General features: G+C 47.0%; 56 protein-coding genes across 56 annotated transcripts; 30 read left to right on the forward strand and 26 right to left on the reverse strand.

Moving 5' to 3' along the window:
* Window positions 1-3,641: 3,641 nt before the first annotated feature.
* Window positions 3,642-5,735, reverse strand: N7481_008479 (CTD-interacting domain-containing protein; the record flags this gene model as incomplete). The annotated part of the gene is made up of 4 exons (XM_057267698.1): window positions 3,642-4,981; window positions 5,052-5,151; window positions 5,266-5,511; window positions 5,616-5,735. 4 exons carry the CDS (start codon window positions 5,733-5,735, stop codon window positions 3,642-3,644), a joined length of 1,806 nt encoding a protein of 601 aa, XP_057118375.1.
* A 5,673-nt stretch (window positions 5,736-11,408) lies between these two features.
* N7481_008480 (uncharacterized protein) lies at window positions 11,409-14,118 on the forward strand (the record flags this gene model as incomplete). The annotated part of the gene is made up of 4 exons (XM_057267699.1): window positions 11,409-11,810; window positions 11,864-12,314; window positions 12,519-13,078; window positions 13,132-14,118. The coding sequence occupies 4 exons, from the start codon at window positions 11,409-11,411 to the stop codon at window positions 14,116-14,118; spliced, it is 2,400 nt and encodes a 799-aa protein (XP_057118376.1).
* A 9,376-nt stretch (window positions 14,119-23,494) lies between these two features.
* Window positions 23,495-24,346, reverse strand: N7481_008481 (uncharacterized protein; the record flags this gene model as incomplete). The annotated part of the gene is made up of 2 exons (XM_057267700.1): window positions 23,495-23,807; window positions 23,877-24,346. 2 exons carry the CDS (start codon window positions 24,344-24,346, stop codon window positions 23,495-23,497), a joined length of 783 nt encoding a protein of 260 aa, XP_057118377.1.
* Window positions 24,347-30,241: 5,895 nt separating this feature from the next.
* Window positions 30,242-31,224, forward strand: N7481_008482 (uncharacterized protein; the record flags this gene model as incomplete). The annotated part of the gene is made up of 3 exons (XM_057267701.1): window positions 30,242-30,641; window positions 30,697-31,001; window positions 31,069-31,224. 3 exons carry the CDS (start codon window positions 30,242-30,244, stop codon window positions 31,222-31,224), a joined length of 861 nt encoding a protein of 286 aa, XP_057118378.1.
* A 1,852-nt stretch (window positions 31,225-33,076) lies between these two features.
* Window positions 33,077-34,030, reverse strand: N7481_008483 (Dyp-type peroxidase; the record flags this gene model as incomplete). The annotated part of the gene is made up of 1 exon (XM_057267702.1): window positions 33,077-34,030. The coding sequence occupies one exon, from the start codon at window positions 34,028-34,030 to the stop codon at window positions 33,077-33,079; it is 954 nt and encodes a 317-aa protein (XP_057118379.1).
* Window positions 34,031-34,715: 685 nt separating this feature from the next.
* N7481_008484 (uncharacterized protein) lies at window positions 34,716-34,946 on the forward strand (the record flags this gene model as incomplete). The annotated part of the gene is made up of 1 exon (XM_057267703.1): window positions 34,716-34,946. One exon carries the CDS (start codon window positions 34,716-34,718, stop codon window positions 34,944-34,946), a length of 231 nt encoding a protein of 76 aa, XP_057118380.1.
* Window positions 34,947-35,971: 1,025 nt separating this feature from the next.
* Window positions 35,972-37,316, forward strand: N7481_008485 (uncharacterized protein; the record flags this gene model as incomplete). Its single annotated transcript, XM_057267704.1, has 2 exons — window positions 35,972-36,103; window positions 36,162-37,316. 2 exons carry the CDS (start codon window positions 35,972-35,974, stop codon window positions 37,314-37,316), a joined length of 1,287 nt encoding a protein of 428 aa, XP_057118381.1.
* A 1,089-nt stretch (window positions 37,317-38,405) lies between these two features.
* Window positions 38,406-39,867, forward strand: N7481_008486 (uncharacterized protein; the record flags this gene model as incomplete). Its single annotated transcript, XM_057267705.1, has 2 exons — window positions 38,406-38,690; window positions 38,713-39,867. The coding sequence occupies 2 exons, from the start codon at window positions 38,406-38,408 to the stop codon at window positions 39,865-39,867; spliced, it is 1,440 nt and encodes a 479-aa protein (XP_057118382.1).
* Window positions 39,868-40,952: 1,085 nt separating this feature from the next.
* N7481_008487 (catalase) lies at window positions 40,953-43,032 on the forward strand (the record flags this gene model as incomplete). Its single annotated transcript, XM_057267706.1, has 11 exons — window positions 40,953-40,986; window positions 41,036-41,165; window positions 41,237-41,260; window positions 41,309-41,519; window positions 41,583-41,675; window positions 41,736-41,743; window positions 41,793-41,916; window positions 41,969-42,256; window positions 42,307-42,391; window positions 42,449-42,877; window positions 42,956-43,032. The coding sequence occupies 11 exons, from the start codon at window positions 40,953-40,955 to the stop codon at window positions 43,030-43,032; spliced, it is 1,503 nt and encodes a 500-aa protein (XP_057118383.1).
* A 1,042-nt stretch (window positions 43,033-44,074) lies between these two features.
* Window positions 44,075-47,211, forward strand: N7481_008488 (uncharacterized protein; the record flags this gene model as incomplete). Its single annotated transcript, XM_057267707.1, has 3 exons — window positions 44,075-44,699; window positions 44,946-46,480; window positions 46,678-47,211. 3 exons carry the CDS (start codon window positions 44,075-44,077, stop codon window positions 47,209-47,211), a joined length of 2,694 nt encoding a protein of 897 aa, XP_057118384.1.
* A 2,232-nt stretch (window positions 47,212-49,443) lies between these two features.
* Window positions 49,444-51,238, forward strand: N7481_008489 (sulfite oxidase; the record flags this gene model as incomplete). The annotated part of the gene is made up of 2 exons (XM_057267708.1): window positions 49,444-49,694; window positions 49,765-51,238. The coding sequence occupies 2 exons, from the start codon at window positions 49,444-49,446 to the stop codon at window positions 51,236-51,238; spliced, it is 1,725 nt and encodes a 574-aa protein (XP_057118385.1).
* Window positions 51,239-54,460: 3,222 nt separating this feature from the next.
* N7481_008490 (uncharacterized protein) lies at window positions 54,461-54,782 on the reverse strand (the record flags this gene model as incomplete). Its single annotated transcript, XM_057267709.1, has 2 exons — window positions 54,461-54,720; window positions 54,773-54,782. The coding sequence occupies 2 exons, from the start codon at window positions 54,780-54,782 to the stop codon at window positions 54,461-54,463; spliced, it is 270 nt and encodes an 89-aa protein (XP_057118386.1).
* Window positions 54,783-56,542: 1,760 nt separating this feature from the next.
* Window positions 56,543-57,446, forward strand: N7481_008491 (uncharacterized protein; the record flags this gene model as incomplete). Its single annotated transcript, XM_057267710.1, has 3 exons — window positions 56,543-56,939; window positions 56,994-57,298; window positions 57,363-57,446. The coding sequence occupies 3 exons, from the start codon at window positions 56,543-56,545 to the stop codon at window positions 57,444-57,446; spliced, it is 786 nt and encodes a 261-aa protein (XP_057118387.1).
* A 3,821-nt stretch (window positions 57,447-61,267) lies between these two features.
* Window positions 61,268-63,355, reverse strand: N7481_008492 (catalase; the record flags this gene model as incomplete). Its single annotated transcript, XM_057267711.1, has 11 exons — window positions 61,268-61,344; window positions 61,424-61,852; window positions 61,914-61,998; window positions 62,048-62,335; window positions 62,386-62,509; window positions 62,558-62,565; window positions 62,623-62,715; window positions 62,786-62,996; window positions 63,047-63,070; window positions 63,141-63,270; window positions 63,322-63,355. 11 exons carry the CDS (start codon window positions 63,353-63,355, stop codon window positions 61,268-61,270), a joined length of 1,503 nt encoding a protein of 500 aa, XP_057118388.1.
* Window positions 63,356-66,803: 3,448 nt separating this feature from the next.
* Window positions 66,804-67,649, reverse strand: N7481_008493 (FAD synthase; the record flags this gene model as incomplete). Its single annotated transcript, XM_057267712.1, has 1 exon — window positions 66,804-67,649. The coding sequence occupies one exon, from the start codon at window positions 67,647-67,649 to the stop codon at window positions 66,804-66,806; it is 846 nt and encodes a 281-aa protein (XP_057118389.1).
* An 871-nt stretch (window positions 67,650-68,520) lies between these two features.
* N7481_008494 (3,4-dihydroxy-2-butanone-4-phosphate synthase) lies at window positions 68,521-69,712 on the forward strand (the record flags this gene model as incomplete). The annotated part of the gene is made up of 4 exons (XM_057267713.1): window positions 68,521-68,581; window positions 68,692-68,809; window positions 68,975-69,389; window positions 69,665-69,712. 4 exons carry the CDS (start codon window positions 68,521-68,523, stop codon window positions 69,710-69,712), a joined length of 642 nt encoding a protein of 213 aa, XP_057118390.1.
* Window positions 69,713-75,048: 5,336 nt separating this feature from the next.
* On the forward strand, window positions 75,049-75,799 carry N7481_008495 (MARVEL domain-containing protein; the record flags this gene model as incomplete). Its single annotated transcript, XM_057267714.1, is given in 4 exon segments — window positions 75,049-75,210; window positions 75,227-75,363; window positions 75,419-75,541; window positions 75,604-75,799. The coding sequence occupies 4 exon segments, from the start codon at window positions 75,049-75,051 to the stop codon at window positions 75,797-75,799; spliced, it is 618 nt and encodes a 205-aa protein (XP_057118391.1).
* A 2,508-nt stretch (window positions 75,800-78,307) lies between these two features.
* Window positions 78,308-78,523, forward strand: N7481_008496 (uncharacterized protein; the record flags this gene model as incomplete). Its single annotated transcript, XM_057267715.1, has 1 exon — window positions 78,308-78,523. The coding sequence occupies one exon, from the start codon at window positions 78,308-78,310 to the stop codon at window positions 78,521-78,523; it is 216 nt and encodes a 71-aa protein (XP_057118392.1).
* Window positions 78,524-81,566: 3,043 nt separating this feature from the next.
* N7481_008497 (Superoxide dismutase) lies at window positions 81,567-82,349 on the reverse strand (the record flags this gene model as incomplete). The annotated part of the gene is made up of 5 exons (XM_057267716.1): window positions 81,567-81,616; window positions 81,667-81,763; window positions 81,816-81,967; window positions 82,018-82,197; window positions 82,337-82,349. Coding segments are annotated over 5 exons (492 nt in total), but the record flags the coding sequence as incomplete, so codon positions are not given.
* A 16,372-nt stretch (window positions 82,350-98,721) lies between these two features.
* N7481_008498 (uncharacterized protein) lies at window positions 98,722-99,746 on the forward strand (the record flags this gene model as incomplete). Its single annotated transcript, XM_057267717.1, has 4 exons — window positions 98,722-98,855; window positions 98,909-99,190; window positions 99,240-99,612; window positions 99,669-99,746. 4 exons carry the CDS (start codon window positions 98,722-98,724, stop codon window positions 99,744-99,746), a joined length of 867 nt encoding a protein of 288 aa, XP_057118394.1.
* Window positions 99,747-101,676: 1,930 nt separating this feature from the next.
* Window positions 101,677-102,039, forward strand: N7481_008499 (uncharacterized protein; the record flags this gene model as incomplete). The annotated part of the gene is made up of 1 exon (XM_057267718.1): window positions 101,677-102,039. One exon carries the CDS (start codon window positions 101,677-101,679, stop codon window positions 102,037-102,039), a length of 363 nt encoding a protein of 120 aa, XP_057118395.1.
* A 4,845-nt stretch (window positions 102,040-106,884) lies between these two features.
* Window positions 106,885-109,223, reverse strand: N7481_008500 (uncharacterized protein; the record flags this gene model as incomplete). The annotated part of the gene is made up of 5 exons (XM_057267719.1): window positions 106,885-107,204; window positions 107,279-108,378; window positions 108,434-108,937; window positions 108,995-109,144; window positions 109,210-109,223. 5 exons carry the CDS (start codon window positions 109,221-109,223, stop codon window positions 106,885-106,887), a joined length of 2,088 nt encoding a protein of 695 aa, XP_057118396.1.
* A 13,091-nt stretch (window positions 109,224-122,314) lies between these two features.
* On the reverse strand, window positions 122,315-122,785 carry N7481_008501 (uncharacterized protein; the record flags this gene model as incomplete). The annotated part of the gene is made up of 1 exon (XM_057267720.1): window positions 122,315-122,785. The coding sequence occupies one exon, from the start codon at window positions 122,783-122,785 to the stop codon at window positions 122,315-122,317; it is 471 nt and encodes a 156-aa protein (XP_057118397.1).
* A 2,429-nt stretch (window positions 122,786-125,214) lies between these two features.
* N7481_008502 (amidohydrolase family protein) lies at window positions 125,215-126,369 on the reverse strand (the record flags this gene model as incomplete). The annotated part of the gene is made up of 1 exon (XM_057267721.1): window positions 125,215-126,369. The coding sequence occupies one exon, from the start codon at window positions 126,367-126,369 to the stop codon at window positions 125,215-125,217; it is 1,155 nt and encodes a 384-aa protein (XP_057118398.1).
* A 725-nt stretch (window positions 126,370-127,094) lies between these two features.
* N7481_008503 (uncharacterized protein) lies at window positions 127,095-127,799 on the reverse strand (the record flags this gene model as incomplete). Its single annotated transcript, XM_057267722.1, has 1 exon — window positions 127,095-127,799. One exon carries the CDS (start codon window positions 127,797-127,799, stop codon window positions 127,095-127,097), a length of 705 nt encoding a protein of 234 aa, XP_057118399.1.
* Window positions 127,800-127,939: 140 nt separating this feature from the next.
* Window positions 127,940-128,592, forward strand: N7481_008504 (uncharacterized protein; the record flags this gene model as incomplete). Its single annotated transcript, XM_057267723.1, has 2 exons — window positions 127,940-128,119; window positions 128,401-128,592. The coding sequence occupies 2 exons, from the start codon at window positions 127,940-127,942 to the stop codon at window positions 128,590-128,592; spliced, it is 372 nt and encodes a 123-aa protein (XP_057118400.1).
* Window positions 128,593-130,591: 1,999 nt separating this feature from the next.
* Window positions 130,592-131,008, forward strand: N7481_008505 (uncharacterized protein; the record flags this gene model as incomplete). Its single annotated transcript, XM_057267724.1, has 1 exon — window positions 130,592-131,008. One exon carries the CDS (start codon window positions 130,592-130,594, stop codon window positions 131,006-131,008), a length of 417 nt encoding a protein of 138 aa, XP_057118401.1.
* Window positions 131,009-135,170: 4,162 nt separating this feature from the next.
* On the reverse strand, window positions 135,171-138,199 carry N7481_008506 (DUF3723 domain-containing protein; the record flags this gene model as incomplete). The annotated part of the gene is made up of 4 exons (XM_057267725.1): window positions 135,171-136,999; window positions 137,034-137,370; window positions 137,431-137,729; window positions 137,782-138,199. The coding sequence occupies 4 exons, from the start codon at window positions 138,197-138,199 to the stop codon at window positions 135,171-135,173; spliced, it is 2,883 nt and encodes a 960-aa protein (XP_057118402.1).
* Window positions 138,200-138,668: 469 nt separating this feature from the next.
* Window positions 138,669-139,286, forward strand: N7481_008507 (uncharacterized protein; the record flags this gene model as incomplete). Its single annotated transcript, XM_057267726.1, has 2 exons — window positions 138,669-139,049; window positions 139,110-139,286. The coding sequence occupies 2 exons, from the start codon at window positions 138,669-138,671 to the stop codon at window positions 139,284-139,286; spliced, it is 558 nt and encodes a 185-aa protein (XP_057118403.1).
* A 1,520-nt stretch (window positions 139,287-140,806) lies between these two features.
* On the forward strand, window positions 140,807-142,669 carry N7481_008508 (uncharacterized protein; the record flags this gene model as incomplete). The annotated part of the gene is made up of 1 exon (XM_057267727.1): window positions 140,807-142,669. The coding sequence occupies one exon, from the start codon at window positions 140,807-140,809 to the stop codon at window positions 142,667-142,669; it is 1,863 nt and encodes a 620-aa protein (XP_057118404.1).
* Window positions 142,670-143,899: 1,230 nt separating this feature from the next.
* Window positions 143,900-144,586, forward strand: N7481_008509 (uncharacterized protein; the record flags this gene model as incomplete). The annotated part of the gene is made up of 1 exon (XM_057267728.1): window positions 143,900-144,586. The coding sequence occupies one exon, from the start codon at window positions 143,900-143,902 to the stop codon at window positions 144,584-144,586; it is 687 nt and encodes a 228-aa protein (XP_057118405.1).
* Window positions 144,587-144,802: 216 nt separating this feature from the next.
* N7481_008510 (fungal specific transcription factor domain-containing protein) lies at window positions 144,803-145,897 on the reverse strand (the record flags this gene model as incomplete). The annotated part of the gene is made up of 1 exon (XM_057267729.1): window positions 144,803-145,897. One exon carries the CDS (start codon window positions 145,895-145,897, stop codon window positions 144,803-144,805), a length of 1,095 nt encoding a protein of 364 aa, XP_057118406.1.
* Window positions 145,898-151,625: 5,728 nt separating this feature from the next.
* N7481_008511 (uncharacterized protein) lies at window positions 151,626-153,085 on the reverse strand (the record flags this gene model as incomplete). Its single annotated transcript, XM_057267730.1, has 4 exons — window positions 151,626-152,242; window positions 152,292-152,635; window positions 152,687-152,796; window positions 152,876-153,085. 4 exons carry the CDS (start codon window positions 153,083-153,085, stop codon window positions 151,626-151,628), a joined length of 1,281 nt encoding a protein of 426 aa, XP_057118407.1.
* A 1,411-nt stretch (window positions 153,086-154,496) lies between these two features.
* Window positions 154,497-155,547, reverse strand: N7481_008512 (amidohydrolase family protein; the record flags this gene model as incomplete). Its single annotated transcript, XM_057267731.1, has 2 exons — window positions 154,497-155,384; window positions 155,437-155,547. 2 exons carry the CDS (start codon window positions 155,545-155,547, stop codon window positions 154,497-154,499), a joined length of 999 nt encoding a protein of 332 aa, XP_057118408.1.
* A 616-nt stretch (window positions 155,548-156,163) lies between these two features.
* Window positions 156,164-156,544, forward strand: N7481_008513 (nuclear transport factor 2 family protein; the record flags this gene model as incomplete). The annotated part of the gene is made up of 1 exon (XM_057267732.1): window positions 156,164-156,544. The coding sequence occupies one exon, from the start codon at window positions 156,164-156,166 to the stop codon at window positions 156,542-156,544; it is 381 nt and encodes a 126-aa protein (XP_057118409.1).
* Window positions 156,545-158,098: 1,554 nt separating this feature from the next.
* On the reverse strand, window positions 158,099-159,900 carry N7481_008514 (major facilitator superfamily domain-containing protein; the record flags this gene model as incomplete). The annotated part of the gene is made up of 5 exons (XM_057267733.1): window positions 158,099-158,340; window positions 158,394-158,605; window positions 158,661-159,176; window positions 159,232-159,509; window positions 159,574-159,900. 5 exons carry the CDS (start codon window positions 159,898-159,900, stop codon window positions 158,099-158,101), a joined length of 1,575 nt encoding a protein of 524 aa, XP_057118410.1.
* A 788-nt stretch (window positions 159,901-160,688) lies between these two features.
* On the forward strand, window positions 160,689-161,816 carry N7481_008515 (uncharacterized protein; the record flags this gene model as incomplete). The annotated part of the gene is made up of 1 exon (XM_057267734.1): window positions 160,689-161,816. One exon carries the CDS (start codon window positions 160,689-160,691, stop codon window positions 161,814-161,816), a length of 1,128 nt encoding a protein of 375 aa, XP_057118411.1.
* Window positions 161,817-162,246: 430 nt separating this feature from the next.
* Window positions 162,247-163,700, reverse strand: N7481_008516 (amidohydrolase family protein; the record flags this gene model as incomplete). Its single annotated transcript, XM_057267735.1, has 4 exons — window positions 162,247-162,529; window positions 162,607-163,065; window positions 163,121-163,209; window positions 163,263-163,700. The coding sequence occupies 4 exons, from the start codon at window positions 163,698-163,700 to the stop codon at window positions 162,247-162,249; spliced, it is 1,269 nt and encodes a 422-aa protein (XP_057118412.1).
* Window positions 163,701-164,299: 599 nt separating this feature from the next.
* Window positions 164,300-165,693, forward strand: N7481_008517 (uncharacterized protein; the record flags this gene model as incomplete). Its single annotated transcript, XM_057267736.1, has 4 exons — window positions 164,300-164,716; window positions 164,778-165,197; window positions 165,249-165,344; window positions 165,433-165,693. 4 exons carry the CDS (start codon window positions 164,300-164,302, stop codon window positions 165,691-165,693), a joined length of 1,194 nt encoding a protein of 397 aa, XP_057118413.1.
* A 582-nt stretch (window positions 165,694-166,275) lies between these two features.
* N7481_008518 (uncharacterized protein) lies at window positions 166,276-167,296 on the forward strand (the record flags this gene model as incomplete). Its single annotated transcript, XM_057267737.1, has 2 exons — window positions 166,276-166,454; window positions 166,504-167,296. 2 exons carry the CDS (start codon window positions 166,276-166,278, stop codon window positions 167,294-167,296), a joined length of 972 nt encoding a protein of 323 aa, XP_057118414.1.
* N7481_008519 (transcription factor domain-containing protein) lies at window positions 167,297-168,931 on the forward strand (the record flags this gene model as incomplete). The annotated part of the gene is made up of 4 exons (XM_057267738.1): window positions 167,297-167,471; window positions 167,564-167,635; window positions 167,823-167,950; window positions 168,013-168,931. Exons 1-4 carry the CDS (start codon window positions 167,376-167,378, stop codon window positions 168,929-168,931), a joined length of 1,215 nt encoding a protein of 404 aa, XP_057118415.1. The 5' UTR covers window positions 167,297-167,375.
* A 375-nt stretch (window positions 168,932-169,306) lies between these two features.
* N7481_008520 (fumarylacetoacetate hydrolase family protein) lies at window positions 169,307-170,247 on the reverse strand (the record flags this gene model as incomplete). The annotated part of the gene is made up of 3 exons (XM_057267739.1): window positions 169,307-169,888; window positions 169,949-170,026; window positions 170,086-170,247. 3 exons carry the CDS (start codon window positions 170,245-170,247, stop codon window positions 169,307-169,309), a joined length of 822 nt encoding a protein of 273 aa, XP_057118416.1.
* Window positions 170,248-170,511: 264 nt separating this feature from the next.
* On the forward strand, window positions 170,512-171,691 carry N7481_008521 (2,4,5-trihydroxytoluene oxygenase; the record flags this gene model as incomplete). Its single annotated transcript, XM_057267740.1, has 3 exons — window positions 170,512-170,855; window positions 170,918-171,155; window positions 171,209-171,691. The coding sequence occupies 3 exons, from the start codon at window positions 170,512-170,514 to the stop codon at window positions 171,689-171,691; spliced, it is 1,065 nt and encodes a 354-aa protein (XP_057118417.1).
* Window positions 171,692-172,138: 447 nt separating this feature from the next.
* N7481_008522 (monooxygenase) lies at window positions 172,139-174,331 on the forward strand (the record flags this gene model as incomplete). The annotated part of the gene is made up of 6 exons (XM_057267741.1): window positions 172,139-172,358; window positions 172,418-172,497; window positions 172,558-172,844; window positions 172,916-173,233; window positions 173,269-173,437; window positions 173,483-174,331. 6 exons carry the CDS (start codon window positions 172,139-172,141, stop codon window positions 174,329-174,331), a joined length of 1,923 nt encoding a protein of 640 aa, XP_057118418.1.
* Window positions 174,332-174,525: 194 nt separating this feature from the next.
* On the reverse strand, window positions 174,526-176,500 carry N7481_008523 (Zn(II)2Cys6 transcription factor; the record flags this gene model as incomplete). The annotated part of the gene is made up of 2 exons (XM_057267742.1): window positions 174,526-175,716; window positions 175,898-176,500. The coding sequence occupies 2 exons, from the start codon at window positions 176,498-176,500 to the stop codon at window positions 174,526-174,528; spliced, it is 1,794 nt and encodes a 597-aa protein (XP_057118419.1).
* Window positions 176,501-178,261: 1,761 nt separating this feature from the next.
* N7481_008524 (uncharacterized protein) lies at window positions 178,262-179,245 on the forward strand (the record flags this gene model as incomplete). The annotated part of the gene is made up of 1 exon (XM_057267743.1): window positions 178,262-179,245. The coding sequence occupies one exon, from the start codon at window positions 178,262-178,264 to the stop codon at window positions 179,243-179,245; it is 984 nt and encodes a 327-aa protein (XP_057118420.1).
* Window positions 179,246-179,792: 547 nt separating this feature from the next.
* N7481_008525 (uncharacterized protein) lies at window positions 179,793-180,155 on the reverse strand (the record flags this gene model as incomplete). Its single annotated transcript, XM_057267744.1, has 1 exon — window positions 179,793-180,155. One exon carries the CDS (start codon window positions 180,153-180,155, stop codon window positions 179,793-179,795), a length of 363 nt encoding a protein of 120 aa, XP_057118421.1.
* Window positions 180,156-183,852: 3,697 nt separating this feature from the next.
* Window positions 183,853-185,273, forward strand: N7481_008526 (uncharacterized protein; the record flags this gene model as incomplete). Its single annotated transcript, XM_057267745.1, has 2 exons — window positions 183,853-184,308; window positions 184,365-185,273. The coding sequence occupies 2 exons, from the start codon at window positions 183,853-183,855 to the stop codon at window positions 185,271-185,273; spliced, it is 1,365 nt and encodes a 454-aa protein (XP_057118422.1).
* Window positions 185,274-186,914: 1,641 nt separating this feature from the next.
* N7481_008527 (uncharacterized protein) lies at window positions 186,915-187,163 on the forward strand (the record flags this gene model as incomplete). The annotated part of the gene is made up of 1 exon (XM_057267746.1): window positions 186,915-187,163. One exon carries the CDS (start codon window positions 186,915-186,917, stop codon window positions 187,161-187,163), a length of 249 nt encoding a protein of 82 aa, XP_057118423.1.
* A 262-nt stretch (window positions 187,164-187,425) lies between these two features.
* On the reverse strand, window positions 187,426-187,923 carry N7481_008528 (Zn(II)2Cys6 transcription factor domain-containing protein; the record flags this gene model as incomplete). The annotated part of the gene is made up of 1 exon (XM_057267747.1): window positions 187,426-187,923. The coding sequence occupies one exon, from the start codon at window positions 187,921-187,923 to the stop codon at window positions 187,426-187,428; it is 498 nt and encodes a 165-aa protein (XP_057118424.1).
* Window positions 187,924-189,405: 1,482 nt separating this feature from the next.
* N7481_008529 (NUDIX hydrolase) lies at window positions 189,406-189,921 on the reverse strand (the record flags this gene model as incomplete). The annotated part of the gene is made up of 1 exon (XM_057267748.1): window positions 189,406-189,921. The coding sequence occupies one exon, from the start codon at window positions 189,919-189,921 to the stop codon at window positions 189,406-189,408; it is 516 nt and encodes a 171-aa protein (XP_057118425.1).
* A 2,071-nt stretch (window positions 189,922-191,992) lies between these two features.
* On the reverse strand, window positions 191,993-192,700 carry N7481_008530 (uncharacterized protein; the record flags this gene model as incomplete). Its single annotated transcript, XM_057267749.1, has 1 exon — window positions 191,993-192,700. The coding sequence occupies one exon, from the start codon at window positions 192,698-192,700 to the stop codon at window positions 191,993-191,995; it is 708 nt and encodes a 235-aa protein (XP_057118426.1).
* Window positions 192,701-196,829: 4,129 nt separating this feature from the next.
* Window positions 196,830-197,260, reverse strand: N7481_008531 (uncharacterized protein; the record flags this gene model as incomplete). The annotated part of the gene is made up of 2 exons (XM_057267750.1): window positions 196,830-196,959; window positions 197,163-197,260. The coding sequence occupies 2 exons, from the start codon at window positions 197,258-197,260 to the stop codon at window positions 196,830-196,832; spliced, it is 228 nt and encodes a 75-aa protein (XP_057118427.1).
* Window positions 197,261-199,207: 1,947 nt separating this feature from the next.
* On the reverse strand, window positions 199,208-202,210 carry N7481_008532 (DUF3723 domain-containing protein; the record flags this gene model as incomplete). The annotated part of the gene is made up of 3 exons (XM_057267751.1): window positions 199,208-201,382; window positions 201,442-201,740; window positions 201,793-202,210. The coding sequence occupies 3 exons, from the start codon at window positions 202,208-202,210 to the stop codon at window positions 199,208-199,210; spliced, it is 2,892 nt and encodes a 963-aa protein (XP_057118428.1).
* Window positions 202,211-202,453: 243 nt separating this feature from the next.
* On the forward strand, window positions 202,454-203,646 carry N7481_008533 (uncharacterized protein; the record flags this gene model as incomplete). The annotated part of the gene is made up of 5 exons (XM_057267752.1): window positions 202,454-202,836; window positions 202,916-203,036; window positions 203,097-203,196; window positions 203,253-203,467; window positions 203,527-203,646. 5 exons carry the CDS (start codon window positions 202,454-202,456, stop codon window positions 203,644-203,646), a joined length of 939 nt encoding a protein of 312 aa, XP_057118429.1.
* Window positions 203,647-204,100: 454 nt separating this feature from the next.
* On the reverse strand, window positions 204,101-205,914 carry N7481_008534 (ferric reductase family protein; the record flags this gene model as incomplete). The annotated part of the gene is made up of 5 exons (XM_057267753.1): window positions 204,101-204,201; window positions 204,258-204,447; window positions 204,506-204,573; window positions 204,626-205,361; window positions 205,408-205,914. 5 exons carry the CDS (start codon window positions 205,912-205,914, stop codon window positions 204,101-204,103), a joined length of 1,602 nt encoding a protein of 533 aa, XP_057118430.1.
* Window positions 205,915-222,591: the final 16,677 nt, after the last annotated feature.

Raw genomic sequence — 222,591 nt, forward strand, 5'->3', positions numbered from 1 at the left:
GCGTTCGTTTCGGAGGGATCAATATTCGTTCTTGATGGTCCATGAATGCAGATGAGGAACGTTTTCCTGTCGTTGTCACCGGTTCAACAGACCCGGCAATATCACAGAAAATATCAACAACACGTCGCAACATTCATTGGCGTTGATCCTCACGTTTTTTCCACCGGCGACGGCAAAAATTGTCATTTCATTTGATATCACTCACCAATAAACATTTCCTTCGTTCACTCAATGGATTCTCATAAACGTCAAGCCTTGTTGCACCCTGGCTTCTTGTTGGCCCAGCCGGAAAATGATTCATGTCCATTGAGCAGTGATTCTACACATACCCAATCTTCCGCAACTTAATGAGTAGATACTGTATAGGCTACAGCGTGGCGTGATCATCAAATACGCAGCTGCCGCATCGTGAGTCCTCTTTGCTCCCGTCTATGTACTCTTACCGACTTTCTCAAATCTTCGAAATTTCTAGAGCAGGCCTGTACTGCTTATATGGGACTGCTGCTTGAGAAAGCTTGGAAATCTTCATAGTATGAGGTCATATAAACCCCCCCCCGTATCAAGATTTCAAGATCTCATAGAAATTGAAGTAAGTATGCTCATGTTGTAGGATCACAGCTCTCGAGTGATATTATTTGGATCAGCCCCTTGATATAAATAGCGTACATTCGTTTTCCAGTAGATACAACACCACACGCATGAGAAAGGTACAATCAAGCCTCACAGCGATTTTACCTTGCTCTACTTACAACCCCTCGTCACATGGCTACTGTAACCGATATTGATACAGCGATGAGATTTTGAGTTGGCTGATCTTTTCGAATTATAGCCCATTTGTGTTCAACAAATGTACCTCGAGCCCTTCATTGCATATCACGCAATGGACTGATTGGAAATTGCCGACATTGTGCAAATTATAAGCTGGATCTGACTTGTGTCAGCTCTCCCATCCCGTAGGCTCAAAATAGGAAGAAATACCTCAAGCGCAATCCCCCATATCCTCGAGATGGCACCAAAAATAGCGGCTCCTAGCAAGAGAAGACCCACATTTGATAGATGAGATAGGATAAAATGCAACTTTCTCCGGCCTTGCGTAGCTCCCTTTACTAACCACAGGTACCATGCCATTTCAGTGAGATGATCCAAGAAAAGTAGAAATGGAGTGATGAATTGAATCTCATCTAGCATGAATATTCCAATGAATGTAGTTATTATCTTTAACACCGTTGATGCCAGAGCATAGATTCTGAATACGACACGCGCCGATCGTTTTATGAATGGATTATTGAGCTGCTGAAAACCAACGCGGAGAAACTAGGCCAGTATTAGCATATAATTGGCTTTTCTCAAGCTATACTGAACAAACATTTTGCACAGAAGGAATCGTTGAAAGAATTCCAAGGAGAATTTGAATCCATATCAATGGCTTCTCGCTCCAGAACAGCCCTGCCAATACGGCGGACAGGAGAATGGATAAGGCGCATAGCGCCAAGTCCATCTTATGAAATGGCCAATCATCTTCGAACACCCACAAAAGAAGGGAGCTAGCAATCAAAGCGAATAGAAGCATAGTGATCAGCAGTGCTTGGAAGTAAATTTCGGAAGCCATGACAAACGAAATGGAGATATATTTGTCGCGGTGAGAAGAAAGCGCCGATGGCGAGATAAATACCATTAAATAAAGCGACGCTTAATTGAACGCCAGGAGAGCCTGAGGATATCCCAAGAGGAGGAGGGAGGAGGAGGAGGAGGAGGAGGAGGAGGAGGAGGAGGAGGAGGAGGAGGAGGAGGAGGAGGAGGAGGCGAATTGTCATTCTTGTCCCGTAGCACAAATGTCTTGCCATCAGCTTTTAGCCCGCACAAGGCAAAATTTACATCGAGCTCCTGGGAACTATTTTAAAATCTGTCAGGGACTGGCATGCAGTAAAGGCCATTTGTGCATGTTACCGTCCCATATGGCTCATCTGTGCTACTATGAACAAGAGGAAGCTTATTTTCTTCTGTTTTCTCGCGCCAAGTCTTGTGTCTAAGATGAGCTTATGTTTTCCCACTTTTGGTTGTTAAATCTCCGAAACACACAGTCCGCATCTCCAGATACATGAGCCTTTGAAAGCTTCATTCCCAGGAGCAGACAGCTTGCTCCGCGGAATCAATCTCTTTTGAGAACCACAGTGGTCCATAAAAATATGGCATGAGCTCTAAGTAGAATTGAAAATGGAATCAAACCAAATATGAGAGCTCATATGTGAAAATATGTGAATACAAATCAAACATTCTTGATATCAAAGCTGCTTGCAACAAAGACTTGCTACAAATACTACCTATATGTCTTTCTGCTGGATATAATTCATCGCAAAATACAGCAACGGGAGCTCCTTTCTTCAAATCCAGATCATCGAGTCAACAGAATAGCAAAATAATCTTATCATCATCGAAAATATGACTCACCTCCCATCTGTGATATGTAAGTCACCCCCACTTATTCAAGCATAAGGAAGACTCAGGGCAGCTACTAACCTGTCTGATGATGTTAGCCCTGCAAGGAGCTACGACTCTGGCTGGTCGGTTACCATACGACAATTCTCTAGATGTCGCTCACTTCGATCAATGGGCTCAAGCCGCCCTGTCCTTTGCTATCATGCAAGGAAAACTGTCAACCGTCCGAAAGCTACTGTGTCGACATGATATTGATATCAATGGTCGGAGTCAGAAAGCTCTACCTCCAATCCTGACAGCCCTCGAACATCAACAACACGAGATTTTGAGGACCCTTCTGAGAGACCCGCAACTCAATATCAACACTCGAGACGGCAGAGGATACACTGCACTCCATCTGGCTGTGATATATGACGATCCTGTTGCAATGAAAATCATCTTGGATCACAAACACATTGACGTCAACTATCTCGATTCCGCGGGAAGAAGCGCACTTCTTCTGGCTACCATGTCATATGATGGTTTGGACCCCACGAGGAATGAGATCATAGATCTTCTACTTCTAAATCGGAAGACTCTGGTGAATGAACGAGACCAGAGAGGCCGCTCGGTACTATGGCATGCAGCAAATACTGGCAACAAAAGACTGATCCTTCAACTGGCGAAGCTGTCGGATCTGGAGCCCGGGAATTCCGATGATAATGGTGTGTCTCCCCTGGGCCAAGCTAGGAAAAGAGGAAACATCAAGATATGTGCGCTTTTGCAGGGCCTTACTGCACGTGTTGGTTACTGAGGGGCGTCTGAGTACGATATGGACTATTCTAGCAATTCGAATGACATGAAATAAACATGGGCCATTAAAGGCAGCGTTGACACATTCTTGGCAATCTTAAGTTTGAAACCTGATTTGAGAGAGTTTGCAGTGATTTGGGAGAGTTTGCAGAGGACTGTCATAGTATGAAGCAGACACGAGTAGATAACTGTACCTTTGAAGATAAAGCGCCGACCGGGTATTGTCTAAGTGATACCCTGATGCTACGGTGAATGGAGCAAGCTCATAGTTTTGATGTTGGTTGATCTATATATTTGCAGCTGTGTTGTTCGATCGGACCGTGCGGTTCAGTAAAGTGAAAGCACATCTGTAGATACGCCATTCAAGTTCGGATTGGTGCTTTGGGTTGTCAGTTGTGCCAAAGAAGAAAGTCTTAGCGTCCATTGCCAAAGCCTTGACGTTTTAAGGAACTACCGCGGCCACGACCGCGGCCACCAAAGCCGCCTGAACTTCGGCCATGGTGCCCGCCAGTGCCATTTGCAACGCGTCGGCTGATGGCTTTAGATGAGACGCCAGCGCCGATTTCAATGTCTGGCTCCTCGACTACCATTCCCGATTTGATTGGGCAACCTCCGGTGCCACCATACTCCGCCGTGAGCAGCCATTTGCGATCCGCATTGGTGAATCGGTCGATTGGAATAACGCTGGTGCCAGTCTCATAATCGCTGCAGTCACGCGGGCCGAAGCCGACGCCCCATCGGGTGCGGAGTGGCCTCTCGCCCGAGCGGTAAGTTCCTGCTCCTTCACGAGCTCTCACCGCGTCCTGGCGACTAAGCATCTTAATGAAAGCACGACGCTTATCACTATCGATAATGCAGGTTTGAACGACGCCAAAAGTGCTGAAGTGCGAACTAAGATAAACCTCAGAGAAAACGCCGCTGACAGTAAGGGTGCGACTAAGAATTTTGATGTTCCCCGGGCCGATGGAGTAGTCCCACTCGACGAGCTTTGGACATGGCGGAAAGAGAGTATAGCCTTTTCGACGTGGGGACTCTGACTGGCGTCCCCTGTCCGGTGGACTACCCCTACGGTGTGCCTTGCCCCGATGACTTTGAAAATTGCCATGATATTCGTGGCAGAACGGCTGGCCGTGGCGGCGAGAGGGCAAGGCATTGAGATTTCGATGAAAATCCGGAGAGAGAGAGATTTGACGATACCCGTGGCCATCCACTTTCTCATATTCAAGATCGTCGCAGCTCTGCACGTCGGTTTGACCCCTTCCAAGGGCGCCCTGACCGGATATGGCGCCAAGGCCAGGCAGCTGAGCAGGGTTTGCAGCGCCCATGACATTATTCATGTTGGACAATTGCAGAGCTGCCGCCCACTGGTCCTGCGAGAACCCCGGCTGCAATCTCGCGTTTCCATACATAGCCGGAGCGGCTGCCAAAGGATTCGTAGACTGACTCTGACTCTGGGACTGTAACGTAACAGAGCACTGGCCAAGACCGCTCGAAGCGGTCAATGGGCCAGCCACGCCACCACCAGATCTAGCACTTGTATAGGGTATAGGCGTCGTGTGAGGTAATCGAAATGAATCAACAGTTGAAGTGGATTCCAGAGCAGAGACTGATGGGGTCAGGGCAGCAGACGCGTTAGCATGAGAAACAGAACTTGCCGCTTCGGGTGAGCTATTGACAGGCTGTAGTGGAGCTGGGACTTTTGAAGAGTTAAAGCACGCGGCTGACAAGCGTTGTGGCGTGTAAATTTGCACATCTGGGAAACCACAATACAGGTGACTGGATCAGAAGACGACGAAAGTTAAAGAATGGGATTGAAATCTTACCACGCGGCAGGAGGTTGAACTTGTCGCGCAATGAAGCAAGCATGGAGGATGGAATGGAGCCGCAGCACTCCCAGATGTCAACGAGCTTCTTGATCTTTTCCTAAAGTGACCAGAGACACATGCGTGAGCAACAAAATCTCCCGAGCTAGCAAAACTCACAAAGCAATGATTGAAAGTTGCCTGGCTGAAGATTTTGATTCAAGTGTATTTGTACCTCGTGATCCTTTGGCGCGCTGGAGATGATGTCGGTCATCAACACGGGCAACAACTTAGTAATTCGATCGACACCAGCAGCGAAAGTCCCATCCGGTGCGGCGTTCCGCGGAGGTCGGCCAGCTTTGCGAGTGGTTTCAATCCAGTGCCGGACTATAGAGTCTATCACATAGAGAACGCCCAACTTATGGGTGCCAGGGGCCTTCTTGAAGTGAGTGTAGATATTTTCAATGAGAACCGGTTCATCCTGTTTTGAAAAATTAGCCTCGTATCAAAATCATCGCAACGATCTCTTCATTGTCAGCCATCTCAACACGCGGCATGTCTTGAGACTAGGAGAATGTCTCGCACCTTAACATTGGCTGTGCACAGCTTAGTGATGCTGTAGACTTTGGAGCCAGAAGCCCCAGGCGGTTTCAAAGCCAACATTGACTGAAGGTAGTTTTCCAGCTCCGCTGCAGCCGAAGTCATGGCGGGCCGGCGCGAGTAGGAGCGACCACCGTGATCTTCCAGCAGCGTCTTCAACGAGGTTTCTGGATAGCTGTACTCTACGTATAGATGGTGCTGTAGAATTCGCTTGAATCAGGATGCAGTGACAAAAAAGAAATCCCGAGGAAGACGACGGTCAGCAGTTCGGGGGGGGGGGGGAGCACTGGCAATCAAACTGGATAAAAAAGGGTTCTTCAGAGAGAAGAAAATGTGAAAAGATCACAAGGGGCTTATTGCGATCATTTCCCTTCAGCATGTAGGTGTTTTACCGTGGGTCGTGGCTAACCCTTCTCACTACAGCGCAAGTGCATTCACTGTCGAGTCAGAGAACCTGCCGAGAACCTGCCGCTTTAGCTAGATGCAACGGGAGAAAAGGAGACTGCTGTGTCCGCTGGCCGCATTGGTCCGATGACAAGCGCTAGGAGCAAGGCGGTGAGACGAATCCGCACGATGCAGCGCGTCTTTCCCAGCTGGGTCGCGTCCGTCGGGCGCAGTATGCCAATCTGACCAGCAATCAGAAAAGAACATCAGTGATTCGTTCAGAGCGATTCGGAGAAAATCCTGAACGAAGCATGAATAAATATTATACGAGATCAATGATCATCGGGTGGGGTTAATTATGGACGACTTTTTTTCTTTTGCAAGGCCGAATCTGTGTTTGGCACTGACAAGGCATTAATAGCCAGATAATCGGCCAATGCATGGCCCCGGGCAAATCTTCAACCGTGCCAAGACAAAGTACCATCGGAGGAGATATTCATGGTATTCTGTCTAGGAACTGACCTTAAAACGACTGCTCTCGCGGCGAGTGATCTGAGGTAGATCTAGTGCTGCAGCCAGGCTTGTTGCTTGCTCAGCTACAACCAGGATTGACAGTGCTGGCCCTCAGCTCGTGGCCGGTAATTTGATGCATCATTGGCTGATTTTGCTTTTATAAAAAGTGTGGTCTCTCTTGGTGGTCGTCGATGCTGCGATGGCTCACACAGTCTAGTATGCGACCGGGCTATTGCTGCCGACGAGGCTTCGGACCAGACGAGAACAAGAGGTTCATAGCCGTCGGAGTACGGCAAGTTCCTAATGCAGTGACAGTCAACCTTCGATCGGACAGGCTAATGCTGGAGGGGTGAAAACACTTTGGAACGCTACCGTATGGCTAACCAGAGGGCCTCAAAGCCTTTTTGAATTGGGCCCGCTGAATATGTTAGGCGAAGTGGCCCTTTCAACCAAGTCTTTAGAAACAAAAAAGGCGCAAACGCACTGGAAGCCAGTGGTTTGGCTCATCAGCTTGGTGCACCTGGCTTGATTTCAAGGACGATGGGGAATATAGCTCGATCATGTCGAGTGCAATATCGACATTCGCCCTACGACCGCAAAGGGACATCAGCGATATTTTCTGAATAACGGAGAGCCTCAAACAGATAGACTCTTCAGTTCCGGGCGTTGGCAATGGGCAGTGGCAACGCACTGGGGTGACTTACAGGACATTGAGCGACTCGCGATAGAAAATTTGCCTTCCTATACAGTGAGTTTCCAGCACGGAAAATTACTCTCAAAACTGCCGCAATGATAAGAACTTGCGATGTCAGCTATTGCTGTCAATTGCATTCTAGCAAGGCCAAACGGCTGCATGAAGGGTGACTTCGATCTATCACTAATTATCAGTAGGCAGCTTTTGAAGGATCTTCATAACTCACTGTGCCCGCAGCTCCGATCGGTCTAAGGCCATCCAGGATCCGTCTAATGGCTTCTCAGAGGAGTGGCGGAGGTGGGGCTGATCCTACAGTAGGCCTTTTCCATGTGAGCATGATTTAAATGACGGAGCGGCTTCACTCACTTGCTGTTTGAAGGCTTCAGCATCGAACAATGACAGGCTAGTGTGCTGCAAAAGCTTAATTTAAGTATAAGTGCATGACTTCGAGGTCAGTCCATACCGAAGTGTGGCTGGCGAAGACGAAAATCGATCGATATTCTCTGCCCCAGAGTGGTAAAAGAATGTTTGCAAATGACTGTTCTCCTATCGAGGGACCGAGCATTTATAGAATTGTAGTCAGTCGTTCTGCTTACATTGACGCAATGATCATTATAAATTATGAGGGCATAAACACAGACGAGCCTTTAATTGCAGCTAGTTCAACGTTTCAACATTGATGTAACGCAGAACTCAGAGGGAATGCATTTCCTACTCGGAAAATCCAGTATATGAAGAATGGTTCTTCACAGTTGGCACCGTTTGAACATTCCTGGAGATGTGACAGAAAAGAATCGACGACGCGTTGCAACATTAATCAATGTGAGAACGTACGTTGTCGCGACAGGTGAGGCAGCAACTGGTCATCCCTAGACCTGTGCATGGGAGTACCATTCCCATAGGTCCCATGGGAGTCCTGCTTATGTAAGTGGGAGTAGTCCCACTTACGTAAGTCCCATGGTCCCATGGGAATGGGATAGGACTGAAGGCCATGCCCATGGGAGTCCCATGGGACTCCCGTAGAAAATACGCTAACTATATATGGCTAGGGTATATCTTTGATCTAACCTAAGAAAGTAATTTTTGATATTTCATGTAACCTTTGGCAAAATATATATCTGCGTAATAAGTTCGTACACCACCACTCTGATATATATTTTACTTAAATTTATATTGATCATTAATTAACTTATTCTCTTTTAATTAATACTAATTTTATTTAAAAACAATTATTCAAAGAGTCTTGGCAGGTCCCATGGGACCTGCCAAGACTCCCATGGGATGGGATAGGATTGATAATTAGTCCCATGGGATCTTGGCAAATGGGATAGGATTCGATTTTTACTCCCATGGGACTCCCATGCACAGGTCTAGTCATCCCATTCCATTCCTCCCGCCGATTATGAGCGCTTTCTTTCACTCAAAGTACGCCTTATCAATTATATACAGGTACCAAGCCGCGCACCTAGCTTCTTGGCAACTCAAGCGAGGAGTTTTCTTTCTTCATTTGAGGGAGACATGGTTTTTGTCTGAGTGACTAAGTATGAATTCTTTCTGTTTACAGTACATCCCGGTGAGGCCGATTACGAGCTCAAGTGACTGTTATCCAAGGCCTCGAGTCTCATCCCCTTATTTAATGCAACCTGTAGCCAGATACGACTCCCCTATGAGGACGTTCGACTACACTTTGCGCAGATATCGAATGATCCCGTCTTGGTGGGTATGGGACCCGAGATGGATGACGCAGCTGCAGTGGGAATAGAGCTGTGCCGCCGCACCAGCAGAACACCCTGTCAAGTTCGTCACCGAGGGAAGACTGGTAGAGCCATGGCCAGCAGCATCAAATTAAGCCTGCAGTATTCAACATTTTATCATTTAACGGTCATTCTCTTGGTTCTCCCCTCAATTATGGACAGTTATCGCAGCTGACAAGTGGTGATGAAAGTCTCAACTCTATAAATAAACCAAGCCTCCCCTCGCCGAAAGACCTGCTATCGTGACATCCTCAAATCAGACCTGGACTGAAAAAGCTCTGCCCCTCTTCTCTTCGCCGATCCTTTCTGCGAACACGACTGAGAGTACGATATCGTACACAGCCGCCAATTTAGACAACAACATCAATATTGGAATGGTATTGGAATATCTCGAACTAGCTCTTAGCCTCTATTCAAATATTTTCTGTCTGGAATTCAATAAAGCTGGAATCGTCTTTGCGGTTAGATTCACAACAACGCCCACAGCTCATCTTGGCTTGATTGTGAAGACTGCCCCTGATTAAAATGTGCACTGATGCTCAGCCATCTTACCATATGCTAACGAGAAGATGCCCCTGAATAGGAATTCCAGCTTACTATCCACCAAAAATTAGGCGAAGCGCCTATATCTTTGTGTAGTTCTTCCTGGGTTTGACTCTCATGACCCAATTTTTGAAAGAGCACAAAGGAAGCAGACGACTTGCCTTCATCGAAGACCTTATTGGTAAGTTATCTAGTAGCAAGGATACACGTGATGCTCATCTGATTTCGTTGTTAGATTTCTCAGAAGAGCTTCTTATTACCCTCTGGTCTCCTCTAGCAAAGAACAGCCCGGAAGCTTCAACGGAGCTCCGAGTTTATCCGAAAAAATATCCTTCGGAGATCTCATACAACACATCATACACTCATCGCGACGTTCTACTATCCTGCTCTCTTGCGGCTCACGATTGAGCAAAAGTTTTCCACTAAGCCGTTTCAAGTGCCGCAGGCGCTTCAACCTCTACAGTACCAGGGGCGAATTTTCATTAAAGCTCTTATGCTGGGCTGGAAGTTTACCAAGGATTATGGGCACTCGACGCAACGCCGGACATCCTTCTCGGGCCAAAAAGAAAAGGAGCTCAATAGAAACGAGTCATTGTTTCTTTCAGTAATAAATTGGCACCTATTTATATCGCACGGAGTATTCTCTTACTGCAAGTCGAAGGTACTATATCACGTTCGAAACCCAGTTGTTGCTCTGGCCGACCATATATTTGTTCTGTAATTTGATCATGACGAGGTTCCTCTCATACTATAATATACCGGAACATTTACCCCGGGCGCAATCATCATAGGCGAGTTGAATGCCCAACAATATGTCAAAAAATAACATTTCACCAATTAATTCGCTCTCTGCTTATGCCCTTTGATGGCAAAGGGCCAGTACATGTATTTGCGGGTCCGTCATGGTTTTGACGAAATGTTGCCGGATTGGACAGGAAAGCGCTTTTCCCCACGCACGCTTTCTGGTGTTGTTGCGTATTGGCAACATGACTTGGTCTCGTTCCCTCTTGCCCAACCTGTCATGAGTGAGCGTCGGAGGTAGAAGAAATTACGAAATGTGAGATCAGCTCACCGCCAGGTGGGGTCCGCGCAGTATTGTAATACGCGGCACTGCTATCATGTAACCTTTTCTTCCCACCAGTCATCGCGCCACCCTGTGGGGATCACCGGGCCGACTGTGGGGCTATAGCATTGCCGATTAATCCGAGATTATGATTTGGTTACATAGCGTCAATGATCCTGTAAAATGAAGTAAAGTCCATGGTCATATCATACTCACAAGTGAGCACCTTTTGAAGTAACTTTCCTTGTTCCGGTTTAATACATGCAGAAAAACAGAAGATATATTAAAATTCATTCTAAACTTGCCGAGGAACTCTTCTTTGATGTTCATTACCATTCTAACCGAGAACCCGAGGTTTTGCCGTGATTCGGACGCACTGGCTCCACGCCGCGGTCCACTTGATTGTACCATTTGTGCTGAACTTTCACTGCGAATCCTAAGTTCTCTTGGTGGAACAACTGCCTGTTTGCCTTCATTTCCTTCATCCCGTTTTTCGACTCCTACCACAGATATATCTGAGTCACAGCATTTGGCCATATCTCGAATATATATCCTTTTGACGCGATTTACATTTATCAAAACTTGGGGTAATCATCTAAGTGAGGCGAGCAAGCCCTGAAGCATTCACCCTATCAACCTAGAGTCATGATGTCAAGTCCCACGAAGGAGGAAAAATCATATCATTCCCAAGAATTGAAACAAGATCGATCACTGCTGGAAGGTCTGCCTCCCTCGGGGGGTGGTACCGACGTGACAAATCCTCTGTTGAATCACCCAATGACCTAAAATTTGACACGACATCGAGAGACGAAGCTTGCCCATCGCCGATGCGTACGCGCTCCATACACCGAGAACAGAATACTCGCCTGCAGGATGACTCGATGCTTCTCGAGGCGAAACGCGTGGTATCTCGCTCCACCCAAGGCGGAGATGGCGAGTACGGTGAGCGATATTCGATGAATCGAGCCCGATCGCATCATGGTGAACCTGCCGATGCGTTCGACGAGGCCATCAATCCTCTTCACGAAAAGACTGTTATATATCAACCTCCCGAGAGCCCGAGCACCAAGCTTGCCGCTTTAGTGAAGAATATCCACCAATCTAGCTTCGTTGTTCGCTATCTGACCTACATCGTGCCTATGGCCTTGATTCTCTTGATCCCCCTGCTTGTCGGTGGACTCGAATATCCCAATTCCAGCGTCGGTGGTGTTGAATTGATGTGGGAAAATGTCTGCCACCCGCTGCGGGTATTTTCGCTCGTATATTTAGCAACAATTCAAAGAAATGGCGCGATATGGCGAAACAATTGGAAGTTCATTTCGCCCTTTTCCTCTGGTGGCTCGCCGTGGAGATCTCGTTTCTACCCACCATGAAAAATCATCATGTGGACGGTGAAAAAACCACACGGAGTTGGGAGAATACACTTAACAAGATCATTATTGTCGTTTTGGTGTGGAAAATTCTCAACTTGATCGAGAAGTTCGTCATTCAAGCAATCGCTATCAGCTTCCACCAGCGCACCTACGCCGACCGAATCGAGACCAATAAGTTTCAGATCGGGAGCTTGACCAAGCTTCGTCGCTTATCGCAAACCCGGTTCGGGGATGAGGATGAGGCATTTAAGAATAATTCGAACACACAGACCTTTGATTACATCAAAAGCCCCTTAAAGTATGCCACTCAGGCCGGGGTCGCTGCTCAGCGCGCTGTAACAAAAGCTGGCAACAAATTCAGTGATATAGCAGGCGGTGTGGTTGCTGTTGTGATATGAGGCTGGCGCAGGCCAGGAACAAAGCCGCAACATCGGAAATAATCCCGGGTTGCCTATACGAAGAATCAAGTTGATTGCAAATCAACTTGGTCTTCTCGTTGTATATATAGCCTCATGTATCCCCTCAAGAATAATAACTTAAAATAATTCCTCTGAGTTACAACAGTTGCCGATTTCACCGGCAGGCAGCCAAAGAGTAGCAGTGACCCCTACCAAATTATCCTCATGCTTCTCCGCTCTACCTCTGGGTGTCAAGGTTTAGCTCGTCGTCTTTATCGCACCTTCGTGCGCGATGGCTTCGATAAGGTCTTCTCGAGTGATCTTAAGGAGGCTTTTGACAATCATGAGGAGGCCGAGGCCGCTTTCTCTATGTTCGATCGGGACCTGAACGGAGATATCTCTATGGATGAGCTGGAAGCTGCTTGTGTGGATATTGGCCGAGAGCGCAAGTCCATCACTGCGTCACTGAAAGGCCTCGATTCGGTCATTTCTAAGCTGGATCAAGTCGTCATGTTCTTCGTGTTTGTCATTGTGCTTCTTGTATTCCTCTCATTGATCTCAACTTCTGCTGCTGGTGTGCTCACCTCTGCTGGCTCCACTATTTTGGGTCTGTCTTGGTTGTTTTCCACCACTGCCACCGAGTTCCTGCAGTCAATTATTTTCGTCTTCGTGAAGCACCCATTCGATGTTGGCGACCGCGTGACCATTTACGGTAACTCTGGGGATGTTGGTTTAGGCGATGACTACTTCGTCAAAGAAATCACTCTCCTATACACCAGGTTCAAATAATGCAAGGCCATGTGCTCCAGGCGCCAAACAGTTACTTAAATGCGCTTTATATCCTGAATCAGCGACGTTCAGGTGCGCTAGCGGAGGCCGTTCCCATAGTCATCAAATACGGCACGAGTATCGAGCAAATTGAAGAACTTCGCCGGTGGTTACTTGAATTTGTCCGAAGTGAGAAGCGCGACTTCCAGAGTGATATCGCAACCGAGCTCCGTGAGGTGACGGAAAACTTTTCGGTCACCCTAAATATCGTCTTCTTCTACAAGTCGAACTGGCAGAATGAGGGCCTCCGCTTGCTGCGCCGTAAAAAAATTATCTGCATGCTCATGACTACACTCCAAGAGATCGGCATCGAGGGCCCTCGGATGAACCTCCAGGGCTACAAACTCGACACGCCATTCCACGTTCACTATTCTGACTGGCCGACGAGGGAACTAACCAAACTCCAGACGACTCAAGAAAGCGCGAAAATTCCGATCGGCGAATCATCAGAGAGCGCTGTTATCAGTACCGGTAGCGGTGCCCGCTCGGATTCCATCCTACGCCAGGGCATGGACACTGCCGCTGCTCGATCTCGCGGCCAACCGCATTCACGAAAACATGTCGATTTTTCTCTGGGCATGTCGGATTTCATTTCTAATGATATCATGGGCGACGTCTTCGACGACCGCATCAACCACATTGATGATGTTGTTCGTACCGCCAACCGCGAAAGTACCCAGCGCTGTACGCGAGACGTTGCTGAGGCCGAAGAAGAGTCTTGTGGTCGTGATCCCTCCCGAAGGAGTTGTTCCCTGGAAAGCAGCAGTCTCTCGCAAGATAGACGACCCTCAATAGAAATAGACGCCCTCAGCACATGTAGTGGTACCCTCTCTACTCAAAATAGTATCTTCCGGCCTCGCAACAGTGCCAGCCACCGTCGGGGGGACCTGGAATCTGGTCGCAGTGTGTCACCTATTCCAAATACCGGTGAAGACTAGTATAAGGTTAATTGCTCTTTTGCATTCCAGACCTGGCAGATGAAATTCGAGATCGGTTTAGGCATAGTCGACATATTCAAAGAGAGCTTGTGATCGTATATAATTGCGCTCTCAGCATCTTTAGACGGCCGGATTTTACCTAAAAAAAGCAAGATTTGTGGAAAATTGCTATTGAGACCACTAACTAGTATTCCAAATATATTTCACAGTGGAGGAAAAATACATACTTTTCATTTCACCTTCCAATTCTTCCAGCTCGATTGCCATTTGGCACATGATGCGTTAGAACAGATGCACGGTTCCCTTTGTCAGACGTTGTAGATTCAGGTATCTCACCAAAATACGTGGGCAGACAGCCCACGTATTTTGGTGAGACCTATAACCCTTTCGATACGAACGTTTCATACATCCTGTACTTCTCATCTACTGGGAAACCCAAAATTGGGATCTGAAGCTTTTTAATGAAAGCGCCTTTGATTGATTATAAGTTAATTTAGCCTCAAGAAGCAGCTATATCCTTATTCGATGGCGATACGTCTCCCTGTCTGAAACATCGTCGGACACGAACGGTAATGATTCCACGGCTGCTGTTAGACTGGATTGGGTGCGCACACCTCCGTCCGACCTTGTCCAGATGTTTTCTCCCAACATCTATAATTAAAGCTGTCCGATAATATTCCGAGAGATAGATTGGCCACATACACTAGATACAGTTTAGGGAGGGAAGCGGGAAGGGCTATTGGCTAACCGGGAGCTAGAATAGTTACCGTATTCAACGCATAGGCTTCATCCGACAGATCCGAGCGCCCCTCGCTCTCGACATGACTTAATTGCCCATCCTAGTTGTAGAGGTCTCCGTGATCACGCTTGATAGCATCAGCACCTTTCTCAGCCACCATGTAGACCGAATTCTGGATGCGGCAGTCGGGAATAACAGGGATGACAGAGGCGTCAATAACACGGAGCTTGTTAATTCCGTGCACCTTCAGATGAGCATCGACCACACCCTGTTTGATATCCTTGGACAGGCGAGCGGTACCGCAAGGATGGAAAGAGGTTTGAGAACGATCCAACACGGTTCGCTTCATTGCCTCATCGTCGTGCAGCGGCATTTCCCACGGGTATTCGTCCTCAACAATGTCCTTGAACCCTTCGCCATTCTTGAGAACATCATAGGCAAATCTAATACCTTCACGAACGGCAATAATGTCGAGGTCATTGTTGAAGTAGTTTAAGTTGATGTTGGCTTGCTGTAGGGGGTCCGCGCTGTTAAGCGTAACCTCACCGCCTTCGGAGACGGGACGAACAAGATCCACCATAACCGTCATGTAACTGCCCTTATTGGGGTGGGGGAAGTGCCACTGGAATGCACTCCCAAACAATGGGATGAAATCAAGCTCGAAATGAGGCTGGCCATACGGGCAAAAGGGATCTTGGCCACCATTAGAAGCCTTTGCCTCGCGGTACTCAGGCGATTTCTCCAAGTACTTATCAATACGAGGGAAACCGATCATCTCAAGGAAGGGCGATCCCATAGGACCAGCATGACCATTAGCGTAAGTTGATAAGACTTTGTCCTGGAGGGGACCCTTTCGCAAGACGTGGCTATCCATTGAGAATTCATCCTTCAGACGAAGGACGAAGGGGACGCCCGGGTGATCTAGAAGATGCTGGCCAACGTGGCGCGAATCGACGATCACGGGAATTCCATGCTTGTTGAGCTCAGGAGCTGGTCCAATGCCGCTGAGCATCAAGAGCTTCGGGGATTCAAAAACACCCTGAGAGACTATAACTTCACGGTCGGCATAGAAACTAAGCTCTTGGCCAGATTTTGTGATGACTGTCACACCCTTAGCTGTGCGATCGGCATCGTCGATAATAAGGCGCTTTGAGTGCACTGCAGGCAGAATAGTAATGTTTCGCTTGTCCGCCACCGCAAGGAAGCTGCCCGAGCGCCGACCCTTATAGATAGTGTTGATGCTGTGTACTAGACCACGCATCGTTCCATCAAAGATGTTCTCTGAGAGAGGCTCGCCAGTAGATTTCCAAGCCCGGGAGAGGAGCTCACGGAAACCCTTCATCTCTGGCATGAGTTCGGCATGAGAGATTGGGATAGGACCCCCCGCGCCGATTTTCTTGAGTTCTGGCGGATACAAGCCAGCGTCGTCGTGATAGGTCACACTCTTACGAAGATAAGGGACAAGAGGATCCCAGGTCCATTCTTTCCCGCCATATTCCTCCCACATATCGAAAGTGCCTTTCGAACCAGGCACCCAGGAAAAATAGTTCAGGGACGAACTACCGCCAAGGGCTTTTCCACGGGTGTTAGGCTTCTCAACACGCTCGTAATCGGGGCGCTTGACCATGGTGGTCTTGTAGGCCCAGTCGTACTGGCTACCCCGGATATCCATTGCCAACCCGGGTGTCCGGATCTCTTCATTATCCTTGGAGCTGCCAATGCCGGCCTCGAGGACCAGGATTTTGGCATTAGGGTTTTCGGCGAGGCGACAGGCAACAATGTTGCCTGCTGTGCCACCACCAACGACAATGAAGTCAAAGTGAGCACCGTCCTGGACAGCCATGTTGAAAGATTGATGGAGATGTAACTGAGTGCGATTAGAAGAAGATATGATGGGTGAGACCGGTGAACAATCTACCTTTTATAGTCGGAGGTATTTTGCTTCTCGAGAAGATCATGATTCATTATACTGATGCGCAGAGTTCTTGTGGGCCCCATGGTGGGGTTCATGGACCGGATCTTGCCATGTGATGCCCAACACCGTACCTCACGAAGCCGAATATGGAATTACTATTTGACCAATAAGGAATTGTTTTCTTGGGTGTGCTCAGGCGAGTGGTAATGCATATGGACTAATTAGGAAGTAGGATTTTATGAGAATGATCACACGTATTTCACTGGCTTCGGACACCGAGAATAACTTCTAGCCTAGTCTATTCACTTGGCCTAGATCTTTGCTCACCCCGCCCTCGGCCTGACCATTCCTTATAGGGAAGAATGAAGTACAAATGTGAGATATGGACGTCGATCAAGTTAAGTCAACTGAAGAGACAATAACAACGAGTAACCCTTGGGAGACGAGCTGTCACGACAAATTCAATTCCCAGCCAAAGATTATGTTCATATATCTAGTCTTGACGACATTACAGCTTACTGAGGAAATGTTCGAGGTAAGCTAACATTATTATGACACATTCCATGTTCATACACAAAGATTTTCTTCCAAACCATTTAGTTCCGTAACTAGCACTGTGTATATAAGACTTTCAATCGGTATTTCTCTTGTCCTTTGCTCATTGAATGCGCATAAAGCACATTAAATCTTTTATCGAAATGGAAAAATACTACACACTTACCGAAAATTTAAGCAATATTCGGGCCTATCATTTACACTAGTGCTTGCTAATACTAACTAGGTCATCCGTTTGCCAGGAATGTCGCAGCTGTCCTTTCGGGGAACAGATTGGGCATTGGGACTGTTCTGCTTTAAGGTACTCAGCTAATCGAAACATTGACTCATCTCACACAAGAAGAATGGCAAACAGTTTGTGTCATCTGAGGAGCACCCATGGTGGTTCTATGACATGCTGATCGAAAAATAGGGTTCTTCATGCCGGAGCACCACTACTGAAAGGGGGCTCCGTATCAGGAAAGTGGGGCCGCGAGTGCTGCACTGTGGAGAATATGATATAGAGCTCTGCGAATTTGGCCGGGGCTTTGTAGATCCAAAATATCCGACCTACGACAATCTCGAGCGTTGACACGACCTATCCTGTGGTAGTAGCCATTACATTAGAGTCGGCGTCTTTTTTGGATGGCATTAAAGTTTCGTTCAATCCCTTTTTACAGATGGGAACAGTGGAGCACGTCGCCCCAGCACAGGGCACAAACCCCAGCAATGGGTTCGTTCGGAAGTCTCGGTAGGACAGAAATTTGTTGTATATCATGCTTCAGCCTAGTCGGCATCAAATTATGACTGCGTCATGAGTGGAGCAGGATATCCTGGCATTGGCCCATGCCATTGACCAACACAGAGATTAGACCGCAAGCCATGGCTTCGGATGATGAGTGGTTCTAAAAGACCCAGCTGGAAGTATGAAGATTTAACTATTGGGTTTAAGCAGCGTGATACTTGTCGCGAATATGATGCGATTTACTGCCTTTGTACCCGCCTTCCTAGGTAGACACACCCTTTCCTTCCACCTCACATTTACCTACCTGCCTGTCTGTCTATCTACTAGAGACAATACCTCTCGACAGACAGGTACCTCGAGCAACGTCACCGCTCTCGCCGTCGCAAACCTTAAACGTATACCCCCTTCTCATAGGCGTAAAGCATCTCCCGATCAACGAAACAAGCTTGTGTGCTACGAAACAGTGGTAATACGGACGCTCAAATTGCTGCACAGGTTGGGATTTCTTATCTTCAGGTTCAAAATGCTTGTATGGATGAAAGAGCTACACTGCGTAAAGCTCAGGGTCTTCCTTCTAGATGAACGGAAAAGCAACTTGATATGATAATTGGTTGAATTTCGTTTGTCAACAGAACGTCAAAGAATGCCCTATGACTATATAGAAATTGTATCTCTCTATATCTAAAGCGACCTTACGAAAAACTTTGTTTTGACAAGGCTATCACCGCTATATGTGTATTCGCGAACCTCCTCTTTCTGAGCTTACACGGATCCTTCGTCTCAAATGGTTCTTATAGTATGTTAATTGGACATGCGAGGAACGCGAGAGAAAACTATAGACTGATGAAACTTCTGAACAATCTGGATGGATGTTCTGGGGCTTTTCTTATGTTATTGAGAGCCTCTTGTCTATCTATTGGAGAAACACTACAGCGCTATTGATACCGATCGGTATAATGAGCCTATTATGCCTATGATGTATCGGACTGTTGATATACTTCTATGAGAGGGAGTGTATATTGTTGTGATATGAGGCTGGTGCAGATCACGAACCAAGCCGAACCGTCGCCGAGATATCTATACGAAGCACCAAGTTTATTGGAAATCAACTTGTTCTTCTCGTTGTATATATATCCTAGTCAACAGTATCAAGAGTGTCAGGTACCCTGAATTGCGTAAGGCTGTCTATAGTAAGTTTCCCTAGTAGCCACAGCAGAGCATCTTCGACGACTTCGTCCACTAGCGAGAGACTAACGCCAAACCTAGGTCTGTTCAGCCGTGTCAACAAGAGCCTGGGCTGAAGCTGCAGCAGCATACAGAAGCAGCGATCAAGGCTGCGTAGAACCCCACAGGTATGATCTATTCTACGTAGCTAAGCAGGTATCTACAAATCACTACTGAGTGAACATCCGTACATAGTTCTCCTCTGGAAGGCAATTTGATTCAAAAGCCCGGCTTGATTTAATTTTTGTTCGGATTTTTAATGAGAAATGATAAGGCCATGACCATGCGTTAGATTAGATCGGTAAATGGCAAATAATGCTGACTAGTCATCTCTACCCATACGCAAGATATGCCCGTTGCCCTACTAACGGCCATTGGCCTAGCCCCCCTGACAGTTCCCATCTTTCATATTATTCTTGTGCTAGACTCACCTTTGCATTCCACACCAACTCTCGCGGTCATCTACTCCTGGTTCGCTGTAGACCAATCTCCGACCTTAGTATCCCGATCAGGTTATCACTTTATGTGCTGTATAAATGCCCATCACGAGGGTCTTCTCGCCCCCGATGAGAAAAGGAATACCAAAAATAACGGCCCTCAATCCATGGACAACATCGCGGAAGACGCCCGCAAAGTGCTAAGTCACATCGAAAACAGTGGCACAGAGGACCGACATGTCACCGGATATATCCTATTGCCTGCTTTGAGTAGATGGCCGGGCTCTCGATGGCGCACTTCAGGAGGCTACCATGGTGGCCCACTCTCCACGGGACTTGATTGCTGTATCTCCCCTGCCACTACTTTCCGTCCATTTTAAGGGTGCTTAACGTGCTTGTGGGGCTCAACAAAATTTCACATAGACTTCTGCCAGGACTCGGCAGTTTGTTTGCTCTAAATCCAGAAAGGCCATTTCATAGTATCGACGAGGGAACTTTGTGTCTTTTATAGATAATATTGCTTCATGAAGCTCCAGTCTTTGCTTCTTCGTAAAAGGGGTTTTCATGTGAAACAGTTCATCTTTCAAGGTGGCCGAGCTAGCATCCATATCCTGGCCGTGAAGTATGTTATTCATGGCATTCATTTGAGGTGGGCGCAATATATCCCTCGGCCTGTATGTCCTTTGGTAACCGGGAATTGTCAGAACCATAACTCATGAGGCGACCAGGAAATAGCTGGGTGGAGGGGAATTTCAGGGAAGGCTTTTGCTGTTCAACTTCAGTGGAATTTGCCACCGCCTTCTGGAGTTCCGCAGTAATTTGGGGGCTAGTCTCGCTATGGTGGATGATCAAAGGAACACTGTATGGTGAACTTTCCCGTACTGATCAATATAGACGAGGACAAAATACCGAGTAGGCGTGTACATGTAGAGGTATAATATAACTTACATGCTTTAGCCATCATGAGTTCAACAGAAACAAGTTCAAAGTTCACAGGTACATAACATGGAAAAGTAATATGATCCAACGATGTGTCCACTTCCTAAGGCTGGAGTATTATCGCTACGAAGTCACATTTGGGCTTTGTTTCTGCTTTCGAGTTTCGGGTGGTATGACTAATGACCATCGTTGGTGATGATCATTACTTGATGAAGCAGGAGCAATCGCCCAATAAGAAAGCTTTACTACCGTTATCTACCCAAGCAGCCAGTCAGAAGATTTGGGCGGCTTACTGGACGCAAGACACAAATTTTACATTCAGTACTTGTAATTGGTAAATAACCCAATAAATTACAACTGGGTTTGAATAGTGGAACTTCATAGTAGCCAGCTCAAAGCGTGGAGGCTGATTTCGATTTAAAATTAAACATCAAGCTGAACAAACGCCGGATTTGATGAACATTGGACCGCGAATTGTATAGGTCGGCACATAATGAAAAGAAGCCGGCAGAGTACGACAGGTAATTTGAATTTGGCATTCGCGTCTCCTGACCCTGCACTCCGTCAATCACGTATTCGATAAGAAAATTCACTGACCTCTGTAGAAAGTCCTCAAGGCACCCTTGTGAGACGGCGCCGTCGATGGCTACGTGTAGCCCGAGCAGGGGTGCTATACCTCAAATCCCATTTCGAATAGTTCGCTAATGACTTGTTTCTGAATTTTCGCTTTCTAATAATGACAGATTTGGCGGTGCAACTCTTGATTGGTTGTATAGTCTCACCGTTTTTGGAAAATACTCTTTGGTTTCTATGGAAAGTGGCCAAATTGAGCCAAAATGGAGGGTGCAGGGGTCTACGATGATCATAAACGAACTGTGGTCCCACCACGTTAAGACATTTCCATTATTTCTGTTCTGTCCGCTTTATTTTATCCATTGTGACAACGCTGAACTGCCGCCAAGAGATTGTTGAAAACCTATCCTCAGATCAAATGCTCAAACGTGAGTGAATATATCTTTATGTATCTGTCCATGTTTCGTCAGGCCTTAATGTTTGAGTTAGATACTGAACGAAAACCACATTTCATCGGCGGAAAGCATTCCCCGTCTCGTGTAATCCCGCTCGGCGACGGGCGAGAGTGTGTCGAGATGAGTGATGAACCAACAAAACGACCTTCATCAAGGACAAGAGACGGGCTGGCAGAATACAAGGAGAATTTGAGAATGCTGGAGAAAATTCACAAACTGGAACTCCAAAGATTAAACACCCTCTAGGTTTGATCAAAATTTGCAAAGAAGGACAAAATTGGAAGATCGCATTTAGTCCAAATATGCTCGGTTTTATTTGAGGAATTATTCTCAACCTGTGGACGTTTTAGTCACTTGTACATGTAAATATATTTTCGATATTATGAGGATGTAGGCCCTCAAAGCGTCTTCTAAAAGGAGTCCGAGGTTGAAAGCACCCCTCTGAACTGATGGGTTTCGTCAAATCCTATTTTACCTGTTTAGCCTTTTCACGCGAAACACGATTACTACCTACAACAAGCCTCTTATTTCTCATCTCGTTCGTGTTGTGAAGGATTATGATGGCCACCATACATTAGGGGTGTGTTGACTTCAGTCTAATCATGTTGACTCAATGTTGGGCAGGAAACTTTGCTCAAAATCAACGCCGTAGGCGCGACCGCGACTCCCCGCTTTCTCTCTCCCTCTCTCCCTCTCTCCCTCTCTTCAGACATTTTCCCATTGATACATATGGAGACTGATTTATGAGTAGGGTTTTGGGGTTTTGTCAGAAATGTGGAAGCTGAATAGGATGTGAACGATTTTCATTTGCGGAGCCTGCTGAGTTGTTGTCAAACGCAGAGAAGGGCTAGTTGGTTTTCCAACCACAGTTTGGCCCATCATCAATCCATTATTCCATTGCTGTCGTTTTTCTGAATGCATCACTTTGAAGCGACGTACTCTAATTCTCAGTGAATTCAATTATATATTTTCCGGACTCCAATAGCACAGAAGGCACTCTTCAATTCCCCAACGGGCTTTAGGACTGATATCCAAGAGAGGTCCAGCCACCATAGTAACAAAAAGAATTAGGTTCTTATATTCCTCTCTATGTGAGAAGCTCTCCCAAATAGTCGATAGAGCGTCATTCAAAGAACCGGCCCAGATGTGTGGCGACTCTCGAAGAAAGTTATCCAGAGAGGACAATATATTGCTTTCTTTCTGGCCCAGACTTTCATAAAAGCTTTTTTCACTTTCTTGCACGGAAGCCCATATGAAAAGTAATAACCTCAGACACTGGGAGACTGATTGATCACTTTGAGCATTCCCATTTGTGTTTTGTTCTGCTTTTCGTCGATTTTGTAACGTGTTGATCGCTTCTTTCAATGAGGCAGCCTGTTGCAAGTGATTGAAGTCCTGGAACCGCTTTGATGATTTGTAGGGCAAGTAGCATAGACCTAAGATCTCAAATATAAAGCTCTCATATTCCTGGAGCAAACGAACCACCAATGGTGGCTGCTCTGTTTCTTCTATCTCGACGATATTGAGCCTGGGAATTAAGTCAAATACAGATATCGAATTAGTTGAAATGATAAGGAAGACTTACAAGGCAACAGCAATTTGAAGCCTCCAATTTGTATGGAAATCTTGATATCCTCCCCTGGTATGTGCAATTTGCCGAAGTCCATGTTTGTGCATATAGAACCTGTCTCGTGTGCCCCAGCATCTCTGGGTATCCCATGAATATTAGACCTCGAAATTCCATTTTGCTGAATTTTGATCAAAACCGATCAAACTCTTCTTACCGCCGGGCAGACACTGCATGTATAGGAAGATTCAACGTACCTCAAAGGTAAGAAGCCGCACGACGCCGGCGAAGACCTCATCTTTAATTGCATTTGTCGAAGTGCTAAGCCATAGATTGATAGTACCTATGGCTTCGGTTTTAAATTTCAAGATTTCTGATTTGTCCTCATCTTCTCGCCGGCCATTGAGGTCAGCAGCTGCATGGGCTAAGATCCCGTTGAATGACGCGGAATTTGATAGGTCGAGTGGTATCCAAATATCTTTGAACGGGGAAAAGGTCTGCGGTTTGAGTCCTGAATGTATGAGTTCGGCATGCATACCGAGCCCTAGAACAGCAGGTGAGCTTGTCAGTGTTTAGAACATTCCGATGTGGTACAATTCGCTTCATCTGGGCTTACAATGATAAAAATACCGGTAATGATGTGCTGAAATCTGAAACCCGCCGAAATCAGCTCCCTGATCTAAACTTGAAGATAATGCAAAGGTGATCCCAGAAAATATCTGCTGGGGGATACCAGGTACTCTTGTCTCCTTAATCGAGATAGAAGAGTCATGGAGATACGAGTAAGCGTCTTCTGTTGGTTGAAATTGAGGCTGACTTGGATCATCGCGATCGTCTTCTGCTCGCACTTTGCGGGATAACAATGGTCGCAAAGCTGGTTTGGTATGTCCGGTGTCTTCTTGGCGTCGCTGTTCGCTCTTCTTATGCCTCCAGTAGGATTTCATTGCATGGCTTCGGTAAGTGGTATCCCCCATACCACTAACAAATGCAAATTCAGGCGGACCAGGCTCTGGTAATGTTTCGAAATAGTTGCGCGCTTTCTGACTATCGTTGTCTGGGGATTCGCTTCGATTTGTTTCATCTAAAATTCGGGAGCCCATCGTTGTTCAGTGCATAAAGTTTTTATTAGCGATCAGGTTGAAAAGGTTCTATTGTGCAGATATTCTTTCCTCTGAAACCGTATAGGTTTAAACCCTCCCAAAGCCCTTTTTGCCATTCTCAATGTAGACTGAAAACCTTAGCGACATAGCCCGGGTGTGTATATGTATTACTGATGACCTGTCTCGTATGTTCATGAAGGTGTCTCGTAAGAGCTATGGATGCATAAAGCTTACACTGGGCAAAACCGCCTAGCTCTGGATTGATTTCTTCTATGTAAGCACCCAGTAACCTTTCCGAAGGAAGTTCTCTTCTCAATATCATAACGCTGCTGGCAAATTGGTTTTACTCTTCATAAGGTGTATCGAGACAAATAAAAAAATTACTAGCAGTTCCAAAAGAGGAAGTACTACCTAAAAGAGATTTATTGAAATGTAAAAATTCAATTGGTCAATAGTGTTTCCCTATTCGTTAGTGGAGATCGACAATGCCATGAAATTTCGTAGTGCCCCACGTCTCAGGTGAAACCCAGTGCATTGATCTCGACAACATTGGAAATCACATCATAGCTTTGTTGATAAGTTAGGCGAAAATGAGATTTCCCCAAGCCTTTTCAAAGATTCCCGGGTACTGGAAACTGCACTATTCTCCGTATTCGAGGAAGTTGCCGTTGGAAATGATTGCGAGGAGATATGCCAGTCAGGTTCGACTATAACTTTCCAGCTCAGGTGCCTTTCTCTCCTCCCTTCCTTTGTGGACGGCTTCTCCGGGGAAGAAAGTGGATTCATGCCTGAATAGAGGTAGTTTATAGCATGATGCCCGCTCAGTAGATGAGCTGAAAGTGAAACCCCTGTATGTTTCCTGCTAGCCCCTATTACCGATCATCGCAGTTTTACAGCTCATTTCTGCCTCTCCTCTAGGAGGCCTTGAAATTTGTCGTCTTAGTGATAAGATAAATTCACCTTCACCTCCATACTAAGTAGAGAGCTCCAGTGCGGCATGGGGTATGCGCACCTCGGCGTTTACCAGGAATGAAATACCGAAAACAGTCTTATGGTATATCGCGACAAAAACCTCATTCTTGAGAACAGCCCATAAGATCCTGGGATCCCCACAGATACTTGAAGAGCATTGAAGACAGAAACGCATGACTGGGATAGATTGAGGTAAATTGAGACACATGAGGGCACAGCGCCCTCCCAGTGAGAGACGACCAAGCCTTTAGAGTATGAATCAGGGAAGGACATTGCTCAGAATAATTCAAGGCTGGCTGCTAGAATTTACGTTTACATGCTTTTGCGACTCAGTGCGGCTATCCCCATCTGCTACTGCTTACCTAGAGGGAGGATGAAGCATTATTTATGGACCATGCTGCAATGCCTCGTTTCACAGCCCTGATATTGGCACATATTCGCGTGTTCACAGCCGCTTTGAGGATCGACAGAATCAGATTTCAAATACAACTATGGTAACTAGTCACTAGACATCTAAACGTATGGAACACCAATCAAACCACGAATGACAGATCAGTCACTTCGACTGTCACGATAATGGCTCTCACATAAAAGTCGCTCGTTCAGACATTTTAGGAAGATTCGACCATTTGCAGTTCAGACGTGAAGGCAGAGATCTAATGAGGCGTTCGGTCGGCGTGTTAAAAGGATGACGTTCTTCTTACTCAAAGAGCCGACCGTGCAAGGGCTTCTGTGCTATCAGTTACAGAGGAGTGAGTAAAGACTCTTGACGAGAATACAGTATTTGCGCACTCGTTACTTTCCGTTAATACTCCTTCTATAATTGCAAGGCCCCTGGAAATCAATTTTTTTCAAGTGAAAGATGACGAGCGAAAGCAAATAATCAAAGTTGTCCTTTTGATCCATTAGCCAACTCAAAAAAGGAATAACATGCCGAGATTTGAATCATACTAGGCGAAATAGAAAATACCGATCTCGTATTCAGTTTCCAGGGTAATACTGTCTTGTTCTTCAGCAGCTCCCTGCCATTAGTAGGGAGTGGCCAGGATGAGGTAGAGCATCATGGACTGACCATTAAGAGCCCCTATCTGGGTGGAGAATGCAGCAGATATTACGAGTCCATGGCTGGAGGGAATGCGTAGCAGGGGGCTTCAGGGGCCACATCACAATATTATCGTTTCAAAGATGCACTCCAAAGATACGTTTTACCCAAGCCTCGGAGCCGCCAAATTCTCAATTCCAAACCTGCCTCTATGTGGGGTAGCGGTGAGAACATGCAACTGAAAATCAGGCAAGCCTGAACACGCCACACCTATCAGGCAATACAGTAGGTGATTTTATTGGTCAAATACTATTACCGAAGTTGGCCTTCATAGTGGGGCAGTGAGAGTGCCCCACTGGCCATAGATTTTTATCAAAAATGGCCAAATCTCAAAACACGTTATGATATCAGATTATACATACTATAACAAAAAAAAAAGAAACAAACTCAGTGCACTTCACTTTCCTTGGCGAAATCTAGAGAAGGTGAGTCGATGATATATTGCCCTCAAAATAAAGCCTCACCTAGTATCGTTTAAGCCCAACAAATTCCAACTCTTTCCAGAAATTATTGACGTATATCGGACAAGTCATTTGAGAATAGTTTCCGAATGCATGCGGAGCCTAAAATGGAAATCCTTTTCGACCAATCGCGCACATTGGAGCAAACCGCGATATCAGAACAGTATAACGAGCCATTTCATTTCAGACTTTGTATCATATTCAACTTGTGAATTTGCTAGACAGTTAGGGCCAGGGCGTTCCTTAACTGCTATACAATTGTGTAATTGATGACTCCAGACTTCCACATCATGAGCAAGCAGCATCACTATAAAAAGCTGAGTCGATCTTGAGCTGTCTGATTTATCTGTGTTCAGTTCTTATCTACAATCGCATCTCCTAAGGTTTCCGCAACTATGTCTGTCCAAGACGGTACCCGCTTCGACTTTATTGTGGTTGATGGTGGTACAGCAGGCAACATCATTGCTTGTCGCCTTACAGAAAGCCCCCATTCCAGAACTCTCATCGAAGCTGGCATCGGAAACTCCAAGGGCAGTGAGGAAATTCGGACCCCTGGTCTTGCTATGGACATTCGTGACAGCCAGTATGATTGGGCTTACAAAACTACCATGGTGAAGCGCGATGACTACGAGCGTATTGAGAAGCCCAACACCCGTGGAAAGGCTCTTGGTGGTAGCTCGTCCTTGAATTACTTTTCTTGGGTCCCTGGTTCTAAGGGCACCCGGGCACCTGTGATATGTGGGAACGATACGGTGGGAAGGAGTGGACTTGTGACCCTCTCGTACCGTATCTTCGGAAGAGTGTGACTTATTGCGATGACGCTGGCCTTTATCCTCTAGAGCTTAAGAAGATTGGTGCAGGCGGTTTAATTCCAATTTCTCATGCTGAGTTCATCCTGGAAATGAAGGGATTTCGTGACCGCCTCGCCAAAGCCTGGAAGTCTACTGGTCAACCTATCTCAGAAAACTTCTTTTATGGTGAGATGCATGGCCTAGTTCATAGTGTCAACACTATCTATAAAGCTCGGCGCTCAGGAAGCGTCCTGGAAGTTGTGGATAAGCCGAGTATCACTATACTCCCTGAGGCTCACTCGAAACGGCTCATCATTGATAATGCCGGCCGTACCGCTAAGGGTGTTACCGTGATTACCGGCTCTGGACAAGAGTTGAACCTCTATGCTACCCGCGAAGTTGTCGTCTCTCAGGGGGGTTTTTGAAACTAATAAGCTGCTGATACTGAGCGGTATCGGGCCGGCATCTGAGCTGGCTAAGCATAAAATTCCCGTGGTTGTTGATTCGCGCCATGTGGGCCAGCATCTCTTGGGTCACCCCGGCGTTCCCTTTGTTTTCCGTCTCAAGGATGACTTCTCAATGGATGACCATGTTCCGAGAAGGGCCGGCTGTTGAATGAAGTTCTGACCGCCTAATCCAACGGACACCATGGCCCTATGAGCTCGCCTTTCCTCGGATTGATTGGTTTCCCTCGCATCGACAAGTATCCCGAAAATTCACCCGAAGACTTTAAAGCAAAAGCAGCAAATTGTGGGCTCGATCCGTTCTTTCCATATGGCCAGCCACATTTTGAACTTGGTTTCATTCCTCTAATTGGCAGTGCCTTCCACCGGCATTTCCCGCATCCAAACATAGGAAGCTATATGACGGTTATGGTGGATCTTGTTCGTCCTGTCTCCAAGGGCGGCGAGGTCACCCTGAATAGCATGGATTCTTTGGAGAAACCTAACATCAACCTGAACTATTTAAACGATGGCCCTGATACTATTGCCATTCGCAAGGGTATCAGGTTTGCGTATGATGTGCTCAAGAATGGTGAAGGATTCAAGGACATTGTTGTGGATGAATATCCTTGGGATATGCCTCTCCATGACGGCCAAGCGATGAAGAGAACAGTTCTGTATTGCTCTCAAACCTCTTTTCATCATTGTGGTACTGCTCGGCTCTCGATGAGTATCCACTCAGGTGTAGTAGATGCGGGTCTGAAGGCACGGCATCAGTAACCTGCGGGTCATTGACGCTTCTGTTATTCCTGTTATTCCGGACTGTCGCATTCAGAACTCAAGTCTACATGGTGGCAGAGAAGGGTTCGGATGCTATCCAGGGTCATCAAAATGATCTCTACCACTAATCTTGCCTTTGTTTAGATCTCTGAATCAAAAGACTTCTTTCATAGATCACGAGAAATTAACATGTGGAAGAAAAGAGGAAGGCGTATCTATCCCACATTCTACAGTACACTTGCTCAGACGGGCGGGTATCAGACCAAGGTCCAGGCCAAATAAGCCAGCCTAGCCTGAGTATATGCAGTGATAAATTCTGGGCGAATTTGACAATACTGTATGCTATTGCCTTTTTATATCTAGTATTTTTGGAACTTTTGGTCAACGCGTGGTTGATTTTATACTCCAGGGCGCTATAACAGCCAAGACATCCGCATCTGTTACAGTGTATTACCCAATTACCTAATTGGCTGAATAACTCACTAAACTAATTTGATATCTCGTAGTATTATTAGACTCACGCCTCAGATTCCGCATTCACTCTCGTCGGGATGGCTTAAGTTCGCCTAGTTTTTGTCTCGGCACTACGTTCGACCCCACTAGTGCTACAGTATGAAATACATATGTATCTGTAACTTGGTCACCCAAGTAGTATTGGGCTCGAGTGCACTCTGCTGTCATTCATTTTTGATCAAATTCTTTCGGAATATCTGGTTTCCTGGATGTGAAGAGATTGGTAAACGACTCAATAGATAGATCTACTAAAGGCGCCAGTCGCGAGGTTCATTTTTTGAGAAAACGGCGGTGACTGATGAGGAGTAACTGGCAAAAAGTGAAAAGTAAACTGCTTAGCCGTTCAAATGTTAGCCGTTCAATGTTCACTGGTGAACGGTAAATGTCGAGTGCAGTGATGAGACGGATCAAATTTGAACCAAGGAGATATCGATACAGTAAATAAATAAGCTTTTAGAGTGGTTTCTTGCAGTTGAGTATACCAACGGTGATCACCGAACCAAGGGACCGTAATGAAGGCGGCAAGGGCATCGAAAGTGGTGAGTCAAAACCGTCAATTTGCCAACTCGCTCCTCAATTCTCAGAACCTGCCATCCTTAGTCTTCGCCAAATCCCACCCACCGCCCAAGCCCGCGGTAAGTTACCCGTGGGCGAGTAAAGAAATCGAAATCCCAATCCAAGCCGGCGCTTGGCGAGGTCTAACCATAGAACTAAAAGGTCAGGTGACCTAGAACGATTCGTTTTAGCCAGCGGGCCACAATTTGTCATCATCCACAATTTTTGCCGTAGAAAGCTCATTCACCTTGCCATCGGCCTTGGACCAAAAAGGTATCATGTCCTTTCTAGACCACTCTAGTTCGTTCAACGGTGCTTCCCAGTTCACTTTTGTGACGGAGAATAGTCAATCCGAAGCTCGAAGTCATGCTATGCGCGAGTACTGGAAACAGCGACATAGACGCCAGCAGCAGACAAAATCTGGTCATAGGCAAGTATCTCGGGCAATTCTTCCTCGCCATAGACCGAACGGACAAACAACCAATCACCAAGACAACTTGACAGATGATTTCTCTAAGTGGCGGCAGAATCATTCGAATGATGACAAGGGTAATGATTCCAATGTTGCAGAGCAGCTTTTGAGCAGTGTGAGCCGTGCCTTGTTTAATTCGAGACCTGATCCATTCCAAACGTGCCCCGTCTATCTCACGAGTCAACACCAGAAACTTTTACACCATTGTATGTGTCCGGAAGCAGACTAAAGAAGGATTTGAGCGAACTTACCGGATCTTAGGGATATGCACCCATGCAGCTATGATGTTCGAGGATCTAAGTGCGATGGGGTTCAATCCAATGAGAGACGTTTGGTTTCCTCTAGACTTATCTAATGCTTCATCTTTCAATTGCATCATGGCTCATTCTGCAGCCCACCTAGCTCACCTCTATGTTGGGTCGCCCCCACGGCGAGGTACAAAGTCATCCAATGCTTTGAAATATAAAGCGGAGGCAGTAAGAATACTGCGTTCTTGGATAGCTAATTCTGAAAAAGAGCTAGACGATGATGCTTTTGCTGCCGTCATTCGCCTTCTTACATTCGAGGTACCTATTCTATTCCACGCCACTCAATACTTTCTCTGCCTAAGATGTCTAATTTCGAATCCTTTAGAGATATTGGGGAACTGATAAAGAATGGAAGATCCACCGAGATGGCTTGCAAAGAATGATTGAGGCCCGAGGCGGCGTGGGGAAAATTTGTGACAATTGGCGGCTCCAACTTGTTGTCTATCTGTGGGTTGTGTTTGTTATCTCTGAGTTTTGCTAGAGTGTCTGATCTGATTTATTCTCAGGGTTTCTTTAATGTCACGGCCCTCGTGGCTCGAGTCAACAAACAACCTTGAGCAAATATCGCAATCCCCCGTCGTCCACCAAGCATTCTTGTTTGTCGATGTTCAAAAGGTGCGCTGCCTTTGGTTGATATCTTTCATTCAGGACATGAGAACATTTATGGGATATTCCAACGATGTTGGGTTATTTCATTTTCCCTCACTTCATCGCGCGATCAGCTTTTTACATGACAGTTATTGGCTTCATGTTGAAACTTCGCGCCCTAGCCCTGATAATCCTGGTGTGGAATACGAATTGCTAGCATGTCTCCTTTCCATCGGTATCATCTTGCAGGATTCCATGTCGCTTTCATACGCAGAAACACCTCACATGCCTCGCGCATTGAGGACGCTGCAGTTGATGGACAGGGCTTTAAAGGAGTCTGAAGAAGCATGGAGTTATTCTACTTCCAACCTGAAATCTATTTTATATCAAACCCTAATAGGACTATATGACAAAGGGAGACTCAGAGTTAATTATGTCGTGGAAATGGTGAACATTATAGGGATGCTAAGTTTGGAAGCGCGTCAAGGAGTGGAAAAATGCCTTTTGAACCTCTTCAAGTCTTCGGGAGAAACTGGGAAATTTTTGATTGACGATGAATGGACACCCGATTCGCTATTGTCTTCTTTGCGTGGGCATTAAAAAAAGCGGTCTCCCATACATATTCATGTAGATATGTAAATATATATACTTTGAACCTCATACTTTGTTCATTTGGTCTAGCAATTGACCAAAAACGGAGAGGCGTATCTTTTTGCAAGCGTCGTTCTTTTTATGTCTTGCGACCGGAAAAAGCACTTACATACATCGTATAATAACCATAACATTAGCATGCGCAAATAAAACCCTATAGAGCCGTATTTAAATATGGCTAAGTAGCTAGGGCGGTTTTTAGGTCACATCAAACGATCATCACTTTTCCCTTCATATTCTGGGGTCTCATCCTCATGGCCCTTTCGAGTTTTTCGTTGGCCATTCTCAGATCATTTTCTGAAGCCGTCGCCGAACTTTAGTGACTGGGAGTGCATCCCCTCCACTATAATATTGGGGAATTCCCTTCCCATTCTAAAGTTACCTGTGCTCTTGATGGTAGCCAATGACCGTTCTTGGAATTGCGCTTGTGCTGAGCTAACTTAGCGGTTGGGGGGTCTGGATTCACCAGTAATGTGGCATAAAAGTGTATGTAGCTGGGCAACGAACCCTAAGCATCTTTTGGGAATCATTTGGCTGTAACTTTGAGTCGAGAACTAAATGTTGTTGATACTAGGCGCCAATGCTCTTGCTTGCTTTTATCGTCTGAGTTGGTGTTTCCGTAACCAGTAGGTCGGCCTGATATTTGGGCACCGCTATACATTTATTGGAATGAAAAGACTAAAAATAAGCAGAAAGAAAGAAAGAAAGAAAGAAAGAAAAACGAAATCACCTACAGCGTAACTGCACTCACGAACTTACTTCACAACCAGATTAAAGCATACATAAACCATTAATTCAGGTCAAATCGGGTCAAGCGGAATCGGTTCAGCCCGATGTTCGATTGAAGAAAAGAAATCTGACGACATATAAGACTATAAACCCCAACCCTTAAGCCCGCGAGCCTGTGACGAGAGCGTCTAGTCCGTGGCAAGATCCATACGTGAGCAGGACAGATCAAAATGAGGCGGACAATTTAGGTTCCCAGGGGACATATGGAATCTGAATTTTCCTCTTATTAGTCGACCATTTCGTGAAGCGGTTCATGTAAATTAAAAAGATCCGAAAGTGGCATAAGGCGTCTTATATGATTTGTATCACCCTCCAAGGCCATCCAGAACATCCGCCGAAGGCGCAAAGAAAACACAGCCAGTCAACGGTCGCGAATAATCTAGTAAGCGATCATGTAGTCCAGAGGGATGCCCCACAAACATTCGCTCGATCATCTTCTCAATAACCCACAGCCTCCGCGTATACCCAATGAAGTAAGTACCATACTCACCAGATGCAGGCGATCCAAACGGCATGTTATCACGCAGAATATCGTGTTCATTGCCGTCCTCATCTTCAATCGTGCTGAGTGTCTTGTGGGACGCCTGCTTCCCGTCTTCGACGTCATCGAGCTCCATGTTATCGGGCTTTGTGCGCCCGATGATCTGCTCTTGTTGTTCGGACTCGAGGCTTTTCCACCCAGCCATATCATGAACGTATTTCTGAATAACTACATAGCTGCCCCCTTGCGCATGCGGATGGTCATCTTCAGCAGCAACGAGGACCGACAGTGGCACACTTGGCCCCACAGGGTTCGCAGTACCATCAACGAAACCGAGGAGATCGCGCGTATCAAAGTAGCGGAATCCAATGGTCTCATCTTCGAGATGCACCGCATCGCCGAGGCTATCCATGAGCTGCCGCTCGAACTCGAAGCATAGATCGCGACGTTCGGAGCGGATATGGAAGAGGAGGTCGCCTGGTGTTGAGATTGCCGAGTATTTGGCGCCCTTGACTTCGCGGAAGGGATGTAATTCTTTAGGACGCGGAAGGTTGCTGGTTAAAGCGTCCCAGATAGAGGCACCTATACCGACAGTACAGGTGAATTTGGCATCTGCATCGCGGAAGGAGACATTTTTGGAGATGCTGGGGACGCTGGCAAGCGTTGAGCGTATGGTTGGGATTGCGGAGGGAGATGTGACGGTCAAGACGAGAAAGGTTGCGTGTCGCGTGAGGGGGGCTGTCGCGGGCTGAGTGCATTCGGTCATTATGCTACTCATTGTTTGGTTATTTTGTGGGATAGCTTCAAGGACGAGTAGTACTGGCCGTTCTGAACCTCCAAATGCCGACGAGTCGCGACGGTTGTATACGCCGTACGAGGATGAGAAAACCGTTGACGGTGTTCTGAGTCCAATGAAGAGAGAATTACGAGCAATGATCAGCAATGGAGCTGTACACGAGACCTGGCGAACAGCAATGAGTGAGGTGAAAGGAGAAGCCTGATTATCCAATCATACATGATGTGTTTCGAAGTTTGCCAGTGTTGTAGGACCGAGCTCCGAGCCCGCGCCCTGACGAGCTTGGACACTCCTCAGTGGACCTAGAATCCCAGTGACACGGTTAATATTCTACATAAATGGCTCTTATTGGCTAATACTATTACCGGATCAGGAAAGCTGATCGTTGACTCCTTGCGTCATTGAATCATCCCCACAGTTTCATACGTGGTATATTGTAGGGTTTAGGGGTACAGTATATAGGATGGAGGATGAGCATCTATTCAGAATTATCTAGCAAACCTGTTTTACTCCAAGAATAACTATCTTTATTCCGAAGACAGCAATAGGCCACACCCTATAAAAATCTGTCCTCAGGCTTCATTCCATCAAAATGCCTCAAGGTACGAACTTCCACTGTTGCTTGCTTCCATTTTCTTCCAATTACATTGCTAACCAAAGAATTACAATGAGACTAGACACCCAGCAGCCCGCCGAGCATAAGGAGGGCCTTTTCAAGAAGATTTTCGACCACCATCATAAGCATGGACACGAGGAGCAGGATTCCAAGGATAAGCTGCAAGGCGGCGAAGGTGGCATACGTTCCGATTTGAAGAAGGACGAGGCCGGCTTCAAGCAATATCTTAAAGAGGATGAACAGCTCGAGCAAGAGGGCCAGACCTATGGAGGTTTGATGTGATTCTATTCTTCAGTAACTGAGGACGGTGTTTATTTTCATTTGCTACCTTGTTTTTGAACATGATATGCGCCTACGAGTTAACAGGTAAACAAGGGGATTACTCCGGGATTCTACTCTCGTAATGTCTCTCCGATACGCTCATTTATTTTCTACCTAAATAACGACTTAATAATAGATCTAAAGCCTCATAGTCAACTTAATATGGCTGCATGTGCCGCGCTAATGTTCGTGCATGGTCGACAAACGTGAATCTGGCGTCGATTCATCATCTATTGATACCTACTTCTCGTTGTTTGCGAGAATCTAAAGCAGATTGAGAAGACATGCTTCGACGTCTTTGCGTGCTTCCAAACTCAATGTGGAAGTAGGGTTCAGACCGCATTTAGTTGAGGTGATTCCGTGGGCCTCGGCATGATGATGAGGTATGAAATGACCTCACGACTTCGGCCGAACTGGGATAGAACTGTTATAGCGGAAAGCTTGATGATAAACGGCAATTGTCGGTACAAAGTGAACCTTATTCTCTCCGTTTGGTGCGAGATACATCAGGAGGTACCTCGGTTTTGGCTCGTATCTTTCATTCTCATGGTACCCAATCGATCAAGTTCATTTGATCAATGTCGAGAGTTAAGACTTCTTGTCCTATCCAGAGAGGGTTTCTTCCGTTGAAAGATTGATGGAGTCGAAGAGCAAGAGCAGAGTGATTGCATCATGCTACAGCCTTGAAAATTTGCGGTGTCCACGAAAGATGGGGCCGGGTGTGGGGGCCGACCGATCGGGGACTGACCCATCTCAATGGATTAGTCACTAATACTTTGGGATCGGTCCCGATAAGGCGGTGTGTTGTGGCCAATTATTCTGTAGGCTCCCCGGGAAACATGATTAGGAAAGTGGCGTCACCTAGAGGTCCGACCGGGGAAAGGTGTGTATGATGGGGTTGTGCTCAGACCTCGCCCAAGGCCACCTGAAGTGACTTCCGCTTCGACTAGCGAGTTCACTTCCCTAGAACATGATAGCAGTGTATCATGGCCCAGCAACAATTCAAAAAGTGGACAGCCTGTCTTCGCGTGCTCGCTCCGAACGTTCGCCTCCAACGCTTTTCCCGAGTCGTGGAGGGAGGGCGACGGTGTTTACAGACTTCAAGTGGGATGCCCTCAGTGCGTCCCGTTCGTATAGTTATGGCAGTCACATAATCTGACCAGGTCCTCTTGATAGACATCTCGGCCTCCGCGATCATTAAACGAACCGACGGCCAAGCCGTTCTCGGACTTTCTCACGGACCGATTTCATCGCCAGCATGATTACCTCCGGATCAGCGTCACGGAACGGTGCAACCTGCGATGTTTGTACTGCATGCCCGAGGAAGGCATCGAGCTGTCACCACCACCCCAGCTGTTGACCACGCCGGAAATACTTTACCTGTCATCACTCTTTGTCTCCCAGGGCGTCACAAAGATCCGTCTGACGGGTGGGGAGCCAACCGTCCGGAGGGACATTGTACCGTTGATGCAAGGAATTGGCCAGCTCCGGCAAAATGGGCTTCGCGAGCTCTGTTTGACCACAAACGGGGTCTCACTACACCGGAAGCTGGACCAGATGGTAGAAGCAGGCCTGACAGGTGTAAATCTGAGCCTGGATACTTTGGATCCATTCCAGTTCCAGATCATGACCCGCCGGAGCGGGTTCGAGGCGGTGATGAAGAGTATTGATCGCATATTGGAAATGAACCGGGCCGGCGCCGGCATCAAGCTGAAGATAAACTGCGTTGTAATGCGCGGATTGAATGATCGTGAGATCATCCCATTTGTCGAAATGACTCGTGAGATGCCCCTCGAGATCCGCTTTATTGAATATATGCCATTTGACGGGAATAAGTGGAACCAGGGAAAGATGTTCTCGTACCAGGAGATGCTCGCAGTTATTCGACAAGAATATCCGGCATTGGTGAAGATTGCCGATCATAAAAATGATACTAGCAAGACATATCATGTTCCTGGATTTGAGGGCCGCATTGGATTTATTACGAGCATGACACACAATTTCTGCGGCACCTGCAATCGACTCCGCATTACCAGTGACGGCAACTTAAAGGTGTGTCTCTTCGGCACCTCGGAGGTGTCGCTGCGGGATATCATCCGCAAGGAGAGTTACGGGCAGCCTATCGACGATGAGGCCTTGAAAAGCCTGGGCTTTCTAGAGAGTATGCAGACTGCGACGCGACTTGACGACAGTGGGGAACCGGTCAATGAACGCGAGCGCGAGATTCTGGATGTCATCGGTATGGCCGTGAAGCGCAAGAAGGCGAAACATGCCGGCATGGATGAACTGAAGAATATAAAGAACCGTCCCATGATTCTGATTGGTGGGTAAATGTGAATTTTTTGTTATGAATTGAATGATTTACGTCCTGTTTATCTTCCATGCATCTGGATGGACAATACGAATTTCAATTTGCGAGATTATGTCTTCTATAATTATCAAATCTTGTTTCGAGTGCATGGTACTGTTCTGCGATAACCCGTGCTGATTTCCGAGTACCATGCTAGTAAACATTTTCTATCAGAGCCATTTTCCCGGTCTTCGACCAGCCGATCCCATCGTAATGTGAATAAGTGATATGTTGTGGTCAGAAGTGAAACAATCCTTATTTCCGACCTTGCCCTTCATGTCAGTCTACCATACATTCTGCACCATAAATACCCTTTGGGTAAACCTAATGCTTGTAACTCGTCGTAACGAACACTTGTGCTGGAATTCTTTTGGCGGCTAGGGCGGAACTATTGAGTGAATCATATTCCGTGCAAGAAATAGTATGTCCTGACCGCGAGAGATCCAAGTTACGAGGTGCAGATGATGGTAACATCGGCAATGGAAACCCAATCACAATCCGAAGAATCCAGCTTACGCTGGTCCAGTATACTAGATACTACTACTACCTCTACTGCAGGTAAGTCTAGTTTGTTCTCTTTTGGTGGGCCCGAGCGAGAGCGGGGTCAATTTCTCCGATCCCTGCTGATTTTTGGAGCCTGAGTAGTTCAACTTTTACTGAGCGGGAAATAGGATCTAGGGAACTTCTATATCTGGACTCTGAACAGACTGAGACTACACCTGGATCTCGCTCGCTTCAGGAATCCATTTTTGTCTATAAACCTACCTGACACACATCCTACTTCTGGTCGGGGTGATGGTATCATTTTTATAGAAATCCCTATAAAAAACTGATAGGAGAGTCGCCTTGAATAGAAATGAGGGCCCTCGGCCAGACCCTTGACGTCCGAAGTGAAAGTCTCCGCCGCCATCCGACTAGCGGTGAAACTTACTTCTAGCTGCATCGAGCAGTGGGTTCAGCATTACCCCGCATGAGACCGGTGATTCATAAACTCGAGACGCCCGCTGCGATAGTATGCTGCGTGAAATACGCCTTCGATCAGTAACCAGCGAGAGTGAATGTTGTCAACCATGTCTTTCATCAGCACACTCACCGTTGTGGCATCCCTGCTACTTGCAGACCTTGTCAACGCGGAACGGGTCCTGGGGGTATATATTTTCCAGCGGCATGGGGATCGCACCGCTAAAGCCTGGCCACCAACCAAGTTGACCAGTCTCGGGTATAGTCAGGAGTATAGGACTGGGTCCTTTTTCCATGACCGCTATATCTCGGATAACTCTTCCTATCAGATCGATGGAATCAGTACCGACATCGTTAACTTGGCCCAGGTCACCGCGAGTGCGCCTCAAGATGATGTGATTGACAACTCCGGAGAAGGATTCCTGCAAGGCCTCTACCCCCCCTGTTGGCTCTATTGCCACGGATACTCTTCGCAATGGATCAACCATCCAGTCCCCCTTGAACGGCTACCAGCTGATTCCTATGTCAGATGTGCGATCTGGCAGTGGTAGTGAGGACAACACGTGGCTGCAGAGCACCTCTTCCTGTAGCAAGGCCAAATTCAGCAGTAATAACTACTTGAATTCGAAATCCTACCACGATCTACTGTCAACCACGCGCGGACTCTACCAGTCTCTTGAGCCGCTAGTGAATCAGACATTCAACCCTAGTGAGTTGAGTTACAAGAATGCATACACCATATGGGATTTGCTCTACGTGGCTTTGATCCATAACTCCACTGCGAGCTTCCCCTCATCCGCCGCTCTTACCGACACGGTCATGCAAGAGCTACTTGTTCTTGGGAATGAGCACGAGTTCAACCTGGCGTACAATATTTCAGACCCCATCCGTGCTGTTGCAGGTATGACTTTGGCAGGCGAAGTTCTGACAGCCTTGAACGAAACAATTACATCTGGCGGGGAATCCAAGCTGAACGTCCAGTTTGGTGCATACGCCTCTTTCCTGTCCTACTTTGGCCTTGCCGGGCTCTCATCCGCCAATGCGAACTTTACCGGAATCCCTAGCTATGCTTCATCCATGGCATGGGAGCTTGTGACAAACGACGAGGGAACTGGTATGCCCCCCACGTCGGACATTAGAGTTCGTTTCGTTTTCCACAACGGAAGTGATATAGGGGACTCAGCAAAGCTGCTAGCTTATCCACTTTTTGGACAATCTACGATCGAACTCCCTTGGTCGCAATTTGTGGACAAGACAAATGAGTTTGCCATTACATCGCAGCAGCAATGGTGTGATGCCTGTGGAAATAGCACTGGAATCTGCGCCTCAAGCTCTGGTGCTGGCGATGGTTCCTCGTCTGCTTCCTCGGTCGGTTCTTGTTCGGGCAGAGGGATGAGTTTAGGAGTGGCAGGCGTCATCGGTGCACTGGTGACTTTGGGCGTTCTTGTTGGGCTGTTAATCCTGAGTATGGTCATATTTGGCCTACGATTCGTACCCAAAAGTGCAGTCGCCGGTATCCATCGAGGATCGGACGCTTCGACGGCCCCAGCGATTAAGACGATTGCAGCGTGAAATGTCCCGAGAAAAATGGTTTATCAAATACATGAGTAACATCGACCTCGGCATTTTCTAATTACACACAACCTCAAATTGATTACTAGTTGATAGTTTACTTTCAAGATTAGCACTGAGAGAACGAATCGATCCAAATTAAGCATTTATCGAGTACAGTGATTTTCGCAATCGCCTTGACCACTACACACAGAGAAACTCTTTCCTGGCCCCACTGCCAAGACCCTAGGCCAAATAACGAATTGGACCGGCCACCCACTGCTGTAATATGAACCTTATCTAGTACAGTAATTATCGTCGTTTACCTCACATTCTAGGCGCTGTGCGCATCTTTATGAGGGGCAGGTACAATACCATACAGGCTGCATTGCACAACGGCCCTCAACTTAGTGTGAACCGCACAATTAATGATCCGCGCTAAAGCATTGGCTGTTGGACCGAGAAAAGAGAATCTCAGTCTCCTCTAGTCAAGGCGATTTCGAGAATGACTGCACTATAATAGTTGAAAAATTACATCCGAACGGTATTATTGGTATTTAACCACACTCTCAGTTCGACAAAATACTGTATCCGTACTTTGTAGTGATGGAGCATTTCAAGCTTTCGGCAGTGGGGTCCAGATTCCGGCGCAGCTGCACTGACCAGATTCTGGTAGTGGCATCGGTCTAATCACAGAGCTGCTTTTTGAGTGGGGACCGAGTTGATCTGGTTCGAACTCTCTTACATCGACGATGCTGTCATTTTCTCACAAAGCTCCGATTGACTTTGGTGAGCTTGGTTACCACGCGCACCACTGCGTCATCTCGTGCATAGGATCAATACATGACCATGGTGATGATGGTGTGACAATGGTGAGGAGTTTATACTCGGTAGACCTTTTGCGGTGGAGCACTGGGCCCGAATGAGTGTAATTGTAATACTAAGACCCAGTGCAAATGCCATCCAAAGGCGGGCACCACGACGTTGAGCTGTTTCCGGACTGGAGAATATATTAAGTTGCGTTCCTCGAGCGAGCTCTGACTTTGTCGCATACATTCACTTTTTCTGTATCTGACATATTTCCATCAAATCAATTATTATTCAATATGGGCGACGATAGATACTACACTCTTGCCGAAGGTACAGCACCTCTCCACTTTGGGTTTCTGCTTTCGACTGACTCTTGTAGGCTGTCCCTTCGCAAACAGCAAGACGGCTGTTCTGATGCGGGGCAGACAGGGCGGCGGCCTAGGATTGCTTCAGGATACCCAGCTCATTGAGACCCTTGCTCACTTCTCCCGCGAAAGAATCCCAGAGCGGTAAGTTAAATTTCTCAAGTGACCCCTCAGTTCCAAGATTCTACAGTACACTGACGCTATATCTTAAATAGAGTCGTTCACGCCAAAGCTGTCGGGTAAGCCATCAACACCTCCTGGAGGAATTATCTGGTTGACAGTTGTAGATCCTACGGAGAATTCGAAGCCACCCGCGACTGTTCCGACTTTACCAGCGCCAGCTTCCTCAACAAGGTCGGAAAGAAGACGCCCGTGCTTCAGCGCGTGTCAACGGTCGGGCCGGAGTCCGGATCTGCTGATACTTCCCGCGATGTGCACGGATGGGCCATGAAGTTCTATACCGACGAGGGAAACCAAGATTTCGTTTTTAACAACACGGTATGTGGTGCATTATTTGTACTTTTCTTTCTCTCCTTTTGTGTCTGATATTCGTCGATTTAGCCTGTCTTCTTCATTCGCGATCCAATCAAGTTCCCTTCTATGAACCGCTCTCACAAGCGACACCCTCAAACTCATCTCCCCGACGCTAATATGGTATGTCTCTAATTTCTTTTTACCGGTGATGTGGGATCAGAAAACTAATCAGTATAGCAGTTCTGGGAGTAGGTGAAATTCTCGAGCTCCAATGGCTGAATCAGACTAACCCTATAGTTTCCACGTGGGCAACCCTGAGGGTATCCATCAACTTCTGGTTCTGTTTAGTGACCGCGGGACTCCGAAGTCAGTCCGCTACATGAACTCATACAGTGGACATACATACAAGTTTACTAAACCCGTACGCAACGACTATTAACAGATACTACACATTTCACTAATGCCATACTTAGGACGGCTCGTTCAAATACGCTAAAATCCACATCAAAACGAAGCAAGGGATTGAGAACCTCTCTACCCAAGAAGCTACCAGGATCGCTGGAGAGGACCCTGACTTTATGATTCGCGATATGTTCGAGGCTATCGAAAGGAACGACTATCCTGTCTGGAACGTCTATGTCCAACTGATGAGCCCCGAAGAGGCTGAGAAGTATAAGTGGAATATCTTCGACATGACTAAGGTTTGGTCTCATAAGGACTTCCCTCTGCAGCAGATCGGTCGTCTTACCATGAACCGCAATGTAAGTCTTCTTTCGTTCTCCATGTATTGCAGTCACTGAGATGGAAACAGCCGCGAAACTACTTCGCCGATATCGAGCAAGCTGCGTTCTCGCCCTCGACAATGGTTCCCGGAATTGCTGCGTCCGCAGATCCAGGTAAGCTGGAAAGCCAGACACTTAGCCTTACGATAAGCCATGACTAACTGTCCCAAGTGCTGCAAGCACGACTTTTTGCGTACCAAGATGCAGCCCGCTACCGCCTCGGCGTCAACTACCAGCAACTCCCCACAAACGCCGCAAAGGTGCAAGTCTACTGCCCCTTCCAGCGTGACGGAGCCATGCGATTTGATGATAACTACGGCGGTGACCCCAACTACGTTGGCTCCTCAATCAAACCAACAAAGTTCTATCAAGACGAGAATGGAATTAGCGCTTCTGCACTGGCCCTACACACCGAACACGAAAAGTGGGCGGGAGAGGTCTCCGCCTATACCAGCGAGATCACTGACGATGATTTCATTCAACCCTCAGCGTTGTGGGAAGTTATTGGCCGCCAGCCTGGTCACCAGGATAGAGTCATTGAGAACCTCTCCGGCAATATAAAGGGTGTCAGGTACCCTGAATTGCGAAAGGCTGTCTACAGTAAGTTTCCCTAGTAGCCCTAGCCGAGTATCTTCGGCGATTCCGTCTGCTAGAAAAGGAGGCTGACACCGACACTAGGCCTCTTCGGACGTGTCAACAAGGACCTCGGGTCCAGATTGCAGCAGCACACAGAAGCCGCGATCAAGGCTGCGTAGAATTTGGCAGGGTTGAGCTAGTCTACGCGAATAAGCAAGTATGCACTGGCTATAGTCACGTAGACCATAAGTGGTCCTGTCTCTGGAAAGTAATCTGACTGGAGGGATCGGTTTGATTTGATCGTGATTGGGTTCTGAATAATGAGAAATAACAAATCGGATCTAGTAGACTGGGAAATGGTAACGCAATGGATATGACTAGTAACTCCTTTACTCTCACATAGGACGGAAGCGTAGCCCTACTAGTATTTCCCAATCATCAGTGTTGTTGAGGAAGCAGCGACGGACTTCTCTCTAGACATAGGACTAGTTCGTTTCTCTTGACCCTTCAGCACCATCACCGAAATCATCTTCTATCATTTTCTTGTTCCCTCTGGACACGCCTCAATGACTTCGACACCCTTATTACAGGTATATCTACGGAACCATCTGCATGATTGTCCACATCGTGCCACACCATGCACTGGCATTGAACGTGTGACGATTCAACACCACTTTGGTAGCCGAGTACGAGGATAATCCCATTGCAGCCTCGTATTGATTACATAGCCATATTTACCGATGGCCCAGATCATAGCGTTCCAGAGCTGTATAACATCTCTAGCTTTGATCAACTGCTCGATGTAGTAATACTATCTAGCCAATCACAGCCTGCGTGTGGCACAACTCTTCAGAAAGCATGTCGAGACATCCAGCAGGTAGAGTTCACGGTGCGTATTAACTCGTCAAATGGAAAGCTACTATATACGAGTCGATAAAGGGAGTAGTTTTATTGGGGTTGCCTCACGTGATATCTACACCGACATTACTGAGGGTTTTTCCCCCCCCTACAACTACCCTGCGAGGTGGTTGCTTGTCTCTGTAGCTATCTCGTCATCTCTCACCCCAGTCAAGTCTCGATTTGTTTTCCATCCGTTCTCTACGGCAATAGTACCGATAGGCCTTGACTACATCGCTCCTCACTATGACGTTCAGCCAGTCCAGCAGCGTAACGCCTGCCCCACTTGACTCAGCTTGGCCCCCGGCCCACATATGGGAAACTATGGGTGCAACAGACCGTGCCACCTGGCTAGGACAGATACAGAGAGACAGGGCCAGGCGCCTTGAAATGGACGAAGCGGAAACCGACCTTCGCCGCAGAAGGCCTCGTGTGGACCTGCAAGATGATGATAACCTTGAGGAAAACCGTGAGCCACCCCCTGAAGTCAAACCACTGATCGACATATTTCCGGGTGTCTCCGCCGCCCTTCTTACTCGCGTTTTCGAGAGGAAGTTGAAGGCAACTGAACTTATACGCTTCAAAGAGAAGTCAGTCACCGAGCTAGATCAGGAGGACAGAGTCTTCAAGATAACCGAGTCAGGAGGCACAGTTGGCTTCAAGAAGACAGCGACATCGCTTAAAGACTGGGGCCCTAACCCTCAAATATGGACGAGCTACTTCCTTACATACTCGGCTGTAATAGGATATCTCTTCAGTGAGAAACATCCAAAGGCAGTTCCCAACCTCCTTATGTTCATGAGGCAGATCCTGGACTTCGCTCAAACTTATCAGTGGTCAGAAGCTGTACTGCCGCTTGCCCTTAACTTCCATCAATATATCCTGGATAAAGGAGAGCTGTCAACCGAGAACAACCTTGTCACAGCCCCATTTCGTGAGAAATATCTCCGTCATAATCTTACTATACCTGCGAGGACCCCTGCAAACCCTTCAGCCAGACCTCGCCAAATAAGATCTACTAGGTCTTCAAATAATGAGATCGAGGTGTGCGATAAGTTCAATACTACAGGATGTCTCTGGGAAGGATGTAGGAGACGCCATGAGTGCACAACATGTGGTTTGAGCGAGCATGGTGCCTCCTCTTGCCGCAAGAAGACATAGCAAGTAGACCCTACTGCTAAGGAACACATTACAGAAGCCGATAGGAGCTGCAACACTGCACCACTCAGCCTGATACCCCAAGGCCAATCGCCTAGGCCAAATACTGCTACCCAATATCCCGTTTTCAACCCAGAGCTCCCAAAACTACAGCTCTCTCCGTCACCACTGTATACAAAAGGCTGGGGCAACCTCCTGCGCCACTATCCAGGCGATCTCGGGTATACTATCACCGGCATTCTGACCCATGGCGCCCAGATCGGCTACAGAGGTAGCAAACAATCTTGCCATTCGACAAACCATCAAATACATGAACCTAGCACGATCTCGGCTAAACTAGCAGAGGACCTCAATCTTGGTCGTGTAAGACTAGCGTCTAGCCCCTCCTTCGTCTCGCCGCTGGGATTAGTCCCTAAGCACGATGGGGGATATCGCCGCATCCATGATCTATCCTGGCCCCCTGGACAGGGTATTAACCAGGATATACCAGAATCCTGGTCAGCTATCAAATATATGACAATCGATGATATCTACAAACAGGTCACACAGGCTGGCCTAGGTTGTATAATCATTAAAAGGGATATCAAGGACGCCTTTCGAATAGTCCCTGTTGCTGAAGATAACCAGCATCTCCTTGCCTTCCAGTGGAACAATTCTACTTACGTCGAATGCTGTCTCCCCTTTGGCCTTGCTACAGCCCCATTCCTCTTCAACCTCTTTGCGGAGGCTCTCCATTGGATACTGCAATGCCTCCTTCCTACATTTTATATCAATCATTACCTAGACGACTTTATTGTAATTACTCAGTCTTCCTCAGTGTCCGACCCTACGGGTTCCTTTGATATGGTTTACAACAGAGTCACTGACTACCTATGTATCCCTCGCAATACAAACAAGGACCGACAAGGGACAGATGTTATAGTCCTAGGTATCCAGATCGACTCTATTTCAATGGAGGCTCGCCTGCCACCAGATAAGTTGTGCCGCGCCACATTGGACGCCGCAGCTGCCCTGAACGCAGCGAGTCTCTCCCTGAAGCAAACAGAGAGTCTTACAGGTTTATTAGCCTTCTGTTCAAGAGTTGTCCGGCTTGGGAGAACAAGGCTACAGTCTCTATACACGTTCCAAGCTGCCTTCCCACATGGGAGGAGCACGCGCCGCCGTATCTCCTACGAGGTACGTGACGATTTGGAATGGTGGAGGGACTCCTTATCTCTTTTCAACGGCGTACTCCTGATAGACCCCTGCCGCCGCCCTTTTACCCATCTCTATACAGATGCCTCCAACACAGGCCAGGGGCTCTTCTTCTTCTCATCTAAGTCTATATCAGACTGCTGGCTGGCCCATTGTCACCAGCTTCATCCAAGCAATGCTGCCTCACTGGCCCTTGCTCAAGCCGCACACGCGCACCAAGTCGCACACGCGCACATCAATACCACCGAAGTAGACGCTATCCTCCAAGGATTCCTACTCTTCAGCCACCATTGGCTTCATCATACTCTCGTTATCCACACGGATAGCTCCACAGCCCACACAGGACTAAGTAAAGGCTTTCTTCATGGTCCGCCTAACGTACCTTTGAAAAGCCTTCTCATCCTAGCGGCGGCGAGAGACATCCAAATCGTGCCACACTGGCTCCCTTCCAGGGATAACACACTAGCAGATGCCCTCTCCCGTAACAATTTTCAAGATGTTGCTAATATTTGTCCTCACTGGCAGGACCTCTCAGTGTTGAACCGCCCACGTGGTTCGCTTCACGAGCTCCTCAGCTCAATGCAGGCCACCTAAAACTTCTCTGGAGTGGTCTCAGCGCCAATACGCGTTCCGTCTACCTCTCTGTTCAACGCAGTTACGAAAAGCACTGCGCGCTCCAGAACTTGCCACCGTGGCCAGTCTCAACACAGTCGTTAACCTCCTGGCTAACTTCACGACTCCTTGGGAATTCAAACCAAAAGGCCGTCAAGCCTGATACCGCACTCACCGACCTAGCCGCCCTCCGAGCCTACCATATTGACAACTTACTTGACGATAAACTCTTCGATAATAAACACTTTCGACGTCTTATAGACGGCGCAAGAAGATTGAACCCTATCACAAAGGTCCGGGTTAGAAAACCAATTTCGCGTGATACTATTACGAAGCTTTCCGCAAGCCTTTGTACATTCCCGTCTCATCCTGTAGAGATGACTGCAAACCTCCTGGACGACCTCAACTTTGCAACAGCCTGTCGGGTAGCATTTGCTGGGTTCCTCCGCCTTGGAGAATTTACATATAAAACAGAAGACCTCGCCCTATCTTCTTAGCCACAAAGCTAACACGCTCCGATGTCCGATTCTCGTCCTCGTTAGACCATGCACAGCTTACACTCAAGCGGAGTAAGACGGATCGTCGCCACGAAGGAGCACAGATCATTCTTGCAAAAACAGGAGACGGAGCTTGCCCGGTAAACGCACTCCAGACGCTACTGCTTCTCGATCCTAAAGCGTCCGATGCCCCGTTATTCTCATTCCACAGAAAGCCATTCAGTCGCAACAACTTCCTATCTACCTTATCCACTAAGCTAAAGGCACTCGAGTTACACACGGACGGCTACTCAGGCCACAGCTTTCGGAAAGGTGCGGCTCAACATGCGCACGATAGCGGGATCCTTGATGATCAGATTCAGGTGCTTGGGAGATGGACCTCAGAGGCATTCAGAGTATATTTCACGACGAACGCCTCCATCTTATACAAGCTCAATCACCAGTTCCAGACAGGCTCGCCGGCTCCACTGTCTCTACTGCTTTCTCCACCGTCCCCTCCACCATCCTAGTTTGGCCCGGGTCATTTGGGCCTTATCTGACGCCACGGTCTAAGACCGCAGCGACAGGTGACCCGTTACGGCCAAACTAAACACGTTCCTGATCTCTCTTGACTGCGCGAGGTCACCAATAAACCCAATTTATATGATTGGATGATAATGTAGTGCTTGGTCGTACCAGTGGAACGATGTCAGATGCATGAGCCTTGGGGGATTTGTACATATTGCTACCGGGACTTTTACTCTACGAAAGATCTGTATCATATGCTAGATCCCCGGAAGCCTGGCTGAGTAGGGCCACGAACTTGCATGTTGGTGCCTTAAATGGTGACATGCGAGCGCTCAGACCGTACAAATTTGACTTCGACGCTCTGCCAACCCCCCCTACTGCGAGGTAAATACAGACCGCCGTGCCTACCTAACAGTAAATGCCCATAAGCCTCCCCTTTTAGTTAGACCAAAAGGTAACTAATTGGTTGTCTCGATTACGCTTAATTAGGACTAGTTGCATTGCTGAGCGTCGAACCACGAAAAGTGTTGCGAAGTGCCAAATCGGGACTGGAGAGAAGAGATTGCTGAACCATGACTGCAGAGGATTAGTTATGGATTGAGCGGTCATGGCCGTGTAGATGCAGATGATTCGGTAAGGGGTATGTGTGGGTGCTCCCACCCGATTTCGCCCCATCATTTCTACAAGCCATTCTGCTCTCGTGACAAAATGTCATCAATGTTGGTATTACAGCGACTCAATCCATGTCGAAGAATCTGTTCAATTGAAAAGGGTATCGGGGCGTGTTAAGAGAATAAAGTCACGCTCTATGACCATTCGGGTGAATGTTCAACCAGATGCTCACACCAGATGTACTAACTGCTTGCTATGCACGCCAAGCATTCATCGGGTAATTTTACGATTTTTTGAAAAAATCTAGACCGCTCAGTGTACCCTGTATAGATCAAAGCTTGATTGGAAAGAGAGAGATTATTATTTACTCGATGTCTCACATGAATGTGGTATTTTTGTCTTTCCCGGACTTCCGAAAGCCTTAGCGCATCGTAGTGTTGGTAATGACGTTACCGCCTTCCAGACAATTGGCTATCACCAATTGGCCAGTACTACCACGTATTTACGGCAGATTAGAAAAGGCGTATTATTGCACTAGTTATTAACAGAATTTGTGGTGTGGTAAGCCTGTCGAAATAAAGTTACCGGGTGCGCTTCAAAAGTCATGACATCAATCACTCGATTTGCGCTTTTTTATAATCCTTTCCAAGTTGCAACCTGGGTCGAGTGGGTATTAAAAGCACACAGTAATGTATCATTTTACAACAAGTCGTCATATACAAACAATTGACTTGTAAATGGACCTCGTATCCATCGTTTGAGATAACAACAGCGCTCCGTAACAAGCACGAACCCGTAAAGATCATGATTTTTTGGTTTACTTCAATACCTACTCAAATTCCTTTGCCGCTCTTATGCATTAGAAACGCATTATTCGCCACATGACGCCTTATACAAACCTTGATTTCGACACTCGAGGCAAGGGATCCAATGAGTGCCAACTATGGCAATAACCACAAATGGTTAGATTGGACAACCCAGGCATGAATTCAAAACAAGGGGCTAAATGTCGGTCTACGTGTCGGTCTGCCCCGTAATCTGTCAGATATAAAATCCGGCACAGACCACATGTCTTGAGATACCTTCTCTAAAGAAGTACCCATTCAATTCCACATGACTACCCCATTGCGTTCCACTATGGAAACTCGAACGAAGTATACAAAACCGATCAATAATCGCCCCGATGAGTGGAAGGTTGAGCAAGGTCTTGCTGCCTACAAACTTCCCATCATTGATCAAAGTGGTAAATCGGTTTTCTTCGTCGCTCCGCCTGCGGAAGCCCCAGTCACAAAAAATGAAAAGGCTATCCGCGCTGTTGGTGATCGAAGTAAACTCTTTGCCCGTGAAAAGCCGGGTTGGACAGGGTATGGTTTTCCGTGAGATGACAATGTATGGTTGCAAGCAACCCGACTAATAAATTTCTCGACTTTCCAGCTACGTTGAATGGGAGGATTATCCTGAAAAGAAAGCCAAAGCACACGAAATCTTGATATCGCAAACTTTTGCGCCCTGCCCTGACTTTCAATGGGGACCCATACCTCCAACCAACCCCGTGTTACCAGGCGATGACTTCAAGTCATGGCATACCGCACTAGGTGGGGAGCTAACTCGAGTTGCCGATGATTCTTGGAAGACAGTTCTGAAAGAGAAACATCCCGAAATGTTGCACCTGCTACAATTCCCCTACAACGGAGAACCACCGAAACGATTGGTTACAGATAAGTCTATTACTCCAAATTCACTTCACTTTGTGCGTAACCACGGTGGTATCCCCCTGATCGATGAGAGGAAATTCGAATTGAAACTCGATGGATTTGTCAAGTCGCCTAAAACATACACCATGAAAGATTTGATGGAAGAGTCAGTATTTCCACAGATGGAGAAGACAATTACGATGCAATGCTCGGGAACTCGTCGGATCGAGCAGATCTCTATGTACGCTGGCCAAGGCGATGAAGTTCCCCAGGCTCCGTGGGCCGAGGGTGCTATAGGCACTGCGAGATACAAAGGCATAAGCCTCAAAAGGTTAATCAAAGATTGTGGAGGGCTGATCAACAACGCCAAGCACCTTGAACTCTATGGGGTAGAAACATATGTGAAAGACCTTAATGTTGGAAACTACGTTGTTAGCGTGCCATGGTCTAAAGTCAAGAGCAATGAGGTTATACTTGCGTGGGAAATGAACGGTGAACCACTTCCTAAGATCCACGGATTCCCATTGCGAGTGATCGTGATGGGATATATTGGAGCCCGCAGTGTGAAATGGCTGTATCGCATCAAGGCCATTAAGAGTCCATCCATGGCACCTGTCCAAAGCAGGGAGTATCTGTACTTCAACCAACAGATGGGGAAGTATAACCAACGACCCATGGACGGAATCCAGATCCAGGAGATGCCTGTCAGCTCTGCTATCATGTCTCCATGGCAGAACCAAGTGATTATGCACAGTGGTAAGATCCGTTGCAAGGGCTGGGCTTACTCTGGCGGTGGTCGGTGGCCTGAACGTGTGGAGCTATCAGCCGATGGGGGCTTCAATTGGTACGCTGTTCCAGAAGAGAAACTATCGAAGAAGGGCAAGTGGACTTGGAGGACTTGGGATATCGACCTTCCTTGCGATGTAGAAGGTTGGATTGAGATTGTGTGCAGGTGTTGGGACAATTCTTTGAATACCCAACCACTTAATGTGCGAGCAGCCTGGAACTGGGGCCTGCATGTCACATCCTCAGCACACCGCATCAAGATCTACAGCGTCAACAAAACCCACAAGCTCACCCAGCAAAAGTTGGCGCAGTTCAAAGAGCATGGCATTCCACTGGCTCCCTTAACTAGATACGACCCTGTTCCAGGCGTGACCGACCAGGACATTGAAAAATACCAGGAAGCCCACCCGCGCGATGTTGATGAATGATTATTTTTATGATTAGTATTTTATTTTATTTTTATTTTATTCTTTTTTATTTTGTTTTGTTTTGTTTTGTTTGTTTTGAGCTCCAAAGCCCGCTCTTACAGTGTCCTATTCAACGGGCCCGGCCAAGTGAGGCTCACTGCAGGGTGGTATAAATCCTTACATCTGGGCAGTATTTAGACCTACTATCCTGACTGCAAGCAATTTCTGTCGTACGATTTGGCTAAAATGTTTACAAGTTCTAAAGTTAATTAATTCTCAAAGCCCTATTTATATCCTTAAGGATATAAGTTACCGATAGCTCTTGTATGATCAAACCCCATATAGCCAATGTATGAATTATTTTGGTTGGAGTGCGACCGGGAGGATCCATCGTACGAGAATTATTAGGCCAACTTGAATACTTTGTTCTTTGTTTAATAGGAAATCCTTTAAAAACATGATTTCATATCTCTCTTGCATTTTCCCGAATTCAAGCCACTCGCAAAGAAAATCTGATGAACAATTATTCGGTATGGCTTCCTTTTGGGTCTATTCGTACTTTCCTGGACGAATTCGCACCTTCAGGGTGATGGAGCATTAAATTGGAGCAGACTTTATCAATACATTTCGCGTCACGTATCAAGATCAGCAATACCGGTATCGAAAAAAGCTTCAAATCTCATTGTTTCAATAGGAGTGTTTTTGAACATAAGGTTCCTGGCTATCACTTCGATGAGGTACGTCATTATCGTTGCTCTACATGCCGGCTTCGGCCCGAGTAAATCAAAAACAGAATATCGATCTACTATATCAATTGAGGTTCACTTATTAGTTGATCGCTTCCCGTTTTTTTTTTTTTTTTTTTTGCAATAAGCTTTATATCTCCGACTTAATGATGTCACTCATCAGCTATTCCCATGGATAGAAGGCAATCTAATACCCATTTAAGGTTACAAAAGTCAATAAATCAGCTTTAAGTCGTGTACGGAAAGGTCGCCCCTATTGTGGCGATTGGATTGACACAAATATCCTTTTACATCAACCATCTAGGCCATACGCTTTACTGAAATAATTGAATGGAATCCGACTCTCTGACCCATCCCTTCGAACCATCTCACTCTGCTCAGTCCCTGACAATTAGTCATTCTTTTTTACCTGTAGAGGGCGTGGTTATTGATAATCAGCAGTTAATCATTCATTTCAGAAGAAAAATGTTAAGGCTACTGCCAGTTAAAAGAAGAGAAGATGGAAATCAGTATTCTGGACTCCCATTTTCCCTTTTCTTCCTTAGTATTGAAGATGTTGTTTTCATGATAGACGACGCGCAGATGCCTATTATTGTTTTACCAGGCCAGTTGGCTTGGAGGTTCATCAACCAGCCACCCCATGCCCTCTATATCTTTGAATCTCCAGGGTTTTTCGAAGAAACGCCCATCAAACAGTCAGTTTATAACACATACGTTGACACGATTGATTGCTGATTTATTTAGTGTAAGATGGGAATGCTCGCTAGCAGTCTGTCAAGCAGACGGGTCGATCACGAAGAGACAAAACCACCACACTCGCAGAGTGCAGGAACGAGATCGGCAAAGCGTGACGTTGTAGAGGATTGATAGAATGAACAAGAAAACCTTTCATGAGTAGTATACCGATACCACAACCTCATCAGCCTCAGGAGAAAATTTTCATAAGGGGGAACATAGTTTTTGTTATTGATACTGTCGAACGAACGCTACTCAATCTCACGAAACAAAACGGTAGCCTTGTTGCTAAGGCCTCAGTCACATGACTCTAGGATGCCGATGTTGAGAGCGGAAATCCCCATTACATTAGATAATTGTAAATCTTCGATAATAAACGTCACTCGGGATCTGATATAGTCTATAGATTCTGAGTACGTGCAAAATAATTTCAAAGTTTCCGCAATTCAGTCGCGTAATCACTAGATCCCATCCTTTCATCAATTTCGACTTGCAAGAATCAAAGCTCTATCACGGATGCTCCATACAAAATCCGGTTCTAAGGCCTCAAGCTCTCAAAAAGAGCTACTCCCAGGGATCCACGACATTCAGTTTGAATTACTAGTCAACAAGACACTCCCCGTAACAATTAATCACGAGGAACTTCGGGTCTCGTATCATATTACCGCGGAGTGTACCAATATTAACATTACCCGGGGCTCTATTTTCGCAAGCAAAGACATCAATATAATAAAGGTCCCATCTTTGACGTCCTTTCTTGTTCAACCACCGATATTAGTTGCTTATAAATGGACCGACGGAACGAAAATCGCAATTTCGGTTGAGCGTCAGTCAGTACCCCTGAATGGCACCCTGCCTATGGCTGAAGTGCAAGATCACAGAAGGCGATCCAAGCCTTCAATGTCAGCATATCCGTTGTTGAAGTTGTTTGCACACCCCTCAAGCCCCAAAGGACCTTTGAAAGCCCCGGCTTTGACAAAGATTTTCTCCCTTTTCCCCGGATTTTATCCAGACTACAGAGCAACAGCTGAGAAAACAGACTTGTCAACGAATTACATATTCGGGGCCCATCGAAGCTTCAAAAACGACTATTCTAACTCTGTGATTCGCTGTGAACCATTCTATCCAAACTTGTCTTTGGATAGCGACTCTGGGAGGGCAGAATTGGATTTGGCTGTTTTTTACCACATTATCCGACCCATGATGGACTCAGGTCAACAGACTGCATGAACTTTGATATTTACGAGGAGAAGTTACGATTCTCTCATTTACTCGAGGTACTGCCAAATGAATGACCTCGTCTACTGGAACATCTTCGCTCACTCGTAATAGATCATGGTTGAAATAAGTGTCTTAACAGAAAACCAAACCTTCGAACATGAAGGGTTTTCCCATGATAAACCTTTTCTAATTTTGCCACGTGAGTTGCAGGATTCCAGTCTCTTACTACCGCAGTATATGATGTAGAAAACCTTTGCTCTGTGAAGCTTCCATGTCAGTAAGGGCAGAAAGACTTTCGATACAAGACTATGACTGATTCACCATGTGAATGTGCATCTCTAGAACAATTACCTCTTTTTCCTTTAGGATCTGCTCATCTTTCATGAGTAATCTCTAACTGAAGTCAAACGATAATTCACATATGCATAGGGTTGAGGACTAAACCGTATCTCATTGACCACAAACAATACAGTGATAAATTCTCGAGTTAAGTCAGAAGTATTGCCAGGCGCCATCGCAACACGGTCCCCAATAGTCACATTTAGTTGTCAATTAATGCTCCATAGTTTCCAGATTCATCCTTGCGAGTTTCATCCTCCTTCGTTATTTTATCTTCTTCCTTTTTGTAGTATTCTTCCAAGTTTTCTTCGTCCTTTCTCAAGTAGTCTTCGTATGTCTTGGCCTCGGCATCGCTGCTATGCGGGTCCCCGTCTTTGAAGGAACGAGAAGAACGACTTCGAGAAAGGTGACCCAGAAGTTTTTTGAGTGCAGATTGTTTGTGGTTTGGTTTCTCACGGGTGTCTAAATTTTCATTAATGCCGAAAGGTTATGGAAATGGGAGGGTAAGGCAGACTTTCGGACATTACTAATGATCCGAATGTTGACTCCTTTCTTTGTTGTTCCTTTTATTATTAAAGAGAATGGTTTTATGAATCAGACATTGTAAAACATGTTGAAGCTGATAAAATACTAAATTGTTCGCCATCCACGAGTTGTTTATACGCAACCCATTATACTGCGAGCCTTGGGCGGATGCGGGTAATATGACGTCCTTGACATCTGAAATGAAGCCTCAAATTTGGCTCTCTTGATAGGAGAGTTCAGACTCACCCACAGAACCATATCGCCACAAACCATCACCTGCTTTTTGAACTGACGAAGACTTTTTTGAAGTTTGCAAAACCAGTATCCCTGCTTTGTACCTGGGATTCAATTTTTCTATATTTCGTTTCATTATTTCACTTGGTAAATTAGCAAAAAACTTTTTATAATCTCATTCAGGAAACATGGTTCTCGCGATGGCTTTCTGAGTTGTCATAAAACGTCTTGTGACATAGTCGGCCGGGGAATGGGGTGCGCATATTTACAAATAAAATCCAGTCTGAAGGACTTGAGCCTAAATTCTTTTTGTGCCCGACGAAATTCGTTCGCCCCCTTCCGTCTCCGCCCAGAGTACTCATAGGCCGTGGTGCCAAGCAGGAAACTGAAGCAAGTCAGAGACCGAATCTCACCTCTTTCATGCAAAGAACAAACTTTGCCGTATTCGGCGGATAAGAATTGCCTGCTAATGAAGTAGAAGGAGAAAGAGAGGCTGGAATGGGGCGAAATTACGGCGCATTTCCCAGCCGCAATGTTTCGTCGCTGCGGGTGTATTATAGAGGAATCGTTGTACTGGCTAGTGCTAAACATGTGTAATGGAATCAGATTATTGATTGTACATGTTGATATCGGTTGAGTGATCTTAAAGGTCTCTATCCTCGAACTACGGCGTTTTATGACACCATACTAGAAGGAACTGGTGGACGATGAATAAGCCTGTCCAGAAGGGTCCTAGTGGAATTTGACCACTTCTTCAGTTTGTCATATTATTCTACCAAATTCGCAGCAGGCTTCTAATTAGCTCTGGCTGCGAACCTAGAAGCGCAAAAGCAAATGACTATACAAATGATGACTCTTTTGAGAATGTTTTTTTAGAAAGCCCATCCATTGATATTACACCTATCCTGGTTGAGTCCACGATCGGATAGTTTCGACTTTGAGAGTGCGGAGATATGTTTTCTTACATTACACTGCACTCTGCTGTACTGCCAGATTGAAGCTGATGGAAATCATCGTTTCGCACTGTATATCAACTTCTGAATTCAGGAGGGAACTAAGATCCCCGCTATGGCGGCGATGGATGGTTACCGGTGCAGCCACTTCACCGCTCGGCAATCGCGCCGCACTGCACATCAGCATGTGGATTCACTGGTTTTGTCCCCATCAATCACCATAATCGCCATCATCACCAATTCTTACCCTCAACCCTCACTCACCTCCAGCCCTCACCATTAACACATCGGTTCATAAGTGATGCTTCGATGTTCATATTACTGTCGGGAATTGATTGTGTGTTATTTTAAGATACAAGGGGGCTGGTAGACAGATATATACGTATGCACGTGATCCCAGCCCCCATGATTGTTTCAGTAACCGGCGCGTTTGGTGAGGTCTACCGTCTACCCCAGCGGTAGGAAGAAGATCATGTGACATTTAGTGCTTCCTTCCGCCACGCCACACCGGCATCCAGAATTGCCACACGCAAACAACACTCGCCTCGCCATTTCGTAATTCAACGGGTATAATGTCCAATAAAGCCTTAGATCCCTCCACCGGAGCCCATCAATTCACTTTTGTTGGAGGTAATAGCCCTTCAAAAGCGCGAAGTCATGCTATGCGGGAGTATTGGAAACAACGACATCGACGCCAGCAAGAGTCGACGCCTGGTGTGGGGCGAATGGCTCGAGAGTTACTCCCACGTCATCAGCAGAACAAAGGAACCTCCCAAATTCAGGATGAAGTTGCAGATGTATCTTCTTGCAGGAGACATGATCATTGCGACGATTGTGAAGAGAATGATTCCAATATTGCAGTGCAGCTTTTGAAAGGTGTCAGCTGTGCTCTACTTGGTTCAAGACCCGATCCATTTCAAACGTGTCCCATCCACCTCACATCCCAGCACCAAAAGCTTTTGCATCACTGTTTGTATTAGAGGTTGTTGAGTTGAAGATAGAAACGAACTCACTGATTCTTAGGGATATGCACCCACGCCGCGATGATGTTTGACGACCTGGATGCCAGTTCATTCAATCCGATGAGGGAAGTTTGGTTTCCCCTGGACCTTTCAAATGCTTCATCTTTCAATTGCATCATGGCCCATTCTGCCGCCCACCTAGCTCACCTTTATGCTGGGTCTCCTCCCCATCGTGGTACAAATTCATCTGATGCTTTGAAGTACAAAGCAGAGGCAGTAAGAATTCTGAATTCTTGGATGGTTGATCCTAAGAAAGAGCTAAGCGATGACGCTTTTGCTGCCGTCGTTCGCCTTCTTACATTTGAGGTACACCTCTCAGTGAAGGTCACTCACTTATTCTGCCAGAGAGTTCTAACCAGACTACAATTAGAGATATTGGGGCAATGATATAGAATGGGAAATCCATCGCAAAGGCCTGCAAAAAATGATTATAGCCAAGGGGGGGGGTTCATGAACTACATGGAAATTGGCGGTTGGAGCTTGTCGTCTATCTGTGGGTGATATTCCTCTATTTCGCTTCACCTACCCAAATGAGAGATTTAACATTCCCCTAGGGTTTCTTTGATGTCAAGGCCTTCCTGGCTTGAGCCTACGAATCGACTCGAGGACATATCTAGTCCCTTTTCCAGATTCCACCTCGCCCAGGGGCCGCTACCGTCCCTCGATATTCAAAAAGTTCGTTGTCTTTGGCTGATATCTTTTATCCAGGACATGCGAACTTTCATGGGATATTATCATGGAGCCAGACTGACCCCCTTCCACTCGATTCACACTGCAATCAAATTTCTCCACGATACATATCAGCTTCTGGTTGAAAACTCGCATCTTGGTTCAAATATATCCGGTCTCGAGTACGAAATTCTGACATGTCTATTCACTCTCAGTATTATTCTTCAGGAGGCGATCTCTCTTTCATACAAGGACCCCGCCTACATAGGTGGCGTACCGAAAGTGCTAGCTGTGTTGGAGACTACGTTAAAGGAGTCTCAAAATGCGTGGTCTCATTCCCCTCACACACTGCAATCAATTTTATACCAGACTCTGACGGGAGTCTTTGGCAATGGAGATGCCAAGATCACTTACATCGTGGAAATGGTGAAAGTTTTGGAAACATTCAGTTTGGAGGCACGCCAGGGGGTGGAAAAGTGCCTTTTGAATTTGTTATACTCCTCAGGGAAGCAGGAGGGTAATATTCGGATTGATGATGGATGGACACCTGACTCACTGCTATCCTCTATGCATGGGCATTAGGGATAGCAATTTCTAGAACATATTCATGCAGTGCACAATTTCAAATCCGATCGATTCTTGACTCATTTCCCGTGTTTTAATTGGGAACAAATGAATTGACTCATTCTCTCTATCGTACCAGGGCGTGTCTTTGGCAGGGCTGACATTATCTTACGACTGGCTACAAGAACATACATTTACGTTTGTGTAATACTAGCCCTACTTTGACTCCCACAGGCTCAGAGTGATCGCTAAATCGATCCACCATGGATATTGCAAATGATAGCATTGCTTCAAACCGCCATTTATTCATACCTTCCGTCTTGGCCTCGGGAAACTTTGGATACTTCTACTTTGCTCGATCACTTTTGGCACCCCCCATCCTACTTTTGTGACGGTGCAGACATTCCGTCTTGCCGCTGTAAGGAGGTGCTTTCTTAATTACGCCCAATGTGACTCCGTAAGGATATATTCTTATCAATAGCCCTTTGCGCAGAGAAAGCCCTTCAAGGCCTGCAGTTTCACTGAAAATGTGAGAATCTAGTCTATAATTGGGCGCGATTCAAACTTCAGGGCATGACCTGATCTATAAGCACCCATTCCTTTTTCGAACTTGATATACAGGGCCTATGATTGGCATTGTTTCATCCTCTGGTTTAGGTGTAACAGCCGAGACACAGTATCTTATTGCTTTTTGGGCCGGTGGCACATTAAATCTTTCTCTGCCTTTTCAGGAATCGCTTTATTGAGGCTGCCCCACTCTAGCCTACATCGCCGCTATTGAAGGCTACTTTCGTCTAAAACTGCCTCACCGGGGGCAGCTGCTTGCCACTATAGATAAATTTTCTTTCCTCACGCAGTCAATCTTCACGCAGCCAAGCTTCGGATTTGTTTTTTACGTCCTTTATCTAAGGTAAAAGTAAAAATTAGCCTTGACTATATGGTGCTCTCCCTTTTCATTAGGCTCAATCAGTTCAGCAGTGCGACTCTGCCTGGCCCCAACCCACGTTAGTGAAGCCATGGTTCTGACAGACAGTGCCAGCTGGTCAGCACGGGTACAAAGGCCAAAAGCGAGGCGCCTCGCCTTTTAGTTGACGTAGTTGAGACCGCCCTCACCAACGGAGACCTAGTGCCGACCTTCAAGTAAAGATAATCTCGATCAAAACCGTGATCCACCCCTCTTTTTAGGTTAGCCCGTTCGCCGATATCGCTCTGGCTATCTTCGCTCTGCTTACGCTTGTTTTCGAGAGGACCCCTCTCTCCACATTGGCAGCCGCATTTCGAGCTCGACGTCGTTTGCATGTTTGATAGCGCCCATTTTTAGACGCCCAAGAAGGGTAACCAGCTTACTATGGTTATTGTTGGTATCACCAGCTAGGTCCTGTGTACACAGTTAAGTGAACAGTTTATGCTTCTAAAGCAAAGGTTGATTGATTCGTGTATATGATAGATGTGTCTCCCGTCAAGGCCAAATACCCCTGAATCCATGCGGTGGGAGCCGCAGCTTAGCAAGATTACGTACAACATGTCTTTGCTTATTCTGACGGGAGGATATATCCCGACATTTTTAATATACATTCGCATTATCTAATACTGACTACGTAGAGATATTCACTAATCTCTGAGTACAGAAAGGTCAAGAAACCTCATAATCGATCCTTTTCTCAAATTGATGTCTTGTTAAAATAACGGAAATTCATGAAAAGCTGTGACTAGGGTCACTAAGCTTCTCAGACCTCGGGCTATGTGTCATAAACAAAAGATACTCATTTCTTGCAGGCTGTAACCTAATATTCCATAGGTGTGCCAAATCATCTGAGATCCACTATTAGAAACGGCCGTGGAACAGCCCGTAGATAAACTGCATCAGGGAAATGGGCCAATAGCTATGTGAAGGGCTTATGTAGGATAGAGGCAAAAAAATAATGAGTCGATCTGTCAGTGGCGATGATTTGCTGATTAGTATAGCCGGATCGAGAGGACAATGTAAGTTTTTCTCGGCTATGGTAAGCGGACAAAAACTTTGTCTTTCCAAATATCTATATATTGATTTGGCTTAAAAGCTTCCATTGATAATATGTGACTGATTCTTAGCATCTAGAAGCAACACGAATTTTTATCGTCTCAAAAAAGTAGAAACATCATGATTATTGCTAATCTATTTGAAATGTGTTTGACGTGGTAGAAGGGCAAGACTGACTATTGCGACTTGACACTGGTAAGCCACTTAGTATATGATAGCACAAAAATTCTGTTAGTGCCCATCGCTACGTAAAGGAGATGATTGAGGACGTGGCAGCAAAAGCGGTATCTCATTTGTCTGATGACTGGAGTAATATATCTCGAGGTAGAGAAGATTGAATCCCCCCCCACCAGGAGTTTGCTACATCTCATGGCACGACGAATTTCCTATGAATCTTTCCCTTGAATCAATACATTGAAGTGGGGAGACCTGGAAAAAAAAAGCCGTAGTGTCGAAGGGGTTTATTATTTCCAAATCTTATTGTACGATTTTGGATCTCTGTGCCAATCTGCATAATTAGACATCCAATTCCAACCGTGAACTTCGCGATTTCGACTAATATGTCTTCGACATCCCTACTTGATTAATTACTCTCTAGCTGCTGATGGACCGACCGATGGGAGGGACATCCAAATCATTCCACTCAGTCGTCCCTGAGAGCCATGCTTTCGAATGCTACATGTGACTGGCGACGGTAGGGCAAAATCCGCCGTGTCTTCCTTAACGAAATCCAAGAGTTGGATGTAGGTTGAAGGACTGCATGCATTTTGCGTAGAATAGAAGATTAGAAACAATGACTATCCAAAACTAAACAATTATCAATTTCCCGTTACTGTAACCAGGTGGTCAGGTAATTGTTTTTGTTGCTTCTCATTGATCAGACAAACTCCGAACCCGATTTTCCATCCTTCAATCGTATTGATCCCAGAAACCGAATCATTTCAATTATTCCCTTTTCGGACTGACGCGTATATACTCATTTTGTGATGTAGAATGAATATGTGAATCAGCCCTACCGAGGTCTACGCAGCCTGGATCGCTGCTTCTGTGCGCTGCCGCAACTTAGAACCGAGATCCTTGTTGACACGTCCGAAGAGGCCTAGGCTCGGTGTTAGCCTCATTTTCTTAGTAGACAGATTCACCGAAAATGCTCGGTTCAGGCTACAGGGGAAACTTACTATAGACAGCCTTACGCAATTCAGGGTACTTAACACCCTTGATATTACCGACGAGGTTCTCGATGACTCTATCCTGGTGACCAGGCTGGCGGCCAATAACTTCCCACAACGCTGCGGGCTGAACGAAATCATCGTCAGTGATCTCGCTGGTATAGGCGGACACCTCTCCTGCCCACTTTTCGTGTTCGGTGTGTAGGGCCAGTGCAGAAGCGCGAATTCCCTTCTGGTCTTGGTAGAACTTGATGGGTTTGATCGAGGAGCCAACGTAGTTGGGATCGCCACCGTAGTTACCATCAAATCGCATGGCTCCGTCACGCTGGAAGGGACAGTAGACTTGCGCCTTCGCGGCGTTGGTGGGGAGTTGCTGGTAGTTGACACCGAGGCGGTAGCGGGCTGCATCGGGGTATGCGAAGAGTCTTGCTTGCAGCACTCGGGGAGAGTTAGTCATTGCAAATCATAAGGCCTATAATTTTCCAGCTTTCTGGCCTACCTGGATCAGCGGACGCAGCGATTCCGGGGACCATTGTCGAGGGCGAGAACGCAGCTTGCTCGATATCGGCGAAGTAGTTTTGTGGCTATTCCAATTCAGCGACTGTAATATAAAACTCAAAAACAAAGACTCACGTTGCGGTTCATAGTAAGTCGACCAATCTGCTGCAGAGGGAAATCCTTGTGCGACCAAACCTTAGTCATGTCAAAGATATTCCACTTGTACCTCTCGGCCTCTTCGGGACTCATCAGTTGGACGTAGACATTCCAGACAGGATAGTCGCCTCTGTCAATTGCTTCGAACATGTCACGGATCATAAAATCAGGATCCTCCCCGGCGATTTTGGTGGCCTCTTGAGAGGAGAGGTTCTCAACCCCTTGCTGCGTTTTGACGTGGACTTTGGCATATTTGAACGAGCCGTCCTATGCACACATTAGTAGAAGATCCCGATCCCACGCGCAGTGTTACCTACAGCCTGAGTAAATTTGTATGTATGTCCGCTGTAAGAGTTCATGTAGCGAACTGATTTAGGCGTGCCACGGTCGCTGAACAGAACCAGAAGTTGATGAATACCCTCAGGATTGCCGACGTGAAAACTAAATGATTAGCCTGATTCGATAACTAGAGCTTGGGAAATCACATACTCCCAGAACTGCGATACCAATTAGTTCTGCGACATACTATGGGCGGTTAAGATAATAAAACTTACCATGTTCGGGTCGGGGAGGTGGGTCTGAGGATGCCGCTTGTGAGAACGGTTCATAGACGGGAATTTGATCGGATCACGAATGAAGAAGACAGGCTAAATCGAGCGAAATCAGAAATAAATAACAAAAGAGACTAAAGTGTCTCAGAAGGAATGGATGTCACACCGTATTGTTAAAAACAAAATCTTGGTTTCCCTCCTCGGTATAAAACTTCATCGCCCATCCGTGCACATCGCGGGAGGTATCGGCAGATCCGGACTCGGGCCCAACGGTTGACACCCGCTGCAGCACGGGTGTCTTCTTTCCGACTGTGTTGAGGAATTGGGCGCTGGTGAAGTCAGAGCAATCGCGTGTGGCTTCGAATTCACCAAATGATCTACAACTGTCAATCCGAAATCCTTCGTATAGTGGGACATGACAACTCACCCGACAGCCTTGGCGTGAACGACACTACTCAAAATCTCTAGTCAGTGCACAGTAGATAATTGGAACCCAAGAGCCATCTGAGGAAAAAACTAACCGCTCGGGAATTCTCTCCCGAGAGAAATGAGCAAGGGTTTCGATGAGCTGGGTATCTTGCAGTAATCCGAGGCTGCCGCCCTGTCTACCTTGCATCAGGACAGCGGTGCTGCTATTCGCGAAGGGACAGCCTGCAAAAGTCAGTCTATAGTAAAATCACAAATAATAAAGAAAGGGCACACCCTCGGCCAGAGTATAGTATCTATCGTCGCCCATGTCGAATTATGAATTGATCAATGATGAAGGATTTGTGAAGGCAGAAAGTGGAGTGGGAAGAAGTTAGACTTTGTGTGAGGAATGAGACTCGTTATATTTTCCAGCTTGGAAACAGTGATGTGCTGCCTGCTCCTAGATGGAACTTGGGATTGAGCCATAGTAATACGATTACGATTATTGGAGCTCAGCGCTCCACCCTGAAAAGGCTATCAAGCGTAACTTTGAATCATAGTAACGAGCATTATGACGATGCACTGATACCATGTACGGGCTGTTGTAGGAGTGCGTGGCAAGCCAGGAAAGCCAAAATGAAGCTTTGCGAAATTGATGACAGCATCAAAGCTGCAACAAGACACAGTCCATCTTTGATTGGGCAAATACCACTACTAGATCCGGACTGTACGGCACAGAACGCTTGACCCACCCACCGCCGTTTAGCAAGGTTTGGAAGGCTTGGTCTGAAGCTGTATGCTCGATACTATGTAACTGCCAAAGAACTAGGAACTGATAGATCTTACAGTGAAAGACACTCGCAGCCTTCAATTCAACAATTACTTTGTTGATGACCAATCAATGTGGAATTTTCTCGCAGGGTGGATTTTCACCTCGCAGCAGCGAATGAGTGCATTAGCTTCAGTTGCATGATCGCTGGTTCCGTTTCGTAAGAGGGCCCATATCCTGGGGTACAGTTCTTTCAGTTCTTTCTTCATCCAATTTCAAACTTTTCCTCTGCAGAAGCAATAAGAGCCTAGGAACTGATGTTATTCTCCGCATGAGGGTGACGTAATGACTATGTGGCTGAACGAGCACAGAGCCCCCCGATCTACTTCCGTTGCTCCCTTATTCATTAATCTTGTGGATATTGACATTATTTTTACATTATCGAAAGCTTGTTACAAATGGACTCGCTTCAAACTGAAGTTTCAGCTGAAAGAATCTGTCCAATACCGGAACACATAATTACGGTACATAAAATTTGTGACCCACTAGGAGATAAATCAACCCAAAATTGATGACATGACCTCGTCGTTCTCTTTTTAGCGCTATGAGTGGGATGCCGAGAAAGAAAGCTTGTCTGGGTGAACTGATTTCGAATTCTGACGTATAGTAGGGGGCTATCTAAATTGTTTATGCCGCCGAATTAAAGAGCGTAACCCAGGACCAGAAACGGAAGTGAAGCTAACCAGAGCAAGTATGTCGAGGCTTTCTGAATTATGATGTTTTTTTTTTCGACAAACCCTCACACCCTGCCAGGCAATTATAACATTTCCACGGTTTTTGAGGGTGGACTTTGGATTTTTCACAGTGTGCATTTTCGGTGGTAGAAAAGGATGTGAGGTAATCAAAATGAGAGCGAACGTAACCAGATATATGACTGTGCAAGGCTTGTAGGTTGATGATTGCACTCCACCTTTATGATACAGAAGGATTTGGTGGTTTCTTAGACTAAAAAGCGACAGCTTGGTGGATTTGCATCTTACCCATGGCTTTAGCTGGACAGGGAAGCTAGTGACGTATGCGGAATGCCGAGCCGGCTCCGAAAATTTCTTAGTATCGGCCTTATGTTGTTCCGTATATCGGAATTCCGTAAACGTACTTCTCCAATCTAGGCAATTGGCCTGGGCTGAGCAAAAAGTAAAATAATGAAATAATGAAGACGTAGAAAAGAAACTTTGAGTGACCGAGAAGTTATAAGTGATGAGGTAACATATGAGAGATCGCCGCATCCAATTGCTTGCCCCATCTGGTAGTACTACCAACCCAATCAACTAATGTACCAGATCAATGTCCTATTCAAAAGGTACCCATTAGCTCAATGAAGCTACACATAAGCCTGCTATCTCCAACCTCGGATACCAAATTGTGGAGTTTATTTCTAGATTACAAGCGAAGTTGGCCCAATGACCAGTTCAATATATGTATGAATGTGTATGCTGTTTGTCAATGAATATTCATTCGCGATTTAATTCGTGGCAGCAGCTCAAAAGCGGAGAGTTGTGCTTCTGCTGAGCTTTTCATACCCTCTTTTCTGTGCTTACCTTCGTCGGCTCTTTGTCTTACCTTCAACTGCCTTCCCCGCCCAAATCACTCAGTCTGGTCTCGCAAAGTGTTACAGGATGAACAATATCCACCTAGTTTCCAAATCTGTCAAAATTTTATGGGTCTCTAATTTCAATTTCGATGAAGTAGGTCATACCAAGAGGGATCAAATCATTTTTTGCACTCTAACCTTCGCGCCAGAATTACCGCGTCGCACATATCCATGATAGTTGACTAGTGGAATCAGTAGACGCGGCTCAACTATGAAATCCAGCATGCCAACTGCAGCGCTGCAGAAAGCACGGCACAATATGATCCAACAAGGGGTGCACTTCCTAAGGCTGGAGTATTATCGCTATGAAGTCACGTTTGGGCTGTATGTCATGACTCCTACGGAAAAGATTATCGTCAATGCCTTCGTTATCACCAGTCTATTACTCCTTTGTTGGACACTATTACTTTATTTCCCGCCTTTGCTGTGCCGCAAACTCTTTCGCATTGTGTGGGTATTTACGGACCACGGGAGAGAGTGCGGATGCTGATCCAGGCTCTCCTGCAGAGGCCTGACTCAATTACGCTTGCTGGTAGCTGAAACTCACTGTATCGGTAGGTTCATGCAGATTGAGACTGTCGGGATATATCCCTCTATCAGAACAAGCCAGCGTCTGATAGATCACATTTCTGTGTATGTAACCTCGCGCTAAGCTGCGGTTCCGGCTTATGGGATTCAGGGGTACTTCAAACCTGAGCCGGGACACACATCTATCTACATGAACCAATTGACTTTGCTTTTCGAGCACACATGCTGTTCACTTAACTGTGCATACAGTACCTAGCTGGTGATACCAACAGAGACTGATGTTGTGACTTGGATGGCAGAATGCTGAATGACGACGACAAATTGTGCCAAATCTCACATCAGCTACCAGGGGCGGGCCAGCGAGACTCGGAAATGACATCTAAACCCTAGGCCTATGGCCACCAGGGAGCTCAATTGTATCCGGTGACTGCTATCGTCTGTTGCCTGGGTGAACTTTTAAGTGTATTGCACAATAACCTATGCTATGCGCAAACATTTAAGATACTACAGTACCTTGAAATCTTTGGCTTCGGACGCTGTCCTGTCGGCTTTTGCCACTTGAGAGGTAGGAGTAAGAAAAACCTAGGACTGACCAGCATGTAAATATCCCGGCCACATACAGAGGCTCCATTTGTAAATTATGCCTGATTATAATGGCTCAAATATCCCAACCTATATACAGCCCTCCCATTCTAAACAATAGAATCTCGGCCGCGAGATGTGGCCAACTCTGCTCGCAGCTGCTCTCGTCGTGAACAAAGTTTGAGTTGATTCACAGTTTCAATTTCTTGGCCACTCAATGGATGAATCCATCATTTTTTAGGAGGGTCATTTGCGGCCCAGTCTTTCACTCTTCTCATCCACGAGTTCGTAGGCAGGGTGGTATTTTTCCTGGCAGTATTGTTCCGATTCCGCCATGCTATCACTCCTATTCCTAGCTTTGGTCGAGCTAATTTGCTCCTTCAATAGCTTGGGGTTAGGTTGTGTATCCGATGTTCCTCCTAGGCTTGTATACCCCTCATTATAGAGACTGCAATATTCTAGGCCCAGGTGACGGATGAACGCCCATATCTCCGTGAAACTCCAGTCAATCACAGGATGGATACGAACGAATTCAGGCCATCCTTTGTCTGTCTTGTTGAAATGCGACAAATTTTCACCATGTGGATCAGATCGGCGAGTTCCCACTAATATGGCCCGAATATCGGATTGGCCCGCTAAGTATTCTTCGAAAACATCTCGCAATGTCATGTTTGAAGACCCAATAGTGAATTTCGTGAGAGAAAGGCCGTAATACTTGGCAGACCTCATAACAAAATCTTCAACGGCTGGGAATGGATCGGCTGGGCGAACATATACAGCTGGAATGCTCTTCATTTCTGTGCCGAATACTGCTTCCGGCATTCCATTCGTCCCAAGACTCATAATTGCCCTTTCGTTCCGTTGTTGACTTTGGCGGCGACCAAGTTCGGCCAGAAACAGCACCAAAAGTACAAGGCAGTCTTTTCCCCCGTTGTAAGAAATAGCAAGCTCTGAAATTTCGTACTTGTGGAGAGCTGCGGACACAACATCTAAGGAAATTGCTGTCTGTCGTTGCACGGAGCCGAGTAGTGAGTCAGAGGCATGTGGCTCGTCAAGGAATGACTGGATCTGTGCGTGTATCTGCAATAACATGATTTGAAGGAGATAATTCAAATCACATAGATAATTTACGAATGTAGCATTGCCGAACCTTTTGTAAAGGGGTATGAAGCGAACAGGAAAGGCGTAAAATTGCCATCACGTGAGACTTGGATCACAGCAAGAGAAAGTGGAGTTACCAGTAATACCGTCCTGAGAGGGGTAGGGGTTTCTTTCGGGCAACGACACTTCCGATAAGAAGGTCGCTAGCTTCATTCCCTTGATCATTGGATATTACATACATAAAGGGTCCTCCGCAGAAAAGCGACCTGGTCGGGCCCAGTCGGAATTTGGTAGAACTACCCAATCCAATATTTTCATGCCGGAATTCTTCATATTCATCCATATATGGTCTAGCGCCTGATTGATTTTCTATGTGGATGCCGGTCACCGGTGACATTGGTACAGACCCGGGGTGAACAAGGTCGCAGATCGTTTGGAATATGCTGTGGGAAGTATCTTTTCCACATTGAGGAGGTGATTGGATCAGTAGTATTGCCAGACACAGCTAACAGCCCGATGCAGCGGACGTCTCCGCCTTAGCCGGCTAACATTCCCATTTACAGACCAATGGTAGATCAAAAATTGTTACGCGGAAGCGACCAGGTCGTCCAATTCCGGAGAGACCTACAACACCAATCAAAATGGATATTTCTCGCCCTAGACTATCAAGGAAGGTTCGGAATAGGAACATATTCACCGGCACAGTGGCTGAGCATCTCAAAATTGCGGGGTTCTCCAAAATGTATTCTAAATCTCCAAGATTTTATCTTTGCTTTTAACACTCATAGATGTCGCCTTGCGTTTGCACTTGGGAGAGAAGAACCTTCGTGGTAAAAAACGAGCCGGTTATACCTGGGACAAGATGTCTACAACTTCTCCAGAATATCAATTTGATTCGATTGCCGACACAATCGCCGCTTTCAGTGAGTTTCCATCTTGCCAAATAAGTTTTTTCCTACAGTATGCGCGTGTATCAGAAAGACGCGCAGGATTTGAGGACAACCCATATAAAAGCTGATTTGTGTCCATGCAGAGAATGGAGAATTCATCATTGTCCTCGATGACCAGGACCGAGAGAATGAAGCCGATTTGATCATCGCCGCGGAGTCGATCACGTCTGCTCAAATGGCCTTTCTAGTTAGATTCACCAGGTGAGAAAGGACCCTGAGGCCACACACTACTCCACGTCACCCAAGGAGGAGATCGTGTTGGGAAAGGTGCGACTGCTGCTTTCTAATCATTGGCCATGTATTGATGACGTGTCATTTATTCATCATGGTATTCAGTGGTCTGATATGTGCTCCCATCACCCCGAGCCTTGCGTCACGCCTCGGCCTCCCTCAAATGGTCACCCAAAATTCCGATCCAAAGGGAACGGCTTATACAATTGCGATCGACTCAAGCGCCGACTCTATCACAACAGGTATCTCCGCCGAAGACCGCGCTCTGACATGCCGCACCCTAGCTTCTCCAAATGCTCATGTGGACTCCTTCAGACGGCCAGGGCACATTATTCCGCTAGCCGCTCGACCTGGTGGTGTGCGCCAGCGTAAGGGCCACACTGAAGCTGCGGTGGATTTGTGCCGACTTGCTGGCAAAGCTCCCGTCGGCGTTATAGCAGAGCTGGTTGAAGACGGAGAGATTGTGGAGGGGGTACCGGAGGTAGGTGGGAATAATGGAATGATGCGTCGCGATGGGTGCTTAAGATTTGGGGAAAGATGGGGAATTAGGGTATGCACAATTGAGGACCTGGTGATATACTTGGATAGGGAAGAGGGAATCTCAAATACAAGACAATAAGCATCTGCCTATGGAATGTACAGCATTCGATATAAATATCTCAATCCACGGAAAAATAAGTACTGTACAATTGAAGCCAAATGACAAAAGTATGGCACGGAACAAGAGAGCGAGGCGACGACGAAAGAAATTCCGAATCAATTCTTTCGAAATTCCAAAGTACAAAGTGCACAAGTCGTGATCAGTGATGGCCACATTTCTCGGAGGTAGTTCTCGCAGCGGACCTCATTGGTGCTGGAACCGTGGAAGAATGAGCTACAACACAAAAGTCACCAGCCGCGACGTTGTAGCTGATAAATTCGCAAAGGAAAGTGTACGGGAAAAAGCAGACGCCAAGGCATTCGTCAGGTCCAGCCCTCACACTTTTCTCGATCCCAAGTGCGTCTGTTTCTACCGAAAAAAGCGTGTTACCTAGCGTGGCCACGAGTGCCAACTTCATCGTTATTTTCTTCTTCTCTTCGACAAAGAAAGCAAGTGGCTGGCCTCGAAAGAAATTGTTAGAAAGCTTAGCTCAAGGTTTCTGGACCATGTGAATGATTCGTCTGCTGAGCGTTGGCACCCGATAACCAATTGAATTTGACTTTGAGACACAATGTGGAGAATGAATTGCCAAGTCTGTATTAGAGTGCACTACTTAGGGAGATCTATGGACGGTTTCAGACTGCTGAGCATGAACCATGTAGCAGGGGTTGGAACCGGAACGTGGTGTCTGGAACCGAAAGCAGGGTTGTTGCTATTCCAAACAGGCAATAGCATTCAACCACTCAGATATCTGAATAAAAGTAAAAATTTCCCCCAACCATTGCGAGAAATCTGCTGTTGGGAGTAGCACAGACGTAGTTCTTTCTTTCAGTCCATATGATTTGTCCACACTTGCATCACCTCGTGCAGAGAACTGCCCAGACCCTTGAACCGACGATCATGCCCCACCCGGTTGGATACCCACTGCGTGGCTTTTGGTAGCCCCACGACGTCAATCGCGTCACGAGTCAGTCGGGTGTTTGTTGATTGGCTTGAACACCTTCGCGCCACTGGCTATAAAAGTTGACGTACATAATAGAATGATCCCATAGATAAATATCTAATAACATTTCTTTATGTTCCACTTAGGCAAGGCAATGGAACCGCATAAGCGTTAAAATATACAGACTCTATGACCTCATGAGATGAGGAGACAGGGAAGGGAATGTATGAATTAGCTGTTGCTTGTAATCTCCTTATCCTAAAATTCGTAGCCACCGCAGTTATAAAAGGCGCATTGAGGTTTCTGTCCCCGCCACTCTTCATGATAATCTTTTGTTCGATACAACTACTTCAATCCCATACACTTTCTTGAATTTGTTCTCCTCCAATATGACTGTCCAGAACAATGCCAGATTCGACTTCATTGTCGTCGGTGGGGGCACAGCCGGCAACGTCGTTGCAGGTCGCCTCGCCGAGAACCCCAAAGCTCGGATTCTTGTCATTGAGGCAGGTGTTGAGAACGCAAAGGATCTAGAGCCTATCAGAGTCCCTTCAAATGCCATGGAACTTCGTGATAGCGAGTATGACTGGTCGTTCAAAACCACCATGGTGAAGCGCGATGATTACGAGCGCATTGAAAAACCCAATACACGGGGTAAAGTGCTCGGCGGTAGTTCATCCTTGAATTATTTCACTTGGGCACCTGGGTCCAAGGGTACTTTTGACATGTGGGAAGAGTACGGGGGAAAAGAGTGGACTTGGGATCCACTTGTACCTTATCTGCGGAAGAGCGTTACATACCACGACGATCACAACGCATTTTCCCCAGACATGAAGAAGATTGGCGGGGGTGGTCCGATCCCAATCGCTCACTCGGAGCTCATCCCTGAGATGCAGCCTTTCAGAGACCTTCTCACAAAGGCATGGAAATCCACTGGTCACCCAGTCACCGAAAATATCTTTGATGGCACTATGTCTGGCCTTACTCACAGCGTCAACACTATTTACAAGGGTCGTCGATCCGGCAGTTTCCTCTGTGTTGCTGACAAGTCCAATGTGACGATTCTCCCTCGGGCCCATTCGAAGAGTCTTATTATTGACGCTGCCGACAAAACTTGTAAGGGTGTGACTGTCATCCTCGGCTCCGGCCAGGAGCTCAATCTTTTTGCCACCCGTGAGGTCATTGTATCTGAAGGTGTTTTCGAGACCCCTAAGTTGCTGATGTTGAGTGGTATTGGGCCCTCTACCGAGCTCAAAAAACACAACATCCCAGTGGTTGTCGATAGCCCTCATGTGGGGCAACATCTGCTGGATCATCCCGGTGTTCCTTTCGTTCTGCGTCTCAAAGACGGATTTGGCATGGACGATTATGTGTTACGGAAAGGAACTCCCCACAATGACCAGGCGATCAAAACATACGAAAATAATCACCGTGGTCCTCTGGGATCGGGATTCTTGGAAATGGTCGGATTCCCTCGCATTGACGACTACCTGGAAAAAGATCCTTTGTACCGACAGGCTAAAGCCTCCAACGACAACAAAGACCCCTTTTGCCCCTACGGCCAGCCTCATTTTGAGCTTGATTTTGTTTGTTTATTCGGCAGTGCTTTCCAGTGGCACTATCCTACTCCCAGTAAGGGAAACTATATGACTGTCATGGTGGATCTTGTTCGTCCTGTGTCGGAAGGCGGCACTGTGACTCTCCACAGCAGTGATCCTCTGCAGCAAGCCAACATCAACTTGAATTACTTCAATAACGATCTCGACATCATTGCTATTCGCGAGGGTATTCGCTACGCATACGATGTCCTCAAAAATGGAGAAGGCTTTAAAGACATCATCGAAGACGAGTATCCATGGCCCATGCCGCTGCATGATGACAAGCTCATGAAGAGAACTGTCCTTGATCGCTCCCAGACATCTTTCCATCCTTGTGGCACTGCCCGTCTGTCCAAGAATATCCAACAGGGGGTGGTTGATCCCGGCCTCAAGGTTCACGGCATAAAGAATCTCCGCGTGATTGATGCATCTTGTATCCCTGTCATCCCTGACTGTCGGATTCAGAACTCCGTGTACATGGTTGCCGAAAAAGGCGCCGATGCCATCAAACGCGATCATTCTGATTTCTACAAATAAGCTGATCCAAGTCGGCTGAAGGATATTGGGCATCTGGGCATCAGTTATTCAATATGGGAATCTATTTGTAGATGACCATGACTTGCAAGTGTGGATTAGTATCAATCAAATTGAATATGAAGAGCAAATTAAAATACAAGTATCTACTTTAATCCGCATAACACGTCTGAACCGAACGTTTTGATTATTTATTGGTGAATACGGCTTGGACGGGTCATTTACTCTTGGAGTCTACTCGAAGGTGCTTTTGCAGTGTATCGTTTTTCAATGGTTTAATATAGCATGAGGAAATTCCGCAAGGCGAGAGTCTCTGCCTTTGGTGCCCATGCAATCTCTCCTGCCCAATATGGCTGACCTGAACACCTATCTTCAACTTTCCCCCTAAATACCGCTTCTGACCCGGCGTTTTCTTTATGAATTACACATGATACGAGTATTTTATTAGGGGTCAGAGCATACTGTAGAGCTTGGTGAGATAAAATACCCTGCCGAGTATCAAAATCTGCGTATGGCTAATTCTACACTAAAGAAGGAACAGTGTCACAAGCAAATTTGTCAATTGTCTAAGATGAATGGTAATGTCGCTCTCTATAGCACAGCCGTGGCTCAGCTTCCGTGATCATGTAGACCCGGCGCTTTAAGTCTTTTTAAACACTACCGTTGAAGGAATGTTGATTGTCGGAGGTAATTTGTGAGGGCTGCTGTAAAAACAACACATAAGCAGAAACGCTGAAAGTCTTGAGGGTTCTCACATCTTCACAAAATTAATACTTCACGCTCCAGAGTTGAGCGTTGACTCAACGACCGCATCTTGAACTATGGAATTGTAGACTGCAGCCTATCATTATCCACTCAAAATCTACTACTGTGTGGCCTATACCTTTTTTTTTTTTTGAAAAAAAGAAGTTTATCTGATCTTAAACTCAGGGCTAGAAAAGAACCGTAACCCACGATGCAGAACCACGAAATCGATGAAGAAGCCTCACGATCGGTCTTACCGCGACCGCAGAGGTTTCTACATCATTAGGATACTACAATTATCTATCCGTTCTTCTGTATGGAATGCACAAATAAGTGAATATACTCAAATTAGAAAAGCATACTGGTGGGTATTTTCGACAGTCTGTGAATGAATAACGATGACGTTCCAACTGTTTTGGAGTGGGTCGGTGCAGTCTAACTTTCCCAATTGATAAGGCCAAAAGGCGCCGCCGAGCGGCCACCTTCTTTGAGTAATACTATTGTGCCTATCAGATTCTATAAAAGATTTATGGTGGAATTCTATCCAAGTTAGAGTTTCCGCCACTTATTGAATGCGCGAAAAAGAATATGTGGGGAAATAATACAAATTGACGCCATGAGCTTCTACGCTCAAATCCAAACATTGACATTTTTTAGAACCCTTATGCTTCTTACTTTAGTCGATGATGCAGAGAGAAAGCTTGTCATCATTTACTCACAGATCCTCAGCAAGCGGACAGGTTCCGCTCAGTATCGAAGATATCGAGACCGCAGCTATGCCATGCTATACCAAGTGCGAGGAGAAATCCACCTGTATGTCTGTCTTGATGCTTCACACAATTTGTTCCGTGTTAATATATTATCAGTCGGTTTGTTGCCCAGTGTTTGCGATCTTTGCTTTGAAGATATGGAGTCCGAATCTACCTTTCGTCAGATTCCGTGCAGCCACATATTTCACAAGCCTTGTATCGACGAGTGGATGGTTTCAAAGGATGCTAGCTGTCCAATTTGCCGTCATACATTCCATTATCTGCAAAAATCACAATTATCCATTGTCGGGGATGCGGGTCATGGCCAACGACACTATCACAATTCGGTTAAATATCTGCACAGCTTTTGGCTGTGGATTCGGAAGAGGTTCCATTTCATGTAAATTCCACAATGCAAGACAAGATTAAGAAAGATATTGTAACAATTCCGAAAAACGGGATTATTAGAAAAACCGCAGCACGATTCTCGCTCAATTATGAAACATTTTCTCATCCTTTACTCTCGAATCATAATGCGACTCCAATAGCCAAACTTCGGAGACAATTATGACGTGAGATCCACTTGTGGTTGACTTGTGGCTGCGGTTCTCGGCAAGGTTTCAGTGCTTTCCAACTGTCTGGCAACCCAGACACTGACAGCCAGCCATGTACAGTGCCAAAACTTTTCTTTCCAAATTTTTCCACCTTCAGGTTCTGCACTGGAGTTGAAGAAAAAAGTGTTTCCATGGAATGGCCGGTAGAAATGCTGACCATGCAGACGCAGATGACATTTGGGTTTTGTTACTCAGGCCAAATAATAACTAGGCAGTCTTGACATCATGAAGCCCTCAAACTTAGTAAGACTAGATGAGCTATATACACTGGAATCTATCCTTTCATTAACTGTATAAGCATGGTCATACCTTCCTAGAAAGTTTTTATCATTCAAAACGTTGTGGATTTTGCTACATCTGTCCGGGACTACATACCACTCAGACACTATGACTTCCAAAATCCCCTACCTGACCGACGGCCAAATGACCTTTTTCCTACTTTGCAACAGAGTCATTCAGTGGCTGAGTAGCGTGATAGTTCTCGGCATAACGTCCTCATTCATCAATGTTGGGCCCCGCGGACTGACCATCGTTTATGTGGAAATCATAGTAAGCAGACAGTAAGACTGAGGCATTATTTGATACTGATGGAAATAGGCTGTTGTTTCCGTGGTTATTTTTTTTACCTGCCTTTGTATCTCCTTTCTTGACCACACCAGTGAAGGACTTTGTGGTTTTCATTGATGTGATTTTTTCATATCTGTGAGGCCATTTGAACCAAAAGAAAAATCCAAAATAAGTTACTGACGTTTCCCAGTTGGCTCGCTGCATTCATATTTTCCGCAGTGGACTACAACCAGAACAATTGCAATGCCAACGCACCCCCTGGGGTCGCATGTTCCAAGAAATGGGCAAATGAAGCCTTCATCTTTCTGGTATTGTATGAGTCAATGGCCTCCATTTAATTACTATCATCATTATCATCAGCTCACATTACTATAGCATCTTCACATTCTTTGCACTATTTCTTGAAGCCTTGTCGCTCTGGATCGACGACAAAAAGCATCGAAGCTGCTCAGAGCTGCATGAAAAGAGAAACCTCAACGCCGAGGGGACCAGCGGTGAAATGCATGCCGCCAACCTGGAGGCTGGCAACCTAGAGGCTACCCGGGATGCCACAGGGGCAAACCAAGTCTGAGACAGTCTCTTTCCTTTAATAGCCACCAGAACACCCATAGTGATCATCAAGGTGGCTTTGAAGAGGAATCAAATTTCATTTATACTCGGCCGCCAACTTGTGACAAGAATTGAATTGTGGATCTTTGTGTTTAAAAGGCATCTTGTGCAAATGGTCGTTTCGCCTAAGAGATCAACCTAATTGATGTGCATTTGTTTACTCAAATTGACCGACGCTTTTCAGTTTGCAATTACTCCGAGCCACTTTGTTCTCCATTCTATTCGTCTGAATTTGCAGATTTCGGTGACGTACTCACTAAGCTATCCAGGGCTGAATCTATGAGAACTATAATTCTGGGCTATCGTCTACAGTGAGTTCGGTTGGGAAAAAGCGTTTCCTCGGTGACTTGGGGTTTGGTTGGGGGTCTGGGGTTCCTCCCAACCCGCTCTAAACCTTGCTATAGCAATTGCAATATTCACAATCAAAATGAGGAATAAAAGGCTTAAAGACCGGTGTAATCGCAATTAGTAATATGATGAATGCGAAGAATATTCACTTATCATTGGTATATTTCATGGAAAAGTGATTTGTTTTCGCTATGAGGACCAGATCGACGAGTACCAACTAACATGCCCCGAGATCCTAACTGTTGCGAGCAATATTTATCATAAGCATCTTGCATGGCTATCTCCGAGGACCTCATGGTAAGTTCTTCAATTTTAACTCCGTAGATTCCAGCAGAGCTTATGACTAAATCATCAAAGGCTGAGAGCGAATCGACGGCACGGATATCTACGACATACCGGAATGTCACGAATAACCACATCGTAATTTAATTCCGACTTCTGGTGGGGTTTGCCTTCCTATGCTCTCTTAAGACCTACCGTAGGCTGGTCAAATAACAGTCAAGCTCTGTTAAAAAAGGACCGGAAGTATGACAAGCTCCGAAATGCTGTACTTGCGCAGGGCAGTAGAGACAAGATTTTAAGAAATCGTTGTCTGTCGTTGCATAGAGTCTATTGAGGAGTGCGTTGGATATGACTAGTTAAAACCTTTAGTACCTGTTCTTGTACGTGCGGCATCATTCTAGCTACATCAGTGTGTATAAAGAGACCAATTTGTGAATAACTCCAGCCCAGATATTTGGACTATTGGGAGTACTGAATGATGAACTTGCACCAAAGATTAAGTGAAATTGTCTCCGCGATCACAGAGCGTGATAATTGGATTTTCTGGCTATGTAATCTATTTTGGTACCGGGGTGTCTCTTCCGGGCCAAAAATCAGTCACTAAATGGCGGAGGAAGGTAAGCTTAGTTCAAGTCTTCAAGTACTGTAAACGATTTCCGAGAGATACGTATATATCAAGGGATTTTGGTAGAAAGTTTAATACAAACTTTTCTTATGGCAAGATAATTCCTCAAATGGGTTAGTGTCAGATAGGGCTTTGAAGGCTGCAATGGCGTTTCTAATATGGTTGTCCTCTATGTGTACTGCACTGTGCGGGTTAGGATCCCTTTCTGTGAACACCAATCTTATAGTATGAATCACGAGAATTTTCATCGTTCGTCCAAAGTATGGTCGCATAGCTAGGGACCATGAAAATTATGATCCGCCTCCAATTCTGAGCCATCTAACCCATGAGGCGTGATCTACATTGTTACTACCCATGGAGACTACCACCCAGCCCCTGAAAACGATAGGGACCATCATGGTTTAAAGCCAAGCTAATTGAGCCAAATTTTGATTCCCATAAAAGCAGCAATCGATGTTACTATATTAGTGTGGCATCAGAGATTCCAGATGATGTCAGAAAATGTTATAAATCAAAGTGCCGAGATTCAGCCAAGTGGAATCAATCAAGTATCGGCCTCGCCTGCCTTGTATCCTACATACTATTTCAAGGCCCAGACAGACTCTCTTCGCTATCAATTGCAAGAAACTCCGTATGTATTACCGGCAAAGGGCGACTGAAAATTTTCTATAGGGAAATACCCGTCTCCTCGCGAGGGGAAAGTGATCTCCGCACGATTATAAAAACGATACCATTGAGTCATAGCCAACGTCACTCTAAAAAGCAAGTCGACTTTGGGGTACGGCCTCGGTGATAGCTCGGCAAATGCAGCTCCTGGATCGTCCACATGCAAAATTTCCTGATCTGGTAATACTAGAACTCCAATCATTCCTCCCCAACTTCAAACCATGTCACACCGCCAGATTGCATGCTCTGGAGCCTAAATGGGCTTTCTGAATCCATTATTCATCCACGCTGACTATGACACCCGACAGCTGATTTGTAGAGAGGTGCTAGGTATGTTGTATTTTGAGAATAGAAAAGACGCAGATATTTCGGCTGGGGCTCGGCCAACAGTGGTTGGAGCGGCTGTACCGTGTGGTCGCAACTTGTCAATTCTGAAAGCTATAAATTGTTAGACTTCTCATCCAGAATCAGCTGGGAACCTGAAATGTTTCAAAGCTACCTTGTCAGATATCTCCCTTCATCTCATTTCCCACGGGTGTTTCCGCAAAAATGAATAAAACAACATCTGTTCATACTCATAGCCTTGCTCTGTCCTCTACAGAGTCCCCACATCCTACTACTGTATTATCGGGTCTCAAGCAACATCTGAAAGCTATGAAGCGTAAATGGGGACCTCTTATGGCTGCTAAGGAGCATTTGGACGACGAATACAACTTTCCTCCTGGCAGATATGCCGGCCAGGACGACTCGCAGGTATTTCGATAATGGTCAGTGCCCACAGTTAAAGAGTCGGCTGTGTTCTCTAAACTAACAGTGATCCATGAATATCCAGAAATCCATCTCCGGAATTGCAAGTCACTTAGTCTATTACAAACAGTTGATGTGCTGCCTTCGCAGTTAATGGATATCAGCCCTCGGGACAGACACTCGTCTCAACGAGGGCAGCATATAGTTTTCATAAATTGAAAGTTGAAATTTCTTGGCTTATTTCGCTGGCAGTAGAAAACAGCGTAAAGGAGAGCCAATAAGAGCCAGCAAGAGAAGGGGGGACCCTGTTTTGATGTTGGGCTTGTGAAGGACAGGACCAAACGGCACTGTAGCATGTATCTCCACGCTATGGTGTACACCCATAATTAATTAGCGCTCGGCAGCCAAGCGGAAAGAGCAACTATCACTAGTCTATCAGTAAGTTTCCTAATATAAGTCGTCTTTCCTTGGAGCCCATACGTGGTTATTTTCAGTACATGTCATCGCAGCCATCAGTAGCGTGGCGGATCCTCGTGATAAAGTAGCTTTCTTAGTAGGCTGGCTTGAAAGCGCTTCAAGTAGAATGTTAGGATACGATACCACAGGCTGTCACAGCTCGATCTTGATAGCAAAAGTGGTAAATTCTGGTTTATGGACCTAACTTCATCCTATTGACGCTTTGAAACAGTATTACAATTTGCTAGCAACAACACAAGACGCACCATTGACACCATAGAGCTCTGTGCTTTTGCGTTGCAAATGGTTCAGTCCCTAGGCTATGGTTAGTGTATTTGCGATATCAAGGGGAATGGAACATCACCTTGGTGTCAAGTATAATGACCGGGTCCTCAATAGCGCCATGAGGGACCAAAGAATCGAAGGAGGCATCTCCAACCCTGAGGTTGCATACCTCATGTATGCCAGGCATTGGGTCAAGGCTGTCTTTTAAGATGCCCTTCGGAGGCTGTGATGTGTTGCAGGGGCCTATGAAATATGTTAGTGTTATGGTAAGCACGTTTCAGGGGCGAGTGTCTTGCGATATTCAGCCTGACTTTGGACCACCGCAGCCGCTAACGTGTCTTCATATGGATTGGGCTGCATGTTTGACGGGTACCCACGGGTAGAGGCCGACGTAGCTCCACAGCTGTATGGATGGGCTTGACTCAGTATTGGATCATCGGAATGGCTTTGAGCTTCCATTCTGCAGACCATATGGTCCTTTTTGGAGACAAAGCGGAGCAATCGAAATGGTTTGTCATGTTCCCTAGCAGCCATCTTCCGTTCCTTTCGTTTCCTCCAGTGTTCTCGCATGGCATGTTTGCGGGATTCGGCTTCATTTCCATTGACAAAAAAGAAACGCGGGTTTTTCGTCGTACAGTTGGAGGTTGGTAGGAAGTCTGTCATATCGGCAGACATCGTATCATCGCTATTCTGACGTTGCTTTTTTATTTGGTCAGTAAAAGATCGTGTATAGTAAAGTAAGACAGACTTGATAGAGTAGATAGAGCCAAAAAAAAAAAGGAAAAGCAGCGAGAGCTGTTGAAGGTGAATCGAACAGACATAGAAAAGGTTTCTACTCCGACCCCCCACCCCTGTTGGAAACTTCGACAGCATTCTGACAATATGTCGCCCCGCAGTTTTTAGCGCATTGGAATTCTAGAATGATATTTCTGTTGCAAATGCCTTATGAGTGGTTTACTCTATGGATTTGGTGTGGCGAATTCAATCAGCAGATATTTTCTGCGCTACGACCACTAACATTGTCCTCGGCTCATATTCCAAGGTTCTGGTGATTACTAGGCTTCGTTGTAATTTCAATTGGAAGGTGCGTATAAAGATAGATATTTTTTATGCAAGAAGGAGGAGGAACGTCTGCGGGTATTGATTGGTCGGGTTAGACTTCACTACTTTCCACTTGCCTCCGGACGAAAGCCCCACATTTACTACTTCTCAAAGGGGTAGTGCAGAGAATAGCTAGAACCCAATGTAGAGTCCTTTATGAGTCATGCGTCTTTCTTGGTTCAAGGCTGTTGATTCTTATGCTGGCAATAATGACTTACAAGCCGCGGAAGGTCCAGGCGTCACAGCTTCCCCTCATGAGGGGAGAAATCTCGGCACACTCGCGACCCCAACATGGCGAAAAATACCCCTCGCAGTATTTTTGCTCGAAACTCGGTGTATGCCACATTTCTATTCACCGGATATGATACTGACTTTGCATATCCCATTGTGCTGGTCAGCAAGCCTTGTATGTTCTACTTTGTCTACTTACTCGGTTGTTAATCAAAGAAAGATTCATCGTTGTTTGTGTGGGATTACATGGGTCTATATATACATATATAATGGGATTGCGTTCGATTTCCAATTTACCTGCTAGTTTATACAGACACGTCGAGGTTTATTATATTGCCTCAAGTAGCCCGGTTGTTCTATAACTCCTCGGATTTGCTCCGTACATATTGCCCCAGTTACCTTTACCATGTGGGCATGAGTGTGTACTCCTTTTCATTGGCCATGCGCCCCCCCCCCCCCCCGGGACCTTCTCGTCGATAGAGCGTCTCAGCATATATCTAGATATAGCCTATCGGAAACCATATCGGAAAAACAGACAGTTACAGCATCTTGGTATTACAGCCTAGACTCATAGTAGATTTATATCAAGTTTATATGCAGAATAAAATGACGGTGAAAGCGGAGACAATCTTATTAGTACTATTGTTCCATTCAGCCTCCTCGGCTTCCTGCTTCCTGCTTCTTAGAGTACTAGGTGTTGAATCATCAATGGGGCGGGCCTAAGTCGTGCTCTCAGACGTTCATAGAAAAACACATTTTAAGTGCCATGCAAGGGCCTCCGGCGTATTGCAGTACTGGTGCATACCTCTTTCCTTGAATAATTGGCCGTGTCATTCAAGTACTAGGGTTACACTCGGTATAGGCATGAATATGGAAAGTCACTGCCGCATCGATGACCTTTCGTCGCCAAAGATTTATACAGTCGCGCTGACTCTCGTCGCCACGATATCCCGCACATTCACAGATGGGAAGGCGAGACCGATTTTACCAAGGTTGACCTGGCCAAAGAATTGGACTCAGCCGCGAGTCCTATTACACCTGTCCGGAATGTTAAACAGGAGAGCCCGTTGGTAGGTGCCTCGACTTACCACAAGAAGGCCGAGGTCCTGCATTGCCCGTTCTTTTAGATTCTGCGTTATGGCCTTTGCCCAAGTCATCTGTACCAGCGTGAATGACTAAGGTACGCTGACCAGCTTTGTTAGAGTTATATTATTGTCCAGCACAAGGTGAAGCTTACACCAAGCACACTTTCCAGGCCAATCAACTTGACGAGGTGGTCCTTCATTCTCCCCTTGGAATTGCCAGCAGCATCGGTCTTGAAGTTTCCTAAGTCACCGACATGACGTTCAGTGTCGCCTGGTCCACCATGGGCTCTACCGAAGGGGTTGTCTGTTTTAGTGTTAGAGGTAGAACCAGTTTGAAGACAAAGTGTAACAAACAATGGGGGCCAGCAGATGTACAGCCGTTGGTATTGTCACCAAACTGATGGATATGAAATCCACGTTCGGCATTGGCATCGTTTCCTGTAAGATTCCAGGAAATAGTGGTAGGAGAGTTCTCATCGATTTGCTCAAAGCTTACTACCCCGGTGATCTTCGAGTCACCCCGAACAAGAGCAACTGCGTAGGATTAGTCAGCGATCTTGAACCCCCGGCTCGTTCAGTGCTGGCGTGGGTTCCAGGAATGTCCAAGAAAACCAGATTATACATCTGCAACAACTGAGCAGAGCTGACGACATCGCGAGAGAAGAAGTCTTACCGCCCCGTACCATCTCTGGTTCGCAGGTGTTTTGAGAATGAAATTTTTCTCGTGGTCAGCAGAGCAAGGATGGGAGGGGAACGGTCGCCTGAAATTTATTGGATACGTGAGCTCAAATTTGAAAGGCCGAGAAAAAATCGGACATGCCACGGGGTGGGGTAGGCTTGATTTTTGTGTGCATTAGGGGAACGGAAACGGCGATCCTGTCGTATTTATTAAAGTTTCCTCAAACTTGAGACATATGATTGATTTTGAATCTACACAGCCTCCAATTTCGTTCCAGCTGGCGCCTGACTACAGTGCAAGGCGATCTAGAACTTCGCAAACGAACGAAAATCATTATTTGGGTTCGACATTGCCAGAGTGCCAACCTCCGCCGCTTCATTTAGTGTTTCCCTATTTGGTAGCACCAGAAAATTGGTCCGCCCAGTTTTACGACTCCACAAACGGCTAATCGGGCACTAAGTTCATAGGGTGGTAATCCACCACTCGGACTCAGCTCGGAGTCGGGACGGACGGCACGCCTGTTTCGTATCATATGCGCTTGACTACAGAGCGACCATGCGGCAGTGGTGAATAGTCAATCAGCTCATTATGGTTTTTCTCCGTGATAACCTGTGTCTCCTGTATATTTCATGACGGTACTTCAGTGGCTAGGTAACGCGAATACGAGGAGCCCTTTGGTTTGAATACATACCCTCCGCATGACAGCGGAATCTAGGTGGTACAATGCATTTCCACCACAACAACGAAAGCGAACTGACTTTCAACGTATCATGCGCATAGTTATGAGTATTGCGGACTTGCTGAGAATTTTGTAGATACATTGTACTCTATGCTCCTCACATGACAACATGGCTCATTACTGAATGAAGCAAGTTTGATTGGCTGTCATCTGGTATCAGTATGTTATCATCGCTGAAAAAGGCTTTGCTGATGATTGAATTATCTATGCTTTAGGTGAAACGAAAAGTCTTTTTCGTACTAAGAACGGTAAGAATCTCAAATAAATTCATATTCAAAACCAAAGAAGCTACAAAGAGATGGCGATTTAAATCACAAATTCGAAGCCGCGAGGCTCTTATGGCGCTGTGCCAGTGAATCAAACAACGGGGTTGCTCTGTGAAGGATATTCAATGGCTTTCATCCCGAGGCCATGGACCAAGTCATAGCTTGCTGGAGACAAAGTAAGGAATATTCTTTGCCTCATAGATATCCTTGTGGTCTGATTTGATGATGTCCGCACCCTAGAAGATGGATTAGTTTCCTCGTATGATTGAGCAAAATTGATTTGATCACTCACCTTCTCGCCAATCATATATACGGAGTTCTGGATACGGCAGTCTGGAATCACCGGGATAACACAAGCATCCATAACGCGGAGATTGCGCACCCCATGTACTCGGAGCTTGGAGTCGACGACACCTTGATGGATGCTCTTGGACAGTCGCGCCGTACCACAGGGGTCTGTGAATTATGTTAGTGCTGTTGGCAGTCTTGATGCGGGTCGGTCTTACGGAATCCGGTCTGGCTTCGGTCCAAAACAGCCTTGTTCATATCATCGTCGGAATGGAGAGGCATCTTCCAAGGGTACTCCCCAACGACGATGTCTTTGAACCCAGCTCCGTTGGTCAGAACATCGTATGTCCAGCGAACACCCTCGCGCATGGCCAGAATATCCAAATTGTTGGCGAAGAAGTTGAGATTGATGTTGGGCTGTACCAGGGCATTGGAACTGTTCAAGGTAACTTCGCCCTCGGACAGGGGACGGAGCAGATCGACAATGACAGTCATGTAACTACCCTTCTCGGGCAATGGGAAGTGCCACTGGAAAGCAGTACTGAAGAGGCCGACAAAGTCAAGCTCGAAGTGCGGCTGACCCGCGGGTCCAAAGGGATCCAGTCCACCATTCGCAGCCTTAGCCTCACGGTAGGCTGGATACTTCTCCAGTCGTTCATCAATGCGAGGGAATCCCACCAGCTCCAAAAAGCCGGAACTGGCAGGACCAGTCTTGTCACGCTGGTAGGTTGCCAGGGCTTTGTCATTCAAAGGACCGGGGCGGAGAATGTGATCATCCAGACCATATCCATCCTTGATCTGAAGCACGAACGGCACGATGGGGTGGTCCAGGAGATGCTGGCCGACGTGAGGAGAGTCCACGATTGGCTTGATTCCATGCTTCGCTAGTTCCGTGGCAGGCCCGACACCGCTCAACATCAGAAGCTTAGGCGTCTCAAACACGCCTTGAGACACAATCACTTCCCGGCTAGCATAAACACTGATCTCAGTGTTGGAAGCTTCGCTGACCACAGTGACGCCGGAGCAAATTCGGGTGGTGGGGTCGATAATCAATTGCTTGGACTGGACCCCATAAAGGATCGTCACATTCGGCTTGTTTTTCAAGTACAAAAAACTGCCCTGACGCTCACCACGGTGGATGGTATCCACACAATGCGTGAGACCTTTCATTTCGCCAGAAAAGATATCTTCGGTCAGGGGTTCACCCTTAGAGACCCAAGCTTGAGTAAGGGCGTCGCGGAATGGTTGCATCTCTGGCACCAAGTCGGCATGGGAGATCTGCACAGGACCTCCGGTTCCAATCTTGCTGAGTTCGGCCGGATACAGCTTCTCGTCGTCATGATAAGTGGCACATTTGCGAAGGTAGTCTACACAGCTGTCCCAGTTCCAGTCGCGGCCACCAAAGTCCTCCCAATCGTCAAATGTGGGTTTTGAACCAGGGATCCAGGTGAAGTAGTTGGCACATGTACTTCCACCGAGGGCCTTTCCGCGGGTGTTGGGCTTTTCAATGCGCTCGTAATCATCGCGCTTGATCATGGTAGTCTTGTAGGCCCAGTCATATTTGCTTCCACGAAGAGTAAACGCCTTCGATGGCGTGGTGATTTGTTCGATTTGGTCCGGGTTCGGGATACCGGCTTCAACAACCAGAACGCGGACGTCGGGGTTCTCAGCCAGCCGACCAGCAACGGCATTGCCAGCAGTGCCACCACCGACGACGATGAAGTCGTACTCGGAGCCGTTAGAAACGGTTGCCATGATTTAGATCTGTCTGGAAGAAAAGTAGAGGAATAGACGTTGAGCGTTGTTCAATGTCTAGCAGACCTGATGTGCAAACACGCTCTTAGTGAGCCAAGACAGCGAGCTTTATACGGCTAGATCTTCATAGCTGCCGAATTCCGAGCAAGGACATGGTGAGGTCCAGCTCTCACAATGGTAGTACTACCTAATATGGCTATTTGATGGCTCCACTTACTTAAACATCTCAAAAACGCCTTTCTGTAACCTTAATTGTCATTGCGCAGGCATCAGATAGAATGGCAGCAGAGATATTTGACCCCGCATGAGGGGTAAGGATTCCCCGCACGATCATGTAAGCAATGCTGGTACTGTTCCTTCATCCTGTACGGTGCGCGGGTAGGATGCCGAGTCCGGCGAATACTCGGTGGTGCATCGGCTCACACTAGCTATGGATCTCGGCCCGCCGTTAAGGTTCGGTTCGCTTTGTACTGCGCCGGTTTCTATTTGCCCGCAGGCTGTCAGTGTCTAATACGGATTTGTCCGTTCTACCCCTCACATCATAGTATCCCCGAGTGCCCCCGGATAATGGCCCTGGTTCTTTGTCATCGGAAATGGGCTTCATGTACTGTCAGAATTTGCTCTAATAAAGGCCAGACTGCCGCCGCCATAGATAATTATCACAGCACGTGTATTTGGCACCCCAGAACAAGGGATCGCTATGTCAAAGCCTACATTCACGCTGGCAGAAGGTACGTCACTTCAATGACCAACACAATATGCTCCTGCTTATAATTTGAAAGGCCAGCCAATTGCGAACCCATCCGTAAGCACTACATTGCCTACTTTAGGCGGTGGAGGTATCACAACCTTGGGTGATACGCTCCTTATTGAGACGCTCTCGCACTTCAACCGTGAGCGTATTCCTGAAAGGTCAGTGGACAGTCCGCCCTTGAAGTAAATCCAGAGCTAACACTGAGCAGAGTTGTCCATGCCAAAGCTGCTGGAGCGTGGGGAGAGTTCGAAGTCACCAATGATATCTCCTCCATCACGTCGGCCAAATTCCTGAATGGCGTGGGCAAAAAGACTCCGGTGCTTTTTCGTTTAAGTACTACTGGCGGTGAAAAGGGCAGTGCAGACACTGTCCGGGATGTGCGAGGTTTCTCTGTCAAATTTTTTACAGAGGACGGCAATCACGACATTGTAGGGAACCACGTTGTGAGTCTCCATTCCTTGATGTCTTCTTTTTCTTTTTCTAATCCAATCGAAGCCGGTGTTTTTCGTGCGCGATCCAATTCGATTCCCCTCCCTCAACAGAAGTCACAAAAGGCACCCCGCCACAAACCGACCGGATTGGACTATGGTGAGTGTGGTTTAATTTCTCTTCTTGTTGGTGAAGCTAATCGGTCAGTTCTGGGACTTCCATGTCAACCAGCCAGAGAGTGTCCACGCGTTGATGCACTTGTTCGGCTCCCGCGGTATCCCTGATTCGATCCGGAGAGTGACCGGTTTTGGGGTGCATACTTTCAAATTGGTGGCAGCGGACGGCAGGTCCCGGTACTGCAAATTCCACTTCCGACCGACTCAGAGCATCACCCATTTCTCTGAACAACAAGCCACCCGGATGGCTGGAGTGAATGCCGACTTCCATACCCAGGACCTGTGGGATGCCATCTCTCGCAATCAGTTCCCAGCCTGGAAGCTTTACATGCAGGTGATGGAGCCCGAGCAGGCTGAGACATATGGTCGTGCTCTTTTCGACATCACGAAGGTCTGGCCCCACAAAGACTTTCCCTTGATTGAGGTTGGCCAGATGACTCTGAATAAAAACGTAAGACCGCTTTTGACGGAAGGCCAAGGAGCGCATGCTAACGAGAACCTAGCCGGAGAATTATTTTGCCGAGATCGAGCAGGCGGCCTTTTCACCTTCCAACATGGTCCCTGGAATTGCCATGACACCTGATCCTAGTAAGTGCATACTCAAGTATCGCGATTGACAAAACACTAACCCTTCCGCCCTTTAGTGTTGCAGGCGCGCATGTTTGCCTACCCTGACGCTCAGCGATACCGCTTGGGGGTAAACTACACACAGCTCCCCCCCAAACCGCGCCATTTGCCCTGTTTACGCGCCCTTTGAGCGTGATGGCATGGGTACCGTCACCCGAAACTATGGCGGTGACCCAAATTATGTGCGTAGTACTCTGAGCCCAGGCATGCCCAGCCAAGTGGTGTCTGATGTGCGACACACCGAGCGCATCGAACATAACGCTATTCTAGCCCAGAATGAGATTTTGGTTGATGACGAGGATTACGTCCAGCCACGGGAGCTATGGAACAGAGTCTTTGATGAGGCCGAGAAGAGACAGTGGGTGGCAAATGTCTCCGAGACCTTGGAGGACGTGCCTGCAGAGCTGAAGGAAGCCGTCATGGGGATGTTCAGCGAGGTCGACCCCCGTATTAGGCAAATGATAGGTGCTAAGACTAAGAGTAGCTCGCATCTTTGATAAACTCAATGATTTATTCTGGTGTACGGTCGTGAAATGGGAGACTAGGAGCATGATCTGATTAAATTTGGTTATAGTCGCAGTCTTAACAAACCCGGCTTTTTGAACTATATTCGTTTTCTGACGTGCGTCAGTATGGCTTGATAACTAAGCGGGGATTATTGATGCCAAATGTTACCGCGTGCGAAAGCACGTGGCAGTAAGCCATGTTGGGGAATTGTTTGTTATCCTTGGACATAAGTAGTTTTAAGCAGCGCAGGCTGATGGTTCCCATCACTAGAAATATTTGCGGTCAACAGCAACTCTCGATGCCAGTAAGCATCTCAACGACCGCGTGGTTCTGGGGTTGTATTGATAGGAGAAGCGGGGCTTCCCCAAGCAAACCTATGGAATTGGGATAAGTCGCGGGCCGGACAGAAGCGGGGTGAGAACCGTTGAAATCCCACGGTGAATGGTATCAGAGCCAACGGTCATCTGAAAGTTGGTTACCTGATAATGAGGAGCGATATCAGGCCACTTGAACAGAATCTGGACTTCAGCAGAATCTGGCATCTCATAGCCGACACGTGGCACTTTGGCCTAATGAATCGCATCTGTTGACTTGAATCTGTTCAAAAAGGCAGCTAAGTCTCGTTTGCTTCTCCATACTGACGGTCATCAATGGCCAGCGTAAGTGGTGTGCGGGAATGGAGTATGGCATTAATTTTCAATGCCGTTAACCTCATGAAACATCTCGTGATATCCAGTCTATACCGGAATATTGCCTAGTGAATAGCACACCCTTTTTTTTTGCCTCCAACTCTTTCGAGAGGTCTGCTATGTGATTGAAGAAGAGATTAGATATCAGCTAGATGGCTCTCTCAGAAAATCATTTTCAAGCCAACGGGACTCCCTTGGCTTTAGCCCACATTACAAGCACTACATGCCAATGCAGCCTCGGACTTTGACCGTACACCTTGTATTCAACCACGGAAATGTAGATCGGAATGTGGGAATCTCTCGGGAAAATTTCGGGCGGGAAAGTCGGAGTAAGAGGACGACTTGGCTATCGGCCAAGTCCACAGGATATGAATGTCATTCATTGGCTCGATAGTATTACGCGATATAGGAAACATAGGTACTAATGCTGATAGTGGTCAATCATTTGCTTTACAATACTTCAAATCAAAAGGAATAAGTTCTCTTCTATATGCAGGGTCTTTGTGCTAGATAGTTGATGTGACAACAATATGTGGCTGAAAATCTTTCATAGCGGAATCTTGCAATATTGACACATTTCTGCCTGTTTCCGTTCTTTGAGTAGAGTGAAGGTGATCCCGACCATTAAATTACTCATATCGCGAGAATTCGCGGTACCATACTGGCAGAGTGTACGAGCGGGCTAGATATCTTACAACAAATGACCATATGTAAAAGAATTTCCTACGCTGAAAAAAAGTAAATGTCATTGATTTGACTCGGACCCCGAGTCGAGGCAAAGGCGAAGTATCTTCTTCTCATTCGGACAGTGGTCTTGTCGATATTTAAAACATACTCCTATGCATTCAATCGAGCTTGTCCCTTGAGTGGGATACTAGATAAATGGAATAGCTTCTTCCACCGTTGGACTGAAGAAGCTCGCGACGCGTGAGTTGCTCTGCCACTATTGAAATCGGAAGCGACCATCGGAGTGAACACGGAAGCTGCTGAGTGTAGGTCATAAAAGGTTTGTCGACATAGTGGACAGCTTGCATCTCGCTTGCACATCCATTTGTCAATACATGGCTGGTGGAAGAGGTGTTTGCACGGCAGCTGCCTAAAGATTGACTGGGAGCTTATTTCCTCAAAACACAGATTGCAGGTCTCTGAATTGTGAGATGCCAAAAATGATCAGCACCGGAAAATGCAGAAATAAACCCTTTTTCCAGTGGCCTTACCATCGTCTGAATTTCCAGGGCCCTTGTAACAGGGCATTGAAGCTAGCACCCGACTGTTCATCGGTCGCAGTGCTCCTTTCGTTATAGAAGACTGATTTGAGTACATGGTAGACATCGTGCGGGGTCCTGTCAGCAGTTGGTGTAGGAAATGAGGTATTTACCGCTAAAGCAAGGATCGGACTCTCCAATTTGGCAAGAGGTTTTGGTTCTAGTCCTTGCCCTATATCTTTATATCCCGCTTTACTACTGTGGCAAATTTATGGAACAGCCTTTGAAGCTTAGCTACGTATGTAATGATGCGTTTTCCGGCTTTTTTCAAAGCATAAAGTGTCACTGGGGCGGGTATTGGTCGGCATTTGTTCGGGGAAAATAGTATTACCAGAACGGGTTACTGGCACAAAAATTTCTCCTCATGCGGAGTGGATGGGGAGCGGAGATCTTCTTTTCAAATAGCATAAAAGATACCACAACTATCGCCAAATCTTACCGGCACCGCAGATTCTTTTGATAGTGCCAAAAATGTCATCTGCCCAGAACTGTCGGCATTCTCGGTCGGTCTGGAACCCTTCATTGAATCATCAATAGAGAAATATTGCAATGTGATTGTTGATTCTTCAATATCAACTCGTACCTCAGGGCTCCAATTTTTCTTCGCGGGTCGACGATGAATTTGCAGTCACCCCATAGTTTATCTATTTGGCGAAATTTTCAGCTCAACAAGATTCTTCTTTTTGATATACTAGATGAGTAGTTTTGTGTGACAGATGAGATCAGATGAAATCCAAAGAGGAAACTCAATAAATATTGAGTTAGAATGCATGATATTTAAGTCATAAAGCTTTATCACCTGTAGATTGTGGCTTTTAAAAGCAGTGGACTCGAGTGTTTTATTGGCTGCTACTCTTACCTGTCGGGGACCCGGTGTCCAATCCATAAATATGGACAACTTTCAATGTTCACCGGTACTGTTTATCAAAGGACAATTATTGAATTATGGATATCTATCAAACAATCATTACGTTTGATTAATTTCTAACTTATCATCTCAAGGTGATCCTCAAATAACTTCTTTGACCACGCGTAGAGCTCAAGTCAGTTGAGAAACACCCTGTATGGCTTATGTTTGCTTATTCAACAGATTCGGGCCTCGCCACCGACAGACGTCAAATGGAAATCTCTTTTACTGAGCTTAGGTCCATCGAGGATGGAACACAGCTCGTAAAAATGTAGGCACTCAATTCAAACAATAACATGTCCGGATCTCCAGAGAAGCGATTTTTGTTACCAGTCGTCATTATGTGCTCATCGATCACGGTAAAAACCTTCTCGTCGCTGTCGCCCATTCTCTGGAGTGACAAAGGGTTGATGAAGCCTTCCAATACCTGGCCGACATCGCGAGGTCCGTGAGGCTCCCAAATTCTACCCACAAAAGGTTCCAAAGTAGACTTACAGCCTGAAATTGAGGTTTTCTGGCTGCTTTCGTTATAAAAAAGGGAGCTGGGTAAGAACGGTGATGGAATGACCGGGCCTTGTGAGAGGGCACTTAATCTGGAGAGCAGGTCGTCTATGAATGGCTGGTCATTAAGCTTGAGTATTACCTGATCACCTGGCCAGCGATCGCCAGTGGTGGCTCGTCGGTAGAGATTCCGGAAATCATCAATAAGCCATTCCTGTTGTTGGACAAATCTGTTGACCATATGGGTGTTAGCTAGGTGGTTATATGTAAGCTTCTGAGAAAAGTGCAAACGGACTCCCTGGGGCATGTGCTGTGATGTGTTTTATATTGATGCCGAAAGACACACATGGCCTTCTTCGTCCGGCACCTGGAACAAGGCCTTCCTCCATCACACTTGGCAAAAGTCAATTGAACTGGCAGTATGATGATTGCTTATTTATCGCGTTCTCACTGAATACATACCTTAGATTTATGCACGCGGCATCGGTCGCACGCCATATGTACCCTTCTGCAGACAGTATGGTGAAGATGACTGGCGGCTTTTGGCGAGGATTGAGTTCCACATGCCTTCATGAGCGTCGATTCCATATGTATCAGGGAGGGTAATCGTTTTGAAGATATCGACTTCTCGATGCTCACAGCGCGACGTTATGAAAGCGGTAGGCAATCTAACCGTTTTGCTTGCAACCAATCAGGCAATACCTATGGTGCGGTAGATTGATATCTGCCAGTTTGTATTTATAATAGCGGAAGGGAAAAAACGGAAATAGCGGCATATGGCGAGGTATTTTAACTCAATCCAGTGTTAGTGGCGAAAAGAACATCGAATTTTACCCGGCCGCCGAGCAATCACCGAACCTTGCGTCTTCACCATCCCACTTAGTATTGACGGGCTTATAACGTCCCAAGGAATCCTCGGATTCATTCAAAACCGAGCAAATCATCGCCTTCAGAGAGCAGGCTATCGGTAGAAGACTTTGCAGAAAATCATCTACAGCAATATGACTCCAAATGTTCCACCCAGCCACTCTTCCTTGGCACACTTCTTGCGATTTATCGCGACAGCCGGTACGTAAATTTTTTATTTTATTTCACGTACTATGCTATGACATCTTCCATGTCTGTATCATTGTTATCTACACCATTCTTTTCCGGATTCCCATGCCTTAACAACAAAGCCTTACAAAGTCGAAGATCTATCAAACTAACTACTCTCTCTGGTGATATACAGCTGGTCGTGACAAGATTTTACGTACCTTGCAATACTTCTCCCGCTTTTGCTGCTGGTACCTTTACCGTACAAAGAAGCCGCATTCTATCATCCATCCATTTGAAGTGATAAAGAGGGAATTCAAAATAAGTCGCAAAATTCTACGAGTTGGCAATTTCGTCGAAAAGTTCAATGCTGCTTCCAGTGCCCTGAAGAGGAAGAATCCCATGGACCCTGTGCTCCGTTACCTCGCTGTGGTCGGTCATCTCGGCTATGGTAGTTATCTTGCCCTCGACACCATCACCCTCATAGATGTTATTGGAGTGCGAAAGATGACCGTTACCAAGAGTCTCCAGAGGCTTGCCTATCATGCTTGGATGGCTGGGTTAATCTGCAATGCCGTGGCTAGTATCTACACACTGTGGAAATTGCAACAAAGGGAGAAGACTGTGAATCGTAAGGAGGGAGATGGAGCCATCGAGGCGAGGAAAATCAACAGGTTCGTTTCTCACGGATAGCAGATACCTTCAATTCACCACGCTAACGCTTTTAAGGGAACGCACTAACACACGTGTTCAACTAATCGCGACCCTATGCGATTTAATCATACCCATTTCCGAACTCAAATTCGCCAACATCGACGATGGACTTGTTGGCATGACCGGCTCCATTAGCAGCTTGATTGGTATATGGTTTCAATGGCGAAAAACTGCAGTCTCTGAGCTACGAAGATGATGGGGCTGAAGCCCAAGGGTCAGGTAGAAGCTCCCTGCTGTAGGGCTTCTAGGGGGCGCGTTTCTCCAATTTCACTTTTCCATTGCCTCCAAATCCATGAACGAGATTTCAAATTCCGTGATTACCTCCGTAAAGACAGCCTTCTTGAAACGAAATTTCTAATTTCATTTAGTGTTATTATCCCGTAACTCTCACATATACATATTCATCGGTAGTTGTGACCTAGGTCCTGCTTTATTCACCTCAAATATTTATATTAGCCGGGAGTTGTTGAAGAATCAGAAGACTTGGACCAAAGAAACATCTTTAGAATGAATATTTTAAGAAATTCGGCTCCGCCAAAAATAATTCAGACAATTTATTGGGCTAAATCTGCTCTATATAGAGGTCAAATTTGCTTGAGAACTGAGTATCAAAGCCCCGGGTTGGATTGAACAATTATCAGCCTGCCTCTTTTGCCGCCTCAGGCTGTTGTTTCTGGGAACCATTTCGAGGAAAGAAAACTTCCAAATATGAAAACAATCAATCCTGCGATGTTGAAGGCTCTGCAGGTACTGGGTATGTTTTAACGACAGAAAATATAAGCGTCAGAGCAACAAATTCGGACGGATATTTGGGGGAGTTTCTCACTTGCAGAGCAAAGTTTGCCTTTTCAATAGACGACAAAATGCGGAGGGCCCGATGACCACCCCCCCCCCCCCCCGCTTTCCCGACTATAGTCTCATTCTTGGCAACTGCCGCGTACCCTAAACCTTGATTATGCAGTGCCTGTCCCAAAACCAGGACTGAAGGGTCTGTAACCGAAGGTGTTGATTCTTGCCATTTGTTTAAAATGTCTTGAAGCGCTCGAGTTCGCTGGGTAGCCTTTCCGATTATCCTATTGTTGACTTCAATCACTGTGACTCAGGGATTTGCCGGTCAGTCAAGGCATAATCGTTTTTGATACCGAATAAAACCTAAGATAACTCACTTTTTGATGCAAGCTGATTCGAAATAGCAACCATCTCGGCAGTGAATGACTGTCTATATAACTCTGTTTGGACATCTCTCTTGTAGTACCAAGGTTGAATCAATTTCTGTGGTAGGCCGGAAATCATCATATCATGCTGGAAGTCTGACAACTCCGCAGTTGCGTTGAAGTCATGCAGATAATAATGATAGACTTCAACTTCCTTGAATTCGATCTTGGATCTGTCTGCATTCATAACATCCAGCCAAGTGATGGTCCTCTGCATCGTGCCATTTTTGAGCTGGATGATTATCGGGCTTGGAGAGCCAAAGATGGCATCTATCCTTTTCAAAAGATTCACACTGATCATTGGGGCGTTGTAAATGACCGCGAGGCTCACATTGTTTTTAAGTTGATCCAATATGTCCTGGGGTTCTTCTAGGGCGAGGCACAGTCTTTCTTGCAGCGGTTGGAACTGCTCCAGGAGACATTTTCTTAGCTCCAGGAAATTGCCTCCTTGGCGGTGATTTAGGCTTTGATTTTTTTCGGAGAACATAGATTCAGTCTTGCGACTGGTGGAGTCTAAATTGTGGCGGTTGGCTGTAGGCTCGTTATAACCGTGATATTCTTCTGGAAAGTCATTGAGATCAGCAGGTGTTGGTGCCTTAAATCGAGATTCGTTGCCTACCTCGTGGGACCAGTGAAGACGTGGTGGGTATGAGGCGGAGAAAAAAAGGTATTTAAAAAAGGTATTTTCTCAGAAGTCGATGATGATTAAGACATTTATAGCCCATGAATCTTTGGTCACGGAAGATAAATGGCTCTGAAAAGCAAAGGAAATCACAGGCCAGTCTATTTGACATGGCTATGCCGAAGCCATAATCCCAACGTTGGCAGCACGATTAGATCGGTTTGCTGATGATGAAGCACTGAAATCAACGTTGAAACATCAATGGCACTGTTGAAAGATCCTATACACATCACGCTCCAGAGATTATGACTACCGATATGCTGTTCTGGGAGTATCTGCTGCCCTGATCTCGCGACATCAATGGGGCCTCATTGTGAAGATAGATCGCACTTCTTCGGGGCTGTTTATAGTATGCAGTCGCTCAGCCGCTGCTGGTACCTCCTGCCGCACTTTCAAAGCATTGTCTATGCATTATATAGCATCTTCGAGTGATGTGACGTAGATCTGATCTTTTGTTCAAGCGTACGTCCAAATGTGGGAGATATCCCTGAAATGCTGGGTTCAAACGGAGTAACCCACTTTTCGACACACATTTCAGAAAATACAGGTAACGAAGTCAATAAAGTAAAATTGAATGGGAAGTTGAATGTTCAGAGTACATAGAGGTTTTTTTTGCTTAGGCTGACCATGTTCAGGTACATGCCGCAATTCAATAAGGTCCCGAACATAAATCGAACCGAGCCACGCACCACGCCTCACGGAAACTCAATCTGCAAGAAATGCATCACCTCTGAGATCAAGTCCTCCTCGATACATCCAACGAGTGTCTTGATCACGTCAGTGGGTATCATCGATCGTTCTTGTAGTCGTGTGCGGAGAGAGAGCTCGGGTAGATGAGGATGAGAGGGAACAGACTGCTGTGGCTGCACTTGCACCATGCTTGACTTCGGGAGGATTTTCTGTAGGAATTCAAAGAGACGACAGAGACTCTCTGCGCCATAGTTGTCGCCGATGCGAAGGCAGAATTCGATGGCAGTACAATTTTTCTCAAGCAGACTGTCTCTATCTTGGGCCAAGCGATGAACAGCGGCGTGGCGAATGCCGGCGATCGAATGGCGCAAGTTCTGAACAGTGGTGATATTTTCACCATGTTGCTCAGACGAGATCTTCGATCGATTTCTAGCTAAGAATGTGAAGAAATTATGCAGCTCCAGTGCGTCGGGGCATGTCCAACCAACAGCTAAAGACTGTGGTAAAAGCCATTTTTGAACAAATTGGAAGGCGGAATGCTCGAGGTGGCGTTGCAGGGTTTGGAGGATCATATGTTGCGCTCGAAAAGGGATAGGCACCAAAGGCAGTCCTACAGTACGTCCCGAAACTGGTGCAACTGTTTACACTCTTTAAGTGATTATTTAGCCCCACTGCCAAGAGACACTAGACCATATTAGGAAGTAATTCGGAATAACAATATTCCCCGTAGCAGTCTTGATACCGTGATTTACTTTCATTAAAATACGGTACCTCGTCTTGTAACTGTATTGGCAATCCAAGGGAACTAGAATTTTCCATGAACATGCAAACAAATCAAACACTAGAGCTTGGGGAGTCCCTCGAGAATCTGGCGATCTGTCACTTCCCTTCTGCTGCTTTGTCCAAGTCGGTTTGGGGGGGGTTACTCGGCATCCGACCTGTAGATAGTGACTTGCATACTGTCCTTACAGACTACCTGTGAACCCGCTTATTATAATACTCAGTCTGTTAGCCACAGTCCTCTCTTCTTCACGCTCCGGAACATACTTGGTGGAAGCTAACACACAACTATGTTAATAGACTCCTCTGTGGTATCTTCTGCCTTGGGGGTATGACTCACACTCCTTTCAACGAAGATGCTGACGATGATGCTTACCGACCTGAACTGCCTAATCTATGAGAACGGACTCCTTCGTATACCCCCACCCCTGGTTACCCAGACCGCGAATGGACGCTATCAATAATCTGCCCTTCACCCGATTCTGAGGACGTAGTTGGTGAATGTTTACCTTCCTTACATCAACATCTATCAGACCAGCAGAGTTGTGATTTTGTGGTTGAATGTACAGATGGAAGTGCATGGGATGAATAATCTCCGGACTGTATCCACTGCCAGATCGAGTGGAGGGTTAAATTGAACAATCGAGTTGTGGTGAAGGATACAAAAGAAGACCTTATTTAGCCACGTAGATTCTACTGGGAAAAGATAAAAGAGGATGCTCGTAATATTCTAGGGCGGAAGACAGCCTGTGGCCGACGGGTGAGACTAGATGATACTGACTTGGTGTTATCGGTGAACTCTCAACGGAATATTGACAAATACTTTGAAGGTCCTAGTGTTTTGGATAGCGGTGGAGAAACTGCTGCTAGCGTGGGCCTATCTTTTCCGTTGTGGTAAGAAGATCTAGCTCTAGATATCGATCAATTATATAGAAGACAGTGGATCTCTTCCTTCTAGAACGGACAAGCGAGGAAAGTCATCGGTGACTACACGGATGCTTACTGACCGAGACGCTCAGATTGACGCCGAGCAGGTGTCCGGCCAATATTCCGTCTGGCGCGATGTGTATCGTGTTGTGCGATGTCCTGGGCCTCCATGTCGCCACGAAGGACAATACTGCTGGCAAGATCCACCATAGATTGAAGACTCACTATCTGAAGGCCCTCGTCAAATATGTGGAGCAAGGTGGGGTTCTTGAGACCTACGCTGATGTCTCTGATAGTGTTCGCGAGCAGCTCTATGCCGAGGAGAACCAGCGACTGGACAAAGAAAAGAAAGCTGCGGAGAATTCTACAACGGGTTCAGTGTGTCCTCCGATAAATATCAATGTCCTTCCAGCCGGATCATCTCAATAATCGATACAGTCTCCTGCTAATGATGCCATGGCTACCGGTCCGGGCTGTATTGAATAAATCATAATTGACGGCCTGCTAGATGTCGCTGTGGACGAGTATACTGAATGGCAGCAATCGTGGGTGAGCAACGAGGCTTTCAGGAAGAACATCAATAAAGCACGCGATGTGACTCTCGAAAACTGTCTCGACCTCATGCAGATTTATGAGGATCAAGACCCAGGTTTCTTTGTGAAAGTAGGTGCCGCGGCGGTTCGTTCGTGACATCGGCCTTTGGGTGAAACGATGCAAAGAAGCGACTTGCAACGAAAATACAGATATTTTATGTATAGCATGGATCGAAATCAGTTTCACCACTTCGCTCACGTAAAATCTTTCTCTATTCCAAAACACGCTATACGTACCTAAACTAGTTGGTCTTCCCCTGAACCCTTGTCTTGGCAGTAATCCAATACAATCGTAAATAACACGATAATTATAGCCCCCGTTTTGAGTCTGTATGGTCTGTCAGGTGCCTGGACTCCTCTTTTTGGGCAAACTTATCAAACAGGAGCATGCCTGCCTGGTTAGTCCGCAAATGGCTGGTAGAGAGCGAATACACCAGCACCCCTGCTCATCCCCCCTCTCACTGAGCAAACGGCTTACGATCAGTAGAGACTTAGGCCAATTTGGAAGCAGCTTGCACCCCAGGTAGTTTAGCCAATAGTTACTTGGGTTCTGAGACTCAGCCTCGTTTTTAGTTCTGCGCTAGCGCTCTCGCCACTAGCTTAGAGGGTTTGGCAAAGTCTATTAACGTGGGAGATTGGCCCCAATCGCGCTGCACTAGGTCGGAATAAGCTAGGCGTTTCTTTTCTGTAACATCGCGTTAAAGGGGTAAGACTGCTTACCCACATCTTCTGTGCCCCCTGCTTAAATACAACAACATGGGCACGCGAGGACTGGTTTTCAGGTACCTTTTGATTTTGACATTCCTCGATTTTGACATTCCTCCCAAAGAGGGTTCAGAAGATGCATCGCAATCAGATCGCTCAATATTTGCTATCCAGCCTGGCTTTCGCAATTGCAGTGATAGCTTATGACTCCTCGCTCAACTTCCGACCGGACAATGTGACTTTAAATGGGCTATACCACTGGGTTGGGTCGTAAGCATTAGTTAATCTCCACTTTTATGTCAAATCTCATTCTTATCAAATAGATATTACAATGGAACCACGCGGGTTGAGATCACGCCCTTTTCCGGATTTGCAGCGAAGGAGAAAGAGCAGCATGATGGAGCTTGGTGCCCGAACCTGCAAGGCAAAAGCTTTAACACCACATTCGCTACACTTCTTGCTCTCACCGAGCCTAGCAAATACAATGCCCCCAACATTCCTGTAAATGCCTTTTTCACCCTTTGGGACTATGACTATGACTTTTCTGTGGAGGATTATGATGCGCTTTTCGAGTTTCCTTGGGAATGGGGACTGTTTTCTTCTAGGTGAGTAAAGGTGCAGTATCTACCGGGACATCTTCTGATACTTGCCTAGTCCAGTGTACGAATATTATGCATTGGAGGAAACTAAAACGAGGTCCTACTTCAACATCACACTTGAGAAAACCGACAGCGCGCCCTACAACCTCTCAGCAACAATTAGTGAATATGGAACGCTTGACCTGCTCGATGGCAAATCCTTGGATTTCAATATGACCGCCTGTAATTCTTCTAGAGAGGTTACCTGGACTAGCATCCTGATTTCTGACTACTGGTGGAGCCAAATGGCTTCTAACATTTCCTACCCAGATCCTAGTCTTGATATCCAGTTTGACAGCAGGAACGCAAACCTTACTTTGGATGGATATATTTCAGCTCGCTCTCCTAACTTATATGGAGCCGATACTAAAATCGAAGCAAAGATCAAAGTGTCATTTTTGGGGGTGAACGACGCTTATCGTTCAGATCTTCTTAAAAATGATAGCTCGACTCCGACTTGGGTAAGGACCATTGGGTTTGGTCCTGGCAAGAGCAATGGATCGAGCAACAGGGAATCCCCTAGCGTACTGTCACTTCTGGCTTGTGCCTCTGCTTTATTTTTTGTTTCCATATATATATAATCGGATTTGCACTGTCAAGAAAGAACCCTGCAAAGATGGCTGAGTAACTTCTGTCGATCTGAGAGCCGGTACTTTACCACTAGAGATTGAATGATTCAGCCGCCACCAATTCCCCGCATGTTTAGTCGTATACCGGATCAACTTGGAATCACGTTTCAAGAAAACCGTCGCCCCTGAGATCTAGAGATACTTCACCAATAGTCTTTCAGATAGTTCAATCAATCAATAAATTCATGACAATTGGTTCCCTTAGTACTAGCGTATACGGAACTCCCCAGAACTTGGCTCTCCTAGGAATTATGAATGCGACCCTGGGGGCATGAGCAGTGTTGCTAATACAAATCGCTTTAAGGGACTTCCATTCTTCGTGACGCTTTCTTGTGGCACGAGCTGCCTTGGTGAATTCAGGTACGATAGTTGCCTTGCAGCGGCACGAAGAACGATCTAAACTCGCCTGGCCGCCCTTTTTACTAGGCCATTGTCATCATATCATCATCCTCCTAATGCCTTGTCGGGCGGCCGCATGAATTAGATTTGGGCCGAAGATATTTAGAAATTACCTTATGTAACTCACAGCCGTTTTATGCTTTGGTTTGAAGCTTTCGGTACTGTTTGTAGCCACAAAACCTTACTATTTATGTCATAATGGATCTCTGCTTGTATGATCTATGGGGTGTTGGAATAAAGTATTGTGATCTAGTATTATTAAAGGCTTATTCAAAAAGGTCAATCTTTATGCAATGTGGCCATCAGAATAGTAATTTTAGTGCATGGCGTATTCAGTTATTATACAGTTTATCTTCATCGAGATCTTGAAGTTACTTAAAGTAAACTATGACATTCACGGACGTAATAAAAAATAGTTGTAGACATTTATTTCCCAAAATTATCCTTGATCAATAAATTGTCATCGGCCAACATTATCATAATACTACTCTTTTCAGGGCAATCTACCTGGTATTTATGTTCCCTGTAGTGGAAAGCTTATCAGGTATCAACTCTGCTTGAACTAGAGTGAACTTTGAAGATCCCAAAGTCAACCAGGTACACACACACACACACACACACAATTCATTAACGCCCGGCGGCGGAGCCGAGAGGGCAACTATCACTAATCTACCCTCGGCGAAGTCCAATACGGCCTGAACCGTCTTCGCCCTTGAGACGGTGTCTGGTTTACCTTTCTCACCTTCATTTGAGCCTCCCAGCAGACTCGACACGCTGCCCAGCGCGTCCCCAACTTTTCTTCTCAGTTCAACCCGCGGCTCTTGCAGGTTTCGACACTCCAACAACACGTGAGTGACCGTCTCCTGCGCGCCGCACTCGCACAGATCGTCTTCACGAAAGCCGAATTTCTTCGCGTAAGTGGATAACCAGTTGTGGCCCGTGCGTAGTTGCGTTAGCAGATATGCACGATTCCTGGGCAAATTCCCGTAGAGCTTTCTCGTGTACCGTGCCGGTAGGTTCCCGTCAATCTTCCGTAGGTGCGTGCCTTTGGTGCTTTCCTTCCACTCCTGTCCCCATTGGGCAGAGACGTACAGTGGTATTCGAAATCAGTTTTACCTGCAATCTCTCTCTTTTTGTTTCCTGGGCCCTATCACATCAAGGCACTAGTCCGTATTAGGATATCGTTCCGTCGCTATCGTTTGCCCATGTATCCTCAATGAGTCAGCGTAAATTACAGTAAGTTCCATAGGTTTCTACCCCTCGTGGTTTTTCTGATTTTTCAAATTGACAACACGGATCGATTCCCCCAGTGACCGGAAATACAGAACGCAACAATCGTTACAGCCCACAAGTCCTTTATCCACCTTCGGCTCCAGTGTGAGCAACCTTTCAACCCAGAGTGCCATGGAAGCCTATACTCACACTATGCAGGTCCATGCACTGTCACAGATATCGTCTGTTGGCCTAATCGAAGATCACGAGATCAGCGACAGGAACTCTGACGATATCCCCTCCAGTAAACAAACTCCACAGCCCATCATGCATTCCTCCATCTTCGACCTTAGTGTGAGCAACCTTGCAACCCAGAGTGCCATGGAAGCCTATAATCACGCCATGCAGGCCTATACACTATACCAGATATCGTTTCTCAAACCAAGTGAACACCTTGGAATCGGTGACAGGGACCCTGATGATGTCCCCACCACCGGTGTGCTATGCCAAAGTCATGGCCCTCCTATCGCAGTTGAGTTCGAAGAAGCCGCTAGACAAGCTGTCAATGGTTTATAATCAACCCAAGTTTAGCTTATACGACACTCTCGTTAAGCAAACCTAGGATAGCGATGATGCTACCTATGGACGTTTGGTAACAGAATACGTTGATATGTAACTTATCTTTCTCTTAAGACAGGCCGTCGAGATTATCTAGGAAATAGGTTTCGGCGGCACTATATCGACTTGTGGACGCATGCTTTATGATTCCGTTTATTGCATTCTGAAGACATTTCTATATTCTTTGTTTCCTGTACAGTACGTCCCGAAACTGGTGCAACCGCCTACACTCTTTAAGTGATTATTTAGCCCCACTGCCAAGAAATGCTAGTCTATATTGGGAGTTCTTCCGACGGCTGCATGGGTATTTCCTCGTACGAAGGTTACGTAATAATCTCAAGCATGTATTAGCATGTAAATTTCAATACATGTGACACCTCCATGCCCCTCATCCGAAGCAGCTTTCCTCGGGAAGCACACTTGACAATCAATCACGAGTGGTCCAACCAAAGATGGCTCCAAACCTAGCTCCTTCCAAGCATGAGCTTATTCATGACATGATCCACAGTGGCGAACTATCTATAACTGAGATGGCACAGGCCGCTGGTTGCAACAAGAGCACCATTTCAAGAATCTCTGCTAATATAAGAATGTTTGGCAGCGTCAAAGCACCGCCAAATAAAGGCGGACGACCCCGTAGTATCACTCCAATTATGCTCGAGGCTTTGTGCGACCATCTGGTTGAAAAACCTGCCTTATATCTGGAAGAGATGGTGGTTTTTCTGTGGGACGAATTCGCTCTTCAAGCAACGAAATCTAGCGTGAGTCGCGCCCTTCAGTCCAAAGGCTGGTCAAAAAAGACTGCTCGGATCAAGGCCCGAGAACGCAACCTTGACCTTCGGGACGAATACCATCATTTCATATCAGACTTCAAGTCTTACCACCTTGTCTATGTCGATGAATCTGGATGTGATAAACGAATAGGCTTCCGGCGAACGGGCTGGTCCCCCCTTGGCCACGCACCGGTTCAAGTGTCGAAGTTCCATCGTGATCAGCGTTATCAAATTCTGCCCGCGTATGCGCAAGATGGCATCGTTATGTCTCGAGTTTTCCAGGGTTCAACTGACGCATTCGTCTTTGAGGATTTCATCGAGCAGCTTCTCCAGCACTGTGGGAGATGGCCCGAGCCGAAGTCTGTGCTAGTGATGGATAATGCATCCTTTCATCACTCGGACAGAATTGAAAAGATATGCTTAGAAGCTGGCGTAAAGCTAGTGTATTTGCCTCCATATTCCCCAGATTTGAATCCTATTGAGGAGTTTTTTGCTGAGCTCAAGGCCTTTATCCGGCGTAATTGGCAATCCTACGAAGAAAATCCAGAGCAAGGATTCGATAACTTCCTCGAATGGTGTGTTGATGTTGTTGGCGCGAGAGAGAAAAGTGCGGAGGGACATTTTCGACACGCTGGTCTAGCTGTAGAGATATAGCGCTACTATGGCTCAATCACGAGCATTATTGCGAGCTTCGTTTTTTTGAACTCCTGCTACATCCAGAGATACGGAATGCATGAATTCTTCGACATACCAGTGTCATCATCGTATAGTGCCGAGCGTTATAGCATATCAGGAAACTAAGAGGTACTCTTTCAAACCATATTCATATGATATGCTAAGCCCAAAATTGCTTATTCCGTATTCAAAAATTTGTTTTAGGTTTGCATGGTAGAAAGGACTGGGAGACGCGCGCGTCGCACGCTTCTGCCCTGAAACGAAGGGCTGTAAATATTCGTGGAGCGTGAACAAACACTTATATATGTTGGAGAAACCAGATAGAAAGTTGATAGGGGCTAAGCGATGAAATCTATGCTTCTGACTGACTGATAATTGCGATTTGAAACAGAGAAAACAAACAATCTAATAGAGTTTGACCTCGGATCTACTGAGCTCATATATGTAAACTGTTTTCGAGTTCTACTTTACTACTGTATATCACGATGAAGAGGATATTATCGGATAGTAATTTGGCATAATGCATGTCACTATTCTGAGTAGACTTTGCTCGCCATTCAATGAGGTCAATATTGTTTCAGGTTCAAATCCCTGGACGTGAGACCTGCTGGGTGGGGCCAGTCCCCGCATCAATTTTGGAGCTATCAACCTTGAGTCCCCCGTTGACCTGGAGCGCAGGGGGGGTTTAGTGGCACGGGTTAGGGGCCTTTTAGCAACTTAGACCTATTAGCGATCCTATTGCTGCACCCGGATGATGCACTTCGCTACGTTTCCGTTACTGTGGGAGATTCTGTCGGGCCGACTTTAAACCCGATATGAGTCAGCTCATCAAATGTCTCCGCCCTCCATTTATTGCAGCACTCCGCACTTTATTGCCTCCGCACTTTATTGCCATTATGGAATCCTTTTAGAACGTTCTCTCATCCCTTCGTACCTCCCTTTACTTTGGTCTCAACATCCCAGGATGTTACTCTAGGTCTGTGAACCATAAAGTACAATTTAAAAACAATTTATGTAACCCCGGGCACATACTCTTTCTTTCTCGGCCCGTAACCGAAAACTGCATTAAGCCACATTTGGCTTAGCCGTAAACAGCTCATAGAACATGACACGTATTCAAGCGAAACAATCATCCACCCAGGCCTGTTAATTTTGTGACACGCACGATACATACGATTTACTGCTTCATGATTGCTCATCCCACTGAGCACGTGTTCATCACGCTGCAGGAAAAGAAGATTCACCTTCCGAAAGAGCTTCTTTCACCATGAACTGTATTTCGCTTATTGATGAACCAGACCGCACTATATTGATGATACGATCGACGTTATCGTCACTAGAACGTCGTATTGCCTCCAACAGGTCATCCAAGAAACCTCGGTAGTATCTCAGTTCTTCTTCTATCTTTCTTTCGTAGCTCTTGCGTCGCTTGTCAGAACTCTCTTCGAAAATACAACGAGAGTTGCGTTTCGTACACTCTAAGCACGGGATTCCAGAAATGCACTATTTTCAACATGTCAAAACCAAGCAGCTAAATAAAGCACTATTTTTAAGATTTCTTACCTTTGTTCGTCGACGCTGACATTCAGTGCAAGCGGTTGATCGTCTCTTTATTAAGACTTCGTTTACAGTGTAATTTTCTGATTCGTCAACTACAGAAGCTGTAGTACTTGGCATATGAGGTAGAATAGGTCTGAAGCGGGATGCCGACATCTTGTATCGATGGCTTGGTACGAAGGTGGAAGTGAGCGAGGGGTTAAAAAGTGTGGGATGAAAGGTGACGGCAAATATATGTCAGGTGATGCAACAAACTTACTACGAAAGTTACTTGGTTTCGTTGTTACAATTGCTTCCGCGATGCAATACAGTACTGAATCTTCATGCGTGGCCCGTGGTTTCGGGTACGGACCGAGAAACAAAGCATATACGCCTTGGGGTAAAATGAATACGTATTCTACTGTACATATGTCTGGCTAAAGCTACTGTATTCAAAAATCAAGACATCCTGCTTGTTGATTTTCCTTGCTCTTTCTGAACCAAGGTCCATTTCATCAATCTCTTACGTATCCTTTGTCATTGGACAACAACCGAACAACCGTGCACATTCCTGCCCGCATCACATGACTCAACAAGGCAAATGATTCTTTCGGCTCTCAAGGCCGTCCGTACGAGCAGCAGGTTCCTCGAAAGCAATGCAGCAAGGGATTACTGACAATCCGGGTTCCGATTGGAGGATATCTATACCATCCAATGAACATATCCTTCATGTTTGTGGTCGTTAGTCTTTGTGCCGGTTATATATACGTTTGACACTAAACAAAATATTTAAATAAGCATGCCTGTTCAGACCACAAATCTCATCCCTCCTCACAACAAAAAAATCCTCTAGCAACACGGGTACCTCAGATTCAATTTCCATACATAATGTCAATTTACTTTTGGGGGGTTCGATGGTCCATTGTCATCATCAGCTGATGATGACAAACGTGCGTTGCTTTCAGGCTCCAAAGGTGAGTAATTAAGCTGTTTCGCCAATCAGTCAAACAATGCTTTATGTAAGACTAATTTTCCGCAATATTATAGGGCCGGATTTTCACCGTCCAAAGCAAATATTCCCCGTAATACACCCAGGCGACCAAAGATTTATCCTCCGAATGCAAGAAACGACAAAAAAGGATGACTTTTGGGGGTTTGACCCAGATTTATCTTGCCTACTTCCCTGCGCCAAACAGGATGGCGATAATAATTCGCATCAGGTTGGCTTCCCAAAGCTTTAAGCCACTAGCCACGCATTGCCCAACAATTCCAACCTGAAACGAAGATCGTCAGAACTAGTGGAGCTTCTTTCTCCGCCACAAACATACAGCTAGTGAAGACTTGGCTGAACATTTGAATTGATCTTCGAAGAGGAGTACAGCATGGATCAAAATCAGATTCACCACCAACACACAGAGGATCTTTCTCATCCCCCTCTTTTGAAACTGCGCTATACCTATTACAGTTAATCAAACTCCGAATCCTTTTCTTGGTAGTATTCCAGTACGGCTGTAAATAACAGCGTAAAAATGGCATGCGTAATACCCTTGTATGGTCTCGGGATTCTAGAACGTGGAGCATGCAAACAAGGCAAACAGAAGGCAATCCTCCTTGTCAGTGTGATAATCTGGCCTCAAATTCAACTTTTCCCCTCTATCAAGTACTCGGCATCCGCAGGAGTGACCACTGTAAAAGAACGACGATAAATACATAAGTATGTAGCAACTCCAACAAATACCTCACTTAGACTCATAAGATCGTAACTCATCAACGACGGCCTTTCAAATGAAGAAACTTCCTTTTGTATACCCTCTTTCATCTAATACTCCAACCAAATTTCACGTTGAATGCTATTTGATGTGTTGCTAGCATCAAGGCAATTCTCGGGAGTCTCAACAATTCTGACAGCCATGCTCTGTCCTTCGGCCATCTCTTGCACAAACTCATCATCCACCACAATTTTGAGCCCAGCTTCATTTTTATGTAGAATGCTAGAAATCTTTAGACTTTGTTTGGCAGGAACTTTTTCCGAAATTTTCATCGTTAGATCTTGAACCGTTCGTGATTTAAGATATAACGCGCGATAGTGCTCACTCGGAGACTGGTTGTTTGTGATAACTCGAATGTAGAAGCATGCGGCTTGATTCAGAGGAAATAGTCAGTTTTACATCCTTTCTAGCTGTTCGACACAATGTTCACTGGGTAGGTCTTACCTGGCATATTACTGGAATGACTTGGTTTCAATAATACTGGTGATACTTCATGGGTCGCTGATTCCCGCAGACTACTCCTGGAGCTTGGCGTGTCCATCTCATTGAATCCGGCTAAATCTGATTTGACAGACGAAGCGTCATCATTTGATGAGCCCCTGCAGTCTATAGAGGCCCTTTTCAGCGGGTCATCATCTGCGTTTAGTGAAGGAGACGGATACAATTCGGGATCATCTTGAGGCCCGCCACGAAGATTTAGAAAACTTTCGGGATGGCTAGAGTAGAGGCATCGTTCGAGGGCGTCTAGTCTCTTCTGCAGTTGCTGCTGGAAGTTTGCTTGCCGGGGAGAATTGTCAAGATTTATTGACATATCGCCTTGACGTTGGAGGTTATTCATCGAGTGACTGAAATCCGGGTTGGACTTTGCGGAAACGCTGCCTCGCTTTCTCTTGTTTAAACATTCGGGTGGCGCGGGATCTTTCATTTGCAGCTGCAGCTTTTCCATTCTTTTCCGGATACTCGCAGCGTCATTGGATAGTTTTCGCTCGGCGCCATGGTCGCGGAAGAGCTTCACATTGCAGAAACAGATTTCTGGTTCTTGAATGCCCGGTTCGCCGAGTTGCTTTGTCTTGGCGCATAGCCTGACCTGAATTCCTTTCACCCCTTTCGAAAGTGTAAAGTCGGTAGATAAGAAGTTGAATCGCACTGGGATACTGCATTGGGGTATCCTGTCGGCCGGCTTGCCAGTCCAGGTAACAGAAAATCCATCATGGGAGACTGGCTCAACGTGCATAGAGGGATTATTATCGCCCACGTATTCAACAGCGTTGAGTTTAAAGTCCCTCTTTTTTGACTCATTTAGCCCTCGCGCTGATTTCCATAATTGCCAATAGGCAGCTGGGTCAGATCGTTGCTGTTCTTCACCGAATGAAATCCGAATAAAGGTTCGGTACTGAGTAGATTCGGCGTTATATACCACAGATGGCATTGTGTCTACCACCCTGAGATGGTACACCTGACCTTTGTTAAGATATGACACAGCCGCCTCGCGCGAATCATCAACCATAGCAGTGGAGGCTAGGAGAGTGGTGGTATAACGGAACCTGAAGGTGCAATATTAAAAGACTTGAACATTGGTAAGATCGTGTTTGAACTTACTGGTTCTGTTCAGGGAAGGACATAGTATTTTGTGAGTTGACGCGGCTGCCACTCACTGAGTGGTTACTTTCCGTTGGGTTCCATGAAAGCTCGTCACTCGAAATACGATTGTAATTAAGCGGCTCAGCTGGGAGTCCCATACTTTCGAAATCAGAACTTGGCTGGGGGAACTGATTCGGTGCATATGCGCCTTGCGTGGAAAAGGAATCCATACTGTTCCAGGTCACCGCGGGATTGATAACATCCAGTGAGCTTGAGTTGGCCCGATCTCCGAATTGATCTCTCGTTTGCGAGCCCAAAATAGATTTAAGATTTTCTTGAGAGATGTTCTTGGAAGGTTGACACCCCTCTACCAAGTCATTGAATGTTGTAGGGGCATCTAATTGCGATGCATAAAAGTCGAGACTGTGGCTTTCAGGTGCTAGACACTGTTCAGGCGCAGTCCCGTCGAATGAGAAGGAAGGGTCGGGTAATTCAAGGCTTCCCTTCGCCTTCTTACAGGCTCTGGCTAGATATGAGATTTTTGTTCGCGGATTATCTGGTAAAGAAATGATTACTTACCCTTCTGAAGGTGTCATATTATTGTCTGCATCAGTAAAAGGGTTTCCTGATTCAAGTTTGTTATTGGTGGTGCCCTCATTGAAAAATGATTTCCCACAGAGCTTTTGAAAGCGGCCAATGAGCTCGCTATCTGGCTTATGAGATCCAGTTCTGTATAATAGGCACAATTATTAAACATTAAAATTCTAAATTGGTATATTGAGTATTGGGCGTACCTGTGACAGAACATTGGTGGGAAGGAGAAAGGAGCTTCTTTCGAAGTTCTATATTAAATTTGTCTAGGGCGGAGCCGATCTGATTGAAAGCTTCAATATTAGGTCGGCTTTCTTTTTACTGGAAAGATAATATGGAGATGGATAGTATTTTATCTGGGGGCGAAGCTACTTATATCAGGCTTATGTGCAAATCGAGGAATCACAGTACTTCTATGGTGCCCCACATGAAGGATGAGATCATGGCTGTATTATCCGCTAAAGTACCACCGGCAAGGTGGAGATGAAAGGACGGGATACTGCGTAGTAGTGGGGGGGAGGGGGGAGCCAACACAACGGGCAACTCCATACCACTGTGGACATGGACCAAGTGGATGTGTTTTCCGTTCCCAGTCCCCAATCCCTGTTACGTGACATGGAGCTTTTGTTGGTCTGCACGTGTTGGATCATTCATCCGCTTCCCCCTCATAGCTTTCTCGCGTCATTGCAGATCCTCGTCTCCTTTGTTTGGTTCCGATTGATGACTGGTGTCTGATAGTTCTGCGAATTAAATCACATCCCGGGGCATTGGATTGATCCATACATTATCAGCTCCTTTGTTGGTGACAGCACGTAATATAAGAGTACATACCAGGGTGGTCCATGTGTGGCGCTTGCACCCAGAACCAACAGGAGCAATGATACACACGCATGCGTCCCCGATCAGCGAACCTCAACAATTTTTGAACTTCATTGGTCGGCTACTCTTTCCGGAGGAAATCGCCTCTCAAAGTGGAGACTTGGCTCCACTCAATGGACCAGCAATGTCAAAAGCTGATATGAAATATGCCATGGCATTTTTAGCTATTGGAGAGACAGTCTTAGGTGCCCCCACACAATGTGAGGGCACGAATTTCTGACTTTATCTTTTCGACTGAAACCTCCCTCCTCGGTACTGTACTGCGGGCACCGTAGAAGTGAATGGAAGGATCGACGCAACTCCCCCACCTTTCTCATTGAGGCATTAACTCCGTAAAGGGCCTCGATCTCATTTTTTGTGTTCGATTATGTACTTTTGATTTTTGATATGATGTCATAGAAAGCTGAGAAAAAAGGATCCTCGGGAGCTTCTGTCAGGGTACACTTTTAGCGCCCTGTTCTGAGCCGCACTGACATTGGGAAAAGCCGCCGTATCATGAACAAACACATCGCGAAAAGGCACAATTAATTATTTTACAAGGCACGGAAGAAATCCATCACAATTGATATTTGGCTGGATTGAGTGAGAGTCCAATTCTCGAATTCAATCCCGTTCCTGACTTTTGGCGCCTCGGAGACTTTCTCAAATGACGCGCAGGGATTTCAGAATCCAGGCATTTGGAAAAGCCGAGAATTTAAGCCCGGCGTAAAATATTCTAAAATATCGAGCGTTGGGCCCTGGAATGATGTTTCATCACGCGCGATGTTCCGGATCTAATCTATGTACACTACTCCTTTTGGTAAAGCGAAACTCCGTACATGTACGTATTAATGTGCGGGAACCAAGCTCATTTGACTAAAAGGCCCATAGGCAACTTCCCGTCTTAGCAAGACCCACACAAATTCAGATTTAGGATTCATCAATGTAAAGAAAGCCTGCGTGTCTTGGGGTGAGGTAAACTATTTACGAATTCCACTGTACCAGCATGTTGGGAAAGGTCATTAAAGCGATCTTACCTGATTTGGTGCAGTATGATCGCCGAAAGAAATTACAGCTCATTTCGAACCCATGCGAAGAGATAATGCAGCATGCCAGTACAGACTATTCTCTAATCACTGTATATAAAATATCTAGACTAAATGAAAATTTTCGTTGCAAGTAGCTTCTTTGCGTCGTCGCACCCACAGGCCGATGTCGCGAACGAATCGCCTGGCGGCACCTACTTTCACGCCGTGCTTAACAAAGAAACCTGGGTCTTGATCCTCATAAATCTGCATGAGGTCGAGACAGTTGTCGAGGGTCACATCGCGTGCTTTATTGATGTTCTCCCTAAAAGCCTCGTTGCTCACCCGCGATTGCTGCCATTCTGTATAATCGTCCACAGCGACATCTAGCAGGCCGTCGATTATGATTGATTCGGTGTAGCTGGGCCCGGTTGGCATGGTAGGATTAGCAGGAGGCTGTATCGATTGTTGAGATCCAGCCGGAAGGACATTGATATTGATTGGAGGACACACTGAACCCGATGTGGAGTTCTCCGCAGCTTTCTTTTTCCTGTCCAGTCGCTGGTTCTCTTCGGCACAGAGCTGCTCGCGAACACTATCAGGGACATCAGCGTGGGTCTCGAGAACCCCACCTTGCTCCACATATTTGACGAGGGCCTTCAGATGGTGTGTCTTCAATCTATGGTGCCTTTTTCCCTCTGGATCTTGCCAGCAGTATTGTCCTTCGTGGCGACATGGAGGCCCAGGACATCGCATAACACGATACACATCGCGCCAGACGGAATGTTGGCCGGTGACCTGCTCGGCGTCAATCTGAGCGTCTCGGTCAGCGAGCATCCGTGTAGTCACCGATGACTTTCCTCGCTTGTCCGTTCTAGAAAGAAGAGGTCCACTGTCTTCTATGTAGTTGATCGATATTTGGAGCCGGATCTTCTTGCCACGACGGAAAAGATAGGCCCACGCTAGCAGCTGTTTCTCCACCGCGGTCCAATCAATACTAGTGCCTTCAAAGTGTTTGTCAATGTTCCGTTGGGAGTTCACCGATAAGACCATGTCAGTATCATCTAGCCTCACCCGTCGGCCACGTGCTGTCTTCCGCCCTAGAATCGTACAAGCATCCTCTTTTATCTGTTCCCAATAGGATCTAGGTGGTTGAACAAGGTCTTGTTTTGTATCCTTTACCACAACTCGATTGTTCAATTTGACCCTCCACTCGATCTGGTAGTGGATACAGTCCGGAGATTGTTCATCCCATGCACTTCCATCTGCACGTTCAACCACAGGATCAAAACTCTGCTGGTCCGATAGATGTTGATGCAAGGAAGGTGAACATTCACCAACTACGTCCTCAGAATCGGATGAAGAGCAGATTATTGATGGCGTCCATTCGCGGTCTGGGTAACCAGGGGTAGGGGCATACGAGGGAGTTCGTTCCCATAGATGGGGCAGTTCAGGTCGGTAAGCATCATCGTCATCATCATCGTTGAAAGGAGTGTGAGTCATCCCCCCAAGGCAGAAGATGCCACTGAGGAGTCTATAATATGTCTTTGTCAGCTTCCACCAAGGGTGTTGCGGGGCGTGTAGAAGAGAGGACTGTAGCTGACAGGCTGAGTATTATGATAAGCGGGTTCATGGGTAGTCTGTAAGGACAGTAAGTAAGTACTGCAAGTCACTATTTGCTGGTTGGGTGCCGAGTAAGCCCCCCCGACCGACTTGGACATAGGAACAGAAGTGAAGTGGCAGATGGCCAGATTCTCGAGGGACTCCAAATCTCTAGTGTTTGACTTGTTTACATATCCATGGAAAATTCTAGTTTACTTGGATCGCCAATACAATCACAAGACGAAACAGCGTACTTGAACCAAGGTAAATCACGGTATCAAGACTGATACGGGAATATTAATATTCCGGGCCTTTGCCTAATATGGTCTAGTGTTTCTTGGCCGTGGGGCTAAATAATCATTGAAAGAGTGGAGGCGGTTGCACCAGTTTTGGGACGTACTGTAGCATGGGGAACAAAACCTCTATGATCTCTACCGATCGTGATTAGCGAAGGCACTCGGACCTCTAATTTTGACTTACCCTTAGCTTCTAGTCCTCGACTTTGTTTTAGAAAGCGTTTCAAGGACCTTCGACAGTCAATTGTGGAATTTTTCAATTTTGAGAGGATCGCGAGGTGATTTACCGGTAGCTGATTGACTGTGGAGACCAATGATGGACAGCGGTGGAGTCTCTATTGGAGCGCGACGAAATCATTTTCCGACGACGGACTCGGCGTCGACATCTCTTCATCGATGGTACCTCGGCCGGCTTGTGGGCATGGGCACACGAAGTACCCTGGTCATCCTGTGCTGGCAAGCGAAATAAAGATCTGGGCGGCATGACGCGTTGCAGTGACTGCGACTTGCGACGAAAAATATGTCGGCTAGGCTGAGGGAAATCATTTTTCTCTCACGGGGCGAGAACAGAAATTTTGCAGGCGAAAAATTCTGCGGATGGGCAAGCGATTTGCCAAGGCGAGACTTCCATGGAACGACTCTACATATTAGCTGCGTGAAAACCGTTTCACATCGTTGAGCAATGTTAAGACCAATGATTCGCAAATCGATTGGCTACAGTGCGAGCGAACATTGGCAGACTTCTGGAGCCACAAGAGATTAAGCTGCCAGGGCGACTAGCCCATGGCATGCCACTTCAGTCTAAACCTCATACCAACTGCGTTGCAGGCCGTTTAAGCCAGGTGAATCAATGTTGATGAGGCAAATGATTTGTCACGCATAGCTTCGTATCAACCACGGCTCCAGGTGGATCCGGCCACTCCGCCCGCTCTCCACTCCAAACTCTTGAAATTTCTTATTTCAACGTTGATAAACCGCCTCAACACCCACGAAATTAGGGTCGCCCGGTGCGAATTTGAAGTCAAATCTCTGGACTCGGCAAAATGTACGCAAGTGGTCGCTGCCGAAACCCCTACTCAGAATAGCATAAAAGACGCTCTTTTCCCGTCGAAAAGAAAAGCAGGACTTTCCTCCTCACACTCCGGGCCTCGCAGCCTTGGGGTGTCTTTTGCAGGTAAGATCTGCGTTACCAAGTACTCTTCGCAGGACGGGCTCTGCGTGATCAAGTGTGCCTCGCAGGAGACCGCTGCGTCACCAAGTTCTCCCTCGCAGCAATGAGCCCTGCGATTGTAAGAGTGCGCTCCCTCGCAGCCCATGAGCCCTGTGTTGTATAAATGCGCTCCCTCACAGCCAATGAGCCCTGTGTTGTATAAATGTGCTCCCTCACAGCCAATGAGCCCTGTGTTGTACAAATGTGCTCCGCGGGGACCTCCGCGACATCAAGAGCCTCCGCAGGGGGACGCTGCGAAACCAAGGGAGACCCGCAGGAGACCGCTGCGTCACCAAGTTCTCCGCAGGAGAGTGCTGCGTCAAAAAGTTCTCCCTCGCAGTGATGAGCCCTGCGATTGTAAGAGTGTGCTCCCTCACAGACGATGAGCCCTGTGACTGTAAAAACGTGCTCCCTCACAGCCCATGAGCCCTGCGATTGTAAAAACGTGCTCCCTCACAGCCCATGAGCCCTGTGACTGTAAAAATGTGCTCCCTCGCAGCAATGAGCCCTGCGTTGTAAACCTGTGCTCCGCAGGGACGCCTGCGTTACCAAGAACCTCCGCAGGAGACCGCTGCGACACCAAGTTCTCCCTCACAGCTCTGAGCCCTGTGATTGTATAATTTTGAGCTTCCATGCAGCCTTGAGCCCTGCGTTATCAAATTTGCGCTCATTAGGCGACCCGTGGCGCCGCGGTCCTCGTCCTGATCCTCTGGCGATTGCAGGCACCTCTTCGTGGTGTCAGAGACTAGTATTCGGGGGAGTCCTCGAAGAAGCCAAGACCTGCTCCAAAGAATCAATAGAATCAAGAATCATCCAGTATACTTTGTGTCATGCCCTTCAGCCTGTTTGTAGAGTTCAATAGCCATGTTCCTGGTTCGCGTCAAGTTGTTATGGAGCCTTGAATCACGCCCTGTCTTTCGACAATGGGCATTTTCTTCAACGGAGTGCGAAGTAGAGCACTGAGTCATCGGGCCAGTGGGGATCTCAGTGTATGATAGCTTAGTGGCCGATCTGGGCGACGCGTGCAATCCAAAGTAGCCTCCATTTGTGTGAATGCGTATCTTTGCTGGCTACCAAGGGGGCAGAATTTGTCTCGACGTGGTGAAATGCGGGCTTTCGACAGTGAGTAGGTAGTGTTGGCGTGCTGGTGAAGGCGTGTTGATGTTGAGGACACGTTGATGGTGAGGGCCGGATGAGGGACAGATGGGGGTTGGTGATGATCATGATCGATGGGAACCAGTGAGTCACATGTTGATTTGCGGCGCGGCGTAACTGCCGAGCGGTGAAGTGGCTGCCAACGGTGACTACCCATCGCCGTTACCGTGGGATCTTCGTTGGCTCACCAATGATGTAAAAGATGATAGACGGTGAAACATGATGCAGTTCATTAACTGGAATCTGTCATTACACCAGATCGCAATTTAATTATCTGTGGATAGTCTTACTTGAAACAATCGACTATGGGCTTGGAGGCGCGTGACGGTGCAATCAACATTGGTTACCAATTCAAAAATATGTTAAAGGGTACAGTAGAAGTCGAAAACAGATTCCCCCTCTAGACACAGACGCTTTCTTCCCCAGCCTCCTACTGTAAATCAGCTTAGATTAATTGGGCTAGAGAATGCCCCTTGTTGGAGACCTCGGGAATTGTGATTGGCTGTGAGAGCGATCTGAACAGGGCGATCCGGGGTTGGGTCTCTAGTGGGTCGCTGAGAAAGAAAGCGTGTGTGTCTTGAGGGGAATCTGTTTTCGAAATCCACTGTACACCATGTACATCTATTGACGATAGGCTGTATCGTTATCTTCACTCGGGTCGCTCTTCTACAGACAAATTCGAAAATAGTTTCCCCTCGAGAGACTTAGACATTCTCTCGCAGGCTGTAATTAAAACAAAATTTACAATAGATTGATCCAGCCATAATCTATTCTGTCGATCATTGGTTTTTGTCCTACCGGTTGTTCTATTACGGTTTGGCTCCGTCACGGATAAACGGATACCGAAACCCGAGAATAGGCCTCGACATGGTCCGGTTCCGGTTCTAGATATCGGAACCTGGAGTCGGACCATACGGGTCTCAGGTTCCAACCTTTAGAACTGGAACCGGACCAAGGACCCTGCAGGTTCTTCCCAATTCGCACCTGCAGGACCCTGGAGTGCATAATTCTGCCAAGAAATTTCCTATTTTGGCTGGATATTTCTATTAATAATTATGCATAATATACACACGTCACGCGTTAGACGGTAGTATAACTACGATATACTTCTATCTGCTAGGAAATATTAGTACTGTATATGTAATTAGATGTATTTACAGCTAATATAAGTATTTTATAAGGATACAACCATAAAATATTGGTATGTAGAAGTAGGTAGTAAATTAGTGGTGGGTGGTTGACAGATATATATATTTTTGCATAGGGTGACGCCGCTGTTTTTCTACCACGACCATTAAAGATGAATTACGACAAAAATCTCTATAATTCCCTATCGGACTTGACGGACATATTAGGTATTAGCTGGATATTCGTCTAAATACAAAGGATAACAATTAATACCTCTTATTGACTATATGATACTGTCCGGTACAACTTGAAGACACGCATAATTTTCAATATTTCACGAGTCTATCACGTGAGGAACCTGCAGGTTCCTTCAGAACCGCCAGGGTCGATTCTAACTGGTCTTTAGTAGAGTCGCGGTTCTAAGAACCAAGAACCGGAACCGGGTCTTGGCGGTTCTGGAACCGCACCGGACCTGGAGAATCGCGACTCCTGTCGAGGTCTACCCGAGAATCAACACGTGTCTGTCCAGAGGGGAAAACTGTTTTCGAATTTCCCTGTACGTGGCTTGAGCTTCGTCGCATACTCTTTGGTGATACACAGCTCTTAGGGAATGCCGATAAATGGTCATCCAACATTGCGCAATATATATCCTTAGACGCGCACGTTCATGGTAGCAGTAGAATTAGAAACAAACCATCAGAATGTCAGCGATTCGAGCCCTGTATTCTGGCCCTCTTTTCGAATATCATATTCCATTGGCATGGCCAAATAAGAGACTCTTGTGGAGCTCAAAGGGGTAATGTAGCTGAGTGACTGGTCGAGACTAACGTTGGCTATGATATTTTAAGAAGATGCTGGATATAGTGAGGCAAATTCCGCGCGGCTAGCGCATCTGCTCGCGTGGTCTAGTCGAATATGCCTCGTTTAACTCAAAATAACGAACCGGGTTCGACTCCCGCAGGGCGCATCTGGATGACCATTCATCAGAAAGACGGTTCGCGCTCATGCATCGTGTTCACAACCCGCTTGTTTCAGGTTCGTCTCGCGTGTTTTTTCTCGTGGGCCTCGTGTTTTCTGTCGTCACTTGACACCGACCTAAAGCAGCACCCGGCGGTATACTACGGGCGACAAGGCCGTGCACTGACGCGTCGCAGCGTCTCGCGTCGGGCACAAGTGACAGGCCCCACAATGGCAGAACATCACAGCTACGTCCGAGGTCAATAAGTACGGCTATTCTACCAGTTATCACAAACTCGCCTGGCATCCTTCGAGTAAAAATTGAGCAATTGCAACCGCTGCGGCAATCGAACGGCCGTAATTCGCGAGGCTGCGTCCGCTGGTGAATTCGTGCCGTTCAGTGGTAACCCGGGGCACAAGAATGCCAAAATTGCGGTTTATTGCCAGGAATGAATCAACCTCGAGTATGGCAGAGTGACTCCCTTGGCTCGCACCCGTCGGCCCTACAATGCACTCCCGCCCAGCTCCAGGTCGATTCCTGTTTTCGGCCATGCAATAACCTTCTATCGGCAGCAACTTTCCAGCAAACTCGGTCATGATGCGTGATATAAGTATTGCCAGACTTCACCTTTGGAGCATTCGATTGGCTTGCGGCCACGTTTGGGAGGGAAAAGTTATCTTCATACCAGCGGTTTGGCAAAAGGTCAATTGATTACCCCAAGCGTGCAGTTATGAGAACGTGTTGCCAGCTTCGTTCGCAAAGCGGGCCATGGCCGCAGCCAGGGGTATCGCTTTCTGCATTGAGAGCAACTCACCATGCTTGTGGTATAGATGAGCTTCCCTAATAGCAGCCCACAAAAAGAACCCCGATTGGACCCGCGGGAGCGGCCGAACCACGGGTTTCTCACTAACTCTCCATATTAGCATGATTTCCAGGCGACGAGGGTGGTCGAGTCTCACTGCGGTGTAGTCTGGCATCGGCATAGGCAGACGAGACACGAGGTAACTGTCTCGCCTCATTTACACGTCAAAGGGCCCGGCATTACTCCGCACAGCAGGGATGAGTGGGCTACATCTGTCAATGCATAACTCTAGGCAGACTTCCAGCCGTGTCAGTAAAGGATGTTACTGGTGACGAGAGTCATGTTATGTTGTTCTGAGGAGGCTAGGAACTGACCTGAAGATTACCGCGCTCGTGGCGAGAGATCCGGGGTGGATCCAATGCCGTGGCCTACAATGTCGCTTGCTCGGCTGCAGCCAGGCTCTAACAGAGCTGGTCCTCATAGTGTGGCCAAAAGCTCAGTTCATTCCAGATTGATTCTTCTATTGGGGAAACCGTGGTCCTCCTCGGTGGTCGTTAATGCTCGGCTTTTTGCTGTCGCCGGACGCTGCGATAGCTCAGTCGGTCTATCATGGGTCAAGATCAAGCCTGTCGATATATGGAAGATCTTTCACGCTGTGACGGTTAACCTTTGGTTGGAAAGGAGGGGGCATGTGGGAGATGAAAGCATGTTGGAACTCTACCATATGCAAATCAAAGAGGACTCAGCTTCCCTGGGGGTTTCCCGTCAACACCAGCGAAATGGGCATCTCAAGCAAATGTCTCTGAAACAAAAAAAAGCGAAACATACTGATGGCCAGTGGCCTGACCAGTCGTACATCCTCAATTTTGAGGGCGATGGGAAAGTGTGGACCGGCCTTGATGATTAGCTTCTTGGTATATGTTCTATGGCTAGGCAGAGGCATCATAAATGTTTCTGATAGTCAGAGAGCAAGGCGAGATCAAGAATGAAGAAAGTCACATTCGCATGAAATTCAAAATGCGGCCCCGGCCATGGGAATGGGTAGAGGCGACGCACCAGGGTGAATTAGAAGACATTCGGGGGCTTGCAATCGACTATTTGCCTTCCTATGAAGCGTCAGCACGAAGTAAGTAGTCTTGAAACTGCCGCAATGATAAAAACTTACGCTGTCAGCTATAGTTGTCTGCTACATTCTAGCACGATCAAAGCAGTTGCATAAAGCATGTCATCAATCTCTGAATCATAGTAAGTAGGCGGCTTATGAAGGCACTTTATAACTCATTTTCTTAGAACTCACTTTCCCGCAGATTCGACTGTATTTGAAGTTTTCCAAGGTCTGTCTAAGGATTTGCCAGAGAATGGGTGGGTCGGCACTGATGTTAGACAACTCCTCGTTGTCAGATGCTGCTATGGCTCGCTCGGTCTAGCATGGGGTCGGGTTATGGCTGCCGACGAGGCTTCGGACTGGACGTGGGATAAGAGGTACGGAGCCGTCAAAATACGGCAAGTTCCTAATATATTGACCGTTAACCTTTGATCAGACAGGGAAGTGGTAGAGAGATAAAAAAATACTCTGGAATGTTACCACATGGCTAACTGGAGGGCATCAATCCTTCCTGAATTGGCACGCTAGCAACGCCAGGCGAAGTGGCCCTGGCAACCACATCTTCAGACAAACCGAAAGGGCAAGCAGACTGGGAGTCAGCGGTTTGGCCCAGCAGAGTGCAATATTGACATTCGCCCTATGAGGAGAAAGAGACATTAGCGATATTTCTGAAGAACAGAGAGCAATAAACAGATGAATTCCACAGTGATATTCAAAACGCAGTCCCGGCTTTAGAAATAGACAGTGGCAACGCATGGGGCACTTACAAGACATGGGTTGGCTCATAGGAAAACAATTGGCTTCCTTTATAAAGAGTCGTTAGCACAGGTAAGCTACTCTTGAAACTGCCATAGTGATCGAATCTTACCTTGCCAGCCACCGCTGCGCGTGATATTCCAGTGTGGTCGACCCGGTTTGTAAGTGGATGGTTTCGATCTATGATAAACCATCAGTAGGTAGCTTATGGGGCTCTTATAACTCACTGACTTCGCAATCTGAGTTTATTATTGAGACCAATCCAGTTCCTTGAATTGAACTTCCAGAGAAGCAGAGACGGAGCTGGTGTGAAATATCCTCCACGTTAGCATGATGTCAATTATCGGGTAGCTAAGCTTACCTGCCGTTTACGGATTTCGATGTCGAGGATAGGCAGACTAGGAGCGATACAACAGGTCAGTTCGATCACACGTGCATCACAGTTTCGGGTCAGGTCAGTCCATACCGAAGGCAGCTGGCGAAGTCGAGAAGTGCCCGATGTTTTTTGCAGGATGATGTGTAGAGGAATATTTGAGAACGATCATTCTACTAGCGAAAGCCCAGGTACTTATAGCATTGTACCCAGACCTGACTTTTGCGCTGATGTCATGAATGCTGCCAATTGTGAGGGTCTCAACACCGCTGGCCCTCAAATTGCAGTTGACCTAACATTTAACCTTTGATTGAGGCAGTATTCGGCGACATCACGACTTCTTGTCCATTCTGTTGGTAACTGAGTATAACCAAAAGCCCACCTCACTGTTTTTCTTGTTTCAACACGCACTGTGATGCCGCAGAAAAGCGCCGACGACACGTTCAACATTCATCAACATGGGTATACACGTTATCGTGATAGGAGGGGCGGCAAGTGGCTGTTCGACCATTCTGTGTTGGCGGTGTCTCTGTGTACTGCTTCCGCAGGCTGGTAACCAGGGGTTGGCAGTGTTCACTCCCCGAACGGAGGCCAAGACTGATGATGAAGCAGGTTGAGCTCTCCGTCGAGCCGCTCGATCACCATCATTTTATCAAACTGTTCTCCCTCCTCCTGGGCCCGCCTCAGACCATCAAGGAAGGTATTTAGTGCTTCCGGCGTAAAGGACCTGCCTGTTTCAGACACACTGCCTCAGTCGGATAAAGGTGGCTGCTGTGCCTGAACGTCGACCTTGAGTTCAGATGCAGTGCATATCTAGCTCTCGCTCCTGGCCCCCTTCCGTTGTCAGTTCGTCCTGGCTCCATCCGAGCTGTACTATTTCCAACAATATTTGAGTACTTTCACTCAGGGCATCGCCACTTTTCGGAACCGTGGGAGGTGAACGGCAACACGATACACTTCCCCAGCACTGATTAACGTTGTGATGCTTCGGGTGGGCCATGTGAATGACTTCTTTGACTTAAACTACATAGCATAAACACTCAATTCGTGGGTCCTAATGGCTCAATTTATACGCTCATTTCAACATCTGAGCTGTTTGGCTGATGGGAAATGCGTTCGCTCGCTACGACGTCGTATCTTTCCCCATCGGCGGGTAGTGTGTGGAGCGTGGGAGCCAGTTCTGCGTTGGCCTGCAAGTTCTCATTCACGTTTGATTTTGATTGAGCAAAAAGATTTTGGAGAAGATGTCCGAATATTCAAAAAGTTTGTTATGCTCATGGAGACTGGACACCATGAATATGGGCTGGGTTCCTTTCAAACTAATTTTCACCTCATTACTGGCTGGTTGTGGTACCGAATCGCTGTGGGGAGATCGTGGAAGCAAGAACTGATTTTGCTCCTCTTTCTGGATCTCTACGCTACATATTTGAGACGATCGTGGATAGAACGCTGGCTCCACACTTCAAAACCTGCTCTTAATATGCTCGATATCAAAGTAATCATCGACGCCGGCCTATCCGCAAGACTCTCACGGAAGTTAAAGAACAGCCATGCTTTCAAGAGCTAGCTAATCTAGTCTGATATTATGTAAACAAAATGATTTGATGTCTTTAGAGACTGGAAATTTGGAAAAGAAACCAGCTTTTGTGGACTTTCTTCTGGGCATAGGCTTTCTGCTTTCGATCGTATGGTTAGAAAAAAAAGCACATGTATGGAGGAAAAACTAGGAAATGCACTTCTTACTCAAGCAATTCGAAGCCCCGCTTATTCTAGAGGGCATAGTTGACATATCTCATGCTCCCATGATACTCAACTGCTTGTACGACACGGTTTCTTTCACCGAAGCTGACATGCGTGACCCCAGATCTCGCCTTATAATCTGGCTCATAGCTCCGTTTCGATAGACCAAGAACCCTCTGGGAATGGTATATGACTAGACCTGGTTGCTCTGCTCTGGCAGCTTACTGAGCTTCCATGTCACCTAATTGCTCCATGGTCTCCGTGAGTTTCTGTTGCGGTGGTATTATGTCATCCGGAATTCTAGAATGCCAACCTGGTTAGATAACTTATACTGTAGGAGCCAAATGAGAAGCCCGAAACGTACATCAGAGCTGCGCCATACACGCATTGAAGTGCCAAATGGCATGCGGTAAGCCCATCGTAAGACGGAGAGTTCGTAAGGGGAGTGGAAGAGAGCTCGCGGCAGTCTATGGTGCAGCAATACAACGAAAAGACATTCGACACGACCTCGCTGCCTAGGGAGCCCCATTGTTCAGCTTTGAACTCTTTGATGTTCAGAAGAAGACTTCCCATCTGTGCCATCATGCCAATGATTCGCGAATGCAGAGATATATCTCGCTGAACAATGTCAAGATATCTTTGGACGTTGACTAGAGCTTGATCCAGAGCTCGTCTAGTGACAGCATCGATGCTGCCACCCACTTTTGAAATCGAGAGTGTCTTCGGAATGTCTGGCTGATCTTGGTTCAGTAAAGACATGGATGTTGCCATGATTGGTTCCCACCTGGAGGTAGTGGTTATTCGACGTAAATTCAATTGACATCTCCGAATGAAAACACGGACGCTTGAATCTAGATGACAAAGATAAGATCACTCAGTTGTAGAAATGGCTCGGTTGGTTTTCCTTGTAGAGAACAGGAGATAATCAGGGCGGATTGCATGCATTTATATGTTCTTCGCCCATGACCTCGCTTTGGGCCGGGTGTCGTCCATAATGTGCAATGGTATGGTAACGAGCTCTGTCATTCCCAGGACTCAATAAGCCGACAGCTAGGCCAGGGCCAATCATTTCTACCAAGGCTATATGGTGCATGTGGGACATGCATGGACCCGATTGGCTCATTTTCTTTGGCAAACTTGATTTAGCATTAATAGCATCCAATGATGCTATAATTTGGACGACCCACATGCCCCTGGGAACCATTGCCTGATATCGGCCAATAATTTAAATGAAGACTCGTGTATGTGTGGGTATTGTAATCCATGGCACTAATTGAGCCATATCTGCTTATTGTAGTACCTCTTTCTCGCATTTACTTCGTTCCCAGGAGATTGGTGTGGATATTGCCTTGACAAGACGAAGATGACGGCAGACAACTGTGTTGAATTCCGAAAGAGGAAGTTGACCACCTTTCTTAGCTCTGGCTAATCTTTCAGCGCGTGCTTAGATTCTGTCAGCGCATGGAGTGGTTATTTACCACTAGCATGCGGTTGGTTACTCAGGAACCCACATTTCTTTGTGTTTTGTATGGTAAATTGGTTCAACCGGCAACCTCGGTGTATTAACCACCGAGTATACGCACATACGGTGGTATTTCAACTTGCCCTCGATCGCATGCATGTTTCGATTCGATCAATTAATCATTTTATCCTGAATTGGCTCCGCTTGATCTCATTCGCCCTGAATGCATACTAGTCCATACGCTTTTAGCAAGTGCTAATACATGATAACCACGGGCTTTACTTGTCAATTCTAGGTTTCCTCTCAGCTGGGAGTCGTAAATCAATTGTCCTTCAATATGACATAGTAAGTGCGATATCAAGATATGAAACGACCACCTCGCTAATTTTTCTTCCGGACAACGGACGGAAATGCTGCAATGTACCCATACTCACCGAGGCAACATATCTTTTTTCCTGGGTGGAAAATCGCCTTTGGATGACTTGAACTGGAAGCCGAACTTGGAAGCAGCGCGAGCCACAATACGTTTTGCAATCGCCACGGGCCGGCTCGACGCCGCTTAGCCATATCGACCAACACACATTAACCCTACCCCACCCCATCCCCAATCTAACCCTCACCAACTACCTTGTGCCAGAGATGATAGACGCGCTTCAACTGCCGAGGATAGGATTTTGAACACTTGGAGAAGCGCCTTCAAGCAAGTCTACTAACTAAACACTAACCCACAAGGACCCGCTAAGATATTGACATTTGAGATGACACAAACTGAAAGGATTCTTGTATGGGCTCCAAGGAGGCACAGCATTAGCGAAAGCATGTATATTTAGATCAGTGATAGTTGCCCTTTCGGTTCAGCCGCCGGGCGTTAATGAATTGTGTGTGTGTGTGTTTAACGCTGGGTAACATATCCCCACAATGGCTGTGATCACAGCAACGAGCCTCGGGGATGTCATTATACCTAAGTTCTTGTCCCTGTTTCCGAGTTCCATCGACACAGCGTTCATGATGAGGTCTTACATCATCAGACCCTGTGGCTGTTCCTAGTAGCTCGATGAGGTACGCATGGGCATGAATATCGTCGTGCTACTGAGTCAGGTGGCTGTATGACAAAATGATTCTATATGAAATGAGTGCTCAGTCAACAAATGTTGGTCTTATTTAATAGTTTTTGACGATTGGAAAGTGCCGTTGTTGCCAGCGGGAAAAGCCTTTTTCTTTTCGTCCCACAATGTCTCCACGTTTCAAAAGACTACCGATAGGACTGAGCCCCCCTAGTGTTAGAAACCGGCCGCGCAAAACCCCTGTTTTTATAGCCCCCTTAATGATCTGCTTCCTATTTCGCTGCGTAGGATTTTGAACCCGCTGATTTGCATTTTTGAGTGTGAGGGCCCTGTAGTGCTATTTGCCTGTGTGATCTTTGGTTTTCTATCTTCCTTATTTGTTTTGAGGTTTTTTATGGCATAGTGTTGTTGGATCACGACCCGAAGCTAAGCAGTTAGTTTGGGAGTTCGAAGAGATCTGGAATAGGTAATCAAAACGGCGAGTGAAGTTTTGATTAAGGTCGACAATATTCTGAATCAACTAATGCTGTATCACGGATTGTTTTATTCGTAGAGATAATCACACTTCATTATACATAGTCAAATGTACAGTAGCCATAGCGCGTGCAATTGATATAGCCACTGACCGGCACAAGTCGACTTAAAATGTTAAACCTCCAAAATAACATGCGAAACTAGCACTCATTTTCGAACTTTCTTCCACCGCACCACACTTGTCGAATATCACGCGTGGCTGATATTCTCTGCAAAGGATCGCTACCAAGGAGCACTAGGTTGGCTCGTTTGCCTACTTCGATGGCCCCGCGGTCCGTAAGCCGGAAGTACTTCGCTGGCAAAGAGGTTGCGGCCCGTAGAGCGTCAAGGTTGGACAATCCAGCTTCAACCAATAGCTCCAATTCCAAATGTAGGGATTCCCCGTGAGGGACACTGAAGGGTGAATTGGGTTCCTCATGGCAGTCCGTTCCTGCCAAAATGGGAATTCCAGCCTGATGCATGGCTGCCACGGAGTCTCTTGAATTTTCATACTTTTCAGCCCCTCCAGTTCTCCTCTTGGCCTGAAAGATAGCCCATAAGAGAGTTGGTTTTGACAAAAGGCCGAAGACAGCACCCAAGTCAGGTGGTTGGGAGACGGCTTTCATCATGGTAAGAGTTGGGACTGAGATACAATGATCTTCCAGCATGCGTGCGATCATCGGAGCATCAACCGCTTTGTTACGAGGAGAGTGCGTGATTACGTCTGCATGGGATTCTTGCGCCATCTGGAATGGAACGTATGCAGACGCATGAGCAATGACCATTTTGCCATGTTTGTGAGCTTCCTCAACCACGGCAGTCATTGTCGCCTGACTGGGCCCGGGAACATCCGAGATAATCTTCATGAAATCAGAACCCTCCTCGATACGCTCTTTGACGAAATTGGGAGCATCGCCCGGCCCAGATAAAAAGGCCGCAGGGGGTAATGGGAGCATATGGCTATGCAAACTTCCATTGATTGTTGCTGGTAATCCAGCACTCCGGATATCCGTTAATCCTTCGCGGTTTCGTAACCCGTTCATTTTGTCGGCAGGCCAGGTTGCCATATCTAAGCCGGTGGTGACACCCCACTTGGCCAGTTTTCGGAGGTGTCCGGTATGGTGAAGATGAATATGTGCGTCGATTAGCCCCGGCAAAAGTACACCTCCTTGGCCATCAACCTCGACTGCTCCCTCGACATGGTCAACGATAATCCCACTCTCAATGTAAACAGTGGTCGGCTCGGTGAGCTTTTCCCCGTTGAAGACCCGCACGTTCTTTATGGCAGTCGTCCCGTTATCAGTAGGAGCGGACATTTGGTGGCAGGGGGCGTTTAAACAGAGGGATTCAAAGGCATTCAGAATAAAATTCCACAAAGAATCGGAACGTGAGATGAAAAATGAGATACTTGTGGGCTGTTCTTGCGAGTAATATCGGCAGTCGGAGACCCGATTTCTATCATTCTGACGTGGGTGCGAACAAACTATGCAACGGTAGCAATAATTGTCACCTTTTAGCGGCAGACCTTCGGTGCCTGAAATCTAAGGTTGACAAGTATTTTTATCAATTTCCAGGTGTCCGCAGTGAAAGGTGAGGTGTCTCTATCAGTTCCCCCGGATGGCTTGTGGATTACGTTATTGGGTTCTTGGCAATGCCAAGATTGGGTCGAAAGTTGGGTTTTGCGGAAGTCTACCCTCAAGCTTTTGGCAGAGTTCATCTGGGCTAATGTATTAACCAATTCTTGCTTTAGCCCTTGACCTATGTAAAAAAAATTCGATCTGAAAATTCTTGTGCATTTTCGAAAATAAGGCTCATGATGGCCCACCCCGAATATTTGCAATCGGAGCCCCTTGTGCTTTTTTTGATACCCTCGCCATAGAAAATCAATAAAACATCGGAATTGTTGTCACGACACTAATGGCAGCGAAAAATTAACAGATGCCAAATCTTATTAGTTAACCCCTCGCCAAGTGTGGGACATGGGAGTGCATGACTTACGTGATTTCAAGAGGTGGATAACAACCCTATTACTTTCACCTAACTAACCATGGAGACTCTCATACGCGGCTGCGATGAAGCTCCTGAACTCAATAGCCAGATGCTCGGTATGTTCATCGATGAGAATCTGAGGTGATGCGACAGGGAAGATAATTCGCATTCTGAAATCGAACCCATTTTCTCTGTCTTGAAACTCCTGGAAACCGTAGAAAAAGATTGTCCCATCGTCTAGATAACAAGTAACAGCGAGTTTCTTGTCGTATGCAGAATTGCCATACTCTAGCACAAAGTCTGGTATCTCAGCAGTGATTTCGATGCGTACACGGCAGATGTGCTGCCCGATATTTTCAACGATACCAAGCGGATACGGACCGAGGGAATAATGCTCCGGATGCGCTGGTGCCATGTTGTCAAGATAGGGATGCCGTGTGCCCACAGATTTTCCGCTGGCGTCCACTCCTGTAAACCACTCTAGGAACTGAGACGATGTAATTCCATTGGCGCTGAAGTCAACACGAGACTCCTTGAATTGGCCGTTCGACCTGGCAATAATGTCTTTGAAGTAAGCATCGCCCTCCTCTATCTGCTTCGCAAGAAGGTCGAGCATCGGTTGCCCTTCAAGTAAAGTCTTCAAGTTTTGAAGACCTCTCCGGGCGACTTTTAACTCCCAAGCATCGATTTCGCTATTTGAAACGTTTCGGCCATTCGGCAGGGAACATTGGAGAGAAAAAGCCGACCGAGAAGCCATATTGCGAAATATACTTGAAATAGGATTTAATTGTCGCCAAAATGACGTACTCCGATGTGATGCTGAATCCTTTGAAGAGTATTCTTCCTTCAAGCATCTTAGCCGCATCTTTATAGGTTTATGATATTCGGCTCTCTACTATGTTACAGTACACAGCCGAATTCAATTCAAGCTCGGCGCGGACGAACGGCGGACCGAATACAGCAAATTACGGACCGATGTTACCGGACGAAGATAGCTTTGACGCGAAGCGGGATCAGGTGGAGCGCGTACAACCACGGAACTTCGGCATCCCCATTGCCCGACTCCATCAGAGTGTGGTTTGTGTTGACAAATCAAATCAATTATCCGAGCAACGTATGAGGTCTACAACGGAACTTCGGCATCCCATTGCCCGACTCTATTAGAGTGTGGTTAGTGTTGACAAATCAATTATCTGAGCAACGTATGAGGAACATTCCGGTACAACCGCACTCCGTTCTTCGGTATGTCGGTCCTTTGTGACTTTGGATTTGCCTGCATTTATTTTAGATGATGGATTACTTTGTCCAGTCATGGGAATGGAGAGGGAAACGCATCAATAGACGAATAACTCGACAAGATAACTTATGGGCGACAGTACACAGAAGAGTGTACGAGTGGAAATCCCGCTTCTGTGGAAGCCGTTGCCGATGAGCCTGTTGCTGCCGACCTTATGCTGCTACCGACGAGCCCTGCTGCTGCTGAGGGTTCCCCGGATAAATTCCGTCCGACGAAAATTTCTCTTGAGGATGTAGCTCTATACCAGAAATAGAGAAGCATGTCCCCAAAGAAGAGGGCTAAACTAACACGAACTCTTGTAGCAAGGGGTCTTCCAATCCCAGGGAAAGATGGCATAGTTTCCATCTTCGTCGTCTGAAGTTTTCTGCTTTGAATGTTTTTAGTGGTCTTCATATCCTATTTATTCTGCCGGGAATGACAGCTCTTAGTTCGCCCGGCCATGTTTGTTGGCCATTCTTCTGCGAGTGGCAAGCACCCTATATCTAAGGGCTGAAGAAGACGCGATGAATGCGCAGGCATACATAAAGGATATCGTTTCAGAGCATAGCTGATCAAAGCGTAGTCGCAATATCAACCCTTTAAACCACTCGCGTAGTACGCGTGGATCATCTTGCTGGACCCGCTGATAGTCATAGCGTCGAGAGAAAAGTAATTTGAGGTCTGGTGTACGTGCGATATACTGTAGTTGCTGACCCAATTCTTGCTGACTGGTTCGATTCCTCGCGTGGCGATCAGTAGATTAGCCATTTTTGCTACTACATGCGGGCTCGGAGCTGCCCCCCGTTCATCGATAGAAAAATCCACTTTTTAAGCGATTCTTCATCTCTTTGGGTCATCTTATGGCTGTCGGGGCGCGTATCAACGCGATTTGTGGTACCGCGGAGGCGTCGCGTAGCGTCGCTGCATCGCATATAGAGGTAAGTTCTTTGTTTTTAATGACTTGTATTGCAAATAAGTCGCGCCCTTCCTGGTGCGCTAAATCCTGCTCGGATATCTTGCGAATTGGCGACATGGTGGTTGGTAGAAAATAGACTTACGCGCGGAGACGCGAAAAACAAAGCGCGTGGTCGACTCGCTTGGGTGGCCCACTCGCATTGGAATTATGTCAGAGAAACAAGACTCTTTAAGACTCTTATAAAAAGTAAGAAATGCCACGGCGTTTTACAACGCGCCCGTTTCATAGCTTCGTGATGAACTTCCTACGGCAAGTCTCGAAAATGCTTTCCACAGAACAATTTAAACCATATATTGCCATTGGCATGGGAGCTGGAACTCTGCTCGTAGTCTATGTAAGAAGAGTAAAATGTATTCCACCCCCTTTCGGACAAGGCAACATGGCTTATCTATTCTCCAGATCTATTTATTTTCTAGCAGATCACTGGCCAGTATTCCTGGTCCTATCTTGGCTAGGACCTCACGTCTTTGGATTATCTGGGTGGACTACTCAGGCAGACGCACCAGTGTAATCCATGAACTACATAAGAAACACGGAATCCTCGTTCACATCGGGCCACAGGAGGTACCGCTCTCGTCTCGACAGGTTCTTTGCCATGCTGTTTCTGTTCGAAGGCACTTGTTGATTCGGCATGTGATAAGAAAAATGAAAAAGGTACATCAGGTGACCTCTTGGGAAATTGAGCTTTTAAGACCTAGGTGCAGAGTCAATAGACATCTGAAACGAGGTCAAGGCGGAGTTTGTCCCTGCCAAGAAAATGTGCCTGCATCAGGATCGTGAGCCTAGAAACTGGAGTGGCCATTTCCACACCGGACCCCCGTAGGATGCTAGCGCGAAGCACGATTAGACTGCCATTTGAGGGTGGACGTAATGATCGACCGGCCCGCACAAAAACCTATATTGATGCATTTAGTGATTTCGCAACATCGGCCGGAGCAAAAGGCTATTCAACCTCAATATAATGCAAATAATGCATTTTTGTCCTACTGCTCTTCGAAAGATACCATCTAATTAAACTATAGTCAGTCTCGCCTCTGTTTTAGTAGAACCGAAGTTCCAAATTGAAGTTTGATTGACCACTGCCACCGTCGACCATAGCAGATCGCTACAATACCCATTTTCGTAGCTCATCAAGCTTTACATCGAAGGATCTAGACCTTGCTTAAACAGGTTAGAAAACCCGATTGTAGTACCTATGGCAACTGCATGAGGCATTTCCTGCCGCCAAGGATCACTATTTGGGATCCTCCTCGATTGTCATGTGCGATTTGCATTCACCCCGGTCTCCGTTGCTTATATGACTGAGGTATGGCCATTTGCGCTCCGCGCTCGAGGAGTGGCTCTGTACTCCATGGTACTATACGCGGCACTTCTCTTCAATCTCTTCGTCAACCCTATTGCCCTTGCCGCTATCGCCTGGAAATACTACATCGTTTTTGTATGCATCCTTGTTGCCGCAACTATTACCATCTTTTTCACTTACCCTGAGACAAGAGGGTTCACTCTCGAAGAAATGGCAATTTTGTTTGACGGCGATGGCGTATATCGAACGGACCTCAAGGAAGGAGCCGAGAAAGAAGAGTTCACAGCTACTTTGCCCTCGTCAACCCACGAAGAAACGACCCCTTCATCATTTGCAAAAGCTCTTGCCAAGACCCCTGTTGATTTGACAAATACTGTGTTTAAGCCTGGGGTTATTTCAAGTCACTCGTAAATACACTTTGAGGCAGATTTTGGTGAGCCTTTTTTGAATGATGATTTAATTTAGTTCTCTCTAGCAAAGAATGGAAATGATTTCTGATTAGTATTCTAAGTGAACCTGCCTTTCTTATGTTGCCGAAAAGGAGTTGCAAAAGGTTTTCCAAGCTCTCGCATGCTCCAAGTCTTGTCCTTTAATTGCACGGCTATTTCCATCGACATTGCCAACTGTCAATTGTTTCAAACAGTGTTTCGAGTCTCATCATTGATTCAACGCGTATTTGAGGCCCTTCTGGTTTTTCTTGACAATCAAGTGTATCAAGGATTATCACTCACTATTGGGATAATTTTAACACCCTGCGATCCCACAGGAAAAGGCTGAAGACCTATTTCAACGTTCCTCAACGGAGGTCTGTCCGCTGTTGCTACATGAGGTACAGAAAGGTGATTTGTCGGTACCGTATTACTTATCTAGATCTCACGAAAGATTTTTGACCTCCCTCATATCCCTGAACCTCACCAACTCATTTCTGTTTTAAACACCAGACTCTGATTCTGCGAAACAATTCTCCTCGCAGATCTGACATGTTCTCCAATAATTCAAACGCCGTACAAATAAAACCGCGTCTTACCACATTCTTCCTTGCCACCATTTGGCTAGCTGTTGCCAGCCTCAGCTCCATAATTGCGTACTGTGCAAGTCTTCTGCTTGACCGCGCAACGCATGACCTAGCTAGTGGCAGCGGCTGGATTCTGGACATAGAGTTCAAACGCCTCATGAACACAGTCTTTGGTGGAGCACTCGCAGTGGCAATTCTTTCAGCTTTGCTTTCGACTTTTGGAACCGCTCTTCTTTTTCAGCCGAGATTACTGAGCAAGGACAGTCAGACTCGGGCTTTTTACGGCTGCATCCAACTTATGTTGAGCTTTCCTCTTGTATGTATCGAAGGTTACTGTACCTTTCCAGTCAAGTCCGCGGCTTTCAGTCCTCTTTCAAATTCTTCACAAGCCAGGACCATACTCCGTACTACGAGGTCATGTATTATGGCGCTACGAGCAAAGCTATCTTCGGCACTCTGGTGGCCATTTTTTATCTGGTTTATGTTTTCGCATGTCATTGATAAAGCCCCTGGTATCTAAAGCAGATAGAAGTGTCAATGAAATTTATTTTATTGCCATGAAGGACTGGCAACAAATGTTCACTGCAGATTCAATCAAGACGGACCATGGCTTTATTAGGCGGGAAGACGCCTTCAGTTGTTTCTTTCTGTCTTCAAGGTGATCTCAATTTTTGAGTAAATATGTGAGATAGAACACCATTATGTACAAAATTCCCACAACTGTAACGTGTCGCAAAAATCGCCTATATTTAATTTGGCATTTTGTACTTCTCAGGACACCGAATCGTGGTAACTGAAAAGAACCTTCATTAGATAGCAGCCAGGGTTTTACGCAAAGACGATATCAGTGTTCAGATCCTAATCTTTCACTTTCAGTAATAAAGAAAGTGCCATACGCCGATATTCTTGGTTTCCATCCACATAGTTACAGTAAATATACTGCTTTCTCACTGAAAAGACGTTAACCCGGCTAAAGCAACATCTGGATTTTGAACATAGTACAGTACCTCTGACTTCCAGTGAAAGAACATTGCTTGTGATATAAAGAGGCGCCAATCGATCACTGAAAGAAACAATCCTTCGTTTTTGTTGAGCTCCCTTTCTCTTAGACCCGAGAAGGATGCCCAGCGTCGCGTCGAGTGCCCATAATCCTGAGTGAACTTCCAACCCAGCATAAGAGCTGCGAGAAACATCCGTCGCTGACACTGTAGAGCCTGAAGCTCCTGGGGCACTTGAAACGGCTCAGTGGGAAACTTTTGCTTAATCGTGAACCGCAAGAGAGCTAGATAGTAGAACGTCGCGATGAGTGTATGATATGTTGTATGAAATCTCCGAAGGATATTTTTCAGATAAACCCGAAACCCCGTTGAAGTTTTGGGGCTATCCTTCGCTAGAGGAGACCAGAGGGTAACGAGAAATCTTTCCGAGAAATCTAACAACGCAATTAGATTAGGATCACGAGTTTCTTGGTACTAGATTACTTACCAATGAGATCTTCGATAGAGACAAGCCGTCTGATTCCTTTGTGCTCGCTCAAAAATTGAGCCACGACAATCAAATTCAGGGATAGCGAGAAAGAGAGATAGGCTTTTTGCCTGAATTTTGGGGGACAGGAAATGCAGAATTTCTATTCAGGGCGTTTGTAAGCATAGTTTGAAGTTGCTGGGCATCAACATACTGACCTATCAGTAGCACTCTTCGCATCCAAGACAAGTGAGCTGGTGCGTCTTTTTGCTTCAATCTCAAAGACGAGTTCAGCTTCATTCGATACCGGAAACAAAAGTATGTTGGCAGAGGCTAAGAGCTAGGTTGACGTATTCATATATAGATTGCGTCGTCTCTAGGAGATATATGTAGCTGATTATGATATTGTGCGTTTGATCGTGCTCGCAGAAAGAGTCATTAAGGATGAGAAGGGCTGGCATTTTTGCGGTCCATGTCTGATTAGAGGATGTCACGATAGCAGCTCTCTTGGTGACGAGAGTTTTGGTTTATCTGAAAAGCCGTGACTTGCCTCATAATCTGCACAGTCGCAGCAATTGTCGGTGACTGAGGGAAAATCTAAGGAAATCAACTCTCCAATTTGACCTGTTGCATACTGCACGGTCAAAATCGTGCTACTGCCGGCTAGACCAGTCTTCCCTGGGTGATGAACCATATCGAGTGTTTTTCCAACGTGGCTGCATCATTTTCATGTTGATCAACAGCTCTGTCCTAACATTCAAAGATCAACTGCTACCTATGCAAGATTTAGCCAAATTTCCTCGCAGAGGAATGGTACCTAGCTCGAGATTGGTGGTGAATGTTGAATCGCGTGATCGAAGCTTTTCTGCGGCATTCCCATGACTGCTTAAACGGTGCCAACAGTGGCAAACATTTTATCATATACTGTGTCACCAGAAAAACTTGTTATCAACGATGATAATTGATCAATTCGGTGATGAATATCTGACAATCAAAATCGTATAGATAAATCGGTATGTGCACTTGTCCACCAATATACTTTCGTATCATGTTGTTGAGATATTTTATTTTCTGCTTCCACTAGCATCAATGCCTGTCTGGCATGCTATTGTGAAGGTGTTGGTTTGCATTAAACATCATATTCCAGAGGCACTGCAAACAACACTAGTTTTAGCTCAGCAGGCAGGAGAGCATGGATGTATTCTGCATCTCTAAGTGCCGTTTTGACTCTTCTGACAGCAAATTTTAGAATATCACGAATCTCAAAAAGAACCACGTAAGCACTCGTGGTGCAATCTTTTTCCGTGAATCCCTATTGCCGGTTCATCTCCGCCTGCCAGGCCGGCAATTAAGGCGGCGAATACAGTCTCCCTATACGATCATCCCAAGACTTGTCTCCAAGAAACACGATTTACCGAATTGGCCGCCTCAGGGCCCCAAGAAACCGAAGCAATAAGAAAATTACTTGAGACATGTAGCTCGTATTATTTATGGCCTTCCGAAAGACGATTCCCATCCGACCCCTTGGCGACTCCGCGACTACAAACCTCCCACACAACACCACGCATTGCTTCGGCAGGTGGTATCGATACAATATCTTGGAGCAGCTTGTCAACCTTATCTAGCCATTTTTGAAGGATGCACCTCACGAAAAGGACTGGAAGGTCATCCTTCAAGATCTTTCGGGGAGATATAACCCTTGGAATACCGCTTCCGTGCCGCCCTGGGCAAGGCACCGTACTCGCTTCACAAGGAATTACCTCGAGAGAACCGGCTCACTTTCGATGACAGCCATTGCCAGATAGACACCGAGAGTACATATGAAAGGGCCAAAGTTGCGCAAATGCTTACACGTAATCTTCTCCACAAAGGTGGCTGCATTGCGAAGATACATCTAGATTTTTATGCTCATTCGAGGTTCTCTCAATTGGTAGCGCTTCACAAGAACAAGGGCCTTCTGGGAGACTTGTCTCAGAAACAGAGCCCTCTCAAAAGAAGATTCTTGTCCTCATCAGCTCCCCAAGAAGACATTCTTAGGAACCAATGATTCACATGAAGATACTGGTTGTACCGCGCACCGCCGGGCAAATTGTTTCATCGCTCCCCTGCACGTCCCACAACGCGAGCGGCCATTGAAATCAGTTTCTCCTCCTTCCCTAATCCTTCTGTAGCCGCAATGGCTTTCTCTTCGTGGGCGGAAATCAAGAAGATCGCATTGGTATCATCCGCTGTTGCTGCAGGGTAACAATGGGCTGGACGAAGGCACTTGAGGCTCACATCGTAGAGCGTATATCCTTTGCAGGAGTACTTCCGTGCGAGCCGCTCCATGGGTGATGGATCCGACCGGTCTACGAGGAGACAGTCTGATTGATTCCACTGACCTCGCTCGAGTGACCAGAATTTAATCTCGATAAGCTGTTGTGTAGACGCTTGGCAATTGGGGTCGGCATTTTTTGTTCCGATGTGCTCGATCTCTCTGTATGTTGCTTCCGCTTGCTGATCAGCAGAAGTCGGCAGTGACAAAGTCTGAGTGTGACCTGATTGAAGCAAATCTCTCACCGGAGCTTGATTATGATAGAGCAGATTGAGCTCTTCATTGAGCCGGTCGCTCTCCATCCTTTTTTCCAACTCCTCTTGCTCGACTTGGGCCCTCCTCAGGCCATCGAAAAAAGCTTCTAATTCTTCTGATCTAGAAGGATCGCTTTCTTCGGACAAGATGACCGTCTCTGAGGAACGTCGTTGCTGTGCTGCAGGATCGATAGGTGTCTGAGCAGCAATTCCGAGGGCAGATCCAGTGTCTGGGCTGGGTTCCTCTCCTGTTTCTCGCTCGCCCTGACTCCATTCGAGTGAGACTGTATCCAACGAGATCTGGGTGCATTCACTCATAGCATCTCCAAGTGCTGGATCAACTCCGGGTAAGCAGCTAGAAGGGACCATTTCCAGCACGGATTCGCTCAGTGACCCTCTGGGAGTAGAGTGATTTCCATCCGATGGACTTCTTTGATCAAAGCTGTCCTGGTCTAGAGCTGGCTCCAGAAAATCTAGGTCCATAGGCTCGGGTGCAATTTCTGAATTGTCAGTCTCGCAGCAAACTAGCTGGCGTGTTGTAGTGTTGCTCCTTCTGAGAAGAGATGACCTGCCTGATGTGTCTATGTGCCGTCCAGACGTATCCAAGCCCGGCGCACCCGGCACACCGTCCTTTTCAACAAACAAGGGCGATTCCACTACCTCTTCCAACCTTTGGTCTGCCTTCAAATTGCCGCATTTTCTGTTATTGATGGGATCAACCGTTGGCGACTTCCCCAAAAAGGCGAAAAAGACACAACGCCGAACAAAAAAGCTAGTGATTGTATCGGCGGCATCGACATCAGCATGCAATCGATCTAAGAATAAGAAAGGGGCATCTTGCACATGGGTGCGGGTCTGCGGAACCCCAGAGCGAGCGTGCGCCTTGACGGTGCTGTCTGCCAAAAGATCTCGCGAGGGACCAGGCCGATCGGGCACAGCTTCAGTAAAACAATCTACAATCCGGCGCACCAGAACATCAAACTGCTGGTCATCGTATCGATATCGGCCTGGTTTTCGGGCCTGGAGAAGGGCCGATCGTGCGATTTCGTGATCTGGAGAACTGCTCAGCAGCCCGTCAATTTCTGGGGACCTAAACCCGAGCTGGTGAGCAAAATGGGCCATGTCGTAAATCGCGCGCGGGTCCGGCTTAGCGCGACTCGGTTTGGCCAACAGATCATTAGTGTTCTTGGGGTCCGGGGGCATCAGAGGGTAATATCGCATGGCATAGAGCCATACCTGTTGGTATCCGGTCTCAAGGCATTCTGCTTCGGTCGCACGTATGTGTCGGAAAGTAGACTCTGAGGTCTGAATGATACACTTCCCTTTCTCTCGGTGATCTTCCTCGGACTCCGAGTCTGGGTCAAACATCGAGCTTGTGGCTTCTCTCACAGATCGGGGGGGATGGGCCCAAGAGCCGCTTCAGACAATGAGCGCAGCTCTCCAGGTACTTAAAATCCTCAAAGAAAGTGTACAAGGACGGAATGAGACCATCAAAATCTTTCATTCTGATCCATATCGCGCTTCGCTCGTCACCACTGAATTCGGCAAACACATGGCCACTGAGAACCAGCCCGCACGCCGTCTTTTTATCAGTGCGTGATTTACCCGGTGCCAGTAACTGCAGGGTGTGGACGGTATCTTGATCGATTTTCTTCATCAGACGCCGATCCGATACGACCAGAGAAGACCAGAAGTCCAAGATGTGGTCAACATAGATTGCTATCTCCTGAGAGGTGGAGAGTTGTGGTTAGCCAGCAAAAGACAGCAGCTTGAGCCTGAAACTCACCTCAACGCAGCCCGAGGCGATTAATCGATGAAGCAGGCTGATTCTCATTCCGCCCGGCCAAAGTCCAGGAATCGTCAACAATCGGTCAAATGCATGCCGGAGGCGACGGTTCTTTTTATTGTCGAGTTGATCTAAGCGTTCTTGATTGCTGGGTGACAGTCTCACGAACCATCGCTCTCGGAAAGCTTCGTTACCCTCGCCTTCATACTGTCTGATCTTGTGATAGACCTCCCCGTCGGTCGGCTTCTTTTGATGAGAATATTCCTCCACCAACGCGGCTCTGAGTTCTTCACCAATGTCTTGATTGACGGTCAGTATCGATCTGCTGAAAATCAAGGGTTCGTTACGTACCGTCAGTATAGAGATCAACCGTCCACCAGCGATCCGCTGGGGAGAGTACCTCGACGCCAGCTTGTATGCGATGACGGCCATGAAGACCCCTAAGTTGCCCCTTCCGAAATTCTAGCCGGGGGATATGGCGGCCTTCGGTTGTCAGCAATGATTCCTGTAGAACATTCGCCTTCTGCAATGCCTCCGCGAGGTTATGTCGAGACACGGTCGCGGGCACATGGTTTTGGACATCGAGGCGGCGACAACGATTCTTACGAAAGATGTTTCGTAGCCGATCCAAATTTTTGTGGTCCAAGTCCCGTGGCAAGGGAGGTTCAATTTGGATTTGGCGGATGCTGACTTTGGCTGCACCAATGTATTTGAGTCGTCGTTCTGCTGCGAGTCGCACCTCTTGCTCGGTGAAGACGTGTCGAGTCATGGTGTCAGGATGGAGATGGGTTTCAGAGTTGGTTTGGTTTTATTGGGCGTGAATGCCCAGATATATATGTGTGTTCATAGATTCCCTTGTTGCGGTGGTTCAACGTTGGCACCGCGTTTCTTTGCCTGTGAGGCTGTGACCCAACACCCTAGTGTTCCAAATGCGCATGCGCGAAATGCCCATTTAAATTGACCAGATTCTCTCTTTGCGTTTCACGCTCCTCTTTTCTGGTTACAACTATTTGCCCAAATTATATCCTGCTTCCATAATGCGAAAACTTGGCGAAAAAAGAGTGACAAGAATCCAGGCCGCTCAGGTTGCATTGCTCCGCCAGCCGCAAACCCGAACAGAAGTATCACCGATAACTGACCTCAAGCCCCGCCCACCACCTCTCCATCTGGGACCCGCACCTGGAAAGAGGCCTGCGACCTCCTCAACCCCAGAATAAACCGGCAAGGAAATTCGGTTGATGCCCAGAAGCTCGCCTCGCCAGGAGACTAAGCAGTGGGAGAGCGATAGCGGTCCGGGCATAACAGCCAGAAACGAATCTCCCTGGGATACTTTCAGAAAGTACTACGATTGTGATTTAGCTGGCCTCGTCGCGGTATGCGTTCGATCCTCTGGTGACCGCGGCGTCTGGGCGGTGCGCCAGTATCCTATTGAGGACGCTGACAAGGTTCTGCGGATCCTCCGCTCCGTACGCCATAGGAACCTGGCCTCCATTCGGGAGTGTTTCCGCACCAAGGATATTATGTACACGCTGGGTGAGTTTGACCCTCTCGTTCTGGATCATATTGTCGCTTGTAAAGCCTTCCTAGACGAGCGGGAGCTGGCAGCCATTATGTCTCAGGTTTGTTCCTCATTCCCTCCCACCTACCTGTCAAATGGCAAACATGCTGATTCCGTACAGCTCGTTGACGGGTTGTTATATCTCATGACCAACAACTTTTACCACACATCTCTGGATTGTACTAGCGTCCTCGTTAATCTCAATGAGCACGTTAAGATCGGTGGGTTCAATTCACTGATACCTCCAAAGACAACCCTACCTAACGAGGCATGGCAGCACGGATCGATTGCTGTGTAATTCGGCAAAGGGGTATAATCGACATCAGCGACCTGGCGCCAGTCTCGAGAATCATGATGGAATTGATGCAAAAATAGGTCAAAGAAGATGGAGCAGTAGGAATTAATAATCTCGACCGCTGGAGAACCTGCCTGGCTGCGATCGAATTTCTCTGTGCGACGACCTCGGCAAGCTCTTTTGAGGAACTGAAAGAGATTTGTCTCCCTTGTGTTGACTCTAGAGCGAAACTCTCGAATAGTGCTAATGGTGTCTAGCAACGCCTGCTGACGGACAATCAATGCTGCCCAGGGGATCTCATCGGCCTTGCATGGTTCGCGTTGATTTCGAGACGTACATTTTACTCTTACACGCCCGGGCCACGTTGAACTATGTGAGATTAGAGCGGGATTTGAAAACGACGCCCCCTACTCCGCGAGCCACAGCGGCGGTTTCTTAACCAGCGCAAAAAATGCATACACGGCACAGTGCCCGAAGGTCGTCCTGTTCATCATTGTTGAAGCTTTTGGTCTGCTGTTTGAAAATATACGCGTTTCAATTTTGATAGATGATATGTTCCATTCGGGATTGCGGGGAGCCCCTCCCCCTTGCGTCGGGTTCACGATATTCCGTGTTGGACATCGCACACAGATATCGCTCGTTTATTCCCTCCCTCGAAAGGAACATCGCCATTTCGAGGGAGAACCGGGCTCTCTCCGCAAAGGTTTCTTCTCGCCCACCGTAGAGCCCCTCATGTATGTACCACGCATGCTTCCGCATAGCTATCTTCCCTACTAAGAATTTACGGACCCGCCTGCAGCCCTCACAGCGCTGTAGCCCTCTGTCAACGAGGCCTACATCGCCAGTGTTTAGACCGCAGGTGCCCCGCCCGGGCCAAAATATCTTGCTCGTCTGCATTTGCAACAGTGTACCAATGGTTGGAATAGAAACATGTTTACTGTGGCGGACCCACCCGCTACTGGCGATTGATCAGGGTTCTCTCAAACAACTGGCCAGACAGGAGAATGTGGAAGACTCTGTTTTGTGTCAGGACAAAACCCCGAGGATCCTCCACAATTTTGGATAAGTCAGCTTGCCCATTGGTCATATATTTTACACGTATAAATTGCTAATTTTGAAACACTATGGAATCGTGATGAAGCGGAACGCGATCACGGAGGATCGGAAGTCACAACCCCGTCGCTCTCTTGGCCTGCCTATTCGTATTTCCAGTTGAGCAATCTTTTGAAGGCCTCACGTTTCAGTCCTGCTTCGCGATAACCTAGAAAAACACATATTTCCTTTCCCCCCTTTGCGTCTTTTCTCTCGTCTTTTGGGGTAGCGAAGCTCAATAATGAATGATTTCAGATGAAACCAATTTCCAGTCTCTCAGCCTGTTCCCGTCCGCGGACCAACATGTTCCCCGCTGTGGATCTGAAGCTCGTTTGGCGGTCATTCGTCCGTGGACTTCATGTCATGAGATAAAAGAAATACCTTTGACAGCAAAGGGTATCCCATACCACCTAAAAAAACCTTCTCTCACGATGACTACCACCCAGCATATCAAATCTCGGTTCCCGGATCTGAATTTTGTCAAGCCTATACCAGTTCATGCCCACCCGAGATACAGACCATTCAATGTCAAATTCGACCCGAAGCGCGATTTCCTGCCAAAGGGCCATGCAAAAGAAGAGGGGCGGAAGCAAATGCTCGTCGACTCTATTGTTCACCGCGATACAGCAATCCCTCTTCGAGATGGGCTTCATGTGTATGCCGACATCTACCGCCCAGCTTCTTCGGATGAAGCCAAGGTTCCCGCAGTGATCTGCTGGAGTCCCTACGGCAAGTCTAGCATTAGTATCGATATCGCTTGGCATCGCTCCGGAGTCCCCAAAGACTGGACATCCGGATATGAGACATTCGAAGGCCTGGACCCCGCAGATTGGTGTAAACGGGGTTATGCAGTCGTGAACGTTGACGCCCGCGGCGCTCAGTTCTCCGAGGGATCATTCTTCTTTTGGGGTGATCAAGAAGCGGAGGATATTTATGACACTATCGACTACTTGTCAAAGCAGCCATGGTGCAATGGCTCTGTCTGCATGGGCGGCAATTCATACCTGGCAAAAGCTCAAGTCAACTACGCCTCCAGACAGTCCCATCCAGCGTTGAAGGCATTGGCTCCCTGGGAAGGGTTTACGGATATATATCGCCAACTTCTCCGTCGCGGCGGCTTTGCGATGCATAACACCTTCGTGTCGAAATACCAATGGGGTGTCGCTGGCAACCATGAAGTTGAGGATATGACCCAAATGGTGAAAACTCATCCGCTTTTTGACGAATACTGGGCCGGGAAGAATGATGAAGTTGAGAAAATCAATGTCCCCATGTATTTGTTGGGGTCTTTTTCCAACCCTTTCCATGTTTACGGGTCCTTCGATACATATCGTCGCGCTGGTTCAACGAAGAAATGGATGCGCGTCCATGCAACATTCGAATGGTATGAAATGTACGAGCGCAACTCGAACGATGATCTGCAGCGCTTCTATGATCGTTATTGCAAAGGAATTATGAATGGCTGGGAAACAGATACGCCTTCTTTGCGCTTGTCTCTTCATGGATTCGGAACTGTTCCGAACATTGTGGAAAGACCGGAAACCGAGTTCCCACTTCGCCGACAAAGGTTGCAATGCTACTATCTCGATGCGGCTACCGAGTCAATGAATCTGACTCCTCGGGACCGCAAATCCTCCGTTTACCACGACGGACACGGCCTTGAGGCATCTACCTCTGTAAGTAATCAGACCGTCATTTGCTTTTTCACTTTCTTTCTGGGTCGACACACTAACAACAACGGCCAGGAATTTGTGCTGAAATTCGATGACTACACTGAGATCGCCGGATATGCCAAGGTCCGCCTGTGGATGTCCTGCGAGCAAAGAGATGATATGGATGTTGCTGTCCAACTCCGTAAGATTGATGAATCCGGCAACCTGTTAGAGGGTGTCAACTTCCCGTGTCCGATACCAGCAAGCGCGATCCCCGATGCTGAGACATCCAAGCTTTACGGGCCTCAAGGGTTCCTCAGAGCGTCTTCCTCGGTCTCCCTTGACCCGACACGATCAAGCTCGGACGGACAGGAGGTTTTTTATCGACACGATCGAGAGGAAAAGATCACCCCAGGAACTATTGTTCCATTGAATATCACTCTGTGGCCCACGGGTATGGTTTTCGCAGCTGGGGAAGGCCTTCTGCTTCGCATCGGAGGTCACTTTTTGAGTGCGCCTTCGGCCGCAGCGATGAAGCCCGAGGAATCTGAAGATGAGAATGTGGGCCAACACTACATCCACACAGGAGGTGAATACGATTCGTGCCTTGTACTTCCGGTCATAGCCGGAAGCAGGCCTTAAGCCGACAGTTTACCATCAAGTCAGTCAAAGCGATATTCCAGATATGAACATCTTGGGCATTATCGCCGAGGCGACAAGGAAATCCTAACGCTCATTACATACACTTCGATACTGATATATCAAAACAATGTATATCTCATGTCACAATTGAAGGTGGAAGTAAGCCGGTTGCGACACGTAGCCCGAATAAATGATGTTCAAAGTGTAAAAACACATGCACTGAAGAGAGAGAGCCGCAAGGAGAAATCTCTAGGAGGCCTGCTCGAAGGGAAGTGAGAATATGTAGCGATCAACGCATCAAGAACTGACCCTTGAGAAGTCTGAGATACTAATATGCACGGTCGGTTAACCCTGCAAGTTAGGTTGCCCACTCGCAAACACCAATAGACGCGAGGAGCACAAAATGCCCATCAGTACCAATCCAATTGGCGGTCCATATGACTGACCACTGTCTGCCTCGTCCACATCTCATTTGACTGTTATTCTCACAGGCGTTTTATTGGTAATAGCCCCCACTCAGAAGAGTGTAATATGAATTGCTACAGAAAAGGCATCTTGGATTCGGCCTGATGTCGAGCTTTGATCCATGACAATTGGGACTTTGTCTACTCCCGGTACCCAGTCTACTGTGCTCCGCCACTTTGCCAAATTTGAAACACTGTCCCATTCTGCCCTGTCTCGCAATACCTCAATCGTTGAGAGGAAAATAGTCAAAAAGTACGCGGAACCTAATGAGAAAAGCACATCAACATACAAAGTAACATCTGCCCTGATTTCTTCAAGCAACACCATGGCTAGGGAAAATATTCTTGGTCGAAGAGGGGCCGGGTGATGATATCTAATGGGGCTGACCCAGTGCCCGCATTTGAAGACTGCCCTTAACAAGCCCCGTTATCACTATACCGCCACCATGGATGGACCCACAGGCGACGTATTAATTGAATTTACTCCACATAGTGTCCTTTTTCAGGAAATTCTTCATGGAATCAATGCCATTGATTGGGAGCGTATATATCGAATGTGCGCGGACTTGACTTTTTCGTTCGTCCGCGGACAGAAACACGACCGTGCCGAAGCGTGCCGATCGCAACCTCATATCCGGTACCTAAAACACAAAATTACTTAAGAGAAAAGAAATCCCTACTTAATTCTTGCATATTCGAGTCTCTCTCCGACATAGGCAAAATCGATCTCAAAACCATTTATTATTCATTTCTCTGGCTCAGCGGCATGGCTTCTACACCCTTCGCCATCGACGTCCTTAAAGGGCCTTCCAGCAACCGTGCCACCAAAGACCTCGAGGCGGGATTCGCACGTCGATCAATGATGCTGGTTCGACGACTGCTAGGCGAGAATAGCTTAATCGAACTTCTTCGTGAGGAAACGGCGGCTAGTACCGAATGGTGGAAACAAGCATGTCTCAGCTCGAACAAAGAATGGACACCAGCCCGCATTACTCTTTCCGTACGAGGAGTTCTTTCAAAGGAGTTCATTCAATGGTTCATTCCCGCACAGGGTGGCATGCTTCCTGAACCCGAGAAGCTTGCCGCCCACCCCGAGCATTGGGTTGTTCGCCCTTCGCAAGGCTCTAAATCAATGACTGTGTTGGAGACACTTGGCGAAAGGCCAACCTTGTTTACGCTGGCTTTCGATGTGCAAGCTGCCCATTTTGTTCAGAATGAGCCAACCTTCACTACCAAGATGACTGGTCGAGGCTATCTCGAAGATGGTACCCCGATTATGGAGCTATACCACCAGTTCAGGGACCATGCGGACGGTCAGGGATTTGACGTTGACTTGGCGATCTATTTTCCCGTCGGGGCTGGAGAAGACGTCGTTGAATGTCACCGTCAGCATCTACTCGTCGAGTTCAGCAACTGGTCCAAGCAAGCATTTGATGCGAAGTTAGCGCAATGAACGCCTTTTCGTTCGTACATTGACACTCAAACCCAGAAACTTCTTTTTAGCAATCTTGGTTTCTTCTCTTTTTTTTTGTATCCACACACGATAAAACATGAAGACCGTTTCAACCTACCCGACGCAAGATCGTCCACTTAGTCAAAATACCTAAATCTTATTCCTATCGTTCCAACTTAGGTGATAGGCTATACATGCGGTTTCAAATTTGTGCGATCACGTATTTTGCAGATCAATGGAAGGCTCTAGAGACATGTAGGAATCTGGGTCTGGTTGAAAGATCTGCTCGCTTGTATTGGGAAGTCCGAGAGCTGACAGAAATTCCGAAGACCACTCATCATCCGCTTGAGAAGTCTGCTCGTTGCGTTTGACTTGCAATTTCCCGATGAGTGGGACATAGAAGGCTATTTGGCATACATTCAGGCTATTTTTCCTTCCACAAAGCAGATCATCGAGGGAACGAAGCGTGGTAAACCCGTTATAGGCAGTGCAGGAACCAGAGTGATAGCCAGACTTGTCTTGAAGAAGCTTGATCACTTGTCCAGCCTCGTTTTTCATCTTGATTTTATCCATGCCGACTTCCAAAGAGCACAGGGAAGACATATGAGATATAAGAAGAAGAGTGACTGCAGCGGAGAACGCTTGTATGTCCAACATTTCAGAAAGAAAGAGACCAGGTGGAAGCGTTTGACTCAACAACTGATATCGTTGTACCATCGACTCACACGCGGCCACACAAGCCAAACAATTGAACAAGTTTTCACCGCCTGGGCCTTGTCGTAGACTGAGAGGCAGGTGGATTCTCATGGCGACATAATAATGCAAAAACTGCACTATGTGATCAGGGTGAGCATTGTTTGTACCGTGCACTCCCCCTGACCACCAAGCTTCTGGGGTTTGGGAGGCAAGTGCTTTCAGCTCCCTAGAAAGCTCCAAAGTAAATTCATAGTTCTTCGTTCCAGATGCATTGAATTTGCTGATGAGATCAAGATCTTGGATTTTATTGGCTATATCTGTCAGGCGACAGAGATACACCCGGGTTTGCACGATGCCATTGATGGATACAGAATGGTTGGCCAATTGTTGATGACGACCGGTTATTGGAGGAATGTTGAGAACCATCCCCAACAGTCTGTCTGCAGCACATATCAAATCCCATAGCCGCAATTTGTTCATGACGTCTTCATCAGTAGACTCGGTAGCAGAACCGATTTGGATGACTTGAAACAGGTTGTGAAGTCCTAACAACTCTGCGACCGCAATAGCATGTCGTAATTTTAACCACGCTTTATGGATGTTCCCTCGGCCCATTTCCCTAACATCAGTCAATTAATATGATGGGCAAAGTCGAGGAACGTGAAATTCTCACAGCCTGATGAATTGCATCAATAGCGAAAGTCCCTCTATTGAGCCCGTCAAAGCATCGAAGGCCAAAATTTTGTTTTCCACCGTGGCAGATATGGCTTTTGAAAGCGAACGTTGTCGCTGCCGTTCATTGAGTTGAACTTTCATGCTCACATTTTCTGGCGGCAACTGCTCGGTTATCATAGCAACGGTAATCATCCAAGAAGCTAGCTTGATGGGATCAACATTCATTCTATGCATCTCTTCATAGCTCGCAACAACTTCCTCTCCACAAGTTGTGCCGCACGGTAGTGGGAAAAATGACTGGAGCATACTAAGCCATTCGGAAGCTGAATCGCTATTTTTTGATATTTCGTCTTTCGAAGGAATCAACACCTGTAGCGACTCTCTTGCGACGGCGAGTAGATGTGAAGCGCTAGTAATACCATGACCTTGCATGGCGCGGCTTTCCGAGGGACCTTCCACACTGAGCCAGTCATTTTGAAACAGTAATCGCAAGTGGAACGGTTGCTCGGTAATAGACTGCTCCGAAATGGAAAGACCAAAGCCATAATCTCCGAATCTTTGCTCGACACTCACACCCTCGTTCTGTGTTGCTTGGAAATTGAGTTTCTGTTGCATCTGGCGAACAGTCTCGGTCAAACTTAACACTTTCGATTCAAGTTGAGCGACTCGTTGCTTTGAAGAAAACCTTTGGGTCTTTGTTGACCGTGTAGAATGTGTTTGGGCAATACATTCCAAGCCCTGTTCTTCACACCGACGGCATGTCTGTGCATTTTCAAAGCTTTGAATACACCGGATCTTTCGACGTCTGCCTACTTCTGTTAGACTAACAACGAAAGATGTAAGTAAAGAAAGGTAAATACGGTCACTCACATTCTGTGCAGCTTTTTGTACCTTTCCTGATTGTTCGACCTTCCCCTGTCATAGCTATTTTCCCATTCGATGATTCTTCCAGTGCCTTTTAGAGAGACAAAAGGGTTGGCAGTCGTCCTACACAAAGCGGAGTTGAAACGCAAGTGGCAAAATAACCAAAGGATCTTCGCAGGCTTTCTGTCACAGATAATGAATGTAATACTAAGATCATCAATAATCTCAGCTAAACCAGGTTTCGCGAAAATATTAGACAAATTGACTACCCCTCGGCATTCGGGCTTCCGCGTCTCCGATGACTCCGCTTTTATCTCCGCGTTTCAGTCTGCCTCTCCGATGCCTCCGCTTCATCTCCGCGTTTCAGTCCGCCTCTCGGTCTTCACTTTCGTCGATCCCTTTCGCTGTTTTGGCTTTGGTGCGCCCATTGAAGCTAGGAACACAATTTGTGAATACCAATCATTTTGCGTGTCTGGTTGACGTGCACTTATTGATGATTCACATTAAGCATGGTGGGTATTTGAGCACGTTTGACGGCCCAAGGGAACCTGAAATTGCGTCCGTTTCTGCGATCTTCTGTCAAGGATCCAAAAAGAGGAATCGAAGACGAAGATGGGTAGGGAGGACGTAGGCTTCTACTTCCAAGGTTGTTGTGATCACTGTTCGGAACAGCGATGAGATGCGGATCAGCGAGCTTCTCTGTACAGTGTTCAGGTGTCGCAGATGGGGTTTTATCTCTCAACGGGTCGTACGATACGGTTGACGCGCAGTTGATCACCGGCGTGACGCACGCCTGGTACACCTGCCGCGCATGTCCAGGCCGTAGATGCCGTAAGCCACATAGAGCGATGGTGGTGTTGGTTGCGTGCTTGATGACCTGCTGTACGTGTTCCTTCCACCATCGCTTCTGGTCCAAAACCACGCCCAGCAGCTTCGCTGTAGGTGAGGGTGACACAACCGTTCCGTTTACGACCATGTGGCCTTGCTGGTGATCTCCTTTCTTCCGGGTGAGGTGGATGAGCTCGGTCTCTTCCGCGGGGAAGCAGGGTCCCGTTCGCCGGCGCCTAAGCCTCACGGGGGATATCTTCGTACATGAGTTTGACTAAATTCTCTTCGGCCGATCGACCCACTCGCTTACGGGGATAATCATCGATGAGCGCTGAGACGCTTCCGTTATGGTTGACAACTTGGTCAACAAGGTCAGCATTGAAGAAAGCGAAGAAGATGGGAGATAGAGGCGTCCAACCGTACGGGAGTCGTCAAATTTTATGCTAGCGTGGCAGCCTCTCATAAAGCTTGCATCCATTTGCGGGCTAAGGCAGGGATCCTTCTGGCTCGTAGGGCGGAGTCTAAGGCTCTTCTTGTTGATTCCGTTATAGGCTCCTTTCAGGTCAGATGAGATGAGGGTTACTACGTTTTGCTTGACCAGGCCTGGTCGATCGCGTTTGAGAACACGAGGAGTGCTTTTTCTGTGGCTCTTCCCGGGCGGCCGGTTCTTCCTGGGCGGCCGTAAAATTGAGTGTCCGGTAGCAAGCCATGCTTTTCTGCGAGATATGAAAGTCGTTTGGCAATGACTGCTTCCAAGGGCTTGCCTAGCGTATTAAGGAGCGAGATTGGGCGATAGGCATCAGTTATCGAGTAACTTGGCTTCCCGGGGTTTCTGGGCACTGCAATATTTAAGCCTTGCCACCTCACTGACGAATTGAATACTCCGGTGATGGGGCTCCTCAGAATTATTCATACTCGTCTCCATACGAGCATTGGTAGGCTGTCTCCTGATGCCGTGGGTCTTTTGGTAGCTTTGAGAGATCGTTGAACCTCCAGCTGGGTGATATGTTGCGACAGGAGTACTAACAGGGCCGTTGACACGGTGGCGACGGGTGTATTCATTTCGGGGAAGAAGGAGCCAAGAAGGTCTGCGCCTTGTCTTCGTTCTCGATACTCCCGTGGCTGTCCACCTTCAAGGTCGGGACGCACCCCCAGTTGTCTCGCGATTTCTTGTAGGTTGTAGATTTCCAGGGTTTACTTCCCGACTTCGTCCAATAGTCCAAGAATGCCCTCCAATATGATATCTCGCATCTTCAATGTTTCAAGTCCTGGTCCGTCGACTACGTTCATCTCCTATAACGTGGCTGTAGACTTTAGGTCGTCTCTCAATAACGTTGCACAATGTTCCTAAACTCTAGATGCAGTCTTCTCACATTGTGGGTCATAAACCACCGCTTAGAGTTAGGCGGTGTCTGGCGTTTGCCGCTTCAAGGCCTCCGTTGTCGCATCTATGGGTTTCTGGACGTGGAGGTACTTTGGGTTTGGAAATTTCACTTCCAATAAACGGCGCGATGGTAGCCTTTTAGGCTCACAGCCTGGAAGAAATCGACTAGGTCAATTGCGCCTTATAGCGAAAGGTCCTAGAAGTAGGGTAGAAGAACCACGAGACCAGATCTTCGGGCTCCCAGAGAATATGGTATCTTTTTGCTTCAAGCCCATCTCAAAAGATCAGATCTCCATGCCGCTCGCATGAGTCTTGACATGTTTCTCTAAATCATAAGGGCGCTTATAAGAGTAGCCGCAGAGATGGCATTCATGAGGTTTGAACGGCACATGAACCCGAACATGGGAGAACATGTGGTATCGCTTGGCAACAGTTGCATTGCAGCTACCCACTGGCATGCCAAGCTGAGGTTGTTAGTCGCCTTGCGGTAAACATGCCCCTCGCAGATGTGCTCTTGTGTTGCAATCAGAATTTGGGGCCCACTGATCCGTCGACGAGCTTACATATAGGGCCTCGGCAGTGAAAAACATTTCACTGCATTCAGCCCATTGGCAGGTCAGTAGTCTCCATTTGTGTGAATGCGTATCTTTGCTGGCTACCAAGGGGGCAGAATTTGTCTCGATGTGGTGAAATGCGGGCTTTCGACGGTGAGTAGGTAGTGTTGGCATGCTGATGAAGGCGTGTTGATGTTGAGGACACGCTGATGGTGAGGGCCGGCGATGAGGGACAGTTGAGAGTCGGTGATGATCATGATCGATGGGAACCAGTGTGGTTAACATATTGATTTGCGGCGCGGCGTAACTGCCGAGCGGTGAAGTGGCTGCCAACGGTGACTACCCATCGCCGTTACCGTGGGATCTTCGTTGGCTCACCAATGATGTAAAAGATGATAGACGGTGACACATGATGCAGTTCGTCAACTACAATCTGTCGTTACAGAAGATCGTATGTAGTGTAGTTATCTGCGAATAGTCTTTTCTGAAAAACTCGACTATGGGCTTGCAGTTGTGTGATGGTGCAACCAACTTTGGTTACCAATTCAATTCAAAAATGTTAAAGGGTACACCATGTACACACACACACACAATTCATTAACGCCTGGCGGCTGAACCGAAAGGGCAACTATCACTGATCTAAATATACATGCCTTAGCTAATGCTGTGCCTTCTTGGAGCCCATACAAGATTCCTTCCAGTTAATGTCATCTCAGATGTCAATATCTCAGCCGGTCCCTGAGGATTAATGTTTAGTTAGTAGACTTGCTTGAAGGCGCTTCTCCAAGTGTTCAACATCCTATCTTCGGGAGTTGAAGGGCGTCTACCGTCTCAAGCACAAGGTAGTTGGTGGGGGTTAGATTAGGGTTGGGTTGGGGTAGGGTTGATTCCCTGTTGGTTGACACGGCTAAGTGGCGTCGAGTCGGCCCGTGGCGATTGCAAACCGTATTGTGGCTCGCACTGCTTCCAAATTCGGCTTCCAATTCTGGTCATCCAGAGGCGATTTTCCGCCAAGGGAAAAGGATATGTTGCCTCGGTGAGTATGGGTACATTTCAGCATTTCCGTCCGGTGCGCGGTCCACTTCCGACATCGAAAGAGGAAGTGTTCCACGGACTCTCTTGCTTGTCCACATGTACACTGATCCGTCTCCGCGACGTTGATTCGATATAGGTATCCATTTAGTCTAGCCATGCCAGTCCGGAGTTGGGCCAGCACGCTCGCTTCTTTCCACGATAATCGATCATACAGCTGTGGGGTATGTTTCCCTGGAAGCGCTGCATCTACACGTTTTGGCATGTCGTCCGACATTCTCTGGTAAGCCATGGCTGGTGGCTGCCTGGGACCGCGCTGTTGTAGTTCAGAGGTATCAATTGTCTTATTTTTCAGAGGGAAACATTAGGCTATATATATACAACGAGAAGATCAAGTTGATTTCCAATCAACTTGGTTCTTTCTATAGATATCTCGGGATTAATTCCGATGGTTCGGCTTGGTTCCTGATCTGCACCAGCCTCATATCACAACACGCGATATTCAGTGTTGTTGACTTCATCCGGGAGATCTGTGCTTGCGGGGTGGCATCCTCTTGGGTCGCGGTCCGAGCGCTCTTTCGCTAGGTCTAGAAGTTGATTATCTTCGCAGGTCGGGACCCAACAGATGTTCATGCGGTTCTCGTGCTTCCGTAGTCTCTTGATCAGCTTGTATGTTTGGCAGATGTGTTCCTGGCCCGACTGCTGTCGAGGGTTCCTCAGCGTGAGTGCCGCGGCTTTGTTGCTCGTGAGCAGCGTGACCCTGCACCGTTTCAGTCCCCGTAGCGTGTTCAGTGCGTATGCCATTGCTGCCAGCTCCCCAGAGTATGGGTTCTGCTCGGTTCTTGCACCCAGTGTGACGGAGAAAGTTTTCAGCCTCGGTTTTCGATATCGAGGTGGCTGCTTCTCAATCGCCACGCCTAATCCTACCATTTCATTCGGCGCCGAACTGCTGACCGCGATTCGCATAGCTCCGCCCGCTTCGGTCTGTGTCTCCGGTACATCATGACTATCGCTCCGCACGAGTTCCTCCCATGGTGCCAATGTGAATGGATTCATGGTCTCTGACCATATCATCCAGACATTGTCGCCCGATGATGCTATCTAATGTAGCCTCTTTAAATAGTGCTTCTCTAAGCCTTGCGCGTTCTGGGAGATATTTCTTGAATATTTGGAATAAGGACGTTCTATCGCGCTCGGTGAATTCATTTCCAGAGATGTATTCGTGGTAGGCAGAATCCCACCAATCTTGTATGAAATTCTTTTTCCAAGCTAGGCGTAGCTTGGATTTCTTGCTGTAGAGACTTGTGCGCTTAGCATCAAAATCAGGATGCATTAGAGGCTGACCCGACATCTGAGACGTCAAGAGATTGATTCTCTCATTTATCATTTTGATTTCGTCTGTATTCTCGAATGCGTTGATAGAAGCTGCATCCAGCTTCATTGGGGCATTGGGGTCTCGATGGTGAGCCATACTTTGCTCCATATTTCGGTATTCATAATCTGGCTCCAAGTCATAGACAAGGGCCTGAATGTCCAATGATTTTAGCACAGATTGGTATTTGATGTAGGTATCATGATTCTGATGGTCGAGGGCCTGGCCGCGAGTGGCTTCTGATGCCTTGGCTGAATGGAATCAGTAAGGGGCAGTGGACTTGAAGTAGAAAACACTTACGATCGATACAATTCGCAACATTCGCACGAATTCCATGCACGCGCAGCTGATCTTTGAAGCACTCTCGCTGAGCCAAACTCGTAAAATTATGCCATAGAGACGAGAATGTCAATGCCCTTGTGGCACGAGGACCATCTGGGGTGACCATCCTAAAAAAGGAAAGTCCTCTTTTCCCCTCATCCCATTCAAGTGTATACGACTCCCTCCCTTTCGGTGGTCTTACTGCCAGGACTTCTTCCACCGTGCTGAGTCCCTTGAAGGCACCATCGGCGACGCCATGTACTATTACCCAGAACACAAAGTTGAGTCCAAGAATCGGGTTTTCTCTGAACCAGTTTTTGGGTCTTCGAGTATTAGTTAGTCATCTAGAATCGGAAGAGAATTAAGGACCTTACAGATATCTGTCGTCTTTATAACGCTTTCCTTTCAGGAATTGAGGATCAATCGTCACCCAACGTTTTAGCTCACCATCTTTCGAGCTCCACTTCATGTTAAAAGTGAGGTGCTATCAATTTCCATCAGCTTAAACAGTCCTAATTTGGAAAGAAAAACGATACGTGGACAGTGGGTAGGTCAAAACAAACCCTGTAATAAAGACACTCGTTGGTGTCACGATAATCACTTGACTCCACGACAGCGCCCGCTCTAGAGCCTGAGCCAGCAAAAATTGCAAGAGCACTGCCAGTTTGTACCCGAGCCCGCTCGTGTCTGTAGTCGTGCCAATCGTCCCCAAACAGACCACGAAGAAGGTAGTCTATATCCTTAGCAGAAAGAGCCCTGTTGACGGAATGCATGTCAGACAGTATAGACTACAAAACTTAGCAAGTCATTCTGCTGTTCATCAGCGGCCTCAAACCTATATAGTGATAATTTCGATTAGTGCACGATTCTTAGGTATTGGAATTGAATCAGTTTGCAATACTCTTACAAAGATCTTGAAAGTGGTATACCATTCTGAGGACTTCTGGAGTTTGATGGAACACACGGATTGGAACAACGATTCGAGATGGGTGGTGTCGGAGCATATGATTGAAAAGCGCACTTTGCCTCGGGATGTATAGGCGACAATGGAAATTCGGGCGTCAAGAACAAGATCGCTAATTTAACGAGCAGTAAATAGTTTTCCGTCTCACGAAATCCTAAGACGTTTTGCTTTTCCTGAGTCCACTTGACATCGTCGTCGTTTTGCCGGCCCCAGTCGCTGCTTAGCCGGTCGGCATCTCAGAGTAGAACGGTGAAAGTCGATGATCAAAGCACGTCCGAGCTCTCTACACCAAAGGACATTGTCTCGTCTGAGGTCTTCATGGATTATGCCCAGGGCTTTGACTTCTTTTTTTGACCTATGAATCTCTCGACGGAGGTGTGAAGTCAGCTCCGTCGTTGCTGTGCTCTCACCACCCCAGCCCATGATAAGCTTATGGCGGATTTGTCCAGCGCCATGAAGAAAGTAAATTTTTGCTAAGTCAATCGTTCCCAGAAGGACCGGCACAGCAGATCCTTGAGCCTTGCGCAGGATCTGATATACCTGTGCCTCGCGGGAAACTTCTTCCCATAGTCCCGAAGTTTCAACTATAATGTCTCTCTGCCTTTGTCTTGATCGCTCGCTTTCTTCTTCTTCTTCTTCTGTTTGAAGATGCGACACTGGTCTTCCTCATCGATTCCCTCCATCTGCCTACCAATTATCTACAAAGTTTCAAACGTCTTCATCTCCTTCCTCTCTCATTGGCTTACTGGTTTAAATTTTGCGCTCGGTATCCCAGATATGTCCATCCACGAATCTGCTGCCACCAGAATGGCCTAAAATTCTAGTCTCGAGTACCACCGGCGATACTGTCAGCAGTTGCAGAGAGGCATTATCCAAAAAGACATGCCGTTTCAACCAAAATTGACATCGGATATACTCCGAGACGATGGAAAAGGTAAACACACCCTCGAATAGTGAGTCTATCGACGCCTGCGTCTCAGACACTGCGATTATTTGGGAGAGAAATCATTGCACTTGCTCGTTTCAGCAAAAAAGGAAGACATAATAATATTCCTGGAATGAGTACTTGACAATTCAAAAATAAAGAAGTTCGGCAGCCTGCATGAGATTTGGAGAAATGGTGCTAGCTTTATCGCAAAGCGGTTGACAGAAGCTCTATGCAAGGTGCAGCCAGATTATCAACATTGTGTATCAAGCTACACTGCTCTGAGAAACCCATATTATATCCCCAGTAAGTTCTTGGCGTTATCTAACAAAACCCGATGTTTCACGACCTGTCCAAAGTTGGTTTCTAAACCAACATCAACTCTTTTGGCAAGAGCCTCAACAAGCGGTGCCCGCGTAAACGGATAGTCACTTCCATACAGTAGTCTCGAAGAATCGACGATTCGAACAAGGCCATGCACTTGATCGGGGAATGGTACGCCAGCCAGATCGAAATAGAACCGGCTCTGTAGGAGGTTTTTGATCTCCTCGCCACTGATCTGGTTTCCTCCCTCAATGAGAAAGCCAGAGCACTCAGCAATCCGCTCGAGAACGGGTGGAAATGTCCCGCCGCAATGGCATACCAAAAAAGTAATATCGGGACATCGCGTCACTGTCCCCGATGTGAGAAGGCTCAAAAGGGATCGGCTTGATTCGAACATGAACTCTACCACTGGACTCGCGACTCCTGGTTGCGGGTTGATTCGCTGCACCGATGATGTATCTTGCGGATTCTGGACATGACAGCTGGTTGGATGGAAGAATGCAATTGTCTTGCGCTCATTTAATTTGTCAAACACAGGGATAAATCGCGGGTCGCCGGGGTAGATGCCGTGTGAGTTCGTGAGAATTTGAAATCCCACTGCGCCAAGATGGTCTAGAGCATAGTCGATTTCCTCCAGAGAACCCTCGACGTCAGGAAGTGGCAGAGATGCGAAAAATAGGAAGTGGTCCGGATGATCAGCACAGACTCTGGCCATGTCCTCATTGGCGCGTCGAGTCACCGACCTGCCTTCCTCATTATTGCCTGGCGTCAAGTGTGTACCTGGCGATGACATACTCAGGACCGACTTCTGGATATTGAGGTGTTTCATCAAGGCAATGTGGTCTAAAGGATCCCAGGGCTATCTTAAACAGTTAGTGGGAGGGGATAATTAATGTATCCTCAACGCATACCGGTATCGCAGGCATCCCATCAGGATGACCCTTCTGCGCGAAATCGTTCTCAAGGCAGTATTCGCGGTATGATGGTGGCACACAATGCGCATGAACATCAATTCTCGCCATTTTCAGTTGGGGTAATGCGAAGAAGGTTGTATCCAGGAGTTCAGGCGATATGACAAGGAAAAAGAAGGAAGACACTGTCTCTTATTAAACAGTATGTAAGCCCCGCATGACCCGTCCGCCTCGGCCGCCGGCATTTCAGCCGTGCAGCGACTTCCCCAAACGATGATGATCTCGTACTTGCCTCCTTTGGTAATTTTAAGGATGATACTGCAGAGACGTCGTTCGTGGCAATAATTGTAGAATTAGGAAGCAAGAGTCTTTGCCCTTAACCAAATCGCAGCCACGGATATCTAATGTGGGACCTATTGGTCACATGCAGTGTTGAATGAGCACGAAAGGGTCGGGTCGAGGCACTGAACCGTCGCTACTAGGTAACGACCTGATTTTCACGCGTTGTGCTCCGAGCTTGTGGCTTTAGCTCCAATATTATGACTACGCATCCGTGGACACATGTATGTTTGGAGCTAGGTTCCTACTTTTGATGTACGTACTTGGGTGTGGGCGAGATATAAATTGTGGGGTAGTTACCCCTTCAACGCGGATTTTTGCTTATACAATGAGCACTATCTAGAGCCATCTTTATAACCCTTCATCTGATCCTTTCTCCAATCTTGTCATGGCCGAACACAAATATCTCGACGTGGCAAAGCGCTTCTTCGACGCCTACAACGTATCAGACAGCTCAACCATAGCTGAAATAGTGGATCCTGATTTACTCTGGGCGCACAGCAACCGCTTCAAAGGCCAAGGGCGCGACGCCCTTCTCAAGTCAATTGAAGAATACTCCGCAAATGTTCCTGGAAGGGCTTTCTATGCACCCGCGAGATGGGCAGTAAATGGGAATGTTTTGTTTCTTGAGCACAAATGGGAGGGATTTCCCGCAATTGATGTGCCGACATTCGGCTGGATAGCAGGAACTCAAGCTTCCTTGGACTGCTTGAGCGTATTGGTGTTTGATGGGAAAGATGTGATCATCGAATGGACTGATTATGCTTAGGCGGGTGAAGGTTGAGTGGGATGTTGGAAAGAATTGCAGAGATGCTTGCTAAAATAGGCCTTGGGAGAATGCTACATGTAACCGCAATTGATGACACCACCTATGAATGTTCTAGCATATGTTCTTTGATACCAACCTACTAGTGGTTCACACGAGAAATCGTTCGAAGGCTTGAAGATTGACGACAATCTTCCACCATCGTTCTGCGGATATTTTGTTTTGCTCCCGGGCTAGCTTAATTTTCCTTCTAAGGCTATTAGAAAGGCAATATGAGAGCTCTTCACGTCTATCACTGGACTTGAGATACATCTCTTCTAAAACATGTAATTTGTAGAGGACGAGGTACTGTACTCATTTATCGGAACTTAGCTCGACTTTAAAGGAGATTTTCCGAAGAAGATTCAAGACCATGCTAGTATTGTCGATACTGTGACTGTCATGATTCATATCTCCGTTCCGGTTCTCGGCAAATCTGGCTCAAGAGTTTTCTGTCCATGCACGGGCCTTTCAACGTCGGTCCCCCGTCCGACGTGTTTCCCAAATGGGCTAACGTGCAGCGGTATCATTGGATGATCGGAGCTCGGTCGTTTTGTGCTCCGATCCTTCCCAGTTTGGTCTTACTGCTTCTCCACTTCACTTGACTTCACGCATCATCATTTCCATTGGCCTTCCAAAGATGGACTAGTATACTAATCTTCCACGCAAAAGGGGGCTGTCTTTTGGCCTTCGGAGTCCAAATGCTTTAGCACTGGACCAGGCGGGGCTTATCGCTTATCAGTATGCAAGTGGGACTTATAACTCTTTCTTTTTTTTTTTCATAGCAAAAGTTGTGCAATTTTCCCTTTCCTTGGTTCATTGCGTGGGACATGTTGAGCGCGTAACAGGAAAGTGATGTGAGTATGAATTGAGACGGGTGGATCCGGATGAGAGGTGTTCACGGATATTAAAATACAAAACAGCTGAATATCATAGATACGTCATGTATTCATCTCATGTTTGCCATCCCGACAACTTGAGGAGGATCGCTCAAATGAGGGTCCCCCATTCTAGCTTCGTTCACTGCGGTCGATTTACGCAATAAGAACGCTTCCGTGGAGCGGCCCTGACCTCTTTCTTTACGGTAAAACCCCATTAAGAGGTTCCTCTTCGACAATTCAGCAACTCTCGATGTTTGGGCCCGGCAATCCGAGACAGCATGGGGTGTGCCGGCGTTGAACTGATAGGAAAAGCCTTGAAGCCAACCAATGGGATCTGGGAAGAATTCAGAGCTCGTACCTGGCGACCGAAAATAGTTTGAACTAGTAGCAATTAATACAGGTTACAAGTCATGGCTTTACAGTGGCATCATTTGGGGCGGGTAATGTATTTGCTTTCGTTCTCTTCCATGCGATGAGCCCGCAACAAGTAGAGCGTTTGAGAAGTACCGCCAATCTCACTATGTCCCAAGATAGAGCTATACGTTGACAGAAAAAGATCTTGAAACCATCTGTCAAAGCCAGACTTCACATTCGCCAAGATAAAGCAGGCCATGATGATGCAACCTTGGAATTCATCTTAGAACGCGTACCTAAAAGACAAATTTTCTTTGTCGGTCAGGTCGTCAAATGCTCTTGATCTGTCCCTAGGGTCTGCCTGCTGTACTCCTTCTGCAGCCAGACAATCTCTATAATTATTCTGTTTCTGCAGGTACCAACGCAAGGCTACCAGGACAATTACCAGAAGGGAGTAGCATCCAAGATGGGTTGCAAATGCTATGAAGTATCGTGGACCATCCCACGCCAGGAAGACCTGGGGTCCTGCAGAGAGATTAATTGATTTCATTTCCGCGGGGACGTTTCGGGAGACATACCGACACAATTACCAACAGCCCACATGATGAATGTAAGTGTGAGAGTGACCATTTTCTTAGTCTGCCCAGCTATGTTCCTCGATAGCAACGACAGGCTCAGAGCTGTAGTCGCCCAGAAAGAAAAAGTGATGTAGTAGCACAAAAGGAGACCAATACGCTGGCTCTTTGTATCCTCTGAGATGGTCATAAGAAGAATGGTCCCAACAAAAGACCTGCACTATCAGTATGACTGTGTATGTTGATAAATCCGAAACAAGGAGAACTCACAGGATCATGTACACGAGCATCACGGGAACATTTTGATTTGTTCTCTTAGCAAACCACGAGGCTGAAAGAAGGATAACCATTACATAGAGCCCAAGAGGCATGGATAAGAGCTGGCTATTTCTCGCTGAATATCCAAAGCTTTTAATTATGATGTTCGCAAAAGATGACAACCCAACTGTAGGCAATGTGGTGCATAAGTTGATAACAGAATAGGCCCAAACCTGTGGGTCAAGCAGGGCTTCAATCGCTTGCTCGCGTTTGAATTGTCTGTTTTGAATACCAGTCTGGTTGTCACGAACACGCTCGATCATATCCCGCTTTTCCTCGACTGTGAAGCACTTGGCACGTGTTGGGGAGTCAGGTAGCCAGTAAATGATGAACGACCCCCAAGCAACCAAGAGGAGGCCAATGAAGATGAACCACCATTCCCAGGCAGCAAGCGGCCCTTTGCTGACGTACGTAAAACCATAGGCCAAGAGACCTCCGATGATTTGCTGTACCCCAGACATCATGTACCTTCAGAATAGTTAGAGGAGCGCTTCTCAAAGAGCCGGAAATGAGTCAGGCATACCAGATTGGGATTCGGACAACCTGCTCTTCTTTGCGGTACCACATGACGGATATCAGCACCAAGCACGGCTGGCATGCCGCTTCGAAAATCCCAAGCAGGCATCTCCCTATAATCAGACCTTTGAAGTTCACACACGCTGCATGGGTGGCTACAATAACCCCTTCACACATCATACAGAAGCCGAGATATTTTGCAAGAGGAACCTTTGAAAGGATATAATTCTGAGGGTATTCGGCCACCAGCATGACAATGTACATGCCAGTCGTCAGCCAGGAATACTGTTGCACACAGTCAGTAGCTTCCATATGGCGCAAAATCTAAAGCCATAACCTGGTTTCGCACCTGCTGGGACGTTCTCCCGTCCGGCCTTCGCATGCCCATGTCGTCGATCAAACCCATGATTGACGCAAAGGGCAGGGTGCTTTGAGTGAGTGCTTGCAGGAGACAGGCAACGACGAGGACGGGTAGGACGCGCTTATCGAGTTTGCGCACAAGGTCTTTATTACGTTCGCTCGATATCTCGACCGTGACATCTGTGACATACTGAGAAAGCTCCTTATCGACCTGACCATGATGCGAAACACGGCTCAAAGATTCCTCGTGTTCGAATTCGCTCTTCGTGGCTGAGACTTCTGCAGTTTCATGATGGGTAAAATTAGGTTGAGCCATTTGACCGAATGCCAGCTCTCTCTGTTCTGTACTTGATGCAGTCGAGAGAGCAGACGAGAATTTATATCCAGCATAAGTTCAAAATTTACCCCAGCTTCTCGAGCCCCTGTGGCCTCTCCACAGTCGGGCTAGGGACCCATAAAAATGGGGGGGGGGGGAAGCTCCGCCAGAAAGCGTCTGGCCCGGCCCAATCGCCCAATCAAGTATGTGGGGCATGTGGCAACTATGAGCCCAAGGCTTATTTGGGGGTTTTCCACACTGTGTCGGGAGCCAATAGATCCGATGTTATCCTATACAACCCAGGTTGAATACCCACATGCTAGTGGCTAAGTCCTAAGCCAGGGTAAGCTAGCACCTTTGGAAGTTGGAAGGCATAATTTAGGGACATTTACAGAATAATACACCTAATACTATGACCAAGCCTCCTTTACATCCTGCACAAGATTCCCTAATTTGCTATTCTATGAAACCTTTGCGCTTCTTCTTCTTCCGATAGCCCCATACGGGGCTTAAATTGCAAGCATGATCTAAATTACTGCAACGAGATATTGATATTTATGCAATCTAAATCTAGACTTGAACTGAATCTTGCATAAACGAGAAATTATTCCGGGTCCAATAATTATAAATCCCAGACCCTCGACATCGCGTCAACATGAACAATTTCTCCATCGCCAACTTACTACATCATTGTTCAACGACTGAGCTCATCGCTCACAGGGAAAAGGTGTGAATGTCAACTCTCGCTATCGTGTGTATTATTGCTCATGGACACTACAGATTGAAATATGGCACGCTCATTGACGGCACTCATCGTAGGAGGTGGAATCGCCGGCTTGTCTTCTGCCATAGCCCTCACTCGCGTGGGCGTTCAGTGCGAGGTACTCGAAAAAGGCAACCCCAAGGAAGGGGCGTCGATCGCGTTTAGCGGCCGTGCAGCAAACGCTCTTGTAGATCTTGGCATCTATGATTTGGTCCACGACGCCGGCACTCCATTTCTGCACGATTCCCAGGTCGCGACGATGCGTGATGCGGCCGGCAATACCTTGAGTCGCGGTCCAAGCCGACCGACATGGCCGGATGCAAAGGAAGCCGTGGGCATCTACCGGCCAACTTTCATTGAGATTATGACGAAGGTTGCCGTAGACCTGGGGGTCCAAGTCCACATAGATACTACGTTTGACAAGATTGAGAATTCCACCAGTGGCGTGACTGTTCAGCTTAGTACGGGAGAGCAGCGCAGTTATGACTTTTTGGTGGGTGCAGATGGGATCAACTCGGCAACTCGCAAGACGATCTTCCCTTCTAGCCCTGATCCACAATATTCAGGCCAGCTGAGCATCCGCTGGATGGCGCCCGGCCCCCAGGTTCAGCCAGAAAGCTGGTATCAGAGTTCGCTTGGCCGACTTGGCTTCTATTATCTCCCGGAGGGTTACGTCTATGTTCCGTCGGTACTTGACCAGCCCGAGAACAAGCGGTTGACAAGCGAAGAGATCTATCACCTATTCCGCGACTTGCTCGACTCCATGACGGCGCCTGCCATTGACGAGCTGCGCCAGCGGTTGCACCCGGATTCCGATCTCATTGCGCGCCCATTCAGGTGGATACTGCTCTCGGCTCCTTGGTACGACAATCGCAGTCTCTTGATTGGTGATGCGGCACATGCAACCACAGCTCATATGGGCATGGGCGGGGGAATGGCGCTCGAGGATTCTGTTGTCCTCGCGCAATGCATTCGAGACGCACCGACTGTAGATGAGGCGTTCAAAGCCTTCGTGGAGCGTCGCTACGAGCGCGTCAAGACAGTGGTCACTACCAGTGTGGAACTCTCCAATCTCGAGCAACGCAACGCTCCACCGGCTGAAAGAATGGGGCTGCTTGCAGCTGCCTTCGCAGCACTTAGCAGTCCCTACTGAAGTGGCAGTATCTAGGTACCTTCGCCGTGCCATGGCCTGGCCGATATATTCATTTAGCTCCTTCGGACAGATTAGCTTCGCGAATATCATCCCCCGATTTTTCCCTTTCGTCAGATATCTATTGAACATTGGACATAAGACATATTCAAGACTTGTATCACATAGTATAATGTTGAACGGCTAGGGGCCCTAGCCCTTCATGCGCATTCGACAGGGTAAGACCACAAGTCCTTGCCCTTCACGTGGGACTATTTGATTTTTTCGCACGACGCTCCACTACCCGCAAAATTAAAATAGCTCGCAATATCCGTCTGTCAGATAAGGTTTGCGGATGTTGTTTGTAGACATTTGCTCCCAAAAAATTATTCTGTGAGCATAAGGAAATGGCATATCGTGAGGAGTGCAAAATTGATAGACCATAAAGATGGAATTATTCCCAGACCACTCGCTCCCCGTTTCTCCAAACCCCGATTATATCATTCAAAGAATCAATAGATTCAGTTGGATTACCCTTCACCAGCACAAGGTCTGCTTTACGGCCTGCTTCAATGATTCCCCGATCCTTCATCTTGAACCGTTCTGCTATTTTCGAGGTCGCAGACGCAAGAGCCTCAATGGGTGTAAATCCGCATCGATTTACGTATAGCCAAAGCTCATGAAGCACAGATGCTCCTGCTCGTGTACCCACGAGGTGCTCTGATGAGTCGGTCCCGCTTTGAGCCGGTGTATTATTAGCTTTCACCCAATCGAAGAGACGAAGAAAATGAGACAAAAAAGGATAGAAAAATACCATAAGATATCCACCCCAGCTTCTTTCAGAATCGTGATCTGTTCATAGGAATTTTGAATTGAGTACCCGGCCTGCATAATGTGGAGGCATCCGAGAAAGTTTTCCTTCTCTCTAGTATCTGCCAGATCCGCTGCGAGACGTTGTCGAGTGTGTCTGTCTTCTCCGCTGCTGGATGCATGAACAGCAAATGTAGGAATAATGAAGGCATTTGTATCTTTAAATGCACTGATAACGCTTTCGTTAATCGGTTCGACTGATGAGTGTGTGATGCCATCTACTCCAGCGTGAAGCATCTGGAGAACGGAGTCATTGGTCAAAGCATGAGCCACCGCCAACATATTGTTGCGATGGGCAGCGTCAACGACAGCCTTTTGAACTTCTAGAGGGGGAGTGGGGATCGGACGTGTAGGAAAGGGCAGGCTCAGTGCACAGCCATCTTCCTGCATAAGTTTAATGAAACTGCACAATTTTAGATGGGTAATTCCACAGACATTTTGAGGATCGGAGGACATACCTCGCACCCGCCGCTTTATTCGTAGCAACATATTGGTCTGCAGTTTCATTGTCCGTTATATCTGGCCACCCTGAAATACGAGTTTCAAGCTGCACCAAATTTAGCATGGTTTTTACTCAATCTGACATTAGAAAGAGCCTACGGTCGCATCTGCCGCAGCTGTCATTCGAAGAATCGCAGACGGCCAGCCGTTCTTGACGGTTGCAGCCAACCCTGCACTCTGAATGTCCGCAACATCATTTTTCTCATCGGCAACCAGCTTCATCTTCTTGAACCATTCGGACTCGTTGTGCATGTCTAGCACAGTGGTGACGCCATATTGAATTGCTGTTTCAATAAACTTCAAGTCCTGATACACATGGACATGGGCGTCGATAAGTCCAGGGATTAGCGTGGAGTTTGAGCCATCGACAATATTCCATCCGGGGGCAGTAGGCAATGGAAACTTCGATATTTGCTGAATATTTCCAAACTCAATCAAGATGTATCCGCAATCTGAGACGACTGAGAGGCCGTCGAAGATCCGGACGTTGGTAATGAGGGTTGGCGACATTCTGAGAACAATAGATGACATTTCCATGATGAGGCCTCCTAGAGAAGCAATTTATGTGAAATATTGCCCTTACCGAATGGCATCAATTCAACCCTGTGCAAGCGGTGTACGGGTGGTTCTTATTCCCAGTTCCGTGCGGCACCTCTGGTGGTCCACCAATCATTACTTCAAAGCCATAGATAAGCGTGATTGCGGTCAATCTGACCCAGATATAATCGAAGTACTGGGCTTTGGTAAACGACTCGTTGAGTCTTCCATTAAGCGACTTACTTATGGAAGATACTTTCCGACCTGAGCCTCCAACGTCAATTCAAAATATCGACGATAGATGGTACTGCTCATGGGCGTCCCGCAGCATGTGGATGGCGTACAAATATTCTTGTGGGATCTAAGTCCGGAAAACTGCAACCCACCAATCGTTGCTTCATGGCTCAGGCCGAGGCCAATACCTGGCAGTCAAGGAATGCTGCCATTGTTTGATTCAAATGAGCTCCATGAAGTATATATATTAGGTAGCGCCCTGGCTTTCCCGGTTGCATAAACAGCCTAGACATTGTTGGCGATTACTCGAATTCCCTACATACTTCGGAACAAATCACTTGTCTTCTTGGCTATAAACTCCAACTATGACTTCGTGGATCTATACTGAGGATGACTCTGGGTTTTCTCTAGACGTCTTGCCGTATGGCATCTTCAGTACCGAGAACCTCGATGCTCGAATTGGGGTAGCGATAGGACGTTACATACTTGATCTGAAGGCGCTGGCTCAGGATGGATTATTTACAACAATTAACTTTGACTCCTCGGCCCTGATGGGAAGTACATTGAATATCTACGCGGCTCTGAGAAAGCAGGTCCACAAGCAAGTCAGGGGCGTCCTTCAGGAGCTGTTGGCCCATGACACCAGCCGTGGCACTGAGTTGCGTGACAATCGAAGTAGGCGAGATAGAGTCCTTGTCAAAATGTCTGACGCGAGGCTCCATCTGCCCATGAGAATTGGGGATTATACGGACTTCTTCGTTGGACCATACCATGCACAAAACGTATCCTGTCCCTCATAAGAGATGCTACCTCCAGTGGTTAGGCTAATCTGTTGGTCAATAGTGCTACGATATTCTTCAGCCGGGGTCAACCCTCCACCAAAACTATATGAACCAGCCAATTGGTTATCACGGCCGCGCGTCCTCAATTGTCATTTCTGGAACTGAAGTCCGACGCCCTAAGGGACAGTTTCTGCTCGATAATAGCCCAACCTTTGGCACTTGTCGGAAACTCGATTTCGAGGTGGAATTTGCGGCTTTGGTAGGCCAAGGATCCGAACATGGCTCCTCAATATCTGTTGAGGAGGCTGAAGATCACATATTCGGATTTGTCCTTATGAATGACTGGTCAGCAAGGGATATACAAAATTGGGAATCATCTCCGTTGGGGCCATTTAACGGCAAAAATTTCGCGACTACTATATCTCCTTGGGTTGTCCCGCTGGAGGCCCTTGAGCCCTTTCGAGAGCCTCCTGTCCCATCAGTAAGTCAGACTGCCGTTCTCGAAACGTGGCCTTTCTGACTCTCTATTCAGATACCGCTGCTCCCATACCTTCATCAGGAAAGGGAAGATTCAGTCTACAGCATCCCAATCACCGTCTCACTCAACGGCAAGACGCTCTACAGTACCGTTCGTTGTAGGCTATACGCTAATAGACGATCTAGATCATAAAATTTTGGAATGCAATTCCAGGTATGTGGTATTCTCTTTTGCGCAGATGCTAGCCCACCATACCGCTGGCGGATGTTCTTTGCGCACAGGGGATCTGATCGCCACCGGTACACTTAGTGGACCGTCTCGCAAGGAGCTCGGATGCCTCCTCGAAGTCACAAAGAATGGCTCCGAGCCCTACGAGTTGCTCACGTCAGGACCAGAAGCAGCAAAAATCGTTCGAAGATACTTGGAAGATGGCGATATTATCGAACTCAAAGCATCTGGTTTCGGGATTTGCTCCGGGCGTGTTGTATCAGCCGAGTAACGCGTTCAATGCATCCTTAGTCAAACACCAGCACTTCGGCTGGGTCTTCGAGCCTGAAACAATGTTGGTCGCGAATATATTTACTGAATTTCAATTGAGAAAGGACGCGAGGAGCTACCAATCGCTCATCTTGGTCCGTTTTCCTTTACATACTACTAGCGAGTTGAGCTCGGATTCTCAGCTTGCCGCCATCTTTTATGCAATCCCGTAAGCCGTGGTGTCCCCACTTTATAGAGTTCGCTGTCTGTGCTTTTTATTGCTCGAATCTCGTTCTTGGCGGCGCCCTTGCGTAATAAGTCCCGCCTGAAAATGTATGAAATGTGGCAACTATTCGCCTGACTACTCTTCCCGTCATTGGGCCCCCATACTTTCGATGATCCAAGCCTCGAGCGCGCAAACGCTAGACCGACAAGCCCATCCTGGCGAGTGATTTATCGCCAAGATTACCCCGGATCGGAGACAACAAAAGCAGTGTGGAGGTGTGGGGGTTGTGTTCGGCATTATTGTAGTCGCGCCTCCGTTGGCCAGGGCAGCAATTTGTAGGAGCTGCGATCCTCCTCAATCCAGTCTTGTCCAACAATCATGGCTTCCACTTTGCCCCGAGAACGGCGTCGCCAGCGCAAGACCTCCCAGAAGGAGCGAGTCTGTCCGGTGTGCTCGCAAGCCTTCAAAAAGGCAGAACATCTAGCCCGCCACTTTAGATCCCACACGAAAGAGCGGCCGTTCATGTGCCCGGTCTGTGACAAGCTCTATGTCAGACGGTTTGTGTATCCTATGCAAGACACATTAGCGCATCCCTGACTTGACTAGGGACACTCTCTTACGGCATACGCGGTCGCAACACCTCGAGAGCGAGTTGCATGAACAGCCACACAATGAAGTGACAAGCGACCTAGCTCCAGATCCGGTCGCTCTGAAGCAACCGATCGGGGCGTCAACCGACTTGACTAGCACATGTCCGCCGATTCTGAGCGATCTACCCGACCTCGAATACCCATCACTCACCCACGATGCTAACTCGGCCACCATCTCCTTGTCAACACATTCCCTCGATTACGCCTCTTCCACCGCGCAAAATATTTGCGACTATGAAGATGAACTGGGAGCTGGATTCGTTGCGGCTGAGGTGACCGGCATCAGAGAATGGCCAATCTTCTGGAGTGACCAGTGGGATGAAGTCTGGACGTCGTTGTTGACTGCAGATGATTTCGATCTGGATGCGGTAAACCAGACCTTGTTGGCGTCAACGGACCAGAGGCCACAGGATCTTGCACTGCAACCTGCATTCGTTTCTTCCGCTCCCGAATCGCTCTCCGAACCTACAACGAGTCTCACAACGGTACAAAGAAGATGGCACACCTTTTCTGAGACAAAGGTCCCGTCACAACGGGCCTCACCTGAGCCCCTGGGTTCCGGTGCTGCTGGTCAGATACGCACCCATGCCGATGATCATTATCGTCAAAACTTGATGGAAAGCCTACAGCCTCGCGTGCAAGCTGGAATCTTGCCTTCTACCAACTTTCTGGTATGGCACAACTGGTCAATCTTCTCTGCCTACCCCGCTAAGAAAACCGCAGGACTTTTGTCTTCGAGCTTACTTTAGTCATTTCCAAGCCATATTCCCTCTGATCCACGCCCCGTCTTTTCATCCTTCAAGGAAGAATGCAGTCCTACTTCTTTCCATGTGTTCGATTGGGAGCTTATTCCTTAGCTATCCAAAGGCATTGGGACATGGAATAAGCATGTTCGAAAGGTTGCAAAAGGCTATATTGGCGTCGGTAATAATCTTCCATCGCTCAATTATCATCTTACAAGGTTATCATGAAACAAAATCATCCGCTGACGGACCTAGTGGGATACATATATACAGTCGCCGAATCCCGCCCACCTACATGCTATACAAGCTTCTGTGATCGGGCAGACCTTCGGTCTTTTGATGGGGGTAAGAAACAAACTCAGTCCGCACATTCCCAGTTCCATAAACGTCATAAACGACTCGGAGCTAATTGCTTACCAGCGCCCAAGGGACTTGGTCGGGATAGAATTCTTCCATGGAACTATGGTAGCCGTAAGCGACCACGATACCACTTACTTTCGAAAAAGGACCTGTCGAAGCTAATCTTTCATAGTGGGCGCGAAAAGTAAGGTTATTTGTTTTTGATGAGGACCCGCCAGGCAATATCGAAAATCTACAGGATGATAGCGACGCACTCAGATTAATGTGGAAGAGCTGGGCTCGGCTGGAGGAAAAGAAACGGTATATTCTCAGCGCAATTCGGCATTGTATGACCACCAAGGCTAACAAAATCTGGTTCATAGTATTGTCCTCGCACTTCACATTCACGACACCGAACTTGCAAAACTCCATCACCACGAGCCAATTCTTAGACATGCACCGGAAAATCTACCACATTTGTCTGCTCCTGAGTTATTTGCGGCACCGTGCCCAAAGTCCTGGAAGGCTCTATTTCTCACTACGAAACAACCCGTCCAAGGGACACATCTACCAGTAGGGCGGTCGAGCCTCCTCAGAGAATTTCCACAGAATGATTTCCTATCCTACGCCATGCTTGAGTCCATTGGTGCACTTGCCTATGAAGAAAGAAGCAGTGGCCACTCAGGCCGCGCCGTAGGGCAGCAGTGCGAGGAGTTTTTGATAGAGTGGTACTGGAAGTATGCGCAAGTTTCCAATGCAAGCAAGCATCCGGACCATTTCTGCCTCATGATCCTATGGCACTCGATATTCATGCATCTGGACACGGGATTTGATCAGCTTGAATGCGCCTGTGGAAGAGAAGGGGAAGCCGCCACACAAAGGAATCGACCGTATGCGTCCAACTGGGCAAACTCCCGGGCTGCAACACGTACCCTGCTCCATGCGACTTTCATCCAGCAGCATTTCCAGCTCCTACCGATTGGTGCTGAGACTGCAATCCATGTTCCAATGGCGCTGTATAACTGCGGACTTGCATGGGTTTGTTTTACGCGGTTCGGCTCTGGCATTGGTGACTCATTCTTTGATCTTGCGACACTCTCCGAATTCCCTGAGATCAAGCTCTTTGGTCCTAGGCAGTTAAAATCCTTCCTCGATATCAGGAGTAATATCCAGGGGCAGAAATCTGAATTCGGTACATTGTTTAAGATTATGGATCTCTTGGGGAGAATCGGCCATTGGAAAGTCGCCGGGAGCTTTGCAACAACCTTGAGGGCCCTTGTAGATACACAAGACCTTTTTTGACCAGCCCTATCTCTTCTTTCCCAGTGTATTTAGAAGTGAATAGGTGTCACCATTGGCCCCGTGAAGCTCAAAGATAAACTGAAACAAATTCTCAACTGGCCAAGTGTGCTTCGTAAGCTCCAGTAGTTACTAGGATATATTAATTATATACTCGCCATGGGTTGCTTGTGCAATTGAAACTTCCCCCACCCCTTCCATTTCAAAGTGATCTGAGCAGAAAATCAGGCCACACTGCTTGTCCTAACAGTTCATTCAGGGTGCTCTGGGAAAAGTGAATACCAACACAAGCATCAAGCTCGTTTTATGTCTGTGAGTATATAGGAGGAATGTTAATTCCTGAATCAAGGACGCTTTCCATTGAGATACAAGCTAATTCTAGACGAACTTCATTTCGTTCCGAACCGTTGACAACCCCTCCAACTCCACCTCGACGATATCACCATCCTTCAAGAACTCTTTCCGGAAGTATCCCACCCCAGATGGCGTACCAGTCATAATAACAGTTCCCTTCCGTAGCGTTGTTCCACGGGATAAGTGAGCAATAATCTGCCGCACCCCAAATATCATATCTCCCGTGCTAGTCTCCTGCTTGGTCACACCGTTAACGCGTGTGCGCAGCTGTAGTGCCTGTGGATCTGAAATTTGCTCTGCCGAGACAATTGTGTGGCCGATGGGACCAAACTTGTCAAACGACTTGGCGTAGCAAAATTGTCCGCCGGAGGCTTCTGGAAGCTGGAAATTGCGAGCGGAAACATCATTTCCGATCGTGAAGCCGAGAACATAGTCTAGGGCATTCTCCTCGGTAATATTCAAAGCATTCTTCCCAATAATCACAGTCAACTCGCCCTCGTAGTCAAGAAGCTCCTGTGCATCAGGGTGAATTGGAATCTGCTCAAATGGCCCTGCTAGGGCATCGGCAGGCTTAGTGAAGACGGGAGGATACGTCGGTACAACAAGCTGATAGTATCTTTCATTAGTCGGCACGTTTTCACTGTTTTTATATATGAGAGGGCTCACCTTTGCTTCCTCGGCGTGGGCTCTGTAGTTCAGGCCGATGCATATGATCAGAGGTGTTTTCTCGATGGGTGCCAGGAGCTTAGAAGATGACGATTAGTACAATATGCACGACGAGGGTATCCATTGAAATAACGCACAGAATCGACCGTGTGGTACTCTTCTGTCTGGATTAATTCATCCTCGAACAGAGTTCCTTCCAATCGGCGAACGACATATTTTCCGTCTCTGGCCTCCACCAAGTCACCGTAGTGGACTTGGCCGTTGCTGGAAAAGCGCACCAAATTTTTGAATGAAGACATGCTTTTATTACAGGTAACTTGGATCGGGAGACTGGAAATAAGGCATGCAGATGATCGGATTTTGGGAGTATTTAAGAGGAAGTGTGTATGCCGCAATCGTCGCGTCGGAGCGGGTTCCTACCGGGGGTGACCATTTAGGCCCCACCGGGAATCCGGGGACAGCCTCCGTGCGGGGCATAAGTCCAAATAATATAGATATTTTCACGCTCACTCTTGAATACAAGTCCAAGTCATCCAGATTCTTGAATAATCTTTCACGTCAAAATGGTCGAATCAACCCCCACCCTCAATTGCGGCAGGATGCTCGCCGATACGGTGGCTATGGGCCCCGATCAGGAGTCTCAGGCCGCCTGGCTCAAAAAGCGCAATGTCAATATTGACAAACGTATCAAATTGACAAGGCTATCGCACATGCGCTATCAGCATCCTGACCTCGAGACAATCCATCAGTTCCTGCTTGACTTCGGACTACAGGTGGCCTTGCGAACGGACACTGAGGTATGGTATAAAGGATACGGGCCAGATCAGTACGTGTACTATGCAAAGAAGGGTCCGAAGAAGTTCCTTGGTGGAGCCTTCTGTGCGGCCAGCTGGGATGAACTTGAAAAGTAAGATCCTCATCATTCTGTTTGTCCCTGAGAGCCCAAAACTAAAGTCGATACTCTAAAAGAACCTCCAAGCTTCCTGAAGCTGGGCCGATCGAGCGGCTGCAAGATGCACCAGGCGGTGGTTTCATTGTCACAGTGTCAGATCCAGAAGGATATCCATTGAATGTTGTTTGGGGACAAGAGCAGGTTCAACCCGACTCGACCTTCTCCACTGACAAGATCGTCCTCAACTTCCCAAAGGAGAAGCCTCGCATTCGAGAGTTCAACCGATTCGAAATTGGGCCAGCCGCTGTCTACAAGGTAAGAATTTCAAACCCTACACCCAAAAGATTATTCACTTATTACTGTTCAAGTTGGGCCATTTTGGACTGTGCACCCAGAAATTTGAGGAGCAGCTCGAGTTCTACACCTCCTCTTTCAACATTGTCCCCACAGACTTTGTATACATAGAACAAGACGGCCATCGAATTCCAGCCACGGTATTCATGCATCTTGATCTGGGAAAGGAGCCCATGGATCACCACTCTTTTTTTCTATCTGCCAACCCCAAGGGAGCTCATGTGCACCATAGCTCGTATGAAGTCCATGACTTCGACGCCCAGCAGCTAGGACACCAGTGGCTTACCGGAAAAGGATATCGCCCAGCATGGGGTATTGGCCGTCATGTTCTTGGATCTCAGATCTTTGATTACTGGTGGGATATCTCAGGGAATATGGTTGAACATTACGCAGACGGTGATCTAGTTAACGCAGAGACCCCAATCGGATATATGCCTGCAGGCGAGGACTCATTGTCTGTGTGGGGCCCCAAGGTTCCTGGTGAGTTCTTAGAATAATTTTCAAGGTAGCCAAGGTAGCTAGAAGGATTTTGCGTACAATTTCCCAAGAATGATAAATATCTTTCAAATACTCGTGCGAGCAGGCGTGACCTATCTCCCCTCTTTACCGACCACCCCGCAAGCAACTTGCCCGAATAAATCCACAGCATGCGGTACTTAGAAGTAATAATCTGCAGCTTGAACTAGCGTTTATTGCATTCTGGGACTATTCACCGAGAACCAACCCCTTCCCCACCATCCCTCGATGCGGATACTGTGTTTCCGGTGGGAACTACGCCATTGTCCCGCATACGGTACGGTAAATCGACTTACTTTGCAGCCACGGATCACACCTTGAACGTATCGGCTGATACTTCGTAGATCTCGTTATAACGTGCCTAGCCTCTCCTGCAGAACTAGGAAATAACATAACGTTTCCTATAATATACTATGCGAATTATCGAGATGGATGACTATGAGCAGACTGATGTCCTGATCTGCGGCTGTGGCCCAACAGGGGCAATTCTGTCTGGATATCTTGGAAAAATGAGCATCCACAACATTGTCTTGGAAAAGGAACCGGATATTACAACAGACCCAAGAGGCATTGCCCTTGATGACGACGGCATTCGGGCGCTACAAGGGCTAGGGCTGTATGAGCATGTCTTCGCCGATATTGGATCAAGTTAGTATGCGTGTGCCCGTCCTGGGAAGTTCACCAGTACTAAACTTGCTTCTACCTAGCTATTCCGCGTGTCCGGTTTGTGAGCGGTATTCACCAAGATCTTCATAAGACCCCGTTTCTTTCGTTCGACACCTCCTCGGTGAGTGTCTTGATTATTTAACTCAATCTCCCAAGCAAACATCTGACATTTGTATTCCAGTCGGAGGGAAACACAGGGCATATAGGCGCGATGCGCCAGAAGCAGCCCGCCCTGGAAAAGCACCTGCGCTCTGTGATTGAAGGCTCAAAATTTTCCATGCTGAGGTCCAGCTGTGCCTTGACCTCAATAGACGAAGACAATAATTGGGTGTATACTAGCTACCGGGATCCTGCGGGTGCTGAAAAGAAGCTCCGGGCCAAATTCCTGGTTGCCGCAGATGGAAAGACGGGGTACACGCGGAAACACTACCTGGAGCCAAAGGGTATCCAGCTCGAATGGGCTGAACGGTGAGACAAAAGCCTCCTCCCACTTTCCCTCGACTTACGGAAGCTGCTTTGCTTACATTTTTGAACCCAAGAACCAAGTATGACGAGACCTGGGTTGCGCTCAACTGGAAAATCCAGCTTCCGACACCGGAAAGTCACCCGGAATTCCCATTGTGGGAACTGGGCTACTCCCCAGAAACCGTGTACGATCTATTTTTTCCCGATGACTTTCGATTTCTTTGCAATTCGCGTCGCCCCGCCGTCTGTGGCCGGTTCGGACTGCCTGAAGATCGACTTTGGCGCTTTGAGTTTGTAGTTGGCTCAGAGGAAGATGGAGTGGAAATGGCAAAGCGCGATAAAATCAAAGAGGTGGTGGGCCCTTATATTACACACCCAGGAAGCCGATACGGGTGAGTTTTCTCTTCATCATTCTTGAGGCTGAAAGACGCTCTGACGTTCTCAATAAATCAGCTTGCCGGGTGTTGTTGAGTTTCCGGAAGACTGCATCCAAGTTCTTCGCTCAAGGCCCTTTCGATTCTCGGCCAGAAGCTGTAACAAATGGGCCCTCGGTCGAACCATTTTGTGTGGAGATGCAGCGCACGTTTTCCCGCCATGTATGTCTACCCCAGCGAGCTTCAGTCCATTTCACGACTAATCAGACCGTCTTCATCGCTATTGCAGTCGGCGGACAAGGAATCGCTTCGGGATTCAGAGACGCAATTGGGCTCGCGTGGCGTCTATCAATTCTATGCTCTTCAAATCAACGCCTCGACCACTCAGCCATACTCACCGGATGGTACCAGGAACGGAAGCAACAGCTCGACAAGTCTTTGGCAGCAACCGTACGCAATGGAGATATGGTAAATACGAAGAACGTCCTCCAGGGGTTAATTCGTGACTGGGCTTTGTGGTCTATGCAGTGCATTCCTTCATGGAAACACTGGCTCGAACTAGGGCCAAGGGCCGAAGGGCCGGTCCAGTACGCCCATGAGCCCGGCCTACCATTTCTCCCTGGTATGAGCGGTGGAGGCTGCTTTGCCCAGACGTACTGTGTTGCTGTTTCGGACAAGGAGAGCCGAGCTTTTTTCACGGACGATGCCATTTTCGCCTCTAGCAAGATATGCCCATTTCAGGTTGTGATTCTGTTGCCGCATCTAGAGGCCCTAATGCCGACTCTTGGTGAGCTCGAAGGAATTGAACAAGTGGCGCCTCAGCTCTTGCGCTTTAGTGAAGCTACGATCTTCGTCCCTCGGAAATCGGTGCCTCCAGGTGCCGAAGCACCCAATAGCAGGCTATACCGCTCGGCCACCGCAGAGGAGTTCGGCAAATCTAGTTTATGCAACGGCCGCCCTTTCCCGCGAGGGTACAATGAGGACCTCATGTGGCAGAGTATGTCAGGGAAGCGGTATGTTATCCTACGGCCAGACAGATTTGTTTTTGCGGCGTGTAAGACGGTGGCCGACTTGGGCGTGGCCGCACGCCGGCTGGAGGCGATGTTTTCCGTATAGTAGTTTTGATTAGGATCATGGTCGTTCTTCGCCTGCTTGTTCAGTTCCATAAATCATTTGGAATGATCCGGAATATATAAGCAGCACTACGCCACTTATACTGGTTCCTTGAAAACGCGATCTCTGATTCATTCAAGGTGTCCTTGCATAGACCTAATTATAAAACATTTAAGCAGTGGTGGTTTCTGATTTGCCTACTGTCCAGCATTGACAACGTCCGTATAAGACAAATTCTCGGGTTCCCCTGGAAGAGTTGGAAGTTCAAGGGTGATATCATCAAACGATGTGCAAGCGTCCATCAGAATTTGTCTCTGCAGATTAATCGAATAAAACGAAGCTTGTTGTTCTCTGCCTCGTTCTAACGCTTGGAAGGGAAGAATGGCGGCGCTTCCAAAAACAGATGCTTCATAGAGTATTTGCGGGAATCCGGCGACTGCATATGTGGTGCTGACTTCGCCCAGGGAATGGAGGCACTGTTGTAGTCTTCGATAACCTTGCGGACGCAAGATGGGATTGGACGAGGTCATCTCCAGGATGTGGACTGCAATAGCAGGCATGACAACGTTGACTGCAGTTATTGGGAGGTATTGAATTAAATGATTGCCCGAAAGCTGTGACATCATCTCTGTCACCGCGCGTGCTTCTTCGCTCACTTCTGGAGTTATGGTTTCCACGAAAGGGAGTTCAAACCGTTCGAATAAAAATATATTTATCTGAGCTGATGAATATAACATACGAACCAGCGATTTTAATGTCTTTACTATGACATTTGTTTCTGGCTCAAAGAGACCGTCATATCGCAATTGTCTGTCTCTAAACCATCTGTACAGCTCACCACTGCAGTCCCGCATGTTGTCAGAACACCTTTGAAGGCTGCAACTGTTCTCAAGGATGCTGAGTTTCGGGGTGATGAATCTGTATTTCAGAAAACGTCCAATATGGACAGAGAGTGTGCTGAGATCTAGAAACGCGACGGCAAGTTCTTTTTGCGAACTAGCATTGGACAGGTGGGCCGAGTCTTCCATGAAGCGCAATAAGGGCTTCGAAGCAATGTTTCTATCGAAGTCGTCTAGAGCAAGCGGGGGTACGTTGAAGGACTCGTCTTCGATCCGCGCAGGTCTCCGCATCCAGAGCGCTGTCAAGCGATCGCGTATATACACAGCCCACCACACCCTCCTGCGTAATCCCCGCTGGGCAGGGGACATGTTTAAGGTGTCCGGATTCTGATCATTGTGTAGTCCGAGTCTTTGCGCCCCTGTAACGCTGAGTCCGGCCCAGTCCCAGCAGCCGGTTGGCTCATCCGGTGTCCCATGCCACAACGTTAACAGAAGGAGACCTTGAACAACGACCAGAATGTCGTCTTCCACATCTAAGTCGTACAGTAACTATTAACCAGTCAGCATTACTGCCAGTTTGTCACTCGTAGCAGGGAAGCCCCACTTTTGTTCTGTAGAAAAGTGTTTTCCGTGCAGATTCCCTGCCCTTGTATCCAGCTATTGTGAGGAATATCTCGGGAACGAAAGAGACTGATGCAAATAAGATAGCTTGCATCAGGAAAACGCTTACTCGGGATTCTGCCCGGTCTTCGCAGATGCTGGAGAGAAGCTCCTCAAGGTTGAGAATTGGCATGTATGGATGAACGTGATCGACATAGGCCCTAATGAATACGCGAAGGTCGTTCCGTTCGGGCACATTCATCGCTTCCTTGATCTGTAGGAATCGGATATCTTCATCATTCAACCGACGCGGAAGAGGCTTCAGGAACCTTAATCGATCAGGGAACTGGCGCGATACACCGGCGGGAGGAGGGCGTTCGGTTGCACCCTTATATGCAGCAAATCGATCCGGTGGAATGGGCGGTGGCTTCGCTGCTTTTGATGGCCTTGGAGGTCGATTTCTAGGAGATTTCGCACCCTCAGATTCAAACATACTAGCAGAATGTTTTGGAACAAGAAGCCAGACCAACCTAGCTGTCTGCTTTCTCCCCTCGGTGAGGGTGCATTGCATGTGATCCGACCGACAATTGGTACATGGCATTCCCTGCCTCAAGGCGTCACATCGGACCTTTCGGTCGCGGCATTTAATGCACGCTTGGGATGCTCGCGTTGCTGGTGTTTTTGCGATTTTGAACTCGAAATTTCTAGACTGCTCCTGTTCCTTGTAGGCCATGTTGTTGAGCACTGATAGCAAAAGACGCAATGAGTGGGTTCTTCGGGCCTTGCAAGCAGCAAACTATCCACCGGCAGCAGTTCAAGCGGATCATAAAGGGGATATCTCACAGATGTGTCTGGCATGCCTGATGGGGGTATTTCAAACTCGAGTCAACCAGATAGTTCCCATGTGGGACTTATTTGCGGCCCGCGGGAACCCGGTGCCCCGTGTTTTGTAGCCTCCAGAGTTCAGAATAAATATTGTATTGTGCCCGTCCCAATATTTCCGTGTGATTATTGTATAAAATCAATGTACTGTCCTGCAGTACAAGACCGTTTACCTTGCCGATTTATTACAAAGCCAATCCAATGTACCCCTATAGGCTCAACTAAGCATAACTGTTGTCGGCGTGAAGCTTGAAAATCATTAAGTTTGGTTACTGTAAAGAAACTCTGCATGAAAATCTGAACGAATATGATATCATGCCAGTGTTGCCCGCGTCGTGAAATATCGACCAAAATCAGCCACAATTGTTATCGCACTGATACTGAAATTACCTTTCTACGCAGCGTCACTTTATTGTTTGTTAGAAAATGCTGAATCTCATTGCCGCTCGGCATGGCGCAAAGTACATCCTAAAAACTCAATTTCGCCTGGTTTATGTCCGAGTGTGTAATCGAATACATTTTTTGCCCATTCTTTTCATTCAATTTCCCCACATTAGTGCTATGTATTGAAAGAACGCACAAGGGAAAGCCCTTCTGTTGCCCCAGACAAAAGAAGAAATAGACTTAAACATTCAAGGTCGTCAATCTTCATTCCCTAAGCCCCGACAATGCGTATATTCCTTGTTTTCAAATAGATAAGATCATATTTGGGTACTAGCTCCCAAAACGGGGTAGAAGTTTTGCCAATAGTCACCACCAAAGCTCTGATGATATGTCAAATGCAAGGTGTGGGGCTTGTGGGACCATGCGATTACGCTCCTCCTCTACAGAGTTTCCTAGGCAGGCATAGGGTAGTTTATCATAGGGCCCATCGCAATTGATGGGAAGATGATTTTAATGTGGGAACAATAATCAAGGCGTTATGAACGCACTATTCTATCGGACTAGCTCAGCCACTAAAGCAGGAATGTACTGAGACATTTCAAGATTAATAGCTGTTCCTCCGTGAAGAAACTGTATGGGCATATATTAACGGCCCTCATGGGCTCTAGGATCATTGCAATGTATCCAGCCGATCGGGGAACGGAATGCCGAGGCTCCGCGATTGCGGTTCCTATCTGACTGTGAGGAGAGCTCAGGTTTGTCAAACGTGCGGGGTCTGATGAATCCACGTGCATAACGAACAGCTTCATCATCGAGCATTGTTTGGCAAGTGTTGCATTCTGCGTATGGCTGCAAAAGAGTTGGCGGGGTAGCTCCACAAATCCGTCGAACTAATAGGGCGGGCCCACATGCCAACAAGGCTCTGGGACAGGCCTTCTGCACCCAGAACTCGCAAGTCACCCCTTCAGGTCTACTTATTTACTAAGAGCTCACGCCTTGCCTTTATGAATTTCCGATGGGTCAACGAAAGCACCTCGGGTATTTCAACACTAAAGCGTTAGTGCAGACTAAAGCGGATGAAAGGCTGTTCTTGTCTTCCATGCGATCTTCGCCTTTCACTCCCAAGGCTTAGTTGTGGGGCCTACGCCGACTGAAATATAGTTATATCATGTGGAAGCCCCCGAAGACTTAGCATGCAAACATCAGCTACAGAATTGGAAGTTTCAGCATGTTTTTCAAATCATTTTCATCTTATCTCTTGGTGTTGTCTCTGCCATATCCTTTAATTTGGGCACTTGACCCGGTGCAATCTGTTTCGGAGATCGGTTTAGGTATTTGGGTCGAAAATTTGGCAGTTCGATACACTGGTCAAATACTTGCGGCCAGTCTCGAACCTTCGCTTTACCAGATCGATCCAGCTGGTGGCCCTCCCACTGTCCTGATGAATTTCCCTCCCCCGATCACAGGGATCGCTGGTATAACGGAGACCCTTCCTGATGTGTTTTACCTCGCGGTTGGAAACATCTCGAACCGGACTATTTCGGCTAGTCCAGGAACAATGTCTGTTTGGGAAGTTGATTTGAACCAATGGCATCCAGATTTGGATCCGAAGTATTTTGCAAGGAAGGTTGTCGATTTTCCAGAAGCGACTATGCTCGATGGAATGACGACGCTGAATGCTATCGAGGGTCTGATCTTGATAACAGATCCCGTGGGAGGAGCAATCTGGAGCTTGAATGTGGAGACTGGTGCAAAACAGAACATTCAGCTTCCCTTCATGAAATCTCTTGACGGCCATATTCCTGCATTAGGGGTGAACGGGATCAAATACGCAGACGGGGCTTTATACTGCACTAGCACGGACCAACAACTATTTGTTCGTCTGCCAATTGATGCATTAGGAGTGCCCACAGGCAGTCCTATTACAATAGCAAGTGGATTTGGCCAGCCGGATGATTTCGCCTTGGACGAGGCTAATAATGCTTATGTGGCTGTCAATGCAAACAGCCTTGTTCTTATTCAGCCCAACGGAGACTTTAGGACTCTGGCGGGAGGGGACAGCTCGACTGCACTTGCTGGCATCACTGGAGCTAAATTCGGACGTAATAAGCATGATCAGAAAATTTTATATGTATCAAAAACGGGCGGGTCTTCGAGCTATTTTACAGGAAATTTTCTAGTCCCAGGGGGAATTTCGAAGGTTCTGATTTGACGAAAGTCCGACACAGTCCAATTATTCATTCTTCTTCGGGATAGGGATTATTTTACATCGTGCTCCTCGCAGGGAGTTGCAGTCTAAAGAAATCACTCTTTTATCACTCCCAAGGCAAACTTCCATTTTGTGTTTGCCTGGTCAGTTGCTGTACATGTCTTTTTTTTTCTCCCTTTCTCGCTAGTGAGGTGATATGCTTACTCATGCAGATTCGTGCACAGAGCCCAGTTGGCCATTGAGCAAACAAAATGATGTGCTCGGTACGACCAATTGCGTGCCTAGGGATCCGAAAGGAATATGATTATTTATGAGTATTCATGAATATTGGCGAATATGAATAATATGAATTGAATAATAGGAATATGAATATGTTGAGTATCACGGTGGTCAAAGCATGTAGTGGGGATCATCAAGAGACAGATAAATAGATGAGAAGCCCCACCTCCACCAAGATAGTCAACTTAACCAATACAAAATACCTATCTCAACAATATTATTCAATTCATTTTATTCATATTCGCAAATATTAAGGAATATTCAGGAATAATCATATTCCTTTCGGATCCCTAATTGCAATAGCATCACCGTCATTCTCAAGAGTATCACGGTCATTGACAAACCTTCTGTGTTCTTTCGCATAGGCACAATTCCACTCGCCAGAGGGGTCTTGATGCCGTCGATCATGAATCAGCTGATTAACATGGGCACGCCGCTCATCTGACAGAGCCTGATACTGGCTTGCCGCGGAAATCTCGAAAGCTCGATCGTAGATCATACTATAGAGTTCAGGTTGGGTAAAATCCATTTGAGTGCGCTCTACCCGAGCCCATGTCGCACTCTGCTGTGGGAGAGGATCGGCTCTGAAAAACAGATACCCGTCGTAGACATTGCGAAGTTGGGGCTGACTCATGGCTGTGGTGGGTGAATGCAGAGTAAATTGTAAATCGCAAGGTATGTGAGGGTTAATAGGAGATTTCTCAAAGGATAGAAAAAGCTTTCCTCTGTCAATCTTTACTTATACTTTTCTAACCCCAAAGGATGTGGCGTTTCCAGGGTGCCACCGGATGAAATGACGCTAGCTCTAATATCAGCCAATGATTGGAAGGGATGGAATGATGAGGCTGAGCTGCTGAGACAAGCCAGATAGGCACCAGAGATGATTGAGGGATGCAGCCCATTACCCAGGCGAGGGCCATGGAGCCACTAGTATCAATGCAATGGTAAAGGACGCCGAAATGAGCAGAAGCCTAGTATAGCTAAAGAGAAGGTACTTTGATGAACCATCTGTATACAGGTTTGGTGGTTGGGAACGTAGTACGTACGGATCAAATTCTATTCATCCAAGCCTCTTCACCAAAGAAGCAGTCTTTTCAACTTCTCTAACCTGACAAGATTAGTACCATTGAAATCTTCGAGGCGGAGAGTTGCTCTATCTAGCCACTCATTGAGTTCTTCTCCGGCAGCAGAGACCAGTATCGGTATCTCAGCTTCCGGAAGTCGGGTGCAGCGTTAAGAGCTCGGGCTAAATGGTTGCAAACAATTTCGGGAAATGTCCATGAACCTAGAACAGAATGTAATGTGATGGCTCCACCAGGCTTGCAGGAAATCGTTCAAGGCTCCGCTCTCAGAGAAATCAGCGCTGACCCTTGAACTCCTTCGGACAAGTACCGGAGCTCAAGATTCGAAGCAAATTAGACGGACACCGATCTGTCCGCAGAAGGAATCGGCGAAAGTAGTCGAATTCGTGCCCCAAGTGGCAAATCACTCGAGCCAAAAGTAGTCTACATACAGTGCCGATAGGAATACGCTCGCTCAGTGGCAAAGGAATGTTCTGTGATCAACCAGAAGAGTAAAAGCACCTCCACCTGGGCGATACAAATGGGCCGATCAATCCTGTATTGAGGTGAGCTGGGTTTACGTGCTTAACATTCAGTCCAGCGGCATTGCCATTTCAAGACTATGGATCAGCATCAGGGGGCACCGGGATCCCAGGAATACCTCCACCTGTTCACGGACACTTGGAAGATTATGAACAGCTCTCGAGTTGGAGATCACATCTCACAAGGTTTCCAAACACCGCGGCCCGTAGTATCCATGTTCCGGCCTTGTGATAGACTCTTGCTATGGTCAATGATCACACCCCCCCCTCCAGACTAGTGGTACACCCGGCCCAATTCTCTTGCACCGGGTCTTTAGCATGATACCTATGTTCTAGGATATTACCTGACGGAAAATTTGGGTAGTATGCATTGTATTGCACAAGGATAGTCTGGCGTGGAGTGGTGTGGAGGAGAGGCTCTGTGCTAGACTAGGCGGGCGTTCCACTCCGTTCCCGATCAATCTTTCTTCCACAAGCATCCCATTACGTCGACTTGCCGCTCCCCTTCCATTCTTCCTGGCCTCCAAAGATCGCTCACTCATAATTCCAAGACGTTATTGGGCCATCAGAGCCGGAATTCCCAGGAGAGCCCACCCAGACTGACCACTGAGCAAAATCGCGGACGTCCAACATATTCTGCAAAACCATCCATCAGAAACAGCTAGCGCGTTTGACACAGCTGTGAATATATCAAAGGTATGCCTTGAAAAACCTTTCGATGTGATCCGGTCTATCTAACTGATAGTGCATCTTGCTCGTAGTCTATTTGATGCTCATCGAGCGACACCGAACCTCTTAACGCTTACACCTTAAGACGAAAGAGGGGAGGAGCCTTATTATCTGCCGGATGCCAGGCCGCGTGGGTGTGTCAATAAAGGTCCATGGATTCCGTTGGTGCGTATTCAAACGTGCTGTGAGATATTGCACCACTACTTCAAGTCACACTTCCGGCTTCACTTCCCAACAATGATAATTCTCGTGGCCGGGAGGCGGAAATTGATGGAGGATCCAAAAGCTAATGAAACCACATCCGAGTATTTCTCACATAAACACACAGGACATTGATAATTGGTGTCGAGGTGATTCTTCAATTCTCCACGCATATCTGAGCAATAGAAGTGTTATCTGACAGCATGTGGTCTCGAAAGACGCGCCCAAACCATTGGCTCCTAAAGAAAACAATTAATGCTGGTATCTAGCCTTATTTATTCTCTATCAACTACCATCCTCCGAAAGCCCCGATCCCATGACCCCAGGACCCGATCTCATATCAACACCATCGTGAGGAATGGCCAGAGAAATACCATCAAAGGTTTATATGTGTTCTGAGCTAGCTATTTGTGGAGATCAATACTGCAATGGCATTACTTGGCTATGAGTGGGCTTCGGATATATATACTTGCGGAGTGAACTCGCAAGACCACCGTGAACCCCATCGACGACAGATACGCGGTGGCTCGAGATGGCCTAACGGATTCATTGAAGACGCTCCCGAATTTGGTACAGAAAGTTGAGCTCATAGGAAGAGAGTCTATCGAGGTGTCCCTGGAAATATTGCAATGCGAGCTCCGCAGCCTGGTGTGCCTCGTCTTTTGTGGGAATATTGAGCCGCATGGAGAGTTGCTTTTTCATGCCGATGACAGCATCACTGCAACCTGCAACGCTGTTCAACTGACCAGATCGTGCTGCCACTCGGTTGGCATGATGTGGGGTCTTTCTGAGTATGTTGGTGGGCTGGATATCATTGCTGGATAGAGCGTTATCGCTTTGGCATAGAGACTGTGACACCGGCCTAACATGGTACATCAGCAAGGGAAGGAAGGATGAAATGACAGAAGAAATACATGCCACCTTCTCGAGCCGCTAGACGGTACCACGTTCATGTTCATCAATGACGTCTCTGATTTCGGATAAGGAACGGTTTCCTCAAATACTGGGCGTGCAGGTGTTAATCAAGTTAAAAACGTTCTTCGAATGTTTCTCCCCAAGTCATAGGAAAATCGGTGATGAATGTAGCGGTTATTACTTCGATACATTGATATGTTGATCTTTTTAACGATTTTGTGCGGGAGTACTGCTAGCTCAGGAGAATAGTTGTAATTCAGCCGTCACACCTAGAAAAGGGGTCACCAATTTCCCGCCTCTCCCGGTCCCAGACTTTTCATTGCGGCTTTAAAGTAGATTTGATTCAAAGAATTACGATGTATTGAAAGCCATCCGTAATCACCTGGTATCTTTACATTCCCAGAAACCGCATTGTGGGGCCCGATGATCCTTGCGCAATTTGAATGCAGGCGAATAAACCCATCAAACCAATCCCGGCTAACCTACAGATCTAGACCTCCGACGATGAGCGTCATCCTCATACCGACAGAAGTAACTACAGTATTCCTGGGGCTGCACTGGAGGATCAGGGGCTCAGACGACTGGTGATTGGCACACCACTCCGGTCGCACAGGGCCAGCGATCATGCAAATGATGGACAGCGTCTGCAGATTGGTATATCTATGACCCCGTCGCCTGGCACTGGCTACTGGCTCATGATGGATTCCCAATTTCCTTTGATCAAGATGGACGGCATATCGCAGGCTAGCGATGGCAGCCAGAAAGGTTTATTCCATCCCTATCACCAGACAATTTTTTATGCCTTACTAACTGAGATGGCACTACAGCCATCCACAAAGCACCTTCATCCTTTAGCACCGCGTCTACAGAGCACGAGGTCCCCATGAATGATCCAAGCGATGCCACCGACCGAGAGATAGAAAATCTTCAGACCAAAAAGAGAGATTGGCGCAAGAACGAATTCCAACAACTGCTCAATCATGAGTCTGACAAACATCGATTGCACTGGTTTGGTCTCGCTACTAGTGGTAGCTCTACGTCCGGAGTACAGAGCACTTCTCCCAGCGCGGAAACTCCCATTCCACGTGAAAAGCTTTGGGAAACAGGCTTGGATGAAATCTTGAACAAAGGCCCTTCAAAGGTTGCTAGTGACCTCTCCCAAAGAAGCCTCGAGAAATTGAAGCAGATCCCTTACGGCAACTTCGTTCGGAAAGCTTTGGATCTACCCTCTGACCAGATCAAGACATCTCTCTGGACATATGAAGTTCTTGATGCCAAGCTTTATTTTGATTTGATCAAGTCCCCGCAGCATCTGAACCAATTGCATGATCTCAAACAGGTAACTCACATTTATAGTCTGCGCCGCCTATCAATGAATTTTCTAACCATGAATAGAGCCTGGCAAAGCTTAAAAGCGACCCTCTAATCTATGCCACCATTGAGTACACTTGGCAAGAGGCCAGCCGAGCAGTACTCCAATGCCCGGCATATGAGGGCCTGAACGGAACCGGACTAGGCGGATTAGCCTTCAGGTTAGAAGCAACTCTTGACAAATTTATAACCCGACCCCTCCAGGAGGTTCTTGAGAGAGCAGACTCGGCGGAAAGGTTATTGCAGGACTTGCAGGTTTTGGGCATCCGTTTGCACGATTCTTTGAGGCCACTTGAGGCAGACTGGAGCACGCCGCTCAACAACAGAAACGATTTTCTGGAGCAATTGCGATGGAACGACGTTCCAGCTGTTGCGAGCCTCATATCACGCAAAGACATGGCTCTCTTCAGAGATTATGTGCCGATCGCCTTCACCAAAGATGGAGCCCAAGCGCGTTCCATCTTGAGCTCCCGGTGGAATCAGCTGATGGTGGAGGTGAAAGAGTGCATGGCTGCTGGGATTGGGCTGGAATCTAAAATTGATGGTCTTGCTCAGGTATGCTGGAACCGTCCCAACTTCAATATCAATTCTGACAGACCTTTTCAGGCCCTCCACACTACTTGCAATTACTATTCCTTGACAGCTGTAGTGCAAGGTATACAAGCGAGCGGCTTACAAACAGAATGCTCGCGCAAGTACGGCAAGCTTATCGACCCCACTGGTGGCTATCAAGCTTATCGCAGCGGCATGGGCGGGAGCCATGCGTTGCATTTTCTTTTACCTGCATTGTCCGCATTTGCGCGGAAAGATTTGACTTACGCAGAGGTGGTTACAAGGGACCTTTCACTTTACATCGAAACTCATCGCTGTCCAGAGGATTCGCCCGTTAGATTTAGTTTCTTGGCTATTTTTACTGCCTGCTTCAGATGCTAGAATAGCGCAATCACACATCCATGCATTCGCAGGCATAACTGCGTTTTTTCACTGACACACAAATAACGACCCATCTCGATTAAGCAATAGCCTGCTCCCCGGCAGCGGTAATTTCCGGCGCAACAAACCTAAGTTGCGTATGATTAGTGTTGAGCTTGCATCTTTCTTCCTTGTGGTAATACCTTTTCTTTGTTTTGAACACATAGTCAGTCTTCAAATACCGTCTATTGGTCCAGCGTCCCGGTTTACCGCTTCCAGGGGGCAACTCTTCGATCTGGGGGAGCCCTATTGCTTTAAAGTAGGTAGAAAGGAAGTCTGCCGGGGTCTTTGATGATAGGCCCATGTGTGTTTGATCGCTTTTTTCCCAACAATGGATATCGAAATCGGCCATCTTATTGAAATATGTACCCCAAATCCTGGTCAACACATTCGGGACACACGTGCGCCATTCCGGAGGACAGAGCAATTCGCAGATATATCTGAATCTTAGATTGTAAAAGGTCTTTTGTCTGGGAGGCAGCCTTCTCAACGACAACGTCTCTTGTAAAAGCAGCGAATCGTTCGCGTGGCAGCTTGAGTTCTGGCTCCTTGTCTGTTGGTTTCCACCCGATGATTTTCCCATAGCTACGCCGGAATTTAGATTCCTCTCCCTCCGAAAGACCTTTGTGAGTCTCGGTGTCCTTCAGTGACTTGAGGTGATTTTTCAAGTCACTCATTCGGGAGTATGACTTGAAACATGCTGGGCAAACGTAGCTTTTGTCCGCCTTTTTCAACATGCCTTTCAATATGAAGGCCTTTTTTTCGTTGCTCGACATGGGGGAAAGACAAGAAAAGAATGACTAGGCAATCTTAGCAAAAACATTCAGTTAATGCAAAAGGTATTTATTGGGGATCTAGGGACATATCGCCAAGTTCAAGATCGCGTCTTCGATTGGGCTTGTAACAATACATGGCCTCCATTTAGCCATTTGATACAATACGTTTACATCGAGTTTTCGTGTTCCTGACAAGGGCACTGAAAAAAGGTCTCAAATTGTCACAGCCAAAACCACGAGTACCATTACACCATTGTCATTCTCCTCTGAGCCCGACCATTTCATCTCCATCACCCTTCACTCGGCTAAGGGTCTTCTCCGCCACGACTGCATAATACTTCCCAAAGCCTCGGAAAAACCATCTAAAAGCCTTGCAGTGCTGACCACCATTAGTCCAAGAGCGACATATTCTCTGGATGGCTTTTGCACTTTGAACGCATCTGGCTGCGTAACACCGAATATGTGGCGCGGTGTCTCCATGAAGATACTTCTCAAGGAATGATATATAAACACAGAGAAGGAGATAGTGGAGCGTATATTGCAGGATGTCCAGTTGCACAACCCGAACTTCAAATTGTGGATCAGAAGCATTGAGCTCACTAGAGAACTCGGCGAAAGATGATTCGATGTAAGACAGTTGACCAACAAGGCCGAGTAGGTTCCATGCTGAGAAGAGGCCGTACCGTGTATTATACATAATGTTGTCTGACACTTCGAGTAGCTTGAAATGAAACATGGTAAATTGATCTTCCAATGGCGAAGGTTTCTATGAGTGCATTGTCAGCCTAGATATTCCAATAGAATTATGGCAGTGGGCACTGACCAAATGTCCTCTACTTCGAAAAAATTCTTGCTCGGAGGTATTGCCATGCGCCTGCTGGTTCATGGAGAACAGCATTTTGAGCCTGACCCAGATATTCCGATGTTCCTCGCAAGTTTGGGACCGATCGCAGCACGGCTCACAGTCTATGACGTCCGCCATATTACAAGCCATCTCAAGATCCACCGATACGTCATTACCGCGATGAAGTCGACCGTAAATGATGAGTATCATCGCCTTCAGTGCCGTCTTTGATGGTTGGAAAGGAGGGTTGTCTACCAATAACGAATCCCAAGCAGCGTTTTCATATCGCTTTGATAAGACGGTAGAAGGGGAAATTCTGTCTGGGTGTTCCTCCGCTTGGCATGCGAGTGCCAGGACGGCGAAAAGTAGGGATAGCCAGGAGAGAGGTGCGACATTGGGATGTTGATGGAAAATCAGATATTCCTTCTCAAAATCTGCATGAGACAAAATGCAAAATAGCTGGTTATCTGTTAGCAGAAGAAATCATCGTCGGTCAGGAATACGAAACTGGAGAAACCAATGCAAGATATCGCCTTTTCAAGTTCTCGGTCATTTCCCAGCAGGGCAAAGCCTTGAGCGGCTGCGCGAATATGACATCTTCGCGATCTAGACTGGTATCGAAATCATCGTCGGTGCCGCTGAAGTCTAAACTGGGAGTCGAGCTCAGGTTCGAGAGGGTGCTCGTGTTATCTCCGAGCGAAAGCCGGTCAGTCGCATCACACGGTTCCTCTTGCTCTTCGGCAGGCGACTGTCCAGTGCTTTCCCAATTGTCTTCAGCTACTGGTGACACCGCTTCCACGAAACTCTCTACTTCCTGACATGGATATTCACATGCGTCTCCAATCTTGCGAGACGTACATGTTCCACAAGGAGGGCCGTTACCCCGGCAACGAATTTTCCGTCGTCGACACGGCAGGCATGCAACTTTCCTCGCTCTGGAAAGCAGAGGCCTGGTTCTTTTGTCAGATTGGCGCTGTGTGTGGCCGTGCATTTCTTCCAGTCACGAGTAGCAACGAATAAACAGTCACCCGGGAATAATCTTTCAATTCTGGACCTGGGCCACCGGAGCTTTATAATATAGCGAACTTAACGTACCTCTAGTCTTGTTGCCGAGATCGAAATATAGTAAAGGACCTTGTCTTCTATGAGATGAGATTCTTCCATACATTTTTATTTTCTATTTTCAGCAGCGGGGGCCCGAGTATCGTTGATTGCTGGTTTAGCCTGAAAAACTCCAGCTAGCTCAGCTAAGCTTCCCTGTTTAGTCACACAACCCAGGGCAAACAGCCGCAATGCCGTGACCCTCCAGATTCCAGGGAACACTAGCTGGATGTCTAGCAGCCGCACCTCGACCCGGGGCAAGACTGGCGAAGCCTCATATTTTTCATCCGCGCGTGACACCATGTGATAATTCTCTCCAAAGCCCATAGCAAGCTGAATAAAGTGTCCTTCATCGGTACCACCGACTTCGGGTCTGCTCAGCCTTGTATGCATGACATCTAAGAGGTAGCTCAGGCCCTCACCACAATAAATATCATGGTTTGGCATTTTCATGATCACAAGCAAAACCTGTGCTGGTGAGAAGTCGGTCCGCTGGATACCCAACGTACGTTGACATTGGGTATGAAAGCCCAATTTAGGCCAGACAGAGAATCTACCGCAGCATTCAGTCACATCAAAGCAAAGACTTCTACATTATTAGCTGAATTGACGCGTCGACACAGAACGGGTTCGACACAGAACCGGCATACCTGCTATATGTACACCGTGCGGGTGGATAGACTTCAATTTCCGACGCGCGTTGCATGGTTTTAGGGACTGGGCAAAAATTGATATTTGTTGCAATGAGCTTTGTAGATGGGGAGTCGGTTGCTTTATACTCTAGACATCTCCGTATAGATAATTCGTCTTCGCGGCTGCTGATCAATGCCCTGCCACGACGAGAGAATATGGGCTACGAAATTGGCTCAAGAAATTATCCTTCTTGAATCCCACGTGCGTGATTGACTAGAACTTGATCCTATTCAAAGCTTTGTAGAAATTTCCTTCCCAGATTCCGCGTGATTATTTACTATGCTCAATCTACCAGAAAATAAACGAGAGTATTGGTGGTATGTAGCTAGCCGGAAACTGGGCCCACAAATTCAATTCTTCATGATATCTCTGCTCCTCATACCCTTCAGACCGACCTCATCAGTCGGTTAATGCAATGTGGCTACGAGACATGTGTATAAACAGAGGCCTAAATTGACACCACAGTTCAAACAGTTACCAACTGTACCCAGCGGGTATGTCGAATCAGATGCTATCTCTGATCACTCTGGAGTGGCAGCTCGGGCAGAGGGTACTCCATGCAAGCACCATCGTCCTTCAGCCACGAGAAAAAGTCCAGAAGAACATCTTTGTTGCTTTGGATCATGACAATTCCTGCTTTGTTCGTATTGTTCGGGTCGTAAATCATGCAGTTTTGAACTTATTCTTCTGTAGCCCAAACGTAGTCGAGATGCTCGTCGTCCCTCAGCCGGATTGGTTTCTGATCCGAGCCATGAGGCCCGTCATGTTCATCGGACCACAAACGTTGACTCTTCATTTTCTCGCTAGTCTTCGCTATGGCCAAATATTTCGCCATCCAATTTCCTTTCTGAAAGAAAGTGACACGGTAGACCCGGCTCGAAGCGGCCCAGAGTGCCAATTCAGTTTCCTCAGCAGTCTCGCGCACGATGGTTTCCAAAATCGTCCCATCTTCCGGGAGTGCCCCACCACCTGGGGTCTCCCATGTCCAAGGAAAGGAATTCTTTTTCGGCTCTCCATCGTCATCTATACCATTGGGAGAGCGCTGGCAGAGTAAGATGTGGGGCGTAGACGGATCATTTGGACGAAAGCCAAGTATGATGGCACTACCACTGACTCTCTCGATGCCATTGCTTTGGGCGAGGAGCGCGGAAAGAGGAATATCGATATCTTCGATAGATAGGGTTGTGTATGGCATGATGGGGGATAATTCCATGAACCACATTTCAGAACCAGGCGAGCAGTATTTATATTTTCAGAATTATCGGGGTAAAGTTTGATCCGACAGCAGAAGGATTCCCGGTCTCCCAACGTGATATTCTCGGATTTCTAGAGTCTCTGGATCAAGCGACTGATGAACACAAAGATAATTTTTCTAATCTGGACGAGTGAGATGACAATACGAAAACCTTTAATTACACCTCATTGCGGGGGCTGACTGGCAAACACCAGCCCCTGCATCGCTAGTCAACGACGATCGCCGTGCCCAGGCTTTGTGATTGTGGGGCTCAAAAAATCGTAACTTATCGCCCGAAGCTAGTAACAGGTCATACTCCAAAGTCTTGGATCAAATCCACTGCCCACATGGTTAGGACCAATCACTGACTCTCCCCTTGAGCTATGCTCACCTTGTTTCCATTCCAAGACGAACTCCAGTCGGAAACACTCATGGAAGGAGTACGCGCCCTTTCGACCCCTACCCAAAGGCAATTCTTTCTCCGGTACTGTTGCCTGGAGGGCAGTAGAATAACGAGGAAGAAATAATTCGCAATTTGGACCCTTGTACGCGAGGCCCGTGTGGACATCATCCTTCCGTTGGTCGCAATGGTAATAAAACGCCTTTGTAGTGCTGCAGAGAACCAAACAGAGAGGACAAACATAATCCTTTTTGGCATTCCTGACAATTTTCCACACAATTGCAAGACTCTTCTCCAAAGTGTTGAATTTGAGCTGGCCTTTTTTTTTCCAGGATAAAATCGATTTCAAAAAAAGTGTAGAATGGCCGACGTCCAGGTCGTCGTTCCGTCTCATGAAATTTGATTGGGAAATCATCTTTCGAGATGGTTTCCCAGCCCATGGCTATCCGATAGCTATCCAAAAATAGGGGGAAATCTCCCTCTCTCTTGGACAACCCTTTGTGAACGCCGTTACGATCCTCCTCGACGTCGAAATGCTTGTATAGCACGTCCTGGTCGCGAAACCCCAGATCACATGCAACGCAGATGAGCCCCAGCCCTGAGCTCTTTGCTAAGTCTTTTAGGACGCAGTACTCTCTCGGGGTATCGAACATCTTGGAGTCGTAGCATTGGCTAACGAATATGGCAATGAAAAAGGAGTGGGGGTATTCCTCTTGGGCATTGAGAGAAGCCTATCGAGCTGATTATATCGTACCCAGATCTGCGAGAATCAGGAAGAGACCCTTTTCATATACAATATCAAACCCGGTAGACATTGCGCCAAAATCGTATGGGATCGAGCTTCGTTCATTAGTACTATGCAAGAAAACTTGATTGACACCGTGCACCTAGCCACTAATCACGAAATATCATTCTCGAAAGCTTGCATTTAGTTTTATTATGAGGGCCTCTACTAAGTACACAGTGGATTTTGCTCGAGTCTAGAGGCTACCGGTGAGCTTTGGTTGTCTTAAATCAGTATCCAGAATGGGAAAGTTACCTAGTGAAAGGGCAAGTAGATCTGATGTAATAGACTACTAGAACATGTAATTCAATTAATTGAATTTGGAACTATGTCGAGAAAACCCGGTGGATTCCTGAGCTGCGTAGATTCTTTCAAAACAATGTTGTGGCCAGAAAAAGATATCTAGTATTCATCGAGTTCTGCGGAGAAAGTTTCACAGAACAGATATGCAACACCTTGTTCTCCAGAGCTCTATATGCTTATCGGCTTAATCTGGCGCATCTTATGTTCCATAAATGCATGCCATTTCCCGGCTGGTGAGTCAGAACTTGTATCAGGAATCACTAGTTGGCTAGGTCGCTACCCTATCGAAGGACAGCCAATGGGCCGCATCTAACCTGCCACAGTGGACCGCAACTTTCCGAAGGAACTCTTGGCCATGTCCAGGATATGGAAGTGGGAAATTGTTTGCCAAAAGCCAGTCCAAAGCGGAATCGGGATCCGGATGAAAGAGAAGAAAGTCTTGCGGAGGTAGGCAATTGTTCATCAAAAGCCAGTCAAAAAGAGATGTTGGTTCTAAATGATAGCGAATCATCTCAAGCCAAAGAGAAGAATCTTTCTTCACCACATCAGCAAGATATAGCTATGCCTCTTCGATACAAACGAGAGGCTAGGCCCATGCTTGCAAATCGGCAAATACTGCGGATTTCATCATCCTGGAGAATCTCTCCCAAATCCAGTGGCATTTGGTCGACCTTTTCCCAACAGATACAAAACACAACCGAGTTCGTCGCCGCGAGTTGAAGAATTAACCTCCCATCCCACATTTCTGCCACCGATGCAGGAGCAAGAAGATGGATCGGACTCATCGTAGAAATCATGTAACCAATCGTTTCAATAGCGCTTTCCTCAAAGGCAAGAAGGAAGAGGCTGTGTCCAAAGCTGTTGTAGTAGCATGACCGAATAATGCCTTGCCGGACCAGAAAGTGGAAGGCACCCGGAGACTCATAGATGCAGCACGAGGCAACATCGGGGTGTTCGTGCTCGCTTTGCAGGCATTCCTGGCTGTCCACAACTTGATCGAAGTCGGTGAAAAGTTTCCAATGAGCGATAGCAGACTTGCGAGCCCAGTCGCTTTGTAGAAAGATGTCCAAGCCAAAACGAAGATCGGGATCGGCCTTCTCATAGTATCTCAAGATATGATGCAGCGCTTGCTTCGATTTGAATGTGTCGGAGCAGAAGAGGCAGTCAATTTGTGACATGAAACATCGGTAGCTGCGAGCTCCATCGTCAATTTGAAGCCTTTCCTCGTTGAAGAATCGGTCGGTGACCTCCATGGAGTGATATCAATTACAGAGAAAAGAGGGTGATAGTAGATGGATAGATTACTCTCTGTCCCGGAAAGTATCATTTCATTTAAGCCATTTACCTCGCTCATTTTTCCTGATTTAGAAGCTGAATTTCGTCTTGGCGGCAGCTTTGCCGCCGGCAGCATGGGTGGACAAAACACCTTGTACCATCTGCCCAAGTCATCGCTTTGATCTTTGAAAGTGCGTGTAACTTTGGACACCCTAAGCCAAGTCTGATGAACACACAGGACTATTCACCGTCACGACTGTTTTCTCGATTTGGATTTCTCCACCGAACATCTTTGCTGTTTCTGATACTTTGATTTCGTGTGTTGCATGCCCATTTCGTCTGAGAAGCCATTGTTGGACTTTCTGGTTTATCCTGTCGCTTTTGAAGTAAATGGCCCAGTCTCATCCATTGTTCATCTAGGCATTTTAGTCAAAGGAGATCACCCAAAGGACATTTCATACCATACCAAAAGAAGATTCAATTTCTCTAGAGCAAATATTGCTGAAATGGCCAGAGTAGAGGTACTCATTTTTCTGTTTGTGGATAGGTTTGGATTATTAATAGCAGTGGTTGGGGGCCGGTGCTGGTTATTTATGAAGGAGTGCTCTATGATATCTGGAAACCAGATTTTGATCGGAAGTATACCAAGCCTTAACTTGCTTTCTGACTAGGTGGGGATAAAGAGAGGAAGGAGGTCTGAGAAACCCAATGTTGCAAATGAGGAAAGCCTCAAGTACAGAAAGGTGATCCGCAACTATAATCCCAAATATACATCTAATTCTGCGCTCACTAGAAATGAACTTACACTTTCAAGCCCAGAACTAATCTAAGAGTTTGCTATAACTCTCCACCTTGATGCAAATGTAATAGAAAGAACCTTGATAGGCTTTGAAATTTCGCAGCCATAGACCCGTCAAACTAGCGTTATGGCCAAAATAATATTTATGGAAATTGCCGACTCTCAATGGGTTATCTGATTCATTGATCAAAAACTGGGATCTCATTTCGCGACAAAGAATTAGTGTGATCCCTAGGTAACAGCTCTTTCTCGGGGGGACGGAAGCGATGATCTAGTTCCGGAGACCATGAATCATTGCTTCCACTTCCATTTTTTGTCACTCAAGCTCCTGAAAACGTCTTTCTTTTCCATGATAATGTCGCGGAGAGAGTCTGCCTCCATTTGTAGGATATTGTCACGAGAAAGGCATGTAACTGGGTCGTGATCGTCTTGGGGCGTTGTTACGGACCCTGCGACATGAGGGGCCGCAGCTCACAGATGGGCCACCGAGAGCCAACCGTTCCTAGGAAAGGAACGCAGGATCGAATCACGTGACGAACGGCCGGAATCAGCCTCTGATTCACCGTCACAATCTATACCTAAAAATATATCAATTATAGAAGATTATAATAAAAATGGTGACAAAAACCCTATCTCAAGGAGTTTCACCACGGCAATCATCCATTTGAGGTCGGGTTGTCTGTATTGTCGACCGCGAGCCTATCAGCAAATCTGACAGGAACGTAAAATAACTTGGTTTGAGTTCCTTGTTTGGATATAATTTAATTGACTGCTCAACAGTCTTGAATGAGTTGCCGCAATGGATTGAGCAACATCATCGATCGAACATGGTTGGCATTATCAGGCTGCCTAACCTCAGGCGGTAAGTCCAATTCGTGCAAATGGTACTGAAGGAAGGCTTTTAGCAATGATTCAGGAAGCGTTCAATATTCTTCTTCCCAGGAAAGATTTAATCAAATCAATTGATGATTCAATGGAGGAAGAATGGGATAGAATGTGGGTGATAGACGGCCCAGCTCAAAAAGCTGCCCGCAACTCAGCCCATCGCATGGTTCCCACCACCAAGCAGATGCCAGCTATGGTGCAGTGCGGAACAGATCCGCACAGCCCCCATCCCCATCTCACAACAAAGCCTCTTTTGTAGTGTGAGTTGCTAGATCGATTAGGCTTCCGCAGAACACTTGTCTGCCACCAGCCTCGTCTTTGGTAAGTCAATTCTCCCAGTCAGTCTCCTGGAATTATAGTGGACAAAGGAAGTTGGGTACTATACAAGGTAATATGAGCCAATTAATACCATGAAAGGCTCACATGCGCACAAACCTTTCGTGAAATGATTGGCTGGTTCCCAGCGGTGGCTCCTAGGATCTAGCGAGTTGTCGAGATTAATGCTATCATTGGATACTACGAATACAATGATATCTGCCAGGGCAAAAATCGGCGCCGTCAATGATCCACAGGCACCACACAGACTCAAGTAGAAATAACTGGTCCGAATTTGGCTGTGAGCTCCTGGGAACCTGTGGCTTATACTGCCTCTGCCTTCATTGGATAGTGATCAGCGGGGTAATGTTTCGTATTGGGCATGTCTGTGTCGTTAATCACTGGGGAAGGGGAAATTCTCCGCTTGTCTCAACGGCGCTTGTCTCTTCGGCGCTCAGAAAGGTGATTCAGAAAGGCGATTCAATTTCAGAAAGCGCCCGAACTTCTAGCTTCTACTACCCATTTGACACTCAACCCCAATTTTGGTGATTCTTTTGGTTTTTTCATCCTGCAAGTGGTTGCAAATTCAGCCCTACTACCTCAACAAAGTTTTTGCCTGTTAGAGAGCTCAAATTTGTCACCTTCCATAATAAATTTAAGTATAGTACTGCAAGCAGATATTTTACTGGGGTTTAATTCCTATTTGCTCTATAAATTTAATCGATCTCCTCATCACAACCGGATATCTCTGACGAGCAAGGCCTTTACCAACAGTACCTTGCAAAACAACTCTTTCAAATTTCCTCTCCACTCTCCATCGTGATTGCAACTGACAGTATGCGCCTCTTAATCTTTCCACTACTTGCTGTTTTCTATGCAAAGCACTCTAATGCTGGCACTCTAAGCATTGTCGATGTTGGTAGCCAGTGCATGATATGGTCGAATGATAACCACGGCTGCACGGGACATTCGACACCATTTAGTCTGCCAAATGGAGAAGACTGTTCGAGTGAGCAATTCAATCTAATAGAAAAATGATAAGGAGACTAACAGGCTATTAGAACTAGGCCGAAAAACTAAGGGCGAGAGTCAGAACCTTCCCATGGTCTCGGTTGAAGCATGCACTACGGCAAAAGGCCTGCCAGCGGTATGGATCTTGTTGGAGAAAACCGGGCGGATCACTTTCTTCAACAAGCAAGGAAACATTTCGGCCTGTACAATGAGCGATGGACTCAAAGTTGGTAGCATGTGTGAGGCTGTGGATCCAGAAGTCCTCCGTGCTTCAACTCTACATTGAGAAAATACTCTACTGTCGTCCATCCGTATCCAACTCTCCAACTTTATTATTGTGAGAAACATCGAGCCGAATGTGGTGTGGGCTTACAGCGACAGGGAAACCTTTGATATGAATTGGATGCAGTGCTGCTCAAACAAATTCATTTCGAGATCAGGTAGCCGTTGGAGACAGATTCTAGTGGTTCGCAAGAAGCGAGCCCTCCAATGTACATTATGCAATACATTGGTCGTATAATCACCTCGTAAATAGTACAAGCTATTTACAAACTGAAACTAAATATTGTCAGCTGTCCTATCGTGTACGCTTGACAGGTGAAAGAGAGCATCCCAAACGCAGTAGCCCATACCCTGGGAATTCCGCCTAGAAGAAAAGTACCTAGCAGTAAAGACAATACTATGAATGAAGTCGGACAATACGCAGTTTTTTCGGGCCCTGCATGAAGTGTTTTACGACATCATGTAGGACAGCAATACAATACAGTGCCATGTCATTTCATTCGGATGGTGCAGGAAAAGCAAGGTAGAGATACAGAGCTACCACCCTCTTCAATCTTCATATTTCATTCGTCTTCAAAGTCACCTCTTTCTATTCGACCTGTTTTGTAATTGTGAGATGGATGAGTAGCTGTCCATGTGACAGCTATTAGCATCGAGTGAGAAACCCGAGGCTAGAGGGAAGTTAACACACCTTCGGCGATACTCCATCTTGGCCAGTTGGAGGACACCAAGCCCCCCCGGACTGAAGCCCAATACGCCAAGCGAAGCGGCTGTTCCTCAACCAGATATATCTGGATGGTGGCAACCCAAATGCACTAAGAGCCGATGGCTGTCTCTACTGGGCTCACCCAACACGACAGGCGGGTGCATATCAATCCGTTGACTTCACGCGACGCAGCGCATCGGCCCGACTTGATCGCGTCGGGCGCAAAAATGATGTTGGACCTATAGAAAAAAGAAACATTAGCGATTCGTTCTGTGTGACAATGGACAAAATACCGACCGAATCCAATTCTTTCTCTCACAGTCAGCAACAAAAATAGTCATGCGCCTGGATGGACTTTTTCTGCTGGCGACAGTGGAGGATCGGTGAGTATTGCCAACTGTAGCGAATCGTAAGCCCGAGGTGACCGACCAAGAAGCCTCACTGAAAAGATCCTACCAACCGGCCATCGGAGAGCTTTCGATGATAGTTGTAGTATTGACCCAAGATGCGCGGCTGCTTGGGGCGCGATCGGTCATACATTGTCACCAGAGAGGACGGGGATGATCTGCATAATTATCTATTCTCCCAGCTGAAAAATATCCCAAAAATAGACCAGGCACAGACATCGATTGGATTCGTTGGAAAACTAGCAATAGGGCCAATTATCTAGGAAGCTATGAAGTCAGCGTGGTGTCAAGTGCCGGCATCTATGCACATACCTGCCATGATGTAGGTCTCCATCGAGCGTCGGTAATCTAGAGGTGATGTCTCGAGCATCAGTATTGTCACTAGTACGATGGATCAGGTTCCGTACCAACAGGAAGAAACTCTAAGGTGAAAGTCAAATTCCGAAGCAAACCTGTGCCACTACCTAGCAAAACATATAGGCCGAGGTTGATATGTGGAATCGCATCAGCACAAAAACGGGTATGGCGGAAGAGAAACTGCTTATATCTTAGACTGGGCTGACTGGGGTGTTTTCGAAATGATCGTTGTGCTGGGCCCGGGGAAATTCTTATAGACCTGCAGCCGCCATGTCGCTCGTGCAGCTGTGATCAAGGTTCCGACCAAATTGACCCTCATTTTGTGGCCTGTTGAACTGATTCACTATTGAGTGTATGCTGTTGTGGGTGGCACCACGATTTTCATCTCGATAAAGATCTATTCTGAGGTCATATTCCACGCCCTCAACGTCGCTTCAACGTTCGTGACGCAGTCACCACAAGTCGAAACACCAATGAGGCGCCGTGTCAACATTCATAAACACCAATTTCTACCGTTCAAAATACACACTGGCTACTTCTTCTACATAAGGAAGTCCCAGTCAGCTTGTTCTCAACGATGGTGATTGCTCGTTTCGATGATGAATCTCTGACGACCAACGTCGCATAAACTGATTCGGTATGCGGACTTGTCGACCGGGCTACTTTTAATGATATTGTTAAGTGTTTCACTTTTTCTACCTACATTGGAATCAATTTATCGTCTCATGAGCTACTCATAAAGGGTCAATTTTTAAAAAAGAAAGGAAACTCGTATTCCTGAGCCCTGCAAGTAACTCTGATTTACGAAGACAAATTTCCCAGCGATTAGCATGGTCAAGCCGAACGCAAGTGAGGACAAGTAAGCAAGGATTGACAGCTAGATGCAGCTATTTTGAGTGTCCGTTGAACCTTCCATGGAACCTCTTCTGAAACAAGCAATTAATGAAGCTGCGATCTTTTTCCGCTCATCCCTTTTGCCGGTTGATTTTGGGTGATTATCCCGGGCCGCTTGCTAGACCGGTACCAAGAAACACGATGCACCGAACCAGCCGCCTCAGGACCTAAAGAAACACCACCGAAGCCCGTAATAACGATGCTTGAGATGTGTAGCCCGCACTATTTATGGCCTTGCGAAATACGATTCCCATCCGAACCCCTTGGCGACTCCGCGACTATTAACCTCCCACACAACACTAAGCATTGCCAGCAGGTAGCATCGATACAATGTCCTGGAGCAATTTGCCAACCCTGTCTAGCCATTGTTGGAGGATGCACCTCACGAAAAGGACTGGAAGATCATCCCTCATGATCTTTCGGGGAGATATAACCCTTGGAATACCGCTTCCGTGCCTCCCTGGGCATGGCACCGTACTCGCTTCACAAGGAATTACCTCGAGAGAATCGGCTCGCTTTCGATGACAGGCATTGCCAGATAGGGACCGAGAGTACATATGATAGGCCAAAATTGCTCAAATTTTAACAGTTCACCCTCTCGACAAACGTGGCTGCATTGCGAGATACAAGTAGATTTGTATGCTCATTCGAGGTTCTCTTAACTGGCAGCGCTTCACAAGAACAAGGGCCTTCTGGGAGACTTGTCCTAGAAACGGAGGCCTCTCAAAAGAAGATTCTTATTCTCATCAGCTCCCCAAGAAGAAATTCTTAGGAACCAATGACTCACATGAAGATCCTGGTTGTACCGCGCACCGCCGGGCAAATAGGTTCATCGCTCTCCTGCACGTCCCACAACGCGAGCGGCCATTGAAATCAGTTTCTCCTCCTTCCCTATTCCTTCTGTAGCCGCAATGGATTTCTCTTCGTGGGCGGAAATCAAGAAGATCGCATTGGTATCATCCGCTGTTGCTGCGCGGTAACAATGGGCTGGACGAAGGCTCTTGAGGTTCACATCGTAGAGTGTATATCCTTTGCATGAGTACTTTCGTGCGAGCCGCTCTATAGGTGAGGGGTTGGATGGGTCTACGAGGAGACAGTCTGATTGATTCCACTGACCTCGTTCGAGTGACCAGAACTTGATATCTATAAGCCGTTGTGTAGATGCTTGGCAATTGGGGTCGGCATTTCTTGTTCGGATGTGCTCGGCCTCTCTGTTTGTTGCTTCCGCTTGCTGATCAGCAGAGATTGGCAGTAACAAATTCTGAGTGTGACCTGATTGAAGCAAGTCTCTGGGTGAAGCTTGATTATGATAGAGCATATTGAGCTCTTCATTGAGCCGGTCGCTCTCCATCCTTTTTTCCAACTCCTCTTGCTCCACTTGGGCCCTCCTCAGGCCATCGAGAAAAGTTTCTAATTCTTCAGACCTAGAGGCCCGGATCTCTTCTGACAATATTACCGTTTCTGAGGAACGTCGTCGCTGTGCTGCAGGATCAGCAATTCCGAGCGCAGATCCAGTGTCTGGACTGGGTTCCTCTCCTGTTGCTCGCTCGCCCTGACTCCATTCGAGTGAGACGGTTTCCAACGAGATCTGGGTGCATTCACTTCTAGCATCTCCAAGCTCTGGATTAGTCCCAGGCGAGTAGCGAGAAGGGATTATTTCCAGCACTGATTCGCTCAGTGACCCTCTGGGAGTAGAGTGATCTCCATCCGATGGACTTCTCTGATCAAAGATTTCCTGATCTTGAGCTGGCTCCAGAAGATCTAATTCCATAGGCTCAGGTGTAGTTTCTGAATTGCCGATCTCACGAGAGAGTAGCTGGCGTGTTGAAGTGTTGCTCCTTCCGAGAAGAGATGACCTGCTTGACGCGCCCTTGTACCGTGCAGACGTATTCAAGCCCGGAACACGGTCCTTTTCAACAAACAACGGCGATTCCACCTCCTCTTCTATCCCTTGGTCTGCATTCAAATCGCCGCATCTTCTGTTATTGATGGGATCAACCCTTGGCGACTTCCCCAAAAAAGCGAAAAAGACACAACGCCGAACAAAAAAGCTAGTGATTGTGTCGGCGACATCGACATCAGCATGCAATCGATCTAAGAACAACAAAGGGGCATCTTGCACATGGGTGCGGGTCTGCGGAGCCCCAGAGCGAGCGTGCGCCTTGACGGTGCTGTCTGCCAAAAGATCTCGCGGGGGACCGGGCTGATCGGGCACAGCTTCAATAAAACAATCTACAATCCGGCGCACCAGAATATCAAAGTGCCGGTCATCGTATCTAAACTGGCCTGGCTTTCGGGCCTTGAGAAGGGCAGATCGTGCAATTTGGTGATCCGGAGAACTATTCAGCAGCCCATCAATTTCTGGGGACCTAAACCCGAGCTGATGAGCAAGATGGGCCATGTCGTAGATCGCGCGCGGGTCCGGCTTGGCGCGAGTGGGGTTGGCCAACAGATCATCAGAGTTCTTGGGGTCCGGGGGCATCAAAGGATAATGTCGCATAGCATACAGCCATAATTGTTGGTATCCTGTCTCGAGGCATTCTGTCTCGGTCACATGAAGGCGTCGAAAGGTAGACTCCGACGTCTGAATGATACACTCCCTTTTCTCTCGGTGATCATCCTCAGACTCCGAGTCTAGATCAAAGATCGAGCTCATGGCTTCCCTCACAGATCGGGGTGATGGACCCAAGAGCCGCTTCAGACAGTGAGCGCAACTCTCTAGATACTTGAAATCCTCAAAGAAAGTGTACAAGGACGGGATGAGACCATTAAAATCTTTCATTTTAGCCCATATAGCATTTCGCTCATTAGCACTGAATTCGGCAAACACATGTCCACTGAGAACCAGCCCGCATGCCTTCCTTTCATCAGTGCGTGATTTACCTGGTGCCAGTAACTGCAGGGTGTGAACCGTATCCTGATCGATTTTCTTCATCAGACGCCGATCCGATCCGACCAGAGAAGACCAGAAAGCCAAGATGTGTCCAAAATAGGTTCCTATCTCCTGAGAGATGGAGAGTCGTCATTAGCTAGAACAAAACAGCAACTTGAGCTGAAACTCACCTCAATGCAGCCCGAAGCGATCAATCGATGAAGTAGGCTGATTCTCATCCCGCCCGGCCAAAGCCCGGGAATCGCCAACAATCGGTCAAATGCATGCCGGAGACGACGGTTCTTTTTATTGTCAAGTTGATCCAAGCGCTCTTGATTGCTGGGCGACAGTCTCACGAACCATCGCTCTCGGAAAGCTTCGTTACCCTCGCCTTCATACTGTCTGATCTTGCGATAGACTTCCCCGTCGGTCGGCTTCTTTTGATTGGAATATTCATCCACCAATGCGGCTCTCAATTCTTGGCCGATGTCTTATTGAACGGTCAGTATCGATCTGTGGGAACGCCCGGGTACGTCACGTACCGTCTATGTAGAGATCAACCGTCCACCAGCGATCCGCCGGGGGAAGTACCTCAACACCAGCTTGTACACGATGACGGCCATGGAGACCCCGAAGTTGCCCCGCCATAAATTCCAGCCGAGGAATATGTTGACCTTCAGTTGTCAGCAAGGATTCCTGTGGAACATTCGCCTTCTCCAATGCCTCCGCGAGGTTATGTCGAGACACGGTCGCGGGAACATGGTTTTGGACATCTAGGCGGCGACAGCGATTCTTACGGAAAATGTTTCGTAGCCGGTCCAGATTTTTAGGGTCCAAGTCCCGTGGTAAGGGAGGTTCGAATTGAATCTGGCGGATGCTGACTTTAGCTGCACCAATGTATTTAATTCGTCGTTCTGCTGCCAGCCGCACCTCTTGCTCGGTAAAGACGTGTCGAGTCATGGGGATAAATATGAAGATGTGGTTCAAATTGACTTGGTTGAGCTGATTGTGGATTTCAATATATTCATGGCTTCCATTGTTGAGGTGGATCAACGTTGGCACTGCGTTTCTTTGCCGGTGAAGATGTGATTCAACACCCTTGTGTTCCACCCGTACGAAATACCCATTTAAACTGACCAATTCTCTCTTTGCGTTTCACGCTCCTCTTTCTGCTTTCAACTCTTTGGCCAAATTCCTTCCATAATGCGAAAACTCGGCGAAAAAAGAGTGACAAGAATCCAGGCCGCTCAAGTTGCATTGCTCCCCCAGCCGCAAACCCGAGCAGAAGTATCACCGGTGACTGACCTCGAGCCCGGTCCACAACCTCTCCATCTAGGACCCGCACCTGGAAAGAGGTCCATCACTTCCTCAACTTCGGAGCACACCGGCAAGAAAACTCGATTGATGCCACAAAGCTCGCCTCGCCAGGAGACTATGCAGTGGCAGAGCATTATCGGTTCGGGCCTGACAGTCCGAGACGAATCTCCTTGGGGTACTTTCAGAAAATACTACGATTGTGACTTAGCTGGCCCAGTCGCGGTATGTGTTAGATCATCTGGAGACCGCGGCATCTGGGCGGTGCGCCAGTATCCAATCGAGGACGCTGACAAGATTCTGCGATTCCTCCGCTCCATGCGCCATAGGAACCTGGCCTCCATTCGGGAGTGTTTCCGCACTCCGGAACTTCTGTACACACTGGGGGGATTTCGACCCTCTCGTTCTGGATCATATCGTCGCTTGTAAGGCCTTCCCAGACGAGCAGGAGCTGGCAGCCATAATGTCTCAGGTTTGTTCCTCATTTCCTCTCACCTACCTGCCAGGCGGCCAAATGGCTGATTATGTACAGCTCGTTGACGGGCTGTTATATCTCGTGGCGAACAACTTCCATCACACATCTCTGGACTGTTCTAGCGTCATTGTGAATCTCAATGGGCAGGTCAAAATCGGTAAGTTTATTCCACTTCTACCTTCCCACTCAATCTCACCTAATCAGGCACGGTAGCACGGATCGATTGCTGTGTGTTCCGGCAAAGAGGCAGAGTCGATGCCAGTGACCTGGTACCAGTCTCGAAAATTATGATGGAATTGATGCAAAAATATATCAAAGAAGATGGGGCTGTAGGCATCGATAATCTCGACCGCTGGAGAACCTGCCCGGCTGCGATCGAATTTCTCTGCGCCACAACCTCGGCAGGCTCTTTTGAGGAACTGAAAGAGGTTTGTTTCCCTCGGTTCTTTTCCAAAATATTCTTTTAAACGGTCCTAATGGTATCTAGCAACGACTGTTGACGGAAATCTCATGCTGCCCAGGGAATCTCATCGGAATTGCGTGGTTCGCGTTGATCTCTGCTCGCACATTCTACTCGTACACGCCAAGGCCCATGAAGAAAGATTAAAGCAGAAATAAAGTTTCCATACAACCACCCTCTGCTTTGTTGGCCACAGCAGCAATAATTCGACCGATAAAAAAATTCATGCACGGTACGGTAGCTGACTGATCTTCCCGTTCCCATGGTTCAAGCTTTTGTTCCGTCTGCTGTTAAATAATACCCGTTTTGGTTTTGATAGAAAAATTCTAAATTGATTGCATTGTAGATCAAGGTCTAGCCGCTGTTTTTCCGTGTAATGCCTGGCCGTAGTCAGTTTATGATTGACAAAGTAGTTCACATAGATTGGCTGATCAGGGAGATCTAGCCATCAGATAGGCAATGTTTCCATTGTAGATTGTATTTCGATCACCCAATATCACATTCTTACTACTTTGCAAGTGCATAGAAAGAGACTCCAACTGGCATTATATGCTCGCGTCGACTCATTGCATTTGCTGCACGCGATCTCCCTATCATTTAATTACTCCGGCTGATATTCCAGCTCCGAAAGTCTCACGCCACGATGCAAAAAGCCCTTGACTGTCTTTCGGATCTGGTCTCTGAGACTTCCTGCTGCTGATACTAGAAAGAAATTAGTATACGATAGAATAGAGCCAGGCTGTGGTAGAGTCACTTACCCATAATTAAGGTTCGGCCTTGTTCATCGCGGATGTTCGGTAATCTCTCGATCTGGTCTCCCGATGCCTCGAGCGAGACTATGCTGTCATAATCGGGTACTCCCTGGAAAAAGCAGGCTCTTTCATGTTTTCCTATTGGCGTCTTATCATGAGCAAGCCCTTTTTCGACGTAGATTGAAATGCTGAGAATCTGTAGACGTTTTACCATCAATATCAACGAAGTTTCCATTTTGAAGCCTGTGACTTACATAGCCTTTATCTATGATATCGTCCTCCAGGAGGGGGTTCAGTAGGTCCTCGGCTGCGCTAACCATTTCTAATTTGTTAGTGCTGGTGCTGTCTGACTGAAAGCGGAAGGGTCTTCTCACCAATTGATTCTATCTGCCATACCAAATGCAGACGACGGACATGAAGTGTGCAGGTATTATATCCATGTATCATCTTTTTCAGATAGGGGATTGTTACCGCAATCCCGAAACCACTTGCAATCAGTAGCACGGTTTCAAACCCGTCAACAATCTCACTAGTACCGTGTGGACCTGTGAACATGGCCAGAAATGGTACAGGGCAGCCAGGAGCGCCAGCGGCAAGACTCAGTAAGTCTGATGTCATGCCACCGCGTGGCTGCACAAATAGCTCAATCGTATCATGTCTTCCGCGCGACCACGATGTAACTATGAAAGGGTGCGTTTGAAGCCACGACCAAGATCCGACGGACGGCATCCACAGGTTGATATACTGGCCCGCATCGATCTTGATAGATCTGGGCAGAACCAGACGAATGTGGGCCGCTTTTCTTAGCTTAGGATATGTCAGAGATCCTTCTGGGGTGAAGGATACAAAGGCCCGCGGAGCACCGTTGCCCGAAAATAGCCCGTTCGTGTAACATAAGTTGACAACCTCCAGGAATGTAGTCAGGGCCAGAATTACCAGCGGCGCGTAAAGGTACAGTCTTGGCAAGCGACTCTGATCTGGGAGATGTCGCCACGTGCCATACACAAATAGAGCAGTCAGGGCTTGGTGGCTTCGGAGGAAGACTTCATAGCACCGTCTACGAAGCCAGGGGAGGGAGATGAGGGCGAGGGTGGCCAAGGAAACTGATCCCTATCATGGTTAGTCCAAGATTCACGACAGCGAGAAGGAAACTTACAATCAGGGTAAATATGTTATGTATTGCCCCAAGAGGAAAACTGAATCCCCGGCTCTGGCATTCCGCAACCACATGAAAAGAAAGCAGAGCAACAGACATCCAACCTGTTGCCTGGTGAATCTTACAGCAAGTGTGCCAGGTGATACCCAGAAGGTCAGCTAAGTACCCAAGGTGAGTGGCCGAGAGGGGAAAAATAAGGTTGATGAGAGCCAGCTCTCCGGCTCGACGGCCAGCCTGGGCGACGGAGTGTGTATGGAAGAATACCACAATGATATTGACCAAAGTGTAGGCAAAATAGATGAGAACATTCAACCGGGACCAGGGGCCCCAAATACGATGCCTGTGGACGAGAGCAGGAAGTGTGAGGTGCCGAGAGATCAGAACAGAGCAGGACTCGATCCAGCCAATCATAGTGGTTCGGGTCTGGATGAGGAAGAGAGCTAAAAAGCAGCCTCCCGCAGCGATTGCATAAATCGATGACACATCCATCCTTAGCGGGATCTCCATTTACAATGGACCTTGGAGGACGGTATATGAGGGGAGAGCGGACTTCTTTTAAATGAAAGCCATTAGCCACGACATCGTCATGTCCCTATTAGCGACATCTTGCAGTGGAGGCGGAAGCATCAGGAACAAGAAGCATAATACTTCAGAGATCCTCGACTAAGTGTTTTCGGTGTCAAATTTCCCAGCTTCTGCAGAATTCAAAATGAATGAGCTGCCGTTGAGTGTACTGGGAAGAGACTGTGTCAGATAATGAAGGCTATTTAAGACTCACAAATACATCCCTTCTCGCTCTGAATCAACAAATCAGAATATTCAAGGGAATAATGGAGTGGAACAGCCATAAAAATGAGGTTGTTCCTTCTTTCCGTTCAATATATTGTGAGGTTTTTGGCGATTCTCGGCGATTCTGAGCGCGCAACCTATCTCACATAATGACAGGTCCATTCCTAGCTAGCACCGAAGGTGCTGCACGAAAGCATTCGCTTAAACATAGAGGACCGTATGTGACAAGCAGCCTGAATAGAGCGATAAATTAAAAAGTGAGTGCAGTTAGTCAACGGATGTACGAAGAGACTCCGCATTGTGTGTGCTCAGGAGGAGGCAGGGGTTCGGCTTAGCACTTTGAAACGTGCGAGTTGAGCGGCGAAATCCTCACCCCTTAATTCATAATCATATTTGATGCATTTTACTGGCTACATTAACACTTGTGAATGTATTGCATGGCTCTAGGCTGGACAGTTGCAGTCTGCATCTACGTTTCTAGTCTCGGCGTATACAATAGTGTGGATTTCGCGTCTAACTTCCATAGGAGGACCGCTCATAGCTCAGTATTGATGGGAGACAATAATATGATAGCACACAAACAGAAAGATAAATTTCCCTTGCTATTTTCCGTCATTTTTCTTGAAAAAAACTCCTTGCGATTCTCTTGCCATAGTAACGGGCTCGAGGAAGCGTGACTTGAATCCTGGGAGTAGGATGAGAAGTATGCAGAAACAAGGTATCCTGTGATTCCTCAGTCAGGGTCTAAGTATCCAACGTGCAGTCGAATCTGTAACCATCGTAACCCATTGGAACCCCGGCTGGCGTCAACTCGCAGAGGAAACCTGCGAAATGACCCCCGACAGATACGTGTCATCCACGGCCCTCGCCTATGATTTCCGCTCCAGGCGCTATCGTGAGTCTGATATGTACAATCAAAATATTTCTACTAATTCTGAATAGCTTCCCTTGAATACCCAAGATGGAACCAAGCAGGATCACGTTTCTATCATATATTTTAGCAAATCGAGGAGCAGGTATCGCTACTTGAGAGTCAGCAACAGAATCTCATTTCTGAACTCGAACGTCTGCGCAATTATTCATGGACCCTGTACAATGAGTACAATAAGACAATGAGAGAGCTAGAACGGGCCAAAATGCACCAGTGATCTGAACGTGGATGACAAGAGACTATTCATTGCGCCGTAAAAAATGCTCTATTTGAAGACCATGAGGCACTGTCAGCAGAAACTCCCGATACTATCTCATTTCAATTTCATTCGTAATTGATACAGTACATTTTTTGAATCACGAGTTCCAATAGGTTTCTCGAAAGAAACCCAGTCGGGCTGTGCATCTTATACTCCGATTGAATCTTCCATGAATTTTACGATATACTGTGACCAGGTTTACTCAAGTTCTTGTATTTTGAACAAATCCGCAAAGACTACACCTGAATTTCAACGGCCAATTCTTAATGTCGTCTCTATCTCGGGTTCAAAGGAGAGAAGACGTGGGTACATTGTGGACATATTTGTATCAGCCTTATCCAATTATGGGAGTTTTTATGGTAGGCTCAGGCTCCCAGGTGTTGTAGTTCAGAGGTATCAATTGTCTTATTGTTTCAGAGGGAAACATTAGGCTATATATATACAACGAGAAGAGCAAGTGGATTTCCAATCAACTTGGTTCTTCGTATAGATATCTCGGGATTAATTCCGATGGTTCGGCTTGGTTCCTGATCTGCACCAGCCTCATATCACAACACCAGGAGCTCACAGCCAAATTTGGGCCAATCATTTCTACGGGGGCTTTGTGGCAGACGTGAATCATTCATAGCACCGATTGGCTCATTCTTCCTCCGATCTATTATTAGTATCCAATGATCGCATCAATATTTACGAGCCACAGGCTCCTGGGAGCCATGGCCAAATATCCACCAATCATTTCAAATATGACTTGCGCGCATGTGAGCCATTGATAGCACTAATTGGCTGATATTTCCGAATAGTGGTACCCACCCTCCCGCATCCACTTTGCTCCCAGGTGATTGATGTGGGTAATGCCTTTGCAAAGATGCGGCTGGTCGCAGAGGTTTGATCTACGAAAACGTAATCGACCTAATATCCGACCCACTATACAAGGGACTCTGTTGTGATGGGGCTGTGTGAATCAGTCCCGCGCCGTACTATAGCTTGCATCTGCTTGGTGTTGTGTAGGTGTGCTTTCTTATCTCCGATATACGAGTTAGATACTGAGGAACATGCCGTTTGGCTGGTAGAGATCCAGGGCCGCAATATGGCATGGTGTTTGCCTCTCTTTGATGAGGTGTTCATTGGGTAGGGTGTCGTTGTCATCATTGGTGGGTGAAATGATATGACATGATCTGTTGCCGCCTCACCTGTCGCAATAACGTACGAGCCCATGGTGGTGAATGTTGAAACGGATCATCGATGTTTTCTGCGGCATGCTCACCACTGTTGAAACGGTGCCAACAGTGATAAAAGGAATTGCATATATCGAGTCGCCAGGAAAGATGCGATATCTCCGAATGTTGAACCGGCTGCAATTTAAGAGTAGTTTGTGTTTGAACACTCACAATTGATGATGATGATCTCATTCACGCAGACTGAATGCATGGCTGGATAATTATAAATACCCGATCCCTCGCCCGCTGAAGAGTTGTTCGCAAGCATTCCTTTGTGATTTTGAATCAAAGAATGTCAATCGTGATTCGTCTCCGCGGCTACTCTTTGGTATGGATTGACCTCCAAATCATGCAATGAAATAAACTGACCTTTTTTATCGCGATGGCCTAGCCTTTTTCAACAACGAAGTCTTCAGACAGCAAGTGAGTGTCGTTTCCCAGTCATTTAGAATCATGCTAATCGGAAGATGCTCGATATCAACCCCGTTTCCGCTACTCCTCGAATAACCCATTGAGCGAACCTTTCTGGATCCCGAATAGCCCAAGCTGCGAGCACAGTGAATTACAAGTTGTCTTCATGAAATGCCCACTGACGATTGATGATAAATAGCTGTCATCCTTTATACAGTCTCCTGCAGCGGACAACAATATCTGAGAACGTGAGTTTCAAAACATTCCGCAATTTTCAAGGCAGACGTCATGTGCTGACGACCCTCTATATAGGATGGCAAACTTTCGATTGCGAGTCGCTCAATGTCTTCTAAGTCATGCTAGTGCTTTGCCCCTACGCATTCCCAACGTCTGGTACTGCATTTTCTTTTCCCTACCATCGCCTTCCGTTGGTGGCTCTTTGTTTTTCAGGAAACCTCGCTGATAGTTCTTTTTCTTCATAGGGCACGTGTCAATATTACCCTCGACCTGACAGAGATATGCCCCCCTCCCCCCCCGTCTTCGAAACCAAACCAGCTTTAACAACCTGATGGGCCAAGCCATGGGATATTACTACGCTCGCGCCGTTATTGTTTCTGAACACGTGGTTGAGATTACCAATTCAACTGGCGCATTTAGCGAGCCCAATCCAGAAAGGCTTGATGCCATCTGCTAAGCCATACGGTAAGTCTCCAAAAAGGTGTTTTCGTCTCTTCGGCATTACCCTTTCCGATCGGAGGCTAACTGTCAGGTTTTGAGGAACTTGTGATATTCCGACAGCTATGAATCTCTTGCCGACCTCCGACCCAAAGCCTCGTGAACAGCCATGACCCGGTCCCATACTAGACTGAGTGAGCCATTGCAGCATCCGACGACATCAAAGAGAAGTCTAGCATCGACGGCCACCAAGAAAGACCATGATTTCTTTTCTCCGGGTGTGAAATCAGCCAGCAATGAATCGAGCCTGAGGCCAGCTCTGCCAAGCCCTGATTGCAGCTCAGCAAGCGACAAGCCAGGTCACAGCACTAGATTTATCCCAGATCTCTCCCCATGAGAACGGTCGCTTTCAGGTGAGCTACTACTTCGCCCCAGACCAAATACCATGAACCTCTCTTTCAGTGGAACTTTGTACTAACACGTTTGAAGATTGACCTCTCACACGAAAAGCAGAGACGAATCAGCTATGCATTCGCAGATAGTGCCAACATGCATTTGCAGCGATACGAAACGACACTGGGCCCTCCAGACGTAATCGAGCTGAGCCCGCTACATCTCTGGTTGGCTTTCGCTGATCCCAAACTACATTAATGGCAAGTCTGTACCACCCTTAGCCACCAGAAGTCTCGCTGATATGGAGAAGCAGTGAAATGCAGTACTGCTTCGGCTGTTCCTACAAGTCCGGTCGAGATAGCGTATTGCGCCTGGTATTGAGATTCTCATATAGGCCGCGAGCACGGTCAGTAGCGAACACCCATCTTGCGCCAGTTGCTGACTATTGGTGCTAGATCTAATATCTCCAACGGCAATCTGTTTGCCTGTGGCCAATGCAGACGGCGATTCAAAGCATCCCCCGTGGCCTATATCTAGAACTACGTTCTCACGGCTGGAGGTTTGTGACAACTGACCTTTTTTTGCCAACCCGCTGGTATGAAGATAACTTTCCCTTCCAAACGTGGCCGCAAGCCAATCGAATGCTCTCCCCATGATGTCATCCCCGAACGGCACGAATTCACCAGCGGAGAAGCGTTGTAAATTACGGTCGTTCGACTGCCGCAGCGGTTGCAACTGCTCAATTATTACTCGAAGGATGCCAGGTGCGTTTGTGATAACTGGTAGAAAAGTCGTACTTATTGACCTCGGACGTAGCTGTGATGTTCTGCCATTGTGGGCCTGTCACTTGTGCCCGACGCGAGACGCTGCGACGCGTCAGTGCACGGCCTTGTCGCCTGAAGTATACCGCCGGGTGCTGCCCTAGGTCAGTGTCAAGTGACGACAGAAAATAATAGGCCCAAGAGAAAAGACACGCGAGACGAATCGGAAACAAGCGGGTTGTGAACACGATGCATGAGCGAGAACCGTCTTTCTGATGAATGGTCATCCAGATGCGCCCTGCGGGAATCGAACCCGGCACGGTAAGGAAGCAAACGTGGCATATTCGACTAGACCACGGGAGCAGATTCGCTGAACGCGCGAAATCTGCCTCACTATATCCACCGTCTTTTTAGAATACCATAGCCACCGTTAGTCTCGACCAGTCCTCAGCTACATTACCCCTTTGAGCTCCACAAGAGTCTCTCATTTGGCCATGCCAATGTAATATGATATTTGAAAAGAGGGCCAGAAGAAAGGGCTTGAATCGCGGACATTCTGATGGTTTTCCAATTCTACTGCTACGATGTACGTGCGCATCTAGGATATATATTACGCACACGATGATCATTGATCGACATTATCCAAGAGCTATGTATCACCAAAGAGTACGCGACGAAGCTCAAGCCACGTAGAAGAGCGACCCGAGTGAAACAATCATTAAATCTATCGTCAATAGATGTACATAATGTACCCCCCTTTAACCTACTTTTGAATTGGGAACAAAAGTTGGTTGCACCGTCACGCGCCTCCAAGCCCAAGGTCGAGTTTTTTCAAAAAAGACTATCCACAGATAGTTAAATTACGATCTGGTGTGATGACAGATTCCAGTTGACGAACTGCATCATGTTTCACCGTCCATCATCTTTTACATCATTGGTGAGCTAACGAAGATCCAACTGTAACGGCGATGGGTAGTCACCGTTGGCAGCCACTTCACCGCTCGGCAGTTACGCCGCGCCGCAAATCAATTTGTTGACCCACTGGTTCCCATCGATGTCACCAACTCTCAACTGTCACTCACCTCCGGCCCTCATCTCCAGCCCTCACCATCAACGTGTCCTCACCACCAACACGTCTTCACCATCAGCACGCCTTCATCAGCACGCCAACACTACCTACTCACTGTCGATAACCCGCGTCTCATCACGTCGCGACAACTTTTGCCACCACTGATAGCCAGCAAAGATACGCATTCACACAAATGGAGGCTACTTTGGATTGCACGCGTCGCTCGGATCGGCCACCAAGCTATCATACACTGAGATCCCCACTGGTCCGAGACTCAGTGCTCTACTTCGCACTACGTTGAAGAAATGCCCATTGTCGAAAGCCAGGGCGTGATTCAAGGCTACATTAAAACTACACGCGAACCAGGAACCTGGCTATTGAACTCTACAAACAGGCTGAAGGGCATGACACAAAGTATGCGGGATGATTCTTGATTCTATTGATTCTTTGGAGCAGGTCTTGGCTTCTTCGGGATCTGACGACCCCGAATACTAGTCTCTGACACCACGAAGAGGTGCCTGCAATGGCCAGAGGATCAGGACGAGGACCGCGGCGCCACGGGTCGCCTAATGAGCGCAAATTTGATAACGCAGGGCTCAAGGCTGCCTGGAAGCTCAAGATTATACAATCACAGGGCTCAGGGCTGTGAGGGAGAACTTGGTGTCGCAGCGGTCTCCTGCGGAGGTTCTTGGTAACGCAGGCGTCCCTGCGGGTCTCCCTTGGTTTCGCAGCGTCCCCCTGCGGAGACTCTTGATCTCGCAGATGTCCCTGCGGAGACTCTTGATCTCGCAGATGTCCCTGCGGAGGCTCTTGATGTCGCAGATGTCCCTGCGGAGACTCTTGATGTCGCAGATGTCCCTGCGGAGACTCTTGATGTCGCAGATGTCCCTGCGGAGACTCTTGATCTCGCAGATGTCCCTGCGGAGACTCTTGATGTCGCAGATGTCCCTGCGGAGGCTCTTGATGTCGCAGATGTCCCTGCGGAGACTCTTGATCTCGCAGATGTCCCTGCGGAGACTCTTGATCTCGCAGATGTCCCTGCGGAGGCTCGTGATATCGCAGATGTCCCTGCGGAGGCTCGTGATATCGCAGATGTCCCTGCGGAGGCTCTTGATCTCGCAGATGTCCCTGCGGAGCACATTGTTACAACGCAGGGCTCATTGCTGCGAGGGAGAACTTGTTGACGCAACACTCTCCTGCGGGTCTCAATTGGTAACGCAGCGTCCCCCTGCGAGGCAAACATGATTACGCGGGGCCTTTCGCGCGAAGACTCTTTGGTAACGCAGATCTTACCTGCAAAAGACACCCCAAGGCTGCGAGGCCCGGAGTGTGAGGAGGAAAGTCCTGCTTTTCATTTCGACGGGAAAAGAGCGTCTTTTATGCTATTCTGAGTAGGGGTTTCGGCAGCGACCACTTGCGTACATTTTGCCGAGTCCAGAGATTTGGACTTCAAATTTGCACCGGGCGACCCTAATTTCGTGGGTGTTGAGGCGGTTGATCAACGTTGAAATAAGAAATTTCAAGAGTTCGGGGTGGAGAGAGCGGATGGAGTGGCTGGATCCACCTGGAGCCGTGGTTGGCATGATGCGATGCGTGACAAATCATTTGCCTCATCAACGTTGTTGACAATGGTGAAACGGCCTCTAGCGCAGTTTTGTATGAGGCGTAGACCGAAGTGGCATGCCATGGGCTACTCGCCATGGCAGCTTAATTTCTTGTGGCTCCAGAAGTCTGCCAATATTCGCTCGCACCGTAGCCAATCAATTCGCAAATCATCGGTCTCAACATTGCTCAACGATGTGAAACGGTTTTCACGCAGCTAATATGTAAAGTCGTGCCATGGAAGACTCGCCTTGGCAACTCGCTTGCCCATGCGCAGAATTTTTCTGCAAAACTTTTGTTCTCGCCCCGTGAGAGAAAAATGATTTCCCTCAGCCTAGCCGACATATTTTCCGTCGCAAGTCGCAGTCACTGCAACGCGTCATGCCGCCCAAATCTTTGTTTCACTTGCCAGCACAGGATGACCAGGGTACTTCGTGTACCCACACCCACAAGCCGGCCGAGGTACCAACGATGAAGAGATGCCGACGCCGAGTGCGTCGTCGGAACATGATTTCGTCGGGCGCCAATCGAGACTCCGCCGCTGTCCAACATTGGTCTCCACAGCCAATTAGCTACCGGTAAATCACCTCGCGACCCTCTCGAAAATGAAAAACTCCCAATTGACTGTCGGAGGTCCTTGAAATGCTTTCTAAAAGAAAGCCGGGGAGTCGAAGCTTAGGGTAAGTCAAAATTAGAGGTCCGTATGCCTTCGCTAATCACGATCGGTAGGGTTCATAGAGGTTTTGTTCCCCATGTTAGGACTGCCTTTGGTGGCTATCCCTTTTCGAGCGCAACATATGATCCTTCAAACCCTGCAACGCCACCTCGAGCATTCCGCCTTCCAATATGTTCAAAAATGGCTTCTACCACAGTCTTTGGCTGTTGGTTGGACATGCCCTGAGGCACTGGAGCTGCACAAGTTCTTCACATTCTTGGCTAGGAACCGATCGAAGATCTCGTCTGAGCAACACCGTGAAAATATCACCACCGTTCAGAACTTGCGCCATTCGATCGCCGGCATTCGCCACGCCGCTGTTCATCGCTTGGTCCAAGACAGAGATAGTCTGCTTGAGAAAAATTGTGCTGCCATCGAATTCTGCCTTCGCATCGGCGAAAACCATTGCGCAGAGAGTCTCTGTCGTCTCTTTGAATTCCTACAGAAAACCCTCCCGAAGTCAAGCATGGTGCAAGTGCAGCCACAGCAGGCTGTTCCCTCTCATCCTCGTTTATCCAAGCTCTCTCTTCGCACATAACTACAAGAACGATCGATGATACCCACTGACGTGATCAAGCGACTCATTGGATGTATTGAGGAGGACTTGGTTTCAGAGGTGATGCATTTCTTGCAGATTGAGTTTCCGTGAGGCGTGGTGCGTGGCTCGGTTCGATTTATGTTCGGGACCTTATTGAATTGCGGCATGTACCTGAACATGGTCAGCCTAAGCAAAAAAAACCTCTATGTACTCTGAACATTCAACTTCCCATTCAATTTTACTTTATTGACTTCGTTACCTGTATTTTCTGAAATGTGTGTCGAAAAGTGGGTTACTCCGTTTGAACCCAGCATTTCAGGGATATCTCCCACATTTGGACGTACGCTTGAACAAAAGATCAGATCTACGTCACATCACTCGAAGATGCTATATAATGCATAGACAATGCTTTGAAAGTGCGGCAGGAGGTACCAGCAGCGGCTGAGCGACTGCATACTATAAACAGCCCCGAAGAAGTGCGATCTATCTTCACAATGAGGCCCCATTGATGTCGCGAGATCAGGGCAGCAGATACTCCCAGAACAGCATATCGGTAGTCATAATCTCTGGAGCGTGATGTGTATAGGATCTTTCAACAGTGCCATTGATGTTTCAACGTTGATTTCAGTGCTTCATCATCAGCAAACCGATCTAATCGTGCTGCCAACGTTGGGATTATGGCTTCGGCATAGCCATGTCAAATAGACTGGCCTGTGATTTCCTTTGCTTTTCAGAGCCATTTATCTTCCGTGACCAAAGATTCATGGGCTATAAATGTCTTAATCATCATCGACTTCTGAGAAAATACCTTTTTTAAATACCTTTTTTTCTCCGCCTCATACCCACCACGTCTTCACTGGTCCCACGAGGTAGGCAACGAATCTCGATTTAAGGCACCAACACCTGCTGATCTCAATGACTTTCCAGAAGAATATCACGGTTATAACGAGCCTACAGCCAACCGCCACAATTTAGACTCCACCAGTCGCAAGACTGAATCTATGTTCTCCGAAAAAAAAATCAAAGCCTAAATCACCGTCAAGGAGGCAATTTCCTGGAGCTAAGAAAATGTCTCCTGGAGCAGTTCCAACCGCTGCAAGAAAGACTTTGCCTCGCCCTAGAAGAATCCCAGGACATATTGGATCAACTTAAAAACAATGTGAGCCTCGCGGTCATTTACAACGCCCCAATGATCAGTGTGAATCTTTTGAAAAGGATAGATGCCATCTTTGGCTCTCCAAGCCCGATAATCATCCAGCTCAAAAATGGCACGATGCAGAGGACCATCACTTGGCTGGATGTTATGAATGCAGACAGATCCAAGATCGAATTCAAGGAAGTTGAAGTCTATCATTATTATCTACATGACTTCAACGCAACTGCGGAGTTGTCAGACTTCCAGCATAATATGATGATTTCCGGCCTACCACAGAAATTGATTCAACCTTGGTACTACAAGAGAGATGTCCAAACAGAGTTATATAGACAGTCATTCACTGCCGAGATGGTTGCTATTTCGAATCAGCTTGCATCAAAAAGTGAGTTATCTTAGGTTTTATTCGGTATCAAAAACGATTATGCCTTGACTGACCGGCAAATCCCTGAGTCACAGTGATTGAAGTCAACAATAGGATAATCGGAAAGGCTACCCAGCGAACTCGAGCGCTTCAAGACATTTTAAACAAATGGCAAGAATCAACACCTTCGGTTACAGACCCTTCAGTCCTGGTTTTGGGACAGGCACTGCATAATCAAGGTTTAGGGTACGCGGCAGTTGCCAAGAATGAGACTAGTCGGGAAAGCGGGGGGGGGTGGTGGTCATCGGGACCTCCGCATTTTGTCGTCTATTGAAAAGGCAAACTTTGCTCTGCAAGTGAGAAACTCCCCCAAATATCCGTCCGAATTTGTTGCTCTGACGCTTATATTTTCTGTCGTTAAAACATACCCAGTACCTGCAGAGCCTTCAACATCGCAGGATTGATTGTTTCCATATTTGGAAGTTTTCTTTCCTCGAAATGGTTCCCAGAAACAACAGCCTGAGGCGGCAAAAGAGGCAGGCTGATAATTGTTCAATCCAACCCGGGGCTTTGATACTCAGTTCTCAAGCAAATTTGACCTCTATATAGAGCAGATTTAGCCCAATAAATTGTCTGAATTATTTTTGGCGGAGCCGAATTTCTTAAAATATTCATTCTAAAGATGTTTCTTTGGTCCAAGTCTTCTGATTCTTCAACAACTCCCGGCTAATATAAATATCTGAGGTGAATAAAGCAGGACCTAGGTCACAACTACCGATGAATATGTATATGTGAGAGTTACGGGATAATAACACTAAATGGTATTAGAAATTTCGTTTCAAGAAGGCTGTCTTTACGGAGGTAATCACGGAATTTGAAATCTCGTTCATGGATTTGGAGGCAATGGAAAAGTGAAATTGGAGAAACGCGCCCCCTAGAAGCCCTACAGCACGGAGCTTCTACCTGACCCTTGGGCTTCAGCCCCATCATCTTCGTAGCTCAGAGACTGCAGTTTTTCGCCATTGAAACCATATACCAATCAAGCTGCTAATGGAGCCGGTCATGCCAACAAGTCCATCGTCGATGTTGGCGAATTTGAGTTCGGAAATGGGTATGATTAAATCGCATAGGGTCGCGATTAGTTGAACACGTGTGTTAGTGCGTTCCCTTAAAAGCGTTAGCGTGGTGAATTGAAGGTATCTGCTATCCGTGAGAAACGAACCTGTTGATTTTCCTCGCCTCGATGGCTCCATCTCCCTCCTTACGATTCACAGTCTTCTCCCTTTGTTGCAATTTCCACAGTGTGTAGATACTAGCCACGGCATTGCAGATTAACCCAGCCATCCAAGCATGATAGGCAAGCCTCTGGAGACTCTTGGTAACGGTCATCTTTCGCACTCCAATAACATCTATGAGGGTGATGGTGTCGAGGGCAAGATAACTACCATAGCCGAGATGACCGACCACAGCGAGGTAACGGAGCACAGGGTCCATGGGATTCTTCATCTTCAGGGCACTGGAAGCAGCATTGAACTTTTCGACGAAATTGCCAACTCGTAGAATTTTGCGAGTTATTTTGAATTCCCTCTTTATCACTTCAAATGGATGGATGATAGAATGCGGCTTCTTTGTACGGTAAAGGTACCAGCAGCAAAAGCGGGAGAAGTATTGCAAGGTACGTAAAATCTTGTCACGACCAGCTGTATATCACCAGAGAGAGTAGTTAGTTTGATAGATCTTCGACTTTGTAAGGCTTTGTTGTTAAGGCATGGGAATCCGGAAAAGAATGGTGTAGATAACAATGATACAGACATGGAAGATGTCATAGCATAGTACGTGAAATAAAATAAAAAATTTACGTACCGGCTGTCGCGATAAATCGCAAGAAGTGTGCCAAGGAAGAGTGGCTGGGTGGAACATTTGGAGTCATATTGCTGTAGATGATTTTCTGCAAAGTCTTCTACCGATAGCCTGCTCTCTGAAGGCGATGATTTGCTCGGTTTTGAATGAATCCGAGGATTCCTTGGGACGTTATAAGCCCGTCAATACTAAGTGGGATGGTGAAGACGCAAGGTTCGGTGATTGCTCGGCGGCCGGGTAAAATTCGATGTTCTTTTCGCCACTAACACTGGATTGAGTTAAAATACCTCGCCATATGCCGCTATTTCCGTTTTTTCCCTTCCGCTATTATAAATACAAACTGGCAGATATCAATCTACCGCACCATAGGTATTGCCTGATTGGTTGCAAGCAAAACGGTTAGATTGCCTACCGCTTTCATAACGTCGCGCTGTGAGCATCGAGAAGTCGATATCTTCAAAACGATTACCCTCCCTGATACATATGGAATCGACGCTCATGAAGGCATGTGGAACTCAATCCTCGCCAAAAGCCGCCAGTCATCTTCACCATACTGTCTGCAGAAGGGTACATATGGCGTGCGACCGATGCCGCGTGCATAAATCTAAGGTATGTATTCAGTGAGAACGCGATAAATAAGCAATCATCATACTGCCAGTTCAATTGACTTTTGCCAAGTGTGATGGAGGAAGGCCTTGTTCCAGGTGCCGGACGAAGAAGGCCATGTGTGTCTTTCGGCATCAATATAAAACACATCACAGCACATGCCCCAGGGAGTCCGTTTGCACTTTTCTCAGAAGCTTACATATAACCACCTAGCTAACACCCATATGGTCAACAGATTTGTCCAACAACAGGAATGGCTTATTGATGATTTCCGGAATCTCTACCGACGAGCCACCACTGGCGATCGCTGGCCAGGTGATCAGGTAATACTCAAGCTTAATGACCAGCCATTCATAGACGACCTGCTCTCCAGATTAAGTGCCCTCTCACAAGGCCCGGTCATTCCATCACCGTTCTTACCCAGCTCCCTTTTTTATAACGAAAGCAGCCAGAAAACCTCAATTTCAGGCTGTAAGTCTACTTTGGAACCTTTTGTGGGTAGAATTTGGGAGCCTCACGGACCTCGCGATGTCGGCCAGGTATTGGAAGGCTTCATCAACCCTTTGTCACTCCAGAGAATGGGCGACAGCGACGAGAAGGTTTTTACCGTGATCGATGAGCACATAATGACGACTGGTAACAAAAATCGCTTCTCTGGAGATCCGGACATGTTATTGTTTGAATTGAGTGCCTACATTTTTACGAGCTGTGTTCCATCCTCGATGGACCTAAGCTCAGTAAAAGAGATTTCCATTTGACGTCTGTCGGTGGCGAGGCCCGAATCTGTTGAATAAGCAAACATAAGCCATACAGGGTGTTTCTCAACTGACTTGAGCTCTACGCGTGGTCAAAGAAGTTATTTGAGGATCACCTTGAGATGATAAGTTAGAAATTAATCAAACGTAATGATTGTTTGATAGATATCCATAATTCAATAATTGTCCTTTGATAAACAGTACCGGTGAACATTGAAAGTTGTCCATATTTATGGATTGGACACCGGGTCCCCGACAGGTAAGAGTAGCAGCCAATAAAACACTCGAGTCCACTGCTTTTAAAAGCCACAATCTACAGGTGATAAAGCTTTATGACTTAAATATCATGCATTCTAACTCAATATTTATTGAGTTTCCTCTTTGGATTTCATCTGATCTCATCTGTCACACAAAACTACTCATCTAGTATATCAAAAAGAAGAATCTTGTTGAGCTGAAAATTTCGCCAAATAGATAAACTATGGGGTGACTGCAAATTCATCGTCGACCCGCGAAGAAAAATTGGAGCCCTGAGGTACGAGTTGATATTGAAGAATCAACAATCACATTGCAATATTTCTCTATTGATGATTCAATGAAGGGTTCCAGACCGACCGAGAATGCCGACAGTTCTGGGCAGATGACATTTTTGGCACTATCAAAAGAATCTGCGGTGCCGGTAAGATTTGGCGATAGTTGTGGTATCTTTTATGCTATTTGAAAAGAAGATCTCCGCTCCCCATCCACTCCGCATGAGGAGAAATTTTTGTGCCAGTAACCCGTTCTGGTAATACTATTTTCCCCGAACAAATGCCGACCAATACCCGCCCCAGTGACACTTTATGCTTTGAAAAAAGCCGGAAAACGCATCATTACATACGTAGCTAAGCTTCAAAGGCTGTTCCATAAATTTGCCACAGTAGTAAAGCGGGATATAAAGATATAGGGCAAGGACTAGAACCAAAACCTCTTGCCAAATTGGAGAGTCCGATCCTTGCTTTAGCGGTAAATACCTCATTTCCTACACCAACTGCTGACAGGACCCCGCACGATGTCTACCATGTACTCAAATCAGTCTTCTATAACGAAAGGAGCACTGCGACCGATGAACAGTCGGGTGCTAGCTTCAATGCCCTGTTACAAGGGCCCTGGAAATTCAGACGATGGTAAGGCCACTGGAAAAAGGGTTTATTTCTGCATTTTCCGGTGCTGATCATTTTTGGCATCTCACAATTCAGAGACCTGCAATCTGTGTTTTGAGGAAATAAGCTCCCAGTCAATCTTTAGGCAGCTGCCGTGCAAACACCTCTTCCACCAGCCATGTATTGACAAATGGATGTGCAAGCGAGATGCAAGCTGTCCACTATGTCGACAAACCTTTTATGACCTACACTCAGCAGCTTCCGTGTTCACTCCGATGGTCGCTTCCGATTTCAATAGTGGCAGAGCAACTCACGCGTCGCGAGCTTCTTCAGTCCAACGGTGGAAGAAGCTATTCCATTTATCTAGTATCCCACTCAAGGGACAAGCTCGATTGAATGCATAGGAGTATGTTTTAAATATCGACAAGACCACTGTCCGAATGAGAAGAAGATACTTCGCCTTTGCCTCGACTCGGGGTCCGAGTCAAATCAATGACATTTACTTTTTTTCAGCGTAGGAAATTCTTTTACATATGGTCATTTGTTGTAAGATATCTAGCCCGCTCGTACACTCTGCCAGTATGGTACCGCGAATTCTCGCGATATGAGTAATTTAATGGTCGGGATCACCTTCACTCTACTCAAAGAACGGAAACAGGCAGAAATGTGTCAATATTGCAAGATTCCGCTATGAAAGATTTTCAGCCACATATTGTTGTCACATCAACTATCTAGCACAAAGACCCTGCATATAGAAGAGAACTTATTCCTTTTGATTTGAAGTATTGTAAAGCAAATGATTGACCACTATCAGCATTAGTACCTATGTTTCCTATATCGCGTAATACTATCGAGCCAATGAATGACATTCATATCCTGTGGACTTGGCCGATAGCCAAGTCGTCCTCTTACTCCGACTTTCCCGCCCGAAATTTTCCCGAGAGATTCCCACATTCCGATCTACATTTCCGTGGTTGAATACAAGGTGTACGGTCAAAGTCCGAGGCTGCATTGGCATGTAGTGCTTGTAATGTGGGCTAAAGCCAAGGGAGTCCCGTTGGCTTGAAAATGATTTTCTGAGAGAGCCATCTAGCTGATATCTAATCTCTTCTTCAATCACATAGCAGACCTCTCGAAAGAGTTGGAGGCAAAAAAAAAGGTGTGCTATTCACTAGGCAATATTCCGGTATAGACTGGATATCACGAGATGTTTCATGAGGTTAACGGCATTGAAAATTAATGCCATACTCCATTCCCGCACACCACTTACGCTGGCCATTGATGACCGTCAGTATGGAGAAGCAAACGAGACTTAGCTGCCTTTTTGAACAGATTCAAGTCAACAGATGCGATTCATTAGGCCAAAGTGCCACGTGTCGGCTATGAGATGCCAGATTCTGCTGAAGTCCAGATTCTGTTCAAGTGGCCTGATATCGCTCCTCATTATCAGGTAACCAACTTTCAGATGACCGTTGGCTCTGATACCATTCACCGTGGGATTTCAACGGTTCTCACCCCGCTTCTGTCCGGCCCGCGACTTATCCCAATTCCATAGGTTTGCTTGGGGAAGCCCCGCTTCTCCTATCAATACAACCCCAGAACCACGCGGTCGTTGAGATGCTTACTGGCATCGAGAGTTGCTGTTGACCGCAAATATTTCTAGTGATGGGAACCATCAGCCTGCGCTGCTTAAAACTACTTATGTCCAAGGATAACAAACAATTCCCCAACATGGCTTACTGCCACGTGCTTTCGCACGCGGTAACATTTGGCATCAATAATCCCCGCTTAGTTATCAAGCCATACTGACGCACGTCAGAAAACGAATATAGTTCAAAAAGCCGGGTTTGTTAAGACTGCGACTATAACCAAATTTAATCAGATCATGCTCCTAGTCTCCCATTTCACGACCGTACACCAGAATAAATCATTGAGTTTATCAAA

The sequence above is a fragment of the Penicillium waksmanii genome, assembly GCF_028829765.1.
Source record: "Penicillium waksmanii strain IBT 27052 chromosome Unknown utg000008l:1.0-5622682.0:1.0-5626561.0, whole genome shotgun sequence".
Taxonomy (NCBI): Eukaryota; Fungi; Ascomycota; class Eurotiomycetes; order Eurotiales; family Aspergillaceae; genus Penicillium; species Penicillium waksmanii.